The sequence below is a fragment of the Rousettus aegyptiacus genome, unplaced genomic scaffold (assembly GCF_014176215.1).
Source record: "Rousettus aegyptiacus isolate mRouAeg1 unplaced genomic scaffold, mRouAeg1.p scaffold_m13_p_14, whole genome shotgun sequence".
NCBI classification, from domain to species: domain Eukaryota; kingdom Metazoa; phylum Chordata; class Mammalia; order Chiroptera; family Pteropodidae; genus Rousettus; species Rousettus aegyptiacus.
In genome coordinates, this window is record NW_023416289.1 from 38,892,972 (window position 1) to 39,137,929 (window position 244,958).

Genomic DNA, 244,958 nt, shown 5'->3' on the forward strand with positions numbered 1-244,958 from the left:
TTTGGCCTTGCAGCAGAACAGGAATCACCTGTGCATCATCCTCTTCCACACACTCGTCTTTGGCCCTCATGAGGACAAACCTCAGCTTTTCCTGGTTGGACCGAGAATAAACCCTACTCATAACAAGCCCCCTCTGCTAGTCTGTCATTACTGGTCTGACGGGCTTGTTTTCTTCATTTGTAAAATGAAAATGCCAGTGTTGCCTATTTCATAGGATTGTTCAAAGATCAAATAAGATTATTCCTGTGAATACTTTTTTAAGTATACCCTGAAGCAACAAACAATTACGATTGCTGTTTTTAGGCTGGTTTGTTTCTTGGACAAGCATTTGTTTCCTTCTAACCCATACTTTATACTTTTCTGTTGCTCTGGAAACATGACAGCTAAGTTTATAGTCTGGCCAGCAGAGGGCAATGGAGGCCACCGTTGTGCCTGCCAGATGATGGAAAGCTGTGAACTTTGTTTCAAGTGGTTCCCCAAAATGAGATTCCCTAGGCCAGCAGCATCGTCATCACCTGATAACTTGTTAGAAATGCAAATTATTGGGCCCAACCCAGACTTACTGAATTGGAAACTCTGAGGGTAGGGCCTCAAATTCTGATTTTCAACAAGCTCTCTAGCCGATCTTACTGCACAGTAAAGCCTGAGAACCACCAGTCTGGAAAACTATTGGAGTTCCAGATCTGCTTGTTCTGGGCTCATGGGGGAGCCCTTTGGTATGGTGAAACCTAGGCCTTGTGTTGCTACAGAGACTTGATGGCTGGATTTGGGGGGAAGCAGCAGGCAAAAAGTATCATGTCACATATAGAGTGAGTTAGAGCCTACAAAAAAGCTTTCACATCCATAGCCTCATTAGTTCTTGAAAGACTTCTGAGAGGCAGATACTATCTCCATTATTCATATGAGGAATGTGAATTCAGAGAGGAAAAGGGATGTATGTGTTCATGGCTACACAGGGCAAATTCAAGACTACGATCCAAGCACAATTCAAGGTTCTTCTCCATATCAGAATCAGAAAGAGGTTCTGCCAGCTGATGCCAAGGAAACCCTCTGATCTACAAACCCACTAATGGGAACAGGGGATTGGCTGTCAGACTTCAGCGTCCCCTCTCTCTTTCCACTCTTCCCAAGACTGCATGTTGCCCTCCTGCCATATCTTTTTCCATTCTGTCCTCCTATAACTCTGCATTTGCTGCCACTTTGGACCACCTTTCAGGAGTGAGTGGGGCAGGCCCCACGGCTCAGATTTACAGCACTGGCTCCTTGAGGCCCCAGAGCTGCTGGGAGAGTCATCATTACTAACAAATTTGCAGTCACTGCCATCAGTTTCCATTGTTCCTAATATCATCTCTGGGTCCAACTTCTCTTGACCAACCTACAAAAAGCAAGCAGTTTGAGGCCCTTTGGGGGCACATTCCTTGGGGGTTAAGTGACAAGAAAAGGCCTTCAAACCCCAAACCTCTGTTTTTTGCTTTTGCCACTCCCATCCCAGCTTCCTTGGGTTACCCTCAGAGGAAACCTCTTTCCTAAAATGCTCCCATTTGATTCCCTAATCCCATTACCTGTCCTTAAAAGCAGATCTAGAGTGAGCTCCAGATGCCTTAACTCAATGGACCAGACTTTTTTACTGTCTTGGTAACGCAAAGATGATTTAGTGGGACAATTCAAGCCCCCCATTCAAGCTGGGGCAGGGTCAGTATTCAGGGCTGAGATATGGTATGTCCTGTTGACTGGAAATGAACCAGGTTCGTGACTGGGCGTTGACACTGGCATTACATCCTTTTTCTTAGCTGCCATCCACTCCAGTATACTGTGTTGGTGGTGACAGGATCTAAAGCCAGCATCCGACAAGCCCTGCCCTTGTAATAGAAATTGGCTTTAGGGGACACTGCATTCCATGACACTATTGGACCCCTGGGCTCTTTTTGGGTCACTAGCGGGCTCTGTATACTCTTTTACAGGAGTGTGAGGGCATATAGTTCTTGTCCAAAAGAGCTTACAGTTCAGTAGGGAAGGCAGACATCAAAGAATAGTCATAAAATTGATTACAGTGGGAAATTCTGGGGATGGCTTATAGTATTCTTTGAACCTTTCTGCAACTTTTAATTTTCTTAAAACATTAAATTATGCTAATGATCCAGTTTCACGAAGGAAAAGAACAAAGTGCTATGATATGTGACCCATACTTTGAAGTAGGGCACTGCATAGATCCTATAACCTCACAGATGGCTCTCCTGTTTGGGGACAGAGGTGCAGGAAGCCCAGCCAGCATTAAAATGGCTTAATTAGTTGACTGGAAAGTCAGAGGGGCTGTAAAGCCAGAGGGCAATGTTGGCTTGCTTACTTATACTTTACTGAATGACTTTACAGATAAAGTGCCCAAGTCTGTCCCTAGGGCCTGGGATGCTACTCTAGCCTTACAGGTAACTTCACAGCTCAGGCTGGGGCTGGAATGTACCCAACTATATTCATGGAGACAAATAATTTTCTAGGCTGACAAAGATACGTTATCAGTTACCTAGGATTAATGATAGTATCTAGAACTGATGAGGTTGTAAAGTGGTAGGCAGGCATTTTACACGGTTTAATTCTTATAATGACCCTATGACTTAACCATCATCCTCCATTTAATTCAACAACTGTTTAAAGTGAACATGGTAAAAATATTCGAAGCTATTAAGGAGCATTTAATGAAAAGAAAGTCACCTCTTCATACCTGATTACCCATCCTTTTGTTTCCTTGTCACAAAGGTAACACTGGTTGTTACCTTTATGTGGTTGTTCTGTACATACACAAACATATAGGTAAAAATAATTTTTCTTATACAAATGGCAGTACGCTTTATACATTGTTCCATACCTTTTTCTCAACTTCTTAGAAATTAACTCATATTAATATGTATTGCTTTCATTTTTCATGTTGCCAGTTGCATGGTTTCCACTGTGTGACCGAAGTATCATTTTTTTCCCCAACTTCTATTAATGGACATGGGCAATACCCAACATTTTGCTATGACAACCCATGCCAAAAATGAGTATCTTTGATAATGCCTCAGTTTTAATTTTATTTAATTTTAATTAACTTAGATTTCAAATTCAAAGCAATGTAAATATTTTTTCATTAAACAACTTATTTTGGGTGCACCGGGTTAAATAAATTATTAAAGTTAATTTCACGTTTCAATTTTCTAACGGAAAATTTTAAATTGCTTATGTGACTTGCAGTACATTTCTATTAGAATAGCAGATTTACGTCACTGTCCTGTGGTGGTCTGATACTCACACTGGACTTAGATCCTTGAGGGTGGGAACTACGCAGTGGCATGAAGTTGGTGCTTAATATACTTTTGTTCAATGAATGAGAAGATGAATGACCCCTGCCCTCTCCTAGGAAGAAATATATGTTTCCCAGCTTCAAGTCTTACTGATCATTTTCTGGGAAGGAAAGGTGAGGTGGGAAAGGTACTGAGTTTCCTTGACCCAGAAGTCCCTGCAGTTTCAGCCAATTCCTTCCAGAACCCCTAGGTAGTAGGAGTAGCAACATACATTTTTTTTTGGGAAAAAAAAAGGGTTGGACCTTGATTATGTTAGCAGGTGGACTAAATTTGGAAGACTCTCTCAGGCCTTAGGTACTCATTAGTTTCCTCAGAATGTGATCAACGAATGAATAACAGGGTCCCCAGGGCAGCCCTCTGGATGGTGGTCCTGAGGCTCCCCTCAAAAGCAAAGCTCTGGAGCTGCCTAGGCTGGGTAGTGGCGACCATACCCGAGCCCCTCCCTACACATTCGGGCTCTTCGCGTTGGCTTGAAGGAGACGGTGTCCACATCTTCAAGGCCGGGCCGCGCCTATTACCTGCGACGAGAAGACTCTCAACAAGGAACGGGTACGGCGTGTGCGGCTGCACCCTAGAGCTCCTACGTAAAGGCCAGACCTAGAAAGAGCGCTTGAGTAGCGACCTTGGGGAATGCTGCGGGAGGACTCCGCCGACACATCGGTTAGCTTCCCAACCACGCGCCGGGCGGACTGACCCAGGCGAGGGGAGTGAGCGCGCGTGCGCAATGGCGCGCGGCCGGCAGGAAAAAGCCCAGCGCGAGACCGCGCGCGCGTTCGAAAAGAAAAGTCCTCCCCGCGGGGCCCGCAGCAAATAAGGCCGGCGTTGGCCCGCGAGCGCGCGTGCGCGAGCGCGCATAGACGCCCTCCTTCGCGGCTCCGCTTCGTTGGGGGTCTAGCGCACTGCTCTGCTGTCCCCTACTCTCCCCAGGCTCGCGCCCTCGGGGTAAGTACCTCGCGCTTTGCGGAGAGGGAGGGAGAGGGTCCGCCGAAGGAAAGCAAGAGGTGGACGGGTCTGGGAGAAAGGGAAAAACCGCTCTCGCAGAGCGAGGAGCGGCAACCGGGTAGGAGTCTGTAGAAGACACGCCTCATTCCCTCACGCCCCTCGGGGCTGCGGAAGTGCTCTCGATACTAGAGCTGCAAGGAGGCGACAGGTGGACTACCTTTCCCAGAAGGCGACGCGGTGCTGCGCCTGCTACTCCCAGCAGCACCTGCGCGCGAGGTTTTTTCCAGTTTGCTGCCGCTTAGGGTGAAACTACAGATCCCAGGGGGCCTCGCGCGAAGAGGCTTGGAAGTGGGCAGCCTGGAAGTCACTCGGGCCACCGGAGCTGGCGGTGTCTCCAGCGAACGGCTCGGAGCCGGACGCCTGGGTCGTGGGGCCCGCGGGGCGGGCAACCGGGACTCCCAGGTATGTGGCTCCAGGTGCAGGGGCAGCCTCGCTCAAGGGTGGCGAGGAATCACAGTCCACTCGGACCCCGAGGGTCAGCGCGAGCGGGCGACCAGGCGGGCGGCCGGGTGCCGGCACCGTTTGTGGGGGCGGCGGCGCCGGGACTCGCGCCCTTGAGACCCAGCCGGACTCGTACCGGCATGGTTCAACTTTCCAGACGTCCTACCTGGCGCTGTGTGGAAGAGCATGGAGTGGGAGTCAGGGTACAGGGGGTTCACGTCCTGGCTCTGCCACTCCAGAGCTGCGATCTAGGTAAACCGCGCCGAACCTCAGTTTCCCTTTCGGTAAAACGGGGGAAGGAGAGAGTATCTGCATTTTGCTGGGGATTCTGTTAAGATGTTGAGATCTAGAGAATAAAACATTTGGCACACAGAAGGCTCTTATTACGTGTCTGCGCTATTGTTAGCTCCGGAGACATGGGGTGAAGGTATTATCAACCGCATAGGGTTAGTTGAGGGTGTGCATATGAAGAGCGGAGTCCATAGTTAGCAGTCGGTGCAGGGTGGCTGCTGTTATCTGAAATTATTTTGTCAAGAGCTTTGGTTTTGGAGGAGAGACCCTACTTCAAATTTAGGCTCTGCCGTTTACCAGCTGTGCGACCTTGTGAACTGACTTCAATCTGTGCCTCCGTTTTCCTATCTATAAAATGGAGATAGGAATAGCAGTCATCTCAGAGTTGTTTTGAGGCTGCAGTGAGGATACTAGGTGTAAAGTGCTTAGGAGTAGCAACTGGCATATAGGCAGTGTTCAGTAAATAGTACCATTTATTTAGCGTTTCCCAGTGCCCCAGAGGTCCTCCGTGGGTGGGGCTCTGGCTGTACTCTTGTTTTCCCGTGTAAGCCAGACTCAGAACTGGTCTAGTTGACTTCCACTCCTGCAGCCTCAGTCAGGTTCCTCATTTGTAAAGTGGGCTAAGAATATCAGCTTCAGGATTGTAAGGATTTGCTGAGATTGTATTCTCTCACTTAGTAGCAGTTCTTATGTATTATACTTGTTCTTCGATATTCTCCATCTGGTCCAGAGACTGCCTAACTGTGGGCTGTGATGTGACAACCTTGAGCTCCCCCACATGTTCACTCCCAGCCTCAGTGTCCCATCTGTGAAATGGTAGTCATAGACAGGACTTTAGTGCCAGGGTTGTTTTGATGATCCCAAGAGATAATTCATGTTTAGTGTTTAGCACAGGGCCCAGTGCATAATAAGCACTTAATAACTATCTTGTTTTTCTTGATAGGCCTTTGCTGCTGCTTTACAGGGCAGAGCAGGGACACGGTTATTGCCTTTCACCCCCATTTTTGTTCACTAAAGGTTAAATTGTGGAACATATTGCATTACAAGGGCTTGAGAAGAGATGGTGCGGAGCTGCTATCAGCAGCCTCCTGCTCCATCCATCACACACTCACTTCCACTCAGGCCAGTACATTCACTCCAGTGCTTTATGTGCCATCTCAGTGCTGCCAGCATTTGACTCTGTTTCAAAACCATATTAGCCCCCTGAACTTCGGCTCTGGAGCTGGAACCTGTGGCTCCTTGATGTCCCCTGGTGAGTGTCTCTTGGGCACCATGAGCTCGAACACGTTCAATCTAAACTCCTTCTCCCAGAACCAGTAGGCACCATCTCAGCAAATAGATCAGTGTCGACCCAGTTGCCCAAGCCAGAAACTTGGAAATTGCTCTTCTCTCCCAGTTTTCCCAGGTCCAGTAGATTGGCGAGAAAGATGGAGCTGCCATTTCATAGAACCACCATTTCATTGACCCCTCTTGGTTTCCCATCTCGTGGGCACTGCAAGTCCCTCTTGGCCCCTGGAGGTGTCCTTTTCCAGTGACGTTGAATTGTTTCTTTTAGGTCACCAAGGATTAATGTATGGAAAAAATCATATTAGGAGCAGAGAAGACAACATAGATTTAGCCAATTTGCATGGCCGCAGGTGTGTGTCATCAGGGCTTCACTTTCAGAGGACCCATTTCTGCGGTTTTAGACTGGCAAAGCTCAGCTGAATTGGTTATTTCTTTCTGAAAAGTCACACCTTGACATCGGGTTAGAATATCCTGTATGGGAAGGTGGCCATCCTGACATTCTGGGAGGCAGCGCACACCTGAGAAGGGAGGCTGGGAAGAGAATTTATTAGATCTCCATTTAGGTTGAGTTTGTCGTCAGAAACCTGTCATCATGGTTTCATTTGGTGTTGGGAACCTGTGGTCTCAGTCACATTTGTGATGGCCACCAAATTTATGTAAGTGCTTTTTTTAATCTGAGGAAATAAAACAGTGACTTAAAAATTTTGGTCTTAATCGTTAGTGACAACAGCACGTGGTTTTTTTAGTAGTCTGTGTGGAATTGTCCAGGAGTTAAATGTGAGCCCGTTTTGCAGTTGTTAGGTGGTAAATCAAAAATGGAATTTAGAATGTGCAGAGATTGGCACCTTTTTTTTTTCTGAAAAACATTCTGCTAATATGTTTCAAACAGGTTTAAAATATGACACAGGTTATGGTAACTGCTTACCTTGTTATGTGTTTAATTCATAAAATATAAGTTAAATGTATTATGTTTTAATAAAATAATTAAACAGTCACTTCCTTTAAAGTGTTTCATTTCAGCTGTTGGAATGAGAGGCTGTTGGGTCAGTTCGTGCATCTGTACTTGCCTTAAGACTAGTATTGGTCACAGCTCTAATTTGTGTGTGTGAAAATGGGTTGAATTTGGCTTTTAAAAAGTTATGCAAAGAAATACATGCTCGTTGTAATATATCAAACAATACAGAGATGTGTAAGGAAAATGAAGGGTGCCATCCTCTACTCCAAAATCTCTTCTTCCAGAGACAACCATTTATTCAGACAGTGAATATTTATTAAGTGTCTGTCAGGTTTTGGAGATACAGAAGTGAACAAAATGCATATACTGGGTGATTTGCGTGGATGCTCTCACTTACCTTTTCCTGTGCTTAAATGATTAGATAGATAGATGATAGATAGATAGATAGATAGATAGATAGATAGATAGTTTAGTTCCTTCCCCCTCCCCACTCCCAGTAAAGAAGAGGTAGAGATCCAGCCACACATATTTATAACTTGAATTTTTTTTTTTTCAATGAATGATAGGACATTTCCCTTCAAGTCATTACATACAATTCTAACTCATTCTTTTTAACAGCTAGACTCACATTCTTCAGTACGGAGAGACCATGCTTTATTCCACCATTCTTCAATTGCTGGACATTTAGGTTGAAATTTTACCTTCACAAACACATCCAGTAAACACCCTGTTACATAGGCCTTGTAGCAGAGAGGCTCAAAGCATAAAACCCTAGACAGGGAACAAGACAGACAAGATCGTGGCTCTCCTAGAGTCTGCATTGTAGCTGGAAAGGCACAATAAACCAAGTAATTTCAGATAGGTTTAAGTGTCATGGAGGAAATGAGTGGGGAAGAGGCAGGCTGCTGTGAGGAAGGGATGGTTACTTTAGTTTGGATGGTGAGGGAAGGCCTCCCAGGCCTCTCTGAGGGAGAGTCATGTGAGCTGAGACCTGAATGAGCAAAAGGCACCAGCTTGTGCCAAGAGCAGAGTGAAGAGCGTTCCAGGCAGAGGGAACAGCAAGTGCAAAGGCTCAGAGGTGGACAAATGAGTTGGTACAAAAACAGTATCATTGTAGCTGGAGAAGGGTGACTTCCCATTTTTCAAGTTTGTACTACTTTAATTTTTATAAAATAATAATGATAATAATAGCAGTTAATGTTTACCTAGTGTTTACTCTGTAGTAGGTGTTTTTCTAAGCATTTCACACTTTTGCTCAGTGAATCCTCATGAGTCCAGTGAAGTAGGTAAGTTTATTGATCTCACTTTGCAGATGAGGAAGCTGACTCCAGGCTCTAGGCTCTTTACCCTCGTGCCAAACTCCCTCTCTTCTCAGGCCCTCTTCACTGGGCTGAGACAGATTTAGAAAGCAGAGGCAGCATTTTCTTTCCACATTGCTTAATGTGCAAAGCCCTGCAGACCGTGTCTAGTATCTAATTCATGTGGCAGCAAGCATGGTCTAGGGATGTTGTGGCATTGTTTCCACTAGCAATAAGAAAGACGGGGTCAACTTCTTTTGGGATGTTTTGTTGTTTCAGAGCTGAAGGCTTTTCAGAGCCTGTTTTCAAAACAAGGTTGACTGCTAGCTGCCACACTAGGCGCAGGAAATGAGGTGAGGTGTCTAAGGAGAGTGAACAAGGCAAGTGTCCCACTTGGGTATCTTTGCAAGGTGACTTGGGCTGGCAGGGGAAAGTGTTTCTAAGCACCACGCCAGCATTATGGGTTGTTAAAATATACAGAAACAGTCTAGCAACTCAAGTGGTTGTGTGGCCCAGGACCTTGCTTTAGCTCCCATGACTGTCCCTTTCGGCTTGGTGTTATCTTGGGCCCTATGGGTTGTTGAGTGCTTTGAATGAAGACCAGGCCTGGTTAGATGTGAGGAGAGTAGTGGGTGCTTTTAAGACCAGGAGAAGTATGGAGAGCCTCTTTCATCCAGCCATCTATGAAACATATTTTCTACTCAGCCTGTGTGCCGGGCACCGTGCTAGACACTGACAATGAGGTCAATCAGAAGATACTGGTTCTCACAGGTCTGTGGAAGTGAGGCCCATCAGAAATACAGTGAGAGCCACTGATGTAGACCATGTACATAATTTAAACTTTTATAATGACCACATTTTAAAAAGTCAAAAGAAATAGGAACTATTTTGTCCAAAAGATTATCATTTTGGCATGTAATCGCTATAAAGATTATCGAGATGTTTTACATTTTTTTTTTTCTCACATGATGTCTTTGAGGTACAGTGTGCATTTCACACTTTCAGCACATGTCTATTTGCACTGGCCACACTTCAGGTGCTCAGTGGCCACATTTATTGGACAGTGTGGGCCTAGGCTATGAGACTTACACATAAATCAAGGATAGTATTTCACAGTGATAGATTGAATATGCCATCCATTTTATCTTGGTGAGTAAGGGTGGATGAGTGATGAAAAGCTTACTTATCACAGGCAGGTATAGCTAACCTAATGCTGTTGTCTGTCACAGGTACCTTAGGGGCCTGGCATTGTGCTTAGTGCTTGGGGAGCGTGCCCTATATTCAGAGGTGGCAGGGACTATGATTATCCTTACTGTACAGATGAGGAAGCTGAGGTATGGTGGTGTGAAGCCACTTGCTCAAGGTTAGGAAGTGGTGAAAACAGAATTTGAACTCAGGCCCAGAGATCATATTCTTAAATCTCTGTTGTATGTGTTGTGTTAGGTGGTGTTTGAGGGGGATGGGGTCTGAATTTTGAGCAGTGAAAACCATAGGAAGGACTCATTGCACAAAATGGATTCCCAGAGTTTGTCAGCATTGATCCTCAAGTTTCTCTTGGTGCTGGAGTGCTGGTTTGGACCTGAGTGGCTGACGGATCCACTCCCTAAATAGAGCTTTAGTTTGGTGGAAACAGATCTTACCTCCCAGGATGGAGCGGCATTTGAGGAGATTGGGGAAAGGGGCTGGGCAGCGAGAATGAGGACAGCAAGAAATGAGCCCCGCCTGTCGAAAGCTCATTTCTAAATGGCTTCTTTGGGCTTGAAGACTCCTTTTGTCTGCTGACTCTGTCCCTCGTGGCTGTGGCCTCTTGTGGGAACTGTGTGGCATCTTCCTGTGAGCTCAGCAACAGTAGGGCTTACCCAGCTTGTGAATCTTGCCCTTGCTCTGAGCCAAAGCGGCATCGTTCGGTGGGGGTTGAGGGAGAGAGATATCACAGTGTTTGCCTCTGTTAGCTACTGGTGTCATTGCTCTAGACTTTCAGTTACTCCCTTGGTCCAGGGTCTCCATCTAAGAGGCAGGATGAATCTGGGCCTCCTGCCCAAACAAGGCAGGTGCCAGAGATTCTGAGTCTGTTCGTGTCCCCTCCCCAGGTGGTGACCTGGTGCCAGTCTCTGTCCCCAGGTGATGATTCACAAGGATCTTAACCACTTCATCATCTCCTACTGCTAGGTACTGCCTGGCATGTAAAAGATCCTTAATAAGTGCCAGTTGGTTGAATTAATAATATTAACCATCATTCACTGAGCTCTTGCTGTGTACAAAGCACTTCCCAGTGTGCTTTTCACATAGTATCTCATTCAGTCCTCATAACTACTCCACAGGGTAGGTTCTGTTGTTATTTCCATTTCCCATATAAGGAAACTGAGGTCTCAAGAAGTGCATGTCACAAAGCCTGTGAGTGTCAAAGCCAGGATTCAGCCCCAAGCACTGGCTCCAGAGTCCAGGTCCTTAAACATTTAGTCTATGTTCTCTCCGTGAATGGGCATACAGATGAATGGGGTGGGCAGGTGGTGCCATGCTGACCAGCTCTGGCTATGTGTTGGAACCTCTCTGTTCCATGTGTGGGCCCTGGGATTATGTCCCAGGCCCTTTGGGGCTTGGAGGCCGGAACACCACTCTGGGCATGGGCTTTTTCTATGATGCGGACACCTGCACTGCCCCTTTCTTTAAAATAAAAAGGAATTGGATATTTGGTATTATGAAGGAATTCTTGTTAAGTTTCTTTAGGTGTGATAATGATACTTTGGTTCTGCTTAAGAAAACGTCCTTTAAGACATTGTGAAATACCTGTGAACTGTTAAGATGTCTGGAATTTGCTTCAGAGTAATACGGACAGGCAGGAGGAGGAGGGGACAGCTGTGTACAGAGGAATAGAAATGAAGTAAGATTGGTCATGAGTTGAAGCTGACCGGTGGGGGTTTATTATAGTCTTCCTTTCACCTTTGTGTGTTTGAAATGTCTCATCATGAAAAGTTAGAAACAAATACAATAAATATCACTCAACATTTGTGTGTTTCAAGTCCAAGTGTATGTATGGGGAAATTTCCTGCCTTTGCCCAGTCCACTTGTATAATAAAAACATTTTTGTTTGTTTGTTTTTTTATTCATGATACGAGTCAATACTTGGCCCAAGGCTTTGGGACCCTTTGGTAAAGACGCATCTGGCAGCATTGAGGGCACCAGCGAGGCTCCAGTGACCACACGCTTCCTTGGCTGCTCTGAGTACTGGCCACAGTGGCACTGGCCCTTGGAATCAGGTTCCTGAATCCCTCTTTTCTGGAGTCTATTTCCCCCCAGCACCTGACCACGAGGCCTCTTTTGCATTTTTTCTAAGGACGGGTTTCTGCAAGAGGCCTCAGATCCTGACCCCATCCTCCCTTCAGGACAGGTGTGCACAGACCCTTCAGATGGGGCTTGGTTAAGGCCCCACACGGAACCAGAAGCCAGCCTTTGGTTGACCTCCAGCATTGCAGTGGGAAGCAGGGAAAGTGTCCCTTTCCCATTCTGACTTTCGATGGAAGGAAAAGGGCAAGATGCAACTTGTGATGGTGCCTTGGACCTGATGGTATTTCCCATCGAGCCAGTGGTCAAAACTCCTTTATAGAAAATGCACACCCCCTTCACATTGAATAGAGGTTCCTATTGCATTTGCTCTTTAGGGGTCCCTAAACAGTGAATCAGTGTGTGCAGAAAACTTTGGAAGAGGCAGGAAAGGAGGGCATCCTCGCTTGGGGTTTCTTATTGTTGGCTTGCCAGGTAGATAGAGAGCGTTCATAGGGACAGGAGCACTGGCCCTGTTTGTTTACAATGAGTCTATTTTTGGTGTGTGGGAAGGAAGATGGGCAGCCCTGCAGCCCCTCTGGCTTCCTTGAACTTCTGCCTCCAGCACCTTCTTCAATTCTGTCCTTGCTTTTTCTTGCAAAGGCTCTGAGGTGAGTCCAGAGTGGAGAGGACATTAGGAGAACTGTCACAATTTAAGTGGCTTGATTTTCTCTTTCCCAGTGTGGAGCTGCATTTGTTAAATCTGAGAATAGCAAGCCCCAGATACTGACACTGCATCTGATTTTTAAACATCCTCATTCAACAGGTACCCACTGAGCTGAGCGCTCTTCTGCATGCTAGGGAGACAGCAGTGAGCAAAGCGGACAGCGATGCTTTAAATGGGGCTCTTATTTAAGTGGGGGATTCAGACAGTAAACAAGATAAATAAGATGTGTATTGTGTTAGGTGGTAATAAGTGCTGTGGAGAAATTAAGCAGGGAAAGGGGATCATGAGGTATTAGGGTGGAGAGTGTTGAAATTTTAGACAGGGTGGCCAGGGATGGGATGGTGACATGAGTACAGGCCTGAAGAGATGAGGCAATGTGAGCAGTGGGGTTGTCTGGGCAGAGGGAGCAGCTGGTGCAAAGGCCCTGAGACCATGGACCTGATAAGACTGAGGAGCTCACAGGAGGCCCGTGTGGCTGGAAGAGAGACAGTGGGAGGAGTTAGGGCAGAGAGGTGACCTGTTTGCAGATCACTTCGGATCTAATACAGGTTTGTTTTTTCTAAGCAATAGGAAGATGTTGCAGGGTTGATTGATTCATTAAGTTTCATTAGATGTTGAATCGTGACCACACAATCATGGTACCAGAGGAACAAAAATAAGGCATCCAGTTCCCTTCCCCAGACGCCACCACTATCGCAATTTCTTACTGGTGACCAGTTCCTTGATATTGCCTTATTTTAGGGAGTTTTCCAGTTTATATTAGATTAAGCCATGTAAAATTGCCTTTTTGTGGGTCAAGAATAGTTGAATATTGGCAGTTTTATGACTTTCAGCCTAATAGTTTCCTTTTGGGAACCCAAGACTCTTACCAAACCTTTCTTGCCTCAGGTTGGTGGTCAGAGGTGGAGACCTCCTCCACCTTCCTGCATCCCACGCTTCTCTTTCAGTGACTGACACGTGACAGTGACACCAGTGAGTGCAAAGCCCCTGCCCCATCCGTAGCCCCATACCCAGTATTGCTGTTAAGCCCGACTAGGGCAGCTTCTTCTGACTGGGACCTTACCCAAGGATGGCGTTAGTCATTCTTTGGCTTTCTGCAGCCTGGTGCCACCAGTTCTGAAATCTCAGATAACTCCCAGAGGGAAGGGCACTCCTGGACTCTTGCCAGATGTTTGGCATGACTCATGTGGTGGGGGTGCTCCTTGGGGCCTGGCAGAGCCCGTGGGCATTCCGGATCAGTAACTGAGTGCAGTAGCCAGCTGGGCACCCAGCCTGGAGTGTCCACAGTGGTACCTGCTGGGACCATGGAGGCTTGAGCTATGGGAGGTCAGAGGAGTGATGGTCTGGACTTGGGATAAAGTCCCTCAGCTCCTCCTATGGGTTACACCCCTGTGCTGACCAGAGTCACATGTCGCTGGAACCCTAGGGCACTGGGCTGGGTCCTGGGGGCCAAAACAAACATCAAGAAGATATGGATGCAGCTTTAGGGGAGCTCAGCCAGGAAGTCATGTCAGTTGGTTTGCCTTTCGGTGCAAACAATAGTAATAACAGCAGCAACACACAGGTAATGTATATAATATCTAGTGTGTACTAGTGCCGTGCTAGGGCTTCCCAGGAAGTGACTCAGTTCAGCCTCCCCACAACCCTGAAAGGTAAGCACTCTTATTTTTCCCCTTTTGCAGATGAGGCAACTAAATTAAAATAACTCACCCAAGGGGGTCACACAGCTAGATAATGGTGGTGACATGTTTTGGATCCAGGGAGCCTGACTCCAGAGGCCTCACTCTGAACTATTCATCACTGTGTGCTTCTGCAGTGGTTCTCAAACTGGAACCCACCATCAGAATCCCCTGGAGGGTTGTCAAAACCCAGATTGCCAGGTTCCACCCAGAGTTTCTGATTCAGTAGGTATGGCTTCAGAATTTGTATTTTAACAAGTCTCCAGGTGAGGCTGGTGCTCCTGTGCCTGGGAGCACTTTTCTAGAGAACCACTGACCTACTCTAATAGGAAACCCAGCTGAAATTGTCCTGAAATCAGATATATGATCTGATATAACAAAGAAGCCCATAGGTAGGCAGCACCAGGGTTATCTAAGCAGTCACAGTGCCTGTAGGCAAGCCTTCTCTGTTTTGCCACTCTGTCATCCTTGGTGTGTCTCATGTGTCCTCAGACTCCCCTCGTGGCCACAAGATAATTGCCATAGCTCCATTTGTCACATCCAGCAGCAGAAAGAGGGCATCTCTCACTCGCTCTGTGTCTCTTGAGAAATCAGACCTTTCTTAGATGCCCTGCCTCACAGATTCCCTTGTATCTCATTGGCCAGTGCTGTGACACATGACCATGCCTGGGCAAATCACAGGCAAGGCCCAGTCAGGATTTCCTCTGGGGCTGGAATGGAACTATCTTCACTTGAAGTACATGACTGCTGGGAGGAGAGTGGCTACAGGAATGAAATCGGGGTACTCTTCAGGAAAGGACTGGGAGAAGTGGGTGGATATGGATAGGCAGACACCTGGATGGGCTACAGAAGTTCGTGAAACAAAGCGGAAGCATAACACCCAGTTCTTTTTGTGTCATTGTGCATAACTTTGTTTCAAAGTTACCTGAATCAAGACATAGCTTTTTGTTCTCCAGTCATGTCCACCTTTGAGAATGTGATGTGCACAGAGTCTTTGTATCACAGGAGCTCCAGTCTTGTCAAGAAACCAAAATTTCATCTGAAAATTTAAGGAAACCCAAGCTGGGTGACAAGGCGGCAGTGTGCATGGTGTTTGAAAGCGTTCCCTCTGCTCTGAAACACCGGGATCTCTCTCCTCTTTTTGGTCCTGACCAGTTCCTGTGCAGGGTGCTCCTCGCAGAGGCTCAGCTTCCTCATCTTGACTGCCTCGTAGGGTGGCTGTGTGGATGAAGGGAGAGGATGTGGGTCAAGTGCTTCCCTCCCGTAACTGGCACATGAGAAGTGCTCAAGAATGTGGCCTCTACTATTAACACATAGTTGACCCTTGAACAACTCAGGGGGTTAGGGGCTCTGACCCCACCGAGACCAATCTGCATATATTTTTTGATTTCCCCAAAACAAATAGCCTACTGTTGACCAGAAGCCTTACCAATAAACAGTTGGTTAACATATTTTGTGTGTGATATGTATCATCTACAATAAGCTAGGGGGAAAAAAACTTATTAATAAAGTCATAAAGAAGAGAAAATACATTTATAGTATTAACTGAGAAAGATCCACATATAAGTGGACCTCCACAGTTCAAACCTGTGTTGTTCAAGGGTCAGCTGTAGTGTGTGTGATACATGCCATTGAGTCGGCTTCAGTTCCTGGTGACCCTGTGAATGAGTGATGTCCGCAGTGACCCGTCCGCAACAGCCCTGCTCAGTTCCTGTAAACTCATGGCTGTAGCTTCTTTTTTTTCCTATTTATTTGTTTGTTTGTTTATTTTCAATAGTAAGTTATGTATATTTTGCATTGTGTGCTCACCGCCTGTGGTTAGATTTCTTTCTGTCACCACATATTTGGCCCCTTTAACCCCATCTTCCTCTCCCCTCCCCCCTTACTCTCTGGTAACCAATAGTCTATTGTCCATGTCCATGAGTCTCTGTTATGTTTGTTGCTTTTAGGTTTATATCTCACATATAAGTGATATCATGTGATTTTCAACTTTTTCTGTCTGACTTATTTCGGTTAGCATGATTATTTCAAGGTCAAACTATGTTGTCACAAATAGCAATATTTCATCTCTTCTTATGGCTGAGTAATATTCTATCGTGTATATTTAGCCAGTTGTCTATTGTGGGGCACTTCCATGTCCTGGCCACTGTGAATAATGCTACAATGAACATCTGTATGCAAATATCTTTCTAGATACGGGTTTTCAAGTCTTTGGGGTAAATACTCAGTAGAGGGATTGCTGGATCATATGGTAGGTCAATTCTTAGTTTTTTTGAGGAACTTCCGTACTGTTTTCCATAGTGGCTGTACCATTATAGCTGCTTTTATGGAGTCAGTCCATCTCATATTTGGTCTTCCTCTTTTCCCGCTGCCTTCTATTTTTTCTCAAACTATTGTCTTTTCTAAAGAACCCTGTCTTCTCGTGATGTTCCTGAAATACGACAGCTTCAGTTTTGTCATTTTTACCTATAGTGATGTTTTGGACTTCATTTGTTCTAGGACCCACTCGTTTGCCTTTCTGGCAGTCCCGGGTATCCATAGAGCTCTCTTCCAAAGACATATTTTAGATGAATCTTTTCTCTCTCTCTTTTTTTTAATCAGCTTTCTTAACTGTCCAACTTTGGCATCTGTTCATAGTAATTGGGAATTCGAGGGTGTGCACGATCTTGGCCTTGGACTCCAGTGACACATCTTTGCTCTTGGTGATCTTTCCTAATTCTGTCATTGCTGCCCTTCCAAGTCTCAGTCTTCTCTTGATTTCTTGGCCACAGTCTCTGTTTGAATTGATGACTGAACCAAGATAACTAGTATCTTTTGCCTTTTCCCCATCTTCATTGTCTGTAGTAATTCAGTCGTCATGGTCTTTGTCTTCTTGATCTTCAGCTGCAGTTCTGCTCTAGTGCTTTCTTCTTTCACTTTCATTAGAAGTCATTTCAAATCATTGCTGCTTTCTGGCAGTAGGATGGTGTCATCTTTAAATCTGAAGTTATTTGGTATTTTTTTCACCAGTTTTTACCCCTCCTTTCTCTGAATCTAGCCTAGTTTATTAACAATATCAAGCGACTTTATTAATTGAATAATTAAATATCATTTAATAATCCTGCCCTATCCTCCCAGCAACTGAAGAAAGTGTGTTGCAGACTAACATCTTCCGCGGATGTCTGTTGCTGCTGCCTGTGGACACCATGAGAGGCAGCTGTTGCCTCGCAGACTGCAGCATGACTGAGGAACAAAGTGCGGGCTCTGGAGCCAGACCACCCGAATGCAAGTCCTTGATCCGTCTTGGCTCCCTGTGTGACCTTGGGCAAGCTGCTTAGCCTTGCAGGTCCATTTCTACATCTGTTCAATGGGCCGGTAGTGGTACTGTCCTCCAGGGTTCTTGGGATGGTCCAGGGCATTACAGCTCGGAAAACTCTTAGAACGCTGCAGTGCTTGGCCCGCAATGAACTGTCGCCACAATGAGCTGTATCTGGTATTCGTTCACTGTTTTGTACCGGTTTGTTCACAGGAGACTGGGTGGGACTATGCAGTTTTGTTTGACACTGTGTCTTAGTGCCTGACTCAGAATAGATATGTTGTATATTTTTTTGTGGATGAAAAGAATGGCAGAATTTTTTTTTCTCTTCAGTTGCTCAGAATTTAAATTATTTGACCATAATTAGCCCCTATTTTGTAGGTATAAGCTGAACCTGATTGACTGTGAGGTCAGCCTGTGATAATTGCAGCTGATAGTTATTGAGCATTTTTGTGGGTTGGGGCTGTGCGCTCACCCTAAAGATCTCACTGACATCTCACACTCGTCCCAGTTCACATGCGAGGAAACCGAGGCCCAGTGGGGAGGATCAGTCTCTCCTCTTGAGAGGAGATCTAGTGCAGTGGTTAAGATCTGGAAACCCAAGTCGTTCTGCTTGGGTTAATTCTCCACCGTTTTCTTGCTGTGAGACTGACCTATGGCTGTGACTTTTCTGTTCCCGAACTTTCTCATCTAAAATAGGAATGATGATGGTACTTACTTAGAGGGTAGCTGTGAGGGCCAGGGAGAGAAATCCATGAAGTGCGTGTAACAGGGCCTTTCCAAAGCTTGACTTCTGGTTATTATGAGGCTCAGCCGTCAGTTGTGCTTCCAGAGCTGGCCAGGGAGTCTAAGCAGCAGTGTTTAATCATTAAGCTACATTGCCTCTGTGAGCTAGCTCCCCATCTGCCAGGGGCAAGGAGCCCATCTTTGGATGGTGAGATTGTGAATGAAGGGGGCAGGTGCAAGCTCAGGGCAGGGGATGCTGTGGGCACAGATCCATCCCTGACTCCGTCAGCGAACAGGTGGCCCATTCCTGGATGGGAGGTCACAGGTGAACCGTCTTTGTTACCTTCGGCTTTCTTTTAAGCCCATTCAGGCTCCTCAGACCACGTGCTTGATGAGTAAGGGGTCCTTTTATTTTCGTCCCCTAAAGGGACTGTTAGCAAAGCAGCCCTCTGAACGTGCCTGTTCCCGAAACTAGCCAGCTCTTGGGGAACTCCAGCGGCTGGCCTGTTCTCGTGGCTGCTGAATTAGTTGCTGTTAGGAGCTGGTGGGGCAGGTTCCCATTTCCGCATTCCAGACACCCACAGCAGGCTGGGGGAGGCACCACCCGAGGGCGAGGGCGGCCTGCAGGGCTCAGGCAGGTGGCCTTTGCCTGGTGAAGACCCGGACAGGCGCCTCCAGTGTGCCTGGAGCTCAGTCACGGTAAGCTTGCCTACTTTGTGGTTGGGGCTGTGTTCGTGACATCTTTTAGGTGAGTGATGTGTGCTAAGTTTGGTAGTGAACTATAGAGAAAGTGAATACTGTTTCTTTTTTTCAGGAATTAGACTGGTGGCTTTTTTTGTTTTCTTTTTTTCCTCCTGCCTCTCCCATGAAATGTTTACCTGTCTGCTCCAAACTGTGAAGAGAGGGTGGGCGGAGTATGGAGGATATTTCTCCCTGGAGGAAGAATCAGTGAGTGCTGAGCTCCTGTGGGATGCAAACTTCTGTGCCAGAGGCTGTGGGACATCCCCTGGGCTCTGTGGTCTTGGGTTGGGTGAGTTCCTTTCCCTCTTTGGGCCTCAGTTTCCTCATCCGATGAAATGCGGAATAGGAGCAGTACTCACCTGTCCAGGATATGTGAAGAGCCCACAACCTGACTCCTTGTCTCACCTTATCTTGGATTCTTACCAGCTGCTGGCTGGACTCCAGCTACACTGGCCTCTTGAAGTTTCTCCCGCAGGGCCTTTGCCCTGGCTGTTCTCTCTGCCTGAATTACTTCCCCCAGTATCCCCAAATCTTCCTCCCCTTCAGGTCTCTGCTCAAACGTCACCTTTTCAGTGAGGCCTCTGTCCTCAAATAGCATCTTCTCCATCACTCTTTAGCCCTTTACTTTATTTTTCTTCATAGTATTTATTCCCACTGGACCTATAGTACCTGCCCCCCCCCCCCCCAAATATAGGCTCTGTGAAGGCACAGGGACTTAGGTCTCTATCCTTGCAGAACAGTTCTTAGCACATGGTAGCTGTGGGATAAATTACTCTATGAAAGAATTTATGATATCAGGTGCAGGTGCAACACTCTCCAAGGATGGGTAGCTGTCTCCATTTGGGGTTTGAGTAGAATGTCAGCATACCTGGAGACCTGTGGCTATGGGGGAGGTGGCATGCAGACACTTCTCCTTGGTCACCCAGTGGTTCTTGGGCCTGCTTGCAGCATTCAGTCCTCTGATTTCTTGTCCTTCACCCTCTGCCGTTTGTGCTGTGGTCCAGACCCTGGCAGTGGCTCATCTGAACAGTCTGGATGAACGTGATGTGGAATAGACAGCCTTGACCTTAGTGAGGGTACAGGATGTGTGCAGGTTAATTAGGTGGAGAGGCTTTGTTGAAACACCACACATGCGCGCGCACATACACGTGCACACGTGTATGTGGAAAGCCGACTCTGTCACCAGGTGCTGCTTTGGTCTTCGTGTGGTGAGGGGATCAAGGAATGCCTTGGAAATAGGGTTTAACTGGCCAGGCGCAGTTTATTGGTCTCCCCTGCCTTCACAGGCAATAATTCTTGTTCTGGTGCCGAACAGGTTTTAATTAGTGGTGAGCCCGAAGAGTCTCCCTGCGGAATAGCTGACACCTCCTCAGCAGTTTTCTGGCTCCCAGTGTCAGCAATTGATTCCATAAAAATGTCCTGGGCAGGGCTTCTCCCCACTCAGGGGAGCAAGGTCAGTGGCCCTCCTGGGTCCCTCCCAGCAGCGTGAGGCACTGAGGGACTCAGGTGCGGGCATTACACACCCCGCACCTGGGGGCCTGCCGCTGTCAGAAGAATGCGTGCAGCGTGAGAGGTGCTGCCTCCCGCAGCTCCTGTGTGTTCCAAGCGCAACGGCCTGGGGGTTGGGGACCATCCTGGGAGGCCATTGTGCACAACACTCAAGTCCCAGCACTGTCCAAACTCTGGGCATGACACCTTCTCTGGGCCTCAGTTTCCTTATCTGTTAAATGGAGTCATTAATAGTACCTGAGTTAAATGAGAAGTTAAAGGGAGATCAGGTTACTCAGCACTGTATCTAGTACATAGAAAGCACTCTGTAAAAAGGGACAATAGTTATTTTTCATGAATTGATTTCAAGCCCCTTTTTGAGTTTTTCATTCTCTTTTCTTGTGGTCTCCTTCTTTCCTCCTCCTCCTCCTCCCTGCCCCACCCCCAGTTCAGCATCTTCCCACAATCCTTTGCCGTGGTTATAATCAAGTCCTGTATGCACCTTTTGATATTTTGCTCTGCGGTTCTGTAATCCTATAGGGGGAAGCATCATCCTGTAGGGGATAGTACTGTCATTTTTCTGTATTTGCTGCTCTTGCATGGCAGTACTGCGTGGAAACGCCTCTCGATTCTCAGGTGGCACTACAGTTTGCTCTTTTTAATGGCTGTGCAGTGCGTGGTAGTGTGGGTGTACCGTAATTTGTTTGGCTGGGCCGTCACTAATGTGCATTTCCTTTGTTTTTAGTTTTTTTTCCCCCAAATTATTATTTTTATTGATAGCCTTCTTTAATTAGATTGTAGGTGTCCAACCTGCTTAGCCGCCTTGTTAACTGAAAGGCCTTTGAGAATGAATATGAAGTAACATTAGTGTAATGATGCCTCTTGCCCAGATAGGAGATACATTTTCTGAGGGTTCTCACCACGTCCTGCACAGTGTTGAACCATCTACTTTAGAGGCTTTTTAATTATAAAAAGTTAATAGATTCATCACCTTTGATACAGATTAGTTGTGCTCTATGTGTACTTAAAAAAAAGAATGACAGAAGGTTCATGTTTTTTTTTTTTTTTTACATATTAACAATCTTCTAAAATAGGAATCGGCAAGGATTTTGGTAGGTTTGTGATCAATTGGCATGTGTTTTTTTATGTAAAGAATATATTTGGCTTCATGAAACTTGTAATGGTATACCCAGATAGAGGTCAGTTCCAGTTCCCTATTGCTACATGACCAGCCACTTCAAAACTTAATGCCTTAAAATGAGGACAGTTTATTATATGTTGTGAATATTTGGTCAGTTGAGGTTCATCCGGATGGTTTTTTGGCAGGTCTTGCTTTGGGGTCTCTCACGTGGCTGCAGCCAGAGGGTAGATAAGGCTTGTTCAAGATGATTTTACTTACATGGTACCTTAGAGATGGCTGGGTTCCTTGTTCTTCGTGTAGCCCCAGAACTATGTGGCTTCACTTGCCAGTAGCTAGGCTTATAACATGGCAGCCTAGGGCTTCCTAAGCCTTCTTAAGGCATAAGTCTAGAACCGACCCATCATCACTTCTGCTTCATTCTGTTGGTTAAAGAGAGTCATGGAGTCAGTCCAGATTCCGTGTGGGAGGGAAGACAGAAGACTTGAGTTCATGGAGGTGTGTTCCATTGGAGGCCATCTTTGGAGACTGGCTACCACAGCTGTCATTTTCTCATGAAAGGAGAAGTGCAGAGGCCAGGAGGACCGGGTGGTGCTGCAGCTTACCCTCTTTCCAGAGCCCCGGGCGCCTCTCTATCTGCAGTGCCACCCTTAGCCTCATAGTCATAGTATGATAGCTGCTCCACCTGTAGCCCCATATCTTATTACACACAGCAAGAAGGAAAACTCTAAGGAAGGGAGACAGCACCTCTGTCAGGAAACCAAAGCCTTCCCTAAGATTCTTAGCAGACTTCTGTGTCTCTTCGGCTAGAACTTTGTGACATGACTACCCCTTGCTATAAGAAGACTTGGAAATCCAGTTTTTAAAGCTGGGTTTATCACCACCCTGAACAAAGGGCCGGTAAGGAAGAAGTGGGTAGAATGGACATACTAGCTAGGCATCTAGGAGTGGTCTGTTCAGACAGTCAAGGAAGTGGGTAAACTGAGGCAGCATGCATTCGATATTCAACTGTTTAGTAAATACCCAGGATAGGCAATGCACTGGGCTTCTTACAAGGCTACAGGGATCAGGGGAGTGAATACTTCTGGGAGTTAAACTGATCGGGATCATTTGCAGGCCTTGATCAGATAATTGTGCTGTTTATATCTTTCATGTAGATGTTTGAAGTTAGACTGAAATAATAATAGCCAGTGTCATTAAGGGCTTATCTACTGTGTAGAGGAGCTATGAATCAACTCAGTCTTCACAATGGCCCAGCGAAGTAGCACTGTTATTATCCTCCCTTTTCAGGTACAGAAACAGAAGCACTGAGAAGCTAAATAACTTGGGTTAGGTCCTATGGCTAAGGAGTAGTGGAGTTCACGTGTGAGCTTCGGTGGTCTGGCTCTGGAATCTGTGTCTTGAACCTCTGTGTTTTACGACTTTAATTATACAAGAAACATTTCTTTTTGAAATGAATATGTAAGTGACAGCAGAACAAAACAGGCAACGGAAACCACTTACTGCTCCATCCTCTTCACTCCTTCTTGCTTCCATTGGTACCATCTGTTGGTAACTTGGTGTACATCCTTCCTCACCTCTTAATGCATTCTATTTATTAAAGATGGCATTTGGGCACACAGCATTGAGTTCAGCATAATCCTTGATGCATGGTATACTGGTACGTATTATAATGAACAGCTAGCTAGCTGTTAGCCTACTGCCCACCCAAGAATGAGAATATTACCAATAAGTTATGTGATCCTATGTGTGCTGTGTGGTACTTCCCTTTCAGGGCCCTGCCTGCTCTCCTTGAGGTGACCACTGTCTTGAATTTTTTAATCATCTTTGTCTTAAAAAAAATTATTTTTGAACTTTATACAGCTGATAATCATATTGTACATAGTCTTCGGGGACTTGGATTTTTCACTTAATATTATGATTCTAAGATTGATCCAGACTAGTATAGCTGTAGTCCATTCATCGATTACTGCTATGTAATATGCCACTGGCTGAATATACAACCACATTTTTGTTTTACTCATTTCCATGACAATGGACATTTCATTCCAGATTTTTTGCTATTCACGAATGTTGTTACACATATTTCTGGTTGTACACAGGAATTTCTTTTGGGTGTGTACTAGGCCTGAGATTAATGGGTTATAGAATGTGACCATCTTAAACTTTGCTAAATATTGTCAAACTATTTTCTAAACATTTCCGCCAAAGATGTTGAAAAGTTCTTGTTAATTCTGTGTCCTTGTCATACTTGGTTTTGTAAAGCTTTTTTATTTTTGTTTGATAGATATGAAATGAAATCTCATGGTTTTAATTTGTGTTCCTCTAAAGACTAGTAAGGCAAATACCTTTTCATTTATGTTTCTTCTTCTGGATGTAACTTGTTCATCCCTTTTGTTTCTTTTTCTTATTGATTTGTAGGTGTTCTTTATATATCCTGGTTACTAATCCTGGGCAGCAGCCTGTTTAACCTAATGAAAATTTTATGATTCTCTTATCATTTCCTTGGTTGTCTCCTCTCCTCTATCCGCCTTCCCCCCATTTCCATGGTGCCTCTTTGTGTAAGCCTAGCTTACAGTGATTCACTCTTCTTTGGAACAGTTCTCAATTTATGGGCATTTTAATACATTTGTATAGCTATATGACTATACCTGTTTCACCCACTCTATCATAGCTCTTCCATCCTAGGTGTATCAGCTAGGATTAGGTTCAACTGCATGTAATAGAAAATTATATATAAAACAAAATGACAATGGCTTAAGCAAGATAGAAGTTTATTTCCCTCTCACGTAAAGGACCCAGTGGTAAGCAGTCCAGAGCTGCAGTCCTATCAGGGACCCAGCTTCTTTCTACTTTTATACTCCACCATCCTTATCCTGTCACCTCATTGTTCAAGAGGGCTCCTCAAGTTCCAGCCATTACGTCCCAGCAAGCAGGAAAGATGGCGTGGACATGGGTACCCCATTCTCTTTAAAAAAGCTTAACAGAAGTTGCAAACAATAATTCTGCTTGTAACTCTTACTCAGAACTTAGTCACAGTACCACGTATACTTGCAAGTGAATCTAGAAAATGTAGTCTTTATTTCACGTGGCCTTGTTTTTATTTAAAAATCAGATTCTATTACTGAGTTAAAAGGGAAGACTAAATATTGGATTAGGCAGCCAGCAGCTTTACCAGTTCTGAAGTGTTGCCTAAAAATGGCTCTTGAAGCTCCCACACACTAGGATGATACCTCTAGATAATGCCCATTTTGAGTTTTTATTTACTTATTACAAATATTTACTGAGCTCCTGTTTTGTGCAGGCACCATTCCCGGGGCTGGAAAGACAGTAATGAACAAAACAAATTAAGCCCCCACCCTTGTGGCTCTTACATGGCAAAAAAGAAGATAGATAGCAACTAAACAAGGTGTATATAGTTAGTCACAAAGATGTGAAAAAAATAAAAGCAGGTTCCTGGAATGGCAGTAAACAGCAGGAAGTGCTCTTTTAGACAGAGTAGTCAGGGAAGGCCTCTTTCATGAGATGACATTGGAGCAGAGGTGAGGGAGGGGAGTGACAGAGCCATGTGGGTATCTAGGGGAAGAGCATTTGGGACAAAATAAGGGCCAGTGAAAGGCCCTGAGGTGAGACAATGCCTGGCGTCTTTGAGGAACTTCAGAGGGCTCAGCAGGGCTCGAGACAGGTGAGTGAGGGAGAGAGTGGTGGGATGTGAGAGCAAAGAGGTGATGGGCAGATCGTGTGGGGCCTTGTGGGCCACAGTGAGGAGTTTTGTTTTTACCCAGAGTGATGTGGAGCGGCAGGAGGCTTCTAAGCAGGAGGAAGATGTGATCTGATCATTAGCATGTGGTAGTGAAAGTAATCATGAGCTGTCTTCTCGGAGTCACCCTTTAATCACATTTAGACACCTTTGAAAGAGTAAGTAGCTTCAGCTCTTACTAACTCATGACCGCTCTGCTTTTTTATATATCCGCCAGTACATACCTCCACTGGATTATTTTAAAACTAAATATCTCAGTCTTTATCTGTGCAAAATAAAGGTTCTTTACAGACATAATGACAATATTATTGTCATGATTATAACAATAATTGCTCAATATCATCTCATATAGATTAGTGTTAACGTTTCAGATCTTTTCACAAATATCTTTTTAAAATTGATGTGTTCCAGTCAGTACCCAACAAGGTCACTGCTGATTTGGTCCTCAGGCCTGTGAAATCTCATTTAATCTATGGATTTTTCTTTTCTTTTTTTTTTTTTTTAAATAGGGTGTTTGTTGAGAAAAGCCATGTCTATGTCCTGTAGATTGCCCATGGTCTGTATCTGGCTGACTGTGTTCCTGTGTTTTCTGGGAATGGGTAGTTGGTTTAAGAGACTGGATAAAATTCAGGTTTGAGGTGTTCACACACACGTGCGTGCGCACACACACACCCCTATTTTTTGGGGGGGGAGAGGGGCAAGACACTCCTGGCGTTGTTACCTATGCGTGCATCCATTAGGAAGAATGTAAAGCCTGTTGTCTCTCCGATGTTCTGTAGTGTTGACGGCCATAAATGACTATTGTCTAGACCCATGATCTCATTTGGGGTCTGCAAAAATTGTGACATTGTAATTCTAGCCTCCTCTTCATTTGTTAGCTGGAATATTCCTCTAGAGAGAAATCTCCCTCATCTATTATTCAGTCATCCCAAGGGTGTACTGACTTTCTGAACTTTTGTTTACATTAGAAATGAATATTGAACAGTTGGGCTCGTGGTTTCTAATTGGCTGATTTTTCTGCCGTCTTTGAGTTGTGTTCGTTCATTTGATACTTACTGGTTTCTGCTGCTGCCCACACCCCATGTAGACTTGGGAGTGAACAGATGAATGGGTCACAGTCCTCTCTTGTGGGCACAGCTGCTTAGGCCTTACCTTTGACCAGCGTTAGTCCGTGTAACCAAGGGGAGAGGGCTCTGAGTCTAAACTGTAGACATTTCCCTTTCTCCCTTTTCTCAGGCTGTGCATTTTCAAACCTGCAGCTTCTGGAGAGTCCTTGCTCCAGGCCAGGGAATAAACCTTTACACCTGGGGCAAGACATTTTTGAGTGTTCGAATTTTTCCTGATCCGAAACTCTATTCCTAGACAAAAGAACAATAAAGACTAGCCCCTGGAGAGGATAGTCCTCCTAGTAGCCTGGCTGAGGGCAGGCTCCGCCCCCAGCCACTTTTGTCTGGGTCATAAATTCTTTAGAGCATCAGCATGCTTGACATCATTTGGATGTCTTGGGATCAGTTTTGCATTATATCGTACAGTCCCTAAGGCTTTCTTTTCTCCTAGAGTTGAAGGCACATTTATTGGGGTGGAGGAATTTGAGGTGGAATGTAGAATTAATTCATTCACTCGTTGACTTGGTCATTTGGCAGATATTTATTGAGCATCATATGTGTTTTAAATGCTGGTGTCAGAGCCTGAGAAGGCGCATTCTCTTGGAGTTTGTGTCCAGGTTGAAGTACACAGGTGATAAAGTAGTAAACAAATTAATAATACAGTTTCGGGTGGGGGTGAATAATGCTCTGGAGTCATGAAAGCAGAATGGTGAGAGAGGCACACCTGGAAGGTGGCAGAGGCTGTGGGAGGCTGAGTAACGGGTGTTGAGGGAGAGCTTTCCTGGGGAAGTGACGCATTGGCTGAGACTGGCATGGCACAAAAGTGCCAGCCCTGTGAAGCGTCTGGGGGAAGAGCATTCCTGGTAGAAGGAACAGCTAGTGCAGAGATGCTGAGCCAGGAATGAGTTCGGTGTGTCAAGGAACAGCAGAGTGGCTGGTATAACTGGAGCATGACAGAATGAGGTTGAAGGGTGGGCAGGGATGAGAGCCTGGTGGAGAGCTTGGGTTTCATCCTCAGTGCCATCTCTCTTACTCCCTCTGGCTACTGTGAGGAGCACAGGTGGAGGAGGTGGGAGTGGGTGGAAGACGGGCGGTGTGGGAGGGAACCCGTACTGGAGTGGGGAGAGGCGCATGGACCAGACCTGTGTGGTGGCATGGGCGCTCGAAAGAAGTGTGTGGCCGACAGCTTGCCAGGGGAATGGTCAGAGTGGGTAGTGAGTGGGGTGAAAGATTTCCCAGGGGTGTCTGGCTTTGGTCTACAGGTATGGGTGCAGTAATAACAGCTCAGTCACCCCTCCCCTTTAACATGAGCTGAGCGTCCTGCTCCCATAGTTTAACCCTCATTATGGTAAATTCTTATTCCCCATTTTGCAGATGAGGAAACTGAGGCCCAGAGAAGTGAAGCCTTTGATCCTTGTCTCACAGTTGGTTGGGGCTGGGATTGGAACCTGGGGAGCCTGACCCACAGTCCGATCTTGTTCCTCTTTTCTCTCACTCCAGCCACGGCTGGTAATTCATGATGTTGACACAGCCTGTGCCCAGGAGGAGCTAAATGTCAGTGTCCTACATTTATGAAATCAAGAAGAGGTCGAGTTTTTATCAGTGGCCCTTCCAGGATCCCCACTAACCTAGATCCTGACACGCCTTTTATTACAGGTCAGAGAACAGGGACTTTCCGGTGACACATATGCAGCTTAACACGTGGGCCAGATAAAGTGTATATAGGTCCCAGACTTTGAGCTCCTGAGCCTGCTTAACTGATTGGGCCAAAAGTCTCCTCACCCATCAAATCTTTCTTATCTCGTCCTGCAGCACCCTACTTGAAAGGGAGCTCACTCCCCTCCCCATGGAGCGTGTGTCCTATGTGATACCTCAGCCAGCTACGTGGCTTTCCTTGGTGTCCTCCAGGAGGAAGGCCTGCCCCGCCCCTGCCCCCACCTGAGGCTCCTGTGAGAGGTGTATTGAGTTTGGTCCTGCCTCAGCTCACTGCTCACCCTTCAGTGGCACTGACAGGCACCAGTCATCGACTTCTGCTCCTGTTTAAGTGGCAACATTTTATATTGATCAATTTTGTAAAAATTCTATTAAAACTTTATTGATTCAAAACTTAACAGAAGTTACACAGTGATTGTAAGAGTTCAAATACTAAAGCAAAATGTGTAAAGCATGGAAGTTTCACATTCCCACTGTGACACTGGCACCGGGCTGACCCCCGAGGCTCACACCTGTCCAGGGGACATTAAGTGCCCTTCCTTCCTCCTATGTGTGCAGTGGATTGTGCTTGTCGAGATGTTGAGAGCCTGGGCTCTGGCGCCCCAGTGCTTCGGTCCAAACCCCAGTTTTGCTATGTACTGACTTGGGCCTTTAAAAAAAAAAAAAAAAATTGCTTCGTGCTTCATTTACCTCATCTGTAAAATGGTGGTGATGGTCCTAGCCTCTTGGCTTTTAAGGATTCATTGCATTAATGAATATAAAGGAGTGGTACCTGGCATAGAATAAGCTCTCACATGTTGGCTGTTATTACACACGTATACGTGTGGTCATTTGCTTTACAGTCATACTCTCTACCTGTGTTGTTCTGTGGATTGCACTTTCCTTTAATAATTTATCTTGGGGGGCCTCCCATGGCAGTGGGTCAAGGTTGGCCACGTTCTTTGCGTTCCATCCTGTTGAGGCCCTGTTATTAGACATATTGGTTGTTTCCAACTTTTGTTATTACAACTGAACATCTCACACAAAAAAAACCCTTTGTTTATTTCTTAGGTTTTTTTCTTAGGACAAATTCTTGAAGTTGCAGTTATTGAACCAAAGTGTATAAATATTTTCAAAGATCTATTATATTTATTGCTGGCTTGTCTTCTAGAATCTGTTTGTTAAGTATATGTATTTCCTTGTCAGTTGTCTGTTTTTCCTGGGGGGTGTTTTTAATTTCTTACTGATTTGTAGATAATCTTTACATTATTGAAGATATGAATCATTTTGTTATATGTTACAGATTTATATTCCTAGTTAGTTGTTTACCTTTTAATTTTAAAAATCTTTTAATGTTTTTAATCATCATACTTAGGCTTTTATTTTCTCTTTTATGCTCACCACTCAGATATCATGAGGCCTGACAGCAGACTGCTGGCTTCCATCTCACCTTTCCCCTCCTCCTAGCTGGGTGGTGTTGGGCAACTAACTTAACCTCTCTGTGTGTAAAGTGGAGTAATAGCTGCTACTCTAGGTCCCCGTGAGGACTAAATGATCCATGTAAAGAGCTTAGACTAGCGATTGGCACATAATAGACACTCAAATGCAGTCATACACCTCATAGTGATGGTTCAGGCAGCGACAGGCCGCGTGTGTGACCGTGGTCTGGTGAGAATATAGCAGAGCTGGAAAATCCCGTTGCCCAGTGACCTGTTGTCGTAACATAGTATGACGCATTACTCACGTGTTTGAATACTTGATGATAACAGACTGCATTACTGGTTTATGTGTTTACTATGCTATTTATCGTTATTTAGAGCATACTCTTTCTACTTATAAAAACTGCTGTGAAACTGTACACTGCATTACACTTGCCGCAGCCTCATCCATCTTGTTTACCACGTCCCCGAATTGCATCACTTCCTCTTGTGCTTGATTTAATCTCGCGTTGTTCTGTACAGTGATGTGCTGTACAGGCCTGCAGCCCATACAGCCTAGACGTGCACAAGTGTGCCCTGTGATGTTCACATAATGACGAAATTGCCTCATGATGCCTTTCTCAGAACGTGTGCCCCGTCGTTAAGCAGTGCCTGACTGTAAATGTTGGTCATTGTGCCTTTCTCTGCTTCTCTGTTGCCTCTTTCTTCATTTCTGAGGGCAAGGATGAAGGTGCCAGGAGATACACTTAGAGTGTGTGTGGACAGATATCATCAGGTATTTCTGCACACCTGTGCCATGGCGCACAGGTGCTGGGGCCACAGCGGGGCTTAGGACAGACAGGGTTCTCACTCTTGGAGCTGACATTCCAGAGCGGACGTGGACACTATTATGTACATAATGTAACATTAAGTAGAGAGATGTGCTATGAAGAAAATAGCGAGACGGAAGCCATTGTTTGGGCAGAGGTGGCCAGGGCAGGCCTCTGAAGAGGTGTTGTTTGGTCAACACCTGAAAAATAAGGAGCCAGCATGGAAACATTTGAGATAGAGCATTCCAGACAGCACAGCAAATGCAAAGGCCCTGAGGCAGGACCTTGCAGAGCATGTTCTAAGAAGTACAAGGAAGGCATTGCGGCCAGAGGGCAGTGAGGAAAGGCACAAAGAGAGTGGCAGGAGATGAGGTCACAGAGGGAGTCAGGTGGGAAGTTCTTAGCCTAGGTTCTTACAGTTGAAAAGAGGAACCTGTGTCAGGTCCACACAAGCCTAAAGGAGTTCTGCGATGCCTCCGAGAGCCTGGGACAGGCATCGTCTGCCTGTGTCACAATCATTAGGCCCAGGGCCCACACAGTTTTCTCTCCATTTCCCACCTCTGCTTCTTCTTTCTCTTTGCTTTCGTCCCACTCTGGGTTTCTCCCAGCATTTGGGTGTTCCGTAGCTCTCTGCTTTATGGAGTTCCCAGTTCCCAGCCACCTGCAGGGACTTTACTGGCAGTCTCCATCCCACGACAGGGGGTCCGATTGGCCCAGCTTTGGTCAAATGGCTGCTTCTCATCCAATGAGCTGTGGCAGGACAATAAGATGACACGCACTTCTCAAAAAACGGGGATTCTCAGAAGCCCGGCACACATTTCTTTGCCCTCCTGGCATCATTCTTTTTTCTTACATATGAAATGCTCTTACCTTGTAGGTAAGAACGTGGGCCAGACAGCCTGGATTCGGAGCTCGGCCAATCGCTAGCTTTGTGACCTTGAGTTTATCACTTCACCTCGCAGGGCCTCTGTTTTCTACCTGTAAAGTATGAATAAAAGTTTCTACCTTAAGGGGCTATTAAGAGCATTATATAAATTTGTATAAAATGTTAGTTTGAGCCTCATAGATAGTAACACTCAGGAAGTGGTACACAGGAAGTCTTAGTTATCATCATTATCATCCTCCTTATTTTTCCTTGCTGAGGCTGGAGAGTACTCTTTCATTGAAGCTAGGACTTGGAAATAAAGAGCCTGGAATTTATCCCAGCTCCACCACCAGCAACTAGCTCTGTGTCCTTGGCCAAGTGAGTAATTTCCCTGGAAGCCTTGGTTTCTTCATCTGCATAGTAAGGAGACTCACAAGCTTTCCAGGCTCATTCACTGAATGTACGTTTGTTGTCTCAGGTTTAGGGTGATTGTAGAAGTTCAAGAGGTCCAGAGTGTCTGGGCTCAGTGCAGCCCTGGCTTCCGATCACACCCCATGAGTGTGAGCTAATGGCAATGCTGGTATTAGGACCTGCCTCTGCAGGACCCTTCTCTGCATGGCAGAGCACTTAACTTGTTCCCTGTAAGCACGCCAGCCACCCCTGGACCATGAGCTCTGGGAGGGCAGGACCCAGGTCTGCCCCACTCGTTCCAGTCCCCTGTCATGCAGCGCTGAGTGGGAGCACAGAAACGGTCACCTTCATCAGGCTTCTTGTGAAAGAGCTGGAAAACAGCTTCTCAGGAAATGTTATGTTTGTGCCTGGTCATCCCCATTCCCCAGACAGTGACTCTGAAACCTGGCTGGTTGTTGCCATCACCCGGGGAATCACGTTAACAGCTGGGATTCTCCAGCCATATCCCTGGAGCATCTGGGCAGGTGTAGCGACAGCCATTCATCGTCCTTTTGGCGTTTTCCTTTGGGGAACTGCTCTTCTGCTATCCAGTCCATTCATTTACTGAGCCCTCACTACTGTATATATGACACTGCTTCCTCTAGGCACTGGGGATGAGGCAGTGAATGAGGTAGACAGCCCTGCCCTTGAAAATGGAATGAGATAACAGTACAGCCATGCATCACCTCTCAGGGCCTTCGTTCTGAGAAATACATTGTTAGGCAGTTTTTTGTCGTGTGTGAACATCCCAGAATGTGCCTACACTGGATGGTCTAGCCTACTTTTAGGTCTAGCACACCTAAACTGTCTGATATGGCTCCTAGGCTACAAGCCTGTACAATATGTTACTGTATTGAATACTGCAGGCAGTTGTCACAAAGTAGTATTTTTGTATCTAAATGTAGAAAAAAATACAGTAAAAATGTAGTATAAAAATAAAAATGGTGCGCCTGTATAGGGCACTTACCATGAGTGGCACTCGCAGGACGGAAGTTGCTCTGGGTGAGTCAGTGAGTGAGGGTGAGCGAACGTGAAGGCCTAGGACGGGACTGGCCAGTCCTGTAGGCTTTATACGCACTGTACATTAGGCTACACTAAATTTATTTTAAAATATTTTTCTTCAGAAATTAACCTTAGCTTACTTTAACGTTTTTACTTTATAAACTTTAAAATTAACTTTCAACTCTTTGTAATAACACTTAGCTTAAAATATAGACACATTGTTCAGCTATACAAAAATGTTTTCTTTATACCCTTATTCTAAAAACTTTTTTCTATTTTAATTTTTTTTGGTTTTATTTTTAAATTTTCTTGTTAAAAACTAAAACACAAACACATTAGCGTAGGCCTGCCCGGGGCCAGGGTCATCAATATCACTGTCCCCCACCTCCACATCTCCTCGCACTGGAAGGTCTTCGGGGCCAGTAACAGGAGTGGAGCTGTCACCTAGGATAGCAGTGCCTTCCTCTGGAACACCTCCTGAAGGACTCGCCTGAGGCTCTTCTTGAGGAGGTGTCACTCTTTTTAGAAATACGCCCATGGTGGTGGTTTGCTTCGGTTGTTTCTTTTTTTTCAATCATAGATTTGCTTGTAAGCAGTTAATGCATGAACATCCTTTTCTATTAATGAAAACCTTTCAGTGTTGGGGTCCATGTTTTTAAACCTCTTAAGGAGCTCTTTGAAGCCAACAAAGCTTCTGCTAAACCCTTCACTGTGAATTTTCTTGGGATTGGTCTTTTTCTTCTCCTGCAGTTTCCTTTTCTCTGGCCTCTTCTTCAGCTGCATGTTCCTGTTCCAGTTCCGACAGTTCCTCATGAGTCAGTCCCTCAGGACCCACCTCTAGGAGCTCCTCAGTGTCATCCGCATCCGCACCCACGGTCAAGTGGTTTGCCATCTCAGCCACAGCCTGTGGACTTTTGCAGCTTTTGTGCTACAACATTACAATGTCATGAGTTGATTGGAATTTTTCAGCTCCTTTATAATATTCCCAGACCACTATTATATATGCCATCTGTCATTGAACAAAACATTGGAAACATTGTTATGCTGTGTCTAAATATTGAACCTATATCTTACAAATTATAAATTGTAAATTATACAATAGATAACTGTACACTGACTACAGGATTGTATCACTGTCACTTTCTTATTGCAATAATTGTATGATAAGTGAGAGGATATCATTCTTAAGAACATCCATTGACTACTGTAGGAGTTAAAAATAAGAATAAATTCATCGAAAAAGGGAGGCAAACCAGTATTGGTCAGAGATCATGAAAATGACTAAAATATTTGTCTTTTTTCAGTTTTGGGAGTATTGTCATGAAGGCTCAGCCATACCAAAATGCTTTGTTGTACACAATAGGTTTCTAGTCAAGAAATCAGTGCATTATATGCACAATTTTGAGTTTAAAGATTCTAAAAACTTTAGTTGGTGGGATGCTTAAAGATTGTTCATTTTCTTCTTTATACTTTTATGTATTTTTCACATTTTTTAGAAAGAACTTTTAGAAACAGGAGGAAAAGAACAATGCATGTCTTTGGCTGGAGCTATCAGGAAGTTGGCGCTTGCTTTCTACTAGGACGCTAAGTTGTGGGGCATAAACCTAATGCTGTTGGGGCCATCTTTGCCCAAGGGTTGGATAGACAGGAGATGGATATGATTGATTCTTGATCAGTTATTTGGATAACTAGAGTCGGAATAACCCATGAACTTTTCAGGAACGTGAGCCAAAAATTTGCTTTTTTTCCCCTTAAGCCAGTTTGACTTGGGCCTTTCACTGGCAACCAAGAATCCTATAAGGAAAAATGCTCCTTGACTTACATTGGGGTTATCATAAGTAGACCATATCATAAGTCAAAATGCATTTACTACATCTAACCCACTCAACATCAGGGCTTAGCCTCTCCTACCTTAAATGTGCTCAGAACACCTGCATCAGCCTGCAGCTGGGCATTTATTTATCTTGAGTTGCATCTCAAGTGTCATCGCCTTCCTCTTCTTCTCCTCACCAGAAATGGAAGACACAGATGGGCATTTTGTAAACATGACATGGGATGCAAAAACAAAATAATATCCGGAAAACTCTGGCAGCACAGCTAGACCCACTATAGAGTATCAGTTCTTTACCCTCATGATCACATGGCTGCCTGGGAGCTGCAGATCGCTGCCCAGTAGACGAGAGAGTATCATACCACATAGCACTAGCCCAGGAAAAGATCAAAATTCAGAATTTGAGGTACAGTTTCTACTGAATTCTTACCGCTTTCGCACCATCATAAATCGAAAAATTTTTAAGTTGAACCATCGTTAAGTCAGGGACCATCTGTAATACAGTAATTTTAGTGGGTCCTAGAACCTCTATATCTTACATAAAATTCTCCACACATGATTTTTATGAATCAGATGTTTGAGAACCACTTTGCTAGACTGTTCTGAGTGCCAGTTCGCACACTTAAGTGAGCCAACAGACTTGCTTGGGGAATTTGTTAAAAATACAGAGGCTCTGCTCCAAACTGCTAGGCCTGGGGCAGTGGGACCTGCCTTTCTATGTTTTGACCAACAACATCCTGGGTGATTGGATGCACATCAGATTGAGAAGCACTCTGATAAAGTATAAGGATTGTGCCCCGCCTAAGACCTCACCCAGGAAGGCAGCCCGGGGTCTTTCTCAATTGAAAATATCTGAGTCTAAATCCTCTTTGGAAAAACCATTTCTTTCCTGCTTGTTACCCACCTGTGCACACTGTTTCAGGTTTTAGAAGAAATTTGGTTAGATATGTGAGCTTTATTACTATAGTGATTTAACCAATGTGCAGCCCCTCAAGCAAGTTTGGAAGGTTCGTGCTGCGATGTTTCTTCAGGTTCAGAACAAAATCTTCTTGAGGAATTTTGATAGTGGTAGAAACGTCCAAGAGGTTGCTTGTTTGCTTATTTAATTTATAGTGAATGCTTCCCGTGTGTGCGTGTGCACGCGTGTGTGTACATACACACAAATGTGTATGTACCCATACTTGCTTGGAGGGGAAGGAGGGGCCCACAGCCTTTTCACTTGGGTTGAAACGGAGTCTTTTGAGTTGACCCATCGGACTAGAAAATCTCTCTTTAAATAGTCTCCTAGCAGCTTTGCTTTCGAGGCCTGAGGGGGTGTGGTGTGGAGCCTGACAGACTGCCCTATTGGCTCTAGCCCCAGGCACGTGTGACTTTTCCATTGTCTGAAGTCTTCCCCCCCCCCCACTCCCCCCTCCAGCATTTGTAGCCCATGCTGAGTTCCTGTAGCTCAGCTACCAGGAATTAGGCAGTGAGTTAGCCAGGATTTTTCAAATTTAAACTCATCATCTTCAAATATTTTTGTTTGTGTCCCTCAACAGAATTGTGATAAACCTCATCTCCTTGAACAGTATGAAGCTAACATCTGTAAAAATTTTATAGTACCTTTAAATAGTACATATTTTGTAAGACGAGATAAAATGCAGATGGACTGCAATTGAAAAAATTCTTTTATATGATTAGACAAAATAAAACCTATGGAATCTGAAATAATCACGTTAATTTTTCCCTGGGATGTTTTCTGGCAAATTTTAGAAAATTGAGTGGTCCTGCAAAATATTTTAATTAAGCAAATCAGCACCACTAATCTATGCTTCTTTGACTGTACTCAGCTTAGGGGAGGGAGCCCAGCATGGGCCAGAGTATCCTGTTCTTAAAACCAGGTTTTATATTTAACAAAAATGTGTGTGTGTCAGGGAAGGACAGGCAAGTCCAGGGGCCTGAGGGTCTTTATTACTCATTAAGACCCCTTCCCCCAAAACGATTTTGATGTTTCTGTCGTTTGGAGACCTAGTGCTCTTTGGGAAGAAGTGGGCGGTTGTGCAGTGTTGGGTGGGCAATTGAGAAGTCAAGCTGAGTTACAGTCAGACCTGTTTTAGGAAGGGGGATTTGTGGAAGTGGAGGATCTGAACATGGCCTCCCCTTAAAAACAGTTGTGCTCTTGGATCCATGAAAAGTCTCCATAAACCCCTAGAGATAAGCTCACCCAAGCCTGAAGCTTAAAGAATCTGGCTTTTTTTTTTTTTTTTTTATCTTACAGATCAGGAAGTCCAGAGGTAGGTAAAGTTACAGAGGTGGTTGGTTCACAAACACCACCATGTGGCATAACCACCGCCATCATTGCAGACCCAGTTTCTCTCATTTCCTGGCCCTGAAGACTTCTTCCTCCTGTGTCCTGAGACCACTCTGGCAGCCCCAGGTGTTCTGGCCAGTGTGTTAAAGGAGTAGGAAGCTAGGCACCTTCTTCTGAAGCCCCACACAGATGTCTTCAAAGCCGTGTCTATTTGATGCAGGACAGGGTAAATTTCCCCAAGGTGGTAGGAAGGAGACTAAGCCCGGCACTGAGAGAAGAGGGCCCTTTGGCGGAGAGCGTAGAGAGTTCAACACACGCCAAAGTTAGCATCGAAAGGAAAGTTTCTTAGAGAAGACAGCGTGGTCTCCTCTCAGGCAGAGAGAAGGGGACCCCGAGTGTTCAGGGAATTAAGTTTACATATCATTCTTTAGTTCACACTGGGGAAGGGAAAGGGAAGAGCTGTAGCCTGAAAAGCCTGCTGGCAGTTCTCCTCCTTTAATCCATGGGTTCCCCACTATTTTAACCACAGGGAGTGACTCTTGGTTCCCCTTTCCCCTCCACAGGTGTGGGGAACGGGCTGTTAGTCCCAGCAGACATCTCCCTGTGTTCGAAGGTGCCCTCCCAGGTGACCTCCCGGCCTGGCCACAGGGCTTGTCAGCATATGGCAGTCCCTGATTGTGGCTCGATTAACATTTTAGTTCTTTTGCCTCCTCCCTACCTACATTATATTGGCCCAAAGGGTGTAGGCCCGCCCATCTCCTAGAGATAAGTAACAAACTGTGTGTGTTAGGATCTAAAAGGCTCAAAATATCACTTCCTGATCACTAAACAACGGTAGCTAAAAAACAACAGCCACATATGCCTTTACACCAGGATTCTCCTGTAGTCAACATTACGAACTTGTGTCGTCTCTGTTGACCTTGGTCAACTATCATGATTGTATTTAAAATGTAACCTTGAGACTTTTCCTGCTCATCATTTTGTTAAAAATGTTGTCATGAATTTTGAGACTAAAAAATTTTCCCGTATACAAATTAGGTGAAATACATCAAGAACCATATATACCCTATTAAGTTTGGGTCATAAAAATCAAGGAGTCATTTTCCTGGGGAAACAGTGTTAGCCTGGAATATGTTCTTTGCTGTGGCACATGGCATATAATAAGCCCTCAATAAATGTCATTATTGCTGGGGTATTTGTCAAACTCTGTAACACCTCTCTTCCCCTAAACTAACAGTGCCTTAAACTAACAGTGGCTGGTAAAGTAGTCATTCAGTAAATGTTTGTTGAGTGAATTAGGCGGAAGCAGGGTAGTGATTGAATTGACAGCACTTAATTCCCCTGAATTAGACCTAAATTCGAATCCCACTGCCACCTTTCAGCTATGTGTCCTTGAACAAATCATTTACCTTATCTGAGCCTCAGTTAATTTCCTAGTTAAAAGAGGATTAACTCAAAGGGTATTGAATCAGTAAGGGTATGTTACAGTTACGCTGCTGTAACAGATTAACCTAATATTTCGGTGGCTTAAAAGCCTACAGATTTATTTCTCATTAATGCCACATATTCCTTGTGGGTTGGTAATGTTCTCTGCTCTACATCATCCTCATTCAGGCACCCAGGTTCCACTATTTGGATCAGGTTCACTCATACAAGAAGGGGAAGATGGGGGATTGTACATCAACTCTAAAGTGGTCCCTCATGGAACTGACCCACATTGTTTCTCTCATATTTCACTGGCCAGTGCAATTAAATCTTATGGCCACAGCTAACCCCAGAGTGGTGGGAAAGTGTAGTTCTGTTTTGTGCCTGAGAGGTGGATCAGAACTAATAGCGAGAACATATCATCTACCACAATTGCCGTGAGGTTTAAATAAGATAAATTTTGAAGCAGTATCACTGTCACATTGGAAGTAGGAAACCAAAGTGCTGTTTTGTTATGGTAGCGATAACAGGAGAGTAAGTGGTTATTACTTACCCCTTGCAGGTTGCAGTGGGGGCTGGTGGATGAGTTTGGTGACAAGTGTGGGCCTGGGTTCTCATCGCAGTTCCCCTTCTTATTAACCCTGTTATAAAGCACGGCTGTAGTAGTGAACTCCTGGGGACACGGGGTTTGATGTTCATGGCAGGGAAGGGATCAGTCCAGAACCTGCACTGGACACAGTTGAAAATATGGTGTGACTGTGGCTATCACCAACATTGTTTCATTACCTGGCCCTGAAATATCCTACACAGAGTAAATTTAAAATTACAGGGGTCATTAGAGAATCTTGTTTCCTGGCAATTGTCAGTTTGTGCTCAAATAAAACTCATTAAAATACAAAAAAAATGAAATAAATCAAAATTACTTAGCCACGTCTCTCTTGCTTCTTTCCCCCCAAAAACCCAGTCATTCCTTCCATGCCCTATAGGTTTTGCCATGTCATTTCTAAAGGATTAGCAAATTTTAAACACTTTTGTTGAGGTATAACTTTCTGTATCTGGCTTCTGTCATTAGCATAATGTTTTTTAGATTCTCCATGTTATAGGGTGTATTAATAGTTCATTCCTTTTTTATTGCTGAATAATATCCTATTGCATGGGTATGGCATATTTATTCACTGGTTGATGGATCCAGGCATACCTCGAGATATTGCAGCTTCAGTTCCAGACCACTGCAATAAAGCAAATATCAATAAAACGAGTTGTAATTTTTTTTTGCTGGAGGAGGGTCTTGCCTTCAGTTTGTTAAAAAAAACCAACATTTATGAAGTTCAATAAAGCAACATGCAATAAAGTGAGATTTGCCTGTATTTGGATTGTTTCTGATGTTGGGCTATTATTGAGTAATGCTGTTATGTACATTAGTGTATGCGTCTTTGTATGATTATTCTTATTTTTCAAGAAACTGCCAAATTGTTTTCTAAAGTGACTGCACCATTTAACAGTCCAACTAGCAATACCCTAGTGTGTGTGCAGAGGTATCTCAGTGTGGTTTTGACTCAGATTTCTCTAATAATTAATGATGTTGATAATTTTTTAAATATAATGGCCAATAATGGCCATTTGTTTATTTCTGGTAAAATGTCTTCTAATCTTTTGCTCATTTTTTAATTTTGTTCTCTTATTGAGTTGTAATGGTTCTTTATATGTTCTGGATAATGGTCACACATCAGATATGTAATTTGCAGATATTTCTCACAGTCTGTGACTTTTTATTTTCTAAATTTTCTCTTTTGAAGTACAAAAGTTTTCCATTTTGGTGAAATCTAGTTTATCAGTTTGTTCTTTTATGTATCCTGCTTTTGGTGTCATGTCTAAGAACTTTTTGCCCAATCAGAAATATTTTTTTCCTTTGTTTTCTCCTAGAAGATTCGTACTTTTAGCTGTTAACCTTTAAGTCTGTAATCCATTTTGACATGCTTTTCGTGCATTATGTGAGGTAAGCTTCTAAATCAACCTTTTTGCATGTGACTATGCAACTGTCCCGGCACTATTTGTTGTAAAAAAAAACCCATATTACCCCATTTGGTTGAACATTCATTGACTGTTAATGTAAGGGTGTATTTTTAGATTCTCACTTCTGATCCATTGATCAGAACGTCCTATTGCCATTATTATTTTAGTTTTATAGTTAGTTAGGAATCCAGAAGCATAAGTCTTTAATTTTTTTCTTTTTCGAAATCGTTTTGACCATTATGGGTCCTTTGCATTTTCTTTTGTTTGTAGATCATCTTGTAAATTTCTGCACAGAAGCCTACTGGGATTCGATATGCTTGTGTTGAATATATATATCAGTTTGATGAGAATTGCCATATTAACAATAGTCTTCCAGTCTGTTCTTTTATTTCTATCAGCAAGTTTGTTTTATAATTTTCAGTGTGCAAGTCTTATAGGTTTTCTTGAGTTTACTTTTATGTGTTTTATTTATTTTAATGCTGTCATGAATGAAATGTTTTCTTATTTTCATTTTTCAATTATTATTGTCAGAATACAGAAATACAGTTGATTTATATAAGTTTTTGTATCCTGTGACCACGTAGAACTCATAGTTACAGTTGTGTGTGTGTGCAGTAATACATGTGTAGTTCCTTAAGATTTTCTATATACAAGATCATATTACCCGCATATAGAACAATTTTACTTTTTGCCTTTCCAGTCTGCCTTTAATTTAAAAAGTTTTTTCCCCTTATTGAATTAGTGAGAATCTGTAGTACAATACAGTATACACATTCGCCATATTTCCAGTCTTAGAGGGAAAGCATTTAGTCCTTCCCCTAAGTATCTCAGTAGATGTAGGTTTTTTAATAGATGCCCTTTTATCTAGTTGAAGAAGTTTCTATTCATAGTTTAAGAGGGGTTTATTTGTTTTGTTTTTAATGTATAGTTGTTGGATGTTTTTGCTGTATGTATTGAGAGTATCATGCACTTTTTCATTTTTTATTCAGTTAATATGGCATATTATTGATTTGCAGATGTTAAATCAACCTCACATTCTGGGGGTAAATCCCTCTTGGTTATGTCGCTGGATTTGTCCACTCATATTTGTTGAAGATTTATGTATTTGTATTCATGAGTGATGTCGGTATGTAGTTTGTTTTCTTATGATCTTTGTCTGACTTTGGTGTCAGGGTAATACTGACTTCATTTACATGAATTGGGAAGTGTTCTGTTTTCCTATATGTTATTAAAGATTTGTGAAAGATTGATACTATTTCCTCCTTAAGCATTTCATAGCACTCATCAATGAAACCACGTAGGGCTGGGCTTTTCTTTTGGGGAAGATTTTGAATTACTAATTAAGTTTTTTCTTAGGTCTATTCAGAGTCTCTATTTCTTTTCAAGTCAGTTTTGTTAGTAATTTGTGTCTTAGGAATTTGTCCACTAAATCTAAGTTGGCTAATTTGTTGGCATAAAAATAGTTCATAGTGTTTCCTCATACCCTTTTTAATTTGTAAGGTCAGGATATTTTTCATTGCTCATAATGTCCACTTTCTCTTTTCTTTTTGGTTAGTCTAACTAAAGATTTGTTTATTTTGTTGATATTTTCAAAAAAAAACAACTTTAAGTTTAATTGACTTTTGTCTGTTGTCAGTTTTTAATTTCATTGAGTTCATTGATTTCTGCTTTGTCCTTTAATATTTTCTTGTTTCAAGTTTAGTTTGCTGTTGTATTTATAGTTTCTTCAAGTGAAAGCTTAAGTTACTGATTTGAAATCTTTCTTGTCTAATATAGACATTTAAATCTATAAATTTTCTTCTCAATACTGCTTTAACTATGTCTCATAAATGTGGATATGTTGGGTTTTTCTTTCATTTAGTTCAAAATATTTTGTTATTTCCCTTGTGATTTCTTCTTTGAGTCATGAGTTATTTAAAAGTATTTTGTTTAATCCAAATATTTGTAGGTTTACCAAATTTCCTGTTGTTGTTTTTAGTTTAATTCCATTGTGGTGGAATAACATACTTTGTATGATTTCAGTCCTTGAAATTCTTTTGCCTTTTTAGTTTGAAATTATTTAAATCTCACAAGCAATTTCAAAAATACTGCAGATAGAACAAACTGATATTTACATGCAAAAGAATGAATTTGGATCCTTACTTCATGCCATATACAAAAATTAACTCAAAGTAGATCGCAGACCTAAATGTAAGAGCTAAAACTAGAAACTCTGAGAAGAAAGCCTAGGTAGGAGTATGTCTTTGTAACCTTGGGTTAGATAGTGGGTTTTAGCATAAGCAACAAAAGACTTCATCAAAGTATTTTGGACTTCATCAAGGTAAAAAAGTTTTGTGATTCAAAAGATACCATCAGGAATGTAAAAACAACTTATAGAATGGGAGATGCTCTTTGCAAATCATATACCTCGTAAGGGATGTATATCAAGAATATACAAAGAACTCTTGTAACTTGACAATATAAAAACAAATAACCCAACTTAAAAAATTGAGTGCATGTTTCTCCAAAAAGGTATAGAAGTGGCCTATAAGCATATAAAAATATGTTCAGTATTGTCAGTCATTAGGGTTATGCTAATCAAAACAACAGTGAGATTCCACATTGCACTGACTAGGTTGGCTACAACTAAAAAGATGGACAAATACAAGTGTTGGCAAGGATATGGGGGAATCGGAACCCTCATACACTGCGGGCGGGATTGTAAATTGGTGCAGCCACTTTGGAAGACAGTTTGGCAGTTCCTCAGTTACACATGGAGTTCCCATATGACCCAACAATTCCTCTCCTAACTATATACCCAAGAGATATACAAACATATCTACTCACTAACTTGTACACAAGTGTTTTTGCAGCATTATGCACGTTAGCCAAAAAGTGGAAATAACTTAAATCTCCATTCACTGATGAATAGGTAAACAAAATACAGTATCTACACACAATAGTACATTATTCTTCTATAGAGGGGAACGAAGTACTGATATATACTATAACATAAATGAACCTCGAAAACATGCTAAATGAAAGAAGCCAACCATGTAAGACCACATATTGTATGATTATGTTTATATGAAATGTTCAGGGTAAGCAAATCTATAGACAAAAAGGAGATTAATGTTTGCCTAGGTCCAAGGATATATGAGGAGGGAATTAGAAGTGATTGCTTATATCCATTTTTTTTGGAGAGGGAGAGTGGGTGACAAAAATTTTCTAAATTTAGATTGAATGATTGCATAACTTTGTGAATATACTAAAAACCTTTGACTTGTATACTTTATAAGAGTGAATTTAATCCATTTTTTTTAATGTGATTGTTGGTGTGTTTGGATTAACATCTGCCATTTTGCTGTGTTTCCAGTATGTCTTGTGTCTTTTTCTCTATGTTCTTCCTTTATAGCCTTCTTTCTGATAATTACGTATTTTCTAGTATTTTATTTTAATTCTTTTGCATTTTTAAAAACTTTTTTCTTGTTATTCCTTAGTGGGTCTCCAGGGGTTACAATATGCATCTTAATTTATCACCATCCACTTCAGATTGACACTAAATTTAGTCCCAGTTAAATATAGAATCTGCTCTACTATACACTCCATTTCCATTTTCCTCTTTTGTTATTACCAAGTGTATTTTTATATGGTGTAGTTTTGTAATTGTTTCATGCAATCAATCTCACATCTTTTAAATCAGTCAAGAGAAGAAAAAAAATCATGAGTCTTTTATATTTACCTATTTATTTACCTTTTCTGCTGTTCTTTATTTTTCGTCAGTTGCAGTCACCATATGGTGACATAAAAAAATCAGTACCATAGGTATTTTCAGCCTAAAGGACTTCCTATAGTATTTCTCGCAAATCAGATCTGATAAAGTGGATTCTTCTCAGTCTTTGTCTAGGAATGCCTTGAATTTATTTTGAAGATAGTTTTGCTGGGTATAGAATTCTTGCTTAATAGGATTTCTTCTTTCTTTCAACATTTAGAATATGTTGTCCTGATGCCTTTTGGCCTCTATTAGTTTTGGTGGAAAAAGAGCTGTTGATTTATCAATGCTTCCTGTGCATAATAAGCCATTTTCCTCATCCTACTTTAAAGATTTCTTTTCCTTGTCTTTGTCTCTCAACAACTTGACTATGTTGTACCTAGGCGTGGACCTCTTTATTTATCTTATGTCGAGTTTGTTGGACTTTCAGATGTGTAGACTAATGTTTTTCATCAAATCTGGGATGTTTTTGGCCATTATTTATTCAGATTTTTTTTCTGCCCTTTTTCTCCTTCTAGACCTTCTATTATGCTTATCTTGATATCCTTGACATGTCTCTAAGGTTTGCTTATTTTTTATTTTTTATTTTCTGTTTCAGATTGGATAAGTTCTGTTTATCTTTAAACTCATTGGTTCTTTCTTCTGTCATTTTGAATCTGATTTCGAACCTCGCTAGTGAATTTTTTTTCGGTTATTGTAATTTTCAATTTCAGAATTTCCTTTTAAAATATATTCAATTTGTTTATTGTCTAATTCTTTAAACATGATTTCCATTAGTTTGTGAACTTATTTCTAGTAGCTATTTGAAGTATTTGTCTAGTGAGTCTAGCTTCTGATCACTTTCAAAGATAATTTCTATTAACTACTTCTTTCCTGAATATGGGCCACACTACTGTTTCTTTGTGTGTTGCAATTTGTTGTTGTTGTCGAAAACTACTTTTTAAATCATATGTTGTAGCAACTCTAGATTCTGATCTCTCTCCCCCTCAGGCCATTGTTGGTTATTGTTTTTCTTTAAAGTTTTTTTGTATTGTTTGTTGGTTTAATGACTGGGCCCAGTCTTTGGAGTCTTTCCTGTGCTATGGAGACCAATGTCTGCGCTCTTTTCTTTTTCAAAAAATTCTTGTCTTAATTTTAAGTGTAAGTTTCTAGAGGTTGCCCTTCGTTCAGTATGGTTTAGTGGTTAGCTAGTGTATGATCAGAGGTTGTGCTGAAAATTTAAGCCAATAAGTATTCCATCTTTTGCTATTGAATTTGTATGTGGGTTGGGAATATTTTCAAAGTTTAAGCAGTTTCTGAATCTGCCCCAGCTTTTACTTTCTGCCTGGCCTTCTGGTGTTCTTTGCACACCCTTGAGGCCTCATGTTCAGCCAGGGATGTGTGGATAGCTGGTCTCTCCAAGCTTGCATACGGTCTTGTATGTCAGTTTTATTGCTGATGGGGGAAGGTGTTTTCTGAGCTCATTTCTCCATTCCAGAGGTCTGGTTGTCAGTTTTGACTTGATTTTCTCTAGTTTAAGACATAACCTAGAAGTATTTTCAGATTTACAGATTTCAAATATGTAATGCTAGCTGCACATTCTGATCCATTGGGGAACTGTAAAAGTTGTTTTTGTTTTGTTGTTTTATTTTTTACATTAATTTTACTTTAGACTATGAATAAATCACAAAGATATGGAAGTAGAGCATACATTATCTATCATAACCAGTCTTGTCTCATTTATATTCTGACTTCGCCTGCCCCCTGCCCCTTTTTTTTTGAAGCAACTATTACACATTATATCATTTTACCCACAAATGTTTCATTACATAGTTCTAAAAGGTGATCTCTTTTTAAAAACATAACCACAATACAATTATTACAGCTGAAACAATAACAGTTCCTTAATATAATCTGATAGACTTGGGAACTTCAAAAAATAAGATGCCCAGTCCAATAAAATCAGTTTGTCTGGGTGAGGTCTGGGATTCAAAATGTTAAACTCCCCAGGTAATTGCAACATGCAGCGAAGTTGAGAACTATTGAGTTAGGTTTCTCTTAATTCTTTTCCAAAATTGTTTCTCATTTCTAGTTTAAATCCATTAGAGTTAGAGTATTGTGATAGGAAAGATTCTCTTTTGGAGAATATGACACTTTTTTTTTTCTTTTCCTAACATAGGATCCATTTTTATGATCATTCAATTGATATAAGAGTGAATCTCATCTGTTTTCTAGTAAAAGAATTTTATGTAAACCTTGAAAACCAAGTTGCTAGTTTGTGTTATTCAGATTGTCTGGCCCTAGTTTTGGCTTACTTTATCTGTTACTCCTGTAAAAGGAGTGTGTGTGTGTGTTTCCCACAGTCGTTATGATTTTGTCAGTTCATATATTTCTAATCGTTTTTATTTTAAACATTTGGATTTCTGTTTCCTTCGTAACTTCAGCTGTGAAAAGTTGAAGGAAACAGCAAGTCTTCTCTCTACCCCTCGGTTCCTGCATTTCTGAATCCTCAATCGTAGTTGGAAAGTGCTCTGATGTCTGTGTCATCAAATATGTTGGGTGACATCAAATGCCATTTCAGCTCTTTTGTAATAAGCCCTGTCTTGCCATGGGTCATGTTAGGGGCCCAGCCTTTGACTAGGCCTTCAGCATGTCTGGACGCTGCCACCTCCTGCCCACCAGGAAAGCACCTGCTGCATTTCTGACTTTCTGTGGGGACACTTCGGGGGGCGGGGGGTGGGGGGAATATGTGCATTACAAGCAGCACACTGTGATTGAAGCCTGGTTTTCACATGGTGTGGTGTGCGCTGGGCTAGCTCTCTCCTCCCTCTGTTGGTACCATTTGGTCTGAGCACAGACACCCCCTCAACCCCGCCCCGCTGTGTGATCCGTGGCTCACTGTGTTTCCCAAAATAAGTGCTAATTGGTTTTCAATTCCACTTGGATTTTAAATGCTGCCCACTGCAGCCTTGGGGCAGAAACACTGATGTGTTTGAAGAAATATTCCTCAGGAGCAGGAATCAGCATTGTGGGGAGCTGGCTGGCTCCGCCTTCGCAGCTTGCTGCAGTGGCCCTGGGCCTCTGCCAGCCACATGTGCCACCTTGCTCAGGCTCAGTTAGAGATGCTTTGCAGAGACTTGTTTGTGATGCCAAGGACAGGTTTGGACAGAGCTCCCTTCCTTCCATGTGTGGAGAGTGACAGGGCCAGGGTTAGTAGGGGCTGGAAGAATGTCATTTGACCAGCTTAGAGTGGTGGGTCCTGGACTCCTGATCTGGGATTCAGGACTGTTTGTGTGTCTTCTGGACAACTCCTGCCGGAGGCCCACCTCCTTCCATGTTGCCTATCTGGGGCCAACTCTGTTCTCCAGTCTGCTGTGGGAGAGGCTGGATCATGTGGTGCCAGCCATATGGGGCGGGGAGGTGATTTCGATCCACCTCCACCCTCCTTCAGTGTTTTCTTCTGCTCAGAATGCCATCCAGGATCGTCCCATCTCAGAGCTGCCTCGAGGCCTGCACCTCTGCAGCTGTTCTCCTTTGTTCCTCACCTGCCCAGGCATTGGGGCAGAGGGGGCAGACATCAGTCCTGCAGATGGAGACCAGGGGCGCATGGCTCAGGGCTTTCCTGGGCCCTGGGCTGTGGGAGAGCAGTTCCCACAGGACCAGAGGAGCAGTACAGTGGTTAGAAATACACCCTCCCAAGGGGAATGTGGCACAGGTGACCACACCCTCAGTTTCCTCTTCACAGTAATAGTTTGCTAGGGCTGCCATGACGAAGCACCACAGACTGGGTGGCTTAAACAACAGAAATGTACTGTCCCACACTTCTGGAGGCCAAGAGTCCGAGATCAAGGTGTAGGCCAGGTTGATTCCTCCTGAGGGCCGCGAAGAAGAATCTGTTCCATGACTCATTTTCAGCTCCTGGTGGTTTCCTGACAGTATGTGGCGTTCTGTGGCTTCTGCTTCTTCACCTCGGTCTCCGCCTTTATCTTCACATAGCGTTCTCCCTGTGTGTGTTTCCGTGCCCAGACCTCCCCTTCTTGTGAGCATACCAGTCACATTTGCATTAGGGGCCCCTCCTGATGCAGCCTCATCTTAATGTTACTGATTTCATCTGCAACAACCCCAGCTCCAGTTAAGGTCACGTTCTGAGGTATAGAAGGTTAGGACTTCACATGAACGATTCAGCCCATACCTGAAAAAAAAATACCATCGATAATGTTCGCCACATGCCAGGGTGATAGGTTACTAATTCACACAAGCAAAGCCCTCGAGTCAGTTCCTGTTGCCTAGTGGTGCTCAGTAACTGTTCACCTTGTTGTCCAGCTCAGACGACCTCATCTCTTACTGGGACCTCCAAAAATAGGAATGAAGTCCTGTTAAACCCCGTATGTAAATCCTTCAGTGGTTTCTCCTTTCTACCAGTCCAGAAATTAGTTTTTTTTGCAAGTAGCAGAAAACCCAGCTCACGCTGACATAACATAGTTGAAGTCCAGGGGTAATCTGCTTTAAATGCAGCTTGATCCAGAGCTCAAATAATGTTATTACCGATTCTGAGTTTTTCTCCTTGACCTCCCTTGTTGGCTCCTCCGCACTTTTTACTCATAACACTTCTGACACCAAATGTGTGGGTTTTTCCCTCATACCAACTGATTCTTCAGCTCTCCGGACACTAACTGGGGGTCTTACGGTTCAGTTCTGACACTGCCTGGCGCTGGCACCAGCCCCACAGGTTGAAGGCTCAGTTCCACAAGACGTCATACAACCGTCGCCAGTCCTGTGCTTCTGATCAACTGGCTGTGAATTGGGGGTTCCAGTCACCCCTCCTCAGGTTCGATAATTTGCTAGACTAGCTCCCAGAAGTCAGGAAAAAGCACTTTATTTACATTTACCAGTTTATTATAAAGGCTTCAACCCTGGAACAGCCAAATGGAAGAGGTGCATAGGGCAAGGTGCAGGGAGTTGGGGTGGGGGGACCCAGAGGTTCCGTGACCTCTCAGAGGGCGCCACACTCAGCACTCCCACATGTTCACCACCCTGGGAGCTCTTCAAACTCCCTTTTAGGGTTTTGTACATCATCGCAGACATGATCGGTTAAATCATTGACAATTGGTAATTGATGTAACCTCTAGCCGCTCTTGGTCCTGAAGGTCCAGGGTGGGGTTGGCAGATCCACCCCTTTGGTCTTGTCTTGGTCTGTCTAATGACCAGCCCCCCTCCTGAAGCTATCTAGGAACCTCTCAACCAAGAGTCACCTTGTTAGCATAAACTCAGGTGCAGTTGAAAGGGGCTCGTTATGAGCAACACAAGATGTTCCTATCACCCCTGTCATTCAGGAAATTCCAAGGGTTTCAGAAGCTCTGTGTCAGCAACTGGGGACAAACAATAAATATATTTTTATCACAATTCCAGTCTCAAGTTGGTTGTCCTCTGGTAGTTATAAGATGGTTTGCAGAAACCGTAGCCTCAAATTATGATGCTCAAATCTGGCAGAAGAAGAGAGAGAGAGCCCTTTCTATGTGGGGGTGGTGGGAATTTGACAGAGATCTGAAGTTCACGGTGAGCCAGCTTAGATCACATGTGCGGATATTACCAGCACTGGGACCAGGGCAAGGTGGGAGGCCTCGGTGGGCAGTTAGGCCTGGGTCCGGGTTGGAGCTCCACTGACATCTCATAGCCTGAAAGTGGGGGCTGTTCGGGCCCTGAATGAAATAAAGTGTTTTGTGGGGAATAAATAACAGTTACCTACTAATATACTCCTGTACTTAAAAATGACATTCAGAAACCCTTATCATGGGTCTCATCCCTCAGATCCAAGCTTAAATGTCAAGTCTTCTCAGAGGCCCTCCTGGACCATTCCAGATCTAAACTTGGCCCCCTGTTATTGTTTCTTGGCAAGCCTTCAGAGCAGTTACCATAATATTTAATTACATGTTATAGTTGCCTTGACGTGTTTAATATCTGTCTTCCCTACTGGGCTGTGAGTCCCAGGAGGTCAGGCCCAGACTTGTCATTGTTTTCTTCCTATTGCATTTCCTAGTGCATATAACATACTCAAAAAAAAAAAAAACTTTATTAAATGAATGTGATGGAAATGGAGTGGTTTACTCATTTAAAATTAGTTAGCCTGTCATTAAACTGGAGCAGGGAACAATGGCCGGAAGTTTTTAAAAAGCTGGCAGTGAAATGTCAAAGTGAAAGTTTTACTGGTAGATTAAATGAAATATGTGCTTCAGCCGTATTTTTATGGGCCCATTGGTTTTAATGGTGCCATTGACCTTCCTTTTGGAGTCTTGGGCCCAGTTGAGATGGTGCATCTCCTAACAGTAAAAACTTCATGACATTAACTAGAGAATGACGATTAACACACAATTTTTAAATTAGCCTGTTAGTCATCTGTATCTGAAGAGGCCAAGGAGTGGGAAGTGAAGGTCAAGTGTTTCACACTTGGTTATTCGAACACCTCCGAGGAAGGAGCTGTTCCACACTGCTGACATCATTCTGAATCCGCCATCCGTCCGGGAGCCCGCACTCGGAAGCCTTTTTCTGGGTCGCTCTCTTCTCTCCTAAAGCCACAGTCAGCCTCTTAGTGCAGAGTGGAGAGGTTTACCAAACTGGCAGGACAGCCAAGGTGGCTGAAGCCTCCTCTCCTGCAGAAGCGAGGACACCCAGAGATGTGGGGTGCATCTCGTGAAGAGGTAGCTTTGGCCATCGTCAGGGAAAATGGAGTCATGTATCACCTTTAACATTCCCACAAGAGAGTGTCAGGTATGAACTGAATATAGGTTTGACTGCTGTAACAGACCCCGATTAACAGTGCTGTAAGGGAGATTTCTCTCTCATGAAGCAGTTTGAGAGTGAACAACCGAGGGCTGACTGGTGTTGGGGACCCAGGCTCCTGCCACTTGTTCCCCATTCCTAGGATGTTGCCCTCATCTGTGTGGTTCAGAGTGACCTCCCGCCATCACCATGCATGCATTCTGCCCCATTAGAAGGGAGAATCTGAAAAAAAGGGCACTGCCCTTCCTCTTAAGACGGGGGTTTTTCAGAGAGAATTCACAAACCATAAAATTTACCCTTTGAAAGTGTACAATTCACTGGTTTTTAGTGTATTCACAAGGTCGTGCAACTATCATCACAATCTAATTGCAGAGCATTTCACCCCAAAAAGAAACTGTGAGCTCATTCACTCCGCATCCTCCCTCTTAGCCCCTGGCAGCCACAAACCTACTTTCTGTCTCTGAGGATTTGCCTCTTTGGACTTTTCATGCAAACCAAATAATGTAACATACAACCTTTCGTGTCTGGCTTCTCTTACTTACTGTGATGTTTTCAAGGTTCATCGGTGTTGCAGCGTGTTATCCGTACTGCCTTCCTTCCTGTGGCTGAATATTAACTTTGTAATGCGTTACCAGTTTTCATTTATCCATTCATCAGTCAACAGACCTTTGTGTTGTTTCCACTTTTTGATTATTATGAATAAAGCTGCCATAAATGTTTGTTTGCACATTTTTATATAAACATATTTTTCACTCTTCTTGGAGCTATACCTAAGAGTGGAATTTACTGGGTCATGTGCTAACTATGTTTAACTTTTTAAAGAGGAAAGCAGTGGTTCTTAACATTTGTGCGCCATGGACTCTTTAACAGCTACTGTTCACAATCATGTTTTCAAATTGATAACACACATAGGATTACAAAGTAAACCAACTGTGTTTAAATCTAGTTTTTGAAGTATTAAGATAACAAATTTGTGATATAGTATGGCAAAATCCAGTGACAGGCCTAATTACATAATTTCAAAGTACTAAAAGGCATGAATACTATTTTGAGATGTTTGTAAGAACTGTAATGTGATTATTAAAAAAGCAAACCTGTGATTTTTATTGTCGAGAAATTCATAGGTGTTGTTAAAACTATTGTGATTTGCCTACATTCACAATTGAAGGGAATGCCAAATTTCAGTTAGCGGTTGGTAAGAATTTAACCCCACCCCAGTTTAATCGAGTTCCTGAATTCTATCACATTTCAAAGGGGTGACCCAGAAGTAGTACACACACACCTCTTCCACTTCCATCCTTTCGGTCTGAACTTGGTCATGTTACGTTACCTGGCTGCAAGGGAGGCTGGGAAATGTAGTCTTCACTCCCATCGGCCATGTAACCTAGCTAAAATGTAGGAGTTCAATTATTAAAGAAGAAAGGAGAATGGATATTGGGGGACAAGAAAAAGTCAATATTATACCATACCCAGTACAGCCAGTTTTCTACCCCGAGGTTCAGAATACATGTTCTTACTTCTGAGAAGCACCTGCCAAAGGAGTTGGTTTGCCTTTAAAGGCCATGTTTTATCAAAAATGTGTGTCTTGGAACACTAGAACACTCCGAGTGGTGAGCTGCTCCATGGTGTAGAACTGAGCCTGCCTGAGGGAATAGCAGATGACTCCCATCTCATATTTACACCAGAGCAAATGCTCATGGAGCGTAATGCTGGACATCTGCTCTATTAAAGTTACTTGTCCATATTGCAGGAGGTGGGGGTCGTGCGGGGGTCAGGTGTGAGGGAAACCTCTTTAAACAGTTTGATGCAACCTTTTTGTACCTTCTTTCTATGCTGGAAGATGTGTGGTTATGTCTCAAATGGACTTAATGCTACTTTGGAATGCTTGATTCTGAGTGTCAGAACTCACCACAGATTACCCAAAGCAAATGAGGAACTGTTCTGTTGGCTCAAAATCCAAGGTCAGCAGCAAAGAGAGAGGGCAGCTTAGGCATCAGGGGTAGGAAATTAGGATATGTATGGTCCACTGGCAAAGTGTGACCTCCTCATTTTCTTGATTGCGGCGGGTGACGAGCAGAGATGCTGATCATAATAATGGTAACAGCTAGAATTTATTGAGCGCCTACCATGTGCCTAGCAGTATTCGTGGGTGAACTCATTCTATGGCAGTCTTATAAGCTGGATTCTAGGGGTTCATTGATCCACCCAAGATTTGAACAGAGGGCCTGTGCTCTTAATTAACCTTCCTGTCAGGAGGTGGACATTGAAATGCAGGAGTAGAAATTCTGGGCAGAGGAGGAGTCAGTGTTTACTTTCATGCTTTCGTTTCCCTGATATTTATTTCTAATGCTGACTTTTGAGTTTCCGTGCCTGTACCATCACAGACTCCTCTTCCTCTGTTCTGTCACCAGGTGCATCCTCCCTTCCTCAGCTCCACTCTTTCATTGCTCAGGTAACTCTCCTGATCTCTTTGTGTCTCTCTATTCTAGGCCAACCCTTCACCCTGGTTCCAATTTTAAGAGCCAATGTTTTGTTGTCCTAGTTTTTTAAACATGATTTAAAAAAAAAAATTAATTTGTTACTCAACGCATATTTCATTGCCCACCAGGTGCCAGATCTGGGCCACCAGACACAGGCACATTGTTAAGTCCCCGTCCTCGTGGAATTGACTATCTGGAAGGAAGGCGAGAGGCTCAGACGCTCGCTAGATACCTTCACAAGCACTAATCACCACTGTGATTCACACCATAAAGGGAACATACAGGGACCTTGGAGAACATGATACCCTATAGAATGCAGGGCCTGCCCTAGCATGGCAGGTTGGTTGTGAGGAGGACTTCTCTGGGGGGTGGGGGGGTTGAAGGTGGCGAGAGGGCAGCTTGTGGGCAGAGGGGAAGCAGACCACCTCCAGGGCCGAGTGGAAAGCCCTTGACACAGGTCGTAACCCCAGCCCCACCGCACTCCGCAACGGCCTCCTGTCAGGGCTTCCCCGCCTGCTAGCCAGTCACGCAGCCTGTCCGGGCTCAGTTTCCTTATCTTCAGGGTGGGAGTGACGTGGGTCATGGTGCCCTCTTCATTGGTGACTGTGAGGATTGAATGAGTTACTGTGTGTAAAACACTTAAGAGGTTTCTGGCATGTAGCAAGGGCTCTATGGTGTTAATAAGCATTTAAAACTTGAATGTTGTGGGAGTTCAAACAGCTAATAGAAAATCAAAGAACGCAGCCTAGGGCCGGAATCTCGGTTAGAAAGGTGCTTAACGGGCTGCCACACATGGGCACTTGGTGTGGGGGTCAGGGGTGCAGCCACTGGGTACCTCCCCTGCCCCCCGCCCCCCGCCAGGAGGCATTTAGAAAGTGTGAGGTGGTTCGGTCTCACAGTGAAGGGGGAGCAATACTATAGGAGTTTAGGACCCTGAGCCAAGTACATTAAATGTCCTACCATGCAGAGGATTGGTGTAATAGCAAAGGATCGTTTCGCTCAAAGTGACAGCAGTAGCCCCCTGGGGTGGGCCATTCCTTAATGGAGGCATCCCCACCACCCAGGTCAGGGACCAAAACCTGTCTGTGGCCTGTAAGAACCAGGCCGCACAGCAGGTCGCGCAGATGAGCAACCTGTGAGCAAGCGAAGCTTCTTGTGTGTATTTGCAGCCGCTCCCCAGCACCAGCATCACCGCGTCAGCCCCAGCTTGGATCATCAGGCATTAGATTTTCATAGGAACACTGGTCCCTGGTGCCAAAATGGTTGGGGACCGCTGCCCTAAAGTGTCTCCTTGGGTCTCCCTCCTGCTCTCTGTCTCTTGTTGGGTTTCTTGTCCTTAGGTGGAAACATGGCTGCTCTTGCAAATGAAGGCTGTCCCCAGATACCTTGACCACTGACTCTCCTTCCTAAAATGTTTATAAGCTGCCTCTACCCTGTAGCACTTGGAAGCACTGCCGGCTCGTCTGGCAGAATGTGTGAAACCAAGCAGGTAGTCCTGGTTTCTCAGTCATAGAGATCTTGGGTTGCAAGCAACAGAAACCAGCGTGGGCCACCAGCAGCCAAAGTAAAACTGGGGTCAAGCAGCTCTGGGATTTCTCAAGATGGGTGTTCAGGGCACATCTTTAGGGCCTGGGGGTATAGGAAGCCGTGGAAGGGAGCATTGAAGAGCTGTGACTCTGTAGCTGGCTTCCGGGCCTGAATCCCGACCTCACTACTTATTCAGAAGTTTCCCAACCTTTCTGTGCCTCAGTTTGTGAGCCGGGAGACGGGGAATAAGTTGATATTTGAGACATTTGGGATAGTGCCTAGTACAGAGTATGTAGTTGGGTAAATATTAGCTGCAATTTTTATTTTACTGCTCTTATTACCATTATCATTTTAATCAGCAACTTGAAATTCAAATTCCTGAGGTCAAGGAGGTGATTGGCCTAGCTTGGATCATGTGGGTAGGCGGGGTCCTGTGATTGGTGCGCACGCGCGTGTGCGCGCGCACACACACACACACACACACACACACACACACCCGCCCCCCGCAACTAGGAGGAATTGGGGAGGAACAGTTGTCTCCAGAAAAAGTGGGCTGCTGTCACCAGAAGTTGGGACAGAGACATCAAGCAGGCCCAGATCCCAGATGTCCTCCATGCTCAGTAATTTGAGCCAGTAGCTATTGGTTATTTGCCTGCTGTGTGCCATGGCTTCTGCTGAGTACGGAGAACACAGAAGAGACAGTGATTCCCCAGGTTCCTTCCTGACAGGTCTTAAACTTCCGAGGGAAATAAATGGCTGGAGAATGAGGGTCCCCATTAAGACCAAGTGCCTAGGACAATGCCTGGCCCTTAGGAGATCGGTATTGTTGAATGAATAAACAGAGAAATATGAGAGGTTTATGGGAACGTATACCCAAAGCACTAACTCTCTGGTTCCACCAATTATTTTAAAAGAAGCTCATGTTTGCACCTGCAGCCTCCAGCACGAGGTGCAGTGTGTCTGCTGCATGTTCATGCACACAGTACATGTTTAATAAATAGCCCTGCAGTGTGACAGTCGGGGACAGACCCAGAGTTGGGGAGCTGGCTGCCTTCTCTGTTGAACAGGATGTGCAGACGTGGCTCCAGGATGCATCTCTTTGGAATGCAGTTGCTAATACAAGTGAGCTTCCTCATGTCACAAGGCATCTATTATGTGGACAGTTGGATGACGCGCTGTGGGACCGGGCGGGCTCTCAAGGGGAATTTCATAGCTGCATTTATGTTTCAGGCTTCCCTTCGGAGAAGGGCTTTTTCCCATAACTGACTCTTAATAAGAAAGGTAGTAATAGCCAGCACTTTACAGATGTCTGACACTGCACAGAAGGGTTAACTGAGGGAATCCTCATGACGGTGCATGAGGCCAGTGCTAATATTATCCCCGTGGTGCTGAGACTGTGAGAGTGAAACAACTTGCCTGTCGGATGCACAGCAAGTGAGAAAGAGAGTTGGGATTCCAGGAATGGTCTCTTGCTCCAGAGTTTGGGCTCTCAACACACACAGCCTCCTTTCTCTTTAGTACTTTTTAGAGCAGTGTTCCAATAAAACTTTATTTACAAAAACAGACCGCAAGCCAAATTGAGCCCATGAGCCATTCATTGATTCTTGTTCTACATTTAACTTATTATATTTGTCTTTTTCTAAGGTTTGTATTCTTTAGTACTAACTCTAAGACAGTATTTTATTAATTCACACATGTTATGTTAAAGAAAAAAAAAAGCTGCTTTCTCATCCCTGAACCCTCCACAGAAGCAGTCATTGTGACCTGTCTTCTTTCATAATTTCTTTATGTGTATGTGTGTGTGTGTGTGTGTGTGTGTGTGTGTGTATACAACAAATACATAAACACGGTAGCCATACTCTGTATCGAGGGGGACAGATTATAGTCCATGGGCCATTTTTAGCCTGGTATCTGTTTTTGTATGGCCCAGGAGCTAAGAATGGATTTTATATTTTTTAATGGTTGAAAAAAAATTTCATGACAGAAAATTATATGAACTTCAAGGTTTAGTGTCCATGAATCAAGTTTTATTTGAGCACGGGCATGCTCACTCAGTTACATATTGTCTATGGCAGCTTTCACTCTGTAACAGCAGAGTTGACTGGTTGCAATTGATATCATATGGCCCCCAAACTTAAAATGTTTACTATTTGTCCCTTTATAGAAAAAGTTTGCCACTCCTTGTGCTACATACTTTCCTCCAGCACCACGTGTTAGAGCACCTTTCCTGTGCCTGCGACTTCGTTCACTTCCCCCTTAACCATTAACTCATTCATGGAAACAGCTCCACCGCACGCTGTAGGCCAAGCCCCGGTATGTGGTTGGGGGTGAGCCGGTTGATGCACCCACTCACTCGAAGCACTCCTTAGGCACCAGCTGCATGGCAGGCCCCTGGCTGGTGGCCTGAGCAGTTCGAGGCCTGCCTTCAGGAGTCCCTAGGCCAGTGGGGCAGTCGGGCAGTATCCCAGGCCCACAGGTAGATGTGTCAGGTCTGCGATCACAGGCCTTCTCTGACCCTCTGCCTGTTACCCCTGCTTTGTTTTTATTTGTGACACTAAAAAGTAGGTCATGTGTTTATATGCATCAGAAGTCAATTCTGTGTGCGCACTTGTGCGTGCATGTGTGTGTGTGTGAGTGAGTGTGTGTGTGTGTGTGTGTGTAGACATACACTGAGAGGTCTCTTCTCTCCTACCCCTTTCCTTGCCCACCTTGTTCCTCCACCCCTTAAATAATCATTTGTATTAGTTTCTGCCATATCCTTCTGAGGTTTCGTTATGCAAACATGAATATCTATTTTCATCTTTCCTTCCTTTCAAAATACAGCCTGCTCCACGCCCTGGCCTCACTTTGCTTTTTTTACTTAACAGCTCATCCTGGAGATCTCTCTACCCATTTGAGCAGCTGAACACTGAAAGATGGCTAGTTCATTGGAGGGAAGAGAAAAATGTGTACCCAGACAGGAGGAGCATACGAAGAGCTTTCTGGGCAGGGGGCAGCATGTGGCAAGGTCTCCAGACCAGGGCTTCCTCCTGAGCAGTGGGCAGGCCTCTGAGACTAAAGTGAGCGAGGAGGGGCCTGTTCTGGCTGCAGGGGCCTGGTGGTTAAGGGAGGGACCATGGCCTTGATTCTAGGAGCACCTGGTACAGGGTTCTGCTCTGTTTCCTTCCGTGCCCTGCTTTTCTCTGTGGCCAAGTACGCGCGACCTTTATCACATGTGGCCAAGGAGAGGCCAAGAATGTCCTTGATAGTGGGTCATCGACTGTGGTTAATAATCAGAGAAAGTTGTTCCTGTGAGCTATTTCCTGGAGTTGTGATTTGGTGTCTGGGGTTCTGCAGGCCTGTACCTCTGGCCTCCATGGTCCTTACTTACCAATCACGTGACACAAATTCCATTGCCTCTTACCTTTCCAGTGGATACAGTCATGGTGCTGACCACAGGGGGCATCTGGAGGGCAACACACTGCGCTTGTTTCTTAGGTCACCACAAAGTAAGAGCTCAGTGCGTGGTGGCAGCTTCGGTTATTTTCCAGGGCTGACCTGGGCTCGTGCTTTGTTAGTGTAGCTTGCAGTGAAGCATTTGATGACGTTGCCCGACCACCTGGGTTCTGTTATCCCTTCTGCCATTTACTATGTTGGACAGGTTACTGAACCTCTCTGTGCTTGAATTCTATCATCTGAAGACGATAATACCTTCCTCTTGGTCCTGTGCTGAGGAGGAAATGAGAACTTTTGTATTGGACTTAAAACAGTGCATAGCAAGTAGTGACATCAGTGGATGCTGGTTGTTATTTTAAGTTTACTGTGTACCCTCTGCTTTCCACTGGGAGGTGCATGCGGTAGATGCGGGGGGCACTCAGTGCCAGTGACCGCAGCACCATCACCGTTTCGGGAGAGCAGTACCCTTTGCACAGTAACACTTTACCTTTTCCAAAGAACACCTTCCTGCCAATACCTGGAGCAAAGCATTGTCTATTGAGTCAGGAAGGGATATCCCAATAGACTCCCCTTTATATGTCATCGGCCATATAAAGTCATATGACCACTCTTAACTGCAAGGAAGGCTGGGAAATCAGGAATTTTCCTAATATCCTCTCCTGGTGGAACATGAATATCATGATTACAGGCACGTTCAGTAACCATTTGCAAGCACATGAATACATCTGCCAGTCTGGCCATCCATCACGAGGGGCTCTCCTCCCAGCATTTTACAGAGGCCCCAGTTGTGGCTAACTTGCAGAAAGTGACCCATGGAATGTGGCCGAACAGTTGGCCCCCAACCTGAAGTGCTGGAAGGAAGCTTGCAGGCACACAGTTCTAAAGCCTCTTCTGTCTAATCTGGGAAACGATTAAACCTAGATCAAAGTCAGAGGCAGGCTCTGGGAACTGGGCCTAGAGCAGTCAGAGAAAGGTTGCAGAACCGGTTTCTTCCTGCAGGTCTGTTTACCAGCTTCTCTGCTTGTGTAGTGGCCAAGCCCATTGGCTCCAGAGGCCTTCCGGGTCCACTCCCTTAGGCTGGGCCTCTCTCTGGAGGAGGCTGGACCCCTGGGCCAGGTGGTGCCTACTGTGTGTCAGATGCTGTCCAGAGTGCTGGCGATAATACGGACATAACCTCAGCTATAGTGTGGGTTTGGTTCCATCGCAATAAAATGAGTTTGTGATCTTGTTGAGGGAGGCTGTCACCTTTAATTTCTAAAAAGTGCAACATTTGTGAAACGCAGTAAAGCGAAGCGCAACAAGGTATGTCTGTAATAAGTAACGTTTATTGGACTCTCACCACATGCCAGGCATTGCAGGTACTTGGGTTTACTCGTTGAATCCTCTCAGCAGCCCCATGAGGCGGATCTGTGTTAGACCCATTAGAAATGTGGGGAAAATAAAGTCTAAATTAAAAAAACAAACAAACCTTATTTTCATAATTTTTATTTTTTTAAATTATGAATATTTGTTATAGCAGAATAACATGTTCCTTTTCATTAATGGCTTATTTTGTTAGCCTTCTTTATTAAAAAGAAATACAACTTTACTTTTTAAGCAGTTTTAGGTTCATAGCAAAGTCGAGGGGAATGAACAGAGATGGTTCGTGTGTCTCTGTTCATTCACAGCCTCCTTCATCACCAATGTCCTTTAACAGAGTGGCACATTTATTATAGCTGATGAACCTACATTGACACATTGGCATTGTACAATCTTTGAGTTTGGACAAATATATAATGACATGGGTCCACCAGTATGGTATCATGCTGAGTAGTTTGACTGCCCTAAAAATCCTGTGTTCTCCACCTATTCATCCCTCCCTCCCCCCTAACCTCTGGCATCCACTGATCTTTTTATGTGTCCCTTGTCAAATGATACAGTATGTAGCCTTTTCAGGTTGGCTTCTTTCACTTAGTAATAGGCATTTAAGATTCCTCCATGGCTTTCCATTGTCTGCATGTACCACAGTTTATCCATTCACCTACTGAATGACATGTTGGTTGCTTTCAGGTGACAAATGCCAAAGCTGCTCTAAACGCCTGTCTACTGTTTTTTTTTTTTTTTTTTTTTTTTTTTTTTTTTTGTGGACATAAGTATTCAACTCATTTGGGTAAATATAGGGGGGCAGGATTGCTGGATCATATGGTAGGAGTACATTTAGATTTTTACGAAATCGCCGAAGTGTTTTCCAAAGTGGCTGTACCGTTGGCATTCCCACCAGCAGTGACCGAGAATTCCTGTGGCTCTACGTCCTTGCCAGCATTGATGTCGTCAGTGTTCTGGATTTGGGGTACTCTAATAGGTATGTAGTGGCATCTCATCATTTTAATTTGCATTTCCTGATGCTATGTGATATGAAGCATCTTTTCATATGCTTATTTTCCATCTGTGTATCTTCTTTGGTGAAGTGTCTGTTAAGGTCATTGGCTCGTTTTTAAGTTGGATTGTTTGCTTTCTTCTTTTTGAAGTTCGAGTTCTTGGTATAGTTTGGATAACAGTCCTTTATCAGATGTGGCTTCTACAAATATTTTCTCTCAGTCTTTGGCATGTCTTCTGATTCTCTTGACATTGTCTTTCACAGCAGTTTTGAATTTTAATGAAGTCCAGTTTATCAGTTCTTTCTTTCATGGATCATGCCTATTGATGTTGTATCTAAAAAAGCCACAGCTATACCCAAAGTCATCTAGGTTTTCTCTTATGTTATCTTCTAGGAGTTTTATAATTTTGCATTTTACATGTAGGCCCGTGATCCCTTTTGAATTAAGTTTTGTGAAAGCTATAAGGTCTGTATACAGATTCATTTTTTTTGCATTTGAATGTTCACTGTTCCAGCACCATTTGTTGACAAGATTATTATCTTTGCTCCATCAGTATTGCCTATGCTCATCTGTCAAAGAAGACTTGACTATATTTCTGTGGGTCTGTTTCTGGGCACCTTGTTCTGTTCCATTGATCTATTTGTGTATTCTTTCACTAATAACCACACTGTTTTGTTTACTGCAGCTTTATAGTAAGTCTTGAAGTCAGAGTGTTAGTCCTCTGACTTTGTTCTTCACTATTGTTTGTTATTCTGGGTCTTTTTCCTCTCAAAATAACTTGCTAAGAGTTTGATTTGGATTACTTCGAATTGGTAGATCAAGTTAGGAAGAACTGATATCCTAACAGTATTGAATCTTTCTTCTTATGAACATAGAATATCTCTCCATTTATCTAGTTCTTTGAAACCTTTCATCAGAGTTATAGTTTTCCTCATATAGCTCCTGTAAATATTTTGTTAGATTTGTACCTAAATATTTCATTTTGGATGGTGCTGATGTTAATGGTTTTGTGTTTTAAATTTTAAATTCCACTTGTTCATTGCTAGTATATAGGAAAGTGATTGGCTTTTGTTTATTAACCTTATATCCTACAATCTTGCTACAAGTGCTTATTCCCAGAGTTTTTTATCTTCAATTCTTTAGGATTTTCTGCATAAATGATAATGTCATCTATGAACAAAGACAGTTTTATTTCTTCCTTTCCAATCTGTATGTACACTTTCTTTTCCTTTTCTTGTCTTACTGCATTAACTAGGACTTCTAATACGATGTTGAAAAGTAGTGGTGAGAGAGAACATCCTCGCTTGTTCCTGTTCGTAGTGGGAAAGCTTAGAGCTTGTCACCATTAAGTATGATGTTATGAAATTGCCTTTTCACTCATTAGTTCCCCAAGCCAAACATTTGGAGGGCAGGGGACTCAGATCCACTTCCTTTAGCCCAATCCTGACTTTGCAGTAGGTTTTAAAAGGGTCTGAATGAATGAGTAAATGAATGACCCATGTGGTGCTGTGAACAGCTAAACAGAACTTAACTTGCAGTGTCTTCCGAGCAGCTGTCTAATCAGTGTTAGAGAGGCAGCAGAGGGTAGTGACTGGAATTAGACAGTGGATCCACAGGTTGGCATTCAAATATGGCTCTGCTGCGTACTTGCTGGGTGACCGTAGGCAAGGGACAGCACCTCTCAGGACATCAGTTTTCTCATCTATGAAATGGAGATAATAGGACCTACTCTATGGGGTGGTTGTGAGAGTTAAATGAGTTGGAATTTAAAGGGTCTGGCACACAACTGTTGCTCTTAAGTGTTTTGTGGTCACTTTGACTGTGAATAGTAGTTGAGTCTTTGCTTCAGGTCTGTAGAGAGATAAGCTCAATTCCAGCGGGAAATGAAGTTCAACCCATGAGCTTGATAACCAATGATTTCAGTCAAAAATGGCCACTCATTGTTGATGTGGGATTGTAAAACCAACCCTGATTAATAAGCTTGCTTAGTACAGATATGATCAGAGTTAGAACTTTTGGAGTTGTGAGGAACTATGTGTGCTTTGTTGGAGAAGTTAGGAGAAAGACCCAGCCTGGCCAAATGGCCTAAGAGCAATGACTCGCTTTCTCAGACATGCCGTCAGTGCCATACAAGGAAGCACTGCCGGAAGCCCTGCAGCGTGGGGCAAGGCAGTGGCCATGGGCTTTGCACTGTATTGGATTCTTACTCAAGTGTGACATATCCTTTCCAAGCCTCTGTGTCCATCTGCAAAATGAAGAAAAAAAGAAGCTACTACATCATGGGCTTGTTAATGACCTTGAACAAGTTAAGCACCTTGCACAGCTCCTGGCACATAGTAAGTGTGCATTCAATGTTAGCTGTGGTGCTATGTTGCAATCGTTATGGTTGTTACTGTAGTACTTCAGGGTGCTTTGAAATATGGATGGTCTGGTACTCCACAAATCTCTCCTATGCAGACAACTCTGTAGCAAACTAGAGCATGTCATCCTGGTGAAACCTTAAGAAGGTAATAGTCATCTCATTAACCTGGCTAGAAATAAAGATTTATGTATTTAACAAATATAGATAGGGTGTCTGCTCTGTGCCAAGAATTGCCGTAAGCTCCAAGGCCACAGAGGACAAGACTGACCCAAGACTGCCCTCCTGGAGTATAAGGTTGGGGGAGATGGACTAGAGGCAGCATGTATCAAAGGCAACTGCTAGTGCTGTGAAGAAAAGCAGGGTACTGTGATGTGTGTGGTGACAGGAGGGATACCGTAGAGAGAGAGGTCAGTAAGGCTTGTCTGAGACGTGGCATTCTGATACTCAAAGGATGAAAAGGAGCCAGCCATGCAAAGAGTTGCGAAAAGGAGGCACCTGCAGTGAGGACAGCATGTGCAAAGGCCCTGAGGTAGGAACGAACTTGGCAAGTCGAGGGACATTGTGGAGGCTGGCACGGCTTGAGTTGGATAAACAAGGGTGAGAAGGATTTACAGGCCCTAGGTTTGCTCCCTGAAGCCTCCACTTTCTTCCATCCCTGGGAGTGTTTGGAGAGAAGGGAGCTAACCTGCCATCTAGAAGGAGGTGTGGGGAGACCAGAGGCAGGGCCCCTGCCTCACTCTTACCAGCCTTCTCAAGGTCCTTCCCCAAGACCGCAGGCCACGAGGAAGAGACCCTTCGCCCATGCCTCGGTTCTCTCATTTCCCAGCCAAGAATGCGGTTTGCGGTTTTTATCCGAAAGGTGACCCAGCTGTGCTGTCACGCAAAGCCTTGATGCTCTGTGCCCAAAGCCCACTTTCTTCTTCCCCAAAGTAGGACAGCTGAAAGGTAGCTGCCCCGGAGAAGTGCCAGGAAGCAGACCAGCCAAACCCAGCCTGCGACTTGAGGGGGCGGGGCACTAACGAGCTCTTCTCTTTGTGCTGAGGGTGAGAAGGGCGCCAAAGCACCAGGGCTTCGTGGAATAGGGCAGCCTGCACCCTGGGATTCAGCTCTGGCTTCACAGCCTATCACCTCCGTGACCGTGGGCAGCTGTCTTACCTGGGCCTACCTTGCTGTAGCTTTCTCATCTGTGTAAGGGGGATAATCATGGCTATGCTTAGAAAAGTGTGCACAGGAAGCGCTGGCTGTTATTATCATCACCTTCCAATTTTAAGTCACAGTGAAATGAGTTCCTCTTTCCTCTAGTTTCCTGGATTTGATTCCCATTTGTCGATATCGGCCTGTTCTTGCCCAGGAGGTTCTCCATGGCAGAGAACAGACCTCAGCAAAAAGCAGCCCTGCTTCTGCGGGGAAGGGTTTTCGATGCCAAGAAGCTGAGAGTTGTCAGGATGTTTGTTGCAGAGACTGAGGACTGCGTGGAGCCCCTACCATGGCGACTGCCCTGCCTGCCAGGGAGGAAAAACTGCTTCCTCCAGGGCAGTGCTCTGCCCTCAGCCCTGGCTGTGGGTTAGAACCGGGGTGGGGGACTATTAAAACGCGGCCAGGTCTCCCTGCTTCCCAAAGAGATGCAGATTTTTCCAAGGTCCCTCATGTGCCACCAGGATTTCCAGTCACCAAGTATACCTGAGAACCACCTAGAAGTCTTGTTAAAATGCAGATTCTGACTTATGGGGCCTGGGGAGGGGCCAAGGGTCTACATTTCTGAAGACTCCCAGGTGATGCTGATGCCACTGGGTGCCCTGCTTCCTGGGCCATGACTTTGAGGATAAAGGGCCTAGAAGCCGGCTCTCAGCCTACAGGACTGCAGGCCCCACACCTAGACGCAGTTACCAGATCCCTCAGTCATTTATCACCCTTTGCAGCTTGGAGCCAGAGTTTCGTCCCAGGCTTTCTAACCCTCAACCCTGTTGACCTTTCAGCCCAGATTATTCCCTTTTGTGGGCTGTCCTGTGCACTATGGGACACTTCGAACATTCCTGGCCACTACCCACAAGATGCCAGTAGCAGCTCCTTAGCTCCCCAGTCCAAAATTCTGCAGATGTCCCCTGCAGTAGAGGTGGCAGAATCACCCCTAGTCGAGAACCAGTGCCTGAAACCTTTAAGCTTAGCCATGCCTGCGAATCCCTGGGCCAGCTGGGCCCACAGGTGTCCCCGGCCTGCAGCAGAGGTTCTGGCTACTCCTGTTCTGGGTGGGACCTTCCTACTTAGGATGGATTCTTTAACTCACCGTGTCACTGTGCTGCTTGCTGGGCCTTGGCTTGGGTTTCCACGCACTCAATGGGGTGCTGGCCTTGGAGAGGAGAGGATTTGGGGTTCACTGCTGTGTTTGTTGATGTTGCCTAGAAAGATAACCCTAGTAGACCAGTCACCTGCCTTTTGTTTGCCTGGTGTTGTCTTTTTGCACAAGTAGAGCTCACATGTTTCCTTAGGGTTCTGTGTGTCAGGGCTAGGCAGGCGCCTGCTCTGGCGTATGCCCTGCCAAATTCTGGAGTGGGGTCAACTGCTATTTCTGTCCCTCTGAGTCTCCCCTCTGGTTGCTGAGCTGCCCTGGAGTGTTTTTGAGTCATTTTGTGCCATAGCTTGATCTCTGACCAGGTAGACTAGATCGGGGATCCCCAGACCCCAGGCCACGGACCAGTACTGGTCCATGGCCTGTTAGGAATTGGGCTGCACAGAAGGAAGTGAGCGGGCAGGTGAGCGAAGCTTCATCTGTATTTGCAGCCGCTCCCCAGTTCTGGCATCACCACCTCAGCTCCACCTCAGATCATCAGGCATTGGATTCTCAGGAGCACTGGTCCCTGGGGCCAAAATCCTTGGGGACCGCTGAACTAGATAACTAGATGCCTGGGGGGCAGGGATGGAGACATGGATTTTGGTCTCTTTTAGACCAGGCAGGTAATAGGTGCTCTTGTTAAATAGATCCAAAACCCTCATTCATTCATTCATTCATTCACTACAACTCTTTTGGGGGGGCATCTTGTGTGTTGGGCACTGCCTTGGGCATGTAAGGGGAAAGCACCAATGGGACAGTCAGGGATCCTTTACACATAGGACCCAGGTCATGGGGTGAACATTTATTGAACTCCGGCTTGTGCCAGATCCTAGGGGTCTGGAACACTAGCCTTGCCTTCACACTAGCCTTGCCTTTCTGTTCTGGCTGGGGGCAGGGACAAAGAATAAACACAAACAGCCAGATAATTACCGGTGAACGGTAATTATTGCTGTGTCACAGCTGGTCAGCAGGAACCACGAATCCTGTCCCAGCTCGAAGCTAAATGTGACCTTTGCCACCAGCAAGCCAGTGGGGCCCTTTGAGAGGCTGCTTCTATCTGATGTGTAGCTAGCTAGTGCGTGATCACAGGGTCTTAGAGGCCCAGTGGACATCTCTGCCCACCCAAGGGGTGTGAACGTATTTAATTGGGCTACGAATGCTAACAGCAGCAAACACTTATGTAGCTCTAAGTGCCAGGCCCCGCTCTAAGTGTTTTTGAACTCTTCACAGCAACCCTGTCATCATCCACCCTTTCCAGATGAAACTGAGGCACAGAAAGGGAGCGGTAACATGTCTGAGGTCCTAGAGCTAGTAAGTGGCAGAACTGGGGTGTGAACCCAGGCCATCTGGCTTCAGAGTCCTTGCTCCTGTGGTCATATCAGGCAGTTGGAGGGGGCCAGGATTGTTCACCGGTTCTGTATGGGGACGTGAGGAAGGCCCTGCCTCAGAAAGAAGCAGAGCCCCAATTTCAGACCGTCAGGGAAGAAACACCCCCAGATAAAAGGCCATGGAGAAAAATCCAAGAGCAGGGCTGGGGAAGAGCAATGTCACTGGTCAGTCAGCGTCACCTTAGAAGCCCCAGCTTGGCTCCTGGTTACCACCTGCATAGGAGCTCCTGAGCAAGGGGGATGTGCAAGCTTCACGGGGGCCGTGCGGAGCAGCAGGTACCGGGAGGAGTGCAGCCGCTGAATTGTGTCCCACCTGCAAAAATGGCCAGGGCTTCCTGCCACTGTAATGCTCTACTGCAGAGACAACAGCCCACGCTGATTTCTTGGATCTCAAAGCGAATTTCTCTCAGGGGCTTGCTGGGAACAGGGTGGAGACTTGGGCCCTTTGGAGTGTAGGTGTAAGGCTATGGAGCCAGGCAGCTACTGGCTTTGGAGTCACACTGTGGGCAGCCATGTCCTGGGTCCACTCTGTGCTAGCCATGTGACCTTGGGCAGGTAGCTTCACCTCTCTGAGCTTTAGGCTTTTCATTTTTAAAATACCTACATCATTGAGGTGTGTGTGTATGGGAGGTGGAGAGGTGGTAATTCATTGAGGTCATCTTATGTAAAGTCTAGAGCCTGGTACTCTGTGAGTGCTGGGTGCACAGGAGAGATTGTCATGGGAAGCAATGTCACCAAGTGCTTAAGGCAGGGCCTCTGGAACCACCCCTCCCAGCTCCTTGGCCTTGGGCCATGGGCTTTGGCCTCTATGCAGCTGCATTTCCTCATGTTAAAACAAGGATCACGCTAGTCCCCACCTCATTATTAAGGATGCTGTGAGCATTCGGTGAGTCAGTACCTGTGAAGCATTGCCATGCAGGCCTGGCACGCATGGAAAGCATTAGCTGTCATGATTAGCGTTATCAGTTAAAAATGTGGGCCTGAGGCCTAGCAGCCGGGTGAGGAGAAACCTTGCACAGAATAATGTTATAACGAGTTGGTTTCAGGAAACCCCACTTTGGTCAGCCAGCTCCCCTTTGGGCATGAGAGACGGTGACAGCAGGCACAGTTTAGCTGTGTCAGGGACTCTTTTCCTCCTTTCAGGAAAGGAGTTGGCCACTCAGGGTTGACTAACACGAGCTAAAAGAGGACAGTGAGAAAGCTGGGGAATGGAGGTGACCAGAACTTGGAGAGTAAAGGAAGGCCCTGTTCCAGTTCTCACACGTGCTGGCTTTGTGGACACTTGTGCAGGGCGGGGCGGGGGGGGGGCACAGGAGTCGGCAGGCCTGGGTCCCAGGTGCTCCCCAGGTGCCCCCAATGGTGGCGTGACTTTATGGGAGTTCCTCAGACTCGCTCAATATCAGTCTTTAGTCAGCACAGAGCTCGGCTAGTGTTGGCTCTTTCAGAAGCAGCAGGGCAGCAAGCAGGGAGGGTAGGCATCAGGGTCAGTCACCTGGATTCAGTCCTGACATTGTCACATCTGAATGGTGGGACCTTGAGCAAGCGTCTTAATCCCTCTGAGCCTCTGTTTCCTCATCTATGAAATGGGAATGATACCACCCACTGCACATGGTGCTGTGTGAGAATCATGAGTTATTCTAGATAAAGTCTTCAAAGCAGCACCTGGCACAGAGAAGGGCCTCAGTGCACATTGGCTGTTACTACTGCTGTTTTTATTAAGTCATCCTAGAAGACAGTGTCAGTGGAAAGGATAATCCATAGGGACCTGACGGAAGAGTTTGGGGAAGACCTCAGCCTCTGGAGTGCTTGTTCAGAGCTAGCCTTCGCACTTTCATGCTTCCAGAATGTAAGTGAAAGAGCGAAGGGGGGCAGAGTGGCGGGGGGGTGGGGTGGGGGGGAGCACTCTGGCCAGGAATAGTATCTTGTTGCCGTAGGGATGGGTTTCCTGGGGCCAGATCACTCCACTAGGTCATTTGAGGTAGTATGTGAACAGACAGGTAACAGTCTAGTAATTTTATTTTAATGCCTAGCAGGAAAAGGATTTTAACTGCACATCAAACCCAGTACTCCATGGCTGTTTCTGCTCTGGCTGTGGCTGAGCAGAATGAAATGAAGACAGTTAAAGAAAAGTACAGAGTAAGTAGTGGTACAGGTGGACTGAGGATGTGGCAAAGAAGGTGCCTGTGCAGGTAGATCCTGGCATCAGGTGTGGCAGGAGGAGGACGGGGTCCAAGCTGGGCTTTAATCTTGCCTTTCAGCTGTGGGCAGGCTACGGCTCCCTTGGTGGGTGGCTGAGCTATTGGGTCCCTGCGCCCCTCTCCTTCTTGGCTTTTTCATGTGCTGAAGGCTGAGTCACAGCCTTGAAAACGGCTGTGATGGGGTGTAGAAGCCATGCTGGGGCCTCAAGCAGCTAGCTGTGATAATGGTAATAATCTTTAACCAACATCAATGAGTGCCAACAGCATGCTAAGTGCTTCGCATGCCTGTTGGCATTGAACCCTCCGTGTGAGGCCGTCTGTTGGTTACCTGCACCTCAGGCTGCAGGTAACAGGATGCCTGATGAATGGCCGAGCAATGGGGAGGACTCATTTTCTCACTGCAAGGGGTGGAGGAGACAAGCTCCAGGTCGGTGCAGAGGCTCAGTGACACCCTCGAGAACAGGGTCCTATGTTCCAGCCCTCCGTGTGCAGGCATTTTGTCCTGATGGTGGTCATTGTGTGGCCTGATGGTCACATCCTTACTGACAGCATCATAAGTAGGGGGAAGGTGCAGGGGGACAGGCTTTCTCTTCCTATGCCTTTCTTTGTGAAGGGAGTGTGTTCCTATAAACACCCCTAGCCCCAGCACACTTCTTTTTTTTTTTTTCAATTATTCTTGTCATTCAATGTTGTGACAGCATGATTAGACATCTATATAACTTACAAAGGGACCACCCCCATAAGTATAGTACTCACCTGACACCATATATAGTTATTACAACATTGACTATATTCCCTATGCTGTACTTTACATCCCTGTTACTGTTTTGTAACTGTCAATTTGTACTTCTTAATCCCTTCACCTTTTTCACTCAGCACCCCCAGTCCCTCCCCACTTGCAACCCTCAGTTTGTCCTTTGTATCTATGAGCTCAGCAGACTTCTCTTTATGGCTCATTGGCCATGAAGGAGCCCATGGCCACCCCTAGTTGCAAGAGAGGCTGGGAAAGTGGTATCTCTACAGTGGGAGGCAACAAGAGAGGTGAGTTGGAAATGGCAGTGAGCTATATAACCAGTGTCTGCTGCAGTTCGGTGCTATTACTACTACCCACTCTAGAGATGAAAAAAATCACAGATCAGAGAGATGAGGAATTGACTTGCCAGGATCTCATAGGGTTTGCGGCAGAGCAGAAATATGAACCTCCGTCTTTCCTCTTGCGGAGCTTGTAGTCTTAACCTCTGTATAGTACCTGCCTTCTCAGGAGGGGACACCCAGGGCGCAGGGTGATAGAGGGTGAGCACCAGCTGCTGTGGGAACAGAGGAAAGAGAAATTCTGACCGGGGAGAGAGAACCATGGGGAAGACAGGAGTGTGTAGAGAATGGTGGGCAGTGATTGGACCGCCTTTAAAGGGGGAGCAGGAGTTCTGCCACGTACGTCATAGGCAGATTCCATGTCATAAGCACTTGCCAGGCTGGGAAGGAAGTGCTCGGGAGCAGTGCCCTCCCAGGTGGAAGGCCCAGGATGCCGACTGGCCAGGATCTGGTGTCGCCATGTAAACAAACCTAGATCGCTTGGGTTCAAATATTAGCTGTGGTGTGTAAGAGCTGTGTAACCTTAGACAAATGACTTTACCTCTCTGTGCCTCAACTTTCACATTTATACTGAGGAGAAAAATGCTTAAGACACTGCCAGGCACATGATGGACATCTGTAAATATTTTTATGATGAATGCATGAATGTAAAAAGCTGAGTCAGAAGATATGCAGAGATTATTAAACCTTTTTGGACTTGTACTGCCAAGAGGCCCTTCAGAAAGGCGTTTTCCCATCAGTAGAAGTCGAGGTGACCCATTTCCGTTCTCCTTAGTCAATACTGGGTCTTATCTTTTAGGAAAACATTTATTGTTATTTTGATTAGTAATGAGCCCAGCCTAATATTATGGATGCATAAGAAAGTGGCCATATTTTGTGGCATTGCAAATTGAAACGTAAAGACTAAATGACATGCTATCTGGGATTTACTTTAAAATACTTCAAGAAGGAAAAGTAGGGGAAAGGAATAGATAAAGCTTATGGTGCAGAATCTTGATTGATTATTGAATCTAGGTTTGAGTTTATGGGAGTTTATTGTACCTTTCTCTTGACTTTTTTACAATGTTAACAACAAAAACAGCCCCCACCCCCTAACACATACGCGTGCGCACACACTCGGCCTGAAAATTGAATAGTGGTGAGACTTTACTGAGCTACTGCACACAAGCACTTTGGAGAGCCCTGGACCAGATGGTGTGGATAAATGACAGCCTTGTAGCCCTCAGTTTCCCAAATCCTCCTCTCTGTGGACCCCCTCTATGGGGAGACCCATTGGCTCAGCAGCTGGAAGGCTAGTGGGTTTCAGATGCAAAGCAGTAATTTCTGATCTAGTTCCCAGAACTGGCCACTCAGCTACCTTTTTCTGAAATGGAGATTTTCTCTTCTAGTCCTGGACAGGACGTAAACTCCCTGGTGATCAACTCCTGGGAAACCTCCCTTGGTGGCAGGTCTAGTTTTGTCATGGGGAGGAGGATGTCGCAAGCCTTTTACTCCAACGATCTGTGTGATGATGGCACACACATAACTGGCTGATCCTGCATAGTGACCAGTTATTGACTCTAGCCCCACTAATCCCCTGAACACACACGAGGGGTCCTTGCCCACCCCTGTCAAACAGCCAGCACCCCCTGACCCTCTCTCTAGATTCACGTGTAAATAGGTGGTGGGCTGTGAATTTTCCAGTCTGTTTTCCATTTACTTCATGGTGAAGTTAGGGAAGGGCCGTCACATCCCATCTGACTCTGGGTGGGGTCTTGGTCAGTAGAGAGTGATGCACCCAGGAACTGACCTCTGGCCCTCCCAGAAAGGTCATTCATGAAGAATGTTTCTCAGGCATCCTAGCAGGAGACCCACGTGTGCATCTGGTCAGCTGCAGCTTCCGGCTGCCTCACTTTTGCTGAATTTTTCTCATTTCCTTTAGGAAATAAAATGAGTCTGGAGAGACATGAGTAATCATGACAAACTTGGCAGCAGGGATGCTGGGAACCTTGCCCTGAAGCTCATAGTCAGTGTTATGTTGCCAGGGTCTTGAGCAGTGTGGACCAAGGGGAAAAGGGTACCTGGGGCCAGCTGGCCTGGATTCACATCCCAGCACCTCCACTTCACGGCCGTGTGACCTGGGGAAGTTGCTTAACCTACCTGCCTCAGTTTCCTTATCTGTAAAATAACGATAGGATTGAAAGGATAAAATTAAATACTGCTTATGAAATGTTTAAAACAGCCTCTTCTGTAGTAGTTGCTCAATTAATACTGGCTACGGCATTTATATGCAGCTGTGATGGTCAGGCACAGGTAGGATTAAAAACCACTGACCTAAACAGTGGTTCTGATGGAAGCAGAAATTGGAAGAGGGAGAGGGAAGACTTCTCCTCCCAGAGTTTTTAGTTTTGGAAAATAGGCATCATTTTGCCATTTTAAAATATTAATTTTTACCTGATGTTTAAAATTCCTTAGAAAAGCACAGGTGAAAGACTTTAAATGGGGGAAATCTCTCTCCACTTCTCTATACCCTGTTCCCACTAGAAAAAAAGACTAGAAGGAAATGAACCAGTGTCTTCTTTGCATATTTATTTTCCAAGTTTTTTACGTGTGTATATAAGTATGTACCACTTTCACAAACAGGAAGAATGTTTAAAAGATAAATAGTCACGTGAGCTGTGGCTTCTGCGGAGCTTGGGTGGAAGTGTCCCAGAACGCAGCCGTCTGCTTAGTGTTTATGTATCCCTAGCGACCTGTGTGCCCACCTTCCTTGCTGGAGTAGACTCCAGCCCCGTACAGTTTCTACTTGGAAAGTTCTTGAAATCAAAGCTGATTCCTCAACAGCCATCGTTCCATGTGCTCAGCCTTGCTCTAGGTAGTCATGCTCTGGCCCATCCTTCTCTGGAGATGAAAGGACTCCAATTCTTCTGCGGCTCTGACCTTCAGGAAGAGCCCCAATCAGATGGGCACGACAGTAGTCAGTACCCCATGAGGAGTCGCACAGCTCAGCACCCTGCCCATACATGTGGGTGCTTGCTTGTTAGCCGAAGTTATGAATAACAGTAAAACTGGGAATAGAGTTGATTTATTTATCCAATAAACATTGATCGAAGGCCCATTCTGGGCCAGGTACCAGTGTGCAAAGCAGACATAGTCCCTGCCCTTGGAGCTCACAGACAAAGGGAGAAGACACAAGAAACGCATGCCACAGGGATAGGTCTTGTGTTCTGAATGTCAGGATTTTTTGAGTCACAAGCAGGATCTTCCCAGAAGTTCCCCAAGGAATTGAAGTTTAAGTAACACATTTCAGGTACAAATGGAAAAAATGAATTTGGTGTACATCCCTAGATTAGCCTCAACTCTGAATGTTTCCAGCTGTGGGAAGGGATCTCCAGATGGGCGTTGCTAGGGAAGCGTCTTCCAGTTCTCACTTCCTGGCTGAGTTTATTTCCGAGTTGCCCATGCTGGTGCCAGTTCCCAGCTGTAAATACAGACGTGGTGGGGTCCCTTATTCCTGCTGCCGTTATGGCTGTGCAGAGAGCGGATGTAGCTGGAAGCCAGCCCGGGAGCCTCCTCCCAGCAGTTAGTTGTGGAACCTGCTGTGTCGTGATTTCTCGCCCATCCATGCTCTTTCCTTTGTCCTCCCGTGGGTCTGTGCTGGCATGACCCAGCCTGTGTTTTGAAACTCTAGACCCCAGCTTGCATTTGACAGAGAAATGTACTCATGAGGGCTTCCTCCACCGCCCAGCTACTGGAGAAGTCCAGTCGAATCTCTTTCATTCAGATCCCCCATTGAGGTGAGATTTTCCACCCTCCTGACAGAAACTGGGCTGGCTGTTCTTCGAGACTGTTCCTGAAGAAAGGCCTCGCTGACCTGAACAAAGGAACTGCAAACAAGGTGGGGGAGGGGTATAGCTAACTGCCTTCTGGGACTGAGACCCTTCAGTGCTTTAGAGTAATCACTGCTAATGTGTTTAATCCTCTTAACCCAAGGAACTGCTGTTATTGTCCCCATTTCATAAATGGGGAAACTGTGGCGGGGGCAAGTCAAACCCTTGCCCAATTGCTACATTGGCTCTTTGAACACCTGAAGCCTTACCATCTTAGCGGTTTAGACAGAGGAGGGTTTAACCAAAGGGTGCTGGGATTGCCCGGAGAAACAAAGCAAAGCCTCAGGAAGGACCGACCATGTGCCCGTCAGCCCCTTGGTTGCTTGTCACAGAAACACCAACTCAGACAGGCATTTAAACCCCAGGGGAGAGGACGGCTCACGGGACCGGAAAGCTCAGAGGTGGGGCAAGCTTCTGGGCTAGTTGATCCAGGAGCTCAGGGCCATCTCCAGTGACCCACTTTCTTTCTGTCCTTCCATTCTTCCCTTTGATGTCTGTGTCATCCTCACACCTGGCTCCCCTGGAGGTTGCAGACTGGCTGCCTGATCCAGGTTTACATATCGTCATCCCTGGCCTGAGAGAGAAGGTATCTCTTCCCCAGCCATAGTGCAAAGCAGCAGAGCTCCTTTGATAGACTAGCACTGGTCACGTGACCTCCCCTGAACCAGTCACTGGCAAGAATGTGGGGTCGCTAATGGGCCAGTTGCTCCCACCCAAAATCACTCACAGGGAAAAGGCAGAATGGGTGCTGGGAAGCAGCCAACCTATGGACTGAAACCAGAACAGAAACCTACTGTCAAGATTCTCTTCCTCACAGCTTCCCTACTCAGCTTTATTCATTCTCTCTTATTCGTGATCTCTCTCTCTGCCTTTCCCTCGACTCAATGGGAACCGTGGCCATCCATGAACCAAGCAGTTCGACTCCCGAAGAGAACAGCCTTGTGCCCTCCCAGTCCCATCCCAAAATGACCCCAGGAAGGGAAGATGGCTCCCTTTGGACTCAGTAACAAAGGCCAGGGGAGGGATCCGGCCCCGGCCAGGTGCTCTCCATGGGCCTGTCAGCTGTAGGCAAGCAGGAAGCAGGATGGGGTCATCGTTCCCTCTGCCCCTTCCTAGGTGCCTACTCTTGAGCTAGGAGTCATTTAAGCAAATGGGCTGTACTTTACCAAAGTTACATTAAACCCTCATTTCACTTCTGAACTGCTATGGGATGAGGGATGCCCCATGCGTCATCCACGTTCCCGGAGCAGCCCCCTATGGAAAGGCCGAGCCACCAGGCCCAGCATGCTGTGTTCCCCACCCGCCGGCAGCCACCAGCTTCATCCTGCAGGTCCCCTGGTCTGCCCTCCAGCCACCTGGGCTGCTCTCAGTTCCTTCCGGGCGTGTCATTCGTTCCCTGTCTCAGGAGTGCTCCCTCTTCTCCTTGTCTTTCCTCCCCACCTCGGCCCACCCCCCATTCTGTCCTGCTCACTCTGGCTCCTCTTTCATATCTCTCCTTAAACATCACTAAACATCTCCTTCCTCAAACTCCTCAGCTTACATATTCAGGGCCTTTCATCCTCACACCAATCAGTTCCATAAAGGCAGGGACCACCTTTGTTTTAAAAGTATAACCCCTTCCAGTAAATAAGTGCCTTACTAAACTTTGATGAGGAAATGAAGGGAATGATAATAGTAATATAATGAAAACAGTAGCTGTCTTTTGAGTGGCTACTTCTCAGTAGGCATGGTACCTAGCACTTTTACATACAAATCTTTGAAATGATTACTCCCATTTAATAGAATATCATAATGATGGCCATAATTTATTGAGCAGTGAGTGTCAGCCATTGTTCTAAGTCCCTAACCTGTGTCATCTCATTGCATTTTAACTACAGCCCTCTGAGGCCAGTACTGCTGTCATCCCGACCAGGTTGAGGAAGATGGTACACAGTGAACACAGTGACAGGATGTTGGGCTTCAGTCCTCTTGCAGTCTAGGGCCTGGGGAAGACAAGCGTGCAGACAGGTCAAGAGAGGTAGGAGGACTTTGAACCCTGGCATGAGAATACTTTCCAGGGCGATGATGTGTCCGCCCCCCCCCCCACCCGCCGCCCCACCATGGGCAGTATCTATAGAAACAGGAAATGTGTCTAAGACACATGACAATCAAAGACACACAGAAAGATATTCAGTACTGTGCATAATAAGAGAAATGCCAATTAAAATCCTGCTGTGAGAATAGTTTTCACCTCCCAGAAGGGCACGAGCAAAGGGTGAGCACACGCAGCCTCAGCGGTGTGGGGAAGCAGGCTTGTCCCATGCTGGTGGGAAGGCAAATGGGACTGTCACTGTGGAGGGAACTTTGGCAATATCTGTCCACGTGGCCCTCGCACACACCCTTCCTTTGCCCCTGCAGTCCCACTTTGGGGAATTTTTGCCGACAGACGTTCCTGAGTGTGAGAAGTGATCTGTGTCCAAGGTGGGCTCATTAGGGAGTTGTTTGTCAGCACGAAAGATGGAAACTGCCCTGCGTGTCCATTAATTGGGCACTGGCTGAGTGAGTCAGGGTGTGTGCAGCCGTGAGGGGAGAATGAGGTCCTGCGGGGAGCGCCTTGCGTGCCCGTGGTGCACTGGCCGCTGAGAAACGGGGCGGCTGCGGCAGTGCCTTGTGTTAGCACCTCCGGCCACGGAGGCCGTTCTGGAATCTAGGGTGAAGAGTGTAGGTTTTATGAAGATCCTAATTCCAGGCAGCCCAGGATCATTCTGGACTGTCAGACTAGATTGCCTTAGATTTCCACAGTAGGTGCTGCTTTGGCTCTATGCGTGCGTGCGTGCATGCGTGTGTGTACGTGCAGACATATCCAACATTACGTATGTATATGTATGTGTGTGTGTATATAATTTTACTACTTTATTCAGGTCTCTACTTGAATGACTGAGTCACCACCCAGAGACGCCTTCCTGAGCACCTTCTCTGAAATGGCCCTCCCTGTCTCTTTCTGCCCCCTGCTTTATTTTTCTTCACAGCACGTGTGATGGTATACATTTGCTTTTTGCGCCATCCTCCTTAGCACGTGAGCTCGAGGGCAGGGGTTTGTCTGTTTCATTTCTTGCTGCATCTCAGCATCTAGAGCAGCATCTGGCCCAGAGTGGCTGCTGGATGAATATGAATGAGCCTGAGTAGTGAATATCATCTCCACGGTCCAGGTGTGGACCCGAGGCCCCCAGAGGCCTTGCCTTCCTGGCACGGAGCAAACTGAAGTGACCTGTGTCCAGGAGGGCTCCTCTGACAGGGGTGTGGTGGGGGACGGGCCACAGACTGCCTTTCATGCTATTAAAATTCCCCCTTTACATTTTCCCAGTCCCTTCTGGGGGCCTGTGCTGGCAGTTCCTCCAGTCACCCACGGCCCATCTCCTCTCTCTGGCGTGGATGATGCTGTTCTGGGCAGTTCTCTGCAAAGAGGTAAAGGGAGAAAGAAGCTTTGCTCTGAAGGCTTCTCCTCTCTGGAGGCCCCTTCACTTGGGCCCCGTGCTTAATGCTGTCAGAGTCCAATTGGCCTAAGGGACATCCTCAGACTTGAGTGAGAATGTTGCTTACTATTTCTTTGGTATTTCAGTTATCATAACAGCTTTGCTAACATCTTTTAGGGCTTCTTCTAGGCCCAGCACTTTGCCAGTCACTTGGTTCCTTTTACCTCATTTAACCCTTCTAACAGCCTTATCGGGGATGGAAAAGACCTTCCTCCACCCCCTCCCACTTAACCAATACGGAAACTTGGGACTCGGGAAGGTCTAGTAACAAGTCATTGGTCACATTGCTGCTAAGAGGCAGAGCTGGGATTTGATTCTTGTTCTAGCTGACCACCAAGATGGCTCTCCCAGCCACATGGCCTTATAAGCTTCCCAGTCTGCTTTTGGGACTCTCCCAGTAGCCCGTGGAGGAGGGTCTGGTTTCCTACAATATGATGTGGATGGTAATCGTATAGCAAAGCCCTGCTGGCTACCATGGCACCTTGATGGATTGGAGGAAGCCTGTGGAGAGCCTTCTGCTTATTTATGTCTCATAGAAATTTGCCACTCCTATGTGTATGACCAGACTTCTGTTTCTTGTCAAGATTGGTTTCCATCTTGGGCAAGGGAGAGGATTGGATAGGGCCAGAGGGACCCTGTTATCACCCATTCTGACCCACCCCTTCTCTGCTGAGGAACACACACACACACACACACACACACACACACACACACTGCTCCATCTTGTCCTGAGTAAAAGCTAAGTCCTCACTGTGGCCACCCAGGCCCCAGTGCAATCTGCCCCCGTTACCTGTGACTTTTTCTCTCCTCTCACTCTATTCTAAGCACATGGGCCTCCTCAGTGCTCCCTGGGCACGCAGATATGTCCCTGCCCCAGGGCCCTTGCACCAGCGCTTCCTGCTACCGGGAAAGCTCTTTTCTCATACCCACCCACGTGGTTCCCTCACGTCCTGCAAGCCTTTGCATGTGTTGCCTTCTCAGGGAGTCCCCATCTCCCTTCTCTGTTTTCCTCTATAGCATTTACCTATCTTTACTTATTGTTTATTGTTCATCTTCTCCAGTAGAATCAGCTCCAATGTTCTGTTCACCTGGATCCCTGGCCACTATTATCACAAAATGTTCACCCGGAGGTCCAGTGCCTAGAACAGCACCAGCACCATGTAGGCACTCAGTGAACATTTCTTGAAAGAACGAGTGAGCTTCCAAGGGCCGAATGGCCCAATTATGTCATCAATGTGCTGGGGGCAGGGGGTGAATTTGTTCGTGTATGTTTGGGAGGGTCCACTCATCAAGCTTTAGTGAGCCCCTCCCATGTGCCAGGCTGCAGCTCTGGGCTCCAGACGCCACAGTGAACAAACCGTGGTTCTCCAGACTGATTTGAACCATGGAGGGAGGCCCTCCGCATCTCTGGGGAGAGCCCAGATCCTGCACCCACGGCCCAGCTGCAAGGGAGGCTGTGAGAGCCAGTTCCTGGCCTTTGTAATATCTTACCATTACAAGGTGCTAGGGCCCAGCCTGCCATCAAGACTCAGAGACGGGAAACTTCCAAGTCACAGGAAAGATTATGAGCAGCAAACATTGTATTAAACATTGTATTAAACATTGTATTAAATTATAATATACACACAGAAAAAAGTGGAGGGTACATATCAGTAGACTTTCACCAGCTAAACTCACTCCTGTAATCAGCTCTAAAAACAATAATTCCAGCCCCTAAAGACCACTTTTTACTCCCTCCCAATCACTCCTCTCTTCCAAGCAAAACTGCTCTCTTGATGTCTCACACTTGACTTTGAACTCTGTGTAAATGTAATTGTACTTTATGTAAATGTCCCTTTGTATCTGGCCTTTGCCTTTGTGTTCAACATTATATCTGTGAGATGTCTGTGGCATTGTGCGTAGTTAGAGTCTATGCCTACTCACTACTGCATGCAGTCATAGGGACACCTGAGTGACAGAAAGAGGCCAGCCTCGAGAATAGCTAGGGTACAATGTGCAAAGGCCCTGGAGTAGGAATAAGCTTGGATGGGAAAGAAGGCCAGCAGGTTGGAGCATTTGAGCAGTGGGTAAAGTGGAAAAAGATGAGGTTCGAGAGGTGTTGGGAGATTTTAAGCAGGAAAGCAATCTGATGTCACCTCTAGTTTCATCCCTCTGGTATGTGAGGAATAGAATCTAGGAAGGGAAGGGTGGACTCGGGGAGAACAGTGGGGAATTTGATGAAGTTGTTCAGGTAACAGGTGATGATGGCAGGGGGGAAAGGAAATGGATTCAGGATACATTTTGGAGGTAGTGGCAACAGAACTTGCTAATGGACTTGAAGGATAAGGGAGGGAGAAACATAAAAAATTGCGTTGCGTGTCTGTATCACAATTTGTCGGCCTGTCCCCACAGGTCGACACTCGGGTTGTATCCCCTTTGCCCCACTCACAGAGCCTGCTCCCCCCATATGCATACATCCAGCTGAGCTGAGTCCTGAAGGATCAAGGGCAAGGGCATTCCAGGTAGAGCAAACCATTTGAGCCAAGGCTGGGGCCTCCCCTACGCTGAGCTCGGTTTGGGCTGGAGCGTGGGCTGCAGATGTGGGTAGCACGTGACCCAAATGCACCACCTGACCGGTGTGGACTTGCTGCCGATTTTGAGATATTGTCTCATGTTCTCTTATCCCCCACCGTCCTGTCCCCCAAGCTGCTTTCCCATCTGGCCACGTTCAGTCGCTTCTCTGCAGGTTCGTCCAGGGCTGCAGCCAGCTGTTGGAGCTGCTGCCATACATAGGGCCATTGCTGTCTGCACGCTAGGTCAGCTTTGTCTTTCTGTCGCAGGAGTCACAGTGGGGCTTAAAAACAGTGGCTGGCAAGGCCTTTGGTCCTGGGCCAGGCATGGAGGGTGACTAGCCTGTAGGAAGTGAACGAGAAAGCCTCTTGTTTGTGTGGGCTCAGTTCTTCTATGTTCTTTGTCCCCTGGTCCCTCCTGTTTCTCATCTCTGACCTTGTTCTTGAGAGTTTAGGTCTAATGAGTAGTAGCTGCTGCTGCAGGCTCCCTGGGAGGCTTTGGGGACTTTAGGCCACTTAGCTAGTGAGGACGGCTCAGCCGTCATGAGTTTAAAACAGTGCGCCCTGCAAGCATGTGAAGAGAGAGAGCCCCTGCCACTGTCTCTTTCTGACATCTGCACCCTCAGGTCCCCAAGGAAGACCTGGCTTGGGTTTCTCTCTTGTGTGGCTGAGAGGCGCCTGCCAGGCGCACTTGTCCAACTCCGCAAATCTGGGAGTCACCTTCCACTGCCCAAGAGCTGTAGAATAGGAGGAATCTTGGATCACGGAGCAGGTAAAATTTGACATGTTTCATCTCGTACCAGGTCAAAGGAAAAAAAAGGTTGGTGAGGGACGGCCTTGAAGGAGAAAAATGTAGGGCATTCATGAGCTCAACAAAGCAGCCTCCCGCATCGGGCATGTGAATCATTACAGCCTTTTTAGAAGACAGCCTGGAAGTTTTACTTATTTAGTTTTGAATGAGCAGTCCATGCCTGTGATAAAACATTCAGATTGCACCAAAAAAGAGATGTTCAAGGAAAAGTAAATCCCTTTCCCTTGTCCATTGTCACCCAGGTCCCCTCCCATGAGGACACTCATTTCAGGTGTGTTCTTCTGGAGACAATACAAAAACAAACATATTGTACATACAGGTCTATACTTTGATCTTGGAAACCATTCTATACTATAACTATATAATATTCCATAAACAGTCTTCGATGCAGCATGCCACTCCTGAAAACCTGCCCCACAGAAAACATGGCACCAGTACAAAAGGATATTTCCCATGCTTTGTTTGCGGGGGCAAAACAAAAAACAAATCTTGAAAATAAAATAAATGCCCATTTTTCAAGGACTGATGAGGTAAAGTATGGCATCTATACCATGGAATGTCAGACGCCAAAAAGTCTGGGTCAGAGCATTATGAGTTGATTTGGTCACATTTCTGTGCTGTATTTAAGGGAAAGTAAGGTTCAGAGATGTAAATGTGATGCGATGTTGTTTATGTGAACTATATTGACAGAAGTCTTCGTATCTGTGTTGTGATCGAGTGATAGGTGTGCGCGGAGTGTGTCCTCCGTTCTCTTCCACGCCACGTGGCCGCTTAGGCTAGCATTCTGTTGGGAGACTTTGCAGTGTCATCAGTTTTGGTCGAAACAAACTTCATAATTTGGCCAATATTAGAGGCTTCCGTGGGAAGGGTACCCCATCCCCAGAGTGGAGATCCCATGGCCTTGGTGTTGGTAATTGCTCGTGTGGATCTCTGTCAGACTTAGGAGAGGCTAATGTGTTACCAGGTACCGTGGCAAGAAGTAACTTCTAAGTGACCATGACAGGCAGTTTGACCTACTTCTCCATCATGTGGTAGAATGAAATAATTGTAGTTCAGTCAGCTATCTGAAACATGAAGTGCCACCAGCTCTGCCACTCTTGAGACTAACATGGAGAAATTCCAGAAATGCTGAAGTCAGGGCATCAGATCCTTGGCTGTGTTCTGGATGAAGCTTCACAAGCAGCAAGGGCATCCACTTACCTTGCAGCCACCCCAAGCCCACCTGGTGGAATGTTTCTCACATCCCATTCTTTTTTTTTTTTCCTGCCTACAGCACCTGGTCTTCCTAGGTGGTCTCCCATCCAAGTACTAACCAGGCCTGACCCTGCTTAGCTTCCAAGATCAGACGAGATCGGGCACATCTAGGGTAACATGACCATAGACTCACGCCCCACTCTTAAAACAGCTGAGCCCTATTGCTGGAGACAGTGGACCTAGAACGAAGGCCCTCAGTGGACACCTCCCCACAGGGCCGTTGCATTATACAACTCCAAGGGCACTGTTTGCACTGTGGTCTGTGACAGTGGTGGTGGCTCTCTCCTGGTTCCAGGATAAGGATGCATTCTTCCAGGATTCTGGCACTCCCCTCAGAATGAATGTGGCTGTCAATGGTTTGGGGCTCATGACCCTGCTGGGTCATAACTTGTCTCTTGCTGGGCTTCAGTTACAGTGAGTGTTCTTGAAAGGAAAGGCATTTGAGTCAAATTGACACCCTCCCCCCGCCCCCAACTAGATGACTTTTATTCATAGTGCTTTCTCTCCTCTCTCAACTATCCCATACCCTTCCCCGCCCCCACCAGAAAGAATGATGGCGCTTCCTGTCTCTGGAACAGCATCCGTTCCTCTTTCCTCTCTCACAGGTTGTCAGAAGTGAGAGCTCACTTCTCACTGGCTTATTTGTTTCTCTGACGCTTCAGAGAAGGGAGGACCTGGTTGTTACTGACTCAGCTGCTCTTTCTTGCTTTGTGTGTGTGTGTGTGTGTGTGTGTGTGTGTGTGTGTGTGTGGTGTGTGTAAAAGAATAACCCTCAGGTTTCTGGTTTGAGCAGATGAGTAGTTGAAGGTGTCTAGTGGATCACTATCTACCAGTAGATAGAAGAGAAACATGTATAGGTAAGGTTGTTTATATATATATATATATATATATAATATATATATATATCGATGTAGATGTGCATATACCTGTATGTATGTGTATGTATGTGGGGGAGGGGAGAGGGAGAGAGAATTCACATCTTTATTGAAATTTTTTAAAATGTGCCCTACACACAAAAAATGGGCAATGACTATTCATTTATTCAGTTCATTTAATAGCATTTGGTGAACTGCTCTTGTGCTGTGCAGAATTTGAATCTGGCAGAAAACCACTTTGAAAAAACTCAGGAGACCATGTGAAGAACATTCTTGAACCTCCCTTTTTAGCCACACCTGCTGCCCCCCCAGCAAGGCCTGTTTGTCCTTGAGCTGAGATAGTTCTTCACCTGCTTCCTTCTTCCCATTCTGCTGCCCTCGCTCTGGTCCCAGCCACCATCTCTCCCTGGACGTCACAGCAGCCACCTCACTGTTTTCCCTGCTTCTTTTGAACACTCCTTTCCTCCAGAAGTCTCTATACCGCAGCCAGGGGGTCTTCAAAAATGTAAATCAGAATACACCATTGTCCTGCTTCCCATCATACTTAGAATAAAAAGCACGTGGCCGATGTGGCTCACAGCGCTGTGAGCTGCCACAGCTCGTAGCACGGCCTTCCCCACAGCAGTCTGGCTACGTGGGCCTCCCGCGACGTTCTTTGACTCATGTGTCCTTCTCCATCTCCTTGAATACTCTTTGTTTTTTAACTTTTATTAGAGACTTTATTACCAATCCACCAATTCAGTTTGGATGGCCTTTCGAATGTCTTTATCGAGATGTGGTCCACATGCCATAAAATTCACTCTTTTAAAGTATACAGTTCAGTGGGTTTTGGTATATTTACAAGGTTGTGCAGCCATCACTAGTATCTAACTCCAGTGTATTTTCTTCTACCAGAGAAAGAAACCCCATCACCATTAGCAATCTCTCTCCCCGGATTCCGCCCCCCCGCCCCCCAGCAACCACTGTTCTTTTTTCGCTCTCTCTAGATTTCTACCTCTCTGCCTATTCTGGATATTTAATATAAATTTTGTGACTGACTTCATTCACTCAGAGCACTTCAGTGCTCATCCGTGTTGTACATAAATCGTACTCTGCTGTCTTTATGGTTGAAGGTATTCCGTCATGTGGACGGACCATGTTTTGTGTTTCTGCTCCTCAGTTGGTGGATGTCATGGGAAATTTTTTCTCACTCTTTCTGTGGTTTCCTTCTCCTTTCTCTTTACTTCTGGGCTAGAATTCACCCTGTGGCACTTCTTGCCACTGGTATTTGCATGTGTATTTGTTTGCCTGCTTGCTTTCTTTCCCCCATTTCAGACGGCAAGCTTCTTAGGACAGGGACTGCATCGCTCTCCTCACATCTGGCACCACACCTCGCAGAGTCCTCAGAGCGGAGTAGTACTTCACGATTGTCAAATGAACAGCTCACTGTATCTCAGTTCTCGTCGACCTCCTCCTAAGGCAAAGTGACTGTAACCCCGTTCTGTGGAAGACAGTGTATCTAGCTTTCTCCCTGGTGTTGGGGAGAGAGCAAGAATCCTAAAGCATGAGGACACTTTAAATGGGTCGGGTTGCTTAGAGGGATTTCTCTGGTGTAGGACACTGTCCCATCGGTCATCTGCTTATAAGACTGCAATATTATTTGACAGTGCATTTGACTGCTAGTAGCAGAGACCAGAAATAACAATGTTGCAAACTCAGTGGAAGGTGGTTTCTCTCATGAGATGTCCAGAGAGCGACAGTCCAGGGGAGTATGGCAGCTCTGCTGGTCATTGGGAAGAGCAGGCTCCTTCTGGCTTTCTGTTTCCCCATTCCTAGCACAAAGCTTTCATCCTGAAGGTGGCTTCAGGAGCCAGAGTGACTGCTAGAGTCAAACTGATGAGCACATCTTCCGGGTGGGAATCGGGGACAGGGAAGGGTCATAAAAGTGTGTCCAGCTCTGTTTCTGGGGCAGAATTTCCCCGAAGTCCCACGACAACTAATGGCTGCCTCCTGTTGGCTGCCCAGAGCTGTGGGGGAGGCCAGGGGGTGGAGTCTTCGCTGAGCATCCCTGGAAGAAAGGGAGCGTGGCTCCTGGGTGGGCAGCTGGCCCCTGGGGGGCCTGTTTTCTGCCCGTCATACCCTGGGCCATGGCAGGCAGCTTGTGCTCATTGGCCTGGACTGTCAAGCCTCCCCCTGCCCCTCAGTGGCCAGCGTCAGGTCAGTGCCTTTCTCTGCCTGGGTCACCAGAGGGTGGATTTTGAAACTTCTCAGGGGCCTTCGGTCCAGGAAACTCACTGTGTCCAGCTCACTTTCATTGAACACTTGCTATGTGATAGGTCCTGCCCCAAGCATTTATCATGGAGTAACTTCCTTAATCCTCACAACACCCCTCTTATTATCCCTGTTTTACAGACGAGGAAACTTAGGCACATAAAGGTTAAGTAGCTATAGACGTTCTCACTGTTAATAATGGTGGTTTTTTTTTTTCATCCCTTTCAATATATTATGAATAAGAGGATTGGAAAATAAAGCCTGACCTATTTTGGTAGATTGACCACTGTTTTGTCTTTCATTTGATTAGCTGGGATGTGGAGAGTGCTTTGTGCAAAAGCGCCCAGCAGTCGAAACCACACTGACAAGCTGTTTTTATAGGAGTGCAGGAAGGGGGCTTAGCTGCTGGCCCGTCTAGCAGATGGCTGGTGACAGGAGGAAAAAGGATCCGCAAGCTATGCAGGATTTCCCCAGCCAGGGAGCCTGGGGCCAGCAGGCCACGGTGCAGTTGTGCCAGTGGCTAGGCTCGGCCTTTAAAGTCACAGTCTCCCTGACTGCTCTTAGAGTTCTATAGGGAGGTAGAGGCTGTGCCCGGTTCAGGTCCTCTGAGAATTAATTCAGGCACTAAGTCATCCCTAAATGCCTCTGATCAGCCATGCTTGGTGGAGATCTTTCCCAGAGGTCACCCACAGTTCATCTTTGAGTTGAGTGTTTTTGAGACACCTGCAGATCCACGTTAGTGGCATTTTTCAGACTCTCCAGGGTGGTGGCATGGCATGTGACTCCTGGAGCCTGGCTGGAGGAGGTGTTGGGTTAGTAATGCATTCAGCTGCAAGTATCAGAATACATGAGTGGCATTGTCACTTCAACACCTAGGAGGTTTTTTGTGACATACGGGGGTGGATGTGGCTCACAAGTTGGCAGAGTCAACACCAGTGCTGCTCTGACTCTCTGGCCCTTCTTGGCCACAAGATGTCTGCTGCACCCCCTCCCCCCATCCCCAGGAGTTCAGCCCTTCCATTCTGGCAAAGTAGTGTTCCGGGAACCCTCTCAAACCTAGGTATCACGTCCACATTCCAGGCTGGAGAATGGCAGCTGGAGAAAGCAAAGGACATTTTGTGAGGAGAGCCAACACTTTCTCCAAATCCCTGAGTGAGGCACCTTCACCTGCCCCAACGTGAAGATGTGCTGCTGTGTCGTCTTCGAGACATAGTTGTATTTGTTCTTCAGCATTTGGGTCTTTGATCCATCTGAAAGTGGTGTTTGAATGTGGAATCAGATGGGTTTCAAGGCAGGCCCATACTCTTAACCGCTGCGTTTGGAAGGTGTTGGTGGTGGTTCTGGAGCCAGACCCGCTGGGTTCAAATTCCTCTTGGCAATGCCACTTCCATCCGTGTGATCTTGAGCTTGTTAAAAGCGGGCATGCTGGTGGACCCTGCATCACAGGACTGGAATGAGGGTTAAATGAGCTGATAGTTCAAGAACTGAAAACTGCCTAGTCTGTTGTAAAATCAAAGCGAAAACCTCATGTTTCAAGTCAGAATGAGGATTTATTTGCAAAGCCACCTGGGTCTAGGAACTGGGCAGGGAATCTCAGACCCCAGTCTGTGTTGGCCATGAAGTGTGTCACTGAGGTTACTGTCTCTTCCTCTTTACAAGAATTTGCCAGCTGTTTTCTCAAAATATCTTCCAGGGTGAGTTCCCCTTACTCCATAACTTTGGCGTGTTTGGTGGCATCAGGCTGACATGGTAGCCACTTTGCTGTTCATGAAATGGCCGCGTATTTCCCTGAGCAGTTTCTCTGCAGTGTCTGGCTTCAGCCATTCCACGTGGAGCTGCTTGGGCTGAGGGCAGGACAGTTATCAGGGCCCTGGCACTTCCGAGTGAAGTCCTTAGAGCCCTGTAGCATGCTGCTTGTCTTGGGTGGGGAATGGGGACAGGAGATGAGGATGTGAGACCCTTGAAGTTAGTCACCCCGCCTTAGTCATCTCATGGGCTGAATCAGTCAATGAAAGAAACCAGGGCTGTGTGTTATTAATAGAATATAGGTTGTAAGAGAAACAAGATTAATGGCAACTGCCATATACACGTAGTGGCTGAGGGCCTAGATTTTCCCAAGGCAAAGTCCTTTCTTCATAGCAGCTTTTCCTTGTTGGCAGGCGGGTCAGGGCCATTAAACGAACAAGTGTTTTCCTGAGTCACTCTTTCGAGGACAGGTTGGGGGTGAGCGTAATGAAAGCTTCTCTAAGGAAGAATAATCGAACCTCATCATTAATAGGTGAGTGAGTCCCCGATGTCCCAGTACGAGGTGCTGCTAAAATCTAGGAAGGAGAGTGCAGCTTCGCTCTCTTTCACCTCTCATCTCAATGTCTAGATCAGCCACCTATATAGCCAGCTCACGGAGGAGAGAGGCCTGGCTGCCCCCATCAGCACTTGGTCAGGAGGGGTGCACAGGGCCAGGCCCTCTGGGAGGTTGAATGAACACTGCCCAGGCTGAGTGTTCTGCTTCAGCCAGAAAGCAGAAGAGAGTGGGTCACCCTCTCTGGGCACGGAAAGAGAAAAGCACTGGTAGGCCTGGTCCCAGCCTTGGGGCTAATAACCTGCCTGCTGGAAAAGCAGGGGCCAGCGGAACTCACGATCTCTGACGGGTCAGATTAGCCATGTCCCTTCTTACTTGGTCTTGGTCTAAAGGAGAGTGGAGAGGTGTGAGTGATGAGCCTTTCCACATGGGTCGAGATGGAAATGCAAGGGAAGACTAGAAGTGTCAGGCCCAGAAGCAAAGGAGCAGAAAGGCGCAGGTGCAGCGGCTGCCTTGGGGTGCAGAGAACAGCACCCTGCCGACTGGCCCCACGGAAGCACCTCGCACGGAGCCGTGACAATAATGCCTGCTTCCTAGGCTTTCAGTGATGATCGAAACCTCAGTATTTTTGCCAGCCTTGGATTCCCAACCTCAGACAAAATAACTTTTCCATCGTTTGTTGGTCGAATCCACAGATGCAAAGGGCTAACGGTTGAGTCAAAAGTTTTACACAGATTTTCTACTGGTTGATCAAGAGTCAGCTGTACTTTGAGATGTGATGTCGGAGATTGGTTTTCATTATGTTGATTGCGCAGTGATGGAACTTGGTCAAGCGCATCCCTGAAAGCCCATTTTATAAAACAGAAAAATGGAGGTTCTGCAGCTAAACGGGGCCGTGGAGGCCTGGGCTTGACCCACTCCCCCTGACCCTCCTGGGGACCGTGCTCAGGGGAGTTCAACGGGGGACCTCCTGGGGCTCTAGGGAGGCCCAGCTCTGCCTTCAGCTGGCTGTGGGCCCCAAACAACTCATTTAACCATTCTGAGCCTCAATTTCCATCAAGTGTACAGATTGGACTAGGTCGAAGCATCCCTCACCTAGTTCCTGTGGGCAGGAGCTTTGGAGCTCTCTGACATCCTAAGACATGACAGTATTTTTTTTTTTGGTGGTGGTGCTGAGCGGGGGAGGGGAGCTGTTGTTTTTTTTTCCTGGAGAGACATGACATCGTTTTGTTTTGTCAGCTTCTTAGAAGAATCATGTTCACCCAGACATGAAGGAGTGCTCTATTGATTTCTGAGATCCCTTCCAGTTCTGTCGGTCTGTTATTTCTGTTGTAAATGATAGAATCTCCCCAACTCAAACTGGCTTGGACTGCAAAGGGAAGTAATGGCTCCAGAACCTGAATAATCCCAGAGCTGGCCTGACTGGAGTCAGTACTTAGGTGTTCTCGTCAGGATTCTGCCCTTCTCCACTTCCGGCCTCTACCTCCCTCAGCGTCGACTTCATTCTCAGGTGCACCCCCATCCCCCCACTCCCCAGTGGCAAAGTAGCCCTCAGCAGCCCCTGTGTGGCACCACATCCTTTCGCCCAGTAATTCCAGCAAAATCCCCGGGGCCGACTCCAATCGGTCCTACGTGGACCATGTGTTTCTCCCAGAACCAGCCCATCACCATGGATGCAGGGAAGAGCCATTCAGGCTAGAAGTCGGGCCAAGATAGCCCCTCACCCCAGGTGCTCTCATCTGAGATTCTGTTTGTTGATATAAACCCTGGAAAGTGAGGCGTTCGGCCCTGTAAGTGTAACATATGTGACAGGCGGGCCAGGGCTATCGCTCTGGTGGGTGTGCCGGGACGCTGAGGCAACTCCAAGGACATCCTCCCTGGTGGCGTGAGGAGGGGCTCTGGGACATCTGAGGTTCTGGCCGAATTCCTGGCCCTGTAGCCCACTGCTTTGCTGCCATTTCCACAACTTCTTGGCATCTTTCTCTCTGTGGTAGCCCCTCCCATATACGAGGGACCCCAGACTAATGGACATCACAGCTTCCTCCTGTTGGCAGGAAGTGGATCCCCAGCTCAGAGAGACAGGCTAAGTCTTTAAAGAGCCATACCGGAGGGAAAAGGGGGTGGGGGGGGGGTGGATTGAGAGTGGCAGAAAAGTAATTTCCGTTGAAATTTAAAAGGCAGCTATTAAAATTTTGCAGGAACTTTATTGCAGGGGCTTCCTGATAGTCCCAGGAATTTTTTAAGTGGGAAGTCTGGTGATAAAGGAAACTGTTTTGGATGCTTCTGTTTCCCTCCTGCCCTGCCAAGCATCTTGCAAACCAAAATTGTTAGGACTCCAAAGACCAGCTTAGGGATGGTAGTGACCCGAGAGGCTATTTTTGAGCTTTTAAAGACTGTGTGTTTTTCTGTGTTCTCTGTTTTCTGTGTGTAGTAACTATTTCTAATTTTGTGCTTTCCTAAGTGGTTTGGTAGTGAGCTACAGGGATCGTTAAGAATTGCAGTCGCCTCTGCCCTTCTGTGTTAGTTGAGAGTCATTTCGTTGTGTGAACAGATAGAAATCCAGGTCAACTTGAAGTATTAAAGGAAATAAATGTGTGGACTCACAGCCTGGGACATTTTACCTGTATCAATGGCTTCAGGCCAGGCCCCTGTTTCCTTCCACCTCTCTGCTCTGCATTTCTCTGTGTTGGTTTTAATCTCAGACTCTTAGGCAGCTCCACATGGGTGTCCCACCATCTTAGCAGCCCCCTGTGGAAATGGTCACTTTGCCCGTAGTCCCAGCATGTGTCCTGCAACTGGTTGGTGTTTAGTAGACCCAGTCAGCCTGGCTTCAGTGTCAGGGCCACCCCGAGCCATCTCTGAGTCCAGGGCCAGGGAAGAGGGGGTGCAGCGGCTATATGTCAGGCCCGGATCACATGACTCCTCTTCCCTACCAACCCATAGGTAGCGTCATTCTCATAAGAACTCCATGGGTTGAGTGGGAAAAGTGAGGTTCGGGGGCTGACCCAGAAAGGGGAATGGATACAGTGTGAGCCAAAACAGCCATACAGAGTTCACCCCTTGCCATTCGAAGTTCACTGCATCTGAATCTGCCCCGTGCCCAACTGTTATCTTCCCTGGGAACATGCTCTACCTTTCTTAATCTCAGGCCCATGGACCCTTGAAGGGCCCTTGGATGGAGCTTAGAGGACCATGAAGTTGGCTGGGAAAAAATTACATCTTTATTTCCTCTACCATCTAACTGAAATATGGCATTTTCTTTCCTTCTGAAAGAGGGCCACAGCCACAGTTGTATTAGCTACACCTGTGACTTTGTCACTGCTAGAAATCACAAATATTTCCATATTACATTATAGTTGTTGCACATATCACAAAATATAATTACACTGTTTCCAAATTACTGTAGTTATTGGACCCACCACTGAGCTCTCTCTTGTGATTTAAAACATTCATAAAGAAGCATGTATATTACTGTATCTCACATTTGCTTGTGTTTTACAGATATTTTGATATCTGAATATAATTGGTTTCCTTCGTAATCTTGTGCATTGTGTTTTATACAATTAAAAACATGATTCTGAGACGTCCACACCCTTCTTTTCGAGACTGCTAACAAGGGTCCCTAGCATGAGCAAGATTAAGAGCCCTTTTAGCTTCTCCAGGAGCGCCTAGGGACAAGATTTTTGAAACTGTCCTGGTTCCTAGACTCGAAAGTTGGCCTGTTAGGTTTCCTTCCTGAGAGGCTTCCTGGAGGAGCTGGCTGGCATTTTGAACTCGGCCTTGGCATGCGGGTAGCATTTGGACATAGCAGTATCAGGGAAGAGGGGCAGGGAGGCATTGCCAGCCTGCGGTTAGCCCTGTCTTCGTTGACTCCCGTAAAGTGTCACCCAGCCAAGTGGTCAGGAACAGGCTCTGGAGCCAGGCTGGCTGGGTGCCTCCTTACCCATTCAGTGCCTCAGTTTCCTCATCTGCAGCATGGATGTAATAATTGTATCTATTCCTTAGCTTTATCGGGACAATGAGATGAGTTGATGCATGTCTGTTAGAGTAGAACCTGGCATGTAGGGAGGAAGTTATTATTTAATGGCCATTCTATTAGGGAGGTTCTAGGTTGTGCTCTCCGACCTCATCTCCCTGACTTAGTGCCTGGTCTAAACTAAAGTGGGATGGCGAACAGTGTAGACAGTCACTTCTTAGCCTGGTGACATTCATTTACCCGTGAAATACCCACTCAAATATGAACAACCACACTAAATATTCAAAAACATAAATTAATAATATTAAGTTCCCATGAAATAGCCATTCAAATATAAACAACTATGCTAAATATTCAAAAGCATAAATTAATAACATAAAGTTACAAGTGCTGTTTATCTGCCACTTCTCAGAATTGTCTGAAGGAAATGTCCGCATGATGGCCTACCAGCTGTCCCTGTCACTTCCTGTCCTCATCTCCCACTACTTGTCCCCTCACACACCCTGCACCCGGCACATGGGCCTCCCACTGCTCCTCACATTCTCCACATACACATGCCCGCTCCCAGGTCCTTCGCACTGGCCATTCCAGTGTCCCGGAAGGCTCTTCCCACATAGTCACACAGTTCGTGGTCTCCTGCGATCAGGTCTCCATCCTGTCCTCCGGCCTCCTCTGACCACTCTGTGAAGTAGCGGCCACATGACTCCTCACTCTGCTCCCTGATTTCGTATTGTGTTTGTTTTTTGTCTTCCTCCCCTACTAGAATGTCTGCTCCCTAAGGACAGCGATTTTGTCTTGGTCACTGGTGTCACCTCAGTGCCTGATACAGAGCAGGTGTTCAGTAAATATTCATCAAGGGAGTGAATTTGCAAAAGACAGATGGATTTTGCAGCAGGAAGGCTCCAGTCGGCCAACAACCTAACCTCGTTTTTTCCCTCTCTATAGATGCACAGAGTTTGGTTTTGACATTGACTCTCCTGGGACCCTCAAGGGACACTAGAGTCCAGAACATACTAAGGGTAAGTACAGTGTGGCTATTTGTTTGCTTAAATTTTAAAAGCTGGTACACCTGAGCCTATTTATTATTTGTAAAAAAATTATTCAGAAGAGTATCAAGGGAAGATGGGAGTCTCCTTCACTGCCCTTCCCTACACCCATAAGTCTCAGTATCCCTCAGGGGTAGTTCTGGTCGGTGGTCGGGTGGATGTCCTATCTGATCTCTTCCCACCCGTGAACATTCCTACTTATGTGTATAGACTTACTATTTTAGTTCAGCGGTCCCCAGCCTTTTTGGCACCAGGGACCAGTGCTCCTAAGAGAATCTAATGCCTGATGATCTAAGGCGGAGCTGAGGTGGTGATGCCAGAGCTGGGGAGCGGCTGCAAATACAGATGAAGCTTCACTCACTCACCTCCTACTCTGTGGCCTGGTCTGCGACCCCAGGGGTTGGGGACCCCTGTTTTAGTTTGCAATGTAAAGAACAAAGCCATGCCATATAGATGCCCCTCCAGCAGTAACCCCGCCATCCCTAGCAGTGGTATGTATACCTTAGAGATCTTTGTTGATAGCGGTTAGTGTGTCATACTTTTTTTTTAACTTTTTAAACTCAATTTTTAAAATTTACACAAAGTAACATTCACTCTTTGGTATCCACAGTTTTTTTCAAGTTTCGGCAAGTGTACGCAGTTGTGTAACTGTCACCACAGTCATGATGCAGAATAGCATCATGCGGAGGTGGCGTTTCCACAAGGGCAGAAATATAGTGTAGGTATTTATACATAATCAAAATATGTGAATATGGTAAATACCTATAATATAAAGGTATTGAATATGTTATGTTTGAGTTTCTGGATGTTTGCTCGGGAATACCCTCTCATTTCTTTGAGACAGATTTTTAGGGCAGCGGGCCTCAGGGTATGTGGCATTCCAGTTGGTAGTGGGGCCTCCCTAAGTGAGGGCTCCAGCCTTCGTGGGCAGGGTGCAGCGAGGGTGCTTGGTCTGACCCTCAAAGCACCGAGCGACCCTGACAGTGTGGAAAGTGGAGAGTGGCAGGTTCTGATGTCCATACTCCAGGCGCAGGTTGTGACACTGGCCCAGCTGCAGGGACCCATCATTTGGGTTTTGGGGACTGAGCGAACCAGACAGTAACTTCTCTCTTGGCTGTTTTTTTGGGTTCATCACACTCCTTCATCCAGGCCTAAGGCTCTGCTTGGTGGGTACCAGGAGCTTGTTCATGGGCCTGTGGGGGCCAGATTTCCATCAAAGGTATTCCTTATTAATATTTTTACTTTGAAGGCGTTTTAGACCTACAGAGAAGTTGCAAAAATAGCTCACATATACCCTTCACCCAGCTTTCTCTCATATTCCTGTGTTGTATAAGTATAGCATAGCGATCAAAACCGTGAAATTAACACCGGTCCAGTACTATGAACTAAATGACAGACTTTAGTCAAATTTCCCTAGTTTTTCCACTGATGTCCTTTTTCTGTTCTAAGAACCTACCCAGGATCCCATACTGCATTTAGTTGTCATATCTCCATAATCTCCTTCCATGTGTAACGGTTTCTCAGTCTTTCCTCTTCTTTCGTGACACTGCGAGAAGACTGCTCTCATATTTCATAGAATGTCTCAGTTTGGGTTTGTCTGGTGTTTTCTCAAGACTAGATGGAGGTTATGCTTGATGTGGCACAACAGCACAGAGGTCATGCACCCCCCCGGTGAATCGTGCCGGGGGCTCCGCGGTGTCCATGTGTCTTATCACTGGTGGTGTTAACCTGGATCACCTGGCTAAGTTGCTGTCTGGGTTTCTGCTCCGTAAAGTAACTGAATTTCCATTCGTAATTACTGTGTATCTTGGGAGAGGTATTTCGAGAGTACGCTCATTTCTCCTCAGGCTTCCACTAATTTTGGAATGCCTTGGTGAGCTGACTCTTGCCTGTGACAGTTACTACTGTGAAATAGCCCTAATGGTGATCTCTTTATGCTCCTCATTCCTTCTACATTTAATTGTCCACATAATTAATTCTGTAGGGAGGTTTGTTTTTTCTCCCTCATTTATTTGTTATTCAGTTCTTAACATATATCTGGATGGCCTCACAGATATTCATTTTAATCTGGCATATTCCTTCTGTGTGGTACAAGTTCCTGAGTTCTAAGTGACTTTCTAGAGTCGCCTCTCAAACGTCAAGAGAACCAGCATTTTTCTACATGGTAACTGGCAACATAGGGAACTGGGAAGCAGGAGATGGGCTTCATTTGTTCATGCATTTGTTTCCTCTGTCCCTGAACACATGTGCGTGTGAGCACCAACTTGTGTGTTCTGGACCTTGGGGATTCAGGAGTGAACAAAATAGACAAAGCCTTTCCCCCGACATTCTACTGGAGGACAAAATTAGGTAAACAAGTTAGCATAGGAGAAGGTGTGTGGGGATAAGTACTCCAGGTGGGTAAGGCAGGAAGGGGACTGATTGGCAGTAACCAGGGGTGGTTTTAGACAAGGCCATCCGTACAGGCAGCCCGCAGACGCCCTGCGCGGGGGGAGGAGGGCAGGGGCCTGGCCGCGTCCTTCCTCCCCCCGCCACCCGCCAGTGGGAGATCCAAACCAGTCACCTCACTTTGGGTCAGGGTTTGGGGATATGGGATTGTGGCAAACAGGAAAATGTGTCCCTCACTCTGAAGGGCAGTCCCCGCTTACCTGTAGCTCTTCGGTGTCCTGTGGAAATGCCAAGTGTTGCCAGGTCTTTTCATATTCTCCCCCCAAAAGACAAAAACGAGGAATTTTTCCTAGTCTGTTGAACCCAAATCATGTTATAGCAGATAATTTTTACTGGTATGTGGATGGATATATTTTGTTTTCATTGTATTTATTTCTTAAGATACCTTTATAGCAAAAGATTTCAATTTTGCATTTTTGTGGTAATATAGATTCCTTTTAAAATATGTGTATATATATTTAAATGTAGAAGTGAGGCAATTTACAGAATATGTTAAGTAAATAATTGTACAGATGGGACATCGATGCAGCTGAAAAGGAAGGTAGAACATGACCAGGCTTTGGGAAACACGGGCCTGGCTCGGCCATCTGCTCCTTCTCCTCTAGCTCTGGGGCTCCTAGCCGGGAAGCTGAACTGAGGCCGGCAAACCATCACCATGGGCTTGTGCCCTGAGCCATTTGTGTCACGGTGGGTGCATCAGCCAGGAATGCTTTCAGCTGCAGGGACATGCAGCCCATCTGCCAGCAGCTTAAACAAGGATTGACTTCTCTCCCATCACAGCAAACTTGGAGGGTCTTGGCTGCCAACTCAGTTTGAAGGCTGAGTGATGTTTGGGCTGGAACCCCTTCGATTCACTTGGCCTCCCCTCATGGTTGTGAGGCTGCGGCTGCAGCTGTAACCAGAACAGGAAGAAGGAGGGTCAACCCCAGCAGCACATGTTTTTTGCTTCTGGACCACTTACGCACTCTCAGAATCCCCCACCCCCCAGAAGATTCCACTTATACCTCATTGGCCAGAAATGTGTCACGTGTCTTCCCATCGCCCCAAGAAGGGTGGGAAATGTCATTTGACTTCTCAGCCTCTCTTGAGGAGGAAGCCAGAGAAAAAGGGAATTGAGCGTGTCAGCTGGGTTAGCAGCCAGCAGTGTCTGGCTCCACAGGGGAAGAAAAACAGTAGTAATTAACATTAGTGGGTGCTCACTCCGTGCCAGACCGTGCTGTAAGCACTTTACACGCGTGATCTCGTTCAGTCCCTACACCCAGCCTGTGGAGTTGCTGCTGTGAACTCCCCATAGGAATGACTTCGAAACTGAGGCCCAGAGTGGTGAAGTCACTTGCTTAATAGAGGAGCCAGGGTGAGAACCTTGCAGTCTGTCCCCAGAGCCTGGCTCTTGGCCACTGTACTTTGTTGCCTCCTCAGAGGTCCTGGGTGCCCAGAGGGCTAGCTGCCTGGCCTCACTTTAGATCCTTCTAGCAAGGGAGAAAGGAGGGCTGCGTATTTTGCTCTGGAGAAGTTTTGATCATTTAAAAACCTTTCTTGTGAGGCACATCTGCTCTGTGTGACTACCTCTCACTGGTTCTGGTCCAGTCCTGGTGAGCAGCACCAGCCACTTGTCTTCCTGGCAACCCCTCGGTGCCTGCACATATCCGAGAACACTTCTCCTGGCCTTCCTTTTCCAAGCAAATCACACTTGTGCTTTTAATTATTCCCAGAATGAGGCTTCCGGCCTTGGGGTTCTTCCTTTCTTGGGGTTCTATGGGTCGACTCAATGCACATTTAACATGTGCCTCCCCTGCTCCCACCCCCGTCGTGCCGAGGTATGGGTTAGGCGGGCCCAGGCTGGGAGGGCCCTGCACTCATGGCCTCTTCGTCCAGTGAGGGAGGTAGACCTTCGCTGACGGCCCAGAGATGTCAGGGCTGTGGCAGGGGTAGACCAGGGGGTAGTGGGGGCCCAGAAGAGGTACCCAGCCCCATTTGGGGGTCAGGGAGGGCCCCTAGAAGCATGTTTGGGTCTTAGAGGAGGAACAGACGTGCATAAAGGAGCAGGTTCCCCTTCTTTTTCCACCTCCCTTTTTTAAGTGAAACTCACAATGGTTCTCCTTTCTGAACTCCAGTCCCTGCCTCTGTTTGGACTTGGGTTTTCATCCATCCATCCATCCATCTATCCATCCATCTATCCAACAAACAAATGCTGAGCAGACGTATGCTGTTTCCCGGTCCTGTGCCGGGACAGGGCCGACGGGAACGCCCTCCTGGAGAGAGTGCAGTCAACCCTGTGCAGAACAACACAGATTTGAACTGCGCGAGTCCAGTTATACAAGGATTATTTCCAGTAAATACTGTCAATATATTTTTCCTTCCTTGTGATTATCTTAACATTTTCTTTTCTCTGGCTTACTTTATTATAAAAGTACAGTATATGATACATATAACAATATAAAATATGTGTTTATCAACTGTTTATGTTATCGGTAAGGCTTCCGGTCAACAGTCGGCCAGTAGTAGTTTTCGGCAAGTCAAAAATTTACGTGGATTTACGACTACATGGGGCCAGCGCCCCGACCCCCACGCTGTTAAAGGGTCAGCCGTGTCTGGGAAAGCTCTGTGAGCAGCCCAGAGTGCTAAGGGGTCTCATGGAGGAAGCCACTGGGCTGTGGGAACCGAGAAGAGACACCTAACCCTGCCGTGGGTTTCAGGGCAAGCTTCTTGAAGGAGGCAAAATCAGAAATGAGTTGACATGGTGGCCAAGAGCACAGGCTCCAGAGCCCAGCTGACTTGGGTTCTAGTCTTAGCTTACTCACTGGTGAGCCCCAAGCGGGGAGCCAAGCCCTGAGAGCTTTTTTCCTCTCAGCTCGTTTTGAGAATTAAGAGGTGATTATGAGTCTCAGGTGCTTAGAATAGTGCCTGGCACAGAGCAGTCATATGATAGGTGAGATGGCAGTGATGGCGGTGGGCTATGTCCATTAGCCTTTATTGCACGTCAGAGGGTAGCATCTTGATCACCAGCCTGTAAGGCAGTAAATGTTAGCTGCTGCTGCTGCTGCTGTGTTTACCTTATGCCCAGCCCCGAGCCAACATGGTGCCTGGATGTGGGAGGACAGACTCTGGGAACAGGGCTTATACAGTTGAGACCTGGGCCAGAAATTTCTTTGGAGAAGAAAGGAATTTCTTTGATCTATATTGGAAACCCACAGCTCTTGGCCTCCCAGTCCCCTTTCCGTCTAGTCCCCAGGCCTCTCAGCACTGCCCTCCAGCACATGGGCTGCCCTTGACCTCTGTGGCCAGAACGCATGGATGCTCTGCTCAGCCCATCAGCCGAGTCCCAAATTAGACCTGACAGTGTGATTTATTCTCTGGGATGGAACTGGGAGGGCAGAGCCCCAGTGGCTGATTCCACGGAAAGGTTGTCAGCCTGAATTAGCCCAGTTCCTTCACGCGGCATGGCTGTTTTCAGCTTCCTCCAGCTCATAGAGTTTTCCAAGGTGTTAGGGCTTCTGAGCAGCCTCCTCTCATCCCCAGAGGCTGAGACTTAGCCGTGCTTCCTAAGGACCTGTGTTTGATGAGGACCTCCAAGGCAAGCTCTGTCTGAAGGGAGCAGGGGGCTCTAAGTCCTTTCTTCTGCCTCATCAGGAATTAAAAGTGGCCATTCCACAGGGAGTACAGACGGCCCCAACTTAGGAAGGTTCGCTTTATGATTTTTATGTTTCACAACGGTGCAAAAGTAATATACATTCACTAGGAACTGTACTTAGATTTTTGAATTTCAGTCTTTTCCTGGGCTGGTGATGTGCGGTAAGATGCTCTCGTGTTCCTGGGCAGCGGATGGTCTGCCCAGCTGTAGGTTAATGAAAGTGTCTGGCACATTTACATTTAGCTAGGCCAAGCTATGATGTCTGGTAGGCTAGGTACGTTAAATGCATTTCCACTTACAATATTTTCAAGTTATGATGGATTTATCGGGATGTGACCCCATCATAAGCCAAGGAGGATCTAGTCATTTATTCCCCCCTCTGTTCTCTTATTGAGTTTCTAGCACTGGTGGCTAGAGGCCACTACTTTGCTCCTCACCTCTCAGTCTGTGATCACAATCATCTCTGCCTCTAGCTGCCTTCACTCATTCACAGGACTGCCAGTAATAGGCAAGATTTTACTGCAGTAACAAATTAATCCAGAAATCCTAGTAGTAGGGCACAAATATTGATCTCTTGTTTGTGACACAAGGCAGGTCAGGGAGGGGCTTTACCCTGTAATCGGGGACCCAAGGTAACAGAGGCTCCCTGTCTTAAAGCCTTACGACTGGAACACACAACCTCTACAGCAGGACAAGGGACCTATAGGGTCACACAGCAGCGCTTAGCGACACAGTTCACTGCTGCTCATAACTGGAGCTAGTTGTACAACTGCAAGGGGCTGGAAATGGAGTGGGGAGCACATGTGAATCAGTCAGCAGTAAGTATTCCCTCCACAATAGGTGTGGTATTTATTAAGCACCTACTTTGTGCCAGGCCTTTTAAGGGCTCTGGAAATACAAAGGGCTCTCTGCCTTCCTGGAGCTCATAGTTCAGTGGAGGAAACAGAATCTAAGTAAGTAATTACAGAAGCAGCTGTGTAATTACATCTGTGCTAAATGCCCCAATGGCGGAGCCATGAAAGCTTGGCTTGGTCAGGAGGTGTCTGTCATGAGGACTGCTATTTGACGGGAGGCCTGGAGAATGAGGACGCCTCAGTGGAATGGGGAGAGCGTTTCCAGGAGAGGGAACAGCATCAGTGGAGTCCTGGACTTGGGGAAGAACTTCGGTCTGCAATGGAACTAGAAGGTGGCCGGCCTGACTGTAGGATCATGAATGGGGGAGTGAGTGGGAGCAGATCTAGCAGGGTCTGAGTGTCTATGGGGAGAGCCTCAGTGTTTGTAACACTTGCTTTTTGGAGCTGTTGAAAGAATCAAATGAGCTCAGTCATTTTTCGACAGATGCTGAGTTCCTTTCGACAGATATTGCTCTTTGGCAAGCAGTGTATCAGGTACCAGGGACATAGCAGTGAACAAGACAGACCAACGTCTCTACCCTTGTGGAGCTGACATTGTAGAAGGAGGAAACATACAATAAACAAGGAAAACAAATAAATAAGGTCCTTTTACTTGGTGAAAAACTTAAGACCAATAAATCGGGTAATTTAACAGAGACTATATAATTTGGATGCTTTGGGCTTACAAATAACCGGAATGTCCACTTGTGCTGGTTTTGTCATGCAGTGGTGGGCGCCCAACTCCAAGGGTCCTTTGGGCCCCTTCCCAGGCTGGTAACATGGCACCAACAGTGGCATCGAGGGACTGGGTTCATTCTGCCAACAGCTCTGCTGTCTGTGATGCCGCGTTGCTTTCACCTCAGGGCAGGTGCCTCCCGTGGCCATAGGGTGGCAGTTACGGACACTGTGGGCAGTCTCAGATGGAAACAGAAACTTTTTCAAACTTTGTATGCCCCGAGGATTTCTGCTAGCCCACCTTCGTGGGCCGTGAATTGTAGGGCCAGTGGGAGAGCGGGAAGGGGGCTGCTGCCATAGTCCAGGTGGGAGGCAACAGAGGACCGGAGAGTGAAAGGTGCAGAGGGACTTGGCAGGGCTTGCTAACAGCATGGCTGCGCGAAAGAAGGAATGCTGGACAGACACACTCACACGCACACATCTGCCATGCGCTGTTTGCCTCTTGTAAAAGTCGTGGTGCACATTTGCATATCTATCATAGGCACCGAGAAATCTTGCAGGAAAGAAACCTGCTCCCTTGCCTCTGGAACCTTTTTATTTTCTAAAAGACTCATTTTTCTGCAGAAAAATTTGAAAATTTTTGTTTTAAAAGTAATTTTCATTGCTGTGCATCAGCACCACGTGGGAGTTTTGAGAGGCCCGGGTGCCTGGGCAACACCCCAGACCAGTTCACCAACGGGTCCAGTGGGAGGGTGGAGCGGGCGTGGGATGCTTTTTTAAAGCTTCACAGATGTTTCCAGGGTGCGGCTGAGGCTGAGGACTGCTCCTTTATCGTGTCCTTGGGTGAGCTTCACATTATAAAGCTGTATTGTTTGCTTGCATATCTGATTATCCAAGTAGTACTTGTTGTTTTAATAAAAAATCAGAGGACTCAGAATCCTCTAAGATAATCACTTTTGCAAACTATCACGTACTGTCCAGATTTTTTTAAATGCTTGTAATAAAAAATAACCATATGTATTCCAAAACAAGATGATTTCCCATCTTTCCAAAGATAAAATTTTTAAAAAATTGGAAACTCACTTGAAATATTTAAAGATATAGATGATATAATCAGCTATCTATTTATATTTTTTAACTTATTGATTTTGTGACACCTTTATCATCATGACATTAAAAATGTTGAATTTAAAATGTTGTTCATATCCTCTCACATATCATAAGACAGTGTTACACTCTTTGTAGGCATCTTTTTCATCATTCGAGTCGCTTTCTTCAGTTATCTACACGTATTTCCAAATACTTCATCTCTGTATCCATGGAAGTATATGCGATGTGGTTCTTCTTGAGTCTCTGTCATATGTCAGCCCTGGGAACAGTATCCTGAGCCTCAAGACCCAGTCGTGTATCATTAGACAGGTGTTTTTTTCCATCCCATTTTAGTTGTATATTGGTGGTCTCTGAAGTGTCGCCACTAACTTACTATGTTACATTTTTAAAACTTTAACTTTTAGAAGGATAGTTACTGAAATATAAATGAATAAATGTGAACATACAAAAGTGGTTACATAAGCACTAATCAGACTAAGACTAATCAGACTAATCATTCCAATAAGAATAATAAATGACAATTCAGGAAAATTCTGTTTCATCCCACACAGTGGCACTTTGCTTCAAGACCATTTTTAGTATAGCCTTACACACTGTTTTTTTGTTTTCAAAATTCTGATTTAAATGCTCCTCCATGTACACTAAGACTTTTACATCAAGTATTTTGTTTAAATTGAATGAATGTTGCTTACGATTAATTGTCCCAGTCTTGCTTTTTAAAGGAATCTGTAAAGGGCCTGTTTAAGTGACTTCTTACACTTAGAATTGTGAAGTCCAGTCCTTGTGAAGTTCCCAAGTCTGTTACAAGATATGCCTTCTTTTTTACTGTTGCCAAAACTAGTGTCATTTAAGTTTAGAAGCTGATGTGCCTTTCTAAACATACTTAAAAAAATAAATTAATTAATGTGAAAGACAACTGTTATTTCTGAGGATCGTTTTGGGGTGGAAATCTTGCTTTATATATGGGTATATCTTTAATTCAAAATAAATTGGATTAAACACACAGCTCAGTGGTGTTTGTACTTTCTGCCAGGAGCAATAACTAGTTGGAGAAACTGAGTTCCTGGACTTGCCCATCTTAAGCTCATTCACTCATTTGTTCATTCATTCATTCATTTGTTTGTTTTGCATTGACTAATTTCCTGTCAGCTACCCTAAGAACCAGTTTAGGGAACAGTAGTAAAAATGACCTGCATAGGAATCTCAGCCCTTTACTTCTACCTGTATAAGTATGCCAAGGCACTTAACCTTCCTGTGCCTCAGTTTTCCCATCTGTAAAATAGTACTGATATTACTACCTGCCTCGTAAAGTGGTTGTAGGGATTCAGGGATTTACTATAGATCCAAGTAACACATAATCCAAACAGACAGATTATCTTCACTGTAGAAATACTGATGTGATGAGTGCCTCCCCAGATCCTGCCGGGGTTCAGGCTCCGTATTGCCTTTCTAAAATCCTCATTATCCAGAACTCTGAAACACATCTGACCTAAGAGGTTTGGAAAGGGATTGTGCAGCTGTATATATAAAACACTCAGTGTAGTGCCTGGCCCATAATAAATACTATGTAAATGTTCATTATTGTTGTTATTATTTAGAGTAATTCCCCATCCTTAATCATCATCATGGAAATGCAGATGATAACCACAGTGAGTATGCCATCATACACCCAGCTCAGAGGCTAAAATAAAAGACAGCATGGGAGAAGATGAGGTTGGAGAATGACACATGAGGCCTTATAGGGATGTGGGCTTTTCCCAAACTTGCAGTGGGAGGGATTGGGCAGAGGAGGAACTCGGCTGACTCAAGTTGACGGAGGCCCTCTGGTTTCGTGTGGGAGCCAGGAAGTTGGAGAGGAAGCTCCTGCTGTGTCCGTGGTCCAGGAGTAGACAGTATGTGTGTGTGTGTGTGTGTGTGTGTGTGTGTGGCGGGGGGACACATCGTGTCACATCCTAGTATTTTGAGGTGGATTCAGCAGTGTCACTGGGCTGGATGTGGGAGTGAGAGAGGGTGGAGGGTTTGGCCTTAAAACCACCAAATAGTAGAGGCATCGAGTTGAGCACCAGAGAGGATGTTTGCGGGATGGTGAAGGTGGTGTGAAGAATCAAGAATACAGCTTTGAATCTGTTAATTGTGAGATGGACAGCTGCATGAGTTGGCTGGGAGGCAGAGGGCTATTCAGGTCTGGAGCTGAGGGGCAAGGTCCAGGCTGGAGAAGGAAATGTAAGAGTCCTTAGCAAAGTGATAGTATTTAGAGCCAGGGACCAAATGAGCTCACCAAGGGAGGGAGGGGTGTGGACGGGGAAGAGACAAGCTCTCTGGAGAAATGGTGAAGGAAACCAGGAGAGCCTGGAGCCCTGAAGGAAGGAAGGGACGAGCGCTAGGTCATTCAGCAGGGTTGGGGGGACAAACCGCTGATAGCGGTGGGTTCAAGAGAGACAGGGCTTTTTTTTTCTTTTCTTTTTCTTTTTTTTTTTTTTTAGGGCAGTTTTAGTTTTACAGAAAATTAATTGGGAAGTAGAGAGAGTTCCCCAACTCCTTTGAGTCTCCCTATCTTGCAGCTTCCCTATTATTTATATCTTGAGTTAGCGCAGTACATTGTTACAGCTGGTGGACCAGTGCCAATACATCATTGTTAACTGGGGTCTGTGTTTACATTGGGGGGTCAGTCTTCATGTTCTTTGTGTGGGTTTGGAATAGCTTCATGGCGCCGGTGCTCCCCTGAACCCCACCCAGTCCTCCCTCCCTCCCCTCCCTTGACAACTGCATCATTTTCCCGATAAGTGACAGGGCCTTGTGTCCTGTGTCCCCGGCAGATAGGAGCTGTGTGAAGGTGCGGCCCCAGCTGTTTTGTTCATCGCTGTGTGTCTAGTGCTCAGGCCATGCCTGACACAGGACTTGTGCAGTAAAATGTGTTAAATTATTGTCTTCTTGGATTGGGGAGGGGTTAGAACCTGAAGGGGCCCTTGGGATGAGAGGCTATCACTAGAAGTGTGGCAAAAACATAACCTATGGACTTGGGCTTCTGTCTGCAGTGGGCTTCTCCCCTCTCCTCCCATGGGTATTAAGAGAAAGGAATAATTGGGAATGTAGCCCAGACATCTGGGTGCCCCCCAAAACTAACCATTCACTGAATGCCTATGGGCAGGACTCACATGGCTTCTCCATCTGTGAAATGGGATAATAGTATTGACCTCATAGAACTGCTGTAAGGAGTCATGAGATAATGCTGTAAAATACTGTAGGTGTTTAATAAATGTGAGTTGTTGTTAAAAGTAATAATAGCATTACTACTGACATCATGGCACTCACCACCTAGTAGAGGAGATATCAAATAATCCATCAAATAACCACATAATTTACCTGGTAATTAAAAAGTCCAGAGTGTCTTGAGAGAGGATAACAGGGCTGGAGGTGGGGGTCCCCCTCGAGGCCGGGGTGGGGCCGGGCAGATCCGAGAAGGCATTTCCAAAGAAGTGACCTGCAAGCCTGCACCTGAAGTATAATAGGAAATGGGAGCGGGGCGGGAGGGGACAGGGAGAAGAGCCTTTTCAAAGGCCCTGAGGCGTGGTATAGAGCAGAGGCCAGTGCTCCCTGAGTGGAGTTATGGGAGCAAAGGTCAGCAGGCCGGTCATAAAGGACCTGGTGAGCTGCTGTCTGATTTGGACTTTCTTCCCACAGCCCTGGGGCACCATGGCGGGGTTGGGAGGGGGGCGGGGAGCACAGTGTTGGAGGAGACCAGTGATGGTTGTCTTTTTAAGTCTCGTGGCACTTCCAAGGCTGGGTATCCTGACCCCCTTCATCTCCCTGGACAGTCTTTACCAACTGCCAAAGCTAGGGTTAGAGACTCCAGCCTGCCCCTCTGGCCACTCGGTCTACAGAGTCGGTCTACAGAGTCGGAAGGAGCTTTACGTAAGGAGAAGGTGCTGTGGTTCCAGACTTCAGTCCCCAGGAAGGAAGCAGCTTGCCAGTCTGTCTCAGGCCACTGAGAAGCCCACAGAACAGGTCACAGCCACACTGCCTCTTTTCTCTGAAAGGCTTGGTATGTTGCTGACTCATGAGCCCTTCTCTCAGAAAGGGACCCCAGCCCACCACCCGCAAAAATGGCCTCATTTCCTCCTCGGCCTGGTGTTGCCAACAGCACTCCCCGCCTTACCCCAGGACCCTGTTTCTTTAGTAAGATGCTAACTGATATGCTTCTGTCAGTTCTCTCCTGCGGGCCAGGCCCTGGAAAGGCGAAGGCAGGGTGGGGGTGGAGTTTCCAGGGCACCTTTGTCTTGTCAGCCCCGCACAGGAAATGGCTGTAGGCCAAGAGGTTTGGAAGGCCCTGCACCTCAGCCCCTCAGCAAGGGCCCAGATAAGTCCCCCAGACACCCTCGGACCTGGGAATGGATGCGGAGAGGCCCGGGTACCCTCTTATCCTTCATCCGGCATCTCCTCTGCTGAAGGGGCCCCTGCAGTTGCTGGGTAAGTAGAGGGCCTCGCTGTCCCTTCCTGTGCTGGGCCCATGGCTGCCCACTCCCAGAGCAAGGTGGCCCTGACCCTGTGGGGAGGGCTGCACTCCTCTTCCCAGCACTTGGGTGCCTTACGTCTCAGGAAACCCAAGGAGTTGGAACTGTGGCTTCTTAGCAGTGCCACTCGGTAGTCAAGAGGCTCTGATGGAGACTCTTGAACAGGCTTCCCATCCACACCTGGTCCTTACTGCTGAGTATGTTATGGATATTGACTCACTTAATCCTCCCAACACCCCAGTGAGGTCAGTGCTCTCCAATATTACAGATGAAGAAACTTGAGTTAGATCACGTATCTAAGCCATACAGGTAGGAAGTGGTGGAACCAGGACTTGAAGCCATGGTATCTGGCTGTGTAATCACTGTGCTGTGATTATGCCTCCTTTCCCGACACGCACGCACACACGCACACGCTCCTATCACAGCACCCTGTTTCTTTTCCTCTTTGCACTTACCATAATCAGTTTGTTGACTTACATCTTGCCTGTCTACACCCTTCAGCATGTAGGCTCCTGTTTGATAATACAAATTACTATCTTGTTGCTATAAACTCAGTGTCTAGAATAGTACCTGGCACATAGGAGTTGCTCAATACATATCTGAATGAAGGAACCAAAGTTGTTAGTGACAAGAACGTGGAGAAACGGGCTCTCTCACACTTTGCTGGTGGGATTGTCGAATGGTACAGCCACTCTGGAAGACAGATTTGCAGTGGCTTAAAAACTATATATGCAACCCTCATATGACTCAGCCATGGCACTCTTGGGCATTTATCTCGGAGAAGACTTATGTTCACACAAAAACCTGTGCACATTTGTTTGTAGCAGCTTTATTCATTGTAGCCGAAAACTGGAAGCAGCGTAGATGTCCTTCAGCAGACGCAGCATTAAACAGGCTGCGGTCTATCTATACCATATGAGTACGCCTTGGGGATAAAAGGGGAAAAAATGTTGCCACACACAACAACTTGGATAAACCCAAGGAATTTACACTGAGTGGGAAAAAAGGCAATCCCAAGTGGTTACATACAGGACGACCTTATAGAACCCTTTTAAATGGCAAAATTATACAAACGGAGAACAGATCGGTGGTTGTCGGGATCAGGGACAGGAGTTACAGGGAGATGGCTGTGATCATAAAAGGTTACCAGGATATCTGTGTGGTGACGGAAGTGGTCACATCTTGCTTATGATGGTGGATACCTGACCTTACACACGTGATGAAATCATGTAGAACTGAATACACATAATTGAGTACAGGAAATCGGAATAAAACCAGCAGACTATATCAATGTAAGTATCCTGGTTAGATGTTACACTGTGATTTTGGTCAATGTTACCATTTGCCAAAATGGGTAAAATGTATATGGTATCTCTCAGTATTATACCTTACCAAGTGTACGCGAATCTACAGTTATCTCAGTAAAAATTTCTGTTAAAAAAAAAAAGTTGCCAGTGAGACTGGAGTCAAGAGAAAGGGAGAGCACAGAGTGGCTGGATCCAGAGAGGCAGGAAGATGGCAGGGCAGGGGACAGGCCTCCTAGGCCTGGGGAGGAGTGAGCGTTTACCCCGAGGCCAGCCTCCGAAGCCTTGCAGGCCCGGCTGCATTTTTAAATAGTAAGTGGCACCTAGCTGCCTCACAGAGGGGTTGAGGTCAGAGGGGGCCTGAGTGGAGAAATGGGAAGCTGCCAGGGCACCCCTCGGGTCTGGGAGAGCAGCCTCAGGAGGAGGGTCGGAGGGACTCCCGGATGCTGAGCTGCCGATCCTCCCCGTGTTCGGTCACACAGTTTGGGGGGCTGCACAGGGGCTTTGTGTATAAGGGACGTGCCCTGGCTCCAGCCTCATCAATCATGTGGAAAGAAACAACTTCATAATCATCCTGAGCGACCGCAAAGGCCCCAAACACCCATGGGCGTGCAGGACCCCGCCCTGAGACCCGGAACTGGCGGGGAAGAGCAAGGCGTTCAGTTAAGTCCGTGTCATTGGCCAGCCTCTGTGTCTTATTTGGGGTGTGGGTTACACATGTGTAGGCATGTGTCAAAATTCATCATATTGTACACTCAAAATGGGTACGTTTTACTGTATATAATTATACTTCTATAGTCAAAGTAGATATCATCAAATCATGATGATAATAAGGTTGCTTACTCTGTGCCAGGCTCTGTGCTGAGCACTTTACACATGTTAGTTCCTTTTTCCCTTACAATTCTGTGTACTTTCGTTTGTAGCCTGTCAATGAGGCAGCTCAAATGAAGTCGCCTGTCCAGGGTCACAGGGCTTCCTCGTGGCAGAGCAGCGGCTGGGTCCCCTCACGGCCTGGCCCCAGAGCGCAGGCAGGCCTTTCCTTGATGCTGATGCAGCAGTGACCCTCACAGGCGGCCAGGCCTCCTTGCCGAGGCCTCCTTGCTGAGGTCCTCGGGTCGTGCGCCGCTGCGTGCTGTTTCAGAGTCTGACTGTAGTCAGATCTTAGGGTAGCCCAGATGCAGAAGGTTGGCCTTTGATTCGGGAACAGAGCCACTGCAGGAAAGCCAGGCCGGGCTTTCTTGTCCTGCCTCTTATCCTCAGCTCCAGCCAGCTGGGGATTAACCCCCTAGTGTTATCGGGAGAAATAGAACATAGGAAACTGGCAGCAGACCGGCCCTTGTGATGAATGAGAGAAATGAAGTAGCCCACTGTGGAAGCTTCCGCAGCCCTTGTGCGCAAAGGGCAGCGCAGCGGACTGTTTCGGGGGTCACAAGTGTGGTGCCGTCTGGGCGGGCGGGGAACTTGTAGCTTGAGACCTGTGAGCATTTGCCGTACACTGGGATTTATCGTCCTTTCCTTTTCATGTCTCTGATGCCCCATTTTCCTCTTGCAGAGAAACAATCGAGAAATGGCTGCCCAGTTTGTGGGTCTCTTTTAGTCGCAAGTAATAGAATGCTGACATCATCCAGCCAAATGCTAAAGGCATTGAATGTGCCTTGGAAGTCTAGAAGTCGGTGGGCATCGGGCAGGGTGAGATCAGCAGCTCAAATGTCTGTCATCGAAGGCGCAGGTTCTCAGCATTGGCGTCATCCTGTGTGTATGCCTCTTGGTCCCCAGATGGCTGCCAGTGACAGTCAGAGCCACTTGCTTTCTTGTCCACGACATCAAGAAAGAGAAAAAAAACAGACCCATTCCTCATGGGTTATAAATACTTCCCTTTGGTTTATGATTGGCCCAGTTTAGGCCATGTGCCCCCCCTTAGCAGGCCAGTCAGACCCCCAGAGGAATGCCATGCCCTGATTGCCTTTGACCAGTTGGGGTCCATCTCCTAGGGGAAGACAACCAAATGCCTGTCGCAGCGGGGAAGGGTCTCCAGACTCAGCCCTAACTGAGGCTCACTCAGGTAACAAATCGTGTCAGGCCCAACACATGTGGCACTTGAGAACAGAAAAGTGTGGTTTTCGTTTCAGGCGCAGTGATGTATGTCCAGTTTCTGCCTTCTGCCCCATCTCCCACCCTCACATGACCCCACAAATCGGGGCAAGTAGAGTCTGGCTCCCCCTGACTAGCCTGTGGGTGGAAGCAGTATGTGTGTGTCCCCTTGTCATTGGGTAGGTTTTGTTATTTTTCCTTCTTCATTCTCTATTCCTCCTTCTATTCCCTCCCCCACTTTGAGGTGTTCGTGGTGGGTCTGTAGCTATGTACATATCCCTGCAAAATATCCATTGAGGTTTGAGCAGAGTCTGCTCCGACAAATGCTTCTGGGCTCCACATATCATTTTTCCAGTTTTTTCCCCAGTATTTTTCTTCCCGTTTACACCAAGTAGCGTGTGTCTGAGATTAGCCATGTCGCTGTGTGCTCCCACGTGTTGCATCCGCCCTCGTATGTGGTGTGCTTCCATCACTCCTCACGTTTCTGGTTCCCTGGCGTCAAGTGCCCAAGTCACCCCCAGCCCCATACCATGCAGACAGCTCTTCAGTGAGCACCCGCATACGTGTCCCCTCTTGAACCCCCGGGTTTCTATCCGGGGTCACACTGTGGCTGGGGACACACATTCTCTTTTCCCTCAGGGACGACCAGGTTGCTCTCTGGCCTACGCTCTCCCCAGAGTGCAGGAAGGTCCGGCATTCATTCCCATTGGCTCATTACCACTTGCTGCTATCCTGTGTCACGTCGATGAAGTGGGGTCCGGGTTTTAATGCTCTGGTTATTAGTCTGGCTGAGCACCCCTTCGTGCCTCTTCTTGCCTCTGTTACCCTCGTTCAGACTTCCCTGTCCATGAGTGGCTCATTCAGAGATGAAGTGGGCAGGAGGGCTCATGAGGTCGTGAGGGGCAAATCCTGGAGCTAGATGGCCTAGATTCGAATCCTCACCCTGCCATCTAACTCCTCTGAGCCTCAGAGTTTCCTTAAATAAGAAATGAGAATGATAATAGCGTCTATATCCTAAGATATTTTGAGGATTTAATGAGATAATATATAAAACATTTAAGAGTACCTTCCATGCATGTGGTTTTATTTTTAATATATAAAAATGTGATGTGTGAATTTTTTTTTATTTAAACATAAAACTGTGTACAGTAAAAGTTGAAAGTTCTGTTCCTCCTTTCCCACACCCATCCCCAGTCTCACTTTTCAGAGCGAATAGCCATTGTAAACCATTTGCTGTGCCAGCCACATTGGTGAGGGTGTGGACTCTGCAGCCAGGACCTGGGCTTAAATCCTGGTTCTAGCACTTACTGGCTCTGTGACCTAGTGGATTAGTGTGTATTGCTGCCATCACAAAGTACCACAGACGGGGAAGTTCAAGAGCAGAATTTATTTTCTCCAGTTCTAGAAGCTGGATTTCCAAGGTCAAGGTCCCGGTAGGCTTAGTTTCTTCTGAGGCCTCCCCTTGGCTCGCAGGCCTCTGCTGCCTGTTTACATGGTCATGCCTCTGTGCACACAGGCCCCAGGTGTGTCTGTGTCAAAGGCACAGTCAGATTGGATTAGGGCACACCTTAATGGTCTCTTTAATTACCTCTATAAAGGCCTTTTCTGCAAATATAATCACACTTTGGGGTACTAGGGGTTAGGATTCAACGTTTGACCTTCCCTCAGTTTCCTCATGTGTCAGATGGAGACAACTGTATGTGAACATATGATATACAGCATATGTGTAAAGTGCTGGCACATGGTCAGTGCTATATTCATATTATTACTATTCACCAGACTTTTTTCCTCTGGGCATTACATACTTTTAAAAAATGTGACACAATAATACTGTTTCTCCACACCTTTGTCTGTCAGTGATCGGTGTCTCTTGGGCATTTTACCTTGTCAGCGTGTTAGCTGTGTCCTCATTCTTATTTTAATGGCTACCTGGAGTTGTATTACGTGGATATATCAAAATGCATTTAATTAGTTCTTTAATGAGGGACTCTCGTGTCATCTTTTTCTTCTGTCTCAAGCAGTTGGGAGCCTTAGGTTCCGGGCAGCTTGAGGTTCTTGGGCCAGCACTTCTGCTGGTTTTAGAATCACTGGGTCCGCAGATATGCATGGTTTTCATTTAATTAACTGAAAAATTACCTTTAAAGAAGGTTCTGCAAGTTTGAACCCCCACCAAAAGAATAGGGACTTGTTTTCTCTTACCTATTGGTTTTGTTTTAATAATAGAAAATGTCAAACATTTACAGAGGTCGAAAGAAGAACATACAGAGCCCGCAGGCACATACCTGTCACCAGATTCCACAGTTCTCAGCACATGGCCAAGCTCGCTTCTTCATTCCCCTACCTCTGGATGATTTTGAAGCAAATCTCAAACACAATATAATTTCATTTGGGAGTTTTAAATTCTACACCCACGATGTGCCTCATGTTATGGAAGACAGGAAGATGTTTCCATAAAATGATCCTTGGTTTCTGTAGTACTTTTTACTTTCCAAGTGAATCTTCTCCCTTCATTCTTAGATGCCACAAAAATGTAGGCAAGGCAAGTGTATCTCAGGAAAACAGAATCCACTCTAGGTATTTCAGACAGAGGGAATTCAGCACAGAGAATTTGATTAAATGAGTGATGGAGGAATGAAGAAACAGGAGCAGGGAGTGCTGAGACAGCAACCAGAGCTGGAGGGACCAAGAGGGAGGTGGCATGGCCAGGGTACCGGGGCGAGGAGGGCAGGGAAGCAGCCCCTACCCCAGACGCTGTTCCAGGCAGAGGGGAGAGGGAGAACCACCTGGCTTCTCACTGTCTCCACCTTCCAGGCTTCTGCTACTGTCCCCTTCGGCTGAGCCTAACCAGGGGTCCAGGGAAGTGTCATTCCCTGTGATTCAGGACAAGGTGGGAGGAGGGCAGGGGTCAGTCAGAGACACTGGTCCCATTTTATAGATGAGAAAGCCGGAGGTTCTAAACGCCTGGCCAGGGGCGAGTTGCTTCATGATAAGCACCATCATGGACGCTTTAGTCCCTTGGTCACCAGGGAAACCCGAGGTAGCTCGTTGGGTTTTGCCTTACAGATGCGAGTCATGCTTCCTGGGACAGGCTTCCCTTGGGAGGCTCAGGGCTCCTTGCCCATGGTTACAAGTCCTTCCTGCACTGGAGGAGTCTTCTCCAAGCTTCCCCATCCCACTCTCAGAGCAGACACTTCACTTTGTCCCCTGTCGAAGGACAGGGTTGTGCCCTGACCTAAGGAAAGCCCTCCTCAGGACACCGTGCCAGCAGGCAGAGTAGCTGTGCCTAATTGGAAAGCCCTGGGCGGTGGGACGTGCTCAGGGGGGCCTGCATGTGGCGCCGGTGTCCTGGGCAGGGGAAGGGCCAGAGGAACGTCACACCACTTCAACGTAGCCGGCATCTAGCGGGCAGCGGGGCACTCAGCCAGGCACTGGGGACGTGGGGGCTGGAGGCAGGGCAGCCCAGGGAGCGCGGTGGTGCCAGATATGCCGATGAGAAGGCTAAACAGCAGTGTGAGTGTTAAATAACAGTGTAGGAGACGAGTCGTACAGAAACGGTGAGGGTGGGCCACGTTGACCCATCTTGGAAAGCACGCCTTGTTGCGAGTAATTCACACTTCACGTAGGTTAACTCCTGTAATTCTCATAATAATCCTGTGAGGTGTAGGTACTACTAGTACAGCCCCGTGTTAGAGAGGAGGAAGGCAGAGTTAAATAACTTACCCAGGTCACGCCTGGCGCACGGGGAATCCATCCTGCTGGTGATCACAGCAGCTAACCCTTCTTGCCGGGTACCTATGCCAGGCCCTGCCCTGAGAGCTTTACACATTAACTCGTTTAATCGTCATGTCAGCCCTCCGAGTGAGGTACTTTGTTATTTCCATTTTATATGTGAGGTAACTGAGGCACAAAGAGGTTAAGTGACTTGCCCAGGGTCACATGGCAAAGCTAGAATTCAAACCCAGGCAGCCTGAGGTCAGAATCCATACCCTTACCTGCTACATTGCACTGAGCCAAAGATAAGACAACATTTGACGGCAGGCACTTTCTACTGTACTTTTTCAGATTTGATCTCATGAAAGCATCCTCTCATGGTAGCCATTTGACGGACGGGGAAACGGAGAGGTTGAAAGAGGTTGATGGTGATGGCAGCTCACCTGCCTCGCGGGCACACGCCAAGTCCTTTGCTAAGAGCCCCACACAAATGGATATTGACGTTTCCTGTGGAACCCTGTGACAGAAATGCTCTGGGATGAGGAAACTGACGCTTGGAGAGGTGAAACGCCCTCATTCGGGGCCAGGAGGTGGTGTAGCTCGCACTTAAGTCCCTGCAGGCCAGACCGTAGTGCCTGTACTCTCGGTGACTGTGTACAGTCTCCAGGGCCATCGGTCAGGGTCATTCACCAAACATCGACTGCGTGCCTCCTGTGCCAGGCACAGCGCCAGTGCTGAGACAACAGTGACCCACACTGGCTTGGATCCCCACCCTCCAGGAGCTCACAGTCGGGGGTGTGGTTTCTGAATATTTTATATCTCAACCTGCAATATAAGTAATAGAAACTGAACTCACAGTGGCTTATTTAGCGAGAAGCCTAGAGAAAAGGCAGTTCCGGGGTTGGTCCAACAGCTCCACATGTCAGGGTTCCATGTGTGTGCTTCTGAGATCGCCTCGGCCTTTCCTCATGATTGCATTATGTTTGCCGTGGCTCTGGGTGTCACACCCGAGGCAGGATGCATGGATCCAACCAGGACCATGGTACCGCTTTTATCAGGAACTTTTCCCCCTTCTAGCAGCCTTCTTAGCTGGAAAAAGTGAGTGTCTGACATTTTCAGCCTCAAAATTGGTGGGTAAGCAGAGGAGAAGGAGGTGGACTGTCATGAGGAGGCCCGCAAGAGTGTTTGCTCTGGCCTAGGAAGTGAGCTTCGCCTTCCACTCAAGCCTGGCCCCAGGCACCACTCTTCCTGCCATGGACACTTGAACATTTATTCATGCAGCAAGGCAGGAGAGCCTAGAGGTTAAGAACCTGGATTCTGGAGTCAGTCTGCAGGGTTTGAACCCAACCTTGCTGTTTATCGGCATTGTGACCTTGAGCAAGTTACTTCATTCTGTGCCTCAGTTTCCTCATGTGTAATATGGGGGTGATAATAGTACCTCTCTCAAAAGATTGTCATGTGCATCAAATGAATGAAGACATCGAAAGTGCTTCGAACAATGCCTATCACATAGTAGGCCTCATATAAATGTCAGGTGGTGTGATTATTCTTTCATTCATCAGATGTACTTGAGCATCACTTGGAGGTGCCGGCACTCCGGGGAGGCAGGTGAGTAGGCGTGGTGCCTGCCCATAGGAGCTGGTCTTGGGGGGCGGGGTGGAGTGGATGAACTACGTGAATGCCAGGTAGGCAGAGATGGGCCAGACGGGGAGGGCCTCAAGGGCTTCCCCAGGGACTCTGTCGGGTGGGGTGGGAAAACCAGGGAAGGCCTTGCCCAGGAGGTGGCTTGGGAGGTGGGCCTAAGGAAGAGGAAGGGTTGGTGTGCAAAGAGCGTGGCAGTTGCTGCAGGCAGAGCACAAGGAGGCTCCTCCGGTTATGGTTACAGAGTAGCTGGGAATCCTGGGGGGTGTTTGGCCCTGTGAGTTTTTTAAAAAAGATCGTCTGGAGTTGGTGAACCTTTCTGGTCGTGAGGAGAGAGGTCTTTGAAGAGGAGCCCTGTGGCCTCGGTGGTGGTAATACTGGAACCGATTACTAGACACTTACTGCTTTTCACTCCTTCCTCCTGAACCCTCACAGCCTCCCGTGAGGCCAGTGATGGTGTGTGTACCCATTTTCCAGAAGAGTCATCGCTCCTTCAGCAGGGACGTGTTGAGCACCTGCCACCAGCCAGGTGCCGTTCTGGTTGGTACAGAGCAGTCCGCATTCTGCGGAGCTCATGCTCCTGGAGTAGGGAACAAATAAGCTACTAAATGGAGAAGTGAATTGAAGCCAAGGTTGCCCCAAAGCCAGCGCTCTTAACTCAGATTCAAAGTGCCTCCCTGGAGAGGAATACCGGCTCATTTTCCAGCCTTCTCTCTTCCTGACCCTGTGTGACCTGGGTCTAGTGACCTCCCCTCCCAGAGCTTCAGTTTCCTTATCATTAATATGAAGATCTGAGTCAAGATTGTACTTTGCCACTGGTAATAGAAAACCAGTGAGCAGTGGCTGAAATAAGGCAACTTGCTCTCTTGCCCGTAGGAAGGAAAGAGAGTGTGGGTAGACTGGGGCTGGGTCACTGGCTGGGAGAGTGGGCTCCTTCTGAGGACTCCTTGCCCTGCCATCCTCAGCACGTGGCTGCCACACCTCTAGATACGGTGTCTATGTTTCAGGAAGGAGAAGGGTGGAAGCAGTGTGCTGGCTGAGGCTGCTCCTTTTTATCGGAAAGCAGCGGCTTTAACCTGAAGGCGCCTTTGCTCTCCCCCAGCAGATTTCCGCTTAACCCCTCATTGGCCATAGTGGGACACGTGGTTGGCCATAGCTGCAAGGAAGCCTGAGCAAGCAGGCTTTGAGCATGGGCATCCTGTGCCACAGGCACGTTAGGACTTCTCTTGAGGAAGAAGAGGAGAGGGGCTCATATCGGACAACCAGCTCCTGGAGTCTGTCTGTACAGCCTCGAGTCTGAAGCGTTCAGCCTGGTGTCCAGCATGAGAGCGGCCCCCGGGGAAGAGTCACACTATTGTCATACTGACAGGTTTTCCTTCGCAAGCAGTGCCACCACTTTGTCCCAGTCTCCTCATCTGCCCATTGGGAGTGATGCGTCTTGCCCTCGGATGTCCTGAAAAGCCCTTGACAGTCCCTGAAGGCCCGGTGGGATGGACTCTGAGACACATCCCACCCTGCAGGAAGGCTGGGGCTGGCTTTTGTTTGGCAAATTGCCAGATTTTCTTAAAGTCGAACCCAGCCCTGCCAGCTGGCTGTCAGTCCAAACATATCGCCCTGCAATGGCTCATTTATTTCTGACTCCTCTAGTCTGAACAGTAGAGGGACAAGAGTAGGAGTGGTGACCAGCATCTCTGTGACCAGATCTGGCACAGTGCTCATACCCACCCAGTACCCAGTGTGGGATTGGGTGCCTTGGGGTCCCTCGTCACGTGAGGGAGCAGCCAGTCTTCTCCAGTGGCCCCTTCTCTATGTCAGCACCACCCATTTCCTGGGCCAGGCCACTCCTGTTCCCAAAGGCACGGCTACCCCAGCCTCCTACGGGGACTCAGCTGCTGGTCGGGTTTGTCATCCGTGTGGCAGCCAGGTCAGGCGCTGCCCTCCGGAACCTGCAGTGGAGGTCAAGTCCAGGATCCCGAACACTTGGGGCGGGGGGGTGGTACCTGCTGGCTCTCTGTCCCCCCTCACCTACCACCGCCCCTTTCCTGGGCCAGCTTTGCATCCATCAGCCTATAGCTAAGACACCACCCCTTCCATGAAGCCTTCCATGACCACCCACTCAGCAGCACCTCGCTCCTTTTCTTCATCAGTTTTTCCTCTCCTTGCCATGTTCTGGCGTGTACTTGCTATGTGCACCCCATTTCGCACATGTCTCCTAGCCAGAGGGCAAGAAGGGGTCTGCTTGTTCACCGCTTCAGTATCTAGTAAGATCTCAGGAAATATTCATCTAGAAACCAAATAAATGAATAAAAATGTACTAATTTCCTCCACCCAATTTTGAAAAGACATTCATTAAAGGTAACCTGAACAAAATATAGGAAGGTATGAAGAACTAGTTTTCAAAAGTGACTGGGGGTCCCAGCACTGAGAGAGAACCCCGGACACTGTTTTGGGGTAATCCAGTCTTTTTTCTGTGGCTATGTCTGCATATATATGAATGTTTAATATCACAGCGACGTGCAGTAATTCATTTAGCCGCTCTCCTGCTGTTGGACATCGAGGTTGGTTCTGTTTTTTTGCTTTATAACCAGTTAACACCATGAATTTTTTTCTTCATCTTTATGATTTCTTTGAGATCAGTTCCTAGGAGTAGCAGCACTTGTTCAGGGGGTAAGGATTATTTCTAAAGCTATTGCCCGATTGCCTCTAGAAAGGTTCCACCAACTATGAACCTTAAAAAAAAAAAAAAAAAAAAAAAGTTTGTTTTCCTGGGAGTGAGCAGCTGATTTCCCAGTGTCCTGTGTATCCTGAGGGCCCAGTGCCCCCTTCAACCCGCCTCCCTCCTCCGCCTTCCCATCTGCCCAGGAAGAGGCTTTGCACCCAGTCGCGGGGCAGGACTGCTGTCCTTCCAGAGCCCACCGTGGTGTCTCTGCAGGGCGGGCCTCGGGTGTGCTCCCAATAGCCCCTGTGCCCAGAAGCCGTCCTGAGCTGGCAGGTGGTCAGTGCCGGTCCTTTTCTCTCTGTGCTCAGCCATCTGGTGGTGAGTTGTCCCAAACTGCTGCCTCCGGTGGGTGTAGCCCTGCTCTCCCCTCCTCCCCCGGGGCTGGGAGGGAGTGTGCATTCCCCCAGCTTGCCTGGGATGTTTGTGTGCAAACAGGTGAAGTGGCCCTGCCTGTTTTGGAAGTGGAAACCTTTTATAGGGGAGTGAGAGTGACAGAGGTGGCCGTGTGTGTGGACATGCACCTCACACAAAAGCAGGTCTTCATAGGGGGCCTTCAAAGATCAAACAGCTGAGACTTAAATATGCTTATCTTTTTCCTAAAATTATACGTGTAATTCATACAATGCAAAAGGCTTTAAAACTTTGTTGTGAAATGTAACATATGCACTGAGAAGTGTGTAAATATTCAGTTTAGGGAACAGTGAGAAAGCAGGCAGTCATGTCACCCCCAGATCAACGAAGAGAGCCTGCCGGCACCCCAGAAGCCTCTCCCTCCCCCAGAAGGCACTGCTTCTCCAGACTGCGTGGTCACCATTTCTTGCTTTTTGAAGGTTTGCTCTACCGTGTGTACAACTCTAAATATCATGGTCTGTTTAGTCTGTTTTTGAACATTGTGTAGATAGAATCATAGACTCTACGTGTTGCTCTGTGTCTGGCATTTTGGCTCAGCGTCACGTCTGAGTCGTGTCCTGGTTCTGATGTCAGTGCGTTTCTGCTACCAAAGCTCATTCTTACCTGATACACAGACAAGCTTTACAAATTTTCATATTTGTGCAGTTTGTTTGATGAGTATTAGAAAAATATATAACAACTCCAACACTTATATCACTAAGGCTTTATAAGCGAGATGGCAGAAGGAGCGTCCTAAGTCAATAATAGCACAGGTGGGCTGCGGCTGTGCCAAAGTGGAGGCGCGTGACTTTGGGAAGTTGGGGAGCTCGAGGTGGAGGAAAGGATGATCACACTGTCACTCCCTCCCTGGGCGTGGCCTGCAGCTGGAGGTCGGCCTTCCAGATGCGTGTTCTGCATTGACCTGGGTAGATAGATGGATAGAAAATATGGAGCATGGGCATCTTTTTTAAATACTGATTTTTTTTAAAATTATAAAAGAGAATATGTCATTCTTCCAAATTACTTCTTCTTGGGGTTTCTGAGTTTGTTCTCTGATTAAAGCAGCCAATTTCCTTGTAAGATTCCACTGCAGGGGGCAGCGAGATCAAACAAGGCAGTCGTGAATTCTGCCTGGAACACAAGAAATCGGGGGCCCGAACAATGCACACAGGGCCAGTGATTCTTTTATTTACTACACGATTTAGTATCTGCCTCCCGATTTTATTTTTTCAATAATCTTGGCAGTTCCGTAGCTTCTCTCCCTTTCTGCAGATGTTGAGAACTTGGACTCTGGGCGGGAGTTAACAGAGGGACCAGACAAGGGCTGCCTGGCCTAGGACACATGCTCAGTGCTGCGTTAACATGGGATTGTGACTCAGGGGCCAGAAATGTACATGTGTGAGAGAGATACGCGCAGGGACATGGAGAGAAAGGGGAGATGAGATGCAGGGAGGTGGAGCAGAGACACAAACATGGGACAGAGATGTAGAGAGATGGGATACAGATGTAGATAGGGACAGGGACAATGGACTCAGAAAATACTTATGGAGGACTCACCCTGACCTCGTGCTGCTTTAGAGCTGGGACCAGAGCCGTGAATGGTGGCTGCAGGCGTTTGGGTGTCAGACCACTGCCCACCCCCCACCCCCCCATGAGGGCACTGTGAGTGCAGCCACTTCATTGACCTTGTTCTTGTATTTAAATCCTGAGTGAGGATGTACAAGAGCTCGTTGTGTGCCGTCACTGTGTGGAGTGGTGCCTCGGGGAGATCTTCTTGGGCTCCTCCAGCGGTCTGATGAGGTGAGACTGCTATCCTCTGGTACAGTTGGGGCTGGGAATTGATCCCAGGCCATTTGGCTCCAGAGTGTGAGCCTGATTTCTGCCTGAAGTCACTCAGGGATAGAGGGCAGGCGTTGCTTGAGCACCCACTGTGTTCATGGTTCTGTCCCTGCTTTTTAGAAGTGACAGTGGCTATGATGGGCTTAGAGTCACCCCACTGGGTTCAAGCCCTGCCTCTGCCTTTTCCCTCACCGGGTGATCATAAGCCGGTAACTTGGCACTCTGAGCCTCAGTGTTCCCTTCTGTAAAGTGGGGAGGGCAGTAGCCACCCCAACTAGGGTGCCTCACGGGTTGAGCAGGGCCAGCTGTGAGGCCAGTCCTTCTCTGTGGGGGCTGCCACTGTCATGTGTAGCTTAGGGAACTGGACTGTTGGAGCAGGCCTCTAGCCTGGCTCCTGGCTTCATACATAACAATTTTTGCTCTCATGGTGTGCCCCATGACGGGTTACAGGGAGGACTAGAGTCAGCCAAACCCAAGTTCAGACCGCAGCTCCTCATTCTCTTCATGACCTTGGGCAAGTGATGAGTCCCTTCTCATAACCTTAGTTTCCCCATGTTGAAATGGAGGTGACAAGAGCACTCCCTCAGAGGGTCATTGGGAGACTTGAGTTCAATGTTTTGTGCTAAGTGCTCTGCTCAGGGCCTGGCTCACGACAGCCCTGGATCAGGGGACAGTTGGGGTGATTACTACTGGCAGCTGGGTGCCACCAGGATAGCAAAGCCCAGCTGTGTGTGTTCAGCTCCCCCCCGTCTCCCACCACGGGGAGCCTTCCTGGCTGCAGCGTTCCTGGCGGGCTCCGCTACCCCCCTCACCTAGCTGCAGAGCCAGAGATGCCCTGCGCTGGCCCCCCAGGAGCAGGATGGGAAGAACAGGGCTCTAACAGATGTTCTTTGACAAGGATTTCCTGGCTCTATTTAATCAAGATCGGCAAATATTGATTTAATCTCCGGGCCCAGCAGATGTGATCTTAGCAGGTTTCAGTGGCAATTAGCTGGGATTAGTTCGCAAGTCAGGCTCCACGCTGACAGGACAACATCTTCTAAAGAAGGCTTGGCCCGGCCACCAGAGTGAGCCCTGTGGAGAGCCACATAAATATTTAACCACCAGTCCGCGCTGGGTAGCAGCAGTCCTGAGTGCAGACCCAGAAGTTTGACCCCACACAGTGACTGGGATACTTGGAGTTTCAGGCAGCAGCATTTACCAGTTTCAGTACCAAAATAAATGGCATGGCCACATCAGGTGATGTGGCTTGCCACTGCCTGGCACAGTGAGATCCCTTGGGCTATCCAACCACCGGGAGGAGCAGTGGCTGTGATCAAGGAGAGATCGAGAGACTTGATCATGTCTCCCTAAAGGGCTTCCGTGCCCACAGAGGCCACTCATTGGCCTTTTGGGCCCCTCGCCTGGCTCCGTCATATTATCCCCACTGCACAAGCGAGGCTGAGGCTCCAGGGTGGGCCTGGTACATGGGCCCATACTCCAGGAAGCATCCTTTTTTAATTTTGCATTTCACAGTCTCATTTGAAGTGAGTGGGACTGTGCCCAGAATTGGAACAAGATGTTCAATTCACATGTGCTTTGGGAGGTAGCAACACCCTCGCCTAAGCCATCTGACCCCACAGGGACTTGGGGGGCCACCTCCTCATGGCCCTGGCTCTGGGCTGCCAGTAAGGAGGGGCTCGCCCTCTTCTTATTCAAGTCAGGCCCCCCTGGGCCACCTGGCTCCTGAGCCCAGAGGAACCACAGTTTATTCTAAGGCTGCCGTTGGTTCCATTTGTTTCCTTGAGATTTGTTTTTTATTATTACATAAGTAAAAATGACAATAGTTAATACTTATATATCACTCTATGCCAGGTATTTTAAGTCTTTATATTTATTAACTCATAGCATCCCTAAGAGTTAAGCCCTATTATTATCTCCATTTTACAGATGGGGAAACTGAGGTTAAGAGAGGCTAAGTGTCCTGCCATGGTCTAAGTAGTTAAGTGGCAGAGCTTAGACTTGAACCTAGGTAGTCTGCTTCTAACCACTATGCTGCAGCTGCCACGTCAGGAAACATCTCTGAGATCTGGTAATGTGAAAAACAACTATAAAAGTATTAATTTGTTTTCTTTTAATTTCTCTCCATATGAGCATGTAGTGATCCAAGCATTTAGTCTATATAACTTCACCTATATTAGTTAGCAAACTGAAAACAAAGAAGGCAGGTTCAGCCCTTTGGGTGAGTACAGCCTCTGCCTCACCAAGGAGCAGGCGAACACAGATGGGGCACCCTTTCTTTCCGGATATCTGGGGCAAGCATCTCCAGGCCACAGAGGGGTCTCCACTGGGAGAGATGTGTATTTTCAGACTCAGGGGACCCTAGAGGCAAGGTGGGTGCGGGGCCCGGTGCTCTCTCCTTCTGACTGCATCCTATGTGGTCATGACCTGGGGGTGGCTTTCACTCTGCCATGTTTCCCCTCGTGTGGCCACTTTCAAAATGGAAGTCTCACCCTCAGCCTGGGACACCCCCTATCCCCTGGCATCGCGAGCATTTCCTTGTAGATTCACAGAGAAAGGTCTGGAAGAAGACGTGTAAATCAAAGCTGTTCCCAGGGCTTCTCTCCAGGACACAGATTCAGGGTAGGACCTTATAGGGGTCCTGAGGAGGGCCTTGAACGCACATGTGCTTGCAAAAATCCAAACACGGGCTTTGGGCCAGTTGCCAGAGCAACCAATGGCATGTGATTAGAGAGTTGGAACTTTTTGCCCCACCCCTCCGACCTCGAGAGGGATTGGGGCTGACGTTGAGTTAGTCACAGTTGTCCAGTGATCTGACCAATTCACCTACGTAATGGAACCTCCATACAAGCCCAAGCAGCAGGGTTCAGACAGCTTCTAGACTGGCGAACGTACCCACGTGCTGGGAGGTAGTGCACCCCAGCTCCATGGGAGCAGAAGCTTCTGTGCCCAGGACCCTTCTGGACTCATCCCAATGATCTCTTCCTCTGTTATTCATTTGTACCCTTTAGGCAAACCAGAAATACTAAGTAAAGTGTTTCCCTGAGCCCCATGAGCTGTTACAGAAAAGTACTGAACCTGAGGAGGAGGTCTTGGGAACCCCTGGTTTGTAGCCAAGTCAGACAGAAGGGCAGGTAACCTGGGAGCCCACTACTTGTAGGTGACATCTGAAGTGGGGGGCAGTTTCGTGAGACTGAGCCCTTCGCCTGTGGGGCCTGCAATTTGTGTCAGGATTGAATTAGATTGTAGGGCACCAGTTGGTGTCTGCAGAGAATTGGAGAATTGCTCAGGGTGGAAAACCCACACATTCAGTGTCAGAAGCATCGAGAAGACAAAACAGATCACAGTGGTACACAGCATGCCGGAGGCCCTGCTCACTGCTCTCAGAGCTGATGGACAAGCGTCTCTGCTGCGGCACGTCCTGAGGAGGTGTCTAACCGTTCCAGCCATCTTTCCTGGAGGAGCACAAAAGCAGTCCAGTGCATGCTTCAGTTTCTAAAAAGTGAGGAAGGACACAGCGGGGAGAAAACATTCTTTCCCTGAAATCCACTGAGTTGTGGCTGCCTCTCCAGAGTTTTGTCCTTCAGAACTGATTTTGAAGAAGCTTGCAGCATTCATTCGAGCTTAGTGGTGAGGGCATGGGAGCCCAGCTGTCAGTGTGCCTCCCAGCTGCTCCACCTACCGGCATAGTGATGTGGCCATGTGACCTTTGTCTCATCCGTAATGTGGGCATGCCAGAAGTCCCTACTTTATAGCGTTATTATTATAACACAAAAGTTGATGCACGCCAAGTTTGTTGCCCCACGCCTGGCACATCAGGAGAAGTCACAGTGTTAGCCTTACTGTTACTGCCATATCGCCATATTATCCGTCCCCTCGCCCCTTTGCCAAGAACACATGTCCTAGACCTCAGTCCGCTGCAGACTTGGGGCTGTTCAAAGCCTAAGGGGGACAGAAGGTACTCACGGGCTTAAAATCCAGTGGGCTAACTCCTATAGTCAAGGTGTGTGCAGACCCCAGACCCCTGGGAGCACAACAAAAGGGAGGATCAGAGTGATTCTGCTGGGGATGTGGAGGGAAAGAAGGAAGACAGGGCAGGCTGGCAGCTTTGGGAGACAAGGCTCCCTGGAGCAGCAGTCCCCTGAGCTACCTCCTACAGTGGTCACCAGTTCCTTTCAGACCAGTAACTGTCAACATGCATGACCCTCTCAGCAACATCCACTCCTGTGGACCACCTGGCTGTCCCCAGACCACACTACCCAGCCCTTCATCACACGCGCATGCCTGCCGCTGTCTGGGCCTGCTCTGGCTTGTGTGCTAGCTCCTCTGGGATTTGCAGCCCCTGGGGCTTGGTGTCAGGCCCTCCTCTCTTTGCTCTCTTCCTTCCTTTCCTCAGCCCTGGCTGCATATTAGAATCAACTAAAGAGCTTCTAAAAGACACTCAGGCCTGGGCCCCACCCCAGACCAGCTGATTCAGACCCTCTGGGTGTGGGGTGTGAACACCTGTATTTTTACAAAGCTCCCCAGTGCTTCTAATGGACAGGTGGAGAGAGAAGCTCTGCCTGAGACAACAACCCCGGAGGGCCCTATGCACTGTCAGCTCCCAGTTTTCCTGCCCATGCTTGTCAGGCTTGCTCACTAACACACCTGGTGCTTGGCAGGTGCCCTCTCCATGCAGGACCCAAGTCGGACGGTACCCACACGGCAGCCTTCCCAACCTCCGCCCATCTGTAGACAGTAGCACCCCGTCCCCCCCACCCCTGCCACAGTGTTACATTTTACTCCTTTATACCGCTGACCACCTTTTGAAATTATCTTGTTTTGTCTGTGTTTACTTGGCTTCCCTCTGCTTCAGCCAAGTTCATGGGAGCAGGGGCAGGGTCTGACCTACTCAGTGCTACATCTTCAGCACCTACAACAGTAGCACATAGTAGATGCTTAAGAAATATATTGAATAAATGGATTTTAACACAATGTTTGTGGAATGAATGAATGAATGAGTTATATACATGTCTGGTAAATGTCCACTAAATGAATAAATTTTTAGTGCTTTTTTAAAATGAATTTTTGTACCGAATAACTTGTAAGAATGTGGTAGGTATTGGTTGTAGGAGTGAATGAACAATTGAATGAATGAGTTGTAAGGACTGGTTCTTACTGGATGAATAAATAAATGCCTTGTACGTGCCCAGAAACTGCATTGTCAGGTACATGCCTGTAGGAGTCGTCATTCCTCATGAGCTCCCAAGGGTAACCATCAGCCTTGGTACCGCAGCCCTGAGCTGTCCAGAGTTCTCGGGTCCCACTGAGCCCCTGTCACCATGACTGGATCACATTTTCATGGAGGAGAAACCCCTGAGGCAACTCTAGGCAGCCCAGACACGGAAGGCCACTTGGGAAGAAGGCCTGGATACCTGCCCCTTCTCCTGCAAAGGCCTGAGCCGGGGCAGTGTGTGCATGTGTGTATGCATGGGTGCGCACGCACACACACACACACACACACACACACACACACACACACACACACACACCATGCATTACTTTCAGCTTCTTCCCAGGGGCAGTCACCCAAACCTAATATATGGCAAACAATTGATTACATGGCAGAAGACTTACATGTGTAGATGCAGGTACTCCCAAAGAGAAGTGCTCCGAGAGCTCAGGTTGGGGATTGGGCAGGAATGATGAGAGGGAAGGTCACGTGAGGAAAGTGGCATTTGCCCTGAGTCAAGAAGGAGTTGCCTGGATAGGGGAAGGGGCAGCAGGAATGGCATGTACAACGCCCTGGAGCAGCAGGGAGCATGGGCGGAAGGACAGCTGAAAGGAGGACATTGTGACCACTGGGAGAGCAAGGGGAGAGGAAAGGGGAGCCCTGAGGGCTGAGGTGAGGATTTCGCATTTTATCCTAAGATCACTCCGCTTCCGTGTGGGAAAGGGCCTTTGGGGGAGCAGGAGCAGAGGCGCCAGAGAGGCTGTGGCTAGTCAGCCAGTGGGAAGTGATAGAAGCTCGGGCCAGTCTGGATGATGGGAGGGAGGGATGGACTCGGGACCACTGTGTGGAGTCACCAGGACGGCGTGCATTGGGCATTGGGAGTGAGGGAGAGGGCGGGTGAGGGGCCCCGTTGACATTTCGGTTTGAGCCCTTGGATAGAAGCCAGTGCCTTTCACTGAAGTTTGTCGACATCAGTCTTGGATGTATGGCTTGATTTAGCCAGTAAAATGTGAGCAGAAGTGACACGTGTCATTCCTGGGCAGGAGCTCTAAGGGTCATTGTGTGGTTTGGCCAAGTCTCTTTCCTCTGCGATTGGCAGAGTCTCACTTAAGGGCTGTTCCGTCACGTGGGAGCGAAGCTGGCATGAGCAGGGCCGTGGCCAACCATGATGGTCCTGCAGTGTGAACGAGAAACAGACCTCTGTTGTGTAAGCCCCTGAGCACTTGGGGTCCCTCGTTACCGTGGCATAGCTTAGCCCATTCTGACTCTCCTGAGAAGGAGCGAGTTTTGTGAATGAGGAGATCAAGCGTTCAGGTGGGAATGCCAAGTTTGCAGATGCATCAGGTACGCAAGTAGGAACCTGAGTTTGGAACTCAGCAGAGTGGTCGCATCCGGAGATATTTTACTGTGTGTCACCAGTGAGGAAAATGAGGAGAGAGGTCCAGGACCTTGGCTGCTGCTTGAACTCAGGGCTGCCTGACTTCAAGAACGAAGCAGCTGGGTCAGTCCCAGCTCTGCCACCGCGTAGCCGTATGGCCTTGGACACATTACCTTATCTCTTCGTGCCTCAGTTTCTTCACGTGTAAAATGAAGAGAAATAACAAATGTGAAGAGCTCAAAAAAAGAATACCTAGACCACACAGAAGGATCCTATCAATGGTACCTGCTATTATAGATGTAGCTTTGTTGTTATTGATTGATTGATTGATTGATTGATTGATTTTTTGTATAGCTAACATGTCCAGTGGTGGGAAGTAGAATACAGCCAACTACATGCCACAGGAAAAGCCAGGTCCACATCCCCGCCATGACAGGACACTCTCCAGCCTTCCGTGCTCTCACGAACCTCGCATAGATCCAACACGGTGCACTGGACCTGCCGGCTGAGCCCTGGTCCCGTGTCCAACCCCAGCTGTGCCTCTGTGACTTAGGGGAGAGGGCTGGAGCTGCCAGAGAGACATGAAGGAGCGCTAATGGTAGCGGCGACTGCGAGTTACAGCCCCATTTACGGATTAAAAGTCAGTCACAGTTTCAGTAACCAGGCCGGCTGGCTCATAACGGGAGTTGCCCATCAAGAAGAGCGAAGTAGTTTGAGGAAGCGGGAGCTGGAAAGGGACCAGGGTGCACCAGTCTCTGAATCCCAGAGAGGCCGTGTGATCACTCCGCCTCTGAGCCTCACAGGGAGACTCGGCTGCACCTGCTCAGAAAAGGGATGTGTGCGAAGAGACTGGGGCCTCGGGAACATCTGCATGTTTCCACAGGAGGGAGCGAAAATGGATCGGGGGTTCCCACTGGCCTGGAAACAGAATGCCATGAGCAAAGCCCATCTGTCAGGGGGAACTTGTGTAAGCAAGTCAGGGTCACATCTGGGCCACTGGTTTCCACAGCAATCGCGAATGTGGCCTCAAAGAACTAACCCTCCCCACCCTCCTAGGCTGACCCACGCGTAAGCTGTGCTGCGAAGCGCGGGCAGTGCCCTCGGCTGGCGCACACACCCCAGGCCGCCCTGGGCTCCAGCGCCTAGTGCAGTGTGGGGCTGACCTCAGGCCCTCGTCTCTGGCAGATGTCGTGAACCAGCAGCCCCTGACCAGACCCAGTCCACACGCTTATTTTGTTGACCCTTATTGTGGCTTTTGTTGGTAATGTTCTTAAGAAGTATTTACTTGTTGACTAGAAATATTTACAAATAATTGTCAAGAGGTAGCCAGTGGTATACATGGACAGTAAACCTCCTTCCTGGACCTTCTTTCAAAACACATATCTTAGGGATACACAGTAGCTCACATTCTCACGGGGGTGGAGAGGGGAAGGAATAAGATAAATAAGTGGGTATATCCTAAGTACTAAGGAGAAAAATGAAGCAGGAGAGGGGGCTAGTGGGGGCGAAGGTACCCAGTTCCCCTCCCCCAGTCACTACTAGTGATTTCTTAAAAATCATTCTAGAGATCTTCTCTGCATGTTGTGTTATTGTTGCTGATAGATTTGTTTTTCAAATTGGGATATACTGCCTCCAATTCTAGATTTCTGGTTTCTCTTGACAAATCCAAAGATCAGACAGCCACGTCTCACAAGGCTCGGTCACTAGAGGCAAGACCCACCTGCCGCTTTAAGGATGCCTCTGCCGTCCAGGTCACAGCAGCTTCACCTGGCCTCGTTCTGTCCCCTTAACCAGCCCGGCCCTGGGGGTTTTCCACTTTCCTTCCCCCTTCTCTGCCCCATCTGGACGCCTCCCTGCAGTGCCTTCAAGAATGTTTGCAGGGGTGCATTCTTGCTCTCCATCCCCATCACTGCCCTTACTTTCTGGTTCTCACTTTCTCAGAAGACACAGGCTTACCCCACTGTCCTGTTCCATATCTGCTTCCTGCCTGCCCCCTCTACCCTGTGGTCTTCCTCTGCCAGCTCGCTCCACACCTCTGAGCATAAATTAGGAAATGCCCCCTATACACGCATGCACACGCATGCACACACCCACACAGGAGGCCTTCTACTTCCTCACTCGGAAAGCACCAGCAGTCATTGGCCAGAGTGGCCATGTCCAGCTCCATATTCCAGGGGAAAGAAAAGTTATTGGTCACCTTGAACCAGATGCCCAGCCCAACGCAGCACTCTGCTGCCCCGAGCAGAATCAGTTCTGTTGGCAGGAGGACGGGACACAGCTGCTTGGACAACCAACAGGTTCTCCCACGGACTGCGACCCACTTCCCCCCTCCCCTCCTCCCCAGCAGAGGGTTTTATCTTTCAGAAGTTCAAGAGAGAGGCAGAGGGAGATAATGCTGCAGAATGCTTTGGGTTGCCATGCAGAAGCAGGAGCTCCCTCCTCACAGGTCAGGATGTATTTACACGTCAAGTTGGAGGCTGTCCATGTGCTCATTCGTACAACAAACAGTGACCAACACAGATGCCCCTGCCATTCTGGAACCGATAATTTAGTGGTAAAGACAGTAAATAGATAATGAATGATTTCACTTGGTGAAAAAAGAAAGCAGAGAGGGTGACAGAGAAGGGCTTTGAGGAAACCAGGCTTCTCCGTCTACATGGGCTGGTTTGAGAAGGCTTCATAGACGCCACGAGAGGGAACCAGCCCGGTGAAGGAGCAAGGGAGGACACCCAGATATCCCGATGGGGTTTGCTCTGTCAGAAGAACAGAAAAGAAGGCGATGTGACGGGATCTTGTCAGGGGTTGGGAGAGGTGTCAGGGAGACTGGCAGGGGGCAGATCCTGTGGGGCTTGGGGGCCAGTGGAAGGAATTTGGATTTTGTTCTAATGAAGGAGTCACTGGGGATATCTCAGCAGTGATGGGAGCTGATTTACCGGCTCATAGTATCTATTAATCCTGCGTGTTTCTGGAGACATGCCCTTCCCCAAATCCGCCAGCACTCATGGTGACTCATCTGTCATTTCCACTTCCTTTCTGGTGGGGAGGCTGGTCCAGTGGGCTGCAGAACAGGCTGACAGCAGTACAGCCTCTACACACAGCCACCAATAGACAGGACTCACAGGGGCCAGAGGAATGTGTTCAGCGACACCGATGGGAGGTCAGCTAGATCCTCAGAGTGGGAAACTACATGGGACAAGAGATGCTACAAATAAATGGCATCAAAATGAGGCGGGATGGGGGCAGAGGGGAGGAGGTGCATTATAGAGCAGACAAGACTTAAGAAATGTAGCTGCCAAAGCAAAATATGGATCTCGTTTGGATCCCGATGGGAACAAACCACCCCTCAAAGACACCTTTGAGGCGATGGAAGAAATACAGTGCAGACAGGGTGTTACATGGTATTAAATCATTTTTGTTAATCCGGATGAGTGTGATAAAGTTATCCTGGTTATTTTTTGAAAGGCCTCATCTGCTAGAGATAGAAGCTGAAGTACTTATAGGTGAAATGGCCTACTGTCTGGAATTTGTTCTAGAATATTCTGTCCAAAAAAAAGTGTGGGAGTGAGTAGATGGATAAAAAACAGAAATGGCAAATAGAGTAGTTCCCCTTTTCCATGGTTTCAGTTACTTGCCATCAACCATATTTAGTCTGAAAATATTAAATGGAAAATTCCAGAAGTAAACTATTCATAAGTGTAAATTACGTGCCATTCTGAGTACCTCACTTCATCCCGTCACGTAGTGTTGTATCATCTCATGTCATGACCAGAAGAAGGATGAGTACAGTACAGTAAGATATTTTGAGAGACTATATTCTTATAACTTTCATTACAATATATTGTTATGATTATCCTACTTTATTATTAGTTGTTATTGATAATCTCTTACTCTGCCTAATTTATGTTAAACTTTATTGTAAGTATGTACGTATAGGAAAAAGCGTTGTATATTTGGGGTTCCCCGGGGGGTCTTGCAGCATATCCTTCGCAGGTAGGGGGAGACCGCTGTTATGAATGGCTGTTGAAGCTGGTGGGGTGGTTCTTCATGCTCTTCTCTCCACTCAGGGTATGTTTGGAAATTTCCAGAAGCTTTTTAAGTGAGTAAAGCTGTCAAAAAAAAAAAAAATCACTCTGGGATCAGTATTATCACTTCTCACCTTTGCCTTTTCTCCCTTTTCAGCATGGCAGGGAAGACGCCCCTACAGCCCTCACCCCCATCTGCTGCTCGCTCTGCCCTGCTGAGCCACTCAGACTAAAGCCACTGGGACAGCACCTGCCTCCCGAGGTTGTCCTGGCTCGGTTGTCCACAGCGATGGTGGAGAACTGGACTCCACAGACTCACAACCTTCCCGTCAGACTTCAAGGGCCAGCATCCTTCGTCCTGGGACTGGCAGCCCTGAACAATGGCTGAGGGCCAGGGGACCCCATAAAGTTTCTGCACAGCTTACGGGGGCCAGTAGCACTCCAGTGCCTGGGGACTATGACCACCTATCGGCCCATCCCCAGTGATGGTGTGGACCTGGCAGCCAGCTGTGGGGCCAGGACGGCCGATGTACTCCCTGGGCCACATACGGGGGACTATGCTCCCATGGGATTCTGGGTCCAGAACGGAGGCATGCCCCAGCCTATTGGTGAGAGCCCTGCCACCGCCACCACCCGCCCCAGTCCCAGCACCCCCGCAGTGCCCAAAATGGGCGTGCGCGCAAGGGTGGCCGACTGGCCGCCCAAGAGGGAGGCCCTGAGGGAGCAGAGCAACCCGAGCCCATCACAGGACACAGACAGCACGAAGGCCACAAAAGCGGCCCATTCCATGAGGAGCGTACAGAACGGGCAGCCCCCTGCCAGCACCCCGGCTTCCTCAGGGTCCAGAGCCTTTCACCGACTCTCTAGGAGAAGGTCCAAGGATGTGGAGTTCCAGGACGGGTGGCCCCGGTCCCCCGGCAGGGCCTTCCTCCCCCTGCGGCACCGCAGCAACAGCGAGATCACCCTCAGCGAGTGTGACGCGGAGGACGTGGGGGAGCCCCGAGCGGCGCGGCTCACGGGGGTGCTGCCCCTCTTCCGCGAGTATGGGAGCACGTCCTCCATCGACGTACAGGGTGTGCCTGAGCAGAGCTTCTTCGACATCCTCAACGGGCTCCGCAGCGAGCAGCCCGAGGCCCGCAGCTCCCAGAGCCTCAGCCAACTCCTCCAGGCCGATCATGGCCCAAACCTCACAGCGGGCAGCAGCGGGGCCAAGGGCGACCCCCGTAACGGGCAGCCCACCAGGGACAGCATGCTCCCACTGCAGCCTGGGAAGGAGAAGGAGCGGGCCCGCAAGAAGCCTGTGCGGGGCCTGGGCAGTGGGGACGCAGTGGACTCGTCCATCTTCCGGAAGCTGAGGAGCAATAAACCCGAGGGTGACATGGGCCGGTCCCCAGGGGACGCAGAGGAGGGGCGGAGCCCGCCGGAGGCCAGCAGGCCATGGGTCTGCCAGAAGAGCTTCGCTCATTTTGACGTGCAGAGCATGCTGTTCGACCTCCACGAGGCGGCCGCCAACAGGGTGTCCGTGGCCCAGCGGCGGAACACCACCACAGGGGCCTCGGCCGCCTCAGCCATGGCGTCCCTCACGGCGTCGCGGGCACACGGCCTCGGGGGCCTGGACCCAGCCTTCACCAGCACAGAGGACTTGAACTGCAAAGAGAACCTGGAGCAGGACCTGGGTGATGACAACAGCAATGACCTGCTGCTCAGCTGCCCACACTTCCGCAATGAGATCGGAGGCGAATGCGAGCGCAATGTGAGCTTCTCCCGGGCCTCAGCGGGCTCCCCAGGGGGCACCGAGGGCCGCCTGGCCGAGCCCACCCTCAGCGCCTACCGCACCAACGCCAGCATCTCAGTGTTGGAAGTGCCCAAGGAGCAGCAGAGGACGCAGAGTCGGCCCCGACACTACAGCATCGAGCATGTGGACCTGGGCGCCCGCTACTACCAGGACTACTTCGTGGGCAAAGGTGACCGGGGCAGTGGGACGCCCCCTGCTCATTCACTCAGTGTGCGCAGGGACCGGCCGGGGTGGGCGTAGGGGCGCGAGGACGCAGTGAGCGAGCCTCAAGACATATGGCTGGCACTCCAGAACCTTGAGCTATGCAAGACAATAGGTAACACGTTTATTTAGCAAGTATGTGCTTGGTTCACCTGTGTGCCAGACACTTTCTAGAGCCTGAGCATACAATATTGGCCAGCTTAACACAAAAACCTCGTCTTCCTAGCACTTAATGTCTTAGGGTTGTAAGGCAAACCATAAAACTAGATACATACATAAAATACATCATACATAAACACCATAGGGTGATAAGTACTGTGAAGAAAAGTAAAGCAGGGAAGAGAGAAACAGTGTCAGGGTGGGAGTTTGCAATTTTCAATAGGTAATGATCAGGGAGGGGCTCCTAGGTAGGGGGCCATTGAGTCCTGAACTGAAGGAGGTAGGAGATTGGGGACCGGGTTTCTGACATTGGGAACAGCAAATAGAGTAGTCCTGGAACTCTGAAAAAATAGGAAAGAGGCCATTGCTGCTGGAACGGTTGACGGGGAGAGTGGAAGGAGCCAAGGCAGAGAGGGGACAGGGCAGATCATGTGGGACACCGTGGGCCATGGTAAGGACTCTCGCTTTCACCCTGAGTGAGATGGAGCCACAGTAGGGTTCTGAGCAGGAGAGGGCCCTGATCTGCCTCGGCCATTCATAGCCCCCCTCTGCAGTAGTCCAGGCAGAGATGCTGATGGATGCATCTGAAGTAGGGGTGGGGAAGAAGCAGGCAGGTTCTGGGTCTCCTTTGAAGGTGGAGTTGTCAATGTTTGAAAGGTGTTAATGACAGGAAGAGATGGGCTTCATGCCTCATTAGGTTCATCGGTGCTTGCAGGGCCATCCCATAAGGCAGCATAGCATAGTGCAGAGACCACAAACTCGGGCAGCACACGTACAGAAGTGAAGCAGGCCACGCAGGGACTGAGCAAAGAGCAGCTCCTGCTCAGCTCCAGCTCACCGTTGTCACGCAGGAAATTAAACAGGGTTGCTAGCCTGTTTAATTTTTTTTTCAAGATTCTCCTGAAATTCAGAGTTTTTTCATGTGGATTCTTCTAAATTTAAATTCTGGCAGCCGTATCAGTTGCCAGAATTCAGAATTGCTTATAACTGCCAGTAACAGGTTTATACAACATAGAAGGTTATTTCTGTCATAAGGAAGACCAGAGGTCAGCAGCCCAGGGCTGCTACGGTTATTCCTCAGCATCAGTGGGATGCCAGCCCTAGTGCATGGCCTCCAGCCCTCGGGTGGTCTCCTGGTCCAAGGTGGTTGCTGGAGCTCCAGCTATTTCATGTATGTTTCCAGGAAAAGAAAAAGAGGAAAGGGTGAGAGCAAAAAGGCAGACCTCCTGTCAAGTCAACTGCCTTTAAAGAGCTTCCTTAGAAGCCCCGTCCAACTGCTTCTGCTTATTGGCCATTCCTGTCTGCAAGGCAGACTGGGAAATATTGGTTTTTAGCTAGATGCAGCCCCCCTCTTTTTTTCCCCAAGATTAGAGGGTTATCTTAAAATGGAACAGATAATGGATAGGTAGCTAGTACTCCACAGCAACTAGTTTAAATTTTTTTTAAAGCAGTGTCCTAGTCAGACATAACGAACATCTACTGGGACAGGGCTGAGTACAGTCTGCAGCTTCAGCTCTGGAGCCAGACAGCACTGGGCTTGGGGCGTCTGTTCCATAGCTTCTTAGTTGTGTGACACATTTCACCCCTTGGACTCTGTGTCCTCATGTGAGGAATGGACATGATTAACGCAGTATCTTATGCTGCAAAACAAAATGACACAGAAATTGAAAGTAAAGAGTGAAGAAAGAAGTTCCAGACAGTCGCTAGCCAAGAGAAAGCAGATGAGGCAACGTCAGTGTCACACAAAGTGGATGTCAAGGCTCAAAGCACGTGTCAGAAGAACAGGAAAGGCCATTTCATGCTAATTTTTAAAAATTCACCTTTGTACTTGGCAACCTGGTTTAGGGGAGTATAAATTAAAAACCGATATGGCTACAGGAAAAGTGAACAAATCTACAGTCAATGGGAAATGCTGACAGGGGTCTCATTGAAATTGACGGATCTAATAGCCAAAAAGTAAGGCTGTAGTGGATTTGAATAACCCATCAAAACTGGATTTTACGTTTATACATATTTTGTACCTAGCGAACAGAGAACATGTTTTTTCTAACTCACACATAGAAATACCTACTTGAAAGGACTGTGGTGAAGCATGAATGAGATTATACATTAATGTAGTTTTTCGTCAGGCAGGTAGTAAATACTCATCAGTAAACTTAAAAAGCTGTTTTTTCAAAAAACTTTCTTTGTATTCCTGGAAGCTCATAAATTAATTTGTTGGTGGTCATTGTGTATTGAGTGCCTACTGTATGCAGGGTACTAGTTATGCATTGGCAGATTTAAAAAAGAAAAAAAAAAAACAGCAACCACTTCAGGAGCGAACTTGTATTTGCGGAGTATAGTGTTTATTCTGTTCTCTGACCACCTGGGTTGAGTATTTAACCCACTGCAGGTGCTGTTCTGATTGGGGTCATTAATTAACACACATTATTTGGGCCTTAGATAAGCCTTTAATTGGCCAAGAACGTCTCATAAGAGTAGGAACCATCAGTTCACCATCAGAGCCCTGGGGTGGGAAGCGGTTTCTGGCCGTGGCGAGATGCCGGCGTCGTGGGCCTGGGTCCAGTCAGCCTGCTGGTGGCACCCCGCATGAGCAGGAGACATGGTTATACACCAGAAAGACCTGTTTGGACAGGTTGTAAAAGAGCAGCATGTTTTAGAGAAGGGGGCGACAGCTGTCACTTCAGAGAGAGAGCAAGAGACTTCCTCTATGACTCATCACCGCCAGCACGAGGGGGGAGTCGTAAAGTTTCCTCCATCTGTAGAAATGTGATCAGAGAAGTGATGCTTAGGGACTTGAATCTTGGTCCCTTTTCTGTGGCAAACATCATGCCCCGGAAATGGGAATGGCCAACACTTCTCACACACTCACCGTGTGCCTGTCTCTGTGCCGAGTGTTCATACTTATTAAATTACTTAATCCTCACCACCGTGCCAAGAGGTGGGTCCATCCTTGCTGCTCCAGTTTTACTGACAAGAAGGCTGTCGAGTGACTTGGACCTCCCATCCAACAGTGCCAGAGCCGGATTTCAGCTAGCCCGGAGGCTCTCTAGCTAGACTCTTAACCATTTCACGAGGGCTGGTTGGCAGCTAAGCTGATGAACATTTGCACATACGGAGTAGTAACAGTGGGGCTGGGTTTATCGTGTGTCCTGCGCTGCGCTGAGCGTTTTGTACGTATAGCTTCATTTCACTCTCCCATCAGCCCTCCCGTTTCTCAGATGAGAGCACTGAGACTCAGAAACATTGTGTGACTTGGAAGATGTAGTGTAGTAAAGTGGGCGTTCACCTCTTACGGTCTCTCCACTGAGTATGGCTGTGACCAGGCCTGAGAGCCTGCCCCAGCTGTCCCCTCAGCAGTCCTGCTGAGGGACGTCACCCCTCCTTCCCTGACAGCTGACTCTGAACTCACCTGCTCTTCCCTCTCAGAGCATGCCAATTACTTTGGTGTGGATGAGAAGCTGGGACCGGTGGCTGTGAGCATCAAGCGGGAGAAGCTGGAGGACCACAAGGACCATGGGCCTCAGTACCAATACAGGATCATCTTCCGGACCCGTGAGGTAAGTCCCATCACTCGCTATTTTTATATAGATAATCGCCGCTCACATCTGTGTGCCCTTGCTCTGCGCCAGGTTCTGTGGGAAGCATGTCCCCTGCCTCATCCCGTGTCATCCTCCCAACAACCTCACGAGTACAGTCCTGTTCGTCCTCCGCTTTACAGAAGAGAACGTAAAGGACATGTCTGAGACCGGTGAGGAAGCAGCCAGGCCAGGAGTAGAATCTGGTGTATGTGACTACAGAGCCCAGGATTCTTCCATTTGCAAGAGATTAACTGGTTAGCGTGAGAAATAGAGGGAGAGATGTGGGGGATTCTCTCAGAACCGTGAGGTGCCCTGCAGAGTAGGGCAGGAACTGGGCCAAAGGCGCTGCTGTTGCTGCTGGTATCCAGAACCTCCCTGCACTTCTCTTCGTTCTGAGTCAAGAATCCCATTGTTCCCGCTTGGTCACAGGTCTTCCCCTGGGTTACAGGTCAACCGTTGCCAGGGAACAAGGCCTGTTGGGGGCACCCTGCTTGATTAGGACTCTTAAGTTATAAGTGACAGAAATCTACATCTAACTGGCCTAAGTCAGAAAGAATTCAGGTAACTGCAGATCTGGGGGTGGGGCTGGCTTCCGCATGGCAGACCTGGGGACTCCCATGACAGCGTTAGAGAACTGCTTTCTCTCTCTGATCCGTTCAGCTCTGCTTTCTACACTGTGAATGTCATTATCTTCTGCCACCAACACGTTCTCTCCATGTCATGGGAAAATGGAGACTGGCTGCCCAAGTCTTCCACATCTTTAAATCTGCTTCTCCACAGGAAAGACTCTTACCTGCTGAATCTCTGGGAAGGGCTCTGATTGGCTCTGCTTGGATTACATGTCCACGCCCTGGACCAGTCACTGTAATCAGAGGTGACAGAGGAAACTGGCCAGATCTAGGATATACGGTCCACCCAGGGTCCTGGGGCAGGGCAGGGCACCATGACTGACAGGTCCATCAGAGCCACCTGAAAGAGGCGGCGCAGTAGTTCCTCAGCAAAAAGAGGGGAGCCAGGCCAGCAAAAATGATGGAGACTTCTAAAAGACCTTTCCAGAAAAGGGACCATCATCATCAGCTGGGCAAGCCCCTCAAAATGGGTCTCCTTCAACCCTGCATTGGCTCAGACATGGGAGCCCATCAGGCAGCTGCTGCCAGGGACTTTGGGTTTGGTGCCCGCCGAGCTCAGGCCTCATCCAGACTGACGGACGCTGCACTGAGGGCCCAAGCCCTGCCCGTCACGAAGACCTTCCCGCTCAGGGGGGATGTGATGATGCAGAGGCTTTGTGGCCCCTGAGGGGAGACAGCCCCAAAACGTCATGCCCCAGATTGCAGGTGGTCGTCGGCCCCTCTGTCTCCCCAGCCCCCTACTCCCCTCCTCACCTTTCTGGCCACATGAGTACCAGGGCAGAATGTGAGGTGACAGCTGACACTGCATCATACTGTTCTGTGACATTTGGGGAACTGCTAGGTGAAATGACAATGACAAATACTTAATAAATAATAATTACTACAATCGTTATCATATTGGAAATCTGCGTGACACTGTGTTGGGCATTTTCTGTACCCTCTCTATACTCATTTAAAGGTCATGACAATTCTGTGATGAAGGCACCATTGTTGTCATTTATAGATGACAAAACAGGCATAGAAAGGTTAAGGGACTTGCTCAAAGCACCTCCCAGTAAGTGGCAGGGTGAGGTGTCAGCTTGCACCCCAGCCACCGCTCGGCTGCCTCTGGGATTCCACTAACAGCTCAGACCATGTCGGACCCATTCATGAGTTGTGAACACAAGAGTGCCAGTGTTTTTATGTTGTTACTGTTGTTGTGTTTTAATGAAAATAGAATATGTAGAATGAATTTTTAAAATGCCAGAGTGCACTGCACATTCCGAGAGTCATGAGACTTTGGTGCAGAGATGCTGGGTCAGAGTATCATATTTTGCTGGGGTTCCTTCTAAATAAATTTGAAACTGTCTTAGTGCCATTTCTGGCTTGTGCCCGCTTCTGTCCACTTTATACCCCAACACCCACAAAACTAGCCTGCACTCTGCTCCAGGCTGGGCCCAAGGCTCAGTGGCACAGGTCAGGGATTCATCCACCCCACAAGAGACTCACTTAGCACCACCCCTGACAGCCCTGTGCTGTGCGCCAAAGGGACAGTCAGTAGTGAGTAAAGCCGCAGAAGTATACGTGTGCCGCACTCCTGGGGGGGAGGCAGACAATGCGCAGATACCTTAGCGAACTACATAGTGTGGTCCATGGTGACAGGTGGAAAGTCAAGCCAGGGAGAGAGCTGTTAAGTGTGAGGGGTGGTTAGATTTTTTAGACAGAATGGTTAAGGGAGGTCTCACTGGGAACTTAAAGACCTGAAAGAGGTGAGAGGATCCATGTGGACATTTGGAAGGAGAGCATTGTAGATGGAGGAAACAGCCATTAGCCAGTGCAAAGGTCCTGAGGCAGGACTGTGCCAGGCATATTGGAGACCTGGTATGGGTCCTGGTTTGGCCATTCAGCCGCTGTGAAACCTTGCGCCTGCAGTTTCTTCTCTCAGAGCCTTGGTTTCTCCCTTGGGAATCCCAGTCTCACAGGACTGTTGTGTGGGCTTATGAGAGCATGTGTGTAAAGTAGGCAGTGCTGGGCCTGGCCCTGGGGAGAGCCCAGTGAAGTTCTCAGTCTGCTGTGCCCTCATCACGCCGCAGTCAGCCCTGTGAACTTGAGCCCACCGTGAGGTTGATACCACAAGCAGCCCTTTCTGTGCGCTCACACGTGCACAGGCCATACCCAGACTTAGCGCAGGGCCAAACCCCTTGCAGAGCTGCCCTCTTGGGCACTCAGGTCTGAGGACCTTGTCCTCTGGAGTTGGAGGCAAGGGCAGTGACCAACAAGGTCTGCCTGACCCTTCATGAGGTACCTCTGTGGCAGAGGTAGAGCAGAGGGCTGTGTAGCATAGCCCAGAAGTAACAACAGTAGTAACAGCAATGATAGCTAACGCTTTTAGCACACATCCCTGCTGGGCTCTGTCCTAGGTGTTTTATATTGCACTGGCCTTCATATCCTCTCAACAGTCCCATGATGGGGTTCCCATTATTATCCTCATTCTACAGATGAGGGGGTTGAGGCTCAGGGAGAGAATCACTTATCAGGGTGACCCTGTGGCAGAGCTGGGACGCGGACCCCGGCTGCCTGGGTTCTGCCCATGCTCTTAACCATTTGCACATTGGCTGTCGGGTCAGGTTTGACTTGGGCAGATGGTTTTACTTCTGGTCCCTTAGTACCTTCACCTATAAATAGGCTTTGTGCTCTTCCCCGTCTCCTGAGGTGGCGGGAAGGTTCTCTTGGACTGACGCATGTAGCAGCACAAGGCTACAGGGCAGCAAGTGCTCTGAGTGGCAGCCGTTGTGATGACACTGCTGCCGTGGCCACCACACTCTCCCCTGAGGTCAGAGGGCCTCGCTGGGGAGCAAGGGTGGAGCTGACAGAGTTCTGTCCTCCTTTCCACACAACATCAGGCTCTTATAAACTGAAGTGTGGGGGCCAGAGTGAGGGGCCCAGGCTGTTTTCCAAGCAGGCTGGCTGGCCCACCCCAGATGGCCACCCCCAGCCGCCGAGCAGACAGTCGAGTGGGCCCGCATCTCCTGGCAGATGGGAAGTGAGCATTGCCAGCACCAAGCTCCCTGCCGGGGTGGGGACAGACTCGGAGCTGGGATTTGGATGCACATGTATAAATGTCGGGCCCCGGTCCCCACTCCTGAGCCTGGGCAGGATGAGCTCAGGCCAGGGCTTCCCTGGCTGGCCCACCAGGACCTGTGGGCTCCATTTAGTCCCTCAAACATGAGTTTTTGACAGATGTTAGTTTTGTTAGGGTTAGAAGTTTGGATTTTCATTTTTTTCTTTATTTAAAAAGTTAACCGTCGCTCATTGTTAAGAATTTAAAGAGTGCATAAGTAGGCCACGTACAAAAGGGAGAGTCTCATATTTAAGTGAAGAAAGCAAGCGTAATGGTACATCAGTTGAGACCTCATTTGTGTTCAGTAGGTACCTCTGATTATGCATGTATCTGTATAATCCGTATAAGTATAACGTTAAGTTGGGAGGGAAGCAAACTAGCTTCCTTTTCAAGGTTAAACTTTTTTTAATTCTTGATTGCATCCATGGCTTTGTACAAATACATTTGACATGTGTACACATAATAATGGCAAACACATTGAGCATTTACTGTATGCCAGCTATAATGCTAAGCACTGTACATGGATCATGTTATTAAATTCTGGTAACTCTTTGAGGCAGGCACTGTATTCCCCATTTTATAGATGAGAAACAGGCCCAGAGAAATGAAGCGACTTGCCCAGGGTCACACAGCTAGAGAAGGGGTAGAGCCAGGATTCAAACTCAGATCAGTCTGAAAAGTTCTTATGCGGTACACCCACCATCCAGCACAGAGTAAGGCGGGGACACATCTGGGTGGGAGCTAGCCGAGAACCACCTGCGCAAATAGGAACGTCCTTGCTTACGTGGCCGTGAGGCCCTTTCACGGCTCGCTTGACTGGTTACCCCAACGAGATGCATGAGTGTAGAATTTATTCAGAGAGAGATGGGAAGTCATTAGCAGGTTCTGTACAGATCAGATATGATCTGACTCGAGCTGCTACAGGAAGAAAGCTAGGGTGGGGCGACAGTAGGGGCAGGAGCACGGAGACCCCGACGAAGCTGCTGTGACAGTCCAGGTGGACTATTACGTGACGGTGGGCAGAACCAGGTGGGGAGGAGAGGTGGCCACTTGCTACAAACTGCCAATGCCCTACTTATTCTGCCTCACAGAGAAGGAAACGCTGGGAGCTTTTCAAATAATGGCTTTTGGTCTAGTCGTCAGAGCCGAAATGTGACCATGGGCCGGCCACCTGTCTCCAGTGTGGAGGAGAAATGATGATTTCTGGCCCACGCTGTCCCTTGGCCCCAGCAGAGGGCACTGCAGGGCAGTGTCAGCAGGACACAAAGATGCTGATTCTGTCAATGCATTGATTGAAACCCACAGTCCCAGGGCCACACAGATTGGCAGGGCAAAGCAGAAAGTATTGCTTTTCATGACCTATTTCAACACTACCCTGCCTGTGATAAGAGAGATTTGTGCTTGTTTATTAACTACCAAGGCTAGAACTGGGAATTCCCAAGCATGAGATCATTCTGTTCCTTCCACACACGCCTCTTGCCCTGATCCTGTTTGGCAAGGGCCATGTGCTCAGAGGCGGAGTCATGACATGTTAATTTTGACTCATCCTGTGCCCAATCCCGTGCCCACTGGCTTAGGGGAGCGTGTTTTCCGGGTGAGCACTTACCCTCAGTCGTTAAACCAGAGCCCCTTGGATTCTGGGTGCTTGTGACAATTCCTCAGTGGGGAGTTTTCCCTTGTGCTGCTGCAGACCCTCGGTGTGCCCTCTTTGTGTGGTGCTGGAGCAGCTGTGGCAGCACCTGTGGCCAGCATGGCAGCACCTGTGGCCAGCGGCACATCAAGTGAGCAGTGCTAGTGAGGACGCAAAGCAACGGGCTCTCAGACATGGTTGACGGGTGCGAACTGGTACACTCTGAAGACTGGCAGTGCCGTAAAATTAAAAGTTAACATGCCTGGTGGCAGAGCAATTTCTCTTTTAGGTATAAAACGAAAAAGAAAATGTGTTCTTGTGCACGAAGAGGTGCTTCTGTGAATGTTCCCAACACATTGTTCATAGTCGTCAAACATGGGGGCAGTTCCGTGCCCGTCAGTGGCAGAGTGGGTTGAATCCATCATGGTGGAAATGTCAGCCTCTAGCAGCAACATGATCGAATCTCACATAGCATTCAGAGAAAGAAGCAAGATGGAAAAGAATCCAAACTGCATGAAACCCACAAACAGGCAGAAATAAGTTAATGGGGTTAGAAATCAGACGAGGAAGAAGGGGCACAGAAAGGCTTCTAGGGGCCGGGACCCTGGTATTCTGGATCTAGGTGGTGATTACGTAGGGGCGCACTCCGCAATAATTCCTTTAGCTCTACTTCCACGTGTTGTGTACTCTTCCATGTGTAGATTATACCTCACAGTCAAAAAAAAAAAAAAAATCAAAGAAAAAAAACCATGAGCTTAGGAGAAGTCAGGCCTAAGGTGGAGTCCTGAGTCAGCCACTTCGCTGTGGCGATGTTAGATAAGTCTCCTAACGTCTTGCAGCTTCTGCTTTCTCATCTGCAAACTGGGGATAATAAAATCTCCCCTGAACGGATCCATACATGTAATTAGATAACTGCTGTCATACCTGAAATGCGGTGTGGTGGACTAAACCTTTGTAAATGTGACTTGTTATTAAGATATATCAGTTAGAAATTGCTTTGACTGCAAAGTAACAGGAAACCTGAGTAGCCATTGCTAAAACAATAAGGAGTTATTTTAATTTAATTATCTAACAAGAAGTCCGAAGTTAGGTCACTACAGGGATTGATGTCTCCATGATTTTTTGTGTGTCTTTTCTCATGATCACCAGATGGCTGCCACAGCTCCAAACATCATCACACCAATGTCCTTCGCAAGAAGAAATGGACAGGTGGAAAGGGGCTTTCTTTTTATCAGAGAGGACTCTATCCCAGAAGTTCTCCCCAAGCTGAATTCCCCTCACAGCTCATTTCCCGAAACCAGTCACGTGGCCAGCTGTGGGAAAACATGGAAAGCAGCATCTGGGCAAGGGGAGCGAGATGGCTGTGATTGGCTTGACTAAAGATTTTCAACCCCGGCTACATATCAAAATCACTGGAGTGGTATTAGAAGAGTATGTGCGCGCATGTGTATGTGCGCATGTGTATAAGTACACACACATATCTAAATGTATACATACATGCTTACCTGGGCCCTACCACAGACCAACTGAGTCACAACCACTCGTCGTGATTTTGTCAGGAAACCGGGTTGAAAGCAAGTGCCACAGTTCAAGATCCAGGATGGTACTAGTACCCAGGGCAGGCAGGTATTTTACCTAGAGCTTATGGTAATATGTTTACATTGAATAATACTATAATAATGAGAGTGTTTATTCAAGTGCCCACCCTGTGCAGCTTGTTTTTTATTCGTTATACTTCTTACTCCCTGACATAATCCATCTCCCCCAGGAAGGTCAGCTCCACAAGGCAGGGGTCTTTGTTTTTTTTCCCGGCTCTGAGTCAATGTCTGTTAAAACAAATGAATGTATGTTCCTTGCACTGTCTCATTTAGTCCTCCCCGTGCCCCTTCAGGGTTACGATACTATCACTGTACCTGTCTCACAAAAGAGGATGCTGAGGCTCAGAGATAGGAAGTCACTTGGTCAGCATCACACAGCCAAGAGGCAGCAAGCTGAATTCCTGGTCCAGACTCAGGGCTTTCTGGCCCTAGATCCCAAGCTACTGATTGTCATGCATGTCACTTTGAGAGCAGGACACCTTCATGCTCTAATCATTTCTCGGGGCCCAAAAGCCTTCTAACCATCTCTTGTCTCCCTGGAACAGCTCATCACCTTGCGGGGCTCCATCCTGGAGGATGCCACGCCCACAGCCACGAAGCATGGGACAGGGCGGGGCCTGCCCCTGAAGGACGCCCTTGAGTATGTCATTCCTGAGCTCAACATCCACTGCCTTCGGCTGGCTCTCAGCACTCCCAAGGTGACGGAGCAGCTGCTGAAGCTCGACGAGCAAGGGGTGAGCCGGGGCCGGGGCCACCAGGGCACAGCGGCTCTGCTCCTGGGACTGCTTTCTGTGTTTGTCACTTTTTCTTTTTTCAGTAAAAGGAGTGATCTTTTACCTAATTCCAGGGGTGCCAAGGGCCAGAATGTGACTGGGTCTCAGGATGGAAATAGTCTAAGGATAAGGTGACCACCAGGTTCCTCTGTGTGTGTGTGTGTGTGCGTGCGTGCGTGCGCGCGCGCGTGCACGTACGTACACAGATGTACGTGCACAGTCCTGTCTCCTTCCCTCTGTGCACACTGGCCTCCGTCGGCTATAGAGTTGCTGTTAGAATTACAGCCACAACAGAGCCCCACTGGCTGACTCGCTGTCCCAAGAGAACCTGACTGCCCCACACTTAGGTCAGGTGTCTTTCCCTAGTCCAGTCACCAATGACTAGAGGAATCAGAGCTATATCTAACAAACATGGTTATTGGGGACCCACCCCCTAAAAACAGTGTCAATACTACTGAGCCCTGAGCCCTTCAGAATTTCCCTTTGCAGAGCCTTAGCCACTTGCAGTTCACCTACTCTGGGAAGCTGGCTAAGGCAAACGGTCTCTTTCACTCGCGAGAGCAGCATCGCTTTCTGCCAAGACGATGAGCATAGGCAGCATGGGCACCTCGTCATGCCCCTCTGGAATAGGAGGGAGGAAGAGGGACAACTGGGACATGCCCCCAAGCCTTTTTCCTTCTTCTCTGGCTCTAGTGCCGAATTCCCTTGTGACCCCAAGCAGCTCCCCGGGCTCTGCGCCTGAGAAAGCCCCGTTTGTTCTGTTCCCTCCGACATCTCTGCCTGGCCTGCCTCCATTAAGCCGCTCTCGCTTCTGCAGCTCTGCAGGAAACACAAAGTGGGGATCCTGTACTGTAGGGCTGGCCAGAGCTCAGAGGAGGAGATGTACAACAACGAGGAGGCCGGCCCCGCCTTCGACGAGTTCCTCTCCCTGATCGGTGAGAAGGTCTGCCTGAAGGGCTTCACCAAGTACGCCGCCCAGCTGGATGTCAAGAGTAAGTGGCAGCCACAGCCTTGTAGGGGAGCCGGTTAGATCAGCCACCACCACATGCCCACCCAGTGGAGATGCTAGGGAGAGACGGGCCGCGGGAGTGCTGGGAGCGCAGCCACTGGGCAGGTTCTGTTTAAGTCTGAAGAGTCACCAACTCTGTGTCCCAGCAATGGCACTGCTACACATGTCCTCCGAGGACACGTGCACGTGCACGCCAGGCAGTGTCCTGCATGCTCACAGCTGCAGGCACCGAGTGGCGCCCAGCGTGCGGGGGCGGGACCGTGGTGTATTCATGCTGGGTTACGGTACTGTCACTCTACCTGTCTCACAAGAGAGCATGCTGAGGCTCAGCGGTAGGAGGTTGCTTGGTCAAGATCACATACTGGGATATATATCACTGTCGTTGTATGACAGTGACAAACTGGGGCAACAGGCATCAGCCTAGATGAGAGCTACATACTTCATGTTGTGCACAGCCAGCGGGTCTCAGAACAGGTCCGAATGATGCCTTCTGCAAGCATACAATGGTGTATTGTTTAGAGGTTTGTTCTCATCATAAAACTAAAGAAAACCGAGGCAGTGGCCAACATGACGTGCAGGGTGGTGGCTGCCTCTCCAGGGAGAGGGCAGGTGTCACTGGAAAGTGGTTCCACAGAGCATCGGCGGTGGGCTGTTGCCTAAGGCAGGTGGCAGGCACAGCATACGTTAGAGCATTCCCTGTGCATATATGTGCACATCGTACATAAATTTTGAATGATGTATGGGATCGAAATGTTTCATGATAAGTAGATTGGGAGATAGAGATGGGTGACATTGTGAACTGGCGTCATGGCTCCCTGGGGAGAGCATTGCGCATTGGCCTTGGGGGCGGGCTGTCGTCGGGTCAGTTTTTCAGGCTGAGTCGGAAAGCCTGAGATGGGGCCCTGACTTGCTTGCTCATTCTTGCCTTGCCTCGCCAAGCCTCAATTTCCTAATCTGAAAAACGAAAGTCCAGATGAGGAGACCAAGTTTATGGGTGAATCAAGAGTTGAGCAGGTGCGGGCAGCTGTCATCGTCCTCGCCCTCACCTCCTCCGATGAAGGAGGTGGTAGGAGGAATAGCATCTTATTGCTCTAGTTGCTGGTTTGGGGGTCTTGGACAAATAGTTTTGCTTCTCTGCCTCAGTTTCCTCATCTGTAAAATTATGGTAATAATTGTGCTTACCTCTGGAGTTGAACCTAGCATACAGAGCCCTCACTCTACGCCAGGCTCTAGACCTGTCCAGCCTTCCAGTGCTCGGCCCACGGTGTCCCGACGGGCACAGGCCTCTCACTGCTGTCTGGCAACAGGAAGCTGGCAGCAGGCATGAGTGATAGTGGTGTGGTTTTGTTGGTGAGCCACCAAAGGGGCTGTACACTCAGAAGAGGTAGGAGACTTTCTGTTCCCCTTCTCAGACAGGTGCCCGCTCCTGAGGCTCAGCGTCTGCCAGTAAGTGATGGCCGTGAGCTTGCCTCCTCGCTGGCTTGCCGTGAGGATCAGATGCCTAGCACAGTGCCGTACAGAGAATTAGTTCTCAGATAGTCATCAGTTGCTGCCACTCATTGCAAGTGTGACTTAAAGCACATCGCTCCCACTCTGTGCCTCAGTTTCCCCCTCTGAGACATGGAGCTATTAGCGATGACCAATATCCTGACCATCATGATTACCATTCCCTGCTTTTCTTTGTGGTTTTGCTACCTCTGTGTGCATGTCTACGGAACATAATTTGTTTTGCCTGCTTTCGAATGTCATGTGAGTGCAGCCATACAGTATCTGCTCTTTGTGCCTGGTGCCTTTCATTCAACATTATATTCAGGGATTCACTCATGTGGAGGCCGTGACTCATTCCTTGTCCTACGTGTGTATTTGTCCATAATACGAATGTACCTGTTCGTTTATCCGTTCTTTTTGACCAACAGTTGAAGACACTCGTACCTATATCCCAGGACACATGTGTGCGATCGTCTAGACTGTGGTCCTAGGAGAGGAGGTGCTGGGTCACCCATTAAACCTAGCTTCAGCTTCAGTGGATACTGCTAAAAAAAAATTTCCCAAGTGGTTGTACCAATTTACACACCTAACCAGCCACAAAAAAGGGTTCCAGTTGCTCCACGTCCTCACCAACCCTTGGTACTGTCAGATTTTTAAATTGTTTCCAGTCTGGTGGGTGTGTAATATAAGGTTTCCTTTTTATGTAAATGTAATTAATTTTCAAGAGTGGAATTAAGTGAAAACATCAAGTTAAAAACTGACACAGATGGTACGTGGGATATGGCAGAAGCACAGAGGTTTTGGAAACATGGTGCTAACTGGTGTTTCTGTTTCAGCGGACTCCACGGGAACCCACTCCCTCTACACGACGTACCAGGACTATGAGATCATGTTCCACGTCTCCACCCTGCTCCCTTACACCCCCAACAACAGACAGCAGGTCAGTAGGGGCTGGGGCAGGGGGCACGTGATTTCCATCTGACACACAGCTGAACCGCCCTCCCCAGAACTGTTAGCTGGCTGCCTGCCCGGCGTTGGCTGTCCTGTCCTTTCCTGTGCAGCAGATGGAGGCCGTTGGCCTTGGGGACCCTCTGCACCACAGTCACGTTCCCTGGGTCAGGTGTCATTTGATGTCGGTTTTTTCTTAGTTGTTCCTTGGCCACCCTGCTTGCCTCTGACTACCCTGGCTCTCCTCAGGGATCTCTTGAGTCATCAGTGAACCTATAAAAAAAGAAAAGAATGAATCTGTCAACATTACTTCAACTGCAAATGATAGAAACGCAAATCAAACTACCATAAGCAAGAAGTGAGATTTACTGGGCTATATAACTCTCAGGTGCTGGGAGAGGGCCGGCTTTAGGTATGCCTGGATCCAGGGCCTCAGACAGTGTTAGGGATCCTTTCTATTTCTCACCTCTTCTTTTCTTCATAGTGACTTCATTAATAGGTCTTCCCAAGTAGTGGCAAAGGTGCCCCCAGCAGCCCTCATGTCACACTCCCACTGTGCGGTCACCCCAGAGGAAAGCGAGCTATGCCTCCCAGGTCTCCCAGAAACGTTTCAGGGCTGAATCTCATTGGGCCATTAACTTGCCAGTCCCTGAGCATGGGGTGGGGATGGAATGGGCCGATTGGCCAAACCTGAAGCACCTGCCCACCCCTAGGCAGAGTAGATGGGGTCACCGAGGTGCATTCCCAGAGGGGATAGATATGGTTGCCCGAGGAAGGAAGAGGTGCTGGGTGGCAACAACAGCTAACGCCCAGGAGGCCCCTCCCAGACATGCCATGCAGATATGGTCCGAGAAACCCCACAAACTCTTGAGGGTTTAGGAAGTGTATATTTTTTCTATTGGTACAGGTGATATCGTAGACTTTAGAGGCCAAAAAGGATCAAGTGTCACTGATTTCATAAGGTTAACCATTGGCACGCAGTAAGAGTGTTGGCCTCAGAGTGGGCCCTGAGTCTGAGTTTTTACTTTGCTTCTTCCTAGCTGTGCGAACTGGCCTCTCCAAGCCTTGGGTCCCTGCTCTGTGAAATAGGTGGAATGATAACGCCCATGTCCCAGGGTCAGTGGGAAAGGTCCTTGCACAAGGCGGGGCCCGACTGGAGGGCCGCGGAAGTCAGAGCTGTTCCTGGGTGTTTGGGAGATGTGCTGGGGGAAAGCTTGGGTTGTAAAATCAGGCAGAAATGGGTTCAAATTCTGGGTCTTTCCCTCTGTGACTCCACGACCCAGGACAAGTCGTTTGACCGCTGTGAGCCTGCGTTTTTTTCATGAGTAAAAGGGTGTGGGACGAGTTAATGGTTCATAGGGTTGTGTGAAGATTCAAGAAGATCGTGACTTTAAGATGTGAATGTAAAGTGCCTGCCACAGTCAGTGGCCATTTTTATCTAGCAATTTCATTTAATCGTGTTTAAAACACACTGAAGAACTAACAATGTAACAGAATAGTGTGAGCTGTGCCACTGAGCATGTCTGGATCTCGTTCTGTGGGCCACGTCACCTGGAACTGACTGCAGGTGGCTCCCATCTGGATTCCTGTGAGTTACGTGAGGGCCAGACAGTGTGTAAATAAGAACAGTGTAATTTCAGCAAATAAGGAAAATGCCATGACTACATCATTGCCTGTGAAGATACCACAGTTTCCCTATGACAAGCAGGGGAGAGAGGACAGGGCACCCGGAAGCCAATACGAAGCCTCACCTGCCCTAGTCTGCTCGACTCCGGCGGCCCAGGGAAGGGATGGTGGCCCGGGATTGGCCCTGCGGCTGTCCCCAGTGCACCTCTGCTCCAGCCAGCTGTGAGCATGGCTTTGAGCGAGCCAAAGGCCATCAGCTCGTGCCGCCCCCCATAGATGTTTGTTGAGCGCCTGCTCTGTCCCAGACACCACTCTCAACACTGACAATATAGCGGTGACCAGCAAGCGGAACACAACATTCTGTTCTCCTGGAGCTGACACAGTAGTGAGAAGAGGCACGAGAAACGAAAGGGAGAGGGGAAAGCTGCCACGTGCTGAGTGTCGATACATACATCACGGGCACGGAAGAGCGGAGGTGGGAGGTTTGAGGGGTGAGATCTTAGATAATACAGTCAGCAAAGGCCTCCATGGGAGGGTGACATTTCAGTCAAGAGCTGAAGGAGGGCGGGAGGGAGCTGTATGGGGATCTGCAGGAAGACTGTTCCAGGCAGAGGGAACAGCCAGTGTGGAGGCCCCGAGGAGGAAGTGTTTCTGGCGAGTTAGAGGAACAGCAGGAGGGCAGTGCAGCTGGAGCAGTGTGAGCAAGGGGAATCATAGGGGAAATGTCGGAGAGGTGATGGGCCGGTCGTGTACATTTCCCTGAGCCATGTGAGACTTTATCCTTTACCCTGAGTGAGACAGAGCCACAGGACTCTGAGCAGGGCGGGAGGTGATCTCACTCAGGTGCCCATGGCTCCCTCTGGCTGCAGGTGGGGGCCAGCTCGTGGGAACAGGGAGACAGTGAAGAGACTGCTGTGATGGTCCAGGCAGGACCCATGAGCCGGGCTGACCTCTAACCCTCTCCCCCTCTGTTTCCTATGTACCAGCTGTTAAGGAAGAGGCACATCGGAAATGACATTGTGACGATCATCTTCCAGGAGCCGGGGGCACTGCCTTTCACCCCCAAGAACATTCGCTCACACTTTCAGCACGTCTTCATCATTGTCCGAGCCCACAACCCCTGTACCGATAATGTCTGCTACAGGTACGCACCTCCACGCATGGCTCCAGGAAGCCACCCGGGGGACCCCCCCACCCCCCCACCCCCTACACACACACAGGAAATCCCGAAAGCTGTTTGCGGCATCCAGGCAGCATGTGGATTCAGACCACAAGCAGACAGCTGGCCCAGGTGGGCGGCCTCCCGTGCTTCTTGCTTGTGCTTCAGTAGGGGAGCTCTGTCCCCACATCCCATACCTTCTAAGAGAGTGATTCTCAACCAGAAAGGCACGGTGCCCCAGTTTTGACAAGGAAGCCATCAGGGATTTGTATTTTCCAGGAATCTTTCAGTTTATAAGTGACGGAAAATCCGCCTCAATCTGGCTTAAGACAAAAAGGCAAATTGCACATGCTGGCTCTCACAAACGACACGTTCAGGCCTGGCTGGATCTGCCTCACTTTCTTGTGTGTTGCTTTATTTGCTGGCCCCTGAGCATAACATCCTCCTAGCTGCAAATCCAGCAGAAGGAGAGCTTGCTTTTCCCAGAAAAAGAGCCCCAGAAATGAGACTTGCTGACCTGGCTGAGGGTCAGCTGCCCATCCCAGAGCAAAACCACCAGCCATAGCTGGGCAGCAGGTATATGGACTCAGAAGCACAGGAGCAATGGCCCAAAGGGAAATCAAAAGATGGGAGGATGGAGGAAGGGCAGGCAGCCCCCACCCCCACTCTGCAGGAAGTATTGCTGAGGCTTTTAGTTCACAGATCAACAAGTAACACAGGCTTCATACTCATTCAGTAGCCTCCCCAAGCACCATTGTCACCTGGTACCCAAAGGCCACATGGGAAGCTCTGTGTGTGGGGGCAAGGATAGAACTGTGGTCCTTGAAAAACAGCTGATCAATAGCACTTGACCCTGGATTGAGGTTTTTTGGTTTTTCTTGTTTTGGTTTTTTTTTTTTGTCTTTCGAAAACAGTTTGAAATTCAAAAGTGAAAAAAGACCCAAGTTTCCCTTCATCCCACCTCCGACCCTCTGACAGCCCAGCCGCCCTCCTGAGGCAACTCCTGGGCGCGGTGTCTCATGCATTCTGCTATTTTGTGCTCACGCAGGCAGATACTTAAAAGTATTCCTTTTCCACCTTTTCAGTACAGATGGTAGCACACCACACACACTGTCCTGCATCCTGTGTTTTTTCACTCAGCAGCCCTTGAGATCTTTCCAAACCAGGACCTGAAGTGCTTGTTCATTCCTCTGACTGTATCACATTCCATCATGTGGATGCCTAGAGTCTTCCGCCGTCCCCTGTCAGTGGACATCTGAGTTGTTTGCTGTCCCCTGCTATTACAGTTCATCAACAGCCGGGATAGATAAATTCTTAAAAACAGGTATTAAGTCAAGAGGATCTGTGCCTAAGTGCACTGGTAGCCCTAGTGGAATTGCCAGAATCTGCCAGTTTCTTCTCTCTGTGAGTTGCGTGAGAGCAGGGAGCGGGTTCCAACGTGGGGTGCTTGCTGCCGTGGACCACCGTACTGGACGTGCTGCCTGGGACAGGGGCGGGGCCCCCTCACTGTCCCTGCCACCCCCACCCGCTTAGTCTCAGGATAGTCGGCAGCAGCTGCCAGTGCCTAGGCCTGTGTGGCTTGAGGTCACTTAGTCCTGTGTTCCTTGGCAGCTGAAAGGTCGCCCTGGCAAGCAAAGGCAGAGTCGTTTGTGTGTGTAAAGGAGGAGGCCCTCTTTCGGCACGGCTGAGCTAGGTTGGTGGGCCCTTCTCCCCTTCCTCACCCCGAGCTCCCCTTTCCAACCTGAGTCGCCAAGGGTGCCTGTGGCCAACCTCCTAGCTTTCCCGATGAGCCTTTGCGTGGTCTCAGGGTTTCTTTTCTCTGATGTACAGACCCTTCTTGTTTTTCACAGTCTAATTTGAAATATTTTTATTATGCAGTATTTTAAACATTCTGAAAAGTACAGAAAATAATACAACAGACACCCATGTGCCTACCACCAGATTTAACAGATGTTAACATTTTGCCATATTTGCTTCAGCTCTCTCTCTTTTCTTTACTTTTTAAAAGAGAAAGTGTTAGAGAAAGACCCAGAGCTGCCCCCTGCTGCATGCTCACCCTCCTGCCCCCTGGCAGCTCCTCTGTGGGCAGACCGTACCCTGTCCCTGCCATGTTCCCAAACACACCCTGTCACAGCACTCATCAAACCAAAAATGGCTTACCAGTGTGGCTCTCGCCTCCCCTGAAGGGAAGGTCGTGTCCTATCTACCTTCCTATATCTGTCATAGTATGGTGCTTGCCATATATAGAAACATTTTTGCTGGCTAGACAGATAGATACCTGGCCCAGCTAAGGCCAGGGCGGCACCTACCTTCATGGCACTCCTGGGACGTAGAGGCGGAGAGCAGGGGGTCTGGCTGGATCGCTGGGGTCATGCAGGAGCTCCCTCAGTGGTCTCTTGCACAGGATTCAGTCCCTTTCAGGCTTTGCTTCACAGGGTAGCCACAGCGATCCTTGCAGATTGTCGGTCTGGTCGTCACTCTTTGCTAGCACCAGCATCCATCAGGGACCCCTCAGGTCTTAACTGAGTGACTGCTGATAGCTGTGGCTGGGTTCAGGGAACTGACTGATGCAGGGAAGTGAGGCATCCAGGGCCAGCAGCCACAGGGAGCCATCACCCCATCTCCTCAGCTTGATTGGGTCAGAGGGACGTGGGAGAAGTTTCTAGAAGCTAGGGAGAGCTATGGCTCTGGGAGAGGGGCCACCTGAAAGGACCTATGGCTGTGAGTAAAGGACCAGAGACCACAGCCACTGCCACTATCCCAGCCCAGCAGGGGGGTAGCAAAGAGAAATAAATACTCCGCCCTCTTTCCTCTCACCTTCCCATCACCTCCCCGCGTCTGTTGGCTGACCTCCACTGGAAGCCAGGGGGCACAGGAACATAGGTGAAGTTGACACAGTCCATAGAAATCCTCTTTCCAGGGCATGGAGGGCAGAGAAAGGCAGGGGCTGGGCCTAGGGGCATAGACAGTGACCAGCTAGCCCTCATGGTTAAATGGTCGTTAGCACTCGAGACCAGAGTGAAGGTGCTAACACATTCTCGAGGCCCTGTGGCATGGCCCCTGGTGACCTCATCGGCCTCCTGTTCTTTGCTCTCTGGGCACCCGGGCCTCATCTCCCCTTGTGCTCTTTCCCAGTTGGGCCTTGCACGTGTTGCACCCACTGCCTGCAGCACCCACTGCCTGCAGCACCCTCCCCTCAGCTCTTCCTCTGGCTCCTGCTCGGCCTCAGATGCCAACTTAATCACCACTTCCTTAGAGCAGTCCTCCAGACTCTGGCTGTTTCGATCAGGTCCTCTCTTCTGCCTCACCCCACGCCCTTTTTTGTCTTTATAAATTAGCTTGTGAGTGTGTGTTTGGTGTGTTTCTCCTCCCAGATTCTAGGCTCAGGAGGGCAGGGACCACCATATCCCCAGCGCCCAAGGGAGAGGGCATCCCAGAAATGGTTGGCAGATGAATGTCTCACTGTCTACCATGTCAGATTGGAGAGAGGGTTTGGGAGTCAAAACCTGAACAAGCCTTACATGGTGTTTGGGGTTCATGGAATATGTTTTAATCAAGAATCTCATTATTTAAAATTTTTTCTTACAGTAGGAAGAGAAACAGTAGGAAGTCTCTCCTAACACTGTACTCACGAGCTGAGGTTTTTATAGAGGCTGAATACAATACTCTTTGAGAAAAACTTAGGGAACATATCACTCTCATTTACAGCACTTGGACCATTTTTAAATTGTCATTATGTAAAACAGCATAATTCATGGTGACTCTGTAGCCCCTTAAGTGTGTTTCAGCAGGAGTTGTTTCCCTGGCCCTGAGTGACCACTCTGGCAGGTGCCGTGGCCAATTTGGTCACTAGGACTTCCTGTCCGAGATACTCATCAAATCTCCAAACTTGACCTATCAGCAGATCTTCTCCCGCATGGAAGCTCCGGGCCGCTTCCTGCTGGAAGCCTGGGTGGACATGGAGCCTGCCTCTCCGCTCCACCCCCTCCCCCCTGCTAGCTCCAGTGCCTGCCCTAGGTTGGAGCAGGAGGCAGGGACGTATCACGGGGGCCAACTGCAGCCGACTGACTGCATGCTTTCTGGGCTCTTCGGGGGCTCCCTGGCCATTCTGGATCTCCCGGGCAGGAGGCACAGCCCAGTCTCCTCCTGACTATAAGGGTCACCTAGGAGGCCCCAATTTGGGGGGACGGGGTAGAGAAAAGGGGGCTCACTGCCCAGTGTTCTTCAAAGATTTTCTCCCTCTGCAGATGGCATGGTGGATGAGGAGTTCGGGAGTTTGGGGAACGGGTTTTAGATCATTTCCTTTTCACATCCTCTCTTAGTGGCTGTCTGATTTAGTGGCATCTCAGTCAAAACTGAAGTAAGAAGGGTCCCATGCTAATTTTCTGTCACAATGAATTTTTAAAATGACCTTTGTCGAGATGATTTGCAAAGTGTATTAAGCAGTGTTACCCATGTAGTTGAAGGAAACAGATCCCATACACGTCCCCTGTCAGGCAGGGGTTCTGCAGTAATGCTGCTTAACAAGGCACCCCAAAACTCACTGGCTCATAGCATTAGCATTTCCTTCTGGCTCACACTTCTGCAGGTCAGCCAACGTCTGGCTGGCCTTGGCTCCAAGCCACTGGGGAGGTCCCAGTCTATGCTAGGTGTCCCTCAGCCTTCAGGGACCAGGAGGGCACCCAGGGCATGTTCTTCTCATGGAGGAGCACAGGAGGCAAGCCCAGCCCCTGGCCCTCACTTTGCATGTCTTTGCTTGAAAACCATTGGCCAAATCAAGTCACGTGACCAGGCCTAGGAGACCTCCCCACAAAGGAGAAGAGGGAGGAGTGACTTTTTGGCAAACTATAATCAACCATACAGTCGTCCCTCCATCTCCGAGGAGCACTGATTCTAGGAATGCCATGCCCCTCCACCCACTCCGGATACCACAATCTGAGGATGCTCAAGTCCCTTACATAAAATGGTATAGATTTGCACATAAGCTATGCAAACTCAGTATACTTTAAATCATCTCTAGATTACTGGTAACACTGTAACATCAGTGTAACATCAGTGCTGTATACATAGTTGCTGTACTGTGTTGTTCAAAGAATAATGACCAGGAAAAAAAAAGTTCAGTACAGATGCAATCATCTTACACCTAACTTCATACTACATGTCAGCAACAATGTAACTTTTTTTTCAAACATTTCTAATCCACAGTTGGTTGAATCTGCAAATATATAGGAAATGAGAATAACTGATGTTGAATGATGCTAGGAGAATTATTTGAATATCAAAGGACATTCTAACACCCACTATATAGGAAGTAAAAATGCACGTATGCGCCCTGAAACTTTCTAAAATATCCAGTCAAGTTAGCCAGCAACACTTCTGTTCTCAAAAAGGACCCCTGCATTCCTGATCATATATTTTCTGCTGAAAGGGAATCTTAAGGGCCTTTCCTTCCGCCATCTAACCAATTTCTCCCTCCTTAGTATGGCTGTGACCCGATCCAAAGATGCCCCTCCTTTTGGCCCCCCTGTCCCCAGTGGAACCACATTCCGCAAATCTGATGTCTTCAGAGACTTCTTGCTGGCCAAGGTGATAAATGCGGAGAATGCCGCGCACAAGTCCGACAAGTTCCACACCATGGCCACCAGGACTCGCCAGGAGTACCTGAAGGACCTGGCCGAAAACTGTGTCTCCAACACACCCATTGACTCCACGGGCAAATTCAACCTCATCTCGCTGACCTCCAAGAAGAAGGAGAAGACAAAAGCCCGGGCGGGCGCTGAGCAGCACAGTGCGGGGGCCATCGCCTGGAGGGTGGCAGCGCAGGACTACGGCCAGGGCGTGGAAATCGACTGCATTTTGGGGATTTCCAATGAGTTTGTGGTGCTCCTAGACCTCCGCACCAAGGGGGTGGTGTTCAACTGCTACTGTGGGGATGTCATCGGCTGGACCCCAGATTCCTCGACGCTCAAAATCTTCTATGGGCGAGGAGACCACATCTTCCTGCGGGCCACAGAGGGCTCAGAGGACGTAAGGGATATTGTGCAGAGACTGAAGGTAAGGGAGAATGCCCAGCAAGGGCACCGCGCTTCTGTGGTTTGGCAGAGGCCTCAGGAACCACTGAGATGCTTCCCTTAGCCCATCCGTTAGACCAGGACTCTGGTTCTCATAGAATCGTCACTTACACACTGAGGGTCTAGTGGGTCCTGCAGCCTGGGTTTGTTCTGGGGAAGGTTTGGGTCAGGGATCTGCGACTGTCCATGCCATCACCTTGGGAAGACAGAGGCATATATATTTATTCACTTTGATGTTGATAGAAAATATAAGTTTAATTTTGTGTTGAAAATGTAAGAGTAATTTCTGGAAGAATTAAAATAGAGCGAAAAGCTTCCAGGCCATTAAAAGATAAGGCATAAGGAGGAGGTGGGGGGAATATAAGAAAGCATGATAAAAGAAAGAAAACAAACATAAAATTATATAGCAGGAATAATTCCACATCAATTACTACAATAAATGGGAGTGGTTTAACTTCCCCTATTAAAAGACAAAAGATTCAGTCTGGATAACAATTTCACCCTGAACTCCCAGGAGACAGCTCAGGCTCAGATCTCCAGCCGAGCCAATGGTGGCAGATTGGTTTCAAGTCAGATGGCAGCTTAGCTAGCTGGTAATGGCTGCTTTTGAAGCACTGTGCTCTCAGCTTCCCTGACTCCAAAATTCATGCACAGCTTTGGGTAAGAAACAGCTAGCGGCTAGATGTCCCGGTGGGATGTGAGGTCTGCGAAGCTGAGCCTCGTGTGTTCTGCTTACCTGATATGCATAGATCAGGGCTGGGACATAGCTGCTGTTCAGTTAATACTGATTAGTTGGTTAGTTGAACGAGTTTATCGAACCCCACCTCTATGCTAATTACATGCATGATCTCACAGTCCTCCCAGAGTGTAGATGCTGTACTTATCCCCACTTGACAGATAAGGAAATCGAGGCTCAGAGAGGCATAGATACTCTCATAAGATACTCACATGAGGTGGCAGACGGGGGTCTGAATCCAAGTTTTTCTGACTCCAAAACCTCTTCATGCCAAAACTCAAGACTGGTAGCGGACTGCTCGCTCAGCATCTCCACTCGGTGTCTTTAAACCCCTGGAATTTAACATGTCCAAGATCAAACTCAGTTTTCCTCCCCCTGCCTCCCATAGTTTTTCAGCTCCGTCCGCCCCTTTTTCTCTACATCCTCTCCAGCAATTGTTATTACTTGTCCTGTTGATTACAGCCTTTCTAACAGGTGTGAGATGGTAACTCATTGTGGTTTTGATTTGCATTTCCCTAATAGCTGTCAATATTGAGTATCTTTTCATTTGTCTATTGACCATTTATAAGTCTTCTTGGGAGAAGTGTCTGTTCAGGTCCTCTGCCCATTTTTTGACTAGATCGCTTGTTTTTTTTGGTTATTATTGAGTCGTATGAGTTCTTTGTATATTTTGGATATTAGGCCCTTATCGGAGATGTTGCTTACAAATATATTTTTCCATTCAGATGGTTGTCTCTTTACCTTGATGACGGAAGCTTTTTAGTTTGTAGTCCCATTCATTTATTTTTACTTTTACTTCCCCTGCCTTTGAAGTCAAATCCATAAAATCCTTTTAAGTCCAAGGTCTATGAGTTTAGTTTCCGTGTTCATCTATGTTATATATTGTTCCAAGTCTTATAATCAGAAGCGCCCCCTTTAGATGGGACACACATGCACTCTTTGGCCATGGTTCCACCAGCCTACATGTCATTTACATCACCCACCAAGCACCCCAGCTTGTGAGCCTAGGCCTGGGGAGCGGGGGGACCTGAGGAAATGGCTTTTATACTGAGACTGGAGCAATAAATAAGAATCATCCTGCTGAAGAATGAGGGGGAAAGAAATAAAAGAGATAATGGCAGGCAGAGCAGCACAGTGGCTGAAAGCAAGAGTTTGGGCATCAGACCTGCTCTGTAACCTCGGGTAGCTGACATCACCTCAATTTCCAAACCAATAAATAAGCCAATTATTTGTACCAAGCTTACAGGTGAGATAGATGCCAGTGACACTGGGCCTGTAAAGGGCTTAATCAGTGCCTGGCGCGCACAGATCAACCCTGAGGAAGGTGAACTTTAGCAGTGGCCTGGGGCAGCGCGGCCGCATGACATGGCAGAGGTTCCCTCAGACCAATCTGTGCCTTGGTCTCAGTGTTCTCTCTGCCACGGGGCCATACTGGAGCCTTGCGAACATTAGGGATGGTTCTCTTCTTCAGGCAGCACTTCCTTTGCTTTGTTGCAAAAGGCAAGGGGACAGTTGTTTCAGGACACTGAGACAGCGTAGCCACCAAGTTCCCCCGCCAGCTCTCCCCTCCCTCTCCAAAACGACCCAAAGCGGACTGAGCTCCTAGTAGCTGAAACAAGATGGGAATTTGTTTCTCTCATAGTTAGAGCTCAGGCTGGGCAAGGTGGGCCGGGACAGCTCAAGGACTCAAGTCCCTTCCGTCTTGTGGCTGCTTTACCTTCAGTATCACACTTATCTGCATGGTCACAGAAAAGTCACTCCATATCTACGTTTCTGTCCACAGAAAGGGCGAAAGTGTGCGCAGGGAGGGCAAGCAATTTTATTTTTAAGAACATGAAGTAGAAGTTACATCACTTCAACTCCTATCCTGTTGGCCAAAACCAAGTCATGTCCACACCACTTGTGAGGGAAGCTGAGCAATGTGGTCCCCCACTAGGTGGCCCTGTGCACATCAAAACTCTCACTCGCAGTGGGAGTGGGTGTCTTACTACCAAAAGGAAGAAGGGGAGAATGGAGACTGAAGGCCGTAGCATTCCTGCCGCGGTGGTGATGGAGATCTCCTGGCCTCCGGGGAATGCTGGGCCCCCCAGACTCCCAGGACTGCCTAGCCTGACATGCAGACTTCTCTCTGTAACCCACAGCCAAATTCTTTGTATACAAGGGTGACTGCTTCAAAGGGAAGAACTTTAGTGCCCAAAGGGGAAGCAATAGGCCAGGATGAATCCAGTCATACTTGCTCTTTTGGGGCACTGAACAGATTTTCCTTTTGAACCAATTTTTAAACCTCTTTGATTATGGAAAAGTTCAGGTGTCCACAAAAGGAGAGGGACTCACATAATGAACTCTTGGCCCCATCACCAGCTTCCACAGTTACCAACCCAGGGCCAACCTCGTGTCTCCCTTCCCTCCTTTACCTTTCCACTGACCATTTCGAAGCAAATCCTAGACATCCTGTCATTTCATCTGTAAACATTTCTGTATCTATTTCTAAAACACACAAACTCTTTTAAAAAATGGTTTAGTCATTATCATACATAAAGAATTAATAATTTCTTTATGTTGTAAAATCAATTATGGTATCTCAATCAGCAATTTTCAAGGATAGGATAGGAAAGAATACAAAGTGTCAAGAGTGTATCCCAGTGAGTACGGATCTCTGCTGCCTCCCCCTCCCCCACCGCTTCCCAAATCCTCACTATCCACATCAGGAACCAGACAGATGTGGTTACATTATGAGTACGAAAGAGTGAATGTATACGTGAATGCATGGTGTGACTTGTGACAAAATTCTTTCTTACTGTGAGTGGTCAGAAAAATGTGAAAGCCACCACTCTAATAGGTACATCAAATATCATAAATGCTAGCCAGGGAATAACTCCTTATAGGAAATTTGAATAATCATGCATTTTCTTTCCTTAATACAGTTTTAGGAAAGGGTAGACAGGTCTTGATGGAACTTGCTCAATGACCATAGCTCAAGTTCATCTTTTTATCCTAAGAGGAGGACAGAATCCCTGTGGATGTGCTGGGGGTTCTGGGGAAGGACTGGGAGTTCTGATCGGTGGGTACTCACATCTGTGATAATATATTATCATGGTGAAAATCTCACGCAGACGAAACAGGGAGTAATTGATGGCAAGGCTCATGTGGTCTGGTCAGCTTCAGAGGGGTGCGCAGTCCGAGGAGATTTTGCAAAGGGATTTGTGCTTCTAAGAATGATATGAAGCAAAGAATACGGCATGATTCTCGCCGCCCCCAATGTAGATAAGATCCCAGGATTGCTAATTTGTTGGTTCTCGGACTGACTTTTGTTAGAATCATTTTATCAGCCAGGATGCAATATTCACAGCTTAAAACAACAAAGGTCACACCACACGTCCATCTTAGGTTCAGCTGGAGTCTCTGCTCCACACTGTTCTGACTCTAGGACCCCCAGGTGTCTGGCTGTGGCAGAAGGGAAAGGCCAGTGGAGGGTCTCGCACTGGCAATTAAATGCCCCAGCCAGATGACATGCCAATTCTATTAACAACTCACTGGGCAAAAAGTCCCAGAGCCCACCCACCACAAGGGAGCCTATTCGTGGTATCCCGCGGTGCAGGGGAGGGAAGGAGGCAGGGGTGCTCGGGGAACACAGCGTGCCTGGCGACGGCGGCCTGCGCCGCGAGGCCTTTAGCCTGCGCACGTCTGTGTTTCCACGTCTGTGTTTCCGGAAGTCAGGAGCGGGGCTGGGCCAGCGTGCGTTCGCCCCCCTGCAGCACCTGGGAAGGTCGCACACAGTAGGGAGTAGCAGGGTCTTTGGCCTCAAAGTCAGGAATCTGACCAGGAGTCTTCCGCAAGAACTGACCCCGAACAGCTCTTGATGCTAGATCCTGCCCGTTGCCTGCAGGTAATGACCAATGGCTGGGAGACGGTGGACATGACCCTGCGGCGGAACGGACTCGGGCAGCTGGGCTTCCACGTGAAGTACGACGGGACTGTGGCCGAGGTGGAGGACTATGGGTTTGCCTGGCAGGCTGGCCTCCGGCAAGGCAGCCGGCTGGTGGAGATCTGCAAGGTAGCTGTGGTCACACTGACCCATGACCAGATGATCGACCTGCTGCGCACGTCTGTCACCGTCAAGGTGGTCATCATCCCGCCCTTCGATGACGGCACCCCCCGCAGGTAAGAGTGGCTAGCCTGCAAGGGAGGGGGAGCACTAGCGGCTCCCCGGGTGCTGGCACAAGGTCTCCCCAGGGCTATCCCTCGAGGCCCTTTGTCATCCAGAAGAGTATCAGTGGTGACAGGGTGGGAGTGCACATCTGTCAAATGCTTGCTGCCTGCCAGCAGTAGTTGAAGCTTCCCATTTCATCTCCACCACAGCCCCGCGAGATGGGCACTCCCATTAGTGCCATCTTCTAGGTGACAGACACAGCATTGAAAGTAACTTCCCGCAGGACATGCTACGCTTTGTTCATTTGTTCCTCACATATATTGAGACCCTACTGTGTGTGAGCTCCGTTCCAGGTTCTCAGGATAGAGCAGTGAACAAAATACAGTGCCTCCTGACTTGGAGTCCATGTCCTAGAAAGAAGGATAAGCTATTATTAAAAGATGATATAGGATCAGGCAGTAGTGAGATCTAAAGAGAGAAAGTGGGATAAATAAAGGGTCTGCAATGGGGCTGGAGAGCTGTGTACAGGGTGGTCAGGGAAGGCTCCTGGGTGGAGGTGGCCATCTGGTTTTCTGGGCCAGCAGGTCCTAGATGGGGACTAGCCAGGGCAGTGTCTCTGAAGTACAATTGTGTGTGGCACGTACCTACAACACAGGAAGACCACTGTGGCTGAGCAGGGTGAGCAGGGGTGAGAGGTGGGAGAAAGGGATGGGGAGGAGACTGGGGCAGGGGGGTCATCGTGGGGTGGGGCTTTCTGGACACGGTGACAAGCTTGGATTTTAATGGAACATTTCAAACACATTAAAAGTATACTGAGCCCTCTATTTCAACATTTAACATGGCCTCTTTTTCGTTGTTTTAAATCTCCATACTTCCCTACCTAGGATTATTTGAAGTAGTCGCAGTCCTTGGACTGTATCTCTGTCCAATGAGGACCTTTGAAAGGTTATTACTACACTTAAAAATTTCAACAGTAGGTCAGTATCAATTACCCAATCTGTCTTTAACTTTCTGTTGTATAAGAGATTTTTTTAAAAAACAGTTGTTTTGTTAATCAGGCTCCTCCTATTGCGTTCTATTGATGTATCTCTTCAGGCTCTTAATCCATAAGTTCCCCTTCACATTATTTTGTTTGTTTCTTATTGCAACTTAATTGGGGAAGAAACCAGGTCATTTGTCCTTTAGAGCAGGGCTCCCCAACCCCTGGGCTGTGGACCGGTACCAGAACCTGGCCGCACAGCAGGAGGTGAGCAGCAGGTGAGCAGGTGAAGCTTCATCTGCATTTGCAGCCACTCCCCAGAACCAGCATCACCGCCTCATCTCCACCTCAGATCATCAGGCATTAGATTCTCATAAGAGCACCAGTCCCTGGTGCCAAAAAGCCTGGGGACCGCTGCTTAGAGTTTCTCTCCCTGAACTTAGCTGCTCGCATCCCCCTGGTAGCCTTTAACCTGTTCCTCTAGCGTGTATATTTTCCATAAACTGGAGTTTGATGCAGAAGCTTGACCAGATTCTGATTAACATTTTTTGGTAACACTTCCCAGGTGTCCATCCTTTAGGAGGCCCCATGTGTCTGGTTGTCCCTCTGTGACTGATACTAGGGCGATCAGAAGGTTCAGATGGTGAGAGCCTGGCCTGTCATTGTACATTTCCCCTCAGCTCTCAGCAGCCATTGTGATCGTCACCCAGTCCTTTACTTCATTATAGTCACGATGCGCTCAGTGCCATCCTTCCTTCTTTATTAGCTATACAAATTAATTCTTCTGATGAGAAATTGCCTTCAATAATTGTGTGGTTATTCTAAGGTATAATTTATACGTGGAAGGCAGGATAAGTGCATTTTTAGAGTAATGAGTTGGTACCCTAGCTACCTCCAGAGGTGACCCCTGTCTGCAGGGGCAAGACAGAGAAAGGGAGAGTCACCACATTCCAAGCTCTGGAAACACAGGCGCACAGAGGACAGTCAAGGCCTTGGCCCTCGTAGAGCTGATGAGTTGATTGGGGAGACAGACAATAAACAAGTAAGCAGATAAGATGACTTCATACAGCAGAAGGGGGAGGCAGCCGGGTGTCGAGGGAAGACAGGCTCTGCAGTGAGACTGCCTAAGTTTGCATCCAAGCTCCTCCCCTTTACTAACCATAACCCTGGGCAAATGGCTTCACCCTCAACCCTGTGCCTCAGTTTCTCATTTGTAAACTGCAGACCATATTAGGTCCTTCCCCCAAAGGGTGGTTGCGAGGTTGAAGGAGGTAAGACTTGGAGGAGACACTAAGCATGTAGAACCAGTACCTGGCATGTAGGAGATGCTTTGGAGACAATGGCCGCAAGATACAGGCTGTGAAGAAATAAAGAGCATGACCCGACCTTGGACAGGATGGTTGGGGAGATCAGAAGCTGTGAAGGAGCCAGAAGAAGGGCCTTGCAGGGAGGGCGTAGCCGTCACAAAGGTGAGGACAGAGCCCTCAGATTGTTGGCATATGCAAAAGAAGGTCCTCTGCTTAGAGCAGAGTGAGGCAAGAGGAAGGCATGAGATGAGATGACAGGGCGTGCTTATACACGTGACCTCACAGGGCTGGGTGGTCTCTACAGATGAGAAAACTGAGGCGCAAGCAGACCAGTCACTTGTGCAGAGTTGTACAGCTGATTGGTGGCAAACTCAGTCCAGGTTTCCCAGCTCCATATGCTCTGCTGCCTCTGAAAGATGTCGACAGCTCTGGGCATGCAACTTCTGGTTGCTCGGCCCTGCCCCTCTTCCTGAGTCCTGCTTGCTCTGAACTTGGTGGGGTATGGTTCTGAGCAGGCCTAAGCCCTGCAACCAAGGGCTTGGCCACCTTCGCCCACACCCTGGTTTCTCAGCCTCAGGACTCCTCTCAGGCCCTAGCCATCCCCTTCTCCTAACCCTCTTCCGGGGCCTTCTTCACCTCTGCACAGAGCCAAGGCCTAGCTGCACCCACTCCAGGCTCTGCAGGGGCAGGTCTGGCTGAGGTAAGTCCACAGGCAAGCTCCCTGCAGACCCCTTTTCCTCTCTCTACACATGTGCTCACAACCACACAAGTGCACGTGAAAAGCCAGCCCTCCCATTGGATGCCTCTCTAAAACTCAGGGAATGAGAGAGGCTGTGAAGGCGTCCCAGGCCTGCAGGTAGGGACCAGCGGAAGCCAAGGTAAAAGTCTGCAGACTCCCTTCTGTGGCTTTGGGGAAACAGGCCAGGGAGGGTGTGCCCAGACAGACGAGTTCTGCTCCCTGCCCTATTTAGGAAAAAGCCATCATCCTCTTCACAGGGTTGGGTGTAGGTTGGGACTTGCGTGGGTTTTATTATTCTTCAAATGCAGGGGTGTCTGGCTGGCCTCATTTGAAGAGCTGATAACCCCAACTATGAGGTTCTTCCAGCCTGTTGCTGCAACCCTGACCTGGCTCAAATGTCACAATGAGCTCTGAGGGAAAACACCAGGGATGGGCACAGGTGCTCTTGCTGCCACCAGCCAGACTCTGCACGGCGTGTGTCCAGACCCCGTGCTCTTCAGACACTGAGTACATTACAGGGAGTCATCTTTGCACCCATAGTCCACAAGGCCGGGGTTCTTGAGTGAGCTCTGCACTGCTGGGCCATAGCTGGGTGAGGCCTGACAGCCAGGAGGTACAGCCTAGAGCCCCTGATGAGATGTGTCATCTTGACCTTGGGTACTTGCACAGGTTCAGGAGCAATGCTCTCATCTCTCTGTCCCTGTTGCTGCCTGATGGGGAAGGTGATCTGGGATGCTTTAGTTGGATTCCAGACCCCTGGTCAGGGGGCTGTTGGAAACTCCTGCCTGAGAAGGGAAATTGAAACCATACAAGCAAGTGAGTAGGATTGTTAAGGAAGGAGTCACCACGGCCCCCAGAAACTAGGCTGCCAGGAGTCAAGACCAAGGAGGCTATGAGAAAAAGTGGTGTGTGAGCCTAGAGACATCTCTCAGATGTTTCCCACGTGTGGCTGAGAGGTTGGAATGGAATATTTAGCACAGAGTTGTTGGTTGCGCAAAAGACCGGAAGCAACCTAAGTGTCCAGCCGTAGGGGACTGGCCGAGTAAATCCCAGGTCCTTCATGTGATAGAGTAGTAAGTGATTGTTTCAAGAAACTTAGGTGAATCTGTTTGTGCCAGGAGGGTCTGGCAGGGAATATTGACGGGAGGGTGGGAGGAAGGAAGCAAGATGGTAGTTCATGTGCTGTTTTCATTTGTAAAGTGCAGACCATATTAGGTCCTTCCCCCAAGGGGTGGTTGCGAGGTTGAAGGAGATAAGTGTGTTAGTGTGCTGTTTTTATTTTCATTTTAAATAATATTTGCTTATCTACATAGGATATTTCTGAAAGGATATGTAAGAAACTGGAAGCTGTGGTTGCTTCTGGTGGGTAAAACTGGGGGATGGAATAGGGGACACGAATGCCTTTTTATACCACTTTAATCTTGAAAACAGATTCAAAAACTCAATTCAGGAAGTGAACTCAAACTTGTATTCCTGGCAACTCAGTAAAATGCAGACTCCTGGGCCCCACCTCAAGGAGGATTCTGCTTCAGATGAGCTGAATGAACTTTGCTAAGTTCTCAGAGTGATTGAGATGCTGAAAGTTCTCAGATGGCTGGGAAGGAATTTGCTCCTGAGCCCCAAGGTGGGTGTAGTTGGACTTTGGAAAGTAGAAGGGAGACCTCTGGTCCTGGGCATGTGGGAGGAGCAGAGAGACCATCCACAGAATTGGCTGGAAAAGGCTGGCCAGTGAGAAACTGCTAGGGGGCAGAAAAAGGAACTGCCTATTTATTAAATATTTTCTGCTAATGCTTATGGAATGCTCACAACTACCCCATATTACAAATTTGGAAACTGAGGTTCTTGAAGGGAAATCCCTCCCCTGAGGTTGTGGGGGTCCTAAGTGGCCGAGCTGGCATCTGAGGGCCCAGGAGCCCTGGCTCTCCAACACTGTGTGCTGCCTTCAAGATGACTGGATAAGGCTTCACTCTTGGAAGCCATGCCTGGGGGCTCCTGGCCAGAAGTGAAGCTTTTAGCAACTGCGGGAGGGGAGACTCAGAGACCCAAAAAATCTACTCACTGGCTCCCAGATTACTGCCAGTGTGCCCGGTGGTTAACCTCGTGGGCTCCGAAGTCAACTTTCTGTGTTTAAATCCAGCTTCCACCTCTTACTGCCTGTGTGACCTTGGACAGATTGTTTAACTTCTCTGTGCCTCATTTTACTTTTCTCTAAAGTGTGATGCACTAATCAGGACTCTGGTTACCAGCAGCAAAACCAACTCAAATATGGTGAAGCCAGAGAGGGGACTTTACTGGCTTCTATACCTGAGAAGACTAGGAGACAGGGCAAAATTTAGGCATGACTGTATGTGGGGACTCAGACACCCTCATCAGGAATCTCTGTCACCTGTTTCTCCTGCATTGCTGTCATTCTCAGGCCACTTCCTACTTTGTGGGGACAAAGATGGCCTACCCCTACTCACAGCTCCAGCTTAGGTCTCCCTAGCTCAGCAGCCCTAGTGAAATAGATCTTTCTCCCAGTAATTCCAGAAGCAGTTCCAGAGTTGATGCTCACTGTATCTGATTGGCCCTAGTTTAGGGCACATGGCAATCCTGTGCCAGTCATGTCCAGGGGAAGAGGAGTTTCTGATTGGCCAGGCCTGGGTCACATGCTCATCCCTGGAACCAATCAATCGGGTCAGCCCCACCCAGAACACACAGACCTATTCTCAGGAGCAGGGGTGTGGAAGCTGGGCAGGCAGGAGCAGCAGGTGTGCCTGCTTGGAGCCATGAGGGTGCCCTCCTCCACCTCCTCCTGGCCTGGCATATCTGCAGGCTCTGTTAGATAAGTGTTCTTGTCCTTCCTTGCTTGGTAGCTGGTGAGGCATCAGCACCTACCAATCCTGAGAGACTGCCAGAAGGAGCTGCTGGATGTCAGCTCTGACCCTCCTGCTGCTGAAGGGTACGGTGTGTCAGGCCCAGGTGCCAGAGCACATCCTCGGGTCACCTTTTAATAACTCCTTAACAGCCATGTCCTAGGCCCACGGCCTCCCGGCCACCAAGTCCACCAGATCTTTTGTCAAGTGGCCGTGAAAGTTCCCTGGGCTCTGGGGGACTCAGAAGAGGATTGGCTCTTTGGGGGCATGAGAGCTCCAGGCTGAGTGCTCCTCCAAGCAGAGCTCCCGCAGCTGCTGTGAGCATAGCTCCCTCCTCGGAATCAGAGCCTCCTCCCCGCTGCACCAGAGCCGCCGTGGAGAATGCCAGCCCAGCCCGCGGAGCTCCCTGCCCGGAGCCCGGAGCACTGTGGTGTCTGTGCCAGCCTGGTCGGGGGGAAGTCACAGGCTGTTCCGCATCTATTTCAAGGTTCTGCATTTCATGGCTTTTTTTTTTTTTTTTAACCATCCTGCAAAGTAGGTCACCTGCTCTTCTAGCTGCCTTTGAGTGTCTTTGGAACAAGGCAGATACTATCCTTTGATTCTAAGGGCATCTGCCTCCCTGACCCTGAGTCCCACTAAAGGGGGCCGAGCCACTCCATGGAGGACGGGCTGACTTGAGGCCTGGGTCAGGGGGAAGGGAAAGGAGGGGAGAGGAGGTGAGATAGAGCAGGCCAGGCAGTCGGAACCCATGTTGGGCCCTGTCCTGGTTGAGGACTCAGAGCTGGTAAGTTTCAGGCCAATTTAAAGGGTATCTACTCAGCCTTTAAAGTAGGTCGTCGTGGTTCAGATCAGGCCAGGGAAAGCTGCCCAGTGTCACAAGGCAGCAGGTCTCTCCCAGGCAGCAGGCATGGCTGCTGGTGGACCAGAGCCTTTCTGAATAATAACCAAGCTTCTCTTCACAGGGGGTGGCCGGAGACCTATGGCGTGGACACCGCGGAGCCCAAGCCCGAGCCGGAGAGCTTGGCCCCTGGGGGCCGGCCCCCCTACCGCAGCAACGCGCCCTGGCAGTGGAGCGGGCCCGCGTCCCACAACTCTCTGCCAGCCTCCAAGTGGGCCGCTCCAGCCACCCCGGGCCACGCCCAGTCCCTGAGCCGGCCGCCAAAGCAGACCTCCATGGTCCCCTTCCGGGAGTCCCAGCCCCTGCACAGCAAGAGGTAAGGGCCCGCCGACGGCCACCACACCTGGCCCCTACCTCCCCCTCGTCCTTTTCTTTCTCCTCTTTTTTCCCAGTCTCCTCTCCTCAGTCTTTCTCCTGTCCTCCTTGTCCTGTGTCTCCCTCCATCCCCGCCTCCTTCCAGCTTTCATCATGAGCACCTCACGTGAGCCCAGTGCTGGGAGCTCCGTGTCTGAGGTTGGAAGTCCCCATACCATGTGTGGTTAAAACTGTATGTATATTTTTTAAAGGTTAAGGGACTGATACACACAAGATATGAGATGTGATGTCTCCTTAGGGGCATCGGGGGTGGGGGTGGGGCGGGAGGAAAAGCCCACAAGTGTGTAGGTAGCGCCCTCATTCTGGTTCTTGGGTTAGGGGCAGCAGCTGCAAAGAGTTTATTACGATGACATGTACCTTAAATTCACTTAAATATATTATATGTTAAAAGATAAAGAAAATTTCCAAGAAATAAAGGAATCTAGCGTATGAGGGTGGGCAGGAACAGTCTTCAGCTTTTGGCCGCCCCTGTCAGACCACGGACACTAACGGGTGGGCTGGGCCCCAGTGGGCAAGAAAGAGCCAGGGGCAAGGGGCATCCCCGCTTCCTGCCGCCCTTTGCCCAGCAGCCCTCTCTCCATCCCCACGGGAGGGGACAGCAGATAAAACAGATGGGGTGTAGTTGGGTCTGAGGGACAGTGTCTGTCCCTCCTCTGTGAGGACAGCGGTGTCATCCTCACTCACCCCGCCTCCTTCCTCCCTGTCTCTGTTCCAGGCCTGTCAGCTTCCCAGAAACCCCTTACGCAGCATCACCAGCAGGGGCCGACAAAGTCCCTCCCTACCGACAGCCTTCCGGGAGCTTCTCCACCCCCAGCTCCGCCACCTACGCGAAATACAAGCCATCCCCAGAAAGGTCAGTCGCTTCACTCTTTTCAAATTAAGGATCCAGTGACAGCTAGGGATCCTTTATTCCCAGTAAATGCACACGCCCCACAGGTTTCTTGCCATTTTATGGGGTTTCTGGCTCCCTGCAAGTCATCAAAGGACCTGCAGGAGGATTGGCTGAGTCTGTTAAGATTTAGGGCCAGGCCGGCCTGGACAGGACTCGCGTTGGCTTTCCTTGCAGCAGTATTTCGGTTGCCACTTTCTCGACACCTCTGCCGCTTGTTTGAGCCAGACCGTCTTCCTTCCAGTACGATCATTCATCTGCCTCTCCAGCCCCGCTCCTTGAGACCAGGCCACCAGCATTACCCAGTTTTCATGGCCTTGTAGGCCTCAGTCCTGTCACCTTAGATCCTTCCCCAGTCTGGCAGCCTAAGTGGTCTTCCCAGCTCCTTCGCGCTCCCCCATACCCTCAGGATGAACCCCAGCTCTCCAGCTTGCTCTCCAGCTGCCTTCAGCCCTGGTGCCCTGTGCCCGCCCTTCTCTAGGGTCTCAGGAACCCCCGTTGTTCCCTTGTCCTCAGGCCAGATCCACAGGCCTCATCCTGGATGTCTTCGTCCCTCCTTCCTCTCCCTTTCTATGTCCATCTTTTCAGCCTTCTGAGCATCTCTGCCCCCACCCTGGCTGCCCCAACCTGGCCGCCTCCTATGGTCCACCCTCCACTCAGCAGACAGGGGAATCTTTCTATGTCTGGCCATGTCTGTCCCCTGCTCCCAGGGTTCTAGAGCCCTCAGGACACAGCCTGCCACCAAGGCCCCACCTCCCTCTCCAGCCTTGTGCAGTGCCTCACATTGCCCTTATGGGCTACTTCCAGTTTCCTAGTTAGGCTATCTGCATTTCTTTCCTCCACCTGGAAATTCTTCATGCTCTTCACCCCCATGCTCCTCCATCCTGCCAACCTGAGCACTCATGCTCCTCCTCCAGGAAGCCTTCTCTGAACCTCCCCTAGCACTAGGTGAGGTGCTGCCCCTCTGCCCCTTAGTTCCCGATGTATTTCCTGACCATGGCCTTGAGCACTCTCCATTCTGTTAGCCCAGTTGTGTGTGTATACACATGCATGCCTTCCAAGATCTAGGACCTTCCCTGTTCATCTTTGTATTTCCTTCACATAGCACAGGGCCTGACACATGGTAGATCCTTGGTATGCGTTTGATGAAAGGTTGGAGTGAGTGAGTGAGTTGTTTGAATAAGACCACCTGCCGTAAAACCAGGGATTAATTCACTAGGCCAGTGGGTCTTGATCTTTACTGCGCCTCAGAATCACCCAGAAGGAGGGTTTATTAAAATACAAATCAGTGGGCCTCGCCCCCAAGTTTCCAGGTCAGTAGGTCTGGGGTGGAACATACGATAACCAATGCTGCTGGTCCAGGGAACAAACTTTGAGAGCCACTGAACTAAACCGTTGTTTGGTCCTAAGCCTCTGCGGTAAAGTAGGCGAAAACATACTCATCTTCTGGTAGCCACCTTCAGCTTCCATTCAGCAAAGGGACCCTGGAGCCTTCCGTGTGCCAGGTGCAGGGGGAAGTCCTTGAGACAGTCACCAGGGGCTCCCATTAGCAGTGCTGCTGGCTGTGATGGAGAGAGGGTCTTAGACTGACCTCTGGTGAGCACCCTGACAGACTCAGGCCTTGGAGGAGGGAGCCCAGCCCAGCCCAGCCCCACAGGCCTACGCTGGCTGCCCAGAGGAAGTGACATTTGAATGGGATTTTGAGAAATTAGTAAGAATTCGCTTCAGAGCCAAGGGGGAAAGTCATTCCAGACAGAGCAAAGGCTGCAGACGTGGGTCAGCGGAGTGCTGTGGGATACAGAAGGATGGAGAAAAGTCTAGGAGGTGGCACTGTGGGGCGAGGGCACCTGAGTAGCAGCAATGCTGGGGCCGGAAATGGCTCAGTGGACACCAAGCGATTAGCTAAGAGCAGAGGTAGTGGGGGCGATGTTACTTAGGACTCCAGGGAGCATTTTTTTTCCAAAGTCTTGGTGTCCCCCCTTTATTATTTTTAAGCTTTTTATTTGAAATATATATTCACAGGAAATTGAAAAGAAATGTATAGGGAGCTCCGTAAGCCCTTCCCTCAGCCGCACCCCCCCCCCCCAGTATTCATGTTTTATATTTTCAGGATGTAATGTCAAAGCAGGACGTTGACGGTGGAACGATGCCAGAGCCTGTTCACAATCCACCACTTAACACATGTACTTGTGCGTGTGTGTGTGTGTGTGTGTGTGTGTGTGTGTGTGTGTGGAGCTCTATGAGATTTTCTCACTGTGGTTATCGTCAACCACCACCACAAGTACCATCACTACAAATTGCTTCCTGCTGCCCCTTTCTACCCCTTCGTGGCCGCACACCCCTTTCCCCATCCCTGACCTCTGGCAGCCCTTAATCTGTTCTGCATCTCTTTAATTATTGTTACTTTGTGAATGTTACGTAAAAGGAAACATATAGTGCAGATCTTTTTGAGATTCTTTTTTCACTCAGCTTAATTTCCTTGAGGTCCATCTGAGTTGTTGCACGTATCATAGTCAGTTCCTGATTCTCTCTTGAGTTGTAGTCCATGTTGTGGAAGGAAGGGCCGCAGTTTGTGTAACCACCATTCACCCACTGAAGGATGTTTGGGTTGTTTCTGGGCTTGGGCTCTACAAACATTCATGCCCCGAGCTTGCATGAAAATAAGTTTTTGTTTCTCTGGGATAAATATCCAAGAATACAATTGCTTGTCAAGATACAGAAACAACCTAAATGTCTGTCAGCAGATGAATAGATAAAGAAAATGTGGGACATATAGACGATGGAACATTATTTAGCTATAAAAAAGAGATTCTTCCATTTGTGACAGCATAGATGAATCTGGAGGGCATTATGCTAAGTAAAGTAAATTGGACAAAGAAAGACATACTGTATGGTATCAAAAAAAAGAAATGTAGAGGGAAGAATTTAAAAAGAAAAGTCAAACTCATAAAAACAGAGTAGAATAGTGGTTGCCTGGGGAGAAAATGGGGAGATTTTGCTCAAAGAGTACTGAGTTTCAGTTATGAGATGTTATCTGAGGAGCCGGTATGCAGCATGGTGGCTATAGTTAATAATTCTGTATTGTACACTTGAAATCTGCTAAGAGAGTGGATCTTAAGCATTCTCTGTCCCCGAAGAACAATGTGAGGTGGTAGATGTGTTAATTAACATGATTGTGGTAATCCTTGCACAATGTAGATATATGTCAACGCATCGAGTTACACACTTTAAATGTATTACAGCTTTGTTACATACACCTCAGAGCTGGTGGGCAGGTGCTTCTAAGAGTGCTACCTGCTCAGCAGATCGAGAACAGTGTTAATTCAGTGAACGGGTGTGCTGACTATTTTGTATTACACGCAGAGAAGTGTTTAAGGAAAAAAAATCCAATTGCTTACTGTTTGGTAAGTCCATTTTTAGTTTAAAAAGGAACTGCCAGACTGTTTTCCAGGTCAGCCGTGCCATCCCACATGCTTGCCGGCAGGGTATGAGTGATTCTCTTTCTCTACGTCCTCACCACCATTTGGTGTCCTCACCGTGTGTCATTTTAGCCATTCTGATAGGTGTGTAATGGTATTTCATTGTGGTTTTAATTTGCACTTCTCTGATGGTTCATGATGTTAAGCATCTCTTCACGTGCTTATTTGCCAACTATATATCTCGTCAGCAAAATGTTTTCTGCCCATTTTCTCCTTGGATTTGTTGTTTTCCGGTGTGATAAAGTTCTTCGTATATTCTAGATACAGGTTCTTTGTCTAATGTGTGATTCACACATATTTCCTCCCAGTCTTTAGTTTGTCTTTTCATTTATTAATAGAGTCTTTTGCAGAATGAAAGTTTTCATTTTGAAGAGGTCCAAATTATCATTTTTTTCCTTGTATGGGTTATGTTTTTGGTGTAAGGTCTAAGAATTCTTTGCCTAGACCTGGCTTCTAAGAATTTTCTCATTTTTTTCTAGAAGTTTTATATTTTACATTTAAGTCCATAATCTATTTCGAGTTAATTTTTGCATAAAGCATGCAGTTTAGACTGAGGTTCTTTTTTATGCCTATGTTCATTTTGCCCCAGCACCATTTATTGCAAAGGCTTCATCTCCATTACATTGCTTTTGCTCTTTAAAGCAAAAATTCTTTGGAAGGGAAAATTAATTGGGTACATTTGCATGGGTCTGTTCCTGGGTTCTCTAGTGTGTTCCATTGATCTACATATACAATCTCAGTGAGTGCTCCCAGCAGCCCCACGAGGTGGATGGTTGAATTATCCTGCGTTACAGAGGGTAAACTGAGCCTCGATGGAATGAGTCTGCTTGGTAAAGGCCACTCTTCCTGGAAGTGGCAGAATCAGGACAGGCACCTGGACCTGTGTGGTTCCATAGGGCTGACCCCGGCCCCAAGCTATCCTGTCTGCTGAAGGACTCTGAGCTCATCCTCCAAGTTAGGGTGACATGCACGGTCCCTGCTGGAGTCCCCAACCCACAGTGGCACTTTGTGTTTCAGGCTCTCGGCATTGGCATGTGGGAAAGTGACACTTTTTCCTTAGATTCTAGCTGTTCCCAGGGATCCAACAGAGCCTGACTCTGCCCTCTGCAGCCCAAACCTCAGCACTTTCTATCCCTGTCATTAGCGGGGTGCCAAATTTTGCCCAGTGTTCCTAGCACACCTCATCCTCAAAACCCCCAGAAGTGTCTTTCACAGGCAGTCACCAGCCTGCAGTAAGTGGCTGGGAGCAGGTCCTGTGGTGGCCTTTGGCCTCAAGTCCTTTCCTCTTCTCCTGCTGCACAGTCATTCCATGACACCCTGAAGCCAAATATTCCAGCCCAGCCCAAGACATTTCCCCCTGTGGACCTCTCTGTCTGCAGCGGGCTACTACTTGCCAGATTCATCACACTTTTAAGAAAGCAAAGACAGAACCTGCCCATCTCAGATTTCCTAAGAGACAAGACAGCAAGACGGCCTGCCCCTCACCAGCTGTGCGAGTGTGGACAAGCAACTTCCTCTCCGCACCTCAGTTTTCTCACATGTAAAATGTGTGTCTCTGAGCAGTGTTAAGAAGATTGAAGGAGAGACACCCTCTGGAGCACTTGGAACTCTGCCTGGCACATAGTACGTGCTCCATGAGGGTGATGATTGTTACCGCTGAGTGTGGCGCCTGTGCAGGCAGCTGAGGTACAGAGGCTGACGGGTGCTGTCCCTGTCCTCGGGAGTTTGCCATTCTTATGTGCATGATGAGCAAACTACCGAACTCAGGACACAGCCTTAGGATGGAATGGCGTGCCCAGCTCAGCAGGCCTGCGGGGCTGGACTGGCCGCTTGCCTGCTGCTCGTTACAACACCTGTTTGGCTTGATTTTTTTTTCTTGTTTTTCTCCGCCAGCTCCATAAAGACTGGCACATCAGTCAGGAGGCATTCAGCTACAAGTGACAGAAAACCTAACTCAAGAAGGCAGGAAGCGTTAAGGGGATTTATCATCATGTAACGTATCCAGAGAGAGGGCTGCTTAGTTTTGCAGCAAGGTCCTCAGGGACCTGCCCCACTCATGACCCACGATAGCTTCTGTGGCCCCAAGCAAAGCCAGTTCCCTGCAGAAGAAGAGGGAAGGAACTTCGTTGTTAAGAGTGAAGGAACCAGGTCACTTGCCCATCCCTGAATCAACCCCTGGTAAGGTCACATTGGACCTGCTTGGCTGTCTGAAACTGTAAGGATTTACTCGAGCCACGTGGCAGAGCAACGGCTGCCAGAGCAGAATCTGGGCTCCACCACCAAGGACAAGAATGACTATGGCTTTGGGGTGGCAGCCAGCAGTGGCTGCGTCATTCATCCACCCTTTTACCCAGTCATCCCATAATCCACCCATTCGTTGTCCCATCAGTCAGTGCAGGAGATTGACCGCAGGCGGGAGCCTTCCCCTCAGAGAAGCTGCTTTCCATCGTAGCAGCCTGACCCTGCTGATCTTAAGGCAATCCCCACTTTGGCTTCCCCAGCCTCAGTCTGTCTGTCCAGCGTCTGTCTGGAGACACCTGAAACTGCAGCTCATTAGCTCCTCACTAAAACCTCAAATTTTTTAGCTTTGAAGTGATTTTCTCTTCTAAGTAAAGATAGAGTACTTGAAATTTTCTCAGATGAGATCGAAGATGTTCGATCTCTTGTTCTGGGCATTCTTGTCCAGAGCTGTACATGGTGAGATGCTTGGCATGTCCCTATTTTCTAATCAACTTGACCAGATATTGCAATGATAGAAATGGCCTCAAATGGGACATATTCACCAGCCCCAAAGAATGGTCAGCATAGATCAGCCAGTTTGCACTGGGATTATTAAATGAGCGGACAAAACACAGGTTGTCTTGATTGAGGACAGTGGCTGAGAGAGGAAGTGTGGTAAATATGTCCCACCAAAGATGGACCAGTTAGGATTAGGTTTAGCTGTGTAGTTTAAAAGCAGTGATTCAGATGAGATGGTTTCTTTCTCCCACTTTACCAGGGACCCAGGCTCCTCCTCACCAATCCTCTGTCTTCCTGGGCCTGTCACCTGCTGGTCTTAAAGTGGCTGCTGGAGCTTCAGCCTTAAGGAGGTGATGAGGCAAAGGCACCCACAGCACACCTCCAGAGATTTCCTGGAAGTCACATTTAGCACTTTTATCTCATTGGCCAGAAACGCAAGGGTGCCTGGGAAATGTAGTCTGTTAACACATCACACTGCTGCCCTAAATACAGTTGAGATTTTGTTACCAGGGTAGAAGCAGAGAATAGATATTGGGGGAGCCGCCTGAGGTATCTGCCACTAGTACCTTCCACTGTCCTGCAGCTGACCGAAACCACTGCTGATGTTTTCCTTTAGCGCTCAGGATTTGATACATTTTGAGAAAATGGAATAAATGCATCCACACTTCAATTTCCAGTGGTGGCGGAGCTACACATTTTACCAGGCGGTTGGCTGGCTTCTAAGTCAACCAGTAAGGTGAAGGTGGCTTTTGCTTTTTTTTTTTGAGTTGACGCCGTCTCCCTTTCCTGAAGGCACAAAAAGTCAAGGTCTGGGAGGGATGGGCTAACTTGTACTTTCTGGGTGGGTGAGTAAAGTCACGTTTTCAGAGAGTCCAGTGAAACTTGGCAGCACCCCTCTGCTGCTTTGGAGGTGCCAAAGCCTAGGGGTTTGGAGTTGGTGTTTGCAGAGGCAGCCCTGGATATTGGGGGGGGGGGGGGGGCGCAGTTTATCACCCTCCCAAGCTGCACGTATAGATGCATGCAACCAAACAAGGAGTCGCAATATCAGATTGATGAATGAAGGTTCAGTGGGTGCTTCCAGCTACGGGTAACCAAAATTTGGCTGGAATTTGGTAGGAATTTGAGATCTCACAGAAAAGGAGGCTCAGAAGCAGGGCAGGCTCCAAGGAGGATTAATCCAGCATCATGACTACGTGACCGAGGGCCCAGCTCCATCCACCCCTCTTCCATCCTCAGCACTAACCCCATCCTCAAGCTGGTAGTGAGAAGGCAACAGCAGCTCGTGCTGTCGTGTCTGGACCTGGCAACACCTGGAAGATGAAGACGAGAGGCTATCTTTTTTCATCATCTCTCTTAGGAGCAAAAGACTTATCCCAGGAGCCTCCTCAGTAGACTTCCCCTATTTCAGTCAGGTCATGCTTGGTAACAAACATCCGGAAAGCTCAGTGACTTGTATCAACAATAGTTTATTTTGCACTCACGCTGCAGCTCCACTGCCAGTTGGCAGGGTACCAATCAGGATCCAGGCTGTTGAGCAGCCACCATCTCCAAGTCACTTCCCTTACAGCCCAATGAGGAGAACTAGTCGCACAGCCCCGCACAGCCAGTCTCAAGGGGCCAGGAAGTGCGGTCCTGCCACATTCTTGCCAGATGGGGAACCAGAAGTATTTTGTGGGAGTCTTAATAACTCACACCCTCTCATACCTCATCAGCCAAAACTGTGTCATATGCCTGTCCCTGAGCCAACACCAGGCAGGGAGCAGCATCTCCACCCTGACTGGCTCTGACCTGAGAGGGATGGACGTGGGGCGGTGCTCCCGGGATCCACTCCGGGCATAGGGATCGCCACCAGGACGTGAGGCCCCAGGGACACCCTCTTGCCGCCTCGTGTGTTGAACCTCAGCCTTTGCCATGGGTGTGCAGAGGCAGCCTTCAGGAGACTCTGTCTAGGAGATATCTTTATTTCATCCACTCCACAATGCTGTGAGGGAGAAATGTCATTATCCCACTTTTCAGATGGGAAAACTGAAGTTCAAACCAGTGAGCACTTAACCAAGCGAGGTCACGCAGCTAGTGAGGCTTTGGGCCCTGATTGCCCCATCCTGAGCCCAAGCCCACAGCTACTCCCCTGTGGCGCCTTCCCCCAGCAGAGGGATGTTCACAGCATCCTGGCCTGACTATCGGCCAGTTGTCCCAGCTCACCCTGTGTCATGTGTCAGCCTCAATCTGAGTGCTGGCTGGGTACCCGGAATGTCATTCAGTCCTACAAGGAAGGGCCTACTGTAATCACCACTTAACAACTAGGGAAACTGAGGCTCAGGGCTGGGACGTGACTGTACCTGACTGGGCAAGAGGCAGTGGTAAAGATTGAACCCCAACCTGCCTGGCTCCTGACCACCTGCACCTGTTCCTGCCGCCTTATCCTTCTCTTCTTCACTGGAGGGAAAGGGAGCCCAAGACGGGCCTGCGGCGAGGAGGCTTCTGACAACGGCTCACCCCATTTCACAGCCAGAAACAGACCCCCGTGCAGAGCCCATGGGCAGGGACATTGGCCTGAGTGGCTTCTGCCCCTCCTCCCTAGAACACATTGCCCTGTGCTTCCTGCCACCACCAGCTCCTTGGCGTGCTTCCCAGGCGAGACTCATGCCTGACCCTCAGTTAATAGCACGTTTCTAAGCTTACTCATCTAGGCTCCCCTCCCCTTGGAGCCTCCCCTGTGTTTAAAACCCACCGCAGAGCAAGCCTCGGGCTCAAGTGTTTTTTGACACACCAGCCCTTCACCCTATGATTGCCTCCTCTCCCTCCTCTGCAGGTATGCGGCCGCCCCACACACACTGTTGTCTTTTGATCCCCACTTCGGCCATGATGGGACATCCAGCGGCGACTCCTCCTCAGGTGGCCTGACCAGCCAGGAGAGTACCATGGAGCGCCAGAAGCCAGGTAGGGTCCCCAGGCCAGCTGTCCCTGCCCACTTCACCCTGCAAGTCCTCTGCCTACAGTTTGATAGTGACACCCCCTCGCGGCAGACAGATAAAACACAAAAGAAAGCAGTAAAGGCCACGCGCAAGGTTAGATCAAAGAGGTCACCCAGGAGAGCAGAGGTGACCAGTGAGCAGATCCTTCTCCATCCAGGCAGGGCATCAGCAGATGGCATCTGCCAACACTGTTAGTCAGGATTCAGAGTACAGATGTGCGACATGGAGGTGGTGATGGCCAGGGGAAAGAGTCCAAAAGGACTAAAAGTAGTGCCTCAGGGGAGGCTTTGCGTTTCTCAGCTGTCATGCACATGCTAAGAGCCCAAATCCTAAGTGTCCAGCATGACACCATCACGAAGTGAGGTGCCACATTCCACACCTGGGGCAAGAGACGGAGCGTGCCCAGCCTTGGAAAGCCCCCACCCCTCCCAGTCAGTACCCTACGGGCCCCGTGTCCTGCTTCTCGCAGCCGAACTGCATTTCGTCTGGCTTTGAATTTCACATCTACAGAAACGCTGGATGCGTTCTGTGTCTGTCTGTCTGGCTTCCATCAGTGAGTATTATGTTGATGACAGTTGGCCATGGAGTTGTGTATAGCCACCCAATTTCTGAGTAGTATTCCACTGTGTGAATGACCCACAGTTGATTACTCCATTGTAGGGTCGGTGGACGTTTGGGTGGTTTCCAGTTTGGGGCTGCTGAGCACAGTCTGGCTCGGGCTGTCCTGTGTCCATCTGTCGATGAGCACAGGCTCACACATCTGTAGGGTATACACCTAGGAGCGGAATTGCTGGGTTATATGTTTAACTTAACACGAGACTGCAAAACTTTTTTCCCAAGTGACAAACTTTCACATGCCTGCCAATGACATGTGAGAACTGTCGTCGCTGCATGTCCTCACCAACCTTTTCATTTCAGCCAGGTAGTGGTAGTCCATTGCCCTTTTAAATTTGCATTTTTCCAGTGCCTGATGAGACTGAGCATCTTCTCATCTGTTTATTTTCCGTTGTAGAATAATTATCCTGGGTGCATCCACCTAGGTAAATATTTTAAACATAATTTCGCATTACAAACTTGTAGCCCCTTTGGAGTCTGAGGACCATCAGATGAATGGGTGGGCTCTAAAGAAAGAGAATTGGTGAAATGCCAGAGAGCGTTGGTGCTGGAGGAGGAAGAGATGGAGCTGTCCTGTCAGGGGTGTTCCAGGATTTCCAGGTAGCTCAGGGGGTGACCATGTCGGCACTTCATCAGCTCCCCAGACCCTGCGGGGTGGGAAGAGGCTGCATGCCTGGGCCTAGCGGCCTGCGGAAGGCTTCAACACCCAGCCCCATGGTGCCCTTAAACCAGGGCAAGTGGCTGGACTTCAGGCAAGCCAGTCACCCTCTCGACCCTGCTCTCCTTCTGCGCCTCCTGGGCCTGTAGACACACGTGATCCTGCCTGTCCCTGCTTGCAAGTCTGTGATCTTTGCTCCAGGACAGACAGATTTGCATCTTTTTTTCCCCTCCCAGTTCAGAAAAAGAAAAGTGTTTCTTGGTGATTTCATTGTACCAAAGTGTAAAGTAAGGAGGAAATTTTTCCAGCATTCACCATAGGCCCCAAATAAGCTGTCACAGAAACTCGCCATTGTCCTTCCCTTCTCTTCCCTTCTGTTCCCCAGAGCTTAGTTCCCCTCTCACCTCCTTGGGACTTTGTTATAAGTTGACTAACACCTACTCCCCTGCCTGCCACCCCCACATAAATCAGGGCATTCATCATGAAATCTAGAGTATATTCAAGACCCAGAAAAAAGATAGTTCAGGGCGGGAGGTTCAGGTACCCTAGCACACATGGGGATTCACCCAGGCCTGATCAGTAGTCATAGTATCAGCAACAGAGTTTTGTGTGCTTGTTGTATGCCCAGCACTGTACTGGGCATGCAGCAAACATACCGTACGTGTGAGCATACAACAAGCACACTGTACCCCACATTCCCTTCTGTTTGATCACCTCGGGAGCACAACAAAGTGGGCACTTCCTACTGCCAGTTTTAGAAATGAGAAAGACGAGGCACAGAAACATTGTCACTTGTCCAGGGTTCCTGCTGACAAGTGGCATCATTGAGATTTTAACCGAGGCTTGTTGGGTTCTGGAACCCCTTCTTAACCCCTACCACCCACAGACACCACTTGCACCTCAACACCCATAGTGTGGATGTTTTTCAAGCCTCAGAGCACCCAGGTTGGGAAGGGGTTCCCAGGGTCACCAGCTGCCCCGAGTCTGTGCTTGGCCATGGTTTCAGCATGTCTCTTGCACTCAAATCCACGTCTGTCACCCACTCAGCATGTCAAGGGTGAAGCAGGAAAGCCAGAAGATCCCTGGGGGCCAGTCCAAAGGACCATTGGAGGGCCCAGGATCAGGGCCTTCCGCAGGCAGAGCCAGGGACACTGGGGGGAGGGGGGCAGGGGGGGAAGAACCCGGCCCCTCATGAGCAGGACACCAGGCCGTGCGCCAGGGGTGCAGCGTGAGCCAGACAGGCACAGCCCCTGCCTACTCAGAGCCAGCAGTCTGCGGGGAAAGACAGGCAAGAGACGGGGCGCACAGTGGTCAATACTCACCAGCGATGCCGAGTATCAAACAGGAGCTAACGTAGTGCTGAGAGGCTGAAGAGGTTTGGGAGAATCTCTAAACAAGTCTCAGTTGGGTGAGGCTGGAGGAGTACAAAGGGGGCAGCTGGGAGGACATTCCAGGGAAAGGGAACAGCCAGTTGAAGACACCGAGGTGCCAATGAGTCTGCTGTTAGAGGAACCATAGAAGGCTGGAGAGCTGATGGGAGATGAAGCCAGGAAGGTGACAGGGACAAAACACGTGGTGCGGACTTTGTCCTTGGCTCAGAGTGGATAGGAGTCACCACCGGGCTTGGTACAGTGATGGGTGGGACCTGACTTGGGTGTTCACAGGGTCCCTCTTGCTGCAGATTCTTGCCAGGTCGGGCCAGTGAAGGGGGAGAGAGCACTGGGTTCTGGACATAGTCGTTTGAAGGTGGAGTGGACAGAATTTCCTCATGCCTCCACACGGGGGAGAAGAGAGGAGTCTCAGATGGTTTCGGGTTTCAGCCTGAGCACCTGACAGGGCAGAGTGGCCATTGGCTGAGCAGGGGAGCCTGAGAGGTGCAGGTTTGGGGAAGATGAGGAGTGGGCTTTGGACATGTGCGGTGGGAGGTGCTATGAGATAGCCTTGTATACAAGTCTGAAGTCAAGGCAGAAGTCTAGAGACAGAAATGTGTGTCGTCGGTGTCGTAGGCAGTAGTTAGGCTGGGTGTATGGGCCACAGGCTTGGCTCTCTGAAGAAATGTGGTTTCCGGCATGGGCTGGCCACCTCCCAGGAGACCAGCACCTCCTGCGTGTATGGGATGCTCCAAAGAGGAGAGCAGTTTCCTCAGATAGATTAGGTGACAAAGTGACCTGCCTCCCTGCTTGTTCATATCCGTAGCTCCCAAGGAAATGCTTCATGGGTGGTGGCACCCTGGACTGTGCCAGCCAGCTGTCCTCTGCAGTGACCCCAAGCACCCTAAGATTGATAACTAGCCTTCCATCGGTGGTGATTTTTGTTTCTGTTCTTAAGGTCACATGCTTAGTTCAGGCTCACTGGCTTTGGGAGTTTAGACTAATTCATACGCACACCAGCCATCACAATTTTAAACTTGTTTCACATTTGAACCAGCAATTCCACTTATAGAATTCTGTCCCAGACACAGTCCCACACTTGCTCAAAGTTGTGTATAGCAGGAAGGCCACCAAAATACCGTTTTAAAGAAAAAATCGAAAATAACCTAAATGTCCATTGATAGAAAACTGGTAAATAATTGATGCCCATTCACATGATGGAACACTGCACAGCTATTAAAAATAAGATAGCTTCATGTTCGGTTGTGTGAAAATGTATTGTAAAGACCTAAAACAAAAACAAGTATAAGTATACTGTAAAGTGAAAATCAACTGGTAGGACAGTGTTTAGTATGCATGTTTAACCAACAAAGGATTGCTACCTTGCATATATAAAGAACCCTATTCACCAATAAGAAAAAAAGGTAGGCGATCCTGTGGAAAATTGAGTAAAGGAAATGAACAAGTAATTTACAAAATAAGAAATCCAAATGACTAGTAAGGATGAAAATGTGCTCAGCCTCCTTTGGGGATGACGATGGAGGATTGTTGTAAGGCTTCGATGAGTTCACCCATGCAAAGCACTGGATTGGGGCCTGGTATAGAGGAAGTGCTCAATAACTGTTCCGTTACTGAGTATTGTCATACCCCAAGATGTAAGTTGATGGGATCATGGCCCTGTGTGAGCTGAGCAGACAAGCTGCCAGAGGAGTGGCTCCCTCAAACCAGATTTAGGGCCAGATTCTTCAAGTGGCCTGAGTCATCTCTAACCACTGGTGTGTCTCATGTCTTCCTGCAGAGCCTCTGTGGCATGTGCCTGCCCAGGCCCGGCTCTCAGCCCTGGCTGGAAGCAGCGGGAACAAGCACGCCTCCAGGCAGGACGCAGCAGGCAAAGACTCCCCCAACAGGCATTCCAAAGTAAGTCTGGGCTCCACCTGCCCCACCCTGGGGAGGCAGGGCTGTAGGAGTTGGCTGCTTGGCTTACCGTGACTACTGTGGGCTCAGCAGCTTCACCTGCCTCCAGTAGGTATGGGCTTCTGAATGCCATATGTGAGCACCTTTGCCGTGTTCCACTCGGGCAGAAGGGCCAAATGCTGGACTTAGAACCAGCCAGATGCACATCTTGGCTCCAGCCCTCACCAGCTGTGTGATCTAAAGCAAATCCCTTCACCTCCTTAGGCTAGTTTCCTCTTTATTACATCGGTCATGGTAGGTGTCTTCAGCTTGGGCTGTTATAACAAAAATACCGTAGACCAGGTAGGTAGCTTATATACATCAGAAATTCATTTCTCACAGTTCTAGAGGCTGAGAAGTCCAGGATCAAGGCCCAAGCAGAATTGGTGTCTGATGAGGACCCATTCCTGGTTCACAGACGGCCTTCTTACCTCATGTGGTGGAGTGGGCAAGGTAGTTCTCTGGGGTCCCTTTTATAAGGACACAAATATACATATGGATTTTATAATCCTGCTCATGAGGAACATATAAATACATATATAGGGATAAATAGGTAAATACATACAAGGATTTTAAAATCACATTTATGAGGCTCCACCCTTGTGACTTAATCACCTCCCAGAGGCCCCACACCCTAATACCAGTATTCTGAAGATTAGGCTTCGATGTGAATTCCAGGGGACACGAACGTTCAGTGTATGGCAGTAGGTTAACTGCTATGACAGAGAGTCCCCAAATCTTCCCTCCCATGTAACAATTCATTGTGGATATTCAGTGAGCAGCTTCCCACGTGGTAATTCAGGAACCCAGATGCCCTCTCCCTGTGGCTCCGCTTTTCCTCAGGTCTCCACCTCTTTCCAACAGGTGGGGGTTGGAGGAAGAGAGGTTCACATGGGAAGTGTTACATGTAGTTCACATGTAGCCCAGGCCTGGAAGTAGCATCATCATTTCCACTTAGATTTTATTGGCTCAGACTCTGTCTCCTTATCACATGACTACACCTCACTGCAAGAGAAGCTGGGAAATGTAGTTCCATGTGCCCAGGAGAAGAAGATCGCTTTGGTGAGCACTAGGCAGTCTGTTCACATCCATTCACTCAGTGGGTGTTTGATGAGCACTTACAGTGTGCCAGGCCTTGGGGCCTCAATGACAAAGAGAACAGACTATCCCCTGTGCTCACTAAGCTGATGTGCCAGTAGGGGCAACAAGCAGTAAGCAGATAAACAGATATATCATGGATCGCCAAGAACTGATCCTGGCTGGGAAAGGAAAGCAAAGCACGGTTAAGGGAAGAGTGTCAAGCACTGCTGCTTTAGGATGAAGTGGTTAGAGAAGGTCTTTGAGGAGGTGACCTTTAAGCCAAAACCTCGAATGAGGTAAGGGGTGATCTGTGAAAATATCTGGGGGAAGAGCATTGCAGCCAAAGGGAGCAGCAAGTGCAAAGGCCCTGAGGCGGGAGTGTGCCCGGCATGCTCCAAGAGCAGCAGGGAGGTCCATGTGCTGGAGCAGAGGGAGCAAGAGGGAGAGGGAGATGACATTAGAGACCGGGACATGGTCCAGTTTGCCCAGGGCTCCAGGGCAGTAACAAGGACTCTTGCTTCTCCCCCGAGTGAGATGGATCCACAGGAGGATTCTAAGCAGGGAAGGAACATGAACTGACACAGGTGTTCACAGCCTTCCTCTGGCTGCACGTAGGGAACAAAGTGGAGTGGAGGGCGTAGGGAGACAGGGACAGGAGCAGGGAGACAGAGAGGAAGCTGCTGCTGTGGTCCAGTGGGAGATAGTGGTGAACGGAGCCACAGAAGGAGAATGGTGGGTTCTAGATCTGTTTTGAAGATGCCAGCAACGGGATTTGCTGTTGGACTGGGCACGGTGTGAGAGCAAAAGCCGGCTCCAGGGTGACTCCAGGGCTCTTGCTTGGGGGCAGCTAAAAGGGTGGAGGTGCCGTTACTAAGAAGAGGCAGATTCAGGAGGGAAGGATGGGAGCTGACTGTTAGACATGTTGAGCTTGAGCTGTGGGCTCATGAGATACATACATAAGGTCATTTTATCCCTCTGAGCAACCCCATGAGGCAGAGTTATTATCTATCCCATTTTACAGACGTGGATACTGAGGCCCTTGCCCCAGGTCACCTGGCCAGTAAATAGGGGAGCCATAGTTGCCAGATGTCTGACTCCAGAGGTCACACTCGTCAGAGGGGGGACCCAGGGAGGGGAAGTTTGCCCTGCCCTGGCATCTGGGGATGACACGCTTCTCTCGCCCTCCAGGGAGAGCCCCAGTACTCCAGTCACTCCAGCAGTAACACCCTCTCCAGCAACGCGTCCAGCAGCCACAGTGACGATCGCTGGTTTGACCCCCTGGACCCTCTAGAGCCAGAGCAAGACCCCCTCTCCAAGGGGGGCTCCAGCGACAGCGGCATCGACACCACCCTCTACACCTCCAGCCCCAGCTGCATGTCGCTGGCCAAGGCACCTCGGCCCGCCAAGCCACACAAGCCCCCAGGAAATATTGGCCTCTGTGGGGGCGGGCGTGAGGCTGCCAGGAGGCCACACCAAGCAGACAGGCGGCGGGAGGTGTCGCCCGCACCTGCAGTTGCTGGCCAGAGCAAGGGCTACCGACCGAAGCTGTACACCTCGGGCTCCAGCACCCCAACAGGCCTGGCCGGGGGCAGCCATGACCCACCGAGGCAGCCCAGGTAAGGCACTGCTCCTCACTCGGGCCCTTCGTGGAGTCCTGACACCCTTCTGCTTCCCGCACCATCCTGACGGCAGGGTCCCCTCCCCAGAAGCATGCTCACAGGTATACATGCTTGCACACTAGTTGGCTTAGAGTGGGGAGGCTCACGGAGCAGCCCTGCCGCCCATCCCTCAGCCTTCGAAGACCCAGCAGAGGAAGAGAAACCCCTGACTGTCTCATCTGTTTCTGGTTCACTCTGACCCTCTGTGTCTCTTTCCTTCTTCCTCTGAGACCACTGGTTTTTATGCTCTCTGGGGTTACAGACTATATTGGTTAGGAGTGTATTTGGCTGGAGGTTATAGAGGTTTAACAGTCCCCTGATGGGAGGTCCGGAGAGGGCTAAGCCAGGCTGGTGCAGCGGCCTGGGGGTGCCTCTAAGGCCTGGCATCCTGCGTCTTCTTGCCCTATCATCCCCGTTACATGAGCTGAGACCTCCTGGTCTCTAGATGACGCAGTGCCCCTGGCGGCGTGGGGGCAGCATGCAGAGGAAGGACTGCAGCCTGTGTACCGCTCCGCTGCTACAGAGAAGCAAGAGCTTTCCCAGAACCCCCTTCAGTGAGCAGCATCACATGACCGTCCCAGCTGCATGGAGGTCTGGGGCATCACAATTTAGCCTTCCAGCCAACGTAGTAAAGACATAGTAAAGGGCAGTGGTCCCAGGACAGTCCCCTGGAGGGGGCTGTTCATCACAACCTGGGCCCCACGCAGAGTTTCTTTTTTTTTTTTTTTTTTTTTTTTTTTTTTTTTTTTTTTTTTGCTATCTCCAAAAAAGTCATCTTGGTTATTTTACATTAACATTATGGAAGTTTAAGAGTGTCTGATTCAGCAGGTCAAGGTGGAGCCTAAGAATATGCAATTTTTTAAAGTTCTCAATAGGTCCCAAAGCCGCAGTTCCCAGCCCCGCATGTTGAGAGGCAGGCAGGGGGTAAGCGAGGGAGAACAGGCGTGAACGAACCAGCAGCCTGGAGTGGGAACCACACACTTTGAGAATCTGATGAAAACAAACCACGAACCACCTCCCAGAAAAATGCACAAAGGCAGAAAAATCCTTTTGCAGTCACCTGCTCAGCCTGGTACACAGACCCCCTGAGAGGACCCACCCCAGGGCGGACCCCTAAGGCCACAGCCTCCCTTCCTGTCCTTCACCACTCTGAGCAGGGCCAGCACAGGGCCAGTCCTCACCTCCTTGGGCTGCCCGACACCTTCACGGGTCTCAGACCTGTGGCCCCTCTCCACAGAGGACACAAGCACCCGGCAATAGCCTTGGACTTCCTTGACACAACTCACAGTGGACTAGTGTGCATGTCTATACAAAAATGTCTATGTTAGAAAAAGGTAAAACAAAAAATCCCCAAACAGTATATAGCCTGACTGAGGACAAAGTACTTGGATCTAGTCTCATTTGTTTAAAATGTCCAATGCTATGCGATAGACACCTCCTGAAATATCATGGCCCAGCAGGGGTGCTCTGGCAGGTTTAGAAAGCACTGTATTTGAGAGTGTCCGTATGTCGTACCTTTCCCTCGCTGTGGTCCACGGACCTTCTGAGTCAGGAAGCTCAGGAATGGGGTGCAGGTCGGGATAGAGAGCGTGTCCCTGTGAGCTTAGTCCCCGTCTCAGCCCACCTCCCCAGACAGGAAATTCTTAGTCGTTGGAACTCACGGACTCTTTTGACAACTCTTTCATTCATTTATCTGTTCACTTTACTCAAATATTTCTTGGGGATTTGCTATGTCCCGGGCTCTGTGCTGGGAGCTGAAAAGAAATAATTAGCCAATCTGAACTAGACCCCAGCCCTCACCTCAGCCCACCACCATTGAGGGAGACAGACAGGAATCAGGTCATCGCTGAAACAGATGTCAAAGTGCACCCACCCAGAGGAACTCAGTGCCATGGGGTCCCGGGTCTCAGCTGTGGTGGCCCCTGTGCTGGGCACAGCCCATATTAATGAACCTGAGTAACTTCAGGGTCATGAAATCTGAGACAGAAACAGCAGTGGTGCTGGGGAGTAGACAGTGGCTGAGGCAGGGTCAGGAGAGGGGGGTATAAAATCACCCTATGTCTGAGGGAAGGATTTGCTGAACCCAGAAATGAAGACAATAAAATGGGAGAGGAGCCTGCTACAAAAGCGGGCCCTGTGGTTGGGAGCTTTAATTTGCATAGAGACAATTGATGCTAATTGCAAATCATTCTTATCTACTCATTAAAGCTGCTTCCCCAAGTTCTCTCCTAGGCAACCAGTCTCTAGTGTGGAACAGCATCTCCCAAAATGGGGTGCTCCAGGTGATTTGGGTGAAAAGGGAGGAATACGTTGTATTTAAAATGGATATATGTTTGCTTTAATGAGTATTAGGGAAAGTGTGACCATTCATCCCTTGATTTTACAGATAGTGCCTTGGGCAAGTTCAGGAAAATTAAATGAGTTGATTTAAAGAAACGACTTCAGGGTGGATGAGTGTGTGAGCTCCTGAGTCAGTGCACTGGGGTTCAAGCCCCACCTTTGCCTTGTCTTGGCTCTGTGGCCTTGGGCAAATGACTGAACCTCTCTGGGCCTCAGTTTCCTCATCTGTGAAATGGGGGATAAGTTACATAACTACCTCATAGGGCTGTGGTGAGGTTTAAATGAGCTCTTTGTAGAGCCCTAAAAATAGTACCTAGCAGTGGACCTCAAGCCTGGTTGTCATTAGAGTCACAGAGGATGTTATGAAAAAGATGAGGACTGTCTCAGACTAAATCAGAATGTCTCTCCTGGGTCAAGCCTGTTACAGGCAGCACTGAGACAGCCCAGGCCTGCCCTATCGGGGCTCACAGTCTGATGGGAAAGACAGACCTGTCCCCAAACAGTGATGGGCCAGAGTGGTCAGAGCCGCAGTGAGGGAAGCACCCGGGATGTGGGAGCCCACAGGAAGGGCCTGACCCGTGTGCAGGAGGGCTTTTCCTGGACAGAAGAGGCTTAGCTAACCAGGGACCAGGAGGGCAGAGTGTTCTAGACAGAAGATGTGCAGGACCCACTGTCTGTCTCACTCCCAGCTCATTCCTCCCACAATCTTTTCATCTCAGTAGGCACCAGTTTCCAGACGGTGGCTGAGCACTCAGGAGTCCCACAGGTGCCTCTTGCCTGCCTCTGGCCACGTCGCCGCTTCCCCCAGGCAGCCCAGCTGCTTCTGCATCTGCTCTCAACAGCCGGTTCCCTTGAGCCACGCTGGAGGGACAGCCTGCTGCCCAGCCGCAGCTTCGCGAGGGCAGGCACAGGTGCTCAGCAGCCGCCCTTGGCTCTGCCTCCACAGCACTTGGTAGCATAGCACCTTGTGTCTCTTCACACTGTGAGCACCTGCTGTGTGCCCAGCCCTCTACTGAGCACTGCAGGCAGACAGGGCCCAGGCTGCCTGGCACGGGCAGGTAGCAGAGAAGGCAGCAAGTAAATAATTACGAAGTCATGAACAAATTATGCTAAGGAAAAGCCAACTGCGGAGACCCATCGGAGTCCAAGAGGGTACGTGGTGCAGGGCTGGAGCGGGGTGTCTGATCTAGCCTTGGGGTGGGGATAGTGTTCCTGAGGAGGGGTCATTTCTGCCAAGGATGAGAGGGATATTGAGGAAGGAGCAGGTAAAGTGGTTGCCAGGGGAGCTGATGATATATTTTTTATTGGGGTGATATTTAGTAACAAAATCCAATAAGTTTCAAGGGTACAATTCAATAGTAAGTCATATATATATATATTGCATCATGTGTTCATGACCCAGTTAGATTTCTTTCCATCACCATCAATTGATGATATATATTCTTGACCTGGGATGCAGTTATATGGGTGTTTGCTATGTCACCTTTTATTAAATTGTACATATGTATTTTAAACACTTTGCTGTATGTGGACAATTTTTTTAAAAAGAGAGGAAGGAAAGATTGGATGTGGTTAGGGTGTCCCTATGAGCAGGTGAGGAGGAGGGTGGGTGTCACCAGGTCACTGAACAGAGGCCCCCTGGCTCGTGTTCACATTGAGAGAAGGCAGCTAATGGGAGGTTGGGGAGGTCAGCAGGGGCCAGACCTGCCAGCCACGTTGTGGAGTTTGGATTTTGTGCTAAGAGCTGTGGGCAACAGAAACAGGTCTTAGCAGAAAAGGTGGCACAGGCAACTTTATGGTTTGAAAGATGGTGCTGGGAGCAAGACCAGAGGTGAAGTCTCAGATTATGAGGTTGAGGCCAAGACGTGAATGAGAAAGAGGAGGGCCTGGACCGGAGGACAGAGCATCCGTGCATGCCTCAGCAAGTGACATTGCGGGGGCGTAAGGAAGGAGACAAGCACAGGTCCAGGACGGTGCCAGCTGAGTGGCCGGAGACTGCTGCAGACGGGGGGACACTGAGGTTCTTGAGAGAGGAGACGAGCAGGGCTGGGCGGGCCTGACCACTAAAGCACCCACTATGTGCCAGGCACTGTTCCCAACATGGTGATACAGCAGGGAACAAGGTCAAGTTCCTCCCTTGTGGAGCTGACACTCTCCTGGAGAGAGAGCGAGGCAGACAGACAGCTGAGCAACCATGAAGTGGTAATGTGCCAGGAGGCAATGAGGTCTGGGGAGGAAACCACTCGGGGGCCACTCTGGAGAAAATGGACTAGTTCCAGGGTAAAAGGGGATGTTTGCCTGTAAAATCTGAGGGCTTCCGGGAAAAGGATGGGCCCTGGCATGCCCAAGCAGGGAATGCCCCCCCCCCAACCCCCGCACACCAGCCCTGCCCACCATGCCGTGGAAGACGCTGCAGCCTGTAGGAGCTTGTGTCCATCGATGACTTCAGTGACTTCACAGACTCTCCCCCCAGACGTTCGTCATGGGAGCCCGGCTTCCGGGCACACCGCCAGGCGCCAGCGCCTACTGTGGGCACTGCAGTGGGCTGAGTGATCCCGGGCGGGCAGCCACCTGGCCCTCTGCCCTCTCCTGAGGCAGCACACACTCCAAAGCTTCCTGGGTTTCCAGAGCAATTTGTCAGAGCTGTGTAGGGGCAGTCAGAGGCTCTGCCGCACGTGGAGCTGACGCAGCCGGGCGTTCCCAGGCAGGCAGGAAGCACGAGGCCTCCATCCTCGGGCCGTGCTGCGGAGTCTCCAGGACACCCTCCTAGGGGCACAGCCCCGAAAGGTAATGCTAGGCCCTTGGGGCCCACCCTGCTTGTTAGCTAGGAGGCTGGGGTCACACAGGACAGATGTCCTCAAAGGGCCCCAGCCTGCCTGGGAAGGGGAACCCAGGCCATCTCCAGGGAAGGAGGGAACCATGCAGAGATCTTAGGGGAGAGGGCAGTGCAAAGGCCCTGAGGCGAAAATGTTTCTAGCGTATTTGGAAGAGCTGAGGGCAGAGGGGACAGAGGAGGTCGTGTGGGGCCTTGTGGATACAGGGAGGACTCTGATTCTTACCCTGGGGGAGGTGGAGCACAGAGGGGCCAGAGCAGAGAGGGCTGTGATCATGAGTGTTCCCAGGCGCCTCTGGCGGAGTTCGGGGCCGGGCAGGAGGAGGCTGCCGTGACGGCGGGTGGATGGTGGTTGATGGAGGTGGCCAGCACTGGTTGGACCTGCTGATTGTGACCCTATAGCTCCGCTCTTCCCACTCTGAAACTTGCCACTTCTATTCCCAGATCACAGGGTAGAGTGTGGCCATTCATGGCTCCTACACTGGAGCATTATTTCAGTCACATACAGGGTCTGACCGACCCTCAAGCCATGCCAGACACCGGGGTGAGAGGGAGAGAAGGGTCCGGCAGTAAAGAACAAGCAGCGAGGGGCCACTGGGGCGAATCTGGGTGAGCAGTGTTGTCTCTCAGGCTCTGGCCGCTGACTGCTTGTGTCCAAATCACAGCTCCACCACTAACCAACTATGCGATCTCCATCAGGCTTAGTTTCTTTCAGGCTTCATTTCCTCATCTGTAAAATAGGGGTAGTGGTAGGCCCTGGGGTCTAAGGTGGCAGGGATGAACCGACATCATGCACTAAAGCAGCAGTCCCCAACCGTTTTTGGCACCAGGGACCGGTGCTCCTATGAGAATCTAATGCTGATGATCTGAGGCGGAGCTGAGGCGGTGATGCTGGCGCTGGGGAGCGGCTGCAAATACAGATGAAGCTTCACTCCCTTGCTCACCCGCCGCTCACGTCCTGCCTTGCAGCCCGGTTCCTAACAGGCCACAGACCTGTCCTATACTGGTCTGCAGTCTGGGGGTTGGGGACCCTGCACTAAAGTACTTAGCACAAGGTCTGAGGCAAAGCTAGGTCCAAAAAGATTAGCTATTGCTAGGTTTTATATTCACTTCTATGTATTTATCATGACTACTGTTGTCATTGAGAGTACAGGCTGGTGGTTAAAATCGAGGTCTCCTGAGCCAGACTACTTGGGTTTGCATCCTGGTTCTATCCCCTAGCCCCTCTATCATTTGGAACAAGTTATTTAATATCCCTCAGCCTCAGTTTCCTCACCTGAAACAGGGGGATGGTGGTAGTTCTTGCCTCATGGAGTTGGAATTGCTGGGACTACCTGAAGTGACATCTGTGAGATGCTTAGAGCAGGGCCTGGCCATGCTCACAGGCTCAGCGCAGTCCACACTGTCATGGCCCCTGCTCCGCCACTGTTCTTCCTCCTGAGGGCGGGGGCATGGCGCCCTTTGTGCCTGCTGCCCACCCTATGCCACCCGTCTAGGCCAGAGCATTGCTCATGCTTATGCAGCTATGTGGTTTCTTCATCCAGGTAGTGGTTTTCCAGCTTTTTATATAAACCTTTTACTCCAGCAAAATCTTCAGTGCTCTGCTAAGATGTGGCACAGGTAAATGCATAGCCTCGCTGGGCACCCCCAGTCCAGTCCTGGCTGAACCTGGAGCCCAGGCTTTTAGCTCCTTTATACACCACACCCCTTCATAACTGCAGCTCGGGAAACACATCCCCACTGCCCTGGCCTGTGCTGAGCGCTTGTCACATATGATCTTGTGAGGCCAGTGCTGTCGTCACCTCATTTCTCAGAGGAGGAAACTAAGGCTGACCGAGAGGAAGGGACTGGAGGAAAGGTCACAGGGTGAGATTGGAACCTGGGTTAGGTGAGCAGTACCACCTGGTGCTACCTCATTGTTCAAGTCAAAGCTGAGGCCCAGGGAGGACACCAGTCCACGCTGGTTCTTTGAAAGAAAGTGTGTTCACCCTGTGGGTTGGTAAGCACCTGAAGAGCCCCACCCTGCCCCCGGCTCGTCCGTGGCTCCTGGCCCGTGGTTGTAGGGGAGACGCCTGCCTCAGGGCCTGGCGCACGTGGGCAGCACACCCAGGAGGAGTCCTGAGACTTGTGGAGGGTGTAGACGGGCACAGTTATGGCAGTGCCGTTGGCTGTAGGTAACAAAATCCCAGCTCAGTTGGAGGAAAGCTCTCAGCTCACAGAACATGAAGTCCTAAGTTCCGGAGGCCCCCAGGGATTGAGTAATTTATTGACTCAAGGACACAGATTCTTTCCTCTTTGGTGGTTCTGACTCCGTTGGCCTACAGGGTGGCTCCCCTCATAGTCTGTCATTTACCCAGCTAGTCACAGTATCCACTGAAAGAGTATGTGATGTTTTTTGCAAGTGCTTTTTTGTTTTGTTTCATTTTTTTAGCAAAGAGATCTGCCCCAGAAATCGCCTAGTAGACCACACTCACACACACTGGCACGTGACGTCTCACTGGCCAGAAGTAGATCACAGGACCACCCCAAATCCATCCCAGACAGGTGCCATCAACCAATCAGGATTTGCCCTCTAGCTGGGTAACTGATCACCCTCCTCAAGCAAGGGATGAGTAAAATCAGCCATTATTTATAGGGTGATGGGGGATTAGGATGACACCCACAGTGTCTGCCCCAGGGCCTGAAGAGGGTGTGAACCTATCTCAAAAGAGGTAGTGCATGGGGCTGGCTGGCAAACAGACGTATGTTCACCTTGTTCCCTTCCTTCTTTGATCATCTCGTGATCTTCAGCTCACAAAAGTTGAACGTGCCTGATGACAAGGTAGAGAAATATGTGCTGTAGAAGGTAAAAGTTAGGGTTAAAATAATTTACGATATGTTCATAGAGTGGACCTGCTGTAGCCATTGAAGAGAGAAGGGCTTATATGGACTGAGAGAGAGCTCCAGAACATATTGTTAAGGTAGAGGCCAAGTGCAGAGCAAGCTTACGACATGCTGTTTACTTTATAAAGGAAAATTGGGAGGATACACACTCCCTCGTACACACAGGTGCTTGTATATGCACAGGTGCTCAGAGAAGAAAGGGTGGACCAGGGTTGCCTCGAGAAGGGAGAGGTGGCCATGGCACTTCCCTTTTGCCCTGTGCCATTTATATGGTTTCCTTTGACTATTATCCTGTACACATCTCCCATCATTACTACCTAGAGTGATAATAATTTCATGTACACTCCTACAGAGATTTTTCTCCAAACTTGTATCAGCCTAGTTCTTTTAAATGTTTTTGATCATTTCCCCAAACAGGAAAAGCACTTTACATTACAACCCAGCTGTTTGCTGTTTTTTATACTGGTCTATCCACCATCACTACCCACTCCCACACACACACCTTAATAATGGTCAAAAAACATTAAATTGCTTTCATGACCCACAGTTGGGGAAAAAAACTACATTCCTTTTTGTAAAAAAGACAAAACCAAAAAAGCCCAATAATTATACAATATATATACATTTGAAAAAAGAAAAAGAGCAGAGGCATGCTTTGCACCATGCCTCGTTTCCGCTTACTATAACTCAGACATCTGTTCTCATCCACAAACAGAAATCTACCTTTTTCTTTGCACTGGCTGCGTAGTTCTCGATCATATGGTATGGTTGGAATGATCTATTTAATCCTCCAATAAAAGACATTCAGGCCGTGTCCAGCTCTTCCTGATTAGTCGCTCACAGCAGTGCCGTCCATCCTTGTATGGCCTTCATGGACTTGTGCAGACCTTTCTGTGGCATTGGATTTCTGGGAGGTCAGATGTTAGAGCGACACTACTCATCCTTCATTTCTCAGCTCAAACACCATTGCCCCCAGGGGAAAGCCCTCCTGACCACCCCAAAGTCCATCACCAGTGTTGTACGGTCCATGGCTCCCTGGACATTCTGCCACCAGTGCACAACCTTGGCCTTCTTAGTAGACATTGCTAAATTGCAGAAAGCGTGTGTGTGTGTGTGTGTGTGTGTGTGTGTGTGTGTGTGTGTGTGTGTAGTCAGAGCTTGCTTTTTTTTTTTTAATCCAGTCTGACAATCTCTGCCTTTTGATTGGGGTATTTAAACATTCACATTGAAAAAAAATTTCACTTTAAATGAAATTATTGATAATGATTGGATTCACATTTGCCATTTTGTTCTTGATTTTCTGTATCTGTCTCGCTCCTCTATTCCTTCTTTGCTGCCTCTTTTTGTGTTAAATAAATGTATTTTGGTGTACTCTTGTAAAGTAGTATGCTACTTTAGATTCCTTGATTTTTTACCATTTTTTCAGTTGTTATAACGTCCATCTTATTGGTGTAATTCAGATTAATATTAACTGAATTGCAATAAAACATAGAAATTTTTCTCCAATATAGCCCCATTCTCTTCCTCATCCTTTGTGCTATTTTGTCATATATGTAATAAACCCAACAATATAGTATTACTGTTATTGCCTTAGATAACATGTCTTTTAAGCGAGTTGGAGATGAAATAAAACAAATTTACAGAGTGTTTTAATTCTAACCCAGAAATTTATCATCTTGGACCCTTCATTTCCCCATGCGGATTCAGATCACATCTGCAGTCATTTCCTTTCAACCTGAGGACTTCTGTTATTGTATATTATTAGGCAGATGTGCTAGCAATGAATTTTGTCAGTCTTTGTTTATCTGGGAACATCTTTATTTTACCTTCATTTGTGAAGGATAGGTTCACTGAATATAGAATTCTTGATTGACAGTTTTCTTTCAGCCCTTTGAAAATCTCATTCCATTCCAGCATTTCCAATGAGAAGTCAGCAATTCGTTATATTGCTCCTTCTCTGTATGTGATGAATCCTTTTTCTATTAATTCTTTGAAGATTTTTGTCTTAGTGTTTGACTTTCAGCTGTTCTTCTGGGTGTGAATGTCTTTGAATTTATCCCACTTGGAGTTTGTCGATTATCTTAGATATGTAAATGAATGTTTTTCATCAAATTGAGGAGTTTTCTGCCATTATTTCTTTAAACCTTTCTTCTGCCCCTTCTTCTCCCCTCCCGAAATCCTTGATGCACCTGTGTTGGTGTGCTTGGTACTGTCCCAGAGGTTCTGCTGTGGCAGAACTTCCTTGTTCATTGAGCCGGGCAGGTGGATGGGAGGAGCTCCAGGCCAAAATGCCACGGATTCCCTCTGTTCTTTCTTACCTGAAGTTCAGCAGTTTTCAAGCATAAATGATTCTTGGATTGTTTTATGCCCTCGGTCAATTCTCAGAGTGCCGAAGTGGTTGTTTTATCAATTTTGTGCTTTTGGGGGAGAGGATTTGCCAACCTCATTCAATCATAGTCAAAAGTCTCACCCCGTAATATTGCTAAATTGACTTTCTTAAAGGATTTCTTGACTTATACTCCAAGGGCACTAATTTTCTAATTAAATATCTCTTACTTGAAATGGAATTGGAATTTTATTGAAAAGTTTTAAAAGTTGATCTGCCTCACTGGGGTAAGCGGCGAGGTAGGTCCGCAAGAGTTGGGTCCTAGTTAACAGCATGAGGTTCATCATGCCAGTAATTGCACAGGAATTCGGCATTTGGGATATTGAGTTGCGGTTTTAGATTACATCATCTAGAATAATGTCTGATGCGGACTAGGTGCCTTCAATTATTCTTGAATGAAGAGCTACATAGCAAGGTATATTTCAAGTTTTAAAAGAAAACCCAGAAGTCTACGGCCATGCCACCCTGAACGCGACCAATCTCATCTAATCTCAAAAGCTAAGCAGGGTCAGGCCTGGTTAGTACTTGGATGGGAGACCACCTAGGAAGACCAGGTGTGGTAGGCATTTAAAAATAAATGAAAATAAATAAATAGAACAAACCCCACAAGTTACAGAACAATGTATTAATGAAACCTCAATTATATAAAAACATAATTCTCCCACTCACCTACTCCTCCTTCCAAAAAAGGTCCTATTTCCCTGATTGCATGCACATGTATATTTGTAATGCATAGGAAGTTAAGACAGTAAAGCAAACTGTAAGCCGTGGTTGCCTCTAGAGATGAGCGGGCGGGACACCCATCTTCAGACGTGTAGGAGTGCCCAGGACACAGGAAGTCTCACTGTGGGGGTCTCCACCACAGAGGTAACTTTTTTAGGTTCCCATAGAAGTACCACATGTGCTAGCAGGGCTGAGATTGGGGGCTGTAGAATTTTTCACAGCGGTAATTTATTTGCGTCTCCCTTGTATAATCGAACTTTTTATTTCCCAAGAGTAAATTTAAACAGATCAGTTTTGTGAAATGTGGGATGGATTTGATTATTCCTTTCATTTTCACTTTGCAGTGACATGAACTCGAGGGCTGGCTTCCCCGCTCAGGTTTACAAAACTGCCAGTGCAGAGACTCCTCGGCCCTCACAGCTGGCCCAGCCCAGCCCCTTCCAGCTCTCCGCCTCCGTCCCCAAGTCCTTCTTCTCCAAGCAACCTGTGCGCAATAAGCACCCAACAGGGTGGAAGAGAACGGACGAGCCCCCACCACGGCCACTTCCCTTCACTGACCCAAAGAAGTAAGTGCCTGGACACCCAGTGAGTCACTGCCGGACCCAAGCCTGGGCATTCTCGGGGCGGGGCGGGGCAGGGGTGGCAGCTCAGTCCCTCATTCTTCTGGATGCTGTGCCAGTCTGACACAGCCATGAGCAGGCAGGCAGAGACCCCTGCTCTGGGGGAGCTGACGTTTTGGTTGGGGAAACAGACAACAAAGAGGGTAAGTAAGAAGAGCATTCAGTAGGTCAGACGTGACTAGTGCAGTGTGGTATCCACGTGAAGGACATTCCAGGCAGAGGGGAGAGCAACTGCCAAGACCCTGAGGCAGGAGCAGGCTTGGTCTGCAGGACGAAGGCCAGTGTGGCCGGGATAGTGTGAACACACGAGGTCAGAGGGGCGATGGGGACAGGTCACGGAGGGTCTTGTGGGCCACCTGTAAGGGCTTTGGCCTCTGCTATCAGCGAGGTGGTGCCACGGGAGCATGACGAGCACAGAAGGGACCTGATCTAAGTTGGGTGTTCCCAGTGTCCCTGTGGCTGCACATGGGGCAAGGCCTGTGAAGAGGAGGAGGACCAGGGAGGAGCCGCTGTGATGGAGATGAGGGCACAGGAACAGGGTGGAAGCCGAGGAGGGGGAAGGGCGCAGCTTCAGGGTAGAGTCTCCAAAACGAGAGCAGGCAGTGCTTGCTGGCAGATGGGCCGTGGTGGGAGAGAAGGCGCAGTGGAAGCTGGTAGCAGGGCTTGTGCCCCAAAGGGTGGACATGCCTCGAGCTGACATGGGACCGAGCAAGGGGGAGGATTGCGGGAACGCTCCAGAGCTCAGTCCTGGATGGCTTACGTTCGCCATGTGCGGGAGACATCAGGAGGCGGTCAGATAAGGAGTCTGGAGCTCAGGGGAGAGGTCGGGCTAGAGAGAAATTTGAGTGTCATCAGCATGAGGGTATGAGGCTGGAGGAGCTCCCCAAGGCCGGGAGTGTGGGTGGGGAGGAGGGGAGGTGTAGGGCTTGAGCCGACCCTCAAGCATTGAGGAGGAGCCCAGCCATTATGGGGTCCCAAGAGCCCAAGGGTGATGGACCACAAGTGGTCAAAGACCTGAGTGTGACATTGAGCCTCATGGAGGTGACTTGAGGGTGCAGGAGAGAAGGGTAGGGCAGAATTGGAGGCAGCTGTGTATGTGGCTTGTTTGAGGCATTTTGCTGTAAAGAAGAAGAGAAGAGTATGCAGTTAAGAAAGGGTTTTTGTTTTTAGGTAGACAAACGTGATTATCTGTGTACTCATGAAGTCCTCGCTATTCGCCAGTCTTGGTTCTAAGCTCTTGCGCTTGATTAATTCACTGAGTCCTCGTTAGAGCTCCACGAGGTGGACCTGTTACTCACCCCATTTTATAGATGAGGAAACTGAGGCCCAGAGTCACAGAGCTGGTGAGGGGTGGTGAGGGAGCTTGGATCGGAGCCTGGGAATCCTGGTCCAAGGCTCTTCTGTTGGGTGTGAGTAGATGTGCCATCCTCCATCCTGTTTGGAACATTGCCTCGTGACCTAGGTAGGCCATTCAAGTGTGTGGATGACCCAGAGCTCATGAGGACAGAGGTGTCAGGAGACAGAAGCGGGTCCCTGGACATGGTGGCAGGCAGGTAAGCCTGCCAAGTTCACACTGAGAATCCAGTTCACACCCACCGCCAGCCAGGGCTCTCTGAAAACTGGGTTTTCATCGTCTGTTCCCTTGATTAAAACTCCAGCAACTTCCCCACTCCCGGGATTAATTATAAAGGCTCATGTTTACTGAGCACATGCTTTGTACCAGGCACCAATGTACCATGTGCTTTGCCCAAACTCCTGCCCAGACCCTGCTTGATCTGTCCGCGTCTCCTCCCACTCTCCCCCTCGCGCCCTCCCCTCCGGGCACACCGGCTGCTGGCCAAGCACAGGCCGGCCTCAGGGCCTTTGCGGAGGCTCTTCCAGTGCTGAGTGCTCTTCCCCCAGCTCCTCTGGCTGGCTCCACGGGGGCTCAGTCTACTGCCACCTCCTCTCATGGGCCTTCTCAGCCTGCCATAGCCCCTGCCATCATTCTGTCACTTTTCTCTGTTTCACTGCCCATTTCCCCTACGGGAAAGCAGATGCCAACTCAGTCATAAGACACTCTGGGTGCTTCATCAGCGAGTGTATGAGCCAGGCATCTCGTTCATTCTCACCGCAACCCGCAAGATCCTGCAAGGCCCCCACTCTTCAGTGTGGCCCCGCTGACCCTGCGACACTCCTGCATGATGGCAGCGGCTCTGGCTGCCCTCCCCTGCGTGCTGCTCCCTCTGCCCGGGGACTCCCCACCCCCAGCTGGCTCAGCCCTGGCCCCACGTTGGTGTGCTGGGGCTGCCGAGGCAAACTACCACAGACCGAGCGGCTCAACGACAGAATTTACTGTCTTACAGTTCTAGAGGGCAGAGGTCCAAGGGCAGGGTGTTGGCAGGGTGGGTTTCTTCTGAGGGCTGAGAAGCGTGCCTTTCTCCCAGCTTCTGCTGATGTGCTGGCAGCCTGGGCTTACAGGTGCCTCCCCAGTCCCTGCTTCATGTTTACCTGGCCTTCTCCCTGTGCATGTCTCTGTCCACATCCCCCCTTTTTGTAAGGACACCAGTCTTACTGGGTTAGGATCCACCTTCATAGCTTCATTTTACCTTGCTTACTTGTGGAAAGATGCTTTTTCTAAATAAGGTCACATTCTGAGATTCTTGGGGTTAGGACTTCAAAATATCCTTTGTGGGGGAACCTGTAACACCAGCTCTCAGGTATCAACACAGACACGCGTTCCTCAGAGCGGCCCTCGTAACCTCCATCCGGGCTCTTCCCTCCCTGCCCCCCATGCAGCTTCCCTTCCACCGTGAAAACCCCAGGCATGCCAGACGGTCATTTGCTAGTGACTTCTCTGTCGCACTGTTGGACTGAGAGTCTTTTGAAAGCAAAGACACCCTGAGACACCCCGAGCCCCACCCAGGGCTCAGTACATAGTGGGTGCTCAGAAAATACAACTGGACACGTGACAATCCTAAACAAACAAGCACCTCCTCTTTCCCAATGATAAGATCTTGGGAAGGCTTTTTACAAATGCATGTATGTTTACATAAACATATTTAAACTAAATATATAAAATATTTGGGGACACAAAATAGTTTTACGGATTCTTATAATATTTATTGATAGATACATTTTTAAATCATATGTGTAAGATAGTATGTTAATTTAGAATTACGGCTTTTGTCTACATCCATTTCATAAAGCTGTTTTTATTCACACTCTCCGTGAGCATTTTCGAGATAGTGTCTTTCTTTGTCATTGTCAGAGACACTTCTGAGTCGCCTAACCTAGTTTTCCAGAAAACATCATTGTCACTTCCAGCTAAATTATTTGAGATTAAACATGTTTGTTTAATCTATGTGCGATAATGCTTTTGCTGAAATTTTATCCCAAAGCAGAACTATTTTGCATAACAATTTACCTACATTTATTGATATCTGCATTGCCAAGGACTACTGTAAATCCTTTACCTACATTAACTCATTTACTCCTCACTACAGAACCCTGAGGTGTAGGTACTTTGCATCCCATTTTCCAGATGAGGAAAACTGAGGCACAGAACGGTTAAGTCACTTGCCCAGATTCACTCAGTTGGTTAAGGTTAGTCACTGCAAATACTATGATTGTTGGCTTTGTAAATTTTGTCCCCACAAAGAATTCATCCCCCAGGAGTAATTACCAAATCTGTCTCCTCTATTTCTTTGCCTCGTATTCCATGGAGTCTGGTCAGAGACCTCTAACACATTCAGAAGCAGCCTAAGGCTGTGCATCCCCCAGAGGAATAACAAGGGTCACAGCCAGCACAGGGAGCCCTGCCTTTCAGCCCTGCTGCTCCACTCAGGCCAGATAGACCTGCTGTCCCACAAGAAGGATCCTGCTCTCATTCCCACTTCCAGATGAGGAAACCAAGGCAGAGTTAGAAGTACCTAGCCCAGGTCTCCCAGCTAAGAAGTGGCAGAGCCAGGATTTATACCCAGCAAGATAAGTAACAGCATCTCGTCACGTGAGAGACTAAAAGAGAATAAGCATCCAAAGCAGTGACCTGCGTTTTCCAAGGATCAGTTTCTCAGAGGGAGCGGTTGCCTGTGTTTGGTGCATGCTGTTTGGTGAACGAAAGACAGACTGAGCTAGTGAAGGACAGAGAATCTGTATTCTGAGAGAACTGAGAGCATCTGCCACAGAAGGTCCCTTGCACTCAGCCCTTCTGCAGGCCCCAGCTAAAGCTGAGGACAGGCCAGCAGCTCTGCCTCTGCAGGTGGCCAGACAGCCCTGTTTTGCCCACTTTGTCCCAGGACTCAATTCATTGCCCTGTCCTGTCCCAGCCTCTAGAGGGGCAGAACAACATGGGGATCAGGGCAGGAACCCTTCATGGGCTGCTCACCCCCTCCTTAACCCGTTTCCCTCTCTGTTAACTGGGATGACCATCGTCCCTACCTCCAGGGTTGTCGTGGAGACTCACTGAGTTAATCCGCGTGAGGCCCCCAGCACAAGTCCGAGTCCAAGTCCGGGCTGCAGGAGAAGGGATGAGATGACGTGCGTTTTGGCCCCGCCCCAGCAGACACAGGGCCCGTTGAGGAGGCAGGCCCCGGGGAACAGCCTCTGCTGTTGCCTTAAGTGTGGGATGAGGGGTGGGAGAGCAAGGCCCCTGGTCACGCCTGCCACACGCAGGCCACTGGATGAGTGAGTGAGATGATGCGTGTGAAGGGCAGCCCAGGGCCTGGGAGAGTGAGCTCTGTCTGACCACGTCGGCTCACGTCGTGGCTCATTGTCACGGTGTATCAGAAACTCTCAGCTCATCACCACCCTCGCCTGTAGAGCGAAGTGATGCTAGAAGCTGTTGCCGTGAGGAAAGAATACAGCCCCCGAGGCACCCTGGCCCCGGGTGAGGGCCCGTATTGCCGGGAGCTGCTGATATCACCGCCCGTACACTACACAGAGCTTTGCTTTCATCATGAGTGAGTCTCAGGGTGGCTCAGAACATCAGGCAGACGTGGGTTCTGGTGTCCTCAACTCACTGTGCCTCAGTTTCCCCAGGCTCGGAGGTCCACAACAGGCGTGCCTACATCCAGGGGTGGTATGAGGATTCAGTGAGTCGTAGGGAAGTGCCTGGTTGTTGTTGGCCAGGCTGACGGGCACTGACATCTGGTGGTTGACACCTGGCATTTGGGCACCCTCCTTTTTCAGATTCAGGGCCCCTGGGTTCAGCACAGCGCAGCCACAGAAGGAGCAGGGGAAGGCCTCTCCCCAGCACTTGTACCCCACAGTAGGTTTGCCCCCCACTCTGGGGCCCTCTCCCAGCCATCCTTCCAGGAAACTCCAGCCGCTGCCTCATGCAGGGACCTGTGAGTGTCCTCGCCAGCCCTTGGCAGAACCCCAGCTCAGGCAGACCTACGTGGTGCTAATTAGCTTAATTAACCTGGCCCCGAGGGAGCCGCCCCAGTTGGAGGCCAGAACTCCAAGTCAGCTGGGATCGGGCCCAGCCAAGCCAGAGCCTCTGGTCGGCCCTTCTGTCATGAAGAAAAGAAGTTACTGTTGTCTTGGTCCTCACTGCAGAGCCTTATTTATGATTTTTCTTTCTCTTTTCTAATGTAAGAGCTTTAATTCCACAACATGACAAAACCCAAGCTCAGGCAACTTGGGCAAATTAGAAATTCTGTCCAGTGCTGTCAGTCGGAAGCTCCAGAGGAGGGTATATTCTTCCGGTGGTTTTCTTCATTTGTGTTTAGAACCGTAAAATATTCACAGGGGGAAAAATAGTACAAAAGGTCTGCAGTGAACACAGCCTCTGCGCCCCGGGCCGCCAGCCACCGTGCTCCCCTCCCCAGAAGCAGCCATTGTTTCCTTCCTTCCGCACCCTTCCAGAAACATGCCAGGCCAACCAGGCTGCAGGACTGTGCACGGCCCTCACTCACCCATATGCTGTGGTCACCTCCTGTCTCTGCGCTTCTGCCTTTATCTCTTGCCCTTTGCTCGTCACATAGCTTGGGGACGGTTTCACATTAACAAATGGAAGGTGATCTCATTCTTTTTAACCATGGGAGATTGTTAGGTTTTTTGACAGTTACAGAGACCAGAGATCTTGAGAATAAGGAAGACGCTGTACAAGCTCCCTTTTTTTTTTTAACCTGGAATTAATGCCATTTTAAAGTATTGCTTAAAATTTGTAATTTAGAGAACACATTGGAACATTCTTTAAGAAGAAAGCGATTGAGAGCAAAAATGATCAGTTTGACTCTCCAAACTGAATTTTGTCATACTTTTTCCCTTCAGACACATCACGGCAGCCCATAACAGTGTCAGGCCATGAAAGCTGCAGGAGGCGAGACAGGTGCGGATGCAAGGGCAGGAGAACGTTCTAGCGTGATTTCTTCCAGCGAGCCAGCCTCCACTGTAGGGTTAGGAACCTGCGTTAGTCCTGGCAGCCCTGGGGGCTGGGACGGAGATCTTAGCAAATGAACACAAACTAAATGATGTGGAAGGAATACTCATGTTCTTGTGGCTTACCTTTCAAAGTGTCTCTATACTTTTTCCTGTTTTTAAAAAATCATTTAAGCTTGTTGTAAAGGGAGGAAGAAAGAAGGTAGGGAGGGGGGTGAGTGGTTGGTTGGTTGGTTGGTTAGTTGGTAGGTTGGTTGGTTGGTTGGAAGGTTGGTTCCACGTGGTGCACATTTGACAACTACATGTAACTGCCTAGGATGTGGCAGGCCCCGTTTCCGACACTGGTCACAGAATGTAGAAGGCTGCGGGTAAGGACGGGGACCACAAACGTGCAGTACGCACAACAGATTATCATGAGGTGAACGCAATAGGAAATAGCACAGGATTGTGTGACCAAGCGTACCCACCTGGGTGGGAGCACCAGAGGGTAAGGGGTCATGGGAGGCCCCTCAGCGGAGGTAGCGTTTAAGCTAAGCTGGGCGGGTGAGGAGCTGCCATTCGTGGGGAATGCTGGGAGGGCACGCCAAGCAGCAGGACAGCCAGTGCGAAGGCCTCGAGGCAGGACCTTGCCTAGTCTGCTGAAGGAACTTTGGGAGGCCTCTGTGGAAGGCGAGGGCGGGGGCGGGGGCAGGCAGGACAGTTGTTTGGCACCTCGTGGGCTGTGGTGAGGAAGGTTTTTTTAGAAAATGAATTCTCCACATATCTGGTTTTGGAGCTGAGTTTGGTGAAATTCAACATGTGGAGCTAAGCTATGTGCAGTTTTATTTTGTAAAAATGATTTCACAGTGTAAACAGCACTTCTTCATTCCCATGACCTATCTATTGGGGTGAACCTCTTTCCACTCCTCAGCCGCTGGACAGTCTGTTCCGTGGGGCCCTGCTCTTCCCCTGCTGGCTGCTCCCGCATTCGCTCTGCAGACAGGACCCCGTTCAGGGCACACAGGGGTCGATGCAGGGCTTTCTGCAGGACACGCTCCCAGAAGTGGGGCTCCTAGGGTGCGGAGAGCACATTTTAAGGTTTTCAGCAGGCCTTTTACACCCCTTCCGAGGGAGCCCCGTGGACGGCGCCCCTCTCTCACACCGAAGGCCTGGCCTGCTCTCTCCCCGGGTCGCTAGGCAGAGCACGAGGCATGCCTCGCTCTGAGTCACACTCTCCCCTGTGCAGGACGTTCTGGGAAATGGAGGAAGAGACAAGAGTAGGTCCCCTTCCAGCTCCCATGGGAGGAGTAGGTACTCTTCAGGGTTTATAAGTCTTTCTTTGTGTCTTTCTGTTTCGCTCTTGGATCTAGAGCTTTTCATTTGCCCAGAGGCATTCCAATGGAACCAGAATTACCCTAGACCTGGAATTCTAATTTGGGGAGGAATATGACCTAACAAGAAAAAACTTGCCACCCTCTCTTCCTTCCTTTGTTAAAATCCCAGAGCTAGCAGCTGAGAAAATGAGAAAGAAGACGTAGACTTCAAAACCCTCAGGAGCCCGAGAATCTTATTTCTTCATAGGTTCAAAAATTCTTTCTTCTTTCTTAAGTTAAAAATGATGAAGTCTAGATGTCAGCTTTTTAAAAACTAGTTTTTATCATCATTGTTATTGTTATAACACATGATTATGATCAAATAAATTCAGACAATTCAGAAGGATATCAAATAAAAAGTAATGACTCCTGCTTCCCAGAGGTAATCATTGTTCTTCATTTCTTCCAGAATTTTTTCTACATATAAAAGTGTATGTTTTTAACCAAATGTGATTATGTCCCACACGCCATACATCTTTTTACATGCTGTCCCTGTGATGTAAACATGGCAGTGAGCACAGCAGCACCCTGTAGGCTCTGCAGCCTGGTGGCCTTGGGAGGAACCCCGACTCTTCCACTCACAGGCTGTGTGACTTGGGATAAGTACTGTATAGTCGCTTTACCTCTCTGTGTCTCAGTTTCCCATCTGTGCAATGGGTGATGGTGACATTGGCTCATGGGGAGGGCTGGCGTGCAGGTTTAACAGTGTGCGTGGAGTCCTCGGGGTGGTGATGGTGCCTGCTGCGTGGCGAGGGCTGTGTTCCTGTTTGCTGTTGCTTTTTCTATCCTCAGTGTGGTGACACCCCAAGTCAGGGACCCAGTTTTCACCAGGGAAGTAAGACCTGAGCCCAAAGGCCAAGCCAGAGTCAGAAGGAGTGAGGCGGCATCAAGAAGTCCCCTGGAGCGGAGGATCCCTTGCCCCAGGGGCGGGCCGGGGAGCTGTGGGACGGTGGCCTGTGGAGCCAGCAGAGGGGGCAAGGGAGCAGTAGGAATGCGTGCAGCCCGGGGTGCCAGCCAGCCTCAAGCAAGCTGTTAGAAGAGCAGCCCTCATTCCTAAGCATCCGCTCTGTGTTGGGTACTGGACGAGTGTTTTGAGGCAAACCCCCCAACACTGTGAGGTCGGCGTGTTTTCCTGATGAGCAAACCACAGATCAGAGGTGGTGGGACTTGCCCAGGGTCACACAGCAGGAAGAAGCAGAACCAGGAATCAACCCCAGGCTTGTCCGCATCCAAGCCTCCTGTTTTTTGAACCCCAGGCTGCGCCTCTGGCTTGTAGACCACGGAGTGTTTCAGAAGGCACTGCAGGGTCCGCTTTGGGAACACTGAAGAAGAGGGCAGAGATCAGAGTGACCCAGGCCCACAGACCAACTTCTGGAGTGGGAGGCCTAGTGGGCAAAGGGGGATGGGAGAGTCGGGGAGCTCCAGCCCTCCCTCCAGGGTGCAGGTACCTCATCTCGGGACCCTTCCAGTCACCTCCTGGTGCATGAGCTCTCTTAGCCCATGGGACAGGTGAGGAGACCAAGGCTAGAGAGAGCTGGTGACAGCAACTGAAACCCCCAGGCCAGAGGTCTGCCACCTGCAGCCCAGCACTTGCCCATGGGAACCGGTCCCCCCGAGGGGTCTCCCCACTGTGAGGCCCCATCCCTCTTCATTGGCTGGAAGCCCTGGTCTGGGCCACCGTCACCGCTTACCTGCTGACTGCAGGAGCGTTCTCAGTGTTCCCTGCTCCCACTCTTGTTCCCTCCTCCCCCACCCATCCCCCCCACTGTGAGTTTCGCTTTTCTGACCAGCAACAGAGCGATCCTTTGGAAAGGTGCACCAGGACCCAGCGCTCGCCAGCTCAGAACCACAGAGCCTCCTCACACGCCGTCCAAGTCCCCACGACGGTTCAGGGGTTCCCACACAGTCTGCCTGGGACCCTCCCAGATCTCACCTCCTGCCACCCCGCCCTCGCTCATCCACTCCACCCTGCAGCCTCCCCCACCCCCACTCCTCAGGCCCAGCAGAGCCGGTTCCGGCCTCAGCCCAGCGCTGCCCAGTGCTGCCCGTTCCCCTGCATGGAGTCCTCTCCTGCCCATGGGCCCCTCCTTCCTCCCTCCAGACTTCCCTCAGATGTCACCCCTCAGAAAAGCTGTCCTCCATCCCCATCGTCCCTGTCCATGTCCCGGCTTTGTTTTTCTCCCAAACACCTCTCTCTACCTCACATTCTAGAATCTCTTTCTGTTCATTTGCTCACGGTCGGGCTCCCCACCTGGCGGTCAGCTCCATGTTCTCTGCTGCCGCCCTGCCTGGAACACGTGTAGCATGTAGTAGGTTCCCAGGAAGCATGTGTGGGGCGAGTGAATGGAGATGAGGTCCGTCTGTCACCCTCGCGCCAGGCGAGATACAGAAGGCTGCAGTCACTCACCCAGTGGAAGCGAGCCTCCTTGGGTCAGGATGTCTTCAAGAAGCAACTTCAGCCACCCCGAGGCCCCCCCTGACCACGACCCCCTCATTCCAGGCAGGTGGACACCAACACGAAAAACGTCTTTGGGCAGCCGCGGCTGAGGGCGTCCCTCCGTGACCTCCGCTCCCCACGGAAAAACTACAAGTCCACCATCGAGGACGATCTGAAGAAGCTCATCATCATGGACAACCTGACGCCAGAGCAGGAGCGAGACGCGGGCGTGCGTAGCAGGCCGTGTGGGCGGGCGAGGGAGGACGGGCCCCCCCGCCGTCACTGCAGCCTCTTCCTGCCAGGGCTCCGTCCCTCAGCCCATCAGCCCCGTTTGGATGGATGTGGCTTTGTGACCGGCAGTCAGGACGTCACAGTATGAACTAGCTTGGCAGGCACGCGAGGGATTTATTCCTCACTTGTGGCCTCAGGGGACTGGAAAGGATGCTGTTACAGGCGCTCATGTCCTCACAGAGCTCAGGGTGGGAGCAGCCCCCACCCGCCCAACCACATGGACCAAGAGTGGGGCGGTCCCAGGGGCCACAAGAGCGGCCTGGCCTTCGTTGGTTCCTCTTCCCCTCTGTCCCCACCTACTTGTGATTGGCCATGCTCTCAGGCAGGTACTGTCTTACAGGGACCGAGGTGGCCCCAACCTCTCCAGGGCTCTGTCCTGCAAACCATAGCCCTGGGGAAGAGAGCACCCTGTCCCCAGCGGTCCCTAGCAATGACCGGCTCTCAGTGGGCCAGCTTGGGTCACACCGCCTTCCCTAACCTTATCTGGAACTGGGGGTGGAGTTGTCCCTCCAGACCCAGGTGGGCTTTAAGTGGGGGAGGAGGAGTCCCCAGGGGGAAATTGAGGTTCTCTGACCGGAAAGGGGGCAGAAATGGATGCTGGGTGGGAAGAGACACAGACGTCTGGGATGGGAAGGAGCCCCCGAGGATGGCGGCCATGGCGGAGGCCGTGACCATGCCGGGCACCCTCCCTGTCTCAGCAGCAGTCGCCACAGAAGAGTTTGCAGCGGACACTGTCCGACGAGAGTCTGTGCAGCGGGCGGCGGGAGCCGAGCTTCGCCAGCCCTGCCGGCCTGGAGGCGGGCCTGCCCAGCGACGTGCTCTTCACCAGCACCTGCGCCTTCCCCTCCAGCACGCTGCCCGCCCGCCGCCAGCACCAGCACCCCCACCCGCCTGGCGGTGGCCCCAGCGCCATCCCTGCCACCGCCAGCAGCTTCCCAGAGAAGAAATGTGAGTCTGAGCACCCGGGGGCCAGGTGTGCAGGTCGCCTAGAGGTCAAAGGCTAGAGGGCATCAGTGTCAGAGTCAGCTGAGGGAGGGTACTGGGGTGCACACGAACCTCAGGGGGCACTATGGGTGGGCACTGAGTAGTATCCACAGACCAAGGGATCGTTGGCCAAACCTTAGGGGATCTCCTGGGTCACCTGGGAGTCTGGAGCACCCAAGGAATGTGGTCCTCTGACATCAAAATGGGAGGTCAGTCCCTCCAGGTGCAGGCTGGAGGGTGCATCACTGGGCCTCGGGGGTCCGCATCAGCCAGCCCCCACCCCTGCTCCCTGCCCAGCACCGAGCACGTACTTTGTGAGTGCTGATCTACCTTTCAGCCTCCTCACGTCTGCCAGCTCTCCACGTGAGGCGGTGCAGGTTGTGGCTCATTCATCCAGCAAATGTTCACTGAGCGTCCCCCGAAGGGGGCACTGTGTGCACGGCCCCTGTCGGGAAGTCTCAGATTCCTTCTCCACGCTGGAAGGTTCCAAACCAAAGGGCGATGTGGAAGGTGGGGCGATGCTCCCCGGTCAGCGTGAAGAGCGATGACAGGCTCTGTGGTCCTTTACCCCGCAGCTGGGAAGGCTCCGCTGCCTCCCTGCGGGACGCGGGGTGGTGAGAACAGGTGCCGTCTGGCCTCTCTGGGGGTGTGGTACGTCATGCAGACAGGTCCGGACTCCTGAGACTGTCTCCCGCAAGGGTTTCCGCTGGGGGCCTGAGTCCTGTACCATCCAAACAGCGTCACGGGGCGGGATGGAGGAGGCTCTAGGACTTCTTCGAAAGGGTCTGTCTTCCTACCTAAAATTCTCCCATTCTCCCCGTTGCCCTGGTGTTTCTGGGTCTCACCTCAGCTCCTGGACTCCACAGTTCCCTCCTTGAGACCCTCCATTCCACCAGACTCTCCCTCAGGGCAGTCTACACAGCCGTTCCCTCTGCCAACCATGCTGTGCCCCTAGCTTTGTTCTCGGTAACTCCTGCTTCTCCTGAGGCTTTGCTCAGTTTTGTTCTTCCCTGGAGGTCTGTGCTAAGGCCCAAGTGCAGTCATCTCCCCATCTTACCCTCCAGAGCACCCACCCACCCCTCCGTTACCTTCACTGCACAGTGCCGTGGGCCAGGCTCTGCTCCAGGCGCTGGGCACACAGCGGTGAGCGGTGAGCGGTGAGCGTGTCAAAGCACAGCCCTGCCCAGTGGGGCGGAGTTTCAGTGGGAATTTCTCGAGCTTCCCTAAGCTTCCCTCTGCGTCTCCTCTCTTTGCCTCTCGTCCTTACTGCCGTGTCTGTGCCTAAGAGAGAGGTGGTGTCAGAAAACACAGACGAGACAGACGGGAATGCCACTGACTTGCTCTGCTTCATCCTTCCATCTCAACTCAGATGCCGCCGCCACCGCCAGGAAGTCCTTCCTCCCCCACCGCCCCTTGTGTTGCCCCCATCCCATCCCTGATTCTTCTTCCTTCTGTTTCTCCATCATAACCCCATTCAATCTGGGCTGTCACTATGTGAGAACGGGTCTGTCTCCTCCACTGGACCAGAGAGGCCCTAAGAGCCCTAAGATGGCCTCTGTCACTCAAAGCACAGACAGCTCTCTGCCCATCTGACTCCCCGTCTCCCCCACCCCCACCCTCCGCCCTGAGCTGGGGAAAGTGGCATCTGCCCTCAGCACAGTGGGAGTCCTCGGCCTAGGCTTCGCCAAGAAGCAGCTCACAGCAGCGCCCACTGCCTCCTCACTGAGCAGCCCCAGCCAGCTCTCAGCGAGACCAGGCAGGCTGGAGACTCCCAGCACAGCGGTGGTCAGGGCCTTAGTGGCATTCCCCTGAGTGTTCACTAGTCCAGCCGAGAGCTGGGCCACCTGAGTTTGGCCCAGGTCCCCCACCCACAGACGTCACCTCTCTGTGCCCTGTTGCTTGGATGGTAAAAGGTGGGCAAAAAAAAAAAAAAAATCAGAATCCAACAAGTTAGTGCATGGAAAAGCTCACGTAATGCCTAACATGTAAGTAAATACTGAAAAAAACAGTAGCTATTCATTTTTTTTGTTAGCACTTTATCATCTGGAGCAGGCGTTTTAATCTGTCACAAGTCAGGTTTGTGCCTGTGGACTGGAGAGCAGGGTTCCAGCATTGTCAGCAGTGAGCCTCGATGTCCCCCTCCACAACACGGGGTCGTAACAGTGCCTTCTCCTCACTAATTGGAGGCAAGGCTCTTAGATGTCCCCATAGCACCCAGCACAATACCTGGCAATGGGACACACTGGGGACACAAAGTGGGTCTGGCTTAGCCAGGCCCAGCCCTTCCTTCCTACGCTGTGCAGCCGCCTGCTGGCCTCTCTGTGCCTGTCTTCCTCTGTCTCCTCCCCTTTAGGGGCGGTGAGACATCAGGGGGCTCAAGTGCAGGATCTAAGCCCGACACATGGCACTTACTCAGTGGCTGCAGCAAATGCTGCTGTTCGCGCACTGCTTGCGCTCTCTCTTTCAGCACCCTCAGAGTTCAGGGGCTTCTTTCTCTGCCCAAACTCACCAGGTCTCCCTATGGTAACTCAAAACACTGTCCAGACACCGACCACCCAAAATATACCTGGCACTGTCTCCTCCATTCCAGACTCCCGCGGCCAGCGCCATCCACTGGCTCCTTGTGGGCATTTCACGGCATCTCACGTTCCAGGCCTCCAGGAACAAACTTTGATTCCACCCCCAGTCTTCCCCATCTCGGTACCAGCTCCAAACTTGACGTCATCCTGGACCCGTCTGTCTCACACCCACATCCACTCTCAGGAAATACTGTTGGTTCCACCCACAATATAGAGCCAGGATCTGCCCACTTGTCCCTCTATAGCCCCACCTGCTCCTGGGCCATCACAGCAGCCTCCTCCCTGCCTCAGCTCCCCACTCCACCTCCACCATCTGTCCCCTGAACAAAGCCAGAGGGACCCTGTGAACACTGCACTGGGTCACGTCCCTCCCTGCTCAGAGCCGCCCTGTGGCTCCATCTCACTCGGGAAGAGATGAAGTCCTCGTCGCGGCCCCCAAGGCCCCACGCAGTCCGGCCCTGCCACCTCCGACTTCACCTGCCACTCTCCCCCTCGTCTGTGCCAGCCACATGGGCTGCCTCAGTGTCCCTTAAGCCGACAAGCACACTCCCGCCCCGGGGGGCTTTGCACTGGCCGGTCCATCTGCCCGAACGCTCTTCTCACGGTGCCTCCCAGCTCACTCCCTCCCCTCCTTCAGAGCTTTGTGCAGCGCCATCTTCACAGCGAGGCCTCCCCAAGTACCGTGTTTAAAATTGTACCCACATAACTGTCTGACACGCCTACCCTCCCTTACCCTGCTAGATGTTTTCTCTGGCATTTGTCATCTAATAAGTATAGCGTATGTTTAATTATATTTAATGCTATAACAATTACATAATGTTGCATAATTATACATAAAGTATAAAGTAATGCATTGGCTTCTTTGATTCTCCCGCGTGGTCATTCTTACCCATCTCCCTGTCTCCACTCTCTCCACCTAGCCACCATCTCAGCCTCGGAGCTCTCGCTGGCCGATGGGCGGGACCGGCCGCTGCGGCGCCTCGACCCCGGAATGATGCCACTGCCCGACACAGCTGCTGGCCTCGAGTGGTCCAGCCTGGTCAACGCAGCCAAGGCGTACGAGGGTAGGCACCCCCCACCAGACCCTGTCCCTCTGTGCTCCAGAGGGATTACTGGAAGGCCTCGGAGCTCCAAAGGGGGGACTCACTCGGGTTCCAGAATCAGGGTGAGCAGGGGTCACAGCCTTCCCCATTACTTGCTCATTGTCTTCATCTCTCTGATTTCCAGTTGTCTACAAATCAGGGATATGACTGCCCACAGCGTGCATACAACATGTTAAGCACAGAATGAGCCCTCAACAGGTGGCACCGTATTTTATTATTACAGGGCAAAATTGTAGCAATCCAAATTGTGATTAGCTTTTCTTTGGCTGCAAGTGGCAGAAAATGCGAATTAACAGTGACTTAAACACGAAGGTTTTGCACAGGTGAAAATGCCCAGGGAGGGCTGCCTGGGGCAGGTGTGTGACTTCCACAGACACACGAAGGCACGGATGCCTCGCCCTCAGAGTGGGGCCGCTAGGGTCCTGGCCATGACATCCCGCTCTCACCAGCAAGAGACAGAAGGACGCATCCCCCCCTCAGGATACTCCCCACGGCCTCATTCCTCCTACGCTTACTTCCACTGGCCAGTGTCACACACAGCCACGCCTAGCTGCAGGGCAGGCTGGGAAATGAGGCCATGTGCCCAGCTAAAATTTGGGATTTGTTACTAGAAAGAAAAGTTAAACAGATTATCAGGGACAGCTAATAGTCTGCCATTTTCTTTCCGTGTGACCATGGACAAACAGCTTTACCTTTCTAGGCCTGTTTCCTCATCTAAAAAGTGGGACTCATGGGATCCCCGACAGACACGAACATATTCTTCTGGCTCATTTTTCATCCTTTAGGCCACAGCTTTGCTGTCCTTCTTCCAAGAGGCCCTCCTTGATAGTCTGGATCAGGCACTTCCCAGGGCTCCCACAGCCCTGACCCCTCTACCTGCCCCCCACATCCCTGCCCTTACCACTCTGGTCTGTCACTGTCTAATGATGGGTATGTCTCCCCACTGGGCCAGAAGGGCAGGACCTAGGGCTGTCACCACCTGGTGTCCAACACAGGTCTGCACAATCCATTAAACCAGACGCATATAGTCCTTCATTTTTCCATGTTGAGCCAGTCCACATCTGGCGAGTGGCCCTAGAGGAAACCCTCCTTTGCTTCCATCCATTGCCTCCGTCCTGTCCTGCAGCCTCCCTTGACCACAGGATGAAGGCAGTCCGACCTCTTAGGGAGGCCGGCAAGTGGGAAAGGAGAGGGGTCAGAGCATACAAGGCCTGGCCTCTGGTCTCCCCCAGCCTTACACTTGGGAACCACAGCAGGTGGCTGCCAGGCAGAGGCCCAGCCCACAGGCGGGTGTGACCTCCAGAGACCCACAGGCTTGGCCGGGGAGGGGTGACCACAGCCATGATGTCCTGACGTTAGGAGCATCCCCTCTGAGCCAGTGCTCTGTCACTCCACAAACAGCATCTCTTCTGGTCTCCAGTCTGAGGGCTGGATTAGGGCTCCCACTTAACAGATGAGGAAACTGAGGCTCGCCCACCACAAGGTCACCTGGCCAGATTGTACACTTTCAACATGTGCAGTTTATTACATGTCAGTTAAACCTCAGCAGAGAGTATTGCGGGATAAAAAAGCAAAGGAGGGGCAGGTGAGGAAACCAGTCTGCTGGGAATTATCGAAACTGGTGGCAGGTTCGTGAGGGCTCGTGGCGCTGTTTTCTCTGCTTTGGGGCATGAGTGAAATTGTTCATAGAAAAATATTTTCAAAGAGAAAAGATATTAAATCCAGGATAGAAAACAACAGCTATAAAGGATATTATTTAGAGAATTGGGGCGAATTCAAGACAGTCATCCTGCATAAATGTGAACTCTCAGAGTGTCCTTACGTTTTGGAGAAGTGTAACAAACTACCCTGATGCTGGCAGTTCACTCTCACGGGAATGTGTGCACACGCAGACACGAGCGAGAAAGAATAAATATGGCCAAGTGTTAGCAGCCGGATCTAAGTGAAGCGCGTCTGCGTTTCGACCGGGCTGTCCTTCGAGCAGAAAAACGTACAGCTCCTCAGGAACCGCCTTCGCCGGTGGCGGCACGTGTCCAGCACGTGCGTCTTGGCTCCTGGGGGCCCTGTCCCTTGGGGCACACATGCAGGCCCACTCCTGGGCTTCACACCCCCTCACATTCCCTTACGTGGTGACACATCCCGGGCTCACTGAGCTGATAGCTCCTTGGTGCATCGGGGCTGTCGCCAACTCTTGCCTTTACAGAAAGATCCCGTAACGGTCCCAACCCCAGAGTGTCTGGGGGACCCATTAATGTTTGCTCTCACCAGCAGCCCTGTGATTTCCGTCCTTTCCTCAGTTTACATGGTACTGTGTCATTTTTCTTTCTGCTTTTCGAATTTCACAGACATTCTCAGAACTAGAGTGTAATGAACCCTCACGTACTCGTCACAGGGCTCCAGCGCCTCCACTTTTGGCCATTTTTTTCCTGCCATCTATTTGTTGATGAAAGCAGGTCATTTGTGCTGAGAATGGGCCAGGTTCTGAATTGGATTGTTTACTTCCTCACACTGCCATTTAACTTGTTTCTCCTTCGAATTTTGTCTAAACTGGTCGTTGTTTCTAGAGGCTTACTCAGAATCACGATGGGACTTTGTCGAGTCGTCGTTTGGTTGGGTTGTTTGGCAAGAACTCCCCCACAGTGCCTGCGTGATCGGGGCATGGTGGAGGTTCGAGCGGGCAGGCGGGGGGCAGTGCGGAGAAGGGTGAGCAGGAAGAGTGTCATGTGAGGACCCAGAGCCCTGCTGACTGTCTCTCCTCTCTGTCCGCCAGTGCAAAGAGCCGTCTCGCTGTTCTCTCTCAACGACCCAGCTCTGAGCCCGGATGTGCCACCTGCACACAGCCCTGTCCACAGCCACCTGAGCCTGGAGAGGGGGCCCTCCACCCCCAGGACCACCCCAACCATGAGGTGAGGTTCTCCTGGGAGCACCCAGAGGCCCAGCAACCCGAGTCCCTGCAGGCAGCAGGCCTGCACAGTAAAAGAAAGACACCCAGGTGACAGGTAGCTGCTGCAGGTCACCTGCCACCCTGCCTGCAGTAGCCGGGGAGCGGCTCCTCCCTCATCTAACGAATTGGAGTTCTCTGGATGCTGGGCCCAGCAGCGACCGGTCAGAGGCAGCCCTGTCCTCAGGGTGGGGTGTACACACGCTGGAATCAGTACCCACAGTTGCTTCACTTCCAGCTTCGAAAAATGCTAAGTCGTGCCCCAGCATCGTTGCCTCTGTCTGCTCCTGGGTCACTTCCTCTGCCTGTTCCCAAACAGTGAGAGTCTTCACCTGACATTCACCTTTCACCTCATCCCTAGCAAGTCCCTGCTGGGCTCTCTGAGGACCTGGGGGTGATTGAGATGGGAACCTTGCCCTTATCAGGCTTCCTGGCCGAGGGAGGAGGACAGGGACAGACATGTCACATTCGTCATTTCACATTTAGTGTAACATCTATGACTGCACTGTCTTGGCAGGAAATAAAATTTAAAAGAGGGAGAGAGAATGGAAATGGCATGTTTACAAGTAATGGATGTAAATAATGTGTTTCACACTTCTGTGCGCACCTCCCCGTGCAAGCCCGTGTCATGCCCTGGACCTTGGCAGTGTAAGCGATTGATTTTTCAGCATCATTTTGACTCTTGTTTGCTTCACACGCTGGCTTCAGGACACAACCTCCATCAAAATGCGTAATTACCAGAGCTAGGCAGTTAGAGATGTGACAAGGGCTGGAACAGCGCAGGTGGAGATGGCAGGACCTACAGCCTCTGGGCACGCTCCTGGATTCCCGCCACTCCTGAACTGGCCACCACCTACCTGCCTCCCAACTCCCCCTGTAGCTGCTGGTCCCCAGGATCCAAGACCTGGAGGAAGGAAGGGGGAGGGAGAGCCGAGTCCTCTCTTCTCCTCGGGCTGAGACGCCTAGCCTCCCTTCATCTGCTGCCTTCCACCACACCGTGGGGCCTCCTGCAGGAAAGGGCTGCCCACTCTCCTCTGCAGGGGCCGGGCAGGCCCAGTGCTGGGGGATCTGCGCAAATCTGTCTTGTTTCTATTGGTCCCATCCACAGGGCGGGTCGTCTCATGCCACATGAGGGTCACACATGGGAGCAGTTTCTCCCTCAGCACATGCGGCCCGTCCTCCAGGGAAGGTGCACTTCAGGGCAGGCACACGCCCAGCCGTCGCCAGGCTTGGTGCTCCCATGACCCCATCCACACGCACAGGTGTCCTCACTGGGCGGAGCGTGGCCGGGAGGGCCGGCTTCTGACTTCCCCCAGAGCTTCTCTTCCACATTCCTTGGGCCTCCCCGGTACCCAAGGGATGAGAGGGGCCTGACCTTGTCCGCTGTCTTTCCAGCGAGGAGCAGCCTTTGGATCTGACAGGCAAGGTGTACCAGCTGGAAGTGATGCTGAAGCAGCTGCACACAGACCTGCAGAAGGTAAGGCCGCTGGGCAGCGCCTCGTGCAGCCCACACCTCCCCCGTCCACTTCCCAGACACCTGGGGCAGCGGGGCCAAGGTGCCTGTCCCTCCCACCCATTCTGCTCAGGAGAGGCCACCCAGCTTTAAACGTAGTCATGAATAAAGAGTCAGAGGTGACACTGCTGAAAGCTGGTGAGCACACATCCTTGGAGCAAGAATAAATTGGCCTAACCTTTTTGGGGGGCATTTGGACAATATCAGAAATGGCATTGCATACCATGTTGACCCACAGTTCCACTTGTGGGAATTTGTCCCGCACGGTTTCAAGCATGAGCACAAAGAAAGCCATGAGTGAGGACGTTCAGTGCTGCACTGTTGGCAATAAACGATGGGACCCAGTGCAGCTGCCCCTGCACAGAGTGGTGACGTAAATGACAGGTCACCTGTGTAAGCAGGACATTCCGTAGCCAGTTAAAATAATCACAGAACTCTTTACTGGTGTACAGAAGAAGTCTAGTAAGTAATTAAACAAGCTGTAGAACTGTTTTAGAACATCGTCATGCTTAAAAAAAAGTTTAACATCCACGGGTGTTTAATATTTAACACATCCAGAGGACTACGTAGGAGGCAACAGTTGAGTTATTGTATTTATCTCCAGGGTGTGGCAGAGTGAGGAGAAATAAGGGCAGGGGAGACTTGTCAGTTTATATACTTTTGGGTAAAAGGCACCAACTGGCAGCATGTAATATGCGAGTCTCAAGCACAGGGATCACAGGGCCCAGGTTCAGATCCTACCCCACCACTTAACGTGACCTTGGACAAGTCACTACCTCTGAGGGTTATGTCCTCCTGGACGGGAATCTCTGGGGAGGCGGCGGAGCTCACTCAGGCAGCTCCGTGTCCACACCCTGGCTACTACTTTCCATGTGGGTCTGGGTTTCCCCAAGGCCTGGGGTGGCGTATGTGACTTCAGGGAAACCTTTCAACCACCCCTTTTAGAGGTGAGGCAGCTGGGGCCCAGAGAGATGACGTATCTTGCCCGGGGTTACCCAGCTGTCAAGAAGCAGATTTGGGCTTTGGACCCTGCCAGCCCAGCTGTAAACCACAGCCGAGCCCTGGCTCACAGGCCCCGGGAAGCCATTGGCTGCCCACTGATGGCCACCCCACCCCCACAGGAGAAGCAGGACAAGGCAGTGCTGCAGTCGGAGGTGGCTAGCCTGCGGCAGAACAACCAGCGGCTGCAGGAGGAGTCCCAGGCCGCCAGTGAGCAGCTGCGCAAGTTCGCCGAGATCTTCTGCAGGGAGAAGGAACTCTAAGGTGGGGAGGCCAGCGCCCCTGACCCCTCCGCCCAGGCAGCTGGGGACTCCTGGTTGCAGGTGTGGCCAAGGCACTCCACCAGGGCCCCACCACACCCTGGCGGACACAGAAACCTAAGGGGGGCCTCACCGGGGCTGTGAGCTGCAGTCTGCTCTTGGTCCTCGAGCCCCAGTGGGTGACATGGTCTCAGACCTCCCTCCGAACTGGTCATCTCTGGTCCCTGGGGGCCGGACCCTGCCCACATAGGTCCCAGGGGCCCATCCTGCCAGCCCCATCTAGCCTCTTCCTAGGACCAAGCCATCAGGAGCTGTAGGAAGGGGAGAGGGAGGGCAGGAGCAAGTCTGTGAACCTACAACTCCAGGAGTTCACAAACCAGGCTTCCTCGCCTCCAGCAACAGAGTTGGGCTCTGTGGGGCCCAGCCCCCCTGCACGAGGTGTCACAGCGTGAGAGCAGCCAGAGAGGTCAGGGCCCCTGTGGAGACTGGAAGGCGCTCCATCCTTGGCGCAGCAGCTCCAAGAAGCACGGACATCATCCCCTCCCCATCCCATCCTTCCAAAAAGCGGCCGGGAGCACTTTCTTAGAACGTCAGTTATTTTCTTGGGGGTCCCAGGATGGAGAGGGGAAACCGCAGCAGCATCTAGAGTCAGCTGCTTTGAAAGGGGAACGATTTGCACACCGTTTATACAGTCTTTTTCTATCAGCTCCTCAACCAGCGGAGGCCACAGCGCCTGAGCCCCTCCGCCTTCGAGCTCCCGCCCTGCCCGGCCCAGCGGCAGAGCCGCCCCGGTCGCCAGCCCCGGCTGACAGGCACCCCGAGGGGCGCACGAGCCCCCAGGTCAGGGCTGGAGAGAAACAGCCTTCATCTCCGCCCCTCTTTTGTTTTCCCTTTGCAGTCACACAGCCCCCACGGAGGGGCAGACCTGGGACACCCGCGCCGCACTCCCCAGGGAGCCTTTGCCGCGCGGTCGACCGCAGGAGACTCCGCCCTCGCGCGGCGTAAGGGGCGGGGCCGGGCCGCGCGCGGTACTGCGCTGTCCACCCAGCAAAGTTTCTTTTTTTCCTTTCAAAACAAACAAAAAATATATATATATATATTTATTTTTTCATGTAGAGTTGCACCAGAAGAAGTCTGTATGGCCTCACTATGTGGCCCCAACCTCAAAGTGAGGACCGAGGCATGTCCCCCGGGGGCTGGTGCTCAGCAGGACTCAGAGGGACAAAGTCAGGGTGGGCTGGCCGGTGGCCATCTCCTCGCCCCGCGCGTGTGGCTGCTGTGCATGGGGGCTGCAAGGCAACCTGCTGGGCCCTCAGCCCTGGCCAACTACTGTGATGTCTGCCCCTCCCCGCAGGCCCCCCTTTTGAACCGTTCTTCAGGACCACCCCATCTCCCCGTTCCTCAGGCCCTAACCTGGGCCTGCCCCCCTTTTTAAGTTGTCACCTCATATCTTCAAATCATTCTAATCATTTTGGGGACCTAATCATGTACATTGACAAGTGTAAATTATCATTTTTGGTTTTTTTTCTTGTTAATTTTTAAGGATCTCTGCAAAACATCTATTTAATTTGAGGTTGGGGTTCTATCTCACTGAAGATAGCAGCAGAGTTTTTCATATGTTGATTTCTTTCATTTGGATTTTTTATTCTTTATTGTCTTTTTTGTTTTCTACCCCTGTCTTGAGATTTTCTGGCATGTTTCTGGAGGTTTCAAAGAAAATAAACGTTTCATAGAAATGGTTTGTGTGTTCACTTGCTGGGCTGCTGCCTAGAGTCACTGACGAGAGGGTGTGGTCCAGTGTCAGCCCCCTCCTCCTGTTCCCCTTGTCCCCCGCGTGCGCGCGTGCACACACACACACACACACCCTCCCCTCTCCCTCCCTAAAATCTAGGAATATTGGCCTTGCAAACTTCTTTTCCTTGAAATCTAAATGACAGAAATTTAAGATCAGAATATAAAAAGTCCATAAGTTAAAAAGAGAGAGCTTCTACCTTAGAAGTCACATACTAGAGACCTGAAAGCCAGGCCTGGCCCACGGAGTTGTCTTGGTTTTAGAACTAGTGGTCAACTTTAAAGTCCGGAAAGTGTACATAAAGCAAGCTAGATTTGCAGCGTAACCCCCAGAGGCAGCAAGTCTCAGAACTAAGGGCCCTTGCCTCTAGGTGGTCTCCCAGGACTGCAACCTGCCCCCCACCAATGCTGGGAGCAGGCTTTCCTCTGCAAGTCAGCTAGTTGGTGTGGAAGCCGCCCCTGCTTTGGGGGTGGCGGGGGCGGGGGGATGGGGAGCGCAGCGAGGTGGAGGTGTCCAGGAAAGATTCAGGCATCCTGCGACCTCAGCCCCCGCTCCAGGCCTTCCTCAAGGGGCCCTCCCAGCTGAAGGCTCTTAGACTCACGCCCCCAGATCTGCAGCTGCCCCGGTGGACACTTGCAGTTTGGCCCCAAGGATCAGGGTCCAGCTGATTTTCCACATCTCAAAATTCCACATGAAAATCCCAAGGTCTGGCCTCGGTCTGGCTCAGGCTGGATCTGAGCAGCCCAACCTCCTGACTGGGGAGCGGGGGTGGGGGGGTGGGGAGAGGGTCTTTCTGGCCCACCTCACCCATCTACCTGTCATTGAGTTGTTCATCTCTGAGCTAAAACCTGATGGTTTGGTCTCAGACCCCACCCCCATCCAACAGACACAAAAAAATCTTTCCGAAGTGAGTATATATCTTTTTTCCAGATGAGGTGGACCAGCCATTTCCACATCTCCTAAAAATTATAGAGTTCCAGACACTCTCCTTGTCTCCACCCTCCTTGAGGCCCCATCCTCAACCCGTGCTGCCCTGCCCCCACCAGGAGCTGGGGAACAAGCTGTTCTCACATCCTTTCCTGGCGCCTGTGACACACCAACTTCCAACACTCCACAACTCACGCGTGCACGTGCCAGCCCTCCATCTCGCCTGAACTGTGTGCCCTGCTCGTCCCTTCCCCGCCTTGCCCCAGTTTTCAGTGTCCTCTGCCTCATCCCCCCCACCCGTCTCCCACAGGCCCCCCTCACGGAGCTTCCTCCAGTCTCTCCCTCCTGCCCCATCTCTAGCTCTCTCCTCACCCAAGCTTTCTGAATCCCTTCATACCTTTGGCTCTCTCCAGATTTTTTATTGTCCCCTTAAATACTTTGTGCCCTTCTCTCCCCTGAAACCTCACCTTGTATCCTTGTCCTGAGACTTTGGATCCTACTTTCTCTCTCCCCAAATGTGCTTCTCCTCTTACTTTTTCTCTCTTGATTTATGTACTCTGGTTCTCTGCCTCCCTCACTGACTCTCCTCTGCCCCTCTCCCCAGGCCACTGTCTACCTCCTCCTCTGTCTCTCCAATGTCTCTGCTATCTTTTATTAATATTATTTCCTCTCTACCGCTAAATCTCCATCTCTCTTCTGTCCTCTTCCCCCATAATTCCTGTGGCTCTCCTCATCTACATCTCTCTCCAGATCTTTTGCTGTCTTTTTCTGATTCTCTATAAATTTGTGACTCTCTGTCTCTCTCTCCTGATCTGTGTCCTGGCCCCCTCTCCTTACCCCAAATCATCCAAATCTCAGCCTCTCAACTAATGTCCCTGAGTCCCTAGCTCTCTCTCCTCTGCCCCTTCACCTCTGCTCTTTGCGGGATGGGGAGCCCCAGATGATATCCTGGCCTAGGATGAGGTGCTGCTGGCACCCCACCCCCTACCCCAGCCCAGGAGGGCCTGGCTGTCTTCATCCCTCTATCCCTTCCCTTCCCCCAGCCCCCAGTTCCCCGCCTCCTTCCTCTCAGCTTTCCACTGCAGCTGCAGCAGTCCGTTGCCAGGGCAACCACAGCTGGCTGGGCGGGAGCCCCCTCCACCCCATCCCCCCTCTTCTTTCCGCCAAGGCAGGGAGGAGGTGGGACAAAGCCAAAGAAAGGCGAGGTGCAGGGGGGGATGAAGGTAGGACCGGCTTCAGCTGTTAACCTCAGTTGCTTCTCCCCCAGCCAGGCCCCATCTCCCCTTCTCGGTGACGCCCCAAACCAGCCTGGAGAAGGAGGCAGTCGTAGCAGAGGGATCAGGCCCAGTTTAATACACAGAACAAGTTAATTCACAGCAGAGGCAGGCAATAAAGGAGACTCGTTTACAAGGGGGGGGGCATGCCTGGATTGGGGGATACCCCCCAACGCCACCACCTCACCCACTTGCAGTCTCAATTTCCCTTTTTTGAACCCGAACAACAAACACACACAACCACGAGAAACAATCATGCCCCCTCATCCCCCTAAAATTGTCTGCGAGGGGGCAGGGGACAGCCCGGCCTGGCCGGCGGGGGTCAGGGCAGGGGAGGAGGAAATGCTAGTCCATTGCAGAGTCTGTGCTTCTCATCCCAGCGGGCGCTGGGCAGGGGCCTGCCTGGCCCACCGGCGCGAGGTGCCGCTGAGGCCTTGGCAGGCACGGAGAGGGCAGGGTGGGGCTCTCAGGGAGGGGGCAGGAACAGAGTTCAAAACCATGGTTCACATCATGCAGTATCCACAGTGGCACCAAGAGGGGGCGAGGGGTGGACACCACACCCGCCCGCCCTGGGCGTGATGGGGGAGTGGTGCCCACCTGGGGTGGGGAGGTGGGACAGCTGCAGTTCCAGACACTGGGGGGAGGGGCTGCCAGGCAGGAAGCTGGCATAGACTGGTGGCCAGTGGATGCGCCCAGCAGTGCCCCCTCCACCCAGCCAGGCCTTATAGGACTCTTTGTATATATTAATTTTTTTCTTTCTTTTTTTTTTAACTTTTTGACTTTTTCTTTAGAAAAAGGCTGGGTCCGTGCTCTGGGCTGGCATCCCTCGTGCCCGCCTAGAGGCGGGGTATGGCTTTGAGGGGAGCAGAAGCCCCTGGTGCCCATTTGCCTAGGGATAGGGAGGGAGGAAGGAAGGGAGAGGGGCCCTGCCAAGCCCACCAACCCACAGGACAAACATTCCACCGGCACAGAGGGAAGGGGGTGGCCCAGCCCCCCTCAGGCTTCCCCTTCCCCTCCCACTGTGGGGCATTAAGAGCGGGAGAGAGAGCAGAAGTGCTCCGATGGGCAGGTGGGCAAGCACCACCCCAGAGGTCCAAGTGAGCCAGAGCCAGGCCTAGGTGAGGGTGATGTAAGCAGAGGCCTTCTCTTTCAGGTGCCGAAGACAGAGGTGACAACTCCAGCTCCCTGTGGGGGCGGCCAGAGGACAGGAGTTAGGTGTAGACCCAGGAAGGGCTACTCGACCCCTCCCGTCCAAAGGCACAGTCTTCGCCAGCAGGAAGATGGCTTTCCAACCCCCCGCCCCCATGTTGTGCCCACCTCTTCTCTCACCTTCCGGGGGCTCCGCCATGGGGGGGCTCAGGCAGTACATGTGGTAACCCCGATCGCAGTCATCGCAAAACAGCAGCTGGTCCTGGGGGGTGAGACCCGCCCAGCTGGCACCCTGGGGGCATGGGCACCAGAAACCGGGGTGGGGGGCTGGGGCAGGGGCCAGTCAAAGGGGCTGGGGGTGACGGGCCCTTCCACAAGAAAGGGCTCCCAGAGGTCTCTGCACCACGGGATCTTTGTGAAACCCTGCTCGGCCGAGCAAAACATCCCTGAGGCCTGTCCATTTGTGCTCTGGGTTTTATAAACTTTTGCAGAACACTTAAAATGGCACTGAGATGGTCTGATCCCAGCTGTGGAAGCAATGGACATGGGTTCAGGTCCCCGCTGTACCATTGCAAAGCTGGCTGACCTTGGGCAAGTCATTTCCCCTCTCTGTGCTGTGGGGACAAGAGCACCTACCTCAGAGGGTGGTTGGGAGGAGTCAGAGAGATGAAGATTAAGTGCCGGGCTCAATGAATGGCCACTAACAATAACAATAATCCAGGTTACCAGTGGTCACCAGGGGCTCCAGGGAAAGGCTTTAGGCCCAACTGGCAAAGGCAGAGGTGCCAAGTGGGGATGCCGCCTGGGGGCGCCCTGGGCAGGCAGGCGGGGCGCACTCACGTCGTTCTCTGAGGTCCCGCAGAGGCTGCAGGATTTGCACTCGATGCACTGCCAGCGGTAGGTCCGCACGGCCGCGGTCATGTTCACCGTGAACTGTAAACACGAGGGGTGTCCTGGGGGCCGAGGGGCAGGGATGTGGTTAGGGGTCATCAGGCCCCTGGTGACTGCCAATCCCTGGGCAACAAATGGCTCAGCCCTCAGCCCTAGCTCCTAAGGCCAATGAGCTTCTGTGGCCCGTAGCCTCTCCCGACCATGCCACAGCGCCCAGGGACCAAACTGCAAGCACTGCTGCTGTGGCCACTAGTCTCCCACCCAACCACCATGGCAACCACACTCTGCTCCCCAGAACACCATGGCAACCGCATTCTATTACCCACAGTGCTGTGGCAACCACTTTCTACCACCCACAACACAGGGCAACCACATTCTGTTAACACTGTGTGGAGGTAACCACATAACGTGGCAACCGCATTCTCCCAGCCATGATGCCATGGCAACCACCATTGACAGCAGGGTCTCCACATCCTGGTTCCCTGCAACCCAAGCCCATTACCCGGGATGCCCCAGCCACCAAACTGTTCATAGCAATACTGCACAATGCCACTCTGTCAGTCACCCCACTCCGCCAGTGCTACAACTACATTCCACTACACACAACTGCCTTGACAACCATATTACACTACCCATGATACCATGACAACCACAATTCATTATCCCCTGGGCTGAGGCAACCACAGTCCATTACCCACAATTCCACCATAGGAAACCACATCTACTAACCACAACTCCATGGCAGGCGCCCTCTGTTATCCATAGTACCCAGGCAGTGGTGACCCATTATTACTCACCATCACAGCCCACTACCCACAAAGCCTTGGAAACCAGTGTTCACTATCCCCACTGTGATAAGCACATGTCACTACCCGAAATGCCAAGACAACCACATCCCGTTATTCCCAGAGCTTCCCTGACCCCATAATCAGTTTCCCATAATCCTCAGCAATTGAGTCAGCCCCCCATCCCCACTTCTGGTTCTTCTCAGTGCCCCTGGGACACGCTGGGGCACCCCAGTCCTTGCTCTCCCATCTCCCATCCTCCAGATCTGGACCCTGGAGTCCTTTCTACCCCAACCCCCAGAAACTTCAGCTGGGAGTGTCACCTGATCTCCCACAGTCAGCACACGAAATGAGGTCCTCGGGACACCCTGTCTTCTTGGAGCCACCCAGGCAGAAGTCACAGTAGCCATTAGGGATGACAGTGCCATCAGGCGCCTTCTTGGCTAAAAGACAGCAGGCAGGGGTTTGGCGTGGGCTGGCAGAAGCACCCAGGCAAAGGCTGCTGCGGAAGCAGGGGCAGAGGGAGGCGTCCCTACCTGTGTGTTTCCTCTGTGCCTCAGGGACCCAGGCCAATTCTTTGTAAAACTCTGGGGGTGGAGGGACAGAGAGAGGGGCTCTCACCATAGGCAAGTCTCCCCCCTGCCCCCAGCCTTAGCCCCAGGGGTGGACCCCTTGGTCCCGGTTTGGGGGAAGTGGGGAGAGCAGCTACCCTGAGCTGAGGCCAGTAGCAAAAGAGAATTGATGGGGGGAAAATAATTCTCATCAGGACCTCCCAACCCTTTGAGAAAAAATGACATGTCCTCTATTAGATAAAAATTTGGCAAATCCAGCTTTAGGAAGAGTCCCCCGCTTTCCCACTTCTACCAGACAGCCACCCCCAAATGAGCCCCAGCTGGATAAAAACTAGGTAGATACGACTGGCCAAGATCTGGTGTGGAAACAGACATTCAGAAGAAAATTTCTGAACACAGAGGTGCCTGGGTGTGCAGTGTAACTAGGATAAAGAGTCTGTCCTCTCCCTCTGAGGGATGGCTGGGAAGACGATTTCTCCACTGGCAGAGGCTCCCTCCAAGCCCTCCCCCATCCCTCAGCTGTTGGAGTTGGCATGGGATTGGCATGGGCGGATGCCAAGGGCTCCCATGCCACAGACTCTGCCCCTTGGCCAAAGCTTAGCAGAGAAGGGAGAAAGGGAGGTCGAGAGGGATGGAAGTCATCTATCACCCCATCCCCAAGCTCTAATTGAAACAATAAATCAGACCCAGAAATATTACGCCCAGCCCGAGCGAGGGGGAGAAAGAGAGAGAGAGAGAGAGAGAGAGAGAGAGAGAGAGAGAGAGAGAGAGAGAGAGAGAGATGGTTGGTTGCCATGGCAACCCCAGAGCCAGCATCCCCATGGTCGGTGGGGGAGGGGCCCACTGAGCTGGAGATTTTCCAGAAATGTCTAACGTGCCCCCTTCCTCCCAGGGCCCCTCACCACCTTGCAGCACGCCCGCCTGCTCACGTTTATGGTTGTTTTTCCGGTGGAAGGGCAGGGCGTGGCGCTCGGTGTTCTCCTCCCCCTCCTCCTCAGCCAGGTGGGTGTGGGTGTAGTGGTAGCTGAGCCCCGGCCGGTTCTTATACCGTTTCCCACAGACTGGAGAGCAGAGTGAGCAGGGACGGCTGGTCAGCCCTCCCAGCCCACACCATCTCTACCCTGGCCTCCGAGATCACAGCCCCCTCCCCCTCTGCCAAAGGCCTGCACATCCCCCAACCAGGGTCAAGTACTGGAACGGGGGACGAGGGGGGGGGTGTCCTGGCAGGAGAGGACAGGTCTGTGGGCCCCACTCTCTCTTTCCCCCTCTTCAGAAGGACTCACTATCACAGACATACGGCTTGTCTCGATCCTCCAGGGAAGCGGTGTCCTGGCGTTTTCGGAGACCCCCAATGCCATATGCCTGGGAAAAGAGTCAGGAGGGAGGGGCCAAGAAAGGGAGGAAAGGGAGTGTCCATCATCTGGGCCTGAAAGTCAAACCGCAGCAGCTCCGCAGCTTCTTGGCTGCGGGCCTTGAGAGACTCCCCTAACCTTGCGAGGTTCAGTTCCCTCTGACCAAAGATAGTTCTAACCACCTCCCCCCATACAATCTCTGGTTTGTAGGTGGTTTCATATAGCTGAGCCTCAGTCTCCTCATCTGTGAAATGGGTATAAGATCTCCCCACCCTTCAGGCTGTTCTGAGGATTAAATGAGGTCACACCGGGGAAGGATGGACACAGCGAATGGGGTCTGCATTGAGGGGAGGCATGGTGGGGAGATACCTTTCCTTTGGCCCTGTTCTTCCTCCTGGGAATGTCGTCCTCCAAGTCTTCCACCTCGAGATCATGAGGAAACTCCAGCAGCTGCTGTTTCTGGGCACCAGGAGAAGGGAGATTGGAGTCAAAAAAATTGGGGACACTGTTCTGATTTTGGAAGGTTCTGGGCAGAGCTGGAGATTGGGGGTAGCAGAGCAAGTCAGAAGGTCCTCCAAAGAGATGCAGTGTGGGAGAATGGAGACTTCGGATGCCCACAGGGAGCCAGGGGCTGTTTTGGAGCAGGAATGGGCTGTGCCAGGGTGGGAGGCGGGAGCGAGCGGGCAGCCGGGGCCCCTGCGGGTGGTCCTACCTGGCAGTCCATTATGGCCTCCTCCTCTTTCAGTTCAATCTTCTTCTCCCCTGTCTCAGCACACAGGAGAGCCTCAAGGACAGGCCCTTCTGGGAGGCTGCCCTCCTTCTTCAGGGGCGCCTCACAGTCTGGAGACAAGGCCACAGGGAGGTCAAGTGGGGAAGTTGTCCCTGGAAGACCAGTCAAACTGCCCAGGTAGGGGAACCACACTCTCTGCAGGAGGGAAGAGGCTCTCCCACTCTCAACCAGCCACAGACTCAAAGACTGAACCACATGTACTGGGAAGGACCCCAGAGAAGACACAGCCAGACCCTTGGATCCTCTCAGACGCACTTGGGAAGAAACATGCCAAACCCTTGCATATCCCCAGAGACATGGAGGACACCCCAGCCAGACCCTCACTTACAGTTGGATGAATATGGAGAGATTCATACAGTCAAACAGGATACACATGGACATACACAAGGGAGACACAGACGGATCATCTGATCATCTGAGACAGCCAGACAAAGGAAGAGATACACCCAGACACTCAGATGCACCCAGACACATGGAAGAGACACATGCAGACCCTTGGAGACACCCAGAGACACCCAGAAAGAGACTGTTAGACCATCAGACATAGCCAGACCCACAAGAGGAAAACACAGCCGGACCCTACCACACACCTGGACAAACATGGGGAAGATACAGACACACCTAGAGAAAATCACTCAGATGGATAAACATGGACATACACAGAAAAGAGACAGATAGTCCCTCTGAGGTAATCAGACACACCCAGGAAGATACAGCCAGGCAGACACTCTAAGACAGCCTGACTCACACAGATCCATGGATATACCTGGACAGGGGAAGAGAGGTAGCCAGTCACTCTGACAGTACTGGACACATTCAAGAAGTGATAAGGCCAGATATTCTGGTGGACGAACACACATAGGCAGAAATACAGCTAATATACTAGACACTAAGGGAAGAGCACCTCCCAGACATGCCAAGTTTCTGGGTCAGGGGAAGAGGCAGGAGGACACCCTGCTATACCCAGACACATTCAGGAACAGCTGGATCCCCCGATGGACCAGGCACACGGGAGGAAGTCAGCCTTCTAATACACTTAGAAACACTTGGAAAGGGACCGAGACACTTAGATAAACTCCACTACAAATGACAAGAGTTACAATCAGACACTCTGACACATCCGGACACACTCAGGAAACCACAGACAGAAACAGCCAGATACTCGGATACACCCCAGCTCACAAGGGAAGAGATGCAAAGACTGGATATACCTAGACATACACGACAGATTCCACTCTGCTCTCAAATACACATGGACCCACATAGGAGAAGGGACTGTCCAAAGCTCAGTGGCTCAGAGAAAACTAAAGAATCTCTGGACTTCACCCGGGCACACACAGGGGCACCCAGCGGCAGCCGCTCAGACCCTTGCTAGGAGGGAGATGAGGTGAACGCTCAGACACACACTGGAATCACCACACACTTAGCGTGGGCTGGATGCTCACGTGGGGGCCAACCCAGGCCCAGGCAGTTCCACCCACCGATCTTGTACTCGCAGGGCCGGAGTCTGGGGTCCTCCAAGATGTTGAGTCTCCGTTTCTTCCTCCAACAGCGGGCGGGGTACGTGTAGATCTGTCCTGGGGCCAAACCTAGAGTGAGAAGGGCTGTAAGAACAGGGCTGCCACACCACCGCCCTGCTCCGCCCCGCCCTCCCAGCGGGTACCCGGTCCGCGGTGGGTCTTCTCCATCCAGATGTAGCAGTTGTTCTGGGCCACGCCGGTCTGCGAGTCGAGGAAGGGCAGGCGCAGGCTGCGCTCAGCGCACAGGCGCGCGTTGTAGCTGCGGCAGTGCTCGATGGCCTCGCGGTAGAAGTCTTCGCCTAGGCTGCGAGGGGCGGTGAGCGGGCGGGAGGCTGTCAGCGAGGGCAGGCGCGCCAGGTCGCCCGGCACCCCTCCCCCAGCCCGCCAGTCGGGAATGGGTGGGCTGACTCCTCACCTCTCCCCTTTGGTCGCTCCTGGACCCAAGAGCCCCCCAACTGGGACTCAAAGAGGCCAACGAGTAGATACACATAATACAGAAGCAAACAAAAATACACCAAGACCCATCCATACGCCCATATATCCCAACACACAACACAGACAAATCACACATAGTCACACAGGATTCACGCACAAAGAGAGACATATCCCAAGACTCACAAAGGAGAAACAGACATGTCTCACATATGTGCACACACATATCTACTGAGAAACATAACTATCCCAAGTCACACAGTGTAGAAACAGATAGATCATACATATATCCATGCACAAATACATATCAATATATACACAACATAAACAAATCACCCACACAAAGACACACAACGGGCAAATAGATCACACACACCACACCACAAGCACACACACCCATGCATCCAAACACATGCAGACATACAAATGTTAAAAGAAATATTAAATTACCCACATATTCACTTATACACATATCCAAAGCCACAACACAAAACACACACACACACACACACACACACACACACACACTATCCAGACACGCTATACAAAGAAATCACACAGATTCACACAGGATACTCACACATTCACAAAGATACACAATATAGAAACCAATATCTAAAATACCACATATTCAAACACACAAAGACACAAACATGTACAATATAGAAACAGACAAATCCGAAATTCACTCAAAAATGTACATGTAGACACATGCATACCTATATATCCAAGACACAGAACACAAATGATGCACAGTTTCAAAGGACATGTACACACACTCAAAGACCCAAATATCCCATGATACCTAGTGTAGAATAAAATAAATGAAACACATTTCCACACATATATCCAAAAAAAAAAAACCCCAACAAACAAGTGACACATACTCCACATCCCAAAACAAAGGTAGTGTGGGCTTCGCTCAAGTTTACCAAGGTTCCCGCACCCCTGGACCATTTCATCCTCTTCTCAACCCCGGGAATCGCAAGGTGGGACATGACCCCTGCCCGGAAGAGCGACCGAAAAAGACTCCGAGTTCCCCACACCCTTCGCTCCTCCAGGCAGCGCGTCGGACCCCGTTCTTGTCAGAGACCCATAGTCACACACTCGCACCCCCGCGCAGCCGGGCCCACGGTGACAGCCCCCCAGACACCCCATCGGCCCCACCCCCAGTCACCACACACACACACACACACACACACGCACGCACGCACACACACACGTCCGCGCAGACCCGCCCGCGCTCCTTCCCCCGCCTGCCGCCGGCCCGCAGCACCTCAGGGGGCCAGGGATGACCGTGGCCATCTTGCTCCCCGGGTCCTGCCCCCAGCAGGTCCCCGCCGGGTCGGTCCTCCCAGCGCTCGGGCGGGCGCGGAGGCCGCCCATCCATTCATTCCCGAGGGGCGGGAGCACAGGGGCCACAGCCAATCACCGCGGCGGGGCGGGCCCGCCCAGGCCATGCTGGGAGTCGTAGTCCAGGCCTGGGGGCCCGAGGGACCCCGCGGGGAAGGGGGTGCAGAGGTGGGGCCTAGGCAGCAAGCACAGTCACCCACACACGCTCACTCATACACTCATCTGGTCTCATGGGTGTACACTCACACGCACATCTGGACTCGCACACCCACACATGGCAGTTTACACACACACTCACACGTATACTCACTACCGCCCACGTAGATTCACGCACACTCCACTCCCACACCTCACATACTCACATACATTTACACTCACATACGCACTTCGGAGCCAGGAGACTCAGAGATACCTCACAGGTGCCTACACAAACGTCTCACCAACAACAGCCCAGAGCTCGCACAGACTACTGGCTCAGAAAAACCGCCCCCTACCCTCCCAGTCCCTAGCTCCAAAGAACCCTATCCTGTCCCACTCGGGGCTGTCACTCACGGTGACCGCGCCTGCCCTGTTCAACCCCTTCACAGGCCTGCCGGCGCTGCCTAATTAAGAGCTGTAGCCACACCACTTAGGTTCAAATCCCAGCTCTGCCACTTGGTGGCCATGTGACCTTGGACAAATTATTTAACCTTTCTGAGCCTCGGTTTCCTCATCTGTGAAATGAAGCTGGTGTCTCACTTGATTGCTGTGAGGATTAAATGAGTAAATATAAGTAAAGGGTTTTCAAAGGCACCTGGCAGGTTAGTAGGTGCTCAATAAATTCGTTCATCCCACAGAGGATCTGCTATGTACTAAGATGTAACATGGTGACATTATTATCACTATTAGAAAGAACAATGCCTGGCCTTAGTAAGTGCTCAATAAAAATTCGTCGAATGAATGAATAAATATACTGAACACCACCATGTGCTGAGTACGGTTCTAAGTGCTTTACAGGGATTTAATCCTCATAAAGACCCTCTGGGGTGATGTCATTATTACCCTCATTTTCCAGATGAGGACTCTGAAGCACAGGGAGGTGAAGTTATATACATACCTCAGCCCCGCCCCTCCCCCCAGTCTGTTTGAAGGTGTGACTGAGGAAAGGATTCACTCCCCCAGACATCTGTCCCCAAGTGGGCCTTACTATCTTCTCTCTCCCACTGTCACCCACACTGACTCTACCTTAAGGGATCCCCAGAGAATAAGCTGACTCACCTGGTCACACACACTTGCTCAGTCTCTCCATGCACACACCCACAGCCCTTCTAGTCCAAACTTGGTGTTCAGGTTTGAGCCTCCACGTAAGAAAACACCCACCAATGTCCTGTCCACCAGGGGGCTCTCCAGCAGAGAGACAGGCATACTAGCCTTCACCTTTTGTTACCTAATGCCCTCACCTACCCCTGGTGAGAGGCCTAGTATGCCCTCCAGCCTCCCATAACCATAGTCACTGCTAAACACACACACACACTCTCTCTCTCTCTCTCTCTCTCTCTTCTAGATTTAGACCCTTTCCACAAACTCTCCCCATCTCCCCCAGGTAAGGCTGAGTGAGGGGATTCTGCTTCACATCTGGCCCAGAGTAGATGGCAAAGAACGTAAGTCAAGGATGCTGGCAGCCCCATGCTCACTGTAGCCTTCAGGCCCCTGTAGTGGCCACTCCATATCCCATCCACAGTAAGCCCTGACCCATCAGCTCACTTCAGAGGGTGCCCTTGCCACCTTCCTCTCACCTGCCACCACCCTCACAGATCCCCCATCACACTCTCTAACACTTACTCCCCACACCTCCAGCCTCAGAAACCCTGGCTGGCTCCTGCCCCACCCTGAACTCTTGTGACAATATGATCAGTTTAGAGCCTGAGTGTAGACACTCTATCACCTCCTGGAAGCCCTTGTCCACCAGTGCGATTTGGCCCGCAGACACGGCCTGACACTTGGAGAGGGTCTCCCTCCATTTCCTCACCCCTCACCTTCACTGACGCCTCTCCCACACTTGAACTCCCAGTTCACTCCCCTGCCCAAACAATCCTCTTATCCCCACCCCCCCTAGTGCCCTATGGGAAACTGGGCCACAAATTAAATCAATATTGACTCTACTACTAATAATCACTACATTTAGTCAGTGCTCTGTAGTAAGTGCTCCCCAAAGATCAAACAGCTCTATGAGGTAAGAAGAACTGTTATAATTTCCCAGTTCACAGATGGTAACACTGAGGCTGGAGGCGGAATTAATGGCTTAAGCTGAGGTTTGAAGGCCGTCAGACCTCCAAGGGTTGCACCTGCCAGCCTCCCACTCCCAAGGGAATTAGACTTGCACAATCCGTCAGGAGCAAGTCCCTACCCTCACCTCTGCAGAACCCTCAGGAGGTGGGAGCAAAGAAGGGAGCTAGCACTCCCACCCCAATGCTAACTCTGGCCTCCAGGTCCCTGCACCAGGCCACACCACACCTGTCCTCTTAGAGCTCTTGGCCAGGGTCAGAGTGAGGAGGCCTGGATACCTATATTCACCAGCTGGCACAGGAACTCTGTCCCAGCCAGTTGGAGGGTGTCCCTCATAGGGGAGACATCTGTCTGTGTGCAGGACTTAAAAGGAGGCAGAAAGGAGTCCCCATCACACACCATCTCACACTAGCCCCACACCCACCCTCCAACCCCTCTTTTGCTCACTGCAAAGTCACACGTGTAGGCGAGTGCATAAGTACCCCTGCCACCCTCCTCTCTCAACTTCCCCCAGCCAGAAACCAGAAGCAACTGGGAGCCAGCGGGGCGCTCCCGGGCCCCTCCTCTCTCCTCAACTCCCAGCACACGATACTCAAGGTCAAGGAGGAGAGGGTATGAGGTTGGGGAAAGTGTGGGGGAGGTCGCCCCGGCCCCTTTGTGCGGCGCCGCGGGCGCTCGCCCTTCGTCTCCTCCCCCAGGCCAGGAAGGCGGGGGAGGGGAGTGCGCGCTCTCCATCCCGGGAGCGAGGGCGGGAGCGGCCGCGCGCCTGTCACTCTGAGCCCGCTGTCACCGCCTGGGGAAGGGGGTGGGGAGCACTGAGACCTGGGAGTCCGGGATCCCGACGGGGTGGGGAGGGGGGATGAGGAGTGGAGGGAGAGAGAGAGCGAGAGAAAGAGAGAGATGGAGAGAAACAGGGTGGCAAGGAGATGGGAGAGACGGCAGAGAGCTAGGCGCGAACCCAGGCGTCCGGATTCCCGGGCACTGGGTCCAGTAGGAAGCTAAAGCACGAAAGAGGGACGAGGACAGGGAGAAAGGGAGGGAATGCCTGGAGATTGAGGGCGCTCCCAGTACCTTCTCCTGAGGCATCCGGTCCCCAAGAGGATGCAAGATGCTCGAGTTAGATGTGTATGGCGGGGAGAGGGAGGGATCTCACAGTCTAACATGACGGGGGCGTCGGGGTTCCTAGGACCTGAAAACCCCGGAGGGAGAAAAAGGGGAGACAACAGGAATCTAACTGGGAACCCCCGACGTCTCGGCTCCCACCCTGCGACTGCATGGGCCGAGGTCCCCGGAAAAAGAGAGGGTAAAGAGAGAAAGGTGCTTTAATGAGAGGGGAAGGTGGTGGAGATCCTGGAAACTGAGGTCTGGACTTAGGTGTGCGTACTCCCAGCTCCTGCCCGCTAGACACGGAGCAGGAGATATGGAGGAAGAGGAGAGCGAAGCCCCTACCCCCACTCTGGGTGGGGAAACGGCCTCCGCCACCTCTCGCAACCCGCACCACATTCCTTCACTGACGACGACAAAGAAGAGGCGCCCCCGTGACCCTGAAGGCGCTCCCGCCCCCAACCCCAGGGGGCTACAGGGGGTGGCGCTGGGGGTCCCTATTCAACTATCATCCGCGCACGGCATCCCGTTCCCCAGACAGGGCGAGGAAAGGGCGTGGGAGATGGAGGGAAATGGACTGCGGGGACACTCACGACTTGAGCGGGTTCTGAATGGCGGTGGCCATGGCCCGCTCGGCTGGGCCGCCTCCGGCCCGGGGCGTCGCTGCCGCTGCGCGCGGGCCCAGCCCGGCCTGCACCGCCCGCTCTGTCGCCCAGCGCGCTACGATTTCATTCATTCTTAGGGCTGCGGCGCCAGCGGAGCGGGGCGGGCCGAGGGCGGGGCTCGGCCAATCCCCGCGCCTCCCGGCGCACGACGGGACGTGGAGTCTAGGGGCGCGCGGCGGCGCCCGAGGGCGCCCCTGACTGGACTACACGTCCCAGGGGGCGTCGGGAGGACCGCGCGCCCATTGGCTAATGCGGATACAGGGAGGGGACACAGGGAGGGGTTAGGCTCGCCCCAGAGCATCCTTGTCTCCTCCCTGGGGTGCTCTATTCCCAGCTCCGGCTCTCCCACCTCCAGGCACGGCGTATGCGGGAGCAGGTGGTCCCTGGCTTCTGGGTCTCCCCAGGGTATGTGGACAACCGCAAGCTCTGTCGTGGATTCTTGTCTATGCCTGCTTGTCTAGGTGCCTCTTCAGTGTAAGCCAGCCTGTGAACAAGCACAGGGGTTAATCAACGCCTTTGTTCATTTACTGAGTGTCTACTATGTGCCAGGCACTCTTCTAGGCATTGGGAATACCAAACGGACAAAGTCGTTGCCTTCAAGGAGCTGACCTTTTAGTAAAGAAAGACAGATGATAAAGAAGAAAATAAATAAGATCATTTTAGAGCGACAAATACTGTAAAGAAAGGGGTGGCTTCTCTGAGGAGGTGACATTTGAGCTGACCTGAGAACCTGCCAGCCATGCGATATAAGGGGAAGAGGGACAAGCTTGGCATGTTCGACAATCAGTAAGAAAGCTGGTGTAACTGGAGCAGAGTGAGTGAGGGGTGGGGAGAGAAGGCTGGGGAGAGCAAGGATCCAGGTCACACAGGGCCTTGTAGGGCCTCGTAAAGAAAATAGACTTGTTCTAGGTGTAATGGCCCTTGACTTCCCTCTTCATTTTCACACACTCTCCAAGCCCATCAGCAAATCCTGTTATCTCTACATTCACTGAATAAATCCAGGACCCACCCACACTTCACAGCCTACAGTTCGCCATTGTCTCCTGCCAGGAATGCTCCATGTCTGTTCTCTCCATGGTAGCCAAAGTAGGCTCTCTAAAACAGGGGTCCCCAACCCCCTGGGGCCACGGACTGGTACCAGTCTGTGGCCTGTTAGAAACTGGGCCACACAGCAGGAGGTGAATGGCAGGTGATCACAGGAATCTTCCTCTGTATTTGCAGCCGCTCTCCAGCTCTAGCTCTGCCTCAGATTATCAGATATTAGATTCTCATAGGGCCACCGGTCCCTGGTGCCAAAGAGGGACCACTGTTCTAAAATATATGGCATCAACCTGCTCTCTGGATCAAACCCTCCAAAGCCTATTTTCACAATTAGAATAAAATGCAAAGCCCTTACTATGCTCTCAAGGCCCTACTGGATCCCCTCTCCAACCCTCATCAAGTTTCCAACCTCATCGCCCTCTTTCTTTCCCTTGGTTAACTTTGCTCCAGCCACACTGGCCCCCTCTCTGTACCTGGTACATTCCAGTCCTGCTTCAGCCACAGGAACTTTGCACGTGCTGTCTCCTCTGCTAGAATGTTCCTCCCTCAGATGCCTGCATGGCTCCATTCCTACTCTTGTTCAGGTTTCTAATTAAATGTCGCCTCCCCAGAGACAACCTCAGCTAAAATAGCACCCCCCACAACCCTTTGTCCTCTGAAATGCTTTATTTTTCTTGCAACAACTTATCGTAGTTTGTCATCATGTTATAGACCTACTTAGTTATTTGATTTTTTGTCTATCTCCACCCACTAGAATATTAGCTCTATGAGGACGGGGACTACTGCTCCATCCACTGTCATCTCCCCAGTGTCTGGAACAGGAACTGAAAAATAGCAGGTGCTCAGTAATCATTGGTTGAATAAATGAATCAATTAGCCATTATGCTCTGTGTCTCTCCCCACCGTTGAGATCTGAGACAAGCGACCAGCAGGGAGAGAGTAGGGTGGGCTCCGGGCTGTGCCCTCCCACACGCGGACACTTGGACAAGCTGAAGGGGGTGGGGACGGGGCTGCATTAAGGAAACCTTCCCAGCAGAGGGCCTGGAGCTGAAAGGGAGAGCTTTGCAGGCACATTCACTGGTTTCTAATTATGTTCCCTGGCTCTAAGTGGGCATGCTGGGGACACAGCAGTGACGTGTCTGATGGCTCTGCCTTAAGTTCACAGTCCAGCATGGGACACACCACACAACAATAACCAGTAGGACAGGCCTGGGGTCAAGGCTGGGACAGGGAAGTGCAAGGAGTTGTGGGAGGAGGCTCCTGACCCAACCTGGAGGCCAAGGAAGGGCTTCTTAGAGGAGAATCCAGAGAAATATTTCTGAGTCCTGACCCCCTGACCTTTCCAGACACAAGGCAAGTCCCTGTTTTGACCTCTTAGAGCCCTAATACCTGACTTTCTTCTAACCCAAATAGTGATCCTGGAAGTCCCAACCTTTGGTCACTTCTAACCCTGGAACCCAAACATTTGGCCACCAGAGGGCACTGTGGCCCAGTCTTTCCCCAGCACAGGCTGCTCTGACTCCTCAGACCCAGGAAAGATACAATTTGGACCACGGGGTCAGCCAGTGGAGACACTGGTCCCCTGCTCTGAGTTTCAGACACTGCCTGGGGCCTTTTCACCAGGGTCTGACTCTTTTCCCACAAAGACTCCTGTGGAATTGATAGGAGTCCCTCTATCCCAGACCCCTGGGGGCCTGCCCAGCTTGGGCCTCTGAGGACACCAGTACTAACCCCTACCCATGCCTCTCTTCCCCACTAAACTTCAACAGACACAGCCCTCTCCTGAGCTGCCTTTGAGACGTTCAGACATGACGTCCAGAAATCTCCTCCCCAGATGGGGATACTGAGGCATAGAGGAAGTAAGGCTGGGGTCATACAATACCTTGGTAATGAAAATAATTATTAATAACAACAGTACCATTGATTTAGCTCTTCCTGTGTGTCAGGACCTGTATGGAGCTTTTTATAGGTTTTCCATCACTGAATCATACTGACCAGCTTAGGAAGCAGGAGTTGTCACCTCAGTATCACCTCAGCATCAATAACACCTGAGGCTCAGAGGGACAAGAGCCACCCCCCCCCCCCATCCCGATCAGGGCAGGGAGAGCTGAAATTTGAACCATGGTCTGACTCAGAAGCTAACACTTCACACCTCTTCCCTGTGCTACTGGGATGGTGGGGGGGCTTGCTGACTTCCTGTGTCAAAATCTGCTCAGGCCCTCTGTGAAAACATCACTCCTGTCCACCTCTCCGCCCTCACCGCCCCAACCCCGTCCTGCCCAGTCCTAGGGATTTCGCGTCTCTGAGGAAGATATCAGTTTCTGTCATTAACCAGCCCCCAAGTCTTTCTAATGACCACAAAGGCCTGAGATCCACTAGGCTAGCGTTTGGGGACACAGAAAGAAGAAACAAAATACAGTTGAAGGGGTGGTTCTCAAGCTGGCCTGGGGTGAGGTGGGGGTACCAGGTTGTACTGGAGGCCATAGAGCCGTGATGGGGCTGGGTTCCGCAGTCCTACTTCCTGTGCGCCCCGTGGTTCTGCCGCAACTTCCCAAAACTTTCTGGACTTCAATGTTCTCATCTGTTAAATGGAAGTGATAGTCCAACCTCACAGGTTCACGGCGAGGACACTGTGGATCCATGTAAAGCACTTAGAACAGTGCCTGGCACGTTTTAGCACATAATAATTCTATCTGTGGTCATAAATTCCTGTGGCTGAGATTCTTATACACATCATCTCCACAGCCCAGCCGACATATTATTGTCATCCCCTGAGGGGTGCAGTCTCTGGTTGAAGTTCACTGATAAATGAAGAGGCCTGGGCTGGAACTCGGGTATGCTGCCCCCATGGGGCGGGTATGAGAAGAGTCGTCTCTGAGCACCCTGACCTCTGCCAAGCACCGTGTGAACAAACCACACACATTCCTGCAGCCCTCACAACAAGCCTGAGTGGGGACCAAGGTGAGACCACGGCATGGCAGCAGGGTGCTTAAGCCTGGGGGAAGGAGTTTGGGTTTGATTCTAAGGGTGGGGGAAGCCAGCAGAGTGTTGTAAGCATGATTTCATTCTGTTTTAGAAAGAGCCTCATGGTTGCACGTGTGGGCCAGACTGGGAAAGGTGGGGGCAGGGGTGGCAGGGGCGGGGGTGTGGGGTGGGAGGGGTGGACAGCTGTGACAGTTCAAGTGAGAGGATGGGGCCAGGCTTTGAAATTTTTCATGAAATATTGAAAAAGAAAGTGTTTCAGCTTAAAAAAAAAAAAAAAAAAAAAAGGTAAAGTGGGATCATTGAAATAAGGATGACCATGCACTGACTATTGTTGAAACAGGATGATGGGTGAGTGGGGATCATTGTACTGTTTTCTCCACTTCATGTACCCTTGAAGATTTCCAAAATAAACACGTAAAATTAATGATTCTGTTCAATGAAGGAAACATGAACAAAATTAATGGGCAGGTGAATGAGAGAAGATTCACCATGTCTGAAACTGACAAAGATTTATATCAAGAGTATTCAAAGAACCCTTACAGATCAACAAGACAACCGCCCTCCAAGAAAAAGAGCGAGCACAGCATATGAATGCTTAAATGTCGGGAGACCCAAAAAAGTAACAAGCATAGGAAAATATGCTCAAAATCATTAGTACTCAGAAAAATAGAACTTTAAAACAACAGCGATATGGCTGTCCACCATAAAATTCCTTGTAATTTTTCTATCTGTGTGAAGTTTTTCATAATAAAATTTGGGGGGAAAACAATGAGATATCACTTGGCATCTAGGAGACTGACAAAAATTAGAAAGCTGGATAAATATGTGGGGACCTGGGAGCCCTCCCACTGTGGACAGGAGTGTGTCCAGGGCCAGCCATTCTGAAGCCATGTGCACCTTCCCTCCTACAGAGAAATTAAGCATATACAGAGCCCGCAACACAGGCTCCTAGGTGGCATGCTTAGAAATTCTCCCACGGATCTGTAAGGGGAAGTGCCAAGGAGGCCCACTGAGCATACCTTGTGATGGTGGCACCTGGAGGTGGCCTGGCTGCCCCTGGGTGGGCAGGAGAACTGTGGGGACACACACCAGGGAGTCTTGTGTGGCAGTGAGGAGGTGGGATGAGATATGCACAGAGCAACATGGATAGAGCTTTAAAATACAGTGCTGAGGGACAAAAGAAATAGAGTGGGGTATATCATATAATTCCAATGTGACCAATTAGAAGCAATGCATGCAATACATCTGTACATATTTTGCAAGAGCATATATAAACAAAAGATACTGTGGAGTGAGGTAGACAGGCAGGATTGTCCGGTGAATACCCAGGAGCAAGAGCTCCTCTTACCCCAAGTCCAGCCTTCTAGTAGGTGATGAAATGCTGCCACGTGGGCCAGCCCACAGGGTTTTGGGCTCAGGGACCTGCCCCTTTGGAGAGGCAATTATTAGCCTGCTGCTGGCCCCTGATGGGGAAAGATCACCTCATGGGAGGGAACGTTGGGATTTCAGAGCTGGCATTCCCATCCTTCAATAGTTCTCTTATCGAGAGAGACAAATACATTTCTATTATTATTGTTTCTTATGGGCTAGCAGTCTGGTCAGCCAGAGCCCTCCTCCCCCACACCAGGATGGAATGTTAGAGATACACCTTCACAGAGTAGTCCCCCATGGAAATAAATATAACCAATTAGCTGCAAGTTCCATTTATATGCCAGACAGGGACAAGCCCCAAGAACGGGCCACACTTTGAAGAAAGCAGCTGGAATGAGAAAGCAGATTGAGTTGGGTGGCCATGATATCCATAGTAGACTGCTGGAACCTTGCTCCAACTCCCCATGGTAACAAAAACTGCCATAGAGGACTGGAGTGTCCAATGAGAAATTCAATGGAGACACATAGGAGCCACTATGCTTGAAGAGCTGTGCTCCTGGCCTGCTGGGTGTACTTCTAAGTGGGCTGCTGGCTTGAGGCAGACTTGGCTGTATCAATCATGGCCCCAAATGGAAACAGAGAGCCAGTAAATTAGGATGACTTAAGGTAACTTCTAATAAAAGGGCTATTTACAGAGCTATGAGCATGATGGAGGGAATCACTCTAGAGCTACTGGCAGTGGAATAGCAAGCTTATGCTTCATGATCTTCCCATTTCTGAGGAGTGGTTTGTGGAGAAAGGCAAACAGAATTGTCTGGTGAACGACCTGAAAGTTCGAGTCGCCTGACAAAAGCTGACCAACAGAAAAGACTTCTTTCCCCTTCCTCAAGGGGAGAGGCTTCCCATGGGACCTTCAGCAGCCCCAGTAGAAACCACACCCCCTTTCAGGTGAATTGCTGCTCTTATTCCACTGCTCTAGCCATTTGATCCAATTGGAAGCTGCCATTCTGTGTGTGACTCCACTTCCTTTTCATAGTGATTGGTTCAGAGGTAGGACAGATCCCAGGCTGGGCCAATTAGGGTCCTTCTTTGAGAATTTTCATACTGGGCCTAAGTAGAGGGCTACTTAGTTCAAAAATAACATCTGTTGCTGGCAACCAAAGAATCCTAGTGGACACATACTTAGTTTCTCTGAGTCTCTACACCTCTCGGTGATACATTCATTCATTGATTCTACAAATGTATAGCAACTAGGTGTCCATGCTGGGCCTTGAGGCTATAGCTGTAAAAGAATCCTCACCCACATCCTCAGAGTATGATAATTTCCAGCCATAGGAGAAAGGGAGAAGTAGGTTTGAGAGAATTAAGTTGAAAATCAGCGACATGGTCCAGTCTGTACTTAGCAGAGTGGAGCGATCTTGTGGTTAAGAATATGGGCTCATAGTGTTTGACTCTCTTTGCAAGTGAATGACCTACTCTGTGCCCCAATTTCCTCATCTATAAAATTCAATAGTAACAGGGATTATATCATCCATTCATTTATCTATTCCACTAATATTGATCAACTATCTACCATGTGTCAGACACTGTTTTAAGAACTGAGAATTTAGCAGGGGGTGGGGGGGAAATTCCTGCCCTCCTGGAGCTGATATTCAAAAGGGATGAGACAAACAAAAACATATGTTTAAAATAAACTCTACAGAGACTTCTACTTCTGGCCAAGATGGAATAATAGGAATTGGATTTGCCTGAGACAAGTGGAACAATAAAAACAGACAAAATACATAATATAATGGTTTTTGGAGATACAGGATATCAGACAATGAAGGAAGATGAGCCCTGAGAGACGGAAAACAATAAATCTGGTCTTACAATTGTCCAGACACTGGCTGGGGGAGTGTTACTAGGCTGGGAGGCAGGGAGAAAAAACCCTGGTAGAATCTGGCAGAATATACTATCCCAAACACACTTTTATGGCATAGGATAATTTTGAGCTAAATGCAATTAAATCTGCCTTCCTGATTTGCCTATAAGCAAGACATAAACTTGTAAAAGTTCTCCCCTCCCCTCTCTATCAAGAAGAACTGAAGTTCATCAGCAAACAACTTGAGACCCTCACCATCCCAGAGACCCAACCAGAGGAATCTGCATAACAAATCTTATTAATTAGCCTGTATCTTACATGGTTTTCCCCATATATTTACCCTCCCACAATTTGCTACTCTAGAAACTCAAAGTCCTTTTCCTTTGTTCTGTCACTTATCTAAAAAGTTATTGTTCTGCTTCCGGTCAAGGTGGTGGAGTAGGTAAATGGCTGTGCTGGCCTCCTCCCATGACCACATCAAAATTACAACTAAACTACAGAACAACCATTGAGAAATGCCTGAAGTCTATCTGAACAGAAGTCTCATAGCTAAGGATATACAAAAGAAGCCATATTGAGACTGGTAGGAGGGACTGAGAGGCGAAATGGGTTGGTCCCACACCCACATATGGTAGTTAAAATTGGGAGGGATAGCTCAAGTGCAGAGGTCACCCCTGAAAAGCGAATGGTCCCAGCCCCACACCAGGTTCCCCAGCCCAGGGTTCCAGTGCCAGGGAGAGAAGTCCCCACAGTTTCTGGCTATGAAAACCAGTGGAAATTGTGCCTACATGTGGTAGGCAGCTGGAATCCCAGGGGTGCCTCTTAAAGGGCCTGCACATTCACTTGCTCTGAGCTCCAGCTCTGGAGCAGCAGCTTAAAAGATCATATACATACAAGAAGGAACTGAGTTGTCTGGTTTCAGAGTGAGGGCTGAAGAATCATTGTTTCTTTGTTGATTCCTCCTCCCCCACCAGCCTGCATGTGCAGGCAGCAGCCATATATAAATCCCCATCAACCTGGCTAATACAATTCGCCCTGCTCTGGTGATTTCCTGAGACTCTGCCCCACCCAACTGTAGGCCCACCCAAGCCACTTCCAGTGGCTTTCTTATACAAATGATCAGTCTCAGCTCATGCCGCGGACTTTCCTAAAATCTCTCAAAGGTTCACAAACCCCGAAAGACCAGTATCTGGCCTCAACACAATCCATACCTCTTACTAAGCAGCCCCAAGCTTGGCACTAGTGCCAGCCAGCCTCGGTTCACAGCTTAGCCTCTTCCAGGCAGCTCCAAGCCCAGCATGAGTGACAACTATCTGCAGATCACTTTGTATATCATAAAAGTGGTCCCAGGCAGGGCACAAGCAGCAGCTGACCTCTGCCTGCATGAGAGCACTCCCCAAAAGAGGTCCCAGGACCGACACACGTGGTGGCCAACTTCAGACCATACCAGAGCACCACTCAACCACCTTCACAAATGACACCCAAATGGCAGATTTGGCAGGCACCATAGCCCCACTGAAATGAATCCTGCTCCATATGGTCAGCCCCTGCACAACAGCACCTCCACTGTACTCACAGACAGTTCTCACAAGTAGTCAGCCTGAGGGCCAATCCCTCCCACCAATGTGCAAACAGCAACCAAGTCTCAGCTACAATAGCAGGGCAAACACAATCCACTCAAGGAACACACATGGAGCCACTGGGCCCCACAGGACATCTACTACATAAGGTCACTTAACTAAGATCAGGACATATAGCAGCTCTATCTAATATTTAGAAACAAACACAGGGAGGCAGACAAAATGGGGCAAGAAAGAAAAAAAAAAACATGTACCAAATGAAAGAACAGAACAAAGCTCAAAAAAAAAAAAGAAGAACTAAATAAAATGGAGACAAGCAATCAGATGCACAGTTCAAAAAACTGGTTATAAGGATGCTCACCAATCTCAGTGAGAACTTCAACAAAGAGATAAGAAACATAAAAATGGAGATAGAAAACATTTTTAAAAACCAGTCAGAAATAAAGAATACAATAACTGAAATGAAGACTACATTAGAGAGAATTAACAGTAAATTAGATGAAGCAGAGGACTGAATCAACAATTTAGAAGATAAGGTAGCAAAAAACACCCAATCAGAACAGAAAAAAAAAATCCAAAAATATGAGGATAGTTTATGGGGCCTCTGATACAACATCAACTGTACCAATATTTGCATCATATGGGTATCAGAAGAAGAGCCAGAGCAAGGAATTGAAAACCTATTTGAAGAAATAATAATGGAAAACCTCCCTAACCTAGTGAAGGAAATAGACATACTAGCCCAGGAAGTTCACAGAATCCCAAACAAGATGAATCCAAAGAGGCCCACAGCAAGACACATCATAATTAAAATGCCAAAGGTTAAAGACAAAGAGAGAATCTTAAATGCGGGGGAGCGGGGGGGCGGGAAGCAGTTGGCTACCTACAAGGGAGCTCCCAAAAGACTGTCAGCTGATTTCTCAAGAGAAACTTTGCAGGAAAGAAGGTCTTGGCCCAAAGTATTCAAAGTGATGAAAAGCAAGAAACTGCAACCAAGATTACTCTACCCGGAAAAGAAAAAGCTAAGTGAGTTCATCACCACCAAACAAGTATTAAAAGAAATTTTAAAGGGACTTCTTTAAGAAGGAAAAAAAGGATAAAAAATATGACTAATAAAATGGCAATAACAACATATCTATCAACACTTGCTTTAGATGTAAATGGATTAAATGCTCCAATGAAAAGACATAGGGTGGCTTAATAGGCAAGAAAACAAGACCCTTATGCTCCTACAAGAGACACACTTAGGTGGAAAGACACACAGAAACTAAAAGTAAAAAGATGGGGAAAAAGTATTTCGTGCAACTGGAAACAAAAAAGAAGCTGGGGTAGCAATACTTATATCAGACAAAATAGACTTTAACACAAAGGCTATAAGAG

General features: G+C 49.2%; 2 protein-coding genes, 1 long non-coding RNA gene and 2 pseudogenes across 17 annotated transcripts; 2 read left to right on the forward strand and 3 right to left on the reverse strand.

The window, feature by feature from the left end:
* Positions 1–4,107: 4,107 nt before the first annotated feature.
* On the forward strand, positions 4,108–219,602 carry SIPA1L3 (signal induced proliferation associated 1 like 3). 4 transcript variants are annotated; one of them, XM_036231607.1, is made up of 23 exons: positions 4,322–4,739; positions 92,362–92,435; positions 130,195–132,001; positions 135,622–135,752; positions 143,276–143,464; positions 144,321–144,495; positions 146,837–146,940; positions 149,561–149,718; positions 155,214–155,787; positions 160,427–160,701; positions 167,533–167,784; positions 168,559–168,696; positions 177,763–177,890; positions 182,367–182,485; positions 184,790–185,217; positions 196,769–196,990; positions 207,260–207,425; positions 208,189–208,435; positions 211,971–212,114; positions 214,924–215,059; positions 216,490–216,571; positions 217,729–217,870; positions 218,573–219,602. In XM_036231607.1, exons 3-22 carry the CDS (start codon positions 130,495–130,497, stop codon positions 217,867–217,869), a joined length of 5,316 nt encoding a protein of 1,771 aa, XP_036087500.1. In that variant the 5' UTR covers positions 4,322–4,739; positions 92,362–92,435; positions 130,195–130,494; the 3' UTR covers position 217,870; positions 218,573–219,602. The 4 variants fall into 4 exon arrangements, with proteins under 4 accessions (XP_016020725.2, XP_036087500.1, XP_016020726.2 ...); XM_016165240.2 differs by having other exon boundaries at positions 218,765–219,602; XM_016165239.2 differs by lacking the exon at positions 4,322–4,739 and adding an exon at positions 4,108–4,277 and having other exon boundaries at positions 217,729–219,602.
* On the reverse strand, positions 82,027–82,145 carry LOC118611923 (annotated as a pseudogene).
* LOC118611815 lies at positions 196,149–196,267 on the forward strand (annotated as a pseudogene).
* On the reverse strand, positions 209,086–211,125 carry LOC118611369. Its single transcript, XR_004954274.1, has 3 exons — positions 211,038–211,125; positions 209,560–209,752; positions 209,086–209,192 (listed from the first exon to the last, which is right to left on the reverse strand). It is a non-coding gene; the product is annotated as an uncharacterized LOC118611369 (long non-coding RNA).
* A 2,310-nt stretch (positions 219,603–221,912) lies between the features above and the next one.
* Positions 221,913–234,796, reverse strand: DPF1 (double PHD fingers 1). Of its 12 annotated transcripts, none has more exons than XM_016165303.2 (12): positions 234,666–234,796; positions 229,062–229,222; positions 228,880–228,987; positions 227,321–227,448; positions 226,978–227,067; positions 226,540–226,618; positions 226,186–226,317; positions 225,221–225,271; positions 225,008–225,127; positions 223,849–223,961; positions 223,189–223,270; positions 221,913–223,044 (listed from the first exon to the last, which is right to left on the reverse strand). In XM_016165303.2, exons 1-12 carry the CDS (start codon positions 234,695–234,697, stop codon positions 222,974–222,976), a joined length of 1,167 nt encoding a protein of 388 aa, XP_016020789.1. In that variant the 5' UTR covers positions 234,698–234,796; the 3' UTR covers positions 221,913–222,973. The 12 variants fall into 12 exon arrangements, with proteins under 12 accessions (XP_016020789.1, XP_016020787.1, XP_016020783.1 ...); XM_016165301.2 differs by having other exon boundaries at positions 223,189–223,300; positions 234,666–234,770; XM_016165297.2 differs by lacking the exon at positions 234,666–234,796 and adding an exon at positions 234,040–234,386 and having other exon boundaries at positions 223,189–223,300.
* Between the last annotated feature and the right edge of the window lie 10,162 nt (positions 234,797–244,958).

What these genes read in the sequence shown, in the direction of transcription:
- SIPA1L3 (XM_016165239.2), top strand. Translation starts at nt 130,495, where the DNA reads ATGACCACCTATCGGCCCATCCCCAGTGATGGTGTGGACCTGGCAGCC. An exon ending in CGCCCAGCTGGATGTCAAGA is followed by an intron (nt 144,496 to 146,836) that starts GTAAGTGGCAGC and finishes TTTCTGTTTCAG; the next exon opens with CGGACTCCACGGGAACCCAC. An exon ending in ATATTGTGCAGAGACTGAAG is followed by an intron (nt 155,788 to 160,426) that starts GTAAGGGAGAAT and finishes CGTTGCCTGCAG; the next exon opens with GTAATGACCAATGGCTGGGA.
- DPF1 (XM_016165297.2), bottom strand. Translation starts at nt 234,131, where the DNA reads ATGTTAGACTGTGAGATCCCTCCCTCTCCCCGCCATACACATCTAACT. An exon ending in GCCCTGCGAGTACAAGATCG is followed by an intron (nt 227,449 to 228,879) that starts GTGGGTGGAACT and finishes CCTTGTCTCCAG; the next exon opens with ACTGTGAGGCGCCCCTGAAG. An exon ending in CATGGCGGAGCCCCCGGAAG is followed by an intron (nt 223,045 to 223,188) that starts GTGAGAGAAGAG and finishes CCGCCCCCACAG; the next exon opens with GGAGCTGGAGTTGTCACCTC.